Here is a 288,358-nt window from a genome sequence, read left to right on the forward strand (position 1 = left end):
GAATTGTGTCCTCATACTGGAATTGTGGCCTCATGACTTAAAATGCAAATGTGATTTGAAACTGGAATTGTGTTCTCCAGCCTTGAAATGCAATTGTGATTCCAAACCGGAATTGTGACCTCGAGGCTTGAATAGCAGTTGTAATTCCAAACGGGAATTGTGGCCTCAGACTGGAATTGTGATCTCGACCCTTGAATTGTAAATGTGATTCCAAACGGGATTAGTGACCACACACTGAATTTGTGACCTAGAGATTTGAGCTGCAGTTGTGGAACCAAACCGATATCGGGACCTCAGACTGGAATTGTGACCCTGAACCTTAAGCTGCAGCTCTGAAATCAAACCGGAATTGGGGGCTCAGACTGGAATTGTGATCTCGGGCCTTGAACTGCCATTGTGATTCCAAACGGGAATTGTGGCCTCAGACTGGAATTGTGATCTCTAGCCTTGAACTGCCATTGTGATTCCAAACAAGAATTGTGACCTCAGACTGGATTTGTGACCTCGAGCCTTGGACTACAATTGGATTTCAAACAGGAATTGGGGCCTCAGACTGGAATTGTGATCTCGAGACTTGAACTGCAATTGTGATTCCAAACTGGAATTGTAAACTCAAGCCTTGAATAGCAGTTGTGATTCCAAACGGGAATTGTGGCCTCAGACTGGAATTGTGACCCCGAGCATTGAGCAGCAGTTGTGATTCCAAACGGGAATTGAGACCTCAGTCTGGCATTGTGATCTCAAGCCTTGAACTGCAATTGTGATTCCAAACCGGAATTGTGACCGCAGACTGGAATTAAGACCTCGAGCTTTGAACTGCAATTGTGATTCCAAACAGAAATTATGACCTCAGAGAGTAATTGTGACCTCATTCCATGAACTCCTATTGTGATTCCAAACTGTAATAGTGAGCTCGAGCCTTGAACTGCAGTACTGATTCCAAATAGGAACTGGGGCCTCAGACTGGAATTGTGATCTCGAGACAGGAATAGCAGTTGTGATTCCAAACGGGAATCGTGGCCTCAGACTGGAAATGTGACAACTAGGCTTGAGCTGCAGTTGTGATACCATACCGGAATTGAGTCTTCAGACTGGAATCATCACCTCGAGCAATGTAGAGCAGTTACGATTCAGAGCCGGAATTGGGACCTCAGACTGGAACTGTGACTTCAAACCTTGAAATTAAGTTGTGATTCCAAAGCGGAATTGTGGCCTCAGACTTGAATTGTGACCCTGAGCCTTGTGCTGCATCTGTGATACCAAACCGGAATTGGGTCTTCAGACTGGAATTGTGACCTCGAGACATGAACAGCAGTTGTGATTACAAAACGGAATTGGGGGCTCAGACTGAAATTGTGATATTCACCCTAGAACTGCAAATGTGATTCCAAACGGGATTTGTGACCACACACTGAATTTGTGACCTAGAGATTTGAGCTGCAGTTGTGATACCAAACCGATATTGGGACCTCAGACAGGAATTGTGTTCTCCAGGCTTGTACTGCAATTGTGATTCCAAACAGAAACTTTGACCTCAGAGAGTAATTGTGACCTCATTCTATGAACTGCTATTGTGATTCCAAACTGTAATTGTGACCTCGAGCCTTGAACTCCAGTTGTGATTCCAAACAGGACTTGTGACCTCAGACTGGAATTGTGACCTCGAGGCTTGACCGGCAGTTGTGAGTCCAACTGGGAATTGTGACCTCAGACTGGAATTGTGACCTCGAGCCTTGAACTGCAGTTGTGAGTCCAACCGGGAATTGGGGCCTCAGACTGGAATTGTGACTCCTAGCCATGATCTGCAGTACTGATTCCAAACAGGAATTGGGGCCTCAGACTGGAATTGTGATCTCGAGACAGGAATAGCAGTTGTGATTCCAAACGGGAATCGTGGCCTCAGACTGGAAATGTGACAACTAGGCTTGAGCTGCAGTTGTGATACCATACCGGAATTGAGTCTTCAGACTGGAATCGTCACCTCGAGCAATGTAGAGCAGTTGCGATTCAGAATTGGAGGAGGAATTGGGACCTCAAACTGGAACTGTGACTACGAACCTTGAAATTAAGTTGTGATTCCAAAGCGGAATTGGGTCCTCAGACTGGAATTGTGACCCTGAGCCTTGTGCTGCATCTGTGATACCAAACCGGAATTGGGTCCTCAGACTGGAATTGGGGGCTCAGACTGGAATTGTGATCTCGACCCTTGAACTGCAAATGTGATTCCAAACGGGATTTGTGACCACACACTGCATTTGTGACCTAGAGATTTGAGCTGCAGTTCTGATACCAAACCGCAATTGTGATCTCAGACTGGATTTGTGACCCCGAGCCTTGAGCTGCGGTTTTGATACCAAACCGGTATTGGGTCCTCAGACTGCAATTGTGTCTTCGAGCCTTGAACTTTAGTAGTGTTTCCTGACAGGATTTGGGGCCTAAGACTGGAATTGTGATCTCGAGACTTGAAATGTATTTGTGATACCAAACAGGATTCATGAACTCTGACTGCAATTGTGAGCTCAAGCCTTGAAGATCAGTTGTGATTCCAAACGGGAATTGTGTCCTCATACTGGAATTGTGGCCTCATGACTTAAAATGCAAATGTGATTTGAAACTGGAATTGTGTTCTCCAGCCTTGAAATGCAATTGTGATTCCAAACCGGAATTGTGACCTCGAGGCTTGAATAGCAGTTGTAATTCCAAACGGGAATTGTGGCCTCAGACTGGAATTGTGATCTCGACCCTTGAATTGTAAATGTGATTCCAAACGGGATTAGTGACCACACACTGAATTTGTGACCTAGAGATTTGAGCTGCAGTTGTGGAACCAAACCGATATCGGGACCTCAGACTGGAATTGTGACCCTGAACCTTAAGCTGCAGCTCTGAAATCAAACCGGAATTGGGGGCTCAGACTGGAATTGTGATCTCGGGCCTTGAACTGCCATTGTGATTCCAAACGGGAATTGTGGCCTCAGACTGGAATTGTGATCTCTAGCCTTGAACTGCCATTGTGATTCCAAACAAGAATTGTGACCTCAGACTGGATTTGTGACCTCGAGCCTTGGACTACAATTGGATTTCAAACAGGAATTGGGGCCTCAGACTGGAATTGTGATCTCGAGACTTGAACTGCAATTGTGATTCCAAACTGGAATTGTAAACTCAAGCCTTGAATAGCAGTTGTGATTCCAAACGGGAATTGTGGCCTCAGACTGGAATTGTGACCCCGAGCATTGAGCAGCAGTTGTGATTCCAAACGGGAATTGAGACCTCAGTCTGGCATTGTGATCTCAAGCCTTGAACTGCAATTGTGATTCCAAACCGGAATTGTGACCGCAGACTGGAATTAAGACCTCGAGCTTTGAACTGCAATTGTGATTCCAAACAGAAATTATGACCTCAGAGAGTAATTGTGACCTCATTCCATGAACTCCTATTGTGATTCCAAACTGTAATAGTGAGCTCGAGCCTTGAACTGCAGTACTGATTCCAAATAGGAACTGGGGCCTCAGACTGGAATTGTGATCTCGAGACAGGAATAGCAGTTGTGATTCCAAACGGGAATCGTGGCCTCAGACTGGAAATGTGACAACTAGGCTTGAGCTGCAGTTGTGATACCATACCGGAATTGAGTCTTCAGACTGGAATCATCACCTCGAGCAATGTAGAGCAGTTACGATTCAGAGCCGGAATTGGGACCTCAGACTGGAACTGTGACTTCAAACCTTGAAATTAAGTTGTGATTCCAAAGCGGAATTGTGGCCTCAGACTTGAATTGTGACCCTGAGCCTTGTGCTGCATCTGTGATACCAAACCGGAATTGGGTCTTCAGACTGGAATTGTGACCTCGAGACATGAACAGCAGTTGTGATTACAAAACGGAATTGGGGGCTCAGACTGAAATTGTGATATTCACCCTAGAACTGCAAATGTGATTCCAAACGGGATTTGTGACCACACACTGAATTTGTGACCTAGAGATTTGAGCTGCAGTTGTGATACCAAACCGATATTGGGACCTCAGACAGGAATTGTGTTCTCCAGGCTTGTACTGCAATTGTGATTCCAAACTGGAATTGTGACCTAAGACTGGAATCGTGACCTCGAGACATGAGCTGCAGTTGTGATTCCAAACGGGAATTGTGGCCTCAGACTGGAATGGTGACCCTGAGACTTGAACAGCACTTCTGATTCCAAACCGGAATTGTGACGGCAGACTGGAATTGAGACCTCGAACTTTGAACTGCAATTGTGATTCCAAACAGAAACTTTGACCTCAGAGAGTAATTGTGACCTCATTCTATGAACTGCTATTGTGATTCCAAACTGTAATTGTGACCTCGAGCCTTGAACTCCAGTTGTGATTCCAAACAGGACTTGTGACCTCAGACTGGAATTGTGACCTCGAGGCTTGACCGGCAGTTGTGAGTCCAACTGGGAATTGTGACCTCAGACTGGAATTGTGACCTCGAGCCTTGAACTGCAGTTGTGAGTCCAACCGGGAATTGGGGCCTCAGACTGGAATTGTGACTCCTAGCCATGATCTGCAGTACTGATTCCAAACAGGAATTGGGGCCTCAGACTGGAATTGTGATCTCGAGACAGGAATAGCAGTTGTGATTCCAAACGGGAATCGTGGCCTCAGACTGGAAATGTGACAACTAGGCTTGAGCTGCAGTTGTGATACCATACCGGAATTGAGTCTTCAGACTGGAATCGTCACCTCGAGCAATGTAGAGCAGTTGCGATTCAGAATTGGAGGAGGAATTGGGACCTCAAACTGGAACTGTGACTACGAACCTTGAAATTAAGTTGTGATTCCAAAGCGGAATTGGGTCCTCAGACTGGAATTGTGACCCTGAGCCTTGTGCTGCATCTGTGATACCAAACCGGAATTGGGTCCTCAGACTGGAATTGGGGGCTCAGACTGGAATTGTGATCTCGACCCTTGAACTGCAAATGTGATTCCAAACGGGATTTGTGACCACACACTGCATTTGTGACCTAGAGATTTGAGCTGCAGTTCTGATACCAAACCGCAATTGTGATCTCAGACTGGATTTGTGACCCCGAGCCTTGAGCTGCGGTTTTGATACCAAACCGGTATTGGGTCCTCAGACTGCAATTGTGTCTTCGAGCCTTGAACTTTAGTAGTGTTTCCTGACAGGATTTGGGGCCTAAGACTGGAATTGTGATCTCGAGACTTGAAATGTATTTGTGATACCAAACAGGATTCATGAACTCTGACTGCAATTGTGAGCTCAAGCCTTGAAGATCAGTTGTGATTCCAAACAGGAATTCTATCCTCATACTGGAATTGTGGCCTCAAGACTTAAAATGCAAATGTGATTTCAAACTGGAATTGTGACCTCAAGCCTTGAAATGCAATTGTTATTTCAAACGGGAATTGTGAAATCAAGCCTTGAACTGCTAATATGATTCCAAACCGGAATTGTGGCCTCAGACTTGAATTGTGACCTCGAGCCTTGAATAGCAGTTGTGATTCCGAACTGTAATTGTGACCTCGGGCCTTGAATTGCAGTTGTGATTCCAAACGGGAATTGTGGCCTCAGACTGGAACTATGACCCCGGAGCCTTGAGCTGCAGTACTGATTCCAAACAGCTATTGCGTCCTCAGACTGCAGTTGTGACTTCGAGCCTTGAATTTTAGTTGTGATTCCAAAGCCGTATTGTGGCCTCAGACTGGAATTGTGACCTCGAGGCTTGAACATCAATTGTGATTCCAAACAGGAATTGTGTCCTCATACTGGAATTGTGGCCTCATGACTTAAAATGCAAATGTGATTTGAAACTGGAATTGTGAACTCAAGCCTTGAACTGCAATTGTGATTCCAAATTGGAATTGTGAACTCAAGCCTTGAATAGCAGTTGTGATTCCAAACGGGAATTGTGGCCTCAGACTGGAATTGTGATCTCGAGCCTTGAACTGCAATTTTGATTCCAAACAAGAATTGTGACCGCAGACTGGATTTGTGACCTCGAGACTTGAACTACAATTGGATTTCAAACAGGAATTGGGGCCTCAGACTGGAATTGTGACCTCATTCCATGAACTCCTATTGTGATTCCAAACTGTAATAGTGAGCTCGAGCCTTGAACTGCAGTACTGATTCCAAACAGGAATTGGGGCCTCAGACTGGAATTGTGATCTCGAGACAGGAATAGCAGTTGTGATTCCAAACGGGAATCGTGGCCTCAGACTGGAAATGTGACAACTAGGCTTGAGCTGCAGTTGTGATACCATACCGGAATTGAGTCTTCAGACTGGAATCGTCACCTCGAGCAATGTAGAGCAGTTGCGATTCAGAATTGGAGGAGGAATTGGGACCTCAAACTGGAACTGTGACTACGAACCTTGAAATTAAGTTGTGATTCCAAAGCGGAATTGGGTCCTCAGACTGGAATTGTGACCCTGAGCCTTGTGCTGCATCTGTGATACCAAACCGGAATTGGGTCCTCAGACTGGAATTGGGGGCTCAGACTGGAATTGTGATCTCGACCCTTGAACTGCAAATGTGATTCCAAACGGGATTTGTGACCACACACTGCATTTGTGACCTAGAGATTTGAGCTGCAGTTCTGATACCAAACCGCAATTGTGATCTCAGACTGGATTTGTGACCCCGAGCCTTGAGCTGCGGTTTTGATACCAAACCGGTATTGGGTCCTCAGACTGCAATTGTGTCTTCGAGCCTTGAACTTTAGTAGTGTTTCCTGACAGGATTTGGGGCCTAAGACTGGAATTGTGATCTCGAGACTTGAAATGTATTTGTGATACCAAACAGGATTCATGAACTCTGACTGCAATTGTGAGCTCAAGCCTTGAAGATCAGTTGTGATTCCAAACAGGAATTGTGTCCTCATACTGGAATTGTGGCCTCATGACTTAAAATGCAAATGTGATTTGAAACTGGAATTGTGTTCTCCAGCCTTGAAATGCAATTGTGATTCCAAACCGGAATTGTGACCTCGAGGCTTGAATAGCAGTTGTAATTCCAAACGGGAATTGTGGCCTCAGACTGGAATTGTGATCTCGACCCTTGAATTGTAAATGTGATTCCAAACGGGATTAGTGACCACACACTGAATTTGTGACCTAGAGATTTGAGCTGCAGTTGTGGAACCAAACCGATATCGGGACCTCAGACTGGAATTGTGACCCTGAACCTTAAGCTGCAGCTCTGAAATCAAACCGGAATTGGGGGCTCAGACTGGAATTGTGATCTCGGGCCTTGAACTGCCATTGTGATTCCAAACGGGAATTGTGGCCTCAGACTGGAATTGTGATCTCTAGCCTTGAACTGCCATTGTGATTCCAAACAGGAATTGTGGCCTCAGACTGCAATTGTGATCTTGAGCCTTGAACTGCAATTTTGATTCCAAACAAGAATTGTGACCTCAGACTGGATTTGTGACCTCGAGCCTTGGACTACAATTGGATTTCAAACAGGAATTGGGGCCTCAGACTGGAATTGTGATCTCGAGACTTGAACTGCAATTGTGATTCCAAACTGGAATTGTAAACTCAAGCCTTGAATAGCAGTTGTGATTCCAAACGGGAATTGTGGCCTCAGACTGGAATTGTGACCCCGAGCATTGAGCAGCAGTTGTGATTCCAAACGGGAATTGAGACCTCAGTCTGGCATTGTGATCTCAAGCCTTGAACCGCAATTGTGATTCCAAACCGGAATTGTGACCGCAGACTGGAATTAAGACCTCGAGCTTTGAACTGCAATTGTGATTCCAAACAGAAATTATGACCTCAGAGAGTAATTGTGACCTCATTCCATGAACTCCTATTGTGATTCCAAACTGTAATAGTGAGCTCGAGCCTTGAACTGCAGTACTGATTCCAAATAGGAATTGGGGCCTCAGACTGGAATTGTGATCTCGAGACAGGAATAGCAGTTGTGATTCCAAACGGGAATCGTGGCCTCAGACTGGAAATGTGACAACTAGGCTTGAGCTGCAGTTGTGATACCATACCGGAATTGAGTCTTCAGACTGGAATCATCACCTCGAGCAATGTAGAGCAGTTACGATTCAGAGCCGGAATTGGGACCTCAGACTGGAACAGTGACTTCAAACCTTGAAATTAAGTTGTGATTCCAAAGCGGAATTGTGGCCTCAGACTTGAATTGTGACCCTGAGCCTTGTGCTGCATCTGTGATACCAAACCGGAATTGGGTCTTCAGACTGGAATTGTGACCTCGAGACATGAACAGCAGTTGTGATTACAAAACGGAATTGGGGGCTCAGACTGAAATTGTGATATTCACCCTAGAACTGCAAATGTGATTCCAAACGGGATTTGTGACCACACACTGAATTTGTGACCTAGAGATTTGAGCTGCAGTTGTGATACCAAACCGATATTGGGACCTCAGACAGGAATTGTGTTCTCCAGGCTTGTACTGCAATTGTGATTCCAAACTGGAATTGTGACCTAAGACTGGAATCGTGACCTCGAGACATGAGCTGCAGTTGTGATTCCAAACGGGAATTGTGGCCTCAGACTGGAATGGTGACCCCGAGACTTGAACAGCACTTCTGATTCCAAACCGGAATTGTGACGGCAGACTGGAATTGAGACCTCGAACTTTGAACTGCAATTGTGATTCCAAACAGAAACTTTGACCTCAGAGAGTAATTGTGACCTCATTCTATGAACTGCTATTGTGATTCCAAACTGTAATTGTGACCTCGAGCCTTGAACTCCAGTTGTGATTCCAAACAGGACTTGTGACCTCAGACTGGAATTGTGACCTCGAGGCTTGACCGGCAGTTGTGAGTCCAACTGGGAATTGTGACCTCAGACTGGAATTGTGACCTCGAGCCTTGAACTGCAGTTGTGAGTCCAACCGGGAATTGGGGCCTCAGACTGGAATTGTGACTCCTAGCCATGATCTGCAGTACTGATTCCAAACAGGAATTGGGGCCTCAGACTGGAATTGTGATCTCGAGACAGGAATAGCAATTGTGATTCCAAACGGGAATCGTGGCCTCAGACTGGAAATGTGACAACTAGGCTTGAGCTGCAGTTGTGATACCATACCGGAATTGAGTCTTCAGACTGGAATCGTCACCTCGAGCAATGTAGAGCAGTTGCGATTCAGAGCCGGAATTGGGACCTCAAACTGGAACTGTGACTACGAACCTTGAAATTAAGTTGTGATTCCAAAGCGGAATTGGGTCCTCAGACTGGAATTGTGACCCTGAGCCTTGTGCTGCATCTGTGATACCAAACCGGAATTGGGTCCTCAGACTGGAATCGTGATCTCGAGACATGAACATCAGTTGTGATTCCAAACAGGAATATTGACCTAAGACTGGAATTGTGATTTCATTCCATGAACTGCTATTGTGAATCCAAACTGTAATTGTGACCTCAATCCTTGAACTGCAGTTGTGATTCCAAACGGGAATTGTGGCCTCAGACTGGAATTGTGACCCTGAGCCTTGAGCTGCACTTGTGATACCAAACCGGAATTGGGTCCTCAGACTGGAATCGTGATCTCGAGACATGAACATCCGTTGTGATTCCAACACAGAATTGGGGGCTCAGACTGGAATTGAGACCTCGAGCTTTGAACTGCAATTGTGATTCCAAACAGAAACTATGACCTCAGAGAGTAATTGTGACCTCATTCCATGAACTGCTCTTGTGATTCCAAACTGTAATTGTGACCTCGAGCCTTGAACTCCAGTTGTGATTCCAAACTGGAATTGTGACCACAGACTGGAATTGTGACCTCGAGCCTTGAACTGCAGTTGTGAGTCCAACCGGGAATTGGGGCCTCAGACTGGAATTGTGACTCCTAGCCATGATCTGCAGTACTGATTCCAAACAGGAATTGGGGCCTCAGACTGGAATTGTGATCTCGAGACAGGAATAGCAGTTGTGATTCCAAACGGGAATCGTGGCCTCAGACTGGAAATGTGACAACTAGGCTTGGAGCTGCAGTCATGATACCATACCGGAATTGAGTCTTCAGACTGGAATCATCACCTCGAGCAATGTAGAACAGTTACGATTCAGAGCCGGAATTGGGACCTCAGACTGGAACTGTGACTTCCAACCTTGAAATTAAGTTGTGATTCCAAAGCAGAATTGTGGCCTCAGACTTGAATTGTGACCCTGAGCCTTGTGCTGCATTTGTGATACCAAACCGGAATTGGGTCCTCAGACTGGAATTGTGATCTCGAGACAGGAATAGCAGTTGTGATTCCAAACAGGAATATTGACCTAAGACTGGAATTGTGATTTCATTCCATGAACTGCTATTGTGAATCCAAACTGTAATTGTGACCTCGATCCTTGAACTGCATTGTGATTCCAAACGGGAATTGTGGCCTCAGACTGGAATTGTGACCCCGAGCCTTGAGCTGCGGTTTTGATACCAAACCGGTATTGGGTCCGCAGACTGCAATTGTGTCTTCGAGTCTTGAACTTTAGTAGTGTTTCCTGACAGGATTTGGGGCCTAAGACTGGAATTGTGATCTTGAGAGTTGAAATGCAATTGTGATTCCAAACAGGATTCATGAACTCTGACTGGAATTGTGACCTCGAGCATTGAACATCAATCGTGATTCCCAACATGAATTCTATCCTCATACTGGAATTGTGGCCTCAAGACTTAAAATGCAAATGTGATTTCAAACTGGAATTGTGACCTCAAGCCTTGAAATGCAATTGTTATTTCAAACGGGAATTGTGAAATCAAGCCTTGAACTGCTAATATGATTCCAAACCGGAATTGTGGCCTCAGACTTGAATTGTGACCTCGAGCCTTGAATAGCAGTTGTGATTCTGAACTGTAATTGTGACCTCGGGCCTTGAATTGCAGTTGTGATTCCAAACGGGAATTGTGGCCTCAGACTGGAACTATGACCCCGGAGCCTTGAGCTGCAGTACTGATTCCAAACAGCTATTGCGTCCTCAGACTGCAGTTGTGACTTCGAGCCTTGAATTTTAGTTGTGATTCCAAAGCCGTATTGTGGCCTCAGACTGGAATTGTGACCTCGAGGCTTGAACATCAATTGTGATTCCAAACAGGAATTGTGTCCTCATACTGGAATTGTGGCCTCATGACTTAAAATGCAAATGTGATTTGAAACTGGAATTGTGAACTCAAGCCTTGAACTGCAATTGTGATTCCAAACAGGACTTGTGACCTCAGACTGGAATTGTGACCTCGAGGCTTGACCGGCAGTTGTGAGTCCAACTGGGAATTGTGACCTCAGACTGGAATTGTGACCTCGAGCCTTGAACTGCAGTTGTGAGTCCAACCGGGAATTGGGGCCTCAGACTGGAATTGTGACTCCTAGCCATGATCTGCAGTACTGATTCCAAACAGGAATTGGGGCCTCAGACTGGAATTGTGATCTCGAGACAGGAATAGCAGTTGTGATTCCAAACGGGAATCGTGGCCTCAGACTGGAAATGTGACAACTAGGCTTGAGCTGCAGTTGTGATACCATACCGGAATTGAGTCTTCAGACTGGAATCGTCACCTCGAGCAATGTAGAGCAGTTGCGATTCAGAATTGGAGGAGGAATTGGGACCTCAAACTGGAACTGTGACTACGAACCTTGAAATTAAGTTGTGATTCCAAAGCGGAATTGGGTCCTCAGACTGGAATTGTGACCCTGAGCCTTGTGCTGCATCTGTGATACCAAACCGGAATTGGGTCCTCAGACTGGAATTGGGGGCTCAGACTGGAATTGTGATCTCGACCCTTGAACTGCAAATGTGATTCCAAACGGGATTTGTGACCACACACTGCATTTGTGACCTAGAGATTTGAGCTGCAGTTCTGATACCAAACCGCAATTGTGATCTCAGACTGGATTTGTGACCCCGAGCCTTGAGCTGCGGTTTTGATACCAAACCGGTATTGGGTCCTCAGACTGCAATTGTGTCTTCGAGCCTTGAACTTTAGTAGTGTTTCCTGACAGGATTTGGGGCCTAAGACTGGAATTGTGATCTCGAGACTTGAAATGTATTTGTGATACCAAACAGGATTCATGAACTCTGACTGCAATTGTGAGCTCAAGCCTTGAAGATCAGTTGTGATTCCAAACGGGAATTGTGTCCTCATACTGGAATTGTGGCCTCATGACTTAAAATGCAAATGTGATTTGAAACTGGAATTGTGTTCTCCAGCCTTGAAATGCAATTGTGATTCCAAACCGGAATTGTGACCTCGAGGCTTGAATAGCAGTTGTAATTCCAAACGGGAATTGTGGCCTCAGACTGGAATTGTGATCTCGACCCTTGAATTGTAAATGTGATTCCAAACGGGATTAGTGACCACACACTGAATTTGTGACCTAGAGATTTGAGCTGCAGTTGTGGAACCAAACCGATATCGGGACCTCAGACTGGAATTGTGACCCTGAACCTTAAGCTGCAGCTCTGAAATCAAACCGGAATTGGGGGCTCAGACTGGAATTGTGATCTCGGGCCTTGAACTGCCATTGTGATTCCAAACGGGAATTGTGGCCTCAGACTGGAATTGTGATCTCTAGCCTTGAACTGCCATTGTGATTCCAAACAAGAATTGTGACCTCAGACTGCAATTGTGATCTTGAGCCTTGAACTGCAATTTTGATTCCAAACAAGAATTGTGACCTCAGACTGGATTTGTGACCTCGAGCCTTGGACTACAATTGGATTTCAAACAGGAATTGGGGCCTCAGACTGGAATTGTGATCTCGAGACTTGAACTGCAATTGTGATTCCAAACTGGAATTGTAAACTCAAGCCTTGAATAGCAGTTGTGATTCCAAACGGGAATTGTGGCCTCAGACTGGAATTGTGACCCCGAGCATTGAGCAGCAGTTGTGATTCCAAACGGGAATTGAGACCTCAGTCTGGCATTGTGATCTCAAGCCTTGAACTGCAATTGTGATTCCAAACCGGAATTGTGACCGCAGACTGGAATTAAGACCTCGAGCTTTGAACTGCAATTGTGATTCCAAACAGAAATTATGACCTCAGAGAGTAATTGTGACCTCATTCCATGAACTCCTATTGTGATTCCAAACTGTAATAGTGAGCTCGAGCCTTGAACTGCAGTACTGATTCCAAATAGGAACTGGGGCCTCAGACTGGAATTGTGATCTCGAGACAGGAATAGCAGTTGTGATTCCAAACGGGAATCGTGGCCTCAGACTGGAAATGTGACAACTAGGCTTGAGCTGCAGTTGTGATACCATACCGGAATTGAGTCTTCAGACTGGAATCATCACCTCGAGCAATGTAGAGCAGTTACGATTCAGAGCCGGAATTGGGACCTCAGACTGGAACAGTGACTTCAAACCTTGAAATTAAGTTGTGATTCCAAAGCGGAATTGTGGCCTCAGACTTGAATTGTGACCCTGAGCCTTGTGCTGCATCTGTGATACCAAACCGGAATTGGGTCTTCAGACTGGAATTGTGACCTCGAGACATGAACAGCAGTTGTGATTACAAAACGGAATTGGGGGCTCAGACTGAAATTGTGATATTCACCCTAGAACTGCAAATGTGATTCCAAACGGGATTTGTGACCACACACTGAATTTGTGACCTAGAGATTTGAGCTGCAGTTGTGATACCAAACCGATATTGGGACCTCAGACAGGAATTGTGTTCTCCAGGCTTGTACTGCAATTGTGATTCCAAACTGGAATTGTGACCTAAGACTGGAATCGTGACCTCGAGACATGAGCTGCAGTTGTGATTCCAAACGGGAATTGTGGCCTCAGACTGGAATGGTGACCCTGAGACTTGAACAGCACTTCTGATTCCAAACCGGAATTGTGACGGCAGACTGGAATTGAGACCTCGAACTTTGAACTGCAATTGTGATTCCAAACAGAAACTTTGACCTCAGAGAGTAATTGTGACCTCATTCTATGAACTGCTATTGTGATTCCAAACTGTAATTGTGACCTCGAGCCTTGAACTCCAGTTGTGATTCCAAACAGGACTTGTGACCTCAGACTGGAATTGTGACCTCGAGGCTTGACCGGCAGTTGTGAGTCCAACTGGGAATTGTGACCTCAGACTGGAATTGTGACCTCGAGCCTTGAACTGCAGTTGTGAGTCCAACTGGGAATTGGGGCCTCAGACTGGAATTGTGACTCCTAGCCATGATCTGCAGTACTGATTCCAAACAGGAATTGGGGCCTCAGACTGGAATTGTGATCTCGAGACAGGAATAGCAATTGTGATTCCAAACGGGAATCGTGGCCTCAGACTGGAAATGTGACAACTAGGCTTGAGCTGCAGTTGTGATACCATACCGGAATTGAGTCTTCAGACTGGAATCGTCACCTCGAGCAATGTAGAGCAGTTGCGATTCAGAATTGGAGGAGGAATTGGGACCTCAAACTGGAACTGTGACTACGAACCTTGAAATTAAGTTGTGATTCCAAAGCGGAATTGGGTCCTCAGACTGGAATTGTGACCCTGAGCCTTGTGCTGCATCTGTGATACCAAACCGGAATTGGGTCCTCAGACTGGAATTGGGGGCTCAGACTGGAATTGTGATCTCGACCCTTGAACTGCAAATGTGATTCCAAACGGGATTTGTGACCACACACTGCATTTGTGACCTAGAGATTTGAGCTGCAGTTCTGATACCAAACCGCAATTGTGATCTCAGACTGGATTTGTGACCCCGAGCCTTGAGCTGCGGTTTTGATACCAAACCGGTATTGGGTCCTCAGACTGCAATTGTGTCTTCGAGCCTTGAACTTTAGTAGTGTTTCCTGACAGGATTTGGGGCCTAAGACTGGAATTGTGATCTCGAGACTTGAAATGTATTTGTGATACCAAACAGGATTCATGAACTCTGACTGCAATTGTGAGCTCAAGCCTTGAAGATCAGTTGTGATTCCAAACAGGAATTCTATCCTCATACTGGAATTGTGGCCTCAAGACTTAAAATGCAAATGTGATTTCAAACTGGAATTGTGACCTCAAGCCTTGAAATGCAATTGTTATTTCAAACGGGAATTGTGAAATCAAGCCTTGAACTGCTAATATGATTCCAAACCGGAATTGTGGCCTCAGACTTGAATTGTGACCTCGAGCCTTGAATAGCAGTTGTGATTCCGAACTGTAATTGTGACCTCGGGCCTTGAATTGCAGTTGTGATTCCAAACGGGAATTGTGGCCTCAGACTGGAACTATGACCCCGGAGCCTTGAGCTGCAGTACTGATTCCAAACAGCTATTGCGTCCTCAGACTGCAGTTGTGACTTCGAGCCTTGAATTTTAGTTGTGATTCCAAAGCCGTATTGTGGCCTCAGACTGGAATTGTGACCTCGAGGCTTGAACATCAATTGTGATTCCAAACAGGAATTGTGTCCTCATACTGGAATTGTGGCCTCATGACTTAAAATGCAAATGTGATTTGAAACTGGAATTGTGAACTCAAGCCTTGAACTGCAATTGTGATTCCAAATTGGAATTGTGAACTCAAGCCTTGAATAGCAGTTGTGATTCCAAACGGGAATTGTGGCCTCAGACTGGAATTGTGATCTCGAGCCTTGAACTGCAATTTTGATTCCAAACAAGAATTGTGACCGCAGACTGGATTTGTGACCTCGAGACTTGAACTACAATTGGATTTCAAACAGGAATTGGGGCCTCAGACTGGAATTGTGACCTCATTCCATGAACTCCTATTGTGATTCCAAACTGTAATAGTGAGCTCGAGCCTTGAACTGCAGTACTGATTCCAAACAGGAATTGGGGCCTCAGACTGGAATTGTGATCTCGAGACAGGAATAGCAGTTGTGATTCCAAACGGGAATCGTGGCCTCAGACTGGAAATGTGACAACTAGGCTTGAGCTGCAGTTGTGATACCATACCGGAATTGAGTCTTCAGACTGGAATCGTCACCTCGAGCAATGTAGAGCAGTTGCGATTCAGAATTGGAGGAGGAATTGGGACCTCAAACTGGAACTGTGACTACGAACCTTGAAATTAAGTTGTGATTCCAAAGCGGAATTGGGTCCTCAGACTGGAATTGTGACCCTGAGCCTTGTGCTGCATCTGTGATACCAAACCGGAATTGGGTCCTCAGACTGGAATTGGGGGCTCAGACTGGAATTGTGATCTCGACCCTTGAACTGCAAATGTGATTCCAAACGGGATTTGTGACCACACACTGCATTTGTGACCTAGAGATTTGAGCTGCAGTTCTGATACCAAACCGCAATTGTGATCTCAGACTGGATTTGTGACCCCGAGCCTTGAGCTGCGGTTTTGATACCAAACCGGTATTGGGTCCTCAGACTGCAATTGTGTCTTCGAGCCTTGAACTTTAGTAGTGTTTCCTGACAGGATTTGGGGCCTAAGACTGGAATTGTGATCTCGAGACTTGAAATGTATTTGTGATACCAAACAGGATTCATGAACTCTGACTGCAATTGTGAGCTCAAGCCTTGAAGATCAGTTGTGATTCCAAACGGGAATTGTGTCCTCATACTGGAATTGTGGCCTCATGACTTAAAATGCAAATGTGATTTGAAACTGGAATTGTGTTCTCCAGCCTTGAAATGCAATTGTGATTCCAAACCGGAATTGTGACCTCGAGGCTTGAATAGCAGTTGTAATTCCAAACGGGAATTGTGGCCTCAGACTGGAATTGTGATCTCGACCCTTGAATTGTAAATGTGATTCCAAACGGGATTAGTGACCACACACTGAATTTGTGACCTAGAGATTTGAGCTGCAGTTGTGGAACCAAACCGATATCGGGACCTCAGACTGGAATTGTGACCCTGAACCTTAAGCTGCAGCTCTGAAATCAAACCGGAATTGGGGGCTCAGACTGGAATTGTGATCTCGGGCCTTGAACTGCCATTGTGATTCCAAACGGGAATTGTGGCCTCAGACTGGAATTGTGATCTCTAGCCTTGAACTGCCATTGTGATTCCAAACAGGAATTGTGGCCTCAGACTGCAATTGTGATCTTGAGCCTTGAACTGCAATTTTGATTCCAAACAAGAATTGTGACCTCAGACTGGATTTGTGACCTCGAGCCTTGGACTACAATTGGATTTCAAACAGGAATTGGGGCCTCAGACTGGAATTGTGATCTCGAGACTTGAACTGCAATTGTGATTCCAAACTGGAATTGTAAACTCAAGCCTTGAATAGCAGTTGTGATTCCAAACGGGAATTGTGGCCTCAGACTGGAATTGTGACCCCGAGCATTGAGCAGCAGTTGTGATTCCAAACGGGAATTGAGACCTCAGTCTGGCATTGTGATCTCAAGCCTTGAACTGCAATTGTGATTCCAAACCGGAATTGTGACCGCAGACTGGAATTAAGACCTCGAGCTTTGAACTGCAATTGTGATTCCAAACAGAAATTATGACCTCAGAGAGTAATTGTGACCTCATTCCATGAACTCCTATTGTGATTCCAAACTGTAATAGTGAGCTCGAGCCTTGAACTGCAGTACTGATTCCAAATAGGAATTGGGGCCTCAGACTGGAATTGTGATCTCGAGACAGGAATAGCAGTTGTGATTCCAAACGGGAATCGTGGCCTCAGACTGGAAATGTGACAACTAGGCTTGAGCTGCAGTTGTGATACCATACCGGAATTGAGTCTTCAGACTGGAATCATCACCTCGAGCAATGTAGAGCAGTTACGATTCAGAGCCGGAATTGGGACCTCAGACTGGAACAGTGACTTCAAACCTTGAAATTAAGTTGTGATTCCAAAGCGGAATTGTGGCCTCAGACTTGAATTGTGACCCTGAGCCTTGTGCTGCATCTGTGATACCAAACCGGAATTGGGTCTTCAGACTGGAATTGTGACCTCGAGACATGAACAGCAGTTGTGATTACAAAACGGAATTGGGGGCTCAGACTGAAATTGTGATATTCACCCTAGAACTGCAAATGTGATTCCAAACGGGATTTGTGACCACACACTGAATTTGTGACCTAGAGATTTGAGCTGCAGTTGTGATACCAAACCGATATTGGGACCTCAGACAGGAATTGTGTTCTCCAGGCTTGTACTGCAATTGTGATTCCAAACTGGAATTGTGACCTAAGACTGGAATCGTGACCTCGAGACATGAGCTGCAGTTGTGATTCCAAACGGGAATTGTGGCCTCAGACTGGAATGGTGACCCCGAGACTTGAACAGCACTTCTGATTCCAAACCGGAATTGTGACGGCAGACTGGAATTGAGACCTCGAACTTTGAACTGCAATTGTGATTCCAAACAGAAACTTTGACCTCAGAGAGTAATTGTGACCTCATTCTATGAACTGCTATTGTGATTCCAAACTGTAATTGTGACCTCGAGCCTTGAACTCCAGTTGTGATTCCAAACAGGACTTGTGACCTCAGACTGGAATTGTGACCTCGAGGCTTGACCGGCAGTTGTGAGTCCAACTGGGAATTGTGACCTCAGACTGGAATTGTGACCTCGAGCCTTGAACTGCAGTTGTGAGTCCAACCGGGAATTGGGGCCTCAGACTGGAATTGTGACTCCTAGCCATGATCTGCAGTACTGATTCCAAACAGGAATTGGGGCCTCAGACTGGAATTGTGATCTCGAGACAGGAATAGCAATTGTGATTCCAAACGGGAATCGTGGCCTCAGACTGGAAATGTGACAACTAGGCTTGAGCTGCAGTTGTGATACCATACCGGAATTGAGTCTTCAGACTGGAATCGTCACCTCGAGCAATGTAGAGCAGTTGCGATTCAGAGCCGGAATTGGGACCTCAAACTGGAACTGTGACTACGAACCTTGAAATTAAGTTGTGATTCCAAAGCGGAATTGGGTCCTCAGACTGGAATTGTGACCCTGAGCCTTGTGCTGCATCTGTGATACCAAACCGGAATTGGGTCCTCAGACTGGAATCGTGATCTCGAGACATGAACATCAGTTGTGATTCCAAACAGGAATATTGACCTAAGACTGGAATTGTGATTTCATTCCATGAACTGCTATTGTGAATCCAAACTGTAATTGTGACCTCAATCCTTGAACTGCAGTTGTGATTCCAAACGGGAATTGTGGCCTCAGACTGGAATTGTGACCCTGAGCCTTGAGCTGCACTTGTGATACCAAACCGGAATTGGGTCCTCAGACTGGAATCGTGATCTCGAGACATGAACATCCGTTGTGATTCCAACACAGAATTGGGGGCTCAGACTGGAATTGAGACCTCGAGCTTTGAACTGCAATTGTGATTCCAAACAGAAACTATGACCTCAGAGAGTAATTGTGACCTCATTCCATGAACTGCTCTTGTGATTCCAAACTGTAATTGTGACCTCGAGCCTTGAACTCCAGTTGTGATTCCAAACTGGAATTGTGACCACAGACTGGAATTGTGACCTCGAGCCTTGAACTGCAGTTGTGAGTCCAACCGGGAATTGGGGCCTCAGACTGGAATTGTGACTCCTAGCCATGATCTGCAGTACTGATTCCAAACAGGAATTGGGGCCTCAGACTGGAATTGTGATCTCGAGACAGGAATAGCAGTTGTGATTCCAAACGGGAATCGTGGCCTCAGACTGGAAATGTGACAACTAGGCTTGGAGCTGCAGTCATGATACCATACCGGAATTGAGTCTTCAGACTGGAATCATCACCTCGAGCAATGTAGAACAGTTACGATTCAGAGCCGGAATTGGGACCTCAGACTGGAACTGTGACTTCCAACCTTGAAATTAAGTTGTGATTCCAAAGCAGAATTGTGGCCTCAGACTTGAATTGTGACCCTGAGCCTTGTGCTGCATTTGTGATACCAAACCGGAATTGGGTCCTCAGACTGGAATTGTGATCTCGAGACAGGAATAGCAGTTGTGATTCCAAACAGGAATATTGACCTAAGACTGGAATTGTGATTTCATTCCATGTGAATCCAAACTGTAATTGTGACCTCGATCCTTGAACTGCATTGTGATTCCAAACGGGAATTGTGGCCTCAGACTGGAATTGTGACCCCGAGCCTTGAGCTGCGGTTTTGATACCAAACCAGTATAGGGTCATCAGACTAGAATCGTGTCTTCGAGCCTTGAACTTTAGTAGTGTTTCCTGACAGGATTTGGGGCCTAAGACTGGAATTGTGATCTTGAGAGTTGAAATGCAATTGTGATTCCAAACAGGATTCATGAACTCTGACTGGAATTGTGACCTCGAGCATTGAACATCAATCGTGATTCCCAACATGAATTCTATCCTCATACTGGAATTGTGGCCTCAAGACTTAAAATGCAAATGTGATTTCAAACTGGAATTGTGACCTCAAGCCTTGAAATGCAATTGTTATTTCAAACGGGAATTGTGAAATCAAGCCTTGAACTGCTAATATGATTCCAAACCGGAATTGTGGCCTCAGACTTGAATTGTGACCTCGAGCCTTGAATAGCAGTTGTGATTCTGAACTGTAATTGTGACCTCGGGCCTTGAATTGCAGTTGTGATTCCAAACGGGAATTGTGGCCTCAGACTGGAACTATGACCCCGGAGCCTTGAGCTGCAGTACTGATTCCAAACAGCTATTGCGTCCTCAGACTGCAGTTGTGACTTCGAGCCTTGAATTTTAGTTGTGATTCCAAAGCCGTATTGTGGCCTCAGACTGGAATTGTGACCTCGAGGCTTGAACATCAATTGTGATTCCAAACAGGAATTGTGTCCTCATACTGGAATTGTGGCCTCATGACTTAAAATGCAAATGTGATTTGAAACTGGAATTGTGAACTCAAGCCTTGAACTGCAATTGTGATTCCAAACAGGACTTGTGACCTCAGACTGGAATTGTGACCTCGAGGCTTGACCGGCAGTTGTGAGTCCAACTGGGAATTGTGACCTCAGACTGGAATTGTGACCTCGAGCCTTGAACTGCAGTTGTGAGTCCAACCGGGAATTGGGGCCTCAGACTGGAATTGTGACTCCTAGCCATGATCTGCAGTACTGATTCCAAACAGGAATTGGGGCCTCAGACTGGAATTGTGATCTCGAGACAGGAATAGCAGTTGTGATTCCAAACGGGAATCGTGGCCTCAGACTGGAAATGTGACAACTAGGCTTGAGCTGCAGTTGTGATACCATACCGGAATTGAGTCTTCAGACTGGAATCGTCACCTCGAGCAATGTAGAGCAGTTGCGATTCAGAATTGGAGGAGGAATTGGGACCTCAAACTGGAACTGTGACTACGAACCTTGAAATTAAGTTGTGATTCCAAAGCGGAATTGGGTCCTCAGACTGGAATTGTGACCCTGAGCCTTGTGCTGCATCTGTGATACCAAACCGGAATTGGGTCCTCAGACTGGAATTGGGGGCTCAGACTGGAATTGTGATCTCAACCCTTGAACTGCAAATGTGATTCCAAACGGGATTTGTGACCACACACTGCATTTGTGACCTAGAGATTTGAGCTGCAGTTCTGATACCAAACTGCAATTGTGATCTCAGACTGGATTTGTGACCCCGAGCCTTGAGCTGCGGTTTTGATACCAAACCGGTATTGGGTCCTCAGACTGCAATTGTGTCTTCGAGCCTTGAACTTTAGTAGTGTTTCCTGACAGGATTTGGGGCCTAAGACTGGAATTGTGATCTCGAGACTTGAAATGTATTTGTGATACCAAACAGGATTCATGAACTCTGACTGCAATTGTGAGCTCAAGCCTTGAAGATCAGTTGTGATTCCAAACAGGAATTGTGTCCTCATACTGGAATTGTGGCCTCATGACTTAAAATGCAAATGTGATTTGAAACTGGAATTGTGTTCTCCAGCCTTGAAATGCAATTGTGATTCCAAACCGGAATTGTGACCTCGAGGCTTGAATAGCAGTTGTAATTCCAAACGGGAATTGTGGCCTCAGACTGGAATTGTGATCTCGACCCTTGAATTGTAAATGTGATTCCAAACGGGATTAGTGACCACACACTGAATTTGTGACCTAGAGATTTGAGCTGCAGTTGTGGAACCAAACCGATATCGGGACCTCAGACTGGAATTGTGACCCTGAACCTTCAGCTGCAGCTCTGAAATCAAACCGGAATTGGGGGCTCAGACTGGAATTGTGATCTCGGGCCTTGAACTGCCATTGTGATTCCAAACGGGAATTGTGGCCTCAGACTGGAATTGTGATCTCTAGCCTTGAACTGCCATTGTGATTCCAAACAGGAATTGTGGCCTCAGACTGCAATTGTGATCTTGAGCCTTGAACTGCAATTTTGATTCCAAACAAGAATTGTGACCTCAGACTGGATTTGTGACCTCGAGCCTTGGACTACAATTGGATTTCAAACAGGAATTGGGGCCTCAGACTGGAATTGTGATCTCGAGACTTGAACTGCAATTGTGATTCCAAACTGGAATTGTAAACTCAAGCCTTGAATAGCAGTTGTGATTCCAAACGGGAATTGTGGCCTCAGACTGGAATTGTGACCCCGAGCATTGAGCAGCAGTTGTGATTCCAAACGGGAATTGAGACCTCAGTCTGGCATTGTGATCTCAAGCCTTGAACTGCAATTGTGATTCCAAACCGGAATTGTGACCGCAGACTGGAATTAAGACCTCGAGCTTTGAACTGCAATTGTGATTCCAAACAGAAATTATGACCTCAGAGAGTAATTGTGACCTCATTCCATGAACTCCTATTGTGATTCCAAACTGTAATAGTGAGCTCGAGCCTTGAACTGCAGTACTGATTCCAAATAGGAATTGGGGCCTCAGACTGGAATTGTGATCTCGAGACAGGAATAGCAGTTGTGATTCCAAACGGGAATCGTGGCCTCAGACTGGAAATGTGACAACTAGGCTTGAGCTGCAGTTGTGATACCATACCAGAATTGAGTCTTCAGACTGGAATCATCACCTCGAGCAATGTAGAGCAGTTACGATTCAGAGCCGGAATTGGGACCTCAGACTGGAACTGTGACTTCAAACCTTGAAATTAAGTTGTGATTCCAAAGCGGAATTGTGGCCTGAGACTTGAGTTGTGACCCTGAGCCTTGTGCTGCATCTGTGATACCAAACCGGAATTGGGTCTTCAGACTGGAATTGTGACCTCGAGACATGAACAGCAGTTGTGATTACAAAACGGAATTGGGGGCTCAGACTGAAATTGTGATATTCACCCTAGAACTGCAAATGTGATTCCAAACGGGATTTGTGACCACACACTGAATTTGTGACCTAGAGATTTGAGCTGCAGTTGTGATACCAAACCGATATTGGGACCTCAGACAAGAATTGTGTTCTCCAGGCTTGTACTGCAATTGTGATTCCAAACTGGAATTGTGACCTAAGACTGGAATCGTGACCTCGAGACATGAGCTGCAGTTGTGATTCCAAACGGGAATTGTGGCCTCAGACTGGAATGGTGACCCCGAGACTTGAACAGCACTTCTGATTCCAAACCGGAATTGTGACGGCAGACTGGAATTGAGACCTCGAACTTTGAACTGCAATTGTGATTCCAAACAGAAACTTTGACCTCAGAGAGTAATTGTGACCTCATTCTATGAACTGCTATTGTGATTCCAAACTGTAATTGTGACCTCGAGCCTTGAACTCCAGTTGTGATTCCAAACAGGACTTGTGACCTCAGACTGGAATTGTGACCTCGAGGCTTGACCGGCAGTTGTGAGTCCAACTGGGAATTGTGACCTCAGACTGGAATTGTGACCTCGAGCCTTGAACTGCAGTTGTGAGTCCAACCGGGAATTGGGGCCTCAGACTGGAATTGTGACTCCTAGCCATGATCTGCAGTACTGATTCCAAACAGGAATTGGGGCCTCAGACTGGAATTGTGATCTCGAGACAGGAATAGCAATTGTGATTCCAAACGGGAATCGTGGCCTCAGACTGGAAATGTGACAACTAGGCTTGAGCTGCAGTTGTGATACCATACCGGAATTGAGTCTTCAGACTGGAATCGTCACCTCGAGCAATGTAGAGCAGTTGCGATTCAGAGCCGGAATTGGGACCTCAAACTGGAACTGTGACTACGAACCTTGAAATTAAGTTGTGATTCCAAAGCGGAATTGGGTCCTCAGACTGGAATTGTGACCCTGAGCCTTGTGCTGCATCTGTGATACCAAACCGGAATTGGGTCCTCAGACTGGAATCGTGATCTCGAGACATGAACATCAGTTGTGATTCCAAACAGGAATATTGACCTAAGACTGGAATTGTGATTTCATTCCATGAACTGCTATTGTGAATCCAAACTGTAATTGTGACCTCAATCCTTGAACTGCAGTTGTGATTCCAAACGGGAATTGTGGCCTCAGACTGGAATTGTGACCCTGAGCCTTGAGCTGCACTTGTGATACCAAACCGGAATTGGGTCCTCAGACTGGAATCGTGATCTCGAGACATGAACATCCGTTGTGATTCCAACACAGAATTGGGGGCTCAGACTGGAATTGAGACCTCGAGCTTTGAACTGCAAATTGTGATTCCAAACAGAAACTATGACCTCAGAGTGTAATTGTGACCTCATTCCATGAACTGCTCTTGTGATTCCAAACTGTAATTGTGACCTCGAGCCTTGAACTCCAGTTGTGATTCCAAACTGGAATTGTGACCACAGACTGGAATTGTGACCTCGAGCCTTGAACGGCAGTTGTGAGTCCAACTGGGAATTGGGGCCTCAGACTGGAATTGTGACTCCTAGCCATGATCTGCAGTACTGATTCCAAACAGGAATTGGGGCCTCAGACTGGAATTGTGATCTCGAGACAGGAATAGCAGTTGTGATTCCAAACGGGAATCGTGGCCTCAGACTGGAAATGTGACAACTAGGCTTGAGCTGCAGTTGTGATACCATACCGGAATTGAGTCTTCAGACTGGAATCGTCACCTCGAGCAATGTAGAACAGTTACGATTCAGAGCCGGAATTGGGACCTCAGACTGGAACAGTGACTTCCAACCTTGAAATTAAGTTGTGATTCCAAAGCGGAATTGTGGCCTCAGACTTGAATTGTGACCCTGAGCCTTGTGCTGCATTTGTGATACCAAACCGGAATTGGGTCCTCAGACTGGAATTGTGATCTCGAGACAGGAATAGCAGTTGTGATTCCAAACAGGAATATTGACCTAAGACTGGAATTGTGATTTCATTCCATGAACTGCTATTGTGAATCCAAACTGTAATTGTGACCTCGATCCTTGAACTGCATTGTGATTCCAAACGGGAATTGTGGCCTCAGACTGGAATTGTGACCCCGAGCCTTGAGCTGCACTTGTGATTCCAAACCAGTATAGGGTCATCAGACTAGAATCGTGTCTTCGAGCCTTGAACTTTAGTAGTGTTTCCTGACAGGATTTGGGGCCTAAGACTGGAATTGTGATCTTGAGAGTTGAAATGCAATTGTGATTCCAAACAGGATTCATGAACTCTGACTGGAATTGTGACCTCGAGCATTGAACATCAATCGTGATTCCCAACATGAATTCTATCCTCATACTGGAATTGTGGCCTCAAGACTTAAAATGCAAATGTGATTTCAAACTGGAATTGTGACCTCAAGCCTTGAAATGCAATTGTTATTTCAAACGGGAATTGTGAAATCAAGCCTTGAACTGCTAATATGATTCCAAACCGGAATTGTGGCCTCAGACTTGAATTGTGACCTCGAGCCTTGAATAGCAGTTGTGATTCTGAACTGTAATTGTGACCTCGGGCCTTGAATTGCAGTTGTGATTCCAAACGGGAATTGTGGCCTCAGACTGGAACTATGACCCCGGAGCCTTGAGCTGCAGTACTGATTCCAAACAGCTATTGCGTCCTCAGACTGCAGTTGTGACTTCGAGCCTTGAATTTTAGTTGTGATTCCAAAGCCGTATTGTGGCCTCAGACTGGAATTGTGACCTCGAGGCTTGAACATCAATTGTGATTCCAAACAGGAATTGTGTCCTCATACTGGAATTGTGGCCTCATGACTTAAAATGCAAATGTGATTTGAAACTGGAATTGTGAACTCAAGCCTTGAACTGCAATTGTGATTCCAAATTGGAATTGTGAACTCAAGCCTTGAATAGCAGTTGTGATTCCAAACGGGAATTGTGGCCTCAGACTGGAATTGTGATCTCGAGCCTTGAACTGCAATTTTGATTCCAAACAAGAATTGTGACCGCAGACTGGATTTGTGACCTCGAGACTTGAACTACAATTGGATTTCAAACAGGAATTGGGGCCTCAGACTGGAATTGTGACCTCATTCCATGAACTCCTATTGTGATTCCAAACTGTAATAGTGAGCTCGAGCCTTGAACTGCAGTACTGATTCCAAACAGGAATTGGGGCCTCAGACTGGAATTGTGATCTCGAGACAGGAATAGCAGTTGTGATTCCAAACGGGAATCGTGGCCTCAGACTGGAAATGTGACAACTAGGCTTGAGCTGCAGTTGTGATACCATACCGGAATTGAGTCTTCAGACTGGAATCGTCACCTCGAGCAATGTAGAGCAGTTGCGATTCAGAATTGGAGGAGGAATTGGGACCTCAAACTGGAACTGTGACTACGAACCTTGAAATTAAGTTGTGATTCCAAAGCGGAATTGGGTCCTCAGACTGGAATTGTGACCCTGAGCCTTGTGCTGCATCTGTGATACCAAACCGGAATTGGGTCCTCAGACTGGAATTGGGGGCTCAGACTGGAATTGTGATCTCGACCCTTGAACTGCAAATGTGATTCCAAACGGGATTTGTGACCACACACTGCATTTGTGACCTAGAGATTTGAGCTGCAGTTCTGATACCAAACCGCAATTGTGATCTCAGACTGGATTTGTGACCCCGAGCCTTGAGCTGCGGTTTTGATACCAAACCGGTATTGGGTCCTCAGACTGCAATTGTGTCTTCGAGCCTTGAACTTTAGTAGTGTTTCCTGACAGGATTTGGGGCCTAAGACTGGAATTGTGATCTCGAGACTTGAAATGTATTTGTGATACCAAACAGGATTCATGAACTCTGACTGCAATTGTGAGCTCAAGCCTTGAAGATCAGTTGTGATTCCAAACAGGAATTGTGTCCTCATACTGGAATTGTGGCCTCATGACTTAAAATGCAAATGTGATTTGAAACTGGAATTGTGTTCTCCAGCCTTGAAATGCAATTGTGATTCCAAACCGGAATTGTGACCTCGAGGCTTGAATAGCAGTTGTAATTCCAAACGGGAATTGTGGCCTCAGACTGGAATTGTGATCTCGACCCTTGAATTGTAAATGTGATTCCAAACGGGATTAGTGACCACACACTGAATTTGTGACCTAGAGATTTGAGCTGCAGTTGTGGAACCAAACCGATATCGGGACCTCAGACTGGAATTGTGACCCTGAACCTTAAGCTGCAGCTCTGAAATCAAACCGGAATTGGGGGCTCAGACTGGAATTGTGATCTCGGGCCTTGAACTGCCATTGTGATTCCAAACGGGAATTGTGGCCTCAGACTGGAATTGTGATCTCTAGCCTTGAACTGCCATTGTGATTCCAAACAGGAATTGTGGCCTCAGACTGCAATTGTGATCTTGAGCCTTGAACTGCAATTTTGATTCCAAACAAGAATTGTGACCTCAGACTGGATTTGTGACCTCGAGCCTTGGACTACAATTGGATTTCAAACAGGAATTGGGGCCTCAGACTGGAATTGTGATCTCGAGACTTGAACTGCATTGTGATTCCAAACGGGAATTGTGGCCTCAGACTGGAATTGTGACCCCGAGCCTTGAGCTGCACTTGTGATTCCAAACCAGTATAGGGTCATCAGACTAGAATCGTGTCTTCGAGCCTTGAACTTTAGTAGTGTTTCCTGACAGGATTTGGGGCCTAAGACTGGAATTGTGATCTTGAGAGTTGAAATGCAATTGTGATTCCAAACAGGATTCATGAACTCTGACTGGAATTGTGACCTCGAGCATTGAACATCAATCGTGATTCCCAACATGAATTCTATCCTCATACTGGAATTGTGGCCTCAAGACTTAAAATGCAAATGTGATTTCAAACTGGAATTGTGACCTCAAGCCTTGAAATGCAATTGTTATTTCAAACCGGAATTGTGAAATCAAGCCTTGAACTGCTAATATGATTCCAAACGGGAATTGTGGCCTCAGACTGGAATTGTGACCCTGAGCCTTGAGCTGCACTTGTGATACCAAACCGGAATTGGGTCCTCAGACTGGAATCGTGATCTCGAGACATGAACATCCGTTGTGATTCCAACACAGAATTGGGGGCTCAGACTGGAATTGAGACCTCGAGCTTTGAACTGCAAATTGTGATTCCAAACAGAAACTATGACCTCAGAGTGTAATTGTGACCTCATTCCATGAACTGCTCTTGTGATTCCAAACTGTAATTGTGACCTCGAGCCTTGAACTCCAGTTGTGATTCCAAACTGGAATTGTGACCACAGACTGGAATTGTGACCTCGAGCCTTGAACGGCAGTTGTGAGTCCAACTGGGAATTGGGGCCTCAGACTGGAATTGTGACTCCTAGCCATGATCTGCAGTACTGATTCCAAACAGGAATTGGGGCCTCAGACTGGAATTGTGATCTCGAGACAGGAATAGCAGTTGTGATTCCAAACGGGAATCGTGGCCTCAGACTGGAAATGTGACAACTAGGCTTGAGCTGCAGTTGTGATACCATACCGGAATTGAGTCTTCAGACTGGAATCGTCACCTCGAGCAATGTAGAACAGTTACGATTCAGAGCCGGAATTGGGACCTCAGACTGGAACAGTGACTTCCAACCTTGAAATTAAGTTGTGATTCCAAAGCGGAATTGTGGCCTCAGACTTGAATTGTGACCCTGAGCCTTGTGCTGCATTTGTGATACCAAACCGGAATTGGGTCCTCAGACTGGAATTGTGATCTCGAGACAGGAATAGCAGTTGTGATTCCAAACAGGAATATTGACCTAAGACTGGAATTGTGATTTCATTCCATGAACTGCTATTGTGAATCCAAACTGTAATTGTGACCTCGATCCTTGAACTGCATTGTGATTCCAAACGGGAATTGTGGCCTCAGACTGGAATTGTGACCCCGAGCCTTGAGCTGCACTTGTGATTCCAAACCAGTATAGGGTCATCAGACTAGAATCGTGTCTTCGAGCCTTGAACTTTAGTAGTGTTTCCTGACAGGATTTGGGGCCTAAGACTGGAATTGTGATCTTGAGAGTTGAAATGCAATTGTGATTCCAAACAGGATTCATGAACTCTGACTGGAATTGTGACCTCGAGCATTGAACATCAATCGTGATTCCCAACATGAATTCTATCCTCATACTGGAATTGTGGCCTCAAGACTTAAAATGCAAATGTGATTTCAAACTGGAATTGTGACCTCAAGCCTTGAAATGCAATTGTTATTTCAAACGGGAATTGTGAAATCAAGCCTTGAACTGCTAATATGATTCCAAACCGGAATTGTGGCCTCAGACTTGAATTGTGACCTCGAGCCTTGAATAGCAGTTGTGATTCTGAACTGTAATTGTGACCTCGGGCCTTGAATTGCAGTTGTGATTCCAAACGGGAATTGTGGCCTCAGACTGGAACTATGACCCCGGAGCCTTGAGCTGCAGTACTGATTCCAAACAGCTATTGCGTCCTCAGACTGCAGTTGTGACTTCGAGCCTTGAATTTTAGTTGTGATTCCAAAGCCGTATTGTGGCCTCAGACTGGAATTGTGACCTCGAGGCTTGAACATCAATTGTGATTCCAAACAGGAATTGTGTCCTCATACTGGAATTGTGGCCTCATGACTTAAAATGCAAATGTGATTTGAAACTGGAATTGTGAACTCAAGCCTTGAACTGCAATTGTGATTCCAAATTGGAATTGTGAACTCAAGCCTTGAATAGCAGTTGTGATTCCAAACGGGAATTGTGGCCTCAGACTGGAATTGTGATCTCGAGCCTTGAACTGCAATTTTGATTCCAAACAAGAATTGTGACCGCAGACTGGATTTGTGACCTCGAGACTTGAACTACAATTGGATTTCAAACAGGAATTGGGGCCTCAGACTGGAATTGTGACCTCATTCCATGAACTCCTATTGTGATTCCAAACTGTAATAGTGAGCTCGAGCCTTGAACTGCAGTACTGATTCCAAACAGGAATTGGGGCCTCAGACTGGAATTGTGATCTCGAGACAGGAATAGCAGTTGTGATTCCAAACGGGAATCGTGGCCTCAGACTGGAAATGTGACAACTAGGCTTGAGCTGCAGTTGTGATACCATACCGGAATTGAGTCTTCAGACTGGAATCGTCACCTCGAGCAATGTAGAGCAGTTGCGATTCAGAATTGGAGGAGGAATTGGGACCTCAAACTGGAACTGTGACTACGAACCTTGAAATTAAGTTGTGATTCCAAAGCGGAATTGGGTCCTCAGACTGGAATTGTGACCCTGAGCCTTGTGCTGCATCTGTGATACCAAACCGGAATTGGGTCCTCAGACTGGAATTGGGGGCTCAGACTGGAATTGTGATCTCGACCCTTGAACTGCAAATGTGATTCCAAACGGGATTTGTGACCACACACTGCATTTGTGACCTAGAGATTTGAGCTGCAGTTCTGATACCAAACCGCAATTGTGATCTCAGACTGGATTTGTGACCCCGAGCCTTGAGCTGCGGTTTTGATACCAAACCGGTATTGGGTCCTCAGACTGCAATTGTGTCTTCGAGTCTTGAACTTTAGTAGTGTTTCCTGACAGGATTTGGGGCCTAAGACTGGAATTGTGATCTCGAGACTTGAAATGTATTTGTGATACCAAACAGGATTCATGAACTCTGACTGCAATTGTGAGCTCAAGCCTTGAAGATCAGTTGTGATTCCAAACAGGAATTGTGTCCTCATACTGGAATTGTGGCCTCATGACTTAAAATGCAAATGTGATTTGAAACTGGAATTGTGTTCTCCAGCCTTGAAATGCAATTGTGATTCCAAACCGGAATTGTGACCTCGAGGCTTGAATAGCAGTTGTAATTCCAAACGGGAATTGTGGCCTCAGACTGGAATTGTGATCTCGACCCTTGAATTGTAAATGTGATTCCAAACGGGATTAGTGACCACACACTGAATTTGTGACCTAGAGATTTGAGCTGCAGTTGTGGAACCAAACCGATATCGGGACCTCAGACTGGAATTGTGACCCTGAACCTTAAGCTGCAGCTCTGAAATCAAACCGGAATTGGGGGCTCAGACTGGAATTGTGATCTCGGGCCTTGAACTGCCATTGTGATTCCAAACGGGAATTGTGGCCTCAGACTGGAATTGTGATCTCTAGCCTTGAACTGCCATTGTGATTCCAAACAGGAATTGTGGCCTCAGACTGCAATTGTGATCTTGAGCCTTGAACTGCAATTTTGATTCCAAACAAGAATTGTGACCTCAGACTGGATTTGTGACCTCGAGCCTTGGACTACAATTGGATTTCAAACAGGAATTGGGGCCTCAGACTGGAATTGTGATCTCGAGACTTGAACTGCATTGTGATTCCAAACGGGAATTGTGGCCTCAGACTGGAATTGTGACCCCGAGCCTTGAGCTGCACTTGTGATTCCAAACCAGTATAGGGTCATCAGACTAGAATCGTGTCTTCGAGCCTTGAACTTTAGTAGTGTTTCTTGACAGGATTTGGGGCCTAAGACTGGAATTGTGATCTTGAGAGTTGAAATGCAATTGTGATTCCAAACAGGATTCATGAACTCTGACTGGAATTGTGACCTCGAGCATTGAACATCAATCGTGATTCCCAACATGAATTCTATCCTCATACTGGAATTGTGGCCTCAAGACTTAAAATGCAAATGTGATTTCAAACTGGAATTGTGACCTCAAGCCTTGAAATGCAATTGTTATTTCAAACCGGAATTGTGAAATCAAGCCTTGAACTGCTAATATGATTCCAAACCGGAATTGTGGCCTCAGACTTGAATTGTGACCTCGAGCCTTGAATAGCAGTTGTGATTCCGAACTGTAATTGTGACCTCGGGCCTTGAATTGCAGTTGTGATTCCAAACGGGAATTGTGGTCTCAGACTGGAACTATGACCCCGGAGCCTTGAGCTGCAGTACTGATTCCAAACAGCTATTGCGTCCTCAGACTGCAGTTGTGACTTCGAGCCTTGAATTTTAGTTGTGATTCCAAAGCCGTATTGTGGCCTCAGACTGGAATTGTGACCTCGAGGCTTGAACATCAATTGTGATTCCAAACAGGAATTGTGTCCTCATACTGGAATTGTGGCCTCATGACTTAAAATGCAAATGTGATTTGAAACTGGAATTGTGAACTCAAGCCTTGAACTGCAATTGTGATTCCAAACAGGACTTGTGACCTCAGACTGGAATTGTGACCTCGAGGCTTGACCGGCAGTTGTGAGTCCAACTGGGAATTGTGACCTCAGACTGGAATTGTGACCTCGAGCCTTGAACTGCAGTTGTGAGTCCAACCGGGAATTGGGGCCTCAGACTGGAATTGTGACTCCTAGCCATGATCTGCAGTACTGATTCCAAACAGGAATTGGGGCCTCAGACTGGAATTGTGATCTCGAGACAGGAATAGCAGTTGTGATTCCAAACGGGAATCGTGGCCTCAGACTGGAAATGTGACAACTAGGCTTGAGCTGCAGTTGTGATACCATACCGGAATTGAGTCTTCAGACTGGAATCGTCACCTCGAGCAATGTAGAGCAGTTCGATTCAGAGCCGGAATTGGGACCTCAAACTGGAACTGTGACTACGAACCTTGAAATTAAGTTGTGATTCCAAAGCGGAATTGGGTCCTCAGACTGGAATTGTGACCCTGAGCCTTGTGCTGCATCTGTGATACCAAACCGGAATTGGGTCCTCAGACTGGAATTGGGGGCTCAGACTGGAATTGTGATCTCGACCCTTGAACTGCAAATGTGATTCCAAACGGGATTTGTGACCACACACTGCATTTGTGACCTAGAGATTTGAGCTGCAGTTCTGATACCAAACCGCAATTGTGATCTCAGACTGGATTTGTGACCCCGAGCCTTGAGCTGCACTTGTGATTCCAAACCAGTATAGGGTCATCAGACTAGAATCGTGTCTTCGAGCCTTGAACTTTAGTAGTGTTTCCTGACAGGATTTGGGGCCTAAGACTGGAATTGTGATCTCGAGACTTGAAATGTATTTGTGATACCAAACAGGATTCATGAACTCTGACTGCAATTGTGAGCTCAAGCCTTGAAGATCAGTTGTGATTCCAAACAGGAATTGTGTCCTCATACTGGAATTGTGGCCTCATGACTTAAAATGCAAATGTGATTTGAAACTGGAATTGTGTTCTCCAGCCTTGAAATGCAATTGTGATTCCAAACCGGAATTGTGACCTCGAGGCTTGAATAGCAGTTGTAATTCCAAACGGGAATTGTGGCCTCAGACTGGAATTGTGATCTCGACCCTTGAATTGTAAATGTGATTCCAAACGGGATTAGTGACCACACACTGAATTTGTGACCTAGAGATTTGAGCTGCAGTTGTGGAACCAAACCGATATCGGGACCTCAGACTGGAATTGTGACCCTGAACCTTCAGCTGCAGCTCTGAAATCAAACCGGAATTGGGGGCTCAGACTGGAATTGTGATCTCGGGCCTTGAACTGCCATTGTGATTCCAAACGGGAATTGTGGCCTCAGACTGGAATTGTGATCTCTAGCCTTGAACTGCCATTGTGATTCCAAACAGGAATTGTGGCCTCAGACTGCAATTGTGATCTTGAGCCTTGAACTGCAATTTTGATTCCAAACAAGAATTGTGACCTCAGACTGGATTTGTGACCTCGAGCCTTGGACTACAATTGGATTTCAAACAGGAATTGGGGCCTCAGACTGGAATTGTGATCTCGAGACTTGAACTGCAATTGTGATTCCAAACTGGAATTGTAAACTCAAGCCTTGAATAGCAGTTGTGATTCCAAACGGGAATTGTGGCCTCAGACTGGAATTGTGACCCCGAGCATTGAGCAGCAGTTGTGATTCCAAACGGGAATTGAGACCTCAGTCTGGCATTGTGATCTCAAGCCTTGAACTGCAATTGTGATTCCAAACCGGAATTGTGACCGCAGACTGGAATTAAGACCTCGAGCTTTGAACTGCAATTGTGATTCCAAACAGAAATTATGACCTCAGAGAGTAATTGTGACCTCATTCCATGAACTCCTATTGTGATTCCAAACTGTAATAGTGAGCTCGAGCCTTGAACTGCAGTACTGATTCCAAATAGGAATTGGGGCCTCAGACTGGAATTGTGATCTCGAGACAGGAATAGCAGTTGTGATTCCAAACGGGAATCGTGGCCTCAGACTGGAAATGTGACAACTAGGCTTGAGCTGCAGTTGTGATACCATATCAGAATTGAGTCTTCAGACTGGAATCATCACCTCGAGCAATGTAGAGCAGTTACGATTCAGAGCCGGAATTGGGACCTCAGACTGGAACAGTGACTTCAAACCTTGAAATTAAGTTGTGATTCCAAAGCGGAATTGTGGCCTCAGACTTGAATTGTGACCCTGAGCCTTGTGCTGCATCTGTGATACCAAACCGGAATTGGGTCTTCAGACTGGAATTGTGACCTCGAGACATGAACAGCAGTTGTGATTACAAAACGGAATTGGGGGCTCAGACTGAAATTGTGATATTCACCCTAGAACTGCAAATGTGATTCCAAACGGGATTTGTGACCACACACTGAATTTGTGACCTAGAGATTTGAGCTGCAGTTGTGATACCAAACCGATATTGGGACCTCAGACAAGAATTGTGTTCTCCAGGCTTGTACTGCAATTGTGATTCCAAACTGGAATTGTGACCTAAGACTGGAATCGTGACCTCGAGACATGAGCTGCAGTTGTGATTCCAAACGGGAATTGTGGCCTCAGACTGGAATGGTGACCCCGAGACTTGAACAGCACTTCTGATTCCAAACCGGAATTGTGACGGCAGACTGGAATTGAGACCTCGAACTTTGAACTGCAATTGTGATTCCAAACAGAAACTTTGACCTCAGAGAGTAATTGTGACCTCATTCTATGAACTGCTATTGTGATTCCAAACTGTAATTGTGACCTCGAGCCTTGAACTCCAGTTGTGATTCCAAACAGGACTTGTGACCTCAGACTGGAATTGTGACCTCGAGGCTTGACCGGCAGTTGTGAGTCCAACTGGGAATTGTGACCTCAGACTGGAATTGTGACCTCGAGCCTTGAACTGCAGTTGTGAGTCCAACCGGGAATTGGGGCCTCAGACTGGAATTGTGACTCCTAGCCATGATCTGCAGTACTGATTCCAAACAGGAATTGGGGCCTCAGACTGGAATTGTGATCTCGAGACAGGAATAGCAATTGTGATTCCAAACGGGAATCGTGGCCTCAGACTGGAAATGTGACAACTAGGCTTGAGCTGCAGTTGTGATACCATACCGGAATTGAGTCTTCAGACTGGAATCGTCACCTCGAGCAATGTAGAGCAGTTGCGATTCAGAGCCGGAATTGGGACCTCAAACTGGAACTGTGACTACGAACCTTGAAATTAAGTTGTGATTCCAAAGCGGAATTGGGTCCTCAGACTGGAATTGTGACCCTGAGCCTTGTGCTGCATCTGTGATACCAAACCGGAATTGGGTCCTCAGACTGGAATCGTGATCTCGAGACATGAACATCAGTTGTGATTCCAAACAGGAATATTGACCTAAGACTGGAATTGTGATTTCATTCCATGAACTGCTATTGTGAATCCAAACTGTAATTGTGACCTCAATCCTTGAACTGCAGTTGTGATTCCAAACGGGAATTGTGGCCTCAGACTGGAATTGTGACCCTGAGCCTTGAGCTGCACTTGTGATACCAAACCGGAATTGGGTCCTCAGACTGGAATCGTGATCTCGAGACATGAACATCCGTTGTGATTCCAACACAGAATTGGGGGCTCAGACTGGAATTGAGACCTCGAGCTTTGAACTGCAAATTGTGATTCCAAACAGAAACTATGACCTCAGAGTGTAATTGTGACCTCATTCCATGAACTGCTCTTGTGATTCCAAACTGTAATTGTGACCTCGAGCCTTGAACTCCAGTTGTGATTCCAAACTGGAATTGTGACCACAGACTGGAATTGTGACCTCGAGCCTTGAACGGCAGTTGTGAGTCCAACTGGGAATTGGGGCCTCAGACTGGAATTGTGACTCCTAGCCATGATCTGCAGTACTGATTCCAAACAGGAATTGGGGCCTCAGACTGGAATTGTGATCTCGAGACAGGAATAGCAGTTGTGATTCCAAACGGGAATCGTGGCCTCAGACTGGAAATGTGACAACTAGGCTTGAGCTGCAGTTGTGATACCATACCGGAATTGAGTCTTCAGACTGGAATCGTCACCTCGAGCAATGTAGAACAGTTACGATTCAGAGCCGGAATTGGGACCTCAGACTGGAACAGTGACTTCCAACCTTGAAATTAAGTTGTGATTCCAAAGCGGAATTGTGGCCTCAGACTTGAATTGTGACCCTGAGCCTTGTGCTGCATTTGTGATACCAAACCGGAATTGGGTCCTCAGACTGGAATTGTGATCTCGAGACAGGAATAGCAGTTGTGATTCCAAACAGGAATATTGACCTAAGACTGGAATTGTGATTTCATTCCATGAACTGCTATTGTGAATCCAAACTGTAATTGTGACCTCGATCCTTGAACTGCATTGTGATTCCAAACGGGAATTGTGGCCTCAGACTGGAATTGTGACCCCGAGCCTTGAGCTGCACTTGTGATTCCAAACCAGTATAGGGTCATCAGACTAGAATCGTGTCTTCGAGCCTTGAACTTTAGTAGTGTTTCCTGACAGGATTTGGGGCCTAAGACTGGAATTGTGATCTTGAGAGTTGAAATGCAATTGTGATTCCAAACAGGATTCATGAACTCTGACTGGAATTGTGACCTCGAGCATTGAACATCAATCGTGATTCCCAACATGAATTCTATCCTCATACTGGAATTGTGGCCTCAAGACTTAAAATGCAAATGTGATTTCAAACTGGAATTGTGACCTCAAGCCTTGAAATGCAATTGTTATTTCAAACGGGAATTGTGAAATCAAGCCTTGAACTGCTAATATGATTCCAAACCGGAATTGTGGCCTCAGACTTGAATTGTGACCTCGAGCCTTGAATAGCAGTTGTGATTCTGAACTGTAATTGTGACCTCGGGCCTTGAATTGCAGTTGTGATTCCAAACGGGAATTGTGGCCTCAGACTGGAACTATGACCCCGGAGCCTTGAGCTGCAGTACTGATTCCAAACAGCTATTGCGTCCTCAGACTGCAGTTGTGACTTCGAGCCTTGAATTTTAGTTGTGATTCCAAAGCCGTATTGTGGCCTCAGACTGGAATTGTGACCTCGAGGCTTGAACATCAATTGTGATTCCAAACAGGAATTGTGTCCTCATACTGGAATTGTGGCCTCATGACTTAAAATGCAAATGTGATTTGAAACTGGAATTGTGAACTCAAGCCTTGAACTGCAATTGTGATTCCAAATTGGAATTGTGAACTCAAGCCTTGAATAGCAGTTGTGATTCCAAACGGGAATTGTGGCCTCAGACTGGAATTGTGATCTCGAGCCTTGAACTGCAATTTTGATTCCAAACAAGAATTGTGACCGCAGACTGGATTTGTGACCTCGAGACTTGAACTACAATTGGATTTCAAACAGGAATTGGGGCCTCAGACTGGAATTGTGACCTCATTCCATGAACTCCTATTGTGATTCCAAACTGTAATAGTGAGCTCGAGCCTTGAACTGCAGTACTGATTCCAAACAGGAATTGGGGCCTCAGACTGGAATTGTGATCTCGAGACAGGAATAGCAGTTGTGATTCCAAACGGGAATCGTGGCCTCAGACTGGAAATGTGACAACTAGGCTTGAGCTGCAGTTGTGATACCATACCGGAATTGAGTCTTCAGACTGGAATCGTCACCTCGAGCAATGTAGAGCAGTTGCGATTCAGAATTGGAGGAGGAATTGGGACCTCAAACTGGAACTGTGACTACGAACCTTGAAATTAAGTTGTGATTCCAAAGCGGAATTGGGTCCTCAGACTGGAATTGTGACCCTGAGCCTTGTGCTGCATCTGTGATACCAAACCGGAATTGGGTCCTCAGACTGGAATTGGGGGCTCAGACTGGAATTGTGATCTCGACCCTTGAACTGCAAATGTGATTCCAAACGGGATTTGTGACCACACACTGCATTTGTGACCTAGAGATTTGAGCTGCAGTTCTGATACCAAACCGCAATTGTGATCTCAGACTGGATTTGTGACCCCGAGCCTTGAGCTGCGGTTTTGATACCAAACCGGTATTGGGTCCTCAGACTGCAATTGTGTCTTCGAGTCTTGAACTTTAGTAGTGTTTCCTGACAGGATTTGGGGCCTAAGACTGGAATTGTGATCTCGAGACTTGAAATGTATTTGTGATACCAAACAGGATTCATGAACTCTGACTGCAATTGTGAGCTCAAGCCTTGAAGATCAGTTGTGATTCCAAACAGGAATTGTGTCCTCATACTGGAATTGTGGCCTCATGACTTAAAATGCAAATGTGATTTGAAACTGGAATTGTGTTCTCCAGCCTTGAAATGCAATTGTGATTCCAAACCGGAATTGTGACCTCGAGGCTTGAATAGCAGTTGTAATTCCAAACGGGAATTGTGGCCTCAGACTGGAATTGTGATCTCGACCCTTGAATTGTAAATGTGATTCCAAACGGGATTAGTGACCACACACTGAATTTGTGACCTAGAGATTTGAGCTGCAGTTGTGGAACCAAACCGATATCGGGACCTCAGACTGGAATTGTGACCCTGAACCTTAAGCTGCAGCTCTGAAATCAAACCGGAATTGGGGGCTCAGACTGGAATTGTGATCTCGGGCCTTGAACTGCCATTGTGATTCCAAACGGGAATTGTGGCCTCAGACTGGAATTGTGATCTCTAGCCTTGAACTGCCATTGTGATTCCAAACAGGAATTGTGGCCTCAGACTGCAATTGTGATCTTGAGCCTTGAACTGCAATTTTGATTCCAAACAAGAATTGTGACCTCAGACTGGATTTGTGACCTCGAGCCTTGGACTACAATTGGATTTCAAACAGGAATTGGGGCCTCAGACTGGAATTGTGATCTCGAGACTTGAACTGCATTGTGATTCCAAACGGGAATTGTGGCCTCAGACTGGAATTGTGACCCCGAGCCTTGAGCTGCACTTGTGATTCCAAACCAGTATAGGGTCATCAGACTAGAATCGTGTCTTCGAGCCTTGAACTTTAGTAGTGTTTCCTGACAGGATTTGGGGCCTAAGACTGGAATTGTGATCTTGAGAGTTGAAATGCAATTGTGATTCCAAACAGGATTCATGAACTCTGACTGGAATTGTGACCTCGAGCATTGAACATCAATCGTGATTCCCAACATGAATTCTATCCTCATACTGGAATTGTGGCCTCAAGACTTAAAATGCAAATGTGATTTCAAACTGGAATTGTGACCTCAAGCCTTGAAATGCAATTGTTATTTCAAACCGGAATTGTGAAATCAAGCCTTGAACTGCTAATATGATTCCAAACGGGAATTGTGGCCTCAGACTGGAATTGTGACCCTGAGCCTTGAGCTGCACTTGTGATACCAAACCGGAATTGGGTCCTCAGACTGGAATCGTGATCTCGAGACATGAACATCCGTTGTGATTCCAACACAGAATTGGGGGCTCAGACTGGAATTGAGACCTCGAGCTTTGAACTGCAAATTGTGATTCCAAACAGAAACTATGACCTCAGAGTGTAATTGTGACCTCATTCCATGAACTGCTCTTGTGATTCCAAACTGTAATTGTGACCTCGAGCCTTGAACTCCAGTTGTGATTCCAAACTGGAATTGTGACCACAGACTGGAATTGTGACCTCGAGCCTTGAACGGCAGTTGTGAGTCCAACTGGGAATTGGGGCCTCAGACTGGAATTGTGACTCCTAGCCATGATCTGCAGTACTGATTCCAAACAGGAATTGGGGCCTCAGACTGGAATTGTGATCTCGAGACAGGAATAGCAGTTGTGATTCCAAACGGGAATCGTGGCCTCAGACTGGAAATGTGACAACTAGGCTTGAGCTGCAGTTGTGATACCATACCGGAATTGAGTCTTCAGACTGGAATCGTCACCTCGAGCAATGTAGAACAGTTACGATTCAGAGCCGGAATTGGGACCTCAGACTGGAACAGTGACTTCCAACCTTGAAATTAAGTTGTGATTCCAAAGCGGAATTGTGGCCTCAGACTTGAATTGTGACCCTGAGCCTTGTGCTGCATTTGTGATACCAAACCGGAATTGGGTCCTCAGACTGGAATTGTGATCTCGAGACAGGAATAGCAGTTGTGATTCCAAACAGGAATATTGACCTAAGACTGGAATTGTGATTTCATTCCATGAACTGCTATTGTGAATCCAAACTGTAATTGTGACCTCGATCCTTGAACTGCATTGTGATTCCAAACGGGAATTGTGGCCTCAGACTGGAATTGTGACCCCGAGCCTTGAGCTGCACTTGTGATTCCAAACCAGTATAGGGTCATCAGACTAGAATCGTGTCTTCGAGCCTTGAACTTTAGTAGTGTTTCCTGACAGGATTTGGGGCCTAAGACTGGAATTGTGATCTTGAGAGTTGAAATGCAATTGTGATTCCAAACAGGATTCATGAACTCTGACTGGAATTGTGACCTCGAGCATTGAACATCAATCGTGATTCCCAACATGAATTCTATCCTCATACTGGAATTGTGGCCTCAAGACTTAAAATGCAAATGTGATTTCAAACTGGAATTGTGACCTCAAGCCTTGAAATGCAATTGTTATTTCAAACGGGAATTGTGAAATCAAGCCTTGAACTGCTAATATGATTCCAAACCGGAATTGTGGCCTCAGACTTGAATTGTGACCTCGAGCCTTGAATAGCAGTTGTGATTCTGAACTGTAATTGTGACCTCGGGCCTTGAATTGCAGTTGTGATTCCAAACGGGAATTGTGGCCTCAGACTGGAACTATGACCCCGGAGCCTTGAGCTGCAGTACTGATTCCAAACAGCTATTGCGTCCTCAGACTGCAGTTGTGACTTCGAGCCTTGAATTTTAGTTGTGATTCCAAAGCCGTATTGTGGCCTCAGACTGGAATTGTGACCTCGAGGCTTGAACATCAATTGTGATTCCAAACAGGAATTGTGTCCTCATACTGGAATTGTGGCCTCATGACTTAAAATGCAAATGTGATTTGAAACTGGAATTGTGAACTCAAGCCTTGAACTGCAATTGTGATTCCAAATTGGAATTGTGAACTCAAGCCTTGAATAGCAGTTGTGATTCCAAACGGGAATTGTGGCCTCAGACTGGAATTGTGATCTCGAGCCTTGAACTGCAATTTTGATTCCAAACAAGAATTGTGACCGCAGACTGGATTTGTGACCTCGAGACTTGAACTACAATTGGATTTCAAACAGGAATTGGGGCCTCAGACTGGAATTGTGACCTCATTCCATGAACTCCTATTGTGATTCCAAACTGTAATAGTGAGCTCGAGCCTTGAACTGCAGTACTGATTCCAAACAGGAATTGGGGCCTCAGACTGGAATTGTGATCTCGAGACAGGAATAGCAGTTGTGATTCCAAACGGGAATCGTGGCCTCAGACTGGAAATGTGACAACTAGGCTTGAGCTGCAGTTGTGATACCATACCGGAATTGAGTCTTCAGACTGGAATCGTCACCTCGAGCAATGTAGAGCAGTTGCGATTCAGAATTGGAGGAGGAATTGGGACCTCAAACTGGAACTGTGACTACGAACCTTGAAATTAAGTTGTGATTCCAAAGCGGAATTGGGTCCTCAGACTGGAATTGTGACCCTGAGCCTTGTGCTGCATCTGTGATACCAAACCGGAATTGGGTCCTCAGACTGGAATTGGGGGCTCAGACTGGAATTGTGATCTCGACCCTTGAACTGCAAATGTGATTCCAAACGGGATTTGTGACCACACACTGCATTTGTGACCTAGAGATTTGAGCTGCAGTTCTGATACCAAACCGCAATTGTGATCTCAGACTGGATTTGTGACCCCGAGCCTTGAGCTGCGGTTTTGATACCAAACCGGTATTGGGTCCTCAGACTGCAATTGTGTCTTCGAGTCTTGAACTTTAGTAGTGTTTCCTGACAGGATTTGGGGCCTAAGACTGGAATTGTGATCTCGAGACTTGAAATGTATTTGTGATACCAAACAGGATTCATGAACTCTGACTGCAATTGTGAGCTCAAGCCTTGAAGATCAGTTGTGATTCCAAACAGGAATTGTGTCCTCATACTGGAATTGTGGCCTCATGACTTAAAATGCAAATGTGATTTGAAACTGGAATTGTGTTCTCCAGCCTTGAAATGCAATTGTGATTCCAAACCGGAATTGTGACCTCGAGGCTTGAATAGCAGTTGTAATTCCAAACGGGAATTGTGGCCTCAGACTGGAATTGTGATCTCGACCCTTGAATTGTAAATGTGATTCCAAACGGGATTAGTGACCACACACTGAATTTGTGACCTAGAGATTTGAGCTGCAGTTGTGGAACCAAACCGATATCGGGACCTCAGACTGGAATTGTGACCCTGAACCTTAAGCTGCAGCTCTGAAATCAAACCGGAATTGGGGGCTCAGACTGGAATTGTGATCTCGGGCCTTGAACTGCCATTGTGATTCCAAACGGGAATTGTGGCCTCAGACTGGAATTGTGATCTCTAGCCTTGAACTGCCATTGTGATTCCAAACAGGAATTGTGGCCTCAGACTGCAATTGTGATCTTGAGCCTTGAACTGCAATTTTGATTCCAAACAAGAATTGTGACCTCAGACTGGATTTGTGACCTCGAGCCTTGGACTACAATTGGATTTCAAACAGGAATTGGGGCCTCAGACTGGAATTGTGATCTCGAGACTTGAACTGCATTGTGATTCCAAACGGGAATTGTGGCCTCAGACTGGAATTGTGACCCCGAGCCTTGAGCTGCACTTGTGATTCCAAACCAGTATAGGGTCATCAGACTAGAATCGTGTCTTCGAGCCTTGAACTTTAGTAGTGTTTCCTGACAGGATTTGGGGCCTAAGACTGGAATTGTGATCTTGAGAGTTGAAATGCAATTGTGATTCCAAACAGGATTCATGAACTCTGACTGGAATTGTGACCTCGAGCATTGAACATCAATCGTGATTCCCAACATGAATTCTATCCTCATACTGGAATTGTGGCCTCAAGACTTAAAATGCAAATGTGATTTCAAACTGGAATTGTGACCTCAAGCCTTGAAATGCAATTGTTATTTCAAACCGGAATTGTGAAATCAAGCCTTGAACTGCTAATATGATTCCAAACCGGAATTGTGGCCTCAGACTTGAATTGTGACCTCGAGCCTTGAATAGCAGTTGTGATTCCGAACTGTAATTGTGACCTCGGGCCTTGAATTGCAGTTGTGATTCCAAACGGGAATTGTGGCCTCAGACTGGAACTATGACCCCGGAGCCTTGAGCTGCAGTACTGATTCCAAACAGCTATTGCGTCCTCAGACTGCAGTTGTGACTTCGAGCCTTGAATTTTAGTTGTGATTCCAAAGCCGTATTGTGGCCTCAGACTGGAATTGTGACCTGGAGGCTTGAACATCAATTGTGATTCCAAACAGGAATTGTGTCCTCATACTGGAATTGTGGCCTCATGACTTAAAATGCAAATGTGATTTGAAACTGGAATTGTGAACTCAAGCCTTGAACTGCAATTGTGATTCCAAACAAGACTTGTGACCTCAGACTGGAATTGTGACCTCGAGGCTTGACCGGCAGTTGTGAGTCCAACTGGGAATTGTGACCTCAGACTGGAATTGTGACCTCGAGCCTTGAACTGCAGTTGTGAGTCCAACCGGGAATTGGGGCCTCAGACTGGAATTGTGACTCCTAGCCATGATCTGCAGTACTGATTCCAAACAGGAATTGGGGCCTCAGACTGGAATTGTGATCTCGAGACAGGAATAGCAGTTGTGATTCCAAACGGGAATCGTGGCCTCAGACTGGAAATGTGACAACTAGGCTTGAGCTGCAGTTGTGATACCATACCGGAATTGAGTCTTCAGACTGGAATCGTCACCTCGAGCAATGTAGAGCAGTTGCGATTCAGAATTGGAGGAGGAATTGGGACCTCAAACTGGAACTGTGACTACGAACCTTGAAATTAAGTTGTGATTCCAAAGCGGAATTGGGTCCTCAGACTGGAATTGTGACCCTGAGCCTTGTGCTGCATCTGTGATACCAAACCGGAATTGGGTCCTCAGACTGGAATTGGGGGCTCAGACTGGAATTGTGATCTCGACCCTTGAACTGCAAATGTGATTCCAAACGGGATTTGTGACCACACACTGCATTTGTGACCTAGAGATTTGAGCTGCAGTTCTGATACCAAACCGCAATTGTGATCTCAGACTGGATTTGTGACCCCGAGCCTTGAGCTGCGGTTTTGATACCAAACCGGTATTGGGTCCTCAGACTGCAATTGTGTCTTCGAGTCTTGAACTTTAGTAGTGTTTCCTGACAGGATTTGGGGCCTAAGACTGGAATTGTGATCTCGAGACTTGAAATGTATTTGTGATACCAAACAGGATTCATGAACTCTGACTGCAATTGTGAGCTCAAGCCTTGAAGATCAGTTGTGATTCCAAACAGGAATTGTGTCCTCATACTGGAATTGTGGCCTCATGACTTAAAATGCAAATGTGATTTGAAACTGGAATTGTGTTCTCCAGCCTTGAAATGCAATTGTGATTCCAAACCGGAATTGTGACCTCGAGGCTTGAATAGCAGTTGTAATTCCAAACGGGAATTGTGGCCTCAGACTGGAATTGTGATCTCGACCCTTGAATTGTAAATGTGATTCCAAACGGGATTAGTGACCACACACTGAATTTGTGACCTAGAGATTTGAGCTGCAGTTGTGGAACCAAACCGATATCGGGACCTCAGACTGGAATTGTGACCCTGAACCTTAAGCTGCAGCTCTGAAATCAAACCGGAATTGGGGGCTCAGACTGGAATTGTGATCTCGGGCCTTGAACTGCCATTGTGATTCCAAACGGGAATTGTGGCCTCAGACTGGAATTGTGATCTCTAGCCTTGAACTGCCATTGTGATTCCAAACAGGAATTGTGGCCTCAGACTGCAATTGTGATCTTGAGCCTTGAACTGCAATTTTGATTCCAAACAAGAATTGTGACCTCAGACTGGATTTGTGACCTCGAGCCTTGGACTACAATTGGATTTCAAACAGGAATTGGGGCCTCAGACTGGAATTGTGATCTCGAGACTTGAACTGCATTGTGATTCCAAACGGGAATTGTGGCCTCAGACTGGAATTGTGACCCCGAGCCTTGAGCTGCACTTGTGATTCCAAACCAGTATAGGGTCATCAGACTAGAATCGTGTCTTCGAGCCTTGAACTTTAGTAGTGTTTCCTGACAGGATTTGGGGCCTAAGACTGGAATTGTGATCTTGAGAGTTGAAATGCAATTGTGATTCCAAACAGCATTCATGAACTCTGACTGGAATTGTGACCTCGAGCATTGAACATCAATCGTGATTCCCAACATGAATTCTATCCTCATACTGGAATTGTGGCCTCAAGACTTAAAATGCAAATGTGATTTCAAACCGGAATTGTGACCTCAAGCCTTGAAATGCAATTGTTATTTCAAACCGGAATTGTGAAATCAAGCCTTGAACTGCTAATATGATTCCAAACCGGAATTGTGGCCTCAGACTTGAATTGTGACCTCGAGCCTTGAATAGCAGTTGTGATTCCGAACTGTAATTGTGACCTCGGGCCTTGAATTGCAGTTGTGATTCCAAACGGGAATTGTGGCCTCAGACTGGAACTATGACCCCGGAGCCTTGAGCTGCAGTACTGATTCCAAACAGCTATTGCGTCCTCAGACTGCAGTTGTGACTTCGAGCCTTGAATTTTAGTTGTGATTCCAAAGCCGTATTGTGGCCTCAGACTGGAATTGTGACCTGGAGGCTTGAACATCAATTGTGATTCCAAACAGGAATTGTGTCCTCATACTGGAATTGTGGCCTCATGACTTAAAATGCAAATGTGATTTGAAACTGGAATTGTGAACTCAAGCCTTGAACTGCAATTGTGATTCCAAACAGGACTTGTGACCTCAGACTGGAATTGTGACCTCGAGGCTTGACCGGCAGTTGTGAGTCCAACTGGGAATTGTGACCTCAGACTGGAATTGTGACCTCGAGCCTTGAACTGCAGTTGTGAGTCCAACCGGGAATTGGGGCCTCAGACTGGAATTGTGACTCCTAGCCATGATCTGCAGTACTGATTCCAAACAGGAATTGGGGCCTCAGACTGGAATTGTGATCTCGAGACAGGAATAGCAGTTGTGATTCCAAACGGGAATCGTGGCCTCAGACTGGAAATGTGACAACTAGGCTTGAGCTGCAGTTGTGATACCATACCGGAATTGAGTCTTCAGACTGGAATCGTCACCTCGAGCAATGTAGAGCAGTTGCGATTCAGAATTGGAGGAGGAATTGGGACCTCAAACTGGAACTGTGACTACGAACCTTGAAATTAAGTTGTGATTCCAAAGCGGAATTGGGTCCTCAGACTGGAATTGTGACCCTGAGCCTTGTGCTGCATCTGTGATACCAAACCGGAATTGGGTCCTCAGACTGGAATTGGGGGCTCAGACTGGAATTGTGATCTCGACCCTTGAACTGCAAATGTGATTCCAAACGGGATTTGTGACCACACACTGCATTTGTGACCTAGAGATTTGAGCTGCAGTTCTGATACCAAACCGCAATTGTGATCTCAGACTGGATTTGTGACCCCGAGCCTTGAGCTGCGGTTTTGATACCAAACCGGTATTGGGTCCTCAGACTGCAATTGTGTCTTCGAGCCTTGAACTTTAGTAGTGTTTCCTGACAGGATTTGGGGCCTAAGACTGGAATTGTGATCTCGAGACTTGAAATGTATTTGTGATACCAAACAGGATTCATGAACTCTGACTGCAATTGTGAGCTCAAGCCTTGAAGATCAGTTGTGATTCCAAACAGGAATTGTGTCCTCATACTGGAATTGTGGCCTCATGACTTAAAATGCAAATGTGATTTGAAACTGGAATTGTGTTCTCCAGCCTTGAAATGCAATTGTGATTCCAAACCGGAATTGTGACCTCGAGGCTTGAATAGCAGTTGTAATTCCAAACGGGAATTGTGGCCTCAGACTGGAATTGTGATCTCGACCCTTGAATTGTAAATGTGATTCCAAACGGGATTAGTGACCACACACTGAATTTGTGACCTAGAGATTTGAGCTGCAGTTGTGGAACCAAACCGATATCGGGACCTCAGACTGGAATTGTGACCCTGAACCTTAAGCTGCAGCTCTGAAATCAAACCGGAATTGGGGGCTCAGACTGGAATTGTGATCTCGGGCCTTGAACTGCCATTGTGATTCCAAACGGGAATTGTGGCCTCAGACTGGAATTGTGATCTCTAGCCTTGAACTGCCATTGTGATTCCAAACAGGAATTGTGGCCTCAGACTGCAATTGTGATCTTGAGCCTTGAACTGCAATTTTGATTCCAAACAAGAATTGTGACCTCAGACTGGAATTGTGACCTCGAGCCTTGGACTACAATTGGATTTCAAACAGGAATTGGGGCCTCAGACTGGAATTGTGACCTCATTCCATGAACTCCTATTGTGATTCCAAACTGTAATAGTGAGCTCGAGCCTTGAACTGCAGTACTGATTCCAAACAGGAATTGGGGCCTCAGACTGGAATTGTGATCTCGAGACAGGAATAGCAGTTGTGATTCCAAACGGGAATCGTGGCCTCAGACTGGAAATGTGACAACTAGGCTTGAGCTGCAGTTGTGATACCATACCGGAATTGAGTCTTCAGACTGGAATCGTCACCTCGAGCAATGTAGAGCAGTTGCGATTCAGAATTGGAGGAGGAATTGGGACCTCAAACTGGAACTGTGACTACGAACCTTGAAATTAAGTTGTGATTCCAAAGCGGAATTGGGTCCTCAGACTGGAATTGTGACCCTGAGCCTTGTGCTGCATCTGTGATACCAAACCGGAATTGGGTCCTCAGACTGGAATTGGGGGCTCAGACTGGAATTGTGATCTCGACCCTTGAACTGCAAATGTGATTCCAAACGGGATTTGTGACCACACACTGCATTTGTGACCTAGAGATTTGAGCTGCAGTTCTGATACCAAACCGCAATTGTGATCTCAGACTGGATTTGTGACCCCGAGCCTTGAGCTGCGGTTTTGATACCAAACCGGTATTGGGTCCTCAGACTGCAATTGTGTCTTCGAGTCTTGAACTTTAGTAGTGTTTCCTGACAGGATTTGGGGCCTAAGACTGGAATTGTGATCTCGAGACTTGAAATGTATTTGTGATACCAAACAGGATTCATGAACTCTGACTGCAATTGTGAGCTCAAGCCTTGAAGATCAGTTGTGATTCCAAACAGGAATTGTGTCCTCATACTGGAATTGTGGCCTCATGACTTAAAACGCAAATGTGATTTGAAACTGGAATTGTGTTCTCCAGCCTTGAAATGCAATTGTGATTCCAAACCGGAATTGTGACCTCGAGGCTTGAATAGCAGTTGTAATTCCAAACGGGAATTGTGGCCTCAGACTGGAATTGTGATCTTGAGCCTTGAACTGCAATTTTGATTCCAAACAAGAATTGTGACCTCAGACTGGATTTGTGACCTCGAGCCTTGGACTACAATTGGATTTCAAACAGGAATTGGGGCCTCAGACTGGAATTGTGATCTCGAGACTTGAACTGCATTGTGATTCCAAACGGGAATTGTGGCCTCAGACTGGAATTGTGACCCCGAGCCTTGAGCTGCACTTGTGATTCCAAACCAGTATAGGGTCATCAGACTAGAATCGTGTCTTCGAGCCTTGAACTTTAGTAGTGTTTCCTGACAGGATTTGGGGCCTAAGACTGGAATTGTGATCTTGAGAGTTGAAATGCAATTGTGATTCCAAACAGGATTCATGAACTCTGACTGGAATTGTGACCTCGAGCATTGAACATCAATCGTGATTCCCAACATGAATTCTATCCTCATACTGGAATTGTGGCCTCAAGACTTAAAATGCAAATGTGATTTCAAACTGGAATTGTGACCTCAAGCCTTGAAATGCAATTGTTATTTCAAACCGGAATTGTGAAATCAAGCCTTGAACTGCTAATATGATTCCAAACCGGAATTGTGGCCTCAGACTTGAATTGTGACCTCGAGCCTTGAATAGCAGTTGTGATTCCGAACTGTAATTGTGACCTCGGGCCTTGAATTGCAGTTGTGATTCCAAACGGGAATTGTGGCCTCAGACTGGAACTATGACCCCGGAGCCTTGAGCTGCAGTACTGATTCCAAACAGCTATTGCGTCCTCAGACTGCAGTTGTGACTTCGAGCCTTGAATTTTAGTTGTGATTCCAAAGCCGTATTGTGGCCTCAGACTGGAATTGTGACCTGGAGGCTTGAACATCAATTGTGATTCCAAACAGGAATTGTGTCCTCATACTGGAATTGTGGCCTCATGACTTAAAATGCAAATGTGATTTGAAACTGGAATTGTGAACTCAAGCCTTGAACTGCAATTGTGATTCCAAACAGGACTTGTGACCTCAGACTGGAATTGTGACCTCGAGGCTTGACCGGCAGTTGTGAGTCCAACTGGGAATTGTGACCTCAGACTGGAATTGTGACCTCGAGCCTTGAACTGCAGTTGTGAGTCCAACCGGGAATTGGGGCCTCAGACTGGAATTGTGACTCCTAGCCATGATCTGCAGTACTGATTCCAAACAGGAATTGGGGCCTCAGACTGGAATTGTGATCTCGAGACAGGAATAGCAGTTGTGATTCCAAACGGGAATCGTGGCCTCAGACTGGAAATGTGACAACTAGGCTTGAGCTGCAGTTGTGATACCATACCGGAATTGAGTCTTCAGACTGGAATCGTCACCTCGAGCAATGTAGAGCAGTTGCGATTCAGAATTGGAGGAGGAATTGGGACCTCAAACTGGAACTGTGACTACGAACCTTGAAATTAAGTTGTGATTCCAAAGCGGAATTGGGTCCTCAGACTGGAATTGTGACCCTGAGCCTTGTGCTGCATCTGTGATACCAAACCGGAATTGGGTCCTCAGACTGGAATTGGGGGCTCAGACTGGAATTGTGATCTCGACCCTTGAACTGCAAATGTGATTCCAAACGGGATTTGTGACCACACACTGCATTTGTGACCTAGAGATTTGAGCTGCAGTTCTGATACCAAACCGCAATTGTGATCTCAGACTGGATTTGTGACCCCGAGCCTTGAGCTGCGGTTTTGATACCAAACCGGTATTGGGTCCTCAGACTGCAATTGTGTCTTCGAGCCTTGAACTTTAGTAGTGTTTCCTGACAGGATTTGGGGCCTAAGACTGGAATTGTGATCTCGAGACTTGAAATGTATTTGTGATACCAAACAGGATTCATGAACTCTGACTGCAATTGTGAGCTCAAGCCTTGAAGATCAGTTGTGATTCCAAACAGGAATTGTGTCCTCATACTGGAATTGTGGCCTCATGACTTAAAATGCAAATGTGATTTGAAACTGGAATTGTGTTCTCCAGCCTTGAAATGCAATTGTGATTCCAAACCGGAATTGTGACCTCGAGGCTTGAATAGCAGTTGTAATTCCAAACGGGAATTGTGGCCTCAGACTGGAATTGTGATCTCGACCCTTGAATTGTAAATGTGATTCCAAACGGGATTAGTGACCACACACTGAATTTGTGACCTAGAGATTTGAGCTGCAGTTGTGGAACCAAACCGATATCGGGACCTCAGACTGGAATTGTGACCCTGAACCTTAAGCTGCAGCTCTGAAATCAAACCGGAATTGGGGGCTCAGACTGGAATTGTGATCTCGGGCCTTGAACTGCCATTGTGATTCCAAACGGGAATTGTGGCCTCAGACTGGAATTGTGATCTCTAGCCTTGAACTGCCATTGTGATTCCAAACAGGAATTGTGGCCTCAGACTGCAATTGTGATCTTGAGCCTTGAACTGCAATTTTGATTCCAAACAAGAATTGTGACCTCAGACTGGATTTGTGACCTCGAGCCTTGGACTACAATTGGATTTCAAACAGGAATTGGGGCCTCAGACTGGAATTGTGATCTCGAGACTTGAACTGCAATTGTGATTCCAAACTGGAATTGTAAACTCAAGCCTTGAATAGCAGTTGTGATTCCAAACGGGAATTGTGGCCTCAGACTGGAATTGTGACCCCGAGCATTGAGCAGCAGTTGTGATTCCAAACGGGAATTGAGACCTCAGTCTGGCATTGTGATCTCAAGCCTTGAACTGCAATTGTGATTCCAAACCGGAATTGTGACCGCAGACTGGAATTAAGACCTCGAGCTTTGAACTGCAATTGTGATTCCAAACAGAAATTATGACCTCAGAGAGTAATTGTGACCTCATTCCATGAACTCCTATTGTGATTCCAAACTGTAATAGTGAGCTCGAGCCTTGAACTGCAGTACTGATTCCAAATAGGAATTGGGGCCTCAGACTGGAATTGTGACAACTAGGCTTGAGCTGCAGTTGTGATACCATACCGGAATTGAGTCTTCAGACTGGAATCATCACCTCGAGCAATGTAGAGCAGTTACGATTCAGAGCCGGAATTGGGACCTCAGACTGGAACAGTGACTTCAAACCTTGAAATTAAGTTGTGATTCCAAAGCGGAATTGTGGCCTCAGACTTGAATTGTGACCCTGAGCCTTGTGCTGCATTTGTGATACCAAACCGGAATTGGGTCTTCAGACTGGAATTGTGACCTCGAGACATGAACAGCAGTTGTGATTACAAAACGGAATTGGGGGCTCAGACTGAAATTGTGATATTCACCCTAGAACTGCAAATGTGATTCCAAACGGGATTTGTGACCACACACTGAATTTGTGACCTAGAGATTTGAGCTGCAGTTGTGATACCAAACCGATATTGGGACCTCAGACAGGAATTGTGTTCTCCAGGCTTGTACTGCAATTATGATTCCAAACTGGAATTGTGACCTAAGACTGGAATCGTGACCTCGAGACATGAGCTGCAGTTGTGATTCCAAACGGGAATTGTGGCCTCAGACTGGAATGGTGACCCCGAGACTTGAACAGCACTTCTGATTCCAAACCGGAATTGTGACGGCAGACTGGAATTGAGACCTCGAACTTTGAACTGCAATTGTGATTCCAAACAGAAACTTTGACCTCAGAGAGTAATTGTGACCTCATTCTATGAACTGCTATTGTGATTCCAAACTGTAATTGTGACCTCGAGCCTTGAACTCCAGTTGTGATTCCAAACAGGACTTGTGACCTCAGACTGGAATTGTGACCTCGAGGCTTGACCGGCAGTTGTGAGTCCAACTGGGAATTGTGACCTCAGACTGGAATTGTGACCTCGAGCCTTGAACTGCAGTTGTGAGTCCAACCGGGAATTGGGGCCTCAGAGTGGAATTGTGACTCCTAGCCATGATCTGCAGTACTGATTCCAAACAGGAATTGGGGCCTCAGACTGGAATTGTGATCTCGAGACAGGAATAGCAATTGTGATTCCAAACGGGAATCGTGGCCTCAGACTGGAAATGTGACAACTAGGCTTGAGCTGCAGTTGTGATACCATACCGGAATTGAGTCTTCAGACTGGAATCGTCACCTCGAGCAATGTAGAGCAGTTGCGATTCAGAGCCGGAATTGGGACCTCAAACTGGAACTGTGACTACGAACCTTGAAATTAAGTTGTGATTCCAAAGCGGAATTGGGTCCTCAGACTGGAATTGTGACCCTGAGCCTTGTGCTGCATCTGTGATACCAAACCGGAATTGGGTCCTCAGACTGGAATTGGGGGCTCAGACTGGAATTGTGATCTCGACCCTTGAACTGCAAATGTGATTCCAAACGGGATTTGTGACCACACACTGCATTTGTGACCTAGAGATTTGAGCTGCAGTTCTGATACCAAACCGCAATTGTGATCTCAGACTGGATTTGTGACCCCGAGCCTTGAGCTGCGGTTTTGATACCAAACCGGTATTGGGTCCTCAGACTGCAATTGTGTCTTCGAGCCTTGAACTTTAGTAGTGTTTCCTGACAGGATTTGGGGCCTAAGACTGGAATTGTGATCTCGAGACTTGAAATGTATTTGTGATACCAAACAGGATTCATGAACTCTGACTGCAATTGTGAGCTCAAGCCTTGAAGATCAGTTGTGATTCCAAACGGGAATTGTGTCCTCATACTGGAATTGTGGCCTCATGACTTAAAATGCAAATGTGATTTGAAACTGGAATTGTGTTCTCCAGCCTTGAAATGCAATTGTGATTCCAAACCGGAATTGTGACCTCGAGGCTTGAATAGCAGTTGTAATTCCAAACGGGAATTGTGGCCTCAGACTGGAATTGTGATCTCGACCCTTGAATTGTAAATGTGATTCCAAACGGGATTAGTGACCACACACTGAATTTGTGACCTAGAGATTTGAGCTGCAGTTGTGGAACCAAACCGATATCGGGACCTCAGACTGGAATTGTGACCCTGAACCTTCAGCTGCAGCTCTGAAATCAAACCGGAATTGGGGGCTCAGACTGGAATTGTGATCTCGGGCCTTGAACTGCCATTGTGATTCCAAACGGGAATTGTGGCCTCAGACTGGAATTGTGATCTCTAGCCTTGAACTGCCATTGTGATTCCAAACAGGAATTGTGGCCTCAGACTGCAATTGTGATCTTGAGCCTTGAACTGCAATTTTGATTCCAAACAAGAATTGTGACCTCAGACTGGATTTGTGACCTCGAGCCTTGGACTACAATTGGATTTCAAACAGGAATTGGGGCCTCAGACTGGAATTGTGATCTCGAGACTTGAACTGCAATTGTGATTCCAAACTGGAATTGTAAACTCAAGCCTTGAATAGCAGTTGTGATTCCAAACGGGAATTGTGGCCTCAGACTGGAATTGTGACCCCGAGCATTGAGCAGCAGTTGTGATTCCAAACGGGAATTGAGACCTCAGTCTGGCATTGTGATCTCAAGCCTTGAACTGCAATTGTGATTCCAAACCGGAATTGTGACCGCAGACTGGAATTAAGACCTCGAGCTTTGAACTGCAATTGTGATTCCAAACAGAAATTATGACCTCAGAGAGTAATTGTGACCTCATTCCATGAACTCCTATTGTGATTCCAAACTGTAATAGTGAGCTCGAGCCTTGAACTGCAGTACTGATTCCAAATAGGAATTGGGGCCTCAGACTGGAATTGTGATCTCGAGACAGGAATAGCAGTTGTGATTCCAAACGGGAATCGTGGCCTCAGACTGGAAATGTGACAACTAGGCTTGAGCTGCAGTTGTGATACCATACCAGAATTGAGTCTTCAGACTGGAATCATCACCTCGAGCAATGTAGAGCAGTTACGATTCAGAGCCGGAATTGGGACCTCAGACTGGAACAGTGACTTCAAACCTTGAAATTAAGTTGTGATTCCAAAGCGGAATTGTGGCCTCAGACTTGAATTGTGACCCTGAGCCTTGTGCTGCATCTGTGATACCAAACCGGAATTGGGTCTTCAGACTGGAATTGTGACCTCGAGACATGAACAGCAGTTGTGATTACAAAACGGAATTGGGGGCTCAGACTGAAATTGTGATATTCACCCTAGAACTGCAAATGTGATTCCAAACGGGATTTGTGACCACACACTGAATTTGTGACCTAGAGATTTGAGCTGCAGTTGTGATACCAAACCGATATTGGGACCTCAGACAGGAATTGTGTTCTCCAGGCTTGTACTGCAATTGTGATTCCAAACTGGAATTGTGACCTAAGACTGGAATCGTGACCTCGAGACATGAGCTGCAGTTGTGATTCCAAACGGGAATTGTGGCCTCAGACTGGAATGGTGACCCCGAGACTTGAACAGCACTTCTGATTCCAAACCGGAATTGTGACGGCAGACTGGAATTGAGACCTCGAACTTTGAACTGCAATTGTGATTCCAAACAGAAACTTTGACCTCAGAGAGTAATTGTGACCTCATTCTATGAACTGCTATTGTGATTCCAAACTGTAATTGTGACCTCGAGCCTTGAACTCCAGTTGTGATTCCAAACAGGACTTGTGACCTCAGACTGGAATTGTGACCTCGAGGCTTGACCGGCAGTTGTGAGTCCAACTGGGAATTGTGACCTCAGACTGGAATTGTGACCTCGAGCCTTGAACTGCAGTTGTGAGTCCAACCGGGAATTGGGGCCTCAGAGTGGAATTGTGACTCCTAGCCATGATCTGCAGTACTGATTCCAAACAGGAATTGGGGCCTCAGACTGGAATTGTGATCTCGAGACAGGAATAGCAATTGTGATTCCAAACGGGAATCGTGGCCTCAGACTGGAAATGTGACAACTAGGCTTGAGCTGCAGTTGTGATACCATACCGGAATTGAGTCTTCAGACTGGAATCGTCACCTCGAGCAATGTAGAGCAGTTGCGATTCAGAGCCGGAATTGGGACCTCAAACTGGAACTGTGACTACGAACCTTGAAATTAAGTTGTGATTCCAAAGCGGAATTGGGTCCTCAGACTGGAATTGTGACCCTGAGCCTTGTGCTGCATCTGTGATACCAAACCGGAATTGGGTCCTCAGACTGGAATCGTGATCTCGAGACATGAACATCAGTTGTGATTCCAAACAGGAATATTGACCTAAGACTGGAATTGTGATTTCATTCCATGAACTGCTATTGTGAATCCAAACTGTAATTGTGACCTCAATCCTTGAACTGCAGTTGTGATTCCAAACGGGAATTGTGGCCTCAGACTGGAATTGTGACCCTGAGCCTTGAGCTGCACTTGTGATACCAAACCGGAATTGGGTCCTCAGACTGGAATCGTGATCTCGAGACATGAACATCCGTTGTGATTCCAACACAGAATTGGGGGCTCAGACTGGAATTGAGACCTCGAGCTTCGAACTGCAAATTGTGATTCCAAACAGAAACTATGACCTCAGAGTGTAATTGTGACCTCATTCTATGAACTGCTATTGTGATTCCAAACTGTAATTGTGACCTCGAGCCTTGAACTCCAGTTGTGATTCCAAACAGGACTTGTGACCTCAGACTGGAATTGTGACCTCGAGGCTTGACCGGCAGTTGTGAGTCCAACTGGGAATTGTGACCTCAGACTGGAATTGTGACCTCGAGCCTTGAACTGCAGTTGTGAGTCCAACCGGGAATTGGGGCCTCAGAGTGGAATTGTGACTCCTAGCCATGATCTGCAGTACTGATTCCAAACAGGAATTGGGGCCTCAGACTGGAATTGTGATCTCGAGACAGGAATAGCAATTGTGATTCCAAACGGGAATCGTGGCCTCAGACTGGAAATGTGACAACTAGGCTTGAGCTGCAGTTGTGATACCATACCGGAATTGAGTCTTCAGACTGGAATCGTCACCTCGAGCAATGTAGAGCAGTTGCGATTCAGAGCCGGAATTGGGACCTCAAACTGGAACTGTGACTACGAACCTTGAAATTAAGTTGTGATTCCAAAGCGGAATTGGGTCCTCAGACTGGAATTGTGACCCTGAGCCTTGTGCTGCATCTGTGATACCAAACCGGAATTGGGTCCTCAGACTGGAATTGTGATCTCGAGACATGAACATCAGTTGTGATTCCAAACAGGAATATTGACCTAAGACTGGAATTGTGATTTCATTCCATGAACTGCTATTGTGAATCCAAACTGTAATTGTGACCTCAATCCTTGAACTGCAGTTGTGATTCCAAACGGGAATTGTGGCCTCAGACTGGAATTGTGACCCTGAGCCTTGAGCTGCACTTGTGATACCAAACCGGAATTGGGTCCTCAGACTGGAATCGTGATCTCGAGACATGAACATCCGTTGTGATTCCAACACAGAATTGGGGGCTCAGACTGGAATTGAGACCTCGAGCTTTGAACTGCAAATTGTGATTCCAAACAGAAACTATGACCTCAGAGTGTAATTGTGACCTCATTCCATGAACTGCTCTTGTGATTCCAAACTGTAATTGTGACCTCGAGCCTTGAACTCCAGTTGTGATTCCAAACTGGAATTGTGACCACAGACTGGAATTGTGACCTCGAGCCTTGAACGGCAGTTGTGAGTCCAACTGGGAATTGGGGCCTCAGACTGGAATTGTGACTCCTAGCCATGATCTGCAGTACTGATTCCAAACAGGAATTGGGGCCTCAGACTGGAATTGTGATCTCGAGACAGGAATAGCAGTTGTGATTCCAAACGGGAATCGTGGCCTCAGACTGGAAATGTGACAACTAGGCTTGAGCTGCAGTCATGATACCATACCGGAATTGAGTCTTCAGACTGGAATCGTCACCTCGAGCAATGTAGAACAGTTACGATTCAGAGCCGGAATTGGGACCTCAGACTGGAACAGTGACTTCAAACCTTGAAATTAAGTTGTGATTCCAAAGCGGAATTGTGGCCTCAGACTTGAATTGTGACCCTGAGCCTTGTGCTGCATTTGTGATACCAAACCGGAATTGGGTCCTCAGACTGGAATTGTGATCTCGAGACAGGAATAGCAGTTGTGATTCCAAACAGGAATATTGACCTAAGACTGGAATTGTGATTTCATTCCATGAACTGCTATTGTGAATCCAAACTGTAATTGTGACCTCGATCCTTGAACTGCATTGTGATTCCAAACGGGAATTGTGGCCTCAGACTGGAATTGTGACCCCGAGCCTTGAGCTGCACTTGTGATTCCAAACCAGTATAGGGTCATCAGACTAGAATCGTGTCTTCGAGCCTTGAACTTTAGTAGTGTTTCCTGACAGGATTTGGGGCCTAAGACTGGAATTGTGATCTTGAGAGTTGAAATGCAATTGTGATTCCAAACAGGATTCATGAACTCTGACTGGAATTGTGACCTCGAGCATTGAACATCAATCGTGATTCCCAACATGAATTCTATCCTCATACTGGAATTGTGGCCTCAAGACTTAAAATGCAAATGTGATTTCAAACTGGAATTGTGACCTCAAGCCTTGAAATGCAATTGTTATTTCAAACGGGAATTGTGAAATCAAGCCTTGAACTGCTAATATGATTCCAAACCGGAATTGTGGCCTCAGACTTGAATTGTGACCTCGAGCCTTGAATAGCAGTTGTGATTCTGAACTGTAATTGTGACCTCGGGCCTTGAATTGCAGTTGTGATTCCAAACGGGAATTGTGGCCTCAGACTGGAACTATGACCCCGGAGCCTTGAGCTGCAGTACTGATTCCAAACAGCTATTGCGTCCTCAGACTGCAGTTGTGACTTCGAGCCTTGAATTTTAGTTGTGATTCCAAAGCCGTATTGTGGCCTCAGACTGGAATTGTGACCTCGAGGCTTGAACATCAATTGTGATTCCAAACAGGAATTGTGTCCTCATACTGGAATTGTGGCCTCATGACTTAAAATGCAAATGTGATTTGAAACTGGAATTGTGAACTCAAGCCTTGAACTGCAATTGTGATTCCAAATTGGAATTGTGAACTCAAGCCTTGAATAGCAGTTGTGATTCCAAACGGGAATTGTGGCCTCAGACTGGAATTGTGATCTCGAGCCTTGAACTGCAATTTTGATTCCAAACAAGAATTGTGACCGCAGACTGGATTTGTGACCTCGAGACTTGAACTACAATTGGATTTCAAACAGGAATTGGGGCCTCAGACTGGAATTGTGACCTCATTCCATGAACTCCTATTGTGATTCCAAACTGTAATAGTGAGCTCGAGCCTTGAACTGCAGTACTGATTCCAAACAGGAATTGGGGCCTCAGACTGGAATTGTGATCTCGAGACAGGAATAGCAGTTGTGATTCCAAACGGGAATCGTGGCCTCAGACTGGAAATGTGACAACTAGGCTTGAGCTGCAGTTGTGATACCATACCGGAATTGAGTCTTCAGACTGGAATCGTCACCTCGAGCAATGTAGAGCAGTTGCGATTCAGAATTGGAGGAGGAATTGGGACCTCAAACTGGAACTGTGACTACGAACCTTGAAATTAAGTTGTGATTCCAAAGCGGAATTGGGTCCTCAGACTGGAATTGTGACCCTGAGCCTTGTGCTGCATCTGTGATACCAAACCGGAATTGGGTCCTCAGACTGGAATTGGGGGCTCAGACTGGAATTGTGATCTCGACCCTTGAACTGCAAATGTGATTCCAAACGGGATTTGTGACCACACACTGCATTTGTGACCTAGAGATTTGAGCTGCAGTTCTGATACCAAACCGCAATTGTGATCTCAGACTGGATTTGTGACCCCGAGCCTTGAGCTGCGGTTTTGATACCAAACCGGTATTGGGTCCTCAGACTGCAATTGTGTCTTCGAGTCTTGAACTTTAGTAGTGTTTCCTGACAGGATTTGGGGCCTAAGACTGGAATTGTGATCTCGAGACTTGAAATGTATTTGTGATACCAAACAGGATTCATGAACTCTGACTGCAATTGTGAGCTCAAGCCTTGAAGATCAGTTGTGATTCCAAACAGGAATTGTGTCCTCATACTGGAATTGTGGCCTCATGACTTAAAATGCAAATGTGATTTGAAACTGGAATTGTGTTCTCCAGCCTTGAAATGCAATTGTGATTCCAAACCGGAATTGTGACCTCGAGGCTTGAATAGCAGTTGTAATTCCAAACGGGAATTGTGGCCTCAGACTGGAATTGTGATCTCGACCCTTGAATTGTAAATGTGATTCCAAACGGGATTAGTGACCACACACTGAATTTGTGACCTAGAGATTTGAGCTGCAGTTGTGGAACCAAACCGATATCGGGACCTCAGACTGGAATTGTGACCCTGAACCTTAAGCTGCAGCTCTGAAATCAAACCGGAATTGGGGGCTCAGACTGGAATTGTGATCTCGGGCCTTGAACTGCCATTGTGATTCCAAACGGGAATTGTGGCCTCAGACTGGAATTGTGATCTCTAGCCTTGAACTGCCATTGTGATTCCAAACAGGAATTGTGGCCTCAGACTGCAATTGTGATCTTGAGCCTTGAACTGCAATTTTGATTCCAAACAAGAATTGTGACCTCAGACTGGATTTGTGACCTCGAGCCTTGGACTACAATTGGATTTCAAACAGGAATTGGGGCCTCAGACTGGAATTGTGATCTCGAGACTTGAACTGCAATTGTGATTCCAAACTGGAATTGTAAACTCAAGCCTTGAATAGCAGTTGTGATTCCAAACGGGAATTGTGGCCTCAGACTGGAATTGTGACCCCGAGCATTGAGCAGCAGTTGTGATTCCAAACGGGAATTGAGACCTCAGTCTGGCATTGTGATCTCAAGCCTTGAACTGCAATTGTGATTCCAAACCGGAATTGTGACCGCAGACTGGAATTAAGACCTCGAGCTTTGAACTGCAATTGTGATTCCAAACAGAAATTATGACCTCAGAGAGTAATTGTGACCTCATTCCATGAACTCCTATTGTGATTCCAAACTGTAATAGTGAGCTCGAGCCTTGAACTGCAGTACTGATTCCAAATAGGAATTGGGGCCTCAGACTGGAATTGTGATCTCGAGACAGGAATAGCAGTTGTGATTCCAAACGGGAATCGTGGCCTCAGACTGGAAATGTGACAACTAGGCTTGAGCTGCAGTTGTGATACCATACCAGAATTGAGTCTTCAGACTGGAATCATCACCTCGAGCAATGTAGAGCAGTTACGATTCAGAGCCGGAATTGGGACCTCAGACTGGAACAGTGACTTCAAACCTTGAAATTAAGTTGTGATTCCAAAGCGGAATTGTGGCCTCAGACTTGAATTGTGACCCTGAGCCTTGTGCTGCATCTGTGATACCAAACCGGAATTGGGTCTTCAGACTGGAATTGTGACCTCGAGACATGAACAGCAGTTGTGATTACAAAACGGAATTGGGGGCTCAGACTGAAATTGTGATATTCACCCTAGAACTGCAAATGTGATTCCAAACGGGATTTGTGACCACACACTGAATTTGTGACCTAGAGATTTGAGCTGCAGTTGTGATACCAAACCGATATTGGGACCTCAGACAGGAATTGTGTTCTCCAGGCTTGTACTGCAATTATGATTCCAAACTGGAATTGTGACCTAAGACTGGAATCGTGACCTCGAGACATGAGCTGCAGTTGTGATTCCAAACGGGAATTGTGGCCTCAGACTGGAATGGTGACCCCGAGACTTGAACAGCACTTCTGATTCCAAACCGGAATTGTGACGGCAGACTGGAATTGAGACCTCGAACTTTGAACTGCAATTGTGATTCCAAACAGAAACTTTGACCTCAGAGAGTAATTGTGACCTCATTCTATGAACTGCTATTGTGATTCCAAACTGTAATTGTGACCTCGAGCCTTGAACTCCAGTTGTGATTCCAAACAGGACTTGTGACCTCAGACTGGAATTGTGACCTCGAGGCTTGACCGGCAGTTGTGAGTCCAACTGGGAATTGTGACCTCAGACTGGAATTGTGACCTCGAGCCTTGAACTGCAGTTGTGAGTCCAACCGGGAATTGGGGCCTCAGACTGGAATTGTGACTCCTAGCCATGATCTGCAGTACTGATTCCAAACAGGAATTGGGGCCTCAGACTGGAATTGTGATCTCGAGACAGGAATAGCAGTTGTGATTCCAAACAGGAATCGTGGCCTCAGACTGGAAATGTGACAACTAGGCTTGAGCTGCAGTTGTGATACCATACCGGAATTGAGTCTTCAGACTGGAATCATCACCTCGAGCAATGTAGAGCAGTTGCGATTCAGAGCCGGAATTGGGACCTCAGACTGGAACTGTGACTACGAACCTTGAAATTAAGTTGTGATTCCAAAGCGGAATTGGGTCCTCAGACTGGAATTGTGACCCTGAGCCTTGTGCTGCATCTGTGATACCAAACCGGAATTGGGTCCTCAGACTGGAATCGTGATCTCGAGACATGAACATCAGTTGTGATTCCAAACAGGAATATTGACCTAAGACTGGAATTGTGATTTCATTCCATGAACTGCTATTGTGAATCCAAACTGTAATTGTGACCTCAATCCTTGAACTGCAGTTGTGATTCCAAACGGGAATTGTGGCCTCAGACTGGAATTGTGACCCTGAGCCTTGAGCTGCACTTGTGATACCAAACCGGAATTGGGTCCTCAGACTGGAATCGTGATCTCGAGACATGAACATCCGTTGTGATTCCAACACAGAATTGGGGGCTCAGACTGGAATTGAGACCTCGAGCTTTGAACTGCAAATTGTGATTCCAAACAGAAACTATGACCTCAGAGTGTAATTGTGACCTCATTCCATGAACTGCTCTTGTGATTCCAAACTGTAATTGTGACCTCGAGCCTTGAACTCCAGTTGTGATTCCAAACTGGAATTGTGACCACAGACTGGAATTGTGACCTCGAGCCTTGAACGGCAGTTGTGAGTCCAACTGGGAATTGGGGCCTCAGACTGGAATTGTGACTCCTAGCCATGATCTGCAGTACTGATTCCAAACAGGAATTGGGGCCTCAGACTGGAATTGTGATCTCGAGACAGGAATAGCAGTTGTGATTCCAAACGGGAATCGTGGCCTCAGACTGGAAATGTGACAACTAGGCTTGAGCTGCAGTCATGATACCATACCGGAATTGAGTCTTCAGACTGGAATCGTCACCTCGAGCAATGTAGAACAGTTACGATTCAGAGCCGGAATTGGGACCTCAGACTGGAACAGTGACTTCCAACCTTGAAATTAAGTTGTGATTCCAAAGCGGAATTGTGGCCTCAGACTTGAATTGTGACCCTGAGCCTTGTGCTGCATTTGTGATACCAAACCGGAATTGGGTCCTCAGACTGGAATTGTGATCTCGAGACAGGAATAGCAGTTGTGATTCCAAACAGGAATATTGACCTAAGACTGGAATTGTGATTTCATTCCATGAACTGCTATTGTGAATCCAAACTGTAATTGTGACCTCGATCCTTGAACTGCATTGTGATTCCAAACGGGAATTGTGGCCTCAGACTGGAATTGTGACCCCGAGCCTTGAGCTGCACTTGTGATTCCAAACCAGTATAGGGTCATCAGACTAGAATCGTGTCTTCGAGCCTTGAACTTTAGTAGTGTTTCCTGACAGGATTTGGGGCCTAAGACTGGAATTGTGATCTTGAGAGTTGAAATGCAATTGTGATTCCAAACAGGATTCATGAACTCTGACTGGAATTGTGACCTCGAGCATTGAACATCAATCGTGATTCCCAACATGAATTCTATCCTCATACTGGAATTGTGGCCTCAAGACTTAAAATGCAAATGTGATTTCAAACTGGAATTGTGACCTCAAGCCTTGAAATGCAATTGTTATTTCAAACGGGAATTGTGAAATCAAGCCTTGAACTGCTAATATGATTCCAAACCGGAATTGTGGCCTCAGACTTGAATTGTGACCTCGAGCCTTGAATAGCAGTTGTGATTCTGAACTGTAATTGTGACCTCGGGCCTTGAATTGCAGTTGTGATTCCAAACGGGAATTGTGGCCTCAGACTGGAACTATGACCCCGGAGCCTTGAGCTGCAGTACTGATTCCAAACAGCTATTGCGTCCTCAGACTGCAGTTGTGACTTCGAGCCTTGAATTTTAGTTGTGATTCCAAAGCCGTATTGTGGCCTCAGACTGGAATTGTGACCTCGAGGCTTGAACATCAATTGTGATTCCAAACAGGAATTGTGTCCTCATACTGGAATTGTGGCCTCATGACTTAAAATGCAAATGTGATTTGAAACTGGAATTGTGAACTCAAGCCTTGAACTGCAATTGTGATTCCAAATTGGAATTGTGAACTCAAGCCTTGAATAGCAGTTGTGATTCCAAACGGGAATTGTGGCCTCAGACTGGAATTGTGATCTCGAGCCTTGAACTGCAATTTTGATTCCAAACAAGAATTGTGACCGCAGACTGGATTTGTGACCTCGAGACTTGAACTACAATTGGATTTCAAACAGGAATTGGGGCCTCAGACTGGAATTGTGACCTCATTCCATGAACTCCTATTGTGATTCCAAACTGTAATAGTGAGCTCGAGCCTTGAACTGCAGTACTGATTCCAAACAGGAATTGGGGCCTCAGACTGGAATTGTGATCTCGAGACAGGAATAGCAGTTGTGATTCCAAACGGGAATCGTGGCCTCAGACTGGAAATGTGACAACTAGGCTTGAGCTGCAGTTGTGATACCATACCGGAATTGAGTCTTCAGACTGGAATCGTCACCTCGAGCAATGTAGAGCAGTTGCGATTCAGAATTGGAGGAGGAATTGGGACCTCAAACTGGAACTGTGACTACGAACCTTGAAATTAAGTTGTGATTCCAAAGCGGAATTGGGTCCTCAGACTGGAATTGTGACCCTGAGCCTTGTGCTGCATCTGTGATACCAAACCGGAATTGGGTCCTCAGACTGGAATTGGGGGCTCAGACTGGAATTGTGATCTCGACCCTTGAACTGCAAATGTGATTCCAAACGGGATTTGTGACCACACACTGCATTTGTGACCTAGAGATTTGAGCTGCAGTTCTGATACCAAACCGCAATTGTGATCTCAGACTGGATTTGTGACCCCGAGCCTTGAGCTGCGGTTTTGATACCAAACCGGTATTGGGTCCTCAGACTGCAATTGTGTCTTCGAGCCTTGAACTTTAGTAGTGTTTCCTGACAGGATTTGGGGCCTAAGACTGGAATTGTGATCTCGAGACTTGAAATGTATTTGTGATACCAAACAGGATTCATGAACTCTGACTGCAATTGTGAGCTCAAGCCTTGAAGATCAGTTGTGATTCCAAACGGGAATTGTGTCCTCATACTGGAATTGTGGCCTCATGACTTAAAATGCAAATGTGATTTGAAACTGGAATTGTGTTCTCCAGCCTTGAAATGCAATTGTGATTCCAAACCGGAATTGTGACCTCGAGGCTTGAATAGCAGTTGTAATTCCAAACGGGAATTGTGGCCTCAGACTGGAATTGTGATCTCGACCCTTGAATTGTAAATGTGATTCCAAACGGGATTAGTGACCACACACTGAATTTGTGACCTAGAGATTTGAGCTGCAGTTGTGGAACCAAACCGATATCGGGACCTCAGACTGGAATTGTGACCCTGAACCTTCAGCTGCAGCTCTGAAATCAAACCGGAATTGGGGGCTCAGACTGGAATTGTGATCTCGGGCCTTGAACTGCCATTGTGATTCCAAACGGGAATTGTGGCCTCAGACTGGAATTGTGATCTCTAGCCTTGAACTGCCATTGTGATTCCAAACAGGAATTGTGGCCTCAGACTGCAATTGTGATCTTGAGCCTTGAACTGCAATTTTGATTCCAAACAAGAATTGTGACCTCAGACTGGATTTGTGACCTCGAGCCTTGGACTACAATTGGATTTCAAACAGGAATTGGGGCCTCAGACTGGAATTGTGATCTCGAGACTTGAACTGCAATTGTGATTCCAAACTGGAATTGTAAACTCAAGCCTTGAATAGCAGTTGTGATTCCAAACGGGAATTGTGGCCTCAGACTGGAATTGTGACCCCGAGCATTGAGCAGCAGTTGTGATTCCAAACGGGAATTGAGACCTCAGTCTGGCATTGTGATCTCAAGCCTTGAACTGCAATTGTGATTCCAAACCGGAATTGTGACCGCAGACTGGAATTAAGACCTCGAGCTTTGAACTGCAATTGTGATTCCAAACAGAAATTATGACCTCAGAGAGTAATTGTGACCTCATTCCATGAACTCCTATTGTGATTCCAAACTGTAATAGTGAGCTCGAGCCTTGAACTGCAGTACTGATTCCAAATAGGAATTGGGGCCTCAGACTTGAATTGTGACCTCGAGCCTTGAATAGCAGTTGTGATTCTGAACTGTAATTGTGACCTCGGGCCTTGAATTGCAGTTGTGATTCCAAACGGGAATTGTGGCCTCAGACTGGAACTATGACCCCGGAGCCTTGAGCTGCAGTACTGATTCCAAACAGCTATTGCGTCCTCAGACTGCAGTTGTGACTTCGAGCCTTGAATTTTAGTTGTGATTCCAAAGCCGTATTGTGGCCTCAGACTGGAATTGTGACCTCGAGGCTTGAACATCAATTGTGATTCCAAACAGGAATTGTGTCCTCATACTGGAATTGTGGCCTCATGACTTAAAATGCAAATGTGATTTGAAACTGGAATTGTGAACTCAAGCCTTGAACTGCAATTGTGATTCCAAATTGGAATTGTGAACTCAAGCCTTGAATAGCAGTTGTGATTCCAAACGGGAATTGTGGCCTCAGACTGGAATTGTGATCTCGAGCCTTGAACTGCAATTTTGATTCCAAACAAGAATTGTGACCGCAGACTGGATTTGTGACCTCGAGACTTGAACTACAATTGGATTTCAAACAGGAATTGGGGCCTCAGACTGGAATTGTGACCTCATTCCATGAACTCCTATTGTGATTCCAAACTGTAATAGTGAGCTCGAGCCTTGAACTGCAGTACTGATTCCAAACAGGAATTGGGGCCTCAGACTGGAATTGTGATCTCGAGACAGGAATAGCAGTTGTGATTCCAAACGGGAATCGTGGCCTCAGACTGGAAATGTGACAACTAGGCTTGAGCTGCAGTTGTGATACCATACCGGAATTGAGTCTTCAGACTGGAATCGTCACCTCGAGCAATGTAGAGCAGTTGCGATTCAGAATTGGAGGAGGAATTGGGACCTCAAACTGGAACTGTGACTACGAACCTTGAAATTAAGTTGTGATTCCAAAGCGGAATTGGGTCCTCAGACTGGAATTGTGACCCTGAGCCTTGTGCTGCATCTGTGATACCAAACCGGAATTGGGTCCTCAGACTGGAATTGGGGGCTCAGACTGGAATTGTGATCTCGACCCTTGAACTGCAAATGTGATTCCAAACGGGATTTGTGACCACACACTGCATTTGTGACCTAGAGATTTGAGCTGCAGTTCTGATACCAAACCGCAATTGTGATCTCAGACTGGATTTGTGACCCCGAGCCTTGAGCTGCGGTTTTGATACCAAACCGGTATTGGGTCCTCAGACTGCAATTGTGTCTTCGAGCCTTGAACTTTAGTAGTGTTTCCTGACAGGATTTGGGGCCTAAGACTGGAATTGTGATCTCGAGACTTGAAATGTATTTGTGATACCAAACAGGATTCATGAACTCTGACTGCAATTGTGAGCTCAAGCCTTGAAGATCAGTTGTGATTCCAAACGGGAATTGTGTCCTCATACTGGAATTGTGGCCTCATGACTTAAAATGCAAATGTGATTTGAAACTGGAATTGTGTTCTCCAGCCTTGAAATGCAATTGTGATTCCAAACCGGAATTGTGACCTCGAGGCTTGAATAGCAGTTGTAATTCCAAACGGGAATTGTGGCCTCAGACTGGAATTGTGATCTCGACCCTTGAATTGTAAATGTGATTCCAAACGGGATTAGTGACCACACACTGAATTTGTGACCTAGAGATTTGAGCTGCAGTTGTGGAACCAAACCGATATCGGGACCTCAGACTGGAATTGTGACCCTGAACCTTCAGCTGCAGCTCTGAAATCAAACCGGAATTGGGGGCTCAGACTGGAATTGTGATCTCGGGCCTTGAACTGCCATTGTGATTCCAAACGGGAATTGTGGCCTCAGACTGGAATTGTGATCTCTAGCCTTGAACTGCCATTGTGATTCCAAACAGGAATTGTGGCCTCAGACTGCAATTGTGATCTTGAGCCTTGAACTGCAATTTTGATTCCAAACAAGAATTGTGACCTCAGACTGGATTTGTGACCTCGAGCCTTGGACTACAATTGGATTTCAAACAGGAATTGGGGCCTCAGACTGGAATTGTGATCTCGAGACTTGAACTGCAATTGTGATTCCAAACTGGAATTGTAAACTCAAGCCTTGAATAGCAGTTGTGATTCCAAACGGGAATTGTGGCCTCAGACTGGAATTGTGACCCCGAGCATTGAGCAGCAGTTGTGATTCCAAACGGGAATTGAGACCTCAGTCTGGCATTGTGATCTCAAGCCTTGAACTGCAATTGTGATTCCAAACCGGAATTGTGACCGCAGACTGGAATTAAGACCTCGAGCTTTGAACTGCAATTGTGATTCCAAACAGAAATTATGACCTCAGAGAGTAATTGTGACCTCATTCCATGAACTCCTATTGTGATTCCAAACTGTAATAGTGAGCTCGAGCCTTGAACTGCAGTACTGATTCCAAATAGGAATTGGGGCCTCAGACTGGAATTGTGATCTCGAGACAGGAATAGCAGTTGTGATTCCAAACGGGAATCGTGGCCTCAGACTGGAAATGTGACAACTAGGCTTGAGCTGCAGTTGTGATACCATACCAGAATTGAGTCTTCAGACTGGAATCATCACCTCGAGCAATGTAGAGCAGTTACGATTCAGAGCCGGAATTGGGACCTCAGACTGGAACAGTGACTTCAAACCTTGAAATTAAGTTGTGATTCCAAAGCGGAATTGTGGCCTCAGACTTGAATTGTGACCCTGAGCCTTGTGCTGCATCTGTGATACCAAACCGGAATTGGGTCTTCAGACTGGAATTGTGACCTCGAGACATGAACAGCAGTTGTGATTACAAAACGGAATTGGGGGCTCAGACTGAAATTGTGATATTCACCCTAGAACTGCAAATGTGATTCCAAACGGGATTTGTGACCACACACTGAATTTGTGACCTAGAGATTTGAGCTGCAGTTGTGATACCAAACCGATATTGGGACCTCAGACAGGAATTGTGTTCTCCAGGCTTGTACTGCAATTGTGATTCCAAACTGGAATTGTGACCTAAGACTGGAATCGTGACCTCGAGACATGAGCTGCAGTTGTGATTCCAAACGGGAATTGTGGCCTCAGACTGGAATGGTGACCCCGAGACTTGAACAGCACTTCTGATTCCAAACCGGAATTGTGACGGCAGACTGGAATTGAGACCTCGAACTTTGAACTGCAATTGTGATTCCAAACAGAAACTTTGACCTCAGAGAGTAATTGTGACCTCATTCTATGAACTGCTATTGTGATTCCAAACTGTAATTGTGACCTCGAGCCTTGAACTCCAGTTGTGATTCCAAACAGGACTTGTGACCTCAGACTGGAATTGTGACCTCGAGGCTTGACCGGCAGTTGTGAGTCCAACTGGGAATTGTGACCTCAGACTGGAATTGTGACCTCGAGCCTTGAACTGCAGTTGTGAGTCCAACCGGGAATTGGGGCCTCAGAGTGGAATTGTGACTCCTAGCCATGATCTGCAGTACTGATTCCAAACAGGAATTGGGGCCTCAGACTGGAATTGTGATCTCGAGACAGGAATAGCAATTGTGATTCCAAACGGGAATCGTGGCCTCAGACTGGAAATGTGACAACTAGGCTTGAGCTGCAGTTGTGATACCATACCGGAATTGAGTCTTCAGACTGGAATCGTCACCTCGAGCAATGTAGAGCAGTTGCGATTCAGAGCCGGAATTGGGACCTCAAACTGGAACTGTGACTACGAACCTTGAAATTAAGTTGTGATTCCAAAGCGGAATTGGGTCCTCAGACTGGAATTGTGACCCTGAGCCTTGTGCTGCATCTGTGATACCAAACCGGAATTGGGTCCTCAGACTGGAATCGTGATCTCGAGACATGAACATCAGTTGTGATTCCAAACAGGAATATTGACCTAAGACTGGAATTGTGATTTCATTCCATGAACTGCTATTGTGAATCCAAACTGTAATTGTGACCTCAATCCTTGAACTGCAGTTGTGATTCCAAACGGGAATTGTGGCCTCAGACTGGAATTGTGACCCTGAGCCTTGAGCTGCACTTGTGATACCAAACCGGAATTGGGTCCTCAGACTGGAATCGTGATCTCGAGACATGAACATCCGTTGTGATTCCAACACAGAATTGGGGGCTCAGACTGGAATTGAGACCTCGAGCTTCGAACTGCAAATTGTGATTCCAAACAGAAACTATGACCTCAGAGTGTAATTGTGACCTCATTCTATGAACTGCTATTGTGATTCCAAACTGTAATTGTGACCTCGAGCCTTGAACTCCAGTTGTGATTCCAAACAGGACTTGTGACCTCAGACTGGAATTGTGACCTCGAGGCTTGACCGGCAGTTGTGAGTCCAACTGGGAATTGTGACCTCAGACTGGAATTGTGACCTCGAGCCTTGAACTGCAGTTGTGAGTCCAACCGGGAATTGGGGCCTCAGACTGGAATTGTGACTCCTAGCCATGATCTGCAGTACTGATTCCAAACAGGAATTGGGGCCTCAGACTGGAATTGTGATCTCGAGACAGGAATAGCAATTGTGATTCCAAACGGGAATCGTGGCCTCAGACTGGAAATGTGACAACTAGGCTTGAGCTGCAGTTGTGATACCATACCGGAATTGAGTCTTCAGACTGGAATCGTCACCTCGAGCAATGTAGAGCAGTTGCGATTCAGAGCCGGAATTGGGACCTCAAACTGGAACTGTGACTACGAACCTTGAAATTAAGTTGTGATTCCAAAGCGGAATTGGGTCCTCAGACTGGAATTGTGACCCTGAGCCTTGTGCTGCATCTGTGATACCAAACCGGAATTGGGTCCTCAGACTGGAATCGTGATCTCGAGACATGAACATCAGTTGTGATTCCAAACAGGAATATTGACCTAAGACTGGAATTGTGATTTCATTCCATGAACTGCTATTGTGAATCCAAACTGTAATTGTGACCTCAATCCTTGAACTGCAGTTGTGATTCCAAACGGGAATTGTGGCCTCAGACTGGAATTGTGACCCTGAGCCTTGAGCTGCACTTGTGATACCAAACCGGAATTGGGTCCTCAGACTGGAATCGTGATCTCGAGACATGAACATCCGTTGTGATTCCAACACAGAATTGGGGGCTCAGACTGGAATTGAGACCTCGAGCTTTGAACTGCAAATTGTGATTCCAAACAGAAACTATGACCTCAGAGTGTAATTGTGACCTCATTCCATGAACTGCTCTTGTGATTCCAAACTGTAATTGTGACCTCGAGCCTTGAACTCCAGTTGTGATTCCAAACTGGAATTGTGACCACAGACTGGAATTGTGACCTCGAGCCTTGAACGGCAGTTGTGAGTCCAACTGGGAATTGGGGCCTCAGACTGGAATTGTGACTCCTAGCCATGATCTGCAGTACTGATTCCAAACAGGAATTGGGGCCTCAGACTGGAATTGTGATCTCGAGACAGGAATAGCAGTTGTGATTCCAAACGGGAATCGTGGCCTCAGACTGGAAATGTGACAACTAGGCTTGAGCTGCAGTCATGATACCATACCGGAATTGAGTCTTCAGACTGGAATCGTCACCTCGAGCAATGTAGAACAGTTACGATTCAGAGCCGGAATTGGGACCTCAGACTGGAACAGTGACTTCAAACCTTGAAATTAAGTTGTGATTCCAAAGCGGAATTGTGGCCTCAGACTTGAATTGTGACCCTGAGCCTTGTGCTGCATTTGTGATACCAAACCGGAATTGGGTCCTCAGACTGGAATTGTGATCTCGAGACAGGAATAGCAGTTGTGATTCCAAACAGGAATATTGACCTAAGACTGGAATTGTGATTTCATTCCATGAACTGCTATTGTGAATCCAAACTGTAATTGTGACCTCGATCCTTGAACTGCATTGTGATTCCAAACGGGAATTGTGGCCTCAGACTGGAATTGTGACCCCGAGCCTTGAGCTGCACTTGTGATTCCAAACCAGTATAGGGTCATCAGACTAGAATCGTGTCTTCGAGCCTTGAACTTTAGTAGTGTTTCCTGACAGGATTTGGGGCCTAAGACTGGAATTGTGATCTTGAGAGTTGAAATGCAATTGTGATTCCAAACAGGATTCATGAACTCTGACTGGAATTGTGACCTCGAGCATTGAACATCAATCGTGATTCCCAACATGAATTCTATCCTCATACTGGAATTGTGGCCTCAAGACTTAAAATGCAAATGTGATTTCAAACTGGAATTGTGACCTCAAGCCTTGAAATGCAATTGTTATTTCAAACGGGAATTGTGAAATCAAGCCTTGAACTGCTAATATGATTCCAAACCGGAATTGTGGCCTCAGACTTGAATTGTGACCTCGAGCCTTGAATAGCAGTTGTGATTCTGAACTGTAATTGTGACCTCGGGCCTTGAATTGCAGTTGTGATTCCAAACGGGAATTGTGGCCTCAGACTGGAACTATGACCCCGGAGCCTTGAGCTGCAGTACTGATTCCAAACAGCTATTGCGTCCTCAGACTGCAGTTGTGACTTCGAGCCTTGAATTTTAGTTGTGATTCCAAAGCCGTATTGTGGCCTCAGACTGGAATTGTGACCTCGAGGCTTGAACATCAATTGTGATTCCAAACAGGAATTGTGTCCTCATACTGGAATTGTGGCCTCATGACTTAAAATGCAAATGTGATTTGAAACTGGAATTGTGAACTCAAGCCTTGAACTGCAATTGTGATTCCAAATTGGAATTGTGAACTCAAGCCTTGAATAGCAGTTGTGATTCCAAACGGGAATTGTGGCCTCAGACTGGAATTGTGATCTCGAGCCTTGAACTGCAATTTTGATTCCAAACAAGAATTGTGACCGCAGACTGGATTTGTGACCTCGAGACTTGAACTACAATTGGATTTCAAACAGGAATTGGGGCCTCAGACTGGAATTGTGACCTCATTCCATGAACTCCTATTGTGATTCCAAACTGTAATAGTGAGCTCGAGCCTTGAACTGCAGTACTGATTCCAAACAGGAATTGGGGCCTCAGACTGGAATTGTGATCTCGAGACAGGAATAGCAGTTGTGATTCCAAACGGGAATCGTGGCCTCAGACTGGAAATGTGACAACTAGGCTTGAGCTGCAGTTGTGATACCATACCGGAATTGAGTCTTCAGACTGGAATCGTCACCTCGAGCAATGTAGAGCAGTTGCGATTCAGAATTGGAGGAGGAATTGGGACCTCAAACTGGAACTGTGACTACGAACCTTGAAATTAAGTTGTGATTCCAAAGCGGAATTGGGTCCTCAGACTGGAATTGTGACCCTGAGCCTTGTGCTGCATCTGTGATACCAAACCGGAATTGGGTCCTCAGACTGGAATTGGGGGCTCAGACTGGAATTGTGATCTCGACCCTTGAACTGCAAATGTGATTCCAAACGGGATTTGTGACCACACACTGCATTTGTGACCTAGAGATTTGAGCTGCAGTTCTGATACCAAACCGCAATTGTGATCTCAGACTGGATTTGTGACCCCGAGCCTTGAGCTGCGGTTTTGATACCAAACCGGTATTGGGTCCTCAGACTGCAATTGTGTCTTCGAGTCTTGAACTTTAGTAGTGTTTCCTGACAGGATTTGGGGCCTAAGACTGGAATTGTGATCTCGAGACTTGAAATGTATTTGTGATACCAAACAGGATTCATGAACTCTGACTGCAATTGTGAGCTCAAGCCTTGAAGATCAGTTGTGATTCCAAACAGGAATTGTGTCCTCATACTGGAATTGTGGCCTCATGACTTAAAATGCAAATGTGATTTGAAACTGGAATTGTGTTCTCCAGCCTTGAAATGCAATTGTGATTCCAAACCGGAATTGTGACCTCGAGGCTTGAATAGCAGTTGTAATTCCAAACGGGAATTGTGGCCTCAGACTGGAATTGTGATCTCGACCCTTGAATTGTAAATGTGATTCCAAACGGGATTAGTGACCACACACTGAATTTGTGACCTAGAGATTTGAGCTGCAGTTGTGGAACCAAACCGATATCGGGACCTCAGACTGGAATTGTGACCCTGAACCTTCAGCTGCAGCTCTGAAATCAAACCGGAATTGGGGGCTCAGACTGGAATTGTGATCTCGGGCCTTGAACTGCCATTGTGATTCCAAACGGGAATTGTGGCCTCAGACTGGAATTGTGATCTCTAGCCTTGAACTGCCATTGTGATTCCAAACAGGAATTGTGGCCTCAGACTGCAATTGTGATCTTGAGCCTTGAACTGCAATTTTGATTCCAAACAAGAATTGTGACCTCAGACTGGATTTGTGACCTCGAGCCTTGGACTACAATTGGATTTCAAACAGGAATTGGGGCCTCAGACTGGAATTGTGATCTCGAGACTTGAACTGCAATTGTGATTCCAAACTGGAATTGTAAACTCAAGCCTTGAATAGCAGTTGTGATTCCAAACGGGAATTGTGGCCTCAGACTGGAATTGTGACCCCGAGCATTGAGCAGCAGTTGTGATTCCAAACGGGAATTGAGACCTCAGTCTGGCATTGTGATCTCAAGCCTTGAACTGCAATTGTGATTCCAAACCGGAATTGTGACCGCAGACTGGAATTAAGACCTCGAGCTTTGAACTGCAATTGTGATTCCAAACAGAAATTATGACCTCAGAGAGTAATTGTGACCTCATTCCATGAACTCCTATTGTGATTCCAAACTGTAATAGTGAGCTCGAGCCTTGAACTGCAGTACTGATTCCAAATAGGAATTGGGGCCTCAGACTGGAATTGTGATCTCGAGACAGGAATAGCAGTTGTGATTCCAAACGGGAATCGTGGCCTCAGACTGGAAATGTGACAACTAGGCTTGAGCTGCAGTTGTGATACCATACCAGAATTGAGTCTTCAGACTGGAATCATCACCTCGAGCAATGTAGAGCAGTTACGATTCAGAGCCGGAATTGGGACCTCAGACTGGAACAGTGACTTCAAACCTTGAAATTAAGTTGTGATTCCAAAGCGGAATTGTGGCCTCAGACTTGAATTGTGACCCTGAGCCTTGTGCTGCATCTGTGATACCAAACCGGAATTGGGTCTTCAGACTGGAATTGTGACCTCGAGACATGAACAGCAGTTGTGATTACAAAACGGAATTGGGGGCTCAGACTGAAATTGTGATATTCACCCTAGAACTGCAAATGTGATTCCAAACGGGATTTGTGACCACACACTGAATTTGTGACCTAGAGATTTGAGCTGCAGTTGTGATACCAAACCGATATTGGGACCTCAGACAGGAATTGTGTTCTCCAGGCTTGTACTGCAATTATGATTCCAAACTGGAATTGTGACCTAAGACTGGAATCGTGACCTCGAGACATGAGCTGCAGTTGTGATTCCAAACGGGAATTGTGGCCTCAGACTGGAATGGTGACCCCGAGACTTGAACAGCACTTCTGATTCCAAACCGGAATTGTGACGGCAGACTGGAATTGAGACCTCGAACTTTGAACTGCAATTGTGATTCCAAACAGAAACTTTGACCTCAGAGAGTAATTGTGACCTCATTCTATGAACTGCTATTGTGATTCCAAACTGTAATTGTGACCTCGAGCCTTGAACTCCAGTTGTGATTCCAAACAGGACTTGTGACCTCAGACTGGAATTGTGACCTCGAGGCTTGACCGGCAGTTGTGAGTCCAACTGGGAATTGTGACCTCAGACTGGAATTGTGACCTCGAGCCTTGAACTGCAGTTGTGAGTCCAACCGGGAATTGGGGCCTCAGACTGGAATTGTGACTCCTAGCCATGATCTGCAGTACTGATTCCAAACAGGAATTGGGGCCTCAGACTGGAATTGTGATCTCGAGACAGGAATAGCAGTTGTGATTCCAAACAGGAATCGTGGCCTCAGACTGGAAATGTGACAACTAGGCTTGAGCTGCAGTTGTGATACCATACCGGAATTGAGTCTTCAGACTGGAATCATCACCTCGAGCAATGTAGAGCAGTTGCGATTCAGAGCCGGAATTGGGACCTCAGACTGGAACTGTGACTACGAACCTTGAAATTAAGTTGTGATTCCAAAGCGGAATTGGGTCCTCAGACTGGAATTGTGACCCTGAGCCTTGTGCTGCATCTGTGATACCAAACCGGAATTGGGTCCTCAGACTGGAATCGTGATCTCGAGACATGAACATCAGTTGTGATTCCAAACAGGAATATTGACCTAAGACTGGAATTGTGATTTCATTCCATGAACTGCTATTGTGAATCCAAACTGTAATTGTGACCTCAATCCTTGAACTGCAGTTGTGATTCCAAACGGGAATTGTGGCCTCAGACTGGAATTGTGACCCTGAGCCTTGAGCTGCACTTGTGATACCAAACCGGAATTGGGTCCTCAGACTGGAATCGTGATCTCGAGACATGAACATCCGTTGTGATTCCAACACAGAATTGGGGGCTCAGACTGGAATTGAGACCTCGAGCTTTGAACTGCAAATTGTGATTCCAAACAGAAACTATGACCTCAGAGTGTAATTGTGACCTCATTCCATGAACTGCTCTTGTGATTCCAAACTGTAATTGTGACCTTGAGCCTTGAACTCCAGTTGTGATTCCAAACTGGAATTGTGACCACAGACTGGAATTGTGACCTCGAGCCTTGAACGGCAGTTGTGAGTCCAACTGGGAATTGGGGCCTCAGACTGGAATTGTGACTCCTAGCCATGATCTGCAGTACTGATTCCAAACAGGAATTGGGGCCTCAGACTGGAATTGTGATCTCGAGACAGGAATAGCAGTTGTGATTCCAAACGGGAATCGTGGCCTCAGACTGGAAATGTGACAACTAGGCTTGAGCTGCAGTCATGATACCATACCGGAATTGAGTCTTCAGACTGGAATCGTCACCTCGAGCAATGTAGAACAGTTACGATTCAGAGCCGGAATTGGGACCTCAGACTGGAACAGTGACTTCCAACCTTGAAATTAAGTTGTGATTCCAAAGCGGAATTGTGGCCTCAGACTTGAATTGTGACCCTGAGCCTTGTGCTGCATTTGTGATACCAAACCGGAATTGGGTCCTCAGACTGGAATTGTGATCTCGAGACAGGAATAGCAGTTGTGATTCCAAACAGGAATATTGACCTAAGACTGGAATTGTGATTTCATTCCATGAACTGCTATTGTGAATCCAAACTGTAATTGTGACCTCGATCCTTGAACTGCATTGTGATTCCAAACGGGAATTGTGGCCTCAGACTGGAATTGTGACCCCGAGCCTTGAGCTGCACTTGTGATTCCAAACCAGTATAGGGTCATCAGACTAGAATCGTGTCTTCGAGCCTTGAACTTTAGTAGTGTTTCCTGACAGGATTTGGGGCCTAAGACTGGAATTGTGATCTTGAGAGTTGAAATGCAATTGTGATTCCAAACAGGATTCATGAACTCTGACTGGAATTGTGACCTCGAGCATTGAACATCAATCGTGATTCCCAACATGAATTCTATCCTCATACTGGAATTGTGGCCTCAAGACTTAAAATGCAAATGTGATTTCAAACTGGAATTGTGACCTCAAGCCTTGAAATGCAATTGTTATTTCAAACGGGAATTGTGAAATCAAGCCTTGAACTGCTAATATGATTCCAAACCGGAATTGTGGCCTCAGACTTGAATTGTGACCTCGAGCCTTGAATAGCAGTTGTGATTCTGAACTGTAATTGTGACCTCGGGCCTTGAATTGCAGTTGTGATTCCAAACGGGAATTGTGGCCTCAGACTGGAACTATGACCCCGGAGCCTTGAGCTGCAGTACTGATTCCAAACAGCTATTGCGTCCTCAGACTGCAGTTGTGACTTCGAGCCTTGAATTTTAGTTGTGATTCCAAAGCCGTATTGTGGCCTCAGACTGGAATTGTGACCTCGAGGCTTGAACATCAATTGTGATTCCAAACAGGAATTGTGTCCTCATACTGGAATTGTGGCCTCATGACTTAAAATGCAAATGTGATTTGAAACTGGAATTGTGAACTCAAGCCTTGAACTGCAATTGTGATTCCAAATTGGAATTGTGAACTCAAGCCTTGAATAGCAGTTGTGATTCCAAACGGGAATTGTGGCCTCAGACTGGAATTGTGATCTCGAGCCTTGAACTGCAATTTTGATTCCAAACAAGAATTGTGACCGCAGACTGGATTTGTGACCTCGAGACTTGAACTACAATTGGATTTCAAACAGGAATTGGGGCCTCAGACTGGAATTGTGACCTCATTCCATGAACTCCTATTGTGATTCCAAACTGTAATAGTGAGCTCGAGCCTTGAACTGCAGTACTGATTCCAAACAGGAATTGGGGCCTCAGACTGGAATTGTGATCTCGAGACAGGAATAGCAGTTGTGATTCCAAACGGGAATCGTGGCCTCAGACTGGAAATGTGACAACTAGGCTTGAGCTGCAGTTGTGATACCATACCGGAATTGAGTCTTCAGACTGGAATCGTCACCTCGAGCAATGTAGAGCAGTTGCGATTCAGAATTGGAGGAGGAATTGGGACCTCAAACTGGAACTGTGACTACGAACCTTGAAATTAAGTTGTGATTCCAAAGCGGAATTGGGTCCTCAGACTGGAATTGTGACCCTGAGCCTTGTGCTGCATCTGTGATACCAAACCGGAATTGGGTCCTCAGACTGGAATTGGGGGCTCAGACTGGAATTGTGATCTCGACCCTTGAACTGCAAATGTGATTCCAAACGGGATTTGTGACCACACACTGCATTTGTGACCTAGAGATTTGAGCTGCAGTTCTGATACCAAACCGCAATTGTGATCTCAGACTGGATTTGTGACCCCGAGCCTTGAGCTGCGGTTTTGATACCAAACCGGTATTGGGTCCTCAGACTGCAATTGTGTCTTCGAGTCTTGAACTTTAGTAGTGTTTCCTGACAGGATTTGGGGCCTAAGACTGGAATTGTGATCTCGAGACTTGAAATGTATTTGTGATACCAAACAGGATTCATGAACTCTGACTGCAATTGTGAGCTCAAGCCTTGAAGATCAGTTGTGATTCCAAACAGGAATTGTGTCCTCATACTGGAATTGTGGCCTCATGACTTAAAATGCAAATGTGATTTGAAACTGGAATTGTGTTCTCCAGCCTTGAAATGCAATTGTGATTCCAAACCGGAATTGTGACCTCGAGGCTTGAATAGCAGTTGTAATTCCAAACGGGAATTGTGGCCTCAGACTGGAATTGTGATCTCGACCCTTGAATTGTAAATGTGATTCCAAACGGGATTAGTGACCACACACTGAATTTGTGACCTAGAGATTTGAGCTGCAGTTGTGGAACCAAACCGATATCGGGACCTCAGACTGGAATTGTGACCCTGAACCTTCAGCTGCAGCTCTGAAATCAAACCGGAATTGGGGGCTCAGACTGGAATTGTGATCTCGGGCCTTGAACTGCCATTGTGATTCCAAACGGGAATTGTGGCCTCAGACTGGAATTGTGATCTCTAGCCTTGAACTGCCATTGTGATTCCAAACAGGAATTGTGGCCTCAGACTGCAATTGTGATCTTGAGCCTTGAACTGCAATTTTGATTCCAAACAAGAATTGTGACCTCAGACTGGATTTGTGACCTCGAGCCTTGGACTACAATTGGATTTCAAACAGGAATTGGGGCCTCAGACTGGAATTGTGATCTCGAGACTTGAACTGCAATTGTGATTCCAAACTGGAATTGTAAACTCAAGCCTTGAATAGCAGTTGTGATTCCAAACGGGAATTGTGGCCTCAGACTGGAATTGTGACCCCGAGCATTGAGCAGCAGTTGTGATTCCAAACGGGAATTGAGACCTCAGTCTGGCATTGTGATCTCAAGCCTTGAACTGCAATTGTGATTCCAAACCGGAATTGTGACCGCAGACTGGAATTAAGACCTCGAGCTTTGAACTGCAATTGTGATTCCAAACAGAAATTATGACCTCAGAGAGTAATTGTGACCTCATTCCATGAACTCCTATTGTGATTCCAAACTGTAATAGTGAGCTCGAGCCTTGAACTGCAGTACTGATTCCAAATAGGAATTGGGGCCTCAGACTGGAATTGTGATCTCGAGACAGGAATAGCAGTTGTGATTCCAAACGGGAATCGTGGCCTCAGACTGGAAATGTGACAACTAGGCTTGAGCTGCAGTTGTGATACCATACCGGAATTGAGTCTTCAGACTGGAATCATCACCTCGAGCAATGTAGAGCAGTTACGATTCAGAGCCGGAATTGGGACCTCAGACTGGAACAGTGACTTCAAACCTTGAAATTAAGTTGTGATTCCAAAGCGGAATTGTGGCCTCAGACTTGAATTGTGACCCTGAGCCTTGTGCTGCATCTGTGATACCAAACCGGAATTGGGTCTTCAGACTGGAATTGTGACCTCGAGACATGAACAGCAGTTGTGATTACAAAACGGAATTGGGGGCTCAGACTGAAATTGTGATATTCACCCTAGAACTGCAAATGTGATTCCAAACGGGATTTGTGACCACACACTGAATTTGTGACCTAGAGATTTGAGCTGCAGTTGTGATACCAAACCGATATTGGGACCTCAGACAGGAATTGTGTTCTCCAGGCTTGTACTGCAATTGTGATTCCAAACTGGAATTGTGACCTAAGACTGGAATCGTGACCTCGAGACATGAGCTGCAGTTGTGATTCCAAACGGGAATTGTGGCCTCAGACTGGAATGGTGACCCCGAGACTTGAACAGCACTTCTGATTCCAAACCGGAATTGTGACGGCAGACTGGAATTGAGACCTCGAACTTTGAACTGCAATTGTGATTCCAAACAGAAACTTTGACCTCAGAGAGTAATTGTGACCTCATTCTATGAACTGCTATTGTGATTCCAAACTGTAATTGTGACCTCGAGCCTTGAACTCCAGTTGTGATTCCAAACAGGACTTGTGACCTCAGACTGGAATTGTGACCTCGAGGCTTGACCGGCAGTTGTGAGTCCAACTGGGAATTGTGACCTCAGACTGGAATTGTGACCTCGAGCCTTGAACTGCAGTTGTGAGTCCAACCGGGAATTGGGGCCTCAGACTGGAATTGTGACTCCTAGCCATGATCTGCAGTACTGATTCCAAACAGGAATTGGGGCCTCAGACTGGAATTGTGATCTCGAGACAGGAATAGCAATTGTGATTCCAAACGGGAATCGTGGCCTCAGACTGGAAATGTGACAACTAGGCTTGAGCTGCAGTTGTGATACCATACCGGAATTGAGTCTTCAGACTGGAATCGTCACCTCGAGCAATGTAGAGCAGTTGCGATTCAGAGCCGGAATTGGGACCTCAAACTGGAACTGTGACTACGAACCTTGAAATTAAGTTGTGATTCCAAAGCGGAATTGGGTCCTCAGACTGGAATTGTGACCCTGAGCCTTGTGCTGCATCTGTGATACCAAACCGGAATTGGGTCCTCAGACTGGAATCGTGATCTCGAGACATGAACATCAGTTGTGATTCCAAACAGGAATATTGACCTAAGACTGGAATTGTGATTTCATTCCATGAACTGCTATTGTGAATCCAAACTGTAATTGTGACCTCAATCCTTGAACTGCAGTTGTGATTCCAAACGGGAATTGTGGCCTCAGACTGGAATTGTGACCCTGAGCCTTGAGCTGCACTTGTGATACCAAACCGGAATTGGGTCCTCAGACTGGAATCGTGATCTCGAGACATGAACATCCGTTGTGATTCCAACACAGAATTGGGGGCTCAGACTGGAATTGAGACCTCGAGCTTTGAACTGCAAATTGTGATTCCAAACAGAAACTATGACCTCAGAGTGTAATTGTGACCTCATTCCATGAACTGCTCTTGTGATTCCAAACTGTAATTGTGACCTCGAGCCTTGAACTCCAGTTGTGATTCCAAACTGGAATTGTGACCACAGACTGGAATTGTGACCTCGAGCCTTGAACGGCAGTTGTGAGTCCAACTGGGAATTGGGGCCTCAGACTGGAATTGTGACTCCTAGCCATGATCTGCAGTACTGATTCCAAACAGGAATTGGGGCCTCAGACTGGAATTGTGATCTCGAGACAGGAATAGCAGTTGTGATTCCAAACGGGAATCGTGGCCTCAGACTGGAAATGTGACAACTAGGCTTGAGCTGCAGTGGGGATACCATACCGGAATTGAGTCTTCAGACTGGAATCGTCACCTCGAGCAATGTAGAACAGTTACGATTCAGAGCCGGAATTGGGACCTCAGACTGGAACAGTGACTTCCAACCTTGAAATTAAGTTGTGATTCCAAAGCGGAATTGTGGCCTCAGACTTGAATTGTGACCCTGAGCCTTGTGCTGCATTTGTGATACCAAACCGGAATTGGGTCCTCAGACTGGAATTGTGATCTCGAGACAGGAATAGCAGTTGTGATTCCAAACAGGAATATTGACCTAAGACTGGAATTGTGATTTCATTCCATGAACTGCTATTGTGAATCCAAACTGTAATTGTGACCTCGATCCTTGAACTGCATTGTGATTCCAAACAGGAATTGTGGCCTCAGACTGGAATTGTGACCCCGAGCCTTGAGCTGCACTTGTGATTCCAAACCAGTATAGGGTCATCAGACTAGAATCGTGTCTTCGAGCCTTGAACTTTAGTAGTGTTTCCTGACAGGATTTGGGGCCTAAGACTGGAATTGTGATCTTGAGAGTTGAAATGCAATTGTGATTCCAAACAGGATTCATGAACTCTGACTGGAATTGTGACCTCGAGCATTGAACATCAATCGTGATTCCCAACATGAATTCTATCCTCATACTGGAATTGTGGCCTCAAGACTTAAAATGCAAATGTGATTTCAAACTGGAATTGTGACCTCAAGCCTTGAAATGCAATTGTTATTTCAAACGGGAATTGTGAAATCAAGCCTTGAACTGCTAATATGATTCCAAACCGGAATTGTGGCCTCAGACTTGAATTGTGACCTCGAGCCTTGAATAGCAGTTGTGATTCTGAACTGTAATTGTGACCTCGGGCCTTGAATTGCAGTTGTGATTCCAAACGGGAATTGTGGCCTCAGACTGGAACTATGACCCCGGAGCCTTGAGCTGCAGTACTGATTCCAAACAGCTATTGCGTCCTCAGACTGCAGTTGTGACTTCGAGCCTTGAATTTTAGTTGTGATTCCAAAGCCGTATTGTGGCCTCAGACTGGAATTGTGACCTCGAGGCTTGAACATCAATTGTGATTCCAAACAGGAATTGTGTCCTCATACTGGAATTGTGGCCTCATGACTTAAAATGCAAATGTGATTTGAAACTGGAATTGTGAACTCAAGCCTTGAACTGCAATTGTGATTCCAAATTGGAATTGTGAACTCAAGCCTTGAATAGCAGTTGTGATTCCAAACGGGAATTGTGGCCTCAGACTGGAATTGTGATCTCGAGCCTTGAACTGCAATTTTGATTCCAAACAAGAATTGTGACCGCAGACTGGATTTGTGACCTCGAGACTTGAACTACAATTGGATTTCAAACAGGAATTGGGGCCTCAGACTGGAATTGTGACCTCATTCCATGAACTCCTATTGTGATTCCAAACTGTAATAGTGAGCTCGAGCCTTGAACTGCAGTACTGATTCCAAACAGGAATTGGGGCCTCAGACTGGAATTGTGATCTCGAGACAGGAATAGCAGTTGTGATTCCAAACGGGAATCGTGGCCTCAGACTGGAAATGTGACAACTAGGCTTGAGCTGCAGTTGTGATACCATACCGGAATTGAGTCTTCAGACTGGAATCGTCACCTCGAGCAATGTAGAGCAGTTGCGATTCAGAGCCGGAATTGGGACCTCAAACTGGAACTGTGACTACGAACCTTGAAATTAAGTTGTGATTCCAAAGCGGAATTGGGTCCTCAGACTGGAATTGTGACCCTGAGCCTTGTGCTGCATCTGTGATACCAAACCGGAATTGGGTCCTCAGACTGGAATTGGGGGCTCAGACTGGAATTGTGATCTCGACCCTTGAACTGCAAATGTGATTCCAAACGGGATTTGTGACCACACACTGCATTTGTGACCTAGAGATTTGAGCTGCAGTTCTGATACCAAACCGCAATTGTGATCTCAGACTGGATTTGTGACCCCGAGCCTTGAGCTGCGGTTTTGATACCAAACCGGTATTGGGTCCTCAGACTGCAATTGTGTCTTCGAGTCTTGAACTTTAGTAGTGTTTCCTGACAGGATTTGGGGCCTAAGACTGGAATTGTGATCTCGAGACTTGAAATGTATTTGTGATACCAAACAGGATTCATGAACTCTGACTGCAATTGTGAGCTCAAGCCTTGAAGATCAGTTGTGATTCCAAACAGGAATTGTGTCCTCATACTGGAATTGTGGCCTCATGACTTAAAATGCAAATGTGATTTGAAACTGGAATTGTGTTCTCCAGCCTTGAAATGCAATTGTGATTCCAAACCGGAATTGTGACCTCGAGGCTTGAATAGCAGTTGTAATTCCAAACGGGAATTGTGGCCTCAGACTGGAATTGTGATCTCGACCCTTGAATTGTAAATGTGATTCCAAACGGGATTAGTGACCACACACTGAATTTGTGACCTAGAGATTTGAGCTGCAGTTGTGGAACCAAACCGATATCGGGACCTCAGACTGGAATTGTGACCCTGAACCTTAAGCTGCAGCTCTGAAATCAAACCGGAATTGGGGGCTCAGACTGGAATTGTGATCTCGGGCCTTGAACTGCCATTGTGATTCCAAACGGGAATTGTGGCCTCAGACTGGAATTGTGATCTCTAGCCTTGAACTGCCATTGTGATTCCAAACAGGAATTGTGGCCTCAGACTGCAATTGTGATCTTGAGCCTTGAACTGCAATTTTGATTCCAAACAAGAATTGTGACCTCAGACTGGATTTGTGACCTCGAGCCTTGGACTACAATTGGATTTCAAACAGGAATTGGGGCCTCAGACTGGAATTGTGATCTCGAGACTTGAACTGCAATTGTGATTCCAAACTGGAATTGTAAACTCAAGCCTTGAATAGCAGTTGTGATTCCAAACGGGAATTGTGGCCTCAGACTGGAATTGTGACCCCGAGCATTGAGCAGCAGTTGTGATTCCAAACGGGAATTGAGACCTCAGTCTGGCATTGTGATCTCAAGCCTTGAACTGCAATTGTGATTCCAAACCGGAATTGTGACCGCAGACTGGAATTAAGACCTCGAGCTTTGAACTGCAATTGTGATTCCAAACAGAAATTATGACCTCAGAGAGTAATTGTGACCTCATTCCATGAACTCCTATTGTGATTCCAAACTGTAATAGTGAGCTCGAGCCTTGAACTGCAGTACTGATTCCAAATAGGAATTGGGGCCTCAGACTGGAATTGTGATCTCGAGACAGGAATAGCAGTTGTGATTCCAAACGGGAATCGTGGCCTCAGACTGGAAATGTGACAACTAGGCTTGAGCTGCAGTTGTGATACCATACCGGAATTGAGTCTTCAGACTGGAATCATCACCTCGAGCAATGTAGAGCAGTTACGATTCAGAGCCGGAATTGGGACCTCAGACTGGAACTGTGACTTCAAACCTTGAAATTAAGTTGTGATTCCAAAGCGGAATTGTGGCCTCAGACTTGAATTGTGACCCTGAGCCTTGTGCTGCATCTGTGATACCAAACCGGAATTGGGTCTTCAGACTGGAATTGTGACCTCGAGACATGAACAGCAGTTGTGATTACAAAACGGAATTGGGGGCTCAGACTGAAATTGTGATATTCACCCTAGAACTGCAAATGTGATTCCAAACGGGATTTGTGACCACACACTGAATTTGTGACCTAGAGATTTGAGCTGCAGTTGTGATACCAAACCGATATTGGGACCTCAGACAGGAATTGTGTTCTCCAGGCTTGTACTGCAATTGTGATTCCAAACTGGAATTGTGACCTAAGACTGGAATCGTGACCTCGAGACATGAGCTGCAGTTGTGATTCCAAACGGGAATTGTGGCCTCAGACTGGAATGGTGACCCCGAGACTTGAACAGCACTTCTGATTCCAAACCGGAATTGTGACGGCAGACTGGAATTGAGACCTCGAACTTTGAACTGCAATTGTGATTCCAAACAGAAACTTTGACCTCAGAGAGTAATTGTGACCTCATTCTATGAACTGCTATTGTGATTCCAAACTGTAATTGTGACCTCGAGCCTTGAACTCCAGTTGTGATTCCAAACAGGACTTGTGACCTCAGACTGGAATTGTGACCTCGAGGCTTGACCGGCAGTTGTGAGTCCAACTGGGAATTGTGACCTCAGACTGGAATTGTGACCTCGAGCCTTGAACTGCAGTTGTGAGTCCAACCGGGAATTGGGGCCTCAGACTGGAATTGTGACTCCTAGCCATGATCTGCAGTACTGATTCCAAACAGGAATTGGGGCCTCAGACTGGAATTGTGATCTCGAGACAGGAATAGCAATTGTGATTCCAAACGGGAATCGTGGCCTCAGACTGGAAATGTGACAACTAGGCTTGAGCTGCAGTTGTGATACCATACCGGAATTGAGTCTTCAGACTGGAATCGTCACCTCGAGCAATGTAGAGCAGTTGCGATTCAGAGCCGGAATTGGGACCTCAAACTGGAACTGTGACTACGAACCTTGAAATTAAGTTGTGATTCCAAAGCGGAATTGGGTCCTCAGACTGGAATTGTGACCCTGAGCCTTGTGCTGCATCTGTGATACCAAACCGGAATTGGGTCTTCAGACTGGAATTGTGACCTCGAGACATGAACATCAGTTGTGATTCCAAACAGGAATATTGACCTAAGACTGGAATTGTGATTTCATTCCATGAACTGCTATTGTGAATCCAAACTGTAATTGTGACCTCAATCCTTGAACTGCAGTTGTGATTCCAAACGGGAATTGTGGCCTCAGACTGGAATTGTGACCCTGAGCCTTGAGCTGCACTTGTGATACCAAACCGGAATTGGGTCCTCAGACTGGAATCGTGATCTCGAGACATGAACATCCGTTGTGATTCCAACACAGAATTGGGGGCTCAGACTGGAATTGAGACCTCGAGCTTTGAACTGCAAATTGTGATTCCAAACAGAAACTATGACCTCAGAGTGTAATTGTGACCTCATTCCATGAACTGCTCTTGTGATTCCAAACTGTAATTGTGACCTCGAGCCTTGAACTCCAGTTGTGATTCCAAACTGGAATTGTGACCACAGACTGGAATTGTGACCTCGAGCCTTGAACGGCAGTTGTGAGTCCAACTGGGAATTGGGGCCTCAGACTGGAATTGTGACTCCTAGCCATGATCTGCAGTACTGATTCCAAACAGGAATTGGGGCCTCAGACTGGAATTGTGATCTCGAGACAGGAATAGCAGTTGTGATTCCAAACGGGAATCGTGGCCTCAGACTGGAAATGTGACAACTAGGCTTGAGCTGCAGTCATGATACCATACCGGAATTGAGTCTTCAGACTGGAATCGTCACCTCGAGCAATGTAGAACAGTTACGATTCAGAGCCGGAATTGGGACCTCAGACTGGAACAGTGACTTCCAACCTTGAAATTAAGTTGTGATTCCAAAGCGGAATTGTGGCCTCAGACTTGAATTGTGACCCTGAGCCTTGTGCTGCATTTGTGATACCAAACCGGAATTGGGTCCTCAGACTGGAATTGTGATCTCGAGACAGGAATAGCAGTTGTGATTCCAAACAGGAATATTGACCTAAGACTGGAATTGTGATTTCATTCCATGAACTGCTATTGTGAATCCAAACTGTAATTGTGACCTCGATCCTTGAACTGCATTGTGATTCCAAACGGGAATTGTGGCCTCAGACTGGAATTGTGACCCCGAGCCTTGAGCTGCACTTGTGATTCCAAACCAGTATAGGGTCATCAGACTAGAATCGTGTCTTCGAGCCTTGAACTTTAGTAGTGTTTCCTGACAGGATTTGGGGCCTAAGACTGGAATTGTGATCTTGAGAGTTGAAATGCAATTGTGATTCCAAACAGGATTCATGAACTCTGACTGGAATTGTGACCTCGAGCATTGAACATCAATCGTGATTCCCAACATGAATTCTATCCTCATACTGGAATTGTGGCCTCAAGACTTAAAATGCAAATGTGATTTCAAACTGGAATTGTGACCTCAAGCCTTGAAATGCAATTGTTATTTCAAACGGGAATTGTGAAATCAAGCCTTGAACTGCTAATATGATTCCAAACCGGAATTGTGGCCTCAGACTGGAATTGTGATCTCGAGACAGGAATAGCAATTGTGATTCCAAACGGGAATCGTGGCCTCAGACTGGAAATGTGACAACTAGGCTTGAGCTGCAGTTGTGATACCATACCGGAATTGAGTCTTCAGACTGGAATCGTCACCTCGAGCAATGTAGAGCAGTTGCGATTCAGAGCCGGAATTGGGACCTCAAACTGGAACTGTGACTACGAACCTTGAAATTAAGTTGTGATTCCAAAGCGGAATTGGGTCCTCAGACTGGAATTGTGACCCTGAGCCTTGTGCTGCATCTGTGATACCAAACCGGAATTGGGTCCTCAGACTGGAATCGTGATCTCGAGACATGAACATCAGTTGTGATTCCAAACAGGAATATTGACCTAAGACTGGAATTGTGATTTCATTCCATGAACTGCTATTGTGAATCCAAACTGTAATTGTGACCTCAATCCTTGAACTGCAGTTGTGATTCCAAACGGGAATTGTGGCCTCAGACTGGAATTGTGACCCTGAGCCTTGAGCTGCACTTGTGATACCAAACCGGAATTGGGTCCTCAGACTGGAATCGTGATCTCGAGACATGAACATCCGTTGTGATTCCAACACAGAATTGGGGGCTCAGACTGGAATTGAGACCTCGAGCTTTGAACTGCAAATTGTGATTCCAAACAGAAACTATGACCTCAGAGTGTAATTGTGACCTCATTCCATGAACTGCTCTTGTGATTCCAAACTGTAATTGTGACCTCGAGCCTTGAACTCCAGTTGTGATTCCAAACTGGAATTGTGACCACAGACTGGAATTGTGACCTCGAGCCTTGAACGGCAGTTGTGAGTCCAACTGGGAATTGGGGCCTCAGACTGGAATTGTGACTCCTAGCCATGATCTGCAGTACTGATTCCAAACAGGAATTGGGGCCTCAGACTGGAATTGTGATCTCGAGACAGGAATAGCAGTTGTGATTCCAAACGGGAATCGTGGCCTCAGACTGGAAATGTGACAACTAGGCTTGAGCTGCAGTCATGATACCATACCGGAATTGAGTCTTCAGACTGGAATCGTCACCTCGAGCAATGTAGAACAGTTACGATTCAGAGCCGGAATTGGGACCTCAGACTGGAACAGTGACTTCCAACCTTGAAATTAAGTTGTGATTCCAAAGCGGAATTGTGGCCTCAGACTTGAATTGTGACCCTGAGCCTTGTGCTGCATTTGTGATACCAAACCGGAATTGGGTCCTCAGACTGGAATTGTGATCTCGAGACAGGAATAGCAGTTGTGATTCCAAACAGGAATATTGACCTAAGACTGGAATTGTGATTTCATTCCATGAACTGCTATTGTGAATCCAAACTGTAATTGTGACCTCGATCCTTGAACTGCATTGTGATTCCAAACGGGAATTGTGGCCTCAGACTGGAATTGTGACCCCGAGCCTTGAGCTGCACTTGTGATTCCAAACCAGTATAGGGTCATCAGACTAGAATCGTGTCTTCGAGCCTTGAACTTTAGTAGTGTTTCCTGACAGGATTTGGGGCCTAAGACTGGAATTGTGATCTTGAGAGTTGAAATGCAATTGTGATTCCAAACAGGATTCATGAACTCTGACTGGAATTGTGACCTCGAGCATTGAACATCAATCGTGATTCCCAACATGAATTCTATCCTCATACTGGAATTGTGGCCTCAAGACTTAAAATGCAAATGTGATTTCAAACTGGAATTGTGACCTCAAGCCTTGAAATGCAATTGTTATTTCAAACGGGAATTGTGAAATCAAGCCTTGAACTGCTAATATGATTCCAAACCGGAATTGTGGCCTCAGACTTGAATTGTGACCTCGAGCCTTGAATAGCAGTTGTGATTCTGAACTGTAATTGTGACCTCGGGCCTTGAATTGCAGTTGTGATTCCAAACGGGAATTGTGGCCTCAGACTGGAACTATGACCCCGGAGCCTTGAGCTGCAGTACTGATTCCAAACAGCTATTGCGTCCTCAGACTGCAGTTGTGACTTCGAGCCTTGAATTTTAGTTGTGATTCCAAAGCCGTATTGTGGCCTCAGACTGGAATTGTGACCTCGAGGCTTGAACATCAATTGTGATTCCAAACAGGAATTGTGTCCTCATACTGGAATTGTGGCCTCATGACTTAAAATGCAAATGTGATTTGAAACTGGAATTGTGAACTCAAGCCTTGAACTGCAATTGTGATTCCAAATTGGAATTGTGAACTCAAGCCTTGAATAGCAGTTGTGATTCCAAACGGGAATTGTGGCCTCAGACTGGAATTGTGATCTCGAGCCTTGAACTGCAATTTTGATTCCAAACAAGAATTGTGACCGCAGACTGGATTTGTGACCTCGAGACTTGAACTACAATTGGATTTCAAACAGGAATTGGGGCCTCAGACTGGAATTGTGACCTCATTCCATGAACTCCTATTGTGATTCCAAACTGTAATAGTGAGCTCGAGCCTTGAACTGCAGTACTGATTCCAAACAGGAATTGGGGCCTCAGACTGGAATTGTGATCTCGAGACAGGAATAGCAGTTGTGATTCCAAACGGGAATCGTGGCCTCAGACTGGAAATGTGACAACTAGGCTTGAGCTGCAGTTGTGATACCATACCGGAATTGAGTCTTCAGACTGGAATCGTCACCTCGAGCAATGTAGAGCAGTTGCGATTCAGAGCCGGAATTGGGACCTCAAACTGGAACTGTGACTACGAACCTTGAAATTAAGTTGTGATTCCAAAGCGGAATTGGGTCCTCAGACTGGAATTGTGACCCTGAGCCTTGTGCTGCATCTGTGATACCAAACCGGAATTGGGTCCTCAGACTGGAATTGGGGGCTCAGACTGGAATTGTGATCTCGACCCTTGAACTGCAAATGTGATTCCAAACGGGATTTGTGACCACACACTGCATTTGTGACCTAGAGATTTGAGCTGCAGTTCTGATACCAAACCGCAATTGTGATCTCAGACTGGATTTGTGACCCCGAGCCTTGAGCTGCGGTTTTGATACCAAACCGGTATTGGGTCCTCAGACTGCAATTGTGTCTTCGAGTCTTGAACTTTAGTAGTGTTTCCTGACAGGATTTGGGGCCTAAGACTGGAATTGTGATCTCGAGACTTGAAATGTATTTGTGATACCAAACAGGATTCATGAACTCTGACTGCAATTGTGAGCTCAAGCCTTGAAGATCAGTTGTGATTCCAAACAGGAATTGTGTCCTCATACTGGAATTGTGGCCTCATGACTTAAAATGCAAATGTGATTTGAAACTGGAATTGTGTTCTCCAGCCTTGAAATGCAATTGTGATTCCAAACCGGAATTGTGACCTCGAGGCTTGAATAGCAGTTGTAATTCCAAACGGGAATTGTGGCCTCAGACTGGAATTGTGATCTCGACCCTTGAATTGTAAATGTGATTCCAAACGGGATTAGTGACCACACACTGAATTTGTGACCTAGAGATTTGAGCTGCAGTTGTGGAACCAAACCGATATCGGGACCTCAGACTGGAATTGTGACCCTGAACCTTCAGCTGCAGCTCTGAAATCAAACCGGAATTGGGGGCTCAGACTGGAATTGTGATCTCGGGCCTTGAACTGCCATTGTGATTCCAAACGGGAATTGTGGCCTCAGACTGGAATTGTGATCTCTAGCCTTGAACTGCCATTGTGATTCCAAACAGGAATTGTGGCCTCAGACTGCAATTGTGATCTTGAGCCTTGAACTGCAATTTTGATTCCAAACAAGAATTGTGACCTCAGACTGGATTTGTGACCTCGAGCCTTGGACTACAATTGGATTTCAAACAGGAATTGGGGCCTCAGACTGGAATTGTGATCTCGAGACTTGAACTGCAATTGTGATTCCAAACTGGAATTGTAAACTCAAGCCTTGAATAGCAGTTGTGATTCCAAACGGGAATTGTGGCCTCAGACTGGAATTGTGACCCCGAGCATTGAGCAGCAGTTGTGATTCCAAACGGGAATTGAGACCTCAGTCTGGCATTGTGATCTCAAGCCTTGAACTGCAATTGTGATTCCAAACCGGAATTGTGACCGCAGACTGGAATTAAGACCTCGAGCTTTGAACTGCAATTGTGATTCCAAACAGAAATTATGACCTCAGAGAGTAATTGTGACCTCATTCCATGAACTCCTATTGTGATTCCAAACTGTAATAGTGAGCTCGAGCCTTGAACTGCAGTACTGATTCCAAATAGGAATTGGGGCCTCAGACTGGAATTGTGATCTCGAGACAGGAATAGCAATTGTGATTCCAAACGGGAATCGTGGCCTCAGACTGGAAATGTGACAACTAGGCTTGAGCTGCAGTTGTGATACCATACTGGAATTGAGTCTTCAGACTGGAATCATCACCTCGAGCAATGTAGAGCAGTTACGATTCAGAGCCGGAATTGGGACCTCAGACTGGAACTGTGACTTCAAACCTTGAAATTAAGTTGTGATTCCAAAGCGGAATTGTGGCCTCAGACTTGAATTGTGACCCTGAGCCTTGTGCTGCATCTGTGATACCAAACCGGAATTGGGTCTTCAGACTGGAATTGTGACCTCGAGACATGAACAGCAGTTGTGATTACAAAACGGAATTGGGGGCTCAGACTGAAATTGTGATATTCACCCTAGAACTGCAAATGTGATTCCAAACGGGATTTGTGACCACACACTGAATTTGTGACCTAGAGATTTGAGCTGCAGTTGTGATACCAAACCGATATTGGGACCTCAGACAGGAATTGTGTTCTCCAGGCTTGTACTGCAATTGTGATTCCAAACTGGATTTGAGGCCTCAGACTGGAATTGTGATCTCGACCCTTGAATTGTAAATGTGATTCCAAACGGGATTAGTGACCACACACTGAATTTGTGACCTAGAGATTTGAGCTGCAGTTGTGGAACCACACCGATATCGGGACCTCAGACAGGAATTGTGACCCTGAACCTTAAGCTGCAGCTCTGAAATCAAACCGGAATTGGGGGCTCAGACTGGAATTGTGATCTCGGGCCTTGAACGGCCATTGTGATTCCAAACGGGAATTGTGGCCTCAGACTGGAATTGTGACCGCGAGACATGAACAGCAGTTGTGATTACAAAACGGAATTGGGGGCTCAGACTGGAATTGTGATCTCGAGACAGGAATAGCAGTTGTGATTCCAAACAGGAATATTGACCTAAGACTGGAATTGTGATTTCATTCCATGAACTGCTATTGTGAATCCAAACTGTAATTGTGACCTCGATCCTTGAACTGCATTGTGATTCCAAACGGGAATTGTGGCCTCAGACTGGAATTGTGACCCCGAGCCTTGAGCTGCACTTGTGATTCCAAACCAGTATAGGGTCATCAGACTAGAATCGTGTCTTCGAGCCTTGAACTTTAGTAGTGTTTCCTGACAGGATTTGGGGCCTAAGACTGGAATTGTGATCTTGAGAGTTGAAATGCAATTGTGATTCCAAACAGGATTCATGAACTCTGACTGGAATTGTGACCTCGAGCATTGAACATCAATCGTGATTCCCAACATGAATTCTATCCTCATACTGGAATTGTGGCCTCAAGACTTAAAATGCAAATGTGATTTCAAACTGGAATTGTGACCTCAAGCCTTGAAATGCAATTGTTATTTCAAACGGGAATTGTGAAATCAAGCCTTGAACTGCTAATATGATTCCAAACCGGAATTGTGGCCTCAGACTTGAATTGTGACCTCGAGCCTTGAATAGCAGTTGTGATTCTGAACTGTAATTGTGACCTCGGGCCTTGAATTGCAGTTGTGATTCCAAACGGGAATTGTGGCCTCAGACTGGAACTATGACCCCGGAGCCTTGAGCTGCAGTACTGATTCCAAACAGCTATTGCGTCCTCAGACTGCAGTTGTGACTTCGAGCCTTGAATTTTAGTTGTGATTCCAAAGCCGTATTGTGGCCTCAGACTGGAATTGTGACCTCGAGGCTTGAACATCAATTGTGATTCCAAACAGGAATTGTGTCCTCATACTGGAATTGTGGCCTCATGACTTAAAATGCAAATGTGATTTGAAACTGGAATTGTGAACTCAAGCCTTGAACTGCAATTGTGATTCCAAACAGGACTTGTGACCTCAGACTGGAATTGTGACCTCGAGGCTTGACCGGCAGTTGTGAGTCCAACTGGGAATTGTGACCTCAGACTGGAATTGTGACCTCGAGCCTTGAACTGCAGTTGTGAGTCCAACCGGGAATTGGGGCCTCAGACTGGAATTGTGACTCCTAGCCATGATCTGCAGTACTGATTCCAAACAGGAATTGGGGCCTCAGACTGGAATTGTGATCTCGAGACAGGAATAGCAGTTGTGATTCCAAACGGGAATCGTGGCCTCAGACTGGAAATGTGACAACTAGGCTTGAGCTGCAGTTGTGATACCATACCGGAATTGAGTCTTCAGACTGGAATCGTCACCTCGAGCAATGTAGAGCAGTTGCGATTCAGAGCCGGAATTGGGACCTCAAACTGGAACTGTGACTACGAACCTTGAAATTAAGTTGTGATTCCAAAGCGGAATTGGGTCCTCAGACTGGAATTGTGACCCTGAGCCTTGTGCTGCATCTGTGATACCAAACCGGAATTGGGTCCTCAGACTGGAATTGGGGGCTCAGACTGGAATTGTGATCTCGACCCTTGAACTGCAAATGTGATTCCAAACGGGATTTGTGACCACACACTGCATTTGTGACCTAGAGATTTGAGCTGCAGTTCTGATACCAAACCGCAATTGTGATCTCAGACTGGATTTGTGACCCCGAGCCTTGAGCTGCGGTTTTGATACCAAACCGGTATTGGGTCCTCAGACTGCAATTGTGTCTTCGAGTCTTGAACTTTAGTAGTGTTTCCTGACAGGATTTGGGGCCTAAGACTGGAATTGTGATCTCGAGACTTGAAATGTATTTGTGATACCAAACAGGATTCATGAACTCTGACTGCAATTGTGAGCTCAAGCCTTGAAGATCAGTTGTGATTCCAAACAGGAATTGTGTCCTCATACTGGAATTGTGGCCTCATGACTTAAAATGCAAATGTGATTTGAAACTGGAATTGTGTTCTCCAGCCTTGAAATGCAATTGTGATTCCAAACCGGAATTGTGACCTCGAGGCTTGAATAGCAGTTGTAATTCCAAACGGGAATTGTGGCCTCAGACTGGAATTGTGATCTCGACCCTTGAATTGTAAATGTGATTCCAAACGGGATTAGTGACCACACACTGAATTTGTGACCTAGAGATTTGAGCTGCAGTTGTGGAACCAAACCGATATCGGGACCTCAGACTGGAATTGTGACCCTGAACCTTAAGCTGCAGCTCTGAAATCAAACCGGAATTGGGGGCTCAGACTGGAATTGTGATCTCGGGCCTTGAACTGCCATTGTGATTCCAAACGGGAATTGTGGCCTCAGACTGGAATTGTGATCTCTAGCCTTGAACTGCCATTGTGATTCCAAACAGGAATTGTGGCCTCAGACTGCAATTGTGATCTTGAGCCTTGAACTGCAATTTTGATTCCAAACAAGAATTGTGACCTCAGACTGGATTTGTGACCTCGAGCCTTGGACTACAATTGGATTTCAAACAGGAATTGGGGCCTCAGACTGGAATTGTGATCTCGAGACTTGAACTGCAATTGTGATTCCAAACTGGAATTGTAAACTCAAGCCTTGAATAGCAGTTGTGATTCCAAACGGGAATTGTGGCCTCAGACTGGAATTGTGACCCCGAGCATTGAGCAGCAGTTGTGATTCCAAACGGGAATTGAGACCTCAGTCTGGCATTGTGATCTCAAGCCTTGAACTGCAATTGTGATTCCAAACCGGAATTGTGACCGCAGACTGGAATTAAGACCTCGAGCTTTGAACTGCAATTGTGATTCCAAACAGAAATTATGACCTCAGAGAGTAATTGTGACCTCATTCCATGAACTCCTATTGTGATTCCAAACTGTAATAGTGAGCTCGAGCCTTGAACTGCAGTACTGATTCCAAATAGGAATTGGGGCCTCAGACTGGAATTGTGATCTCGAGACAGGAATAGCAGTTGTGATTCCAAACGGGAATCGTGGCCTCAGACTGGAAATGTGACAACTAGGCTTGAGCTGCAGTTGTGATACCATACCAGAATTGAGTCTTCAGACTGGAATCATCACCTCGAGCAATGTAGAGCAGTTACGATTCAGAGCCGGAATTGGGACCTCAGACTGGAACAGTGACTTCAAACCTTGAAATTAAGTTGTGATTCCAAAGCGGAATTGTGGCCTCAGACTTGAATTGTGACCCTGAGCCTTGTGCTGCATCTGTGATACCAAACCGGAATTGGGTCTTCAGACTGGAATTGTGACCTCGAGACATGAACAGCAGTTGTGATTACAAAACGGAATTGGGGGCTCAGACTGAAATTGTGATATTCACCCTAGAACTGCAAATGTGATTCCAAACGGGATTTGTGACCACACACTGAATTTGTGACCTAGAGATTTGAGCTGCAGTTGTGATACCAAACCGATATTGGGACCTCAGACAGGAATTGTGTTCTCCAGGCTTGTACTGCAATTATGATTCCAAACTGGAATTGTGACCTAAGACTGGAATCGTGACCTCGAGACATGAGCTGCAGTTGTGATTCCAAACGGGAATTGTGGCCTCAGACTGGAATGGTGACCCCGAGACTTGAACAGCACTTCTGATTCCAAACCGGAATTGTGACGGCAGACTGGAATTGAGACCTCGAACTTTGAACTGCAATTGTGATTCCAAACAGAAACTTTGACCTCAGAGAGTAATTGTGACCTCATTCTATGAACTGCTATTGTGATTCCAAACTGTAATTGTGACCTCGAGCCTTGAACTCCAGTTGTGATTCCAAACAGGACTTGTGACCTCAGACTGGAATTGTGACCTCGAGGCTTGACCGGCAGTTGTGAGTCCAACTGGGAATTGTGACCTCAGACTGGAATTGTGACCTCGAGCCTTGAACTGCAGTTGTGAGTCCAACCGGGAATTGGGGCCTCAGACTGGAATTGTGACTCCTAGCCATGATCTGCAGTACTGATTCCAAACAGGAATTGGGGCCTCAGACTGGAATTGTGATCTCGAGACAGGAATAGCAGTTGTGATTCCAAACAGGAATCGTGGCCTCAGACTGGAAATGTGACAACTAGGCTTGAGCTGCAGTTGTGATACCATACCGGAATTGAGTCTTCAGACTGGAATCATCACCTCGAGCAATGTAGAGCAGTTGCGATTCAGAGCCGGAATTGGGACCTCAAACTGGAACTGTGACTACGAACCTTGAAATTAAGTTGTGATTCCAAAGCGGAATTGGGTCCTCAGACTGGAATTGTGACCCTGAGCCTTGTGCTGCATCTGTGATACCAAACCGGAATTGGGTCCTCAGACTGGAATCGTGATCTCGAGACATGAACATCAGTTGTGATTCCAAACAGGAATATTGACCTAAGACTGGAATTGTGATTTCATTCCATGAACTGCTATTGTGAATCCAAACTGTAATTGTGACCTCAATCCTTGAACTGCAGTTGTGATTCCAAACGGGAATTGTGGCCTCAGACTGGAATTGTGACCCTGAGCCTTGAGCTGCACTTGTGATACCAAACCGGAATTGGGTCCTCAGACTGGAATCGTGATCTCGAGACATGAACATCCGTTGTGATTCCAACACAGAATTGGGGGCTCAGACTGGAATTGAGACCTCGAGCTTTGAACTGCAAATTGTGATTCCAAACAGAAACTATGACCTCAGAGTGTAATTGTGACCTCATTCCATGAACTGCTCTTGTGATTCCAAACTGTAATTGTGACCTCGAGCCTTGAACTCCAGTTGTGATTCCAAACTGGAATTGTGACCACAGACTGGAATTGTGACCTCGAGCCTTGAACGGCAGTTGTGAGTCCAACTGGGAATTGGGGCCTCAGACTGGAATTGTGACTCCTAGCCATGATCTGCAGTACTGATTCCAAACAGGAATTGGGGCCTCAGACTGGAATTGTGATCTCGAGACAGGAATAGCAGTTGTGATTCCAAACGGGAATCGTGGCCTCAGACTGGAAATGTGACAACTAGGCTTGAGCTGCAGTCATGATACCATACCGGAATTGAGTCTTCAGACTGGAATCGTCACCTCGAGCAATGTAGAACAGTTACGATTCAGAGCCGGAATTGGGACCTCAGACTGGAACAGTGACTTCCAACCTTGAAATTAAGTTGTGATTCCAAAGCGGAATTGTGGCCTCAGACTTGAATTGTGACCCTGAGCCTTGTGCTGCATTTGTGATACCAAACCGGAATTGGGTCCTCAGACTGGAATTGTGATCTCGAGACAGGAATAGCAGTTGTGATTCCAAACAGGAATATTGACCTAAGACTGGAATTGTGATTTCATTCCATGAACTGCTATTGTGAATCCAAACTGTAATTGTGACCTCGATCCTTGAACTGCATTGTGATTCCAAACGGGAATTGTGGCCTCAGACTGGAATTGTGACCCCGAGCCTTGAGCTGCACTTGTGATTCCAAACCAGTATAGGGTCATCAGACTAGAATCGTGTCTTCGAGCCTTGAACTTTAGTAGTGTTTCCTGACAGGATTTGGGGCCTAAGACTGGAATTGTGATCTTGAGAGTTGAAATGCAATTGTGATTCCAAACAGGATTCATGAACTCTGACTGGAATTGTGACCTCGAGCATTGAACATCAATCGTGATTCCCAACATGAATTCTATCCTCATACTGGAATTGTGGCCTCAAGACTTAAAATGCAAATGTGATTTCAAACTGGAATTGTGACCTCAAGCCTTGAAATGCAATTGTTATTTCAAACGGGAATTGTGAAATCAAGCCTTGAACTGCTAATATGATTCCAAACCGGAATTGTGGCCTCAGACTTGAATTGTGACCTCGAGCCTTGAATAGCAGTTGTGATTCTGAACTGTAATTGTGACCTCGGGCCTTGAATTGCAGTTGTGATTCCAAACGGGAATTGTGGCCTCAGACTGGAACTATGACCCCGGAGCCTTGAGCTGCAGTACTGATTCCAAACAGCTATTGCGTCCTCAGACTGCAGTTGTGACTTCGAGCCTTGAATTTTAGTTGTGATTCCAAAGCCGTATTGTGGCCTCAGACTGGAATTGTGACCTCGAGGCTTGAACATCAATTGTGATTCCAAACAGGAATTGTGTCCTCATACTGGAATTGTGGCCTCATGACTTAAAATGCAAATGTGATTTGAAACTGGAATTGTGAACTCAAGCCTTGAACTGCAATTGTGATTCCAAATTGGAATTGTGAACTCAAGCCTTGAATAGCAGTTGTGATTCCAAACGGGAATTGTGGCCTCAGACTGGAATTGTGATCTCGAGCCTTGAACTGCAATTTTGATTCCAAACAAGAATTGTGACCGCAGACTGGATTTGTGACCTCGAGACTTGAACTACAATTGGATTTCAAACAGGAATTGGGGCCTCAGACTGGAATTGTGACCTCATTCCATGAACTCCTATTGTGATTCCAAACTGTAATAGTGAGCTCGAGCCTTGAACTGCAGTACTGATTCCAAACAGGAATTGGGGCCTCAGACTGGAATTGTGATCTCGAGACAGGAATAGCAGTTGTGATTCCAAACGGGAATCGTGGCCTCAGACTGGAAATGTGACAACTAGGCTTGAGCTGCAGTTGTGATACCATACCGGAATTGAGTCTTCAGACTGGAATCGTCACCTCGAGCAATGTAGAGCAGTTGCGATTCAGAATTGGAGGAGGAATTGGGACCTCAAACTGGAACTGTGACTACGAACCTTGAAATTAAGTTGTGATTCCAAAGCGGAATTGGGTCCTCAGACTGGAATTGTGACCCTGAGCCTTGTGCTGCATCTGTGATACCAAACCGGAATTGGGTCCTCAGACTGGAATTGGGGGCTCAGACTGGAATTGTGATCTCGACCCTTGAACTGCAAATGTGATTCCAAACGGGATTTGTGACCACACACTGCATTTGTGACCTAGAGATTTGAGCTGCAGTTCTGATACCAAACCGCAATTGTGATCTCAGACTGGATTTGTGACCCCGAGCCTTGAGCTGCGGTTTTGATACCAAACCGGTATTGGGTCCTCAGACTGCAATTGTGTCTTCGAGTCTTGAACTTTAGTAGTGTTTCCTGACAGGATTTGGGGCCTAAGACTGGAATTGTGATCTCGAGACTTGAAATGTATTTGTGATACCAAACAGGATTCATGAACTCTGACTGCAATTGTGAGCTCAAGCCTTGAAGATCAGTTGTGATTCCAAACAGGAATTGTGTCCTCATACTGGAATTGTGGCCTCATGACTTAAAATGCAAATGTGATTTGAAACTGGAATTGTGTTCTCCAGCCTTGAAATGCAATTGTGATTCCAAACCGGAATTGTGACCTCGAGGCTTGAATAGCAGTTGTAATTCCAAACGGGAATTGTGGCCTCAGACTGGAATTGTGATCTCGACCCTTGAATTGTAAATGTGATTCCAAACGGGATTAGTGACCACACACTGAATTTGTGACCTAGAGATTTGAGCTGCAGTTGTGGAACCAAACCGATATCGGGACCTCAGACTGGAATTGTGACCCTGAACCTTCAGCTGCAGCTCTGAAATCAAACCGGAATTGGGGGCTCAGACTGGAATTGTGATCTCGGGCCTTGAACTGCCATTGTGATTCCAAACGGGAATTGTGGCCTCAGACTGGAATTGTGATCTCTAGCCTTGAACTGCCATTGTGATTCCAAACAGGAATTGTGGCCTCAGACTGCAATTGTGATCTTGAGCCTTGAACTGCAATTTTGATTCCAAACAAGAATTGTGACCTCAGACTGGATTTGTGACCTCGAGCCTTGGACTACAATTGGATTTCAAACAGGAATTGGGGCCTCAGACTGGAATTGTGATCTCGAGACTTGAACTGCAATTGTGATTCCAAACTGGAATTGTAAACTCAAGCCTTGAATAGCAGTTGTGATTCCAAACGGGAATTGTGGCCTCAGACTGGAATTGTGACCCCGAGCATTGAGCAGCAGTTGTGATTCCAAACGGGAATTGAGACCTCAGTCTGGCATTGTGATCTCAAGCCTTGAACTGCAATTGTGATTCCAAACCGGAATTGTGACCGCAGACTGGAATTAAGACCTCGAGCTTTGAACTGCAATTGTGATTCCAAACAGAAATTATGACCTCAGAGAGTAATTGTGACCTCATTCCATGAACTCCTATTGTGATTCCAAACTGTAATAGTGAGCTCGAGCCTTGAACTGCAGTACTGATTCCAAATAGGAATTGGGGCCTCAGACTGGAATTGTGATCTCGAGACAGGAATAGCAATTGTGATTCCAAACGGGAATCGTGGCCTCAGACTGGAAATGTGACAACTAGGCTTGAGCTGCAGTTGTGATACCATACTGGAATTGAGTCTTCAGACTGGAATCATCACCTCGAGCAATGTAGAGCAGTTACGATTCAGAGCCGGAATTGGGACCTCAGACTGGAACTGTGACTTCAAACCTTGAAATTAAGTTGTGATTCCAAAGCGGAATTGTGGCCTCAGACTTGAATTGTGACCCTGAGCCTTGTGCTGCATCTGTGATACCAAACCGGAATTGGGTCTTCAGACTGGAATTGTGACCTCGAGACATGAACAGCAGTTGTGATTACAAAACGGAATTGGGGGCTCAGACTGAAATTGTGATATTCACCCTAGAACTGCAAATGTGATTCCAAACGGGATTTGTGACCACACACTGAATTTGTGACCTAGAGATTTGAGCTGCAGTTGTGATACCAAACCGATATTGGGACCTCAGACAGGAATTGTGTTCTCCAGGCTTGTACTGCAATTGTGATTCCAAACTGGATTTGAGGCCTCAGACTGGAATTGTGATCTCGACCCTTGAATTGTAAATGTGATTCCAAACGGGATTAGTGACCACACACTGAATTTGTGACCTAGAGATTTGAGCTGCAGTTGTGGAACCACACCGATATCGGGACCTCAGACAGGAATTGTGACCCTGAACCTTAAGCTGCAGCTCTGAAATCAAACCGGAATTGGGGGCTCAGACTGGAATTGTGATCTCGGGCCTTGAACGGCCATTGTGATTCCAAACGGGAATTGTGGCCTCAGACTGGAATTGTGACCGCGAGACATGAACAGCAGTTGTGATTACAAAACGGAATTGGGGGCTCAGACTGGAATTGTGATCTCGAGACAGGAATAGCAGTTGTGATTCCAAACAGGAATATTGACCTAAGACTGGAATTGTGATTTCATTCCATGAACTGCTATTGTGAATCCAAACTGTAATTGTGACCTCGATCCTTGAACTGCATTGTGATTCCAAACGGGAATTGTGGCCTCAGACTGGAATTGTGACCCCGAGCCTTGAGCTGCACTTGTGATTCCAAACCAGTATAGGGTCATCAGACTAGAATCGTGTCTTCGAGCCTTGAACTTTAGTAGTGTTTCCTGACAGGATTTGGGGCCTAAGACTGGAATTGTGATCTTGAGAGTTGAAATGCAATTGTGATTCCAAACAGGATTCATGAACTCTGACTGGAATTGTGACCTCGAGCATTGAACATCAATCGTGATTCCCAACATGAATTCTATCCTCATACTGGAATTGTGGCCTCAAGACTTAAAATGCAAATGTGATTTCAAACTGGAATTGTGACCTCAAGCCTTGAAATGCAATTGTTATTTCAAACGGGAATTGTGAAATCAAGCCTTGAACTGCTAATATGATTCCAAACCGGAATTGTGGCCTCAGACTTGAATTGTGACCTCGAGCCTTGAATAGCAGTTGTGATTCCGAACTGTAATTGTGACCTCGGGCCTTGAATTGCAGTTGTGATTCCAAACGGGAATTGTGGCCTCAGACTGGAACTATGACCCCGGAGCCTTGAGCTGCAGTACTGATTCCAAACAGCTATTGCGTCCTCAGACTGCAGTTGTGACTTTGAGCCTTGAATTTTAGTTGTGATTCCAAAGCCGTATTGTGGCCTCAGACTGGAATTGTGACCTGGAGGCTTGAACATCAATTGTGATTCCAAACAGGAATTGTGTCCTCATACTGGAATTGTGGCCTCATGACTTAAAATGCAAATGTGATTTGAAACTGGAATTGTGAACTCAAGCCTTGAACTGCAATTGTGATTCCAAACAGGACTTGTGACCTCAGACTGGAATTGTGACCTCGAGGCTTGACCGGCAGTTGTGAGTCCAACTGGGAATTGTGACCTCAGACTGGAATTGTGACCTCGAGCCTTGAACTGCAGTTGTGAGTCCAACCGGGAATTGGGGCCTCAGACTGGAATTGTGACTCCTAGCCATGATCTGCAGTACTGATTCCAAACAGGAATTGGGGCCTCAGACTGGAATTGTGATCTCGAGACAGGAATAGCAGTTGTGATTCCAAACGGGAATCGTGGCCTCAGACTGGAAATGTGACAACTAGGCTTGAGCTGCAGTTGTGATACCATACCGGAATTGAGTCTTCAGACTGGAATCGTCACCTCGAGCAATGTAGAGCAGTTGCGATTCAGAGCCGGAATTGGGACCTCAAACTGGAACTGTGACTACGAACCTTGAAATTAAGTTGTGATTCCAAAGCGGAATTGGGTCCTCAGACTGGAATTGTGACCCTGAGCCTTGTGCTGCATCTGTGATACCAAACCGGAATTGGGTCCTCAGACTGGAATTGGGGGCTCAGACTGGAATTGTGATCTCGACCCTTGAACTGCAAATGTGATTCCAAACGGGATTTGTGACCACACACTGCATTTGTGACCTAGAGATTTGAGCTGCAGTTCTGATACCAAACCGCAATTGTGATCTCAGACTGGATTTGTGACCCCGAGCCTTGAGCTGCGGTTTTGATACCAAACCGGTATTGGGTCCTCAGACTGCAATTGTGTCTTCGAGTCTTGAACTTTAGTAGTGTTTCCTGACAGGATTTGGGGCCTAAGACTGGAATTGTGATCTCGAGACTTGAAATGTATTTGTGATACCAAACAGGATTCATGAACTCTGACTGCAATTGTGAGCTCAAGCCTTGAAGATCAGTTGTGATTCCAAACAGGAATTGTGTCCTCATACTGGAATTGTGGCCTCATGACTTAAAATGCAAATGTGATTTGAAACTGGAATTGTGTTCTCCAGCCTTGAAATGCAATTGTGATTCCAAACCGGAATTGTGACCTCGAGGCTTGAATAGCAGTTGTAATTCCAAACGGGAATTGTGGCCTCAGACTGGAATTGTGATCTCGACCCTTGAATTGTAAATGTGATTCCAAACGGGATTAGTGACCACACACTGAATTTGTGACCTAGAGATTTGAGCTGCAGTTGTGGAACCAAACCGATATCGGGACCTCAGACTGGAATTGTGACCCTGAACCTTAAGCTGCAGCTCTGAAATCAAACCGGAATTGGGGGCTCAGACTGGAATTGTGATCTCGGGCCTTGAACTGCCATTGTGATTCCAAACGGGAATTGTGGCCTCAGACTGGAATTGTGATCTCTAGCCTTGAACTGCCATTGTGATTCCAAACAGGAATTGTGGCCTCAGACTGCAATTGTGATCTTGAGCCTTGAACTGCAATTTTGATTCCAAACAAGAATTGTGACCTCAGACTGGATTTGTGACCTCGAGCCTTGGACTACAATTGGATTTCAAACAGGAATTGGGGCCTCAGACTGGAATTGTGATCTCGAGACTTGAACTGCAATTGTGATTCCAAACTGGAATTGTAAACTCAAGCCTTGAATAGCAGTTGTGATTCCAAACGGGAATTGTGGCCTCAGACTGGAATTGTGACCCCGAGCATTGAGCAGCAGTTGTGATTCCAAACGGGAATTGAGACCTCAGTCTGGCATTGTGATCTCAAGCCTTGAACTGCAATTGTGATTCCAAACCGGAATTGTGACCGCAGACTGGAATTAAGACCTCGAGCTTTGAACTGCAATTGTGATTCCAAACAGAAATTATGACCTCAGAGAGTAATTGTGACCTCATTCCATGAACTCCTATTGTGATTCCAAACTGTAATAGTGAGCTCGAGCCTTGAACTGCAGTACTGATTCCAAATAGGAATTGGGGCCTCAGACTGGAATTGTGATCTCGAGACAGGAATAGCAGTTGTGATTCCAAACGGGAATCGTGGCCTCAGACTGGAAATGTGACAACTAGGCTTGAGCTGCAGTTGTGATACCATACCAGAATTGAGTCTTCAGACTGGAATCATCACCTCGAGCAATGTAGAGCAGTTACGATTCAGAGCCGGAATTGGGACCTCAGACTGGAACAGTGACTTCAAACCTTGAAATTAAGTTGTGATTCCAAAGCGGAATTGTGGCCTCAGACTTGAATTGTGACCCTGAGCCTTGTGCTGCATCTGTGATACCAAACCGGAATTGGGTCTTCAGACTGGAATTGTGACCTCGAGACATGAACAGCAGTTGTGATTACAAAACGGAATTGGGGGCTCAGACTGAAATTGTGATATTCACCCTAGAACTGCAAATGTGATTCCAAACGGGATTTGTGACCACACACTGAATTTGTGACCTAGAGATTTGAGCTGCAGTTGTGATACCAAACCGATATTGGGACCTCAGACAGGAATTGTGTTCTCCAGGCTTGTACTGCAATTATGATTCCAAACTGGAATTGTGACCTAAGACTGGAATCGTGACCTCGAGACATGAGCTGCAGTTGTGATTCCAAACGGGAATTGTGGCCTCAGACTGGAATGGTGACCCCGAGACTTGAACAGCACTTCTGATTCCAAACCGGAATTGTGACGGCAGACTGGAATTGAGACCTCGAACTTTGAACTGCAATTGTGATTCCAAACAGAAACTTTGACCTCAGAGAGTAATTGTGACCTCATTCTATGAACTGCTATTGTGATTCCAAACTGTAATTGTGACCTCGAGCCTTGAACTCCAGTTGTGATTCCAAACAGGACTTGTGACCTCAGACTGGAATTGTGACCTCGAGGCTTGACCGGCAGTTGTGAGTCCAACTGGGAATTGTGACCTCAGACTGGAATTGTGACCTCGAGCCTTGAACTGCAGTTGTGAGTCCAACCGGGAATTGGGGCCTCAGACTGGAATTGTGACTCCTAGCCATGATCTGCAGTACTGATTCCAAACAGGAATTGGGGCCTCAGACTGGAATTGTGATCTCGAGACAGGAATAGCAGTTGTGATTCCAAACAGGAATCGTGGCCTCAGACTGGAAATGTGACAACTAGGCTTGAGCTGCAGTTGTGATACCATACCGGAATTGAGTCTTCAGACTGGAATCATCACCTCGAGCAATGTAGAGCAGTTGCGATTCAGAGCCGGAATTGGGACCTCAAACTGGAACTGTGACTACGAACCTTGAAATTAAGTTGTGATTCCAAAGCGGAATTGGGTCCTCAGACTGGAATTGTGACCCTGAGCCTTGTGCTGCATCTGTGATACCAAACCGGAATTGGGTCCTCAGACTGGAATCGTGATCTCGAGACATGAACATCAGTTATGATTCCAAACAGGAATATTGACCTAAGACTGGAATTGTGATTTCATTCCATGAACTGCTATTGTGAATCCAAACTGTAATTGTGACCTCAATCCTTGAACTGCAGTTGTGATTCCAAACGGGAATTGTGGCCTCAGACTGGAATTGTGACCCTGAGCCTTGAGCTGCACTTGTGATACCAAACCGGAATTGGGTCCTCAGACTGGAATCGTGATCTCGAGACATGAACATCCGTTGTGATTCCAACACAGAATTGGGGGCTCAGACTGGAATTGAGACCTCGAGCTTTGAACTGCAAATTGTGATTCCAAACAGAAACTATGACCTCAGAGTGTAATTGTGACCTCATTCCATGAACTGCTCTTGTGATTCCAAACTGTAATTGTGACCTCGAGCCTTGAACTCCAGTTGTGATTCCAAACTGGAATTGTGACCACAGACTGGAATTGTGACCTCGAGCCTTGAACGGCAGTTGTGAGTCCAACTGGGAATTGGGGCCTCAGACTGGAATTGTGACTCCTAGCCATGATCTGCAGTACTGATTCCAAACAGGAATTGGGGCCTCAGACTGGAATTGTGATCTCGAGACAGGAATAGCAGTTGTGATTCCAAACGGGAATCGTGGCCTCAGACTGGAAATGTGACAACTAGGCTTGAGCTGCAGTCATGATACCATACCGGAATTGAGTCTTCAGACTGGAATCGTCACCTCGAGCAATGTAGAACAGTTACGATTCAGAGCCGGAATTGGGACCTCAGACTGGAACAGTGACTTCCAACCTTGAAATTAAGTTGTGATTCCAAAGCGGAATTGTGGCCTCAGACTTGAATTGTGACCCTGAGCCTTGTGCTGCATTTGTGATACCAAACCGGAATTGGGTCCTCAGACTGGAATTGTGATCTCGAGACAGGAATAGCAGTTGTGATTCCAAACAGGAATATTGACCTAAGACTGGAATTGTGATTTCATTCCATGAACTGCTATTGTGAATCCAAACTGTAATTGTGACCTCGATCCTTGAACTGCATTGTGATTCCAAACGGGAATTGTGGCCTCAGACTGGAATTGTGACCCCGAGCCTTGAGCTGCACTTGTGATTCCAAACCAGTATAGGGTCATCAGACTAGAATCGTGTCTTCGAGCCTTGAACTTTAGTAGTGTTTCCTGACAGGATTTGGGGCCTAAGACTGGAATTGTGATCTTGAGAGTTGAAATGCAATTGTGATTCCAAACAGGATTCATGAACTCTGACTGGAATTGTGACCTCGAGCATTGAACATCAATCGTGATTCCCAACATGAATTCTATCCTCATACTGGAATTGTGGCCTCAAGACTTAAAATGCAAATGTGATTTCAAACTGGAATTGTGACCTCAAGCCTTGAAATGCAATTGTTATTTCAAACGGGAATTGTGAAATCAAGCCTTGAACTGCTAATATGATTCCAAACCGGAATTGTGGCCTCAGACTTGAATTGTGACCTCGAGCCTTGAATAGCAGTTGTGATTCTGAACTGTAATTGTGACCTCGGGCCTTGAATTGCAGTTGTGATTCCAAACGGGAATTGTGGCCTCAGACTGGAACTATGACCCCGGAGCCTTGAGCTGCAGTACTGATTCCAAACAGCTATTGCGTCCTCAGACTGCAGTTGTGACTTCGAGCCTTGAATTTTAGTTGTGATTCCAAAGCCGTATTGTGGCCTCAGACTGGAATTGTGACCTCGAGGCTTGAACATCAATTGTGATTCCAAACAGGAATTGTGTCCTCATACTGGAATTGTGGCCTCATGACTTAAAATGCAAATGTGATTTGAAACTGGAATTGTGAACTCAAGCCTTGAACTGCAATTGTGATTCCAAATTGGAATTGTGAACTCAAGCCTTGAATAGCAGTTGTGATTCCAAACGGGAATTGTGGCCTCAGACTGGAATTGTGATCTCGAGCCTTGAACTGCAATTTTGATTCCAAACAAGAATTGTGACCGCAGACTGGATTTGTGACCTCGAGACTTGAACTACAATTGGATTTCAAACAGGAATTGGGGCCTCAGACTGGAATTGTGACCTCATTCCATGAACTCCTATTGTGATTCCAAACTGTAATAGTGAGCTCGAGCCTTGAACTGCAGTACTGATTCCAAACAGGAATTGGGGCCTCAGACTGGAATTGTGATCTCGAGACAGGAATAGCAGTTGTGATTCCAAACGGGAATCGTGGCCTCAGACTGGAAATGTGACAACTAGGCTTGAGCTGCAGTTGTGATACCATACCGGAATTGAGTCTTCAGACTGGAATCGTCACCTCGAGCAATGTAGAGCAGTTGCGATTCAGAATTGGAGGAGGAATTGGGACCTCAAACTGGAACTGTGACTACGAACCTTGAAATTAAGTTGTGATTCCAAAGCGGAATTGGGTCCTCAGACTGGAATTGTGACCCTGAGCCTTGTGCTGCATCTGTGATACCAAACCGGAATTGGGTCCTCAGACTGGAATTGGGGGCTCAGACTGGAATTGTGATCTCGACCCTTGAACTGCAAATGTGATTCCAAACGGGATTTGTGACCACACACTGCATTTGTGACCTAGAGATTTGAGCTGCAGTTCTGATACCAAACCGCAATTGTGATCTCAGACTGGATTTGTGACCCCGAGCCTTGAGCTGCGGTTTTGATACCAAACCGGTATTGGGTCCTCAGACTGCAATTGTGTCTTCGAGTCTTGAACTTTAGTAGTGTTTCCTGACAGGATTTGGGGCCTAAGACTGGAATTGTGATCTCGAGACTTGAAATGTATTTGTGATACCAAACAGGATTCATGAACTCTGACTGCAATTGTGAGCTCAAGCCTTGAAGATCAGTTGTGATTCCAAACAGGAATTGTGTCCTCATACTGGAATTGTGGCCTCATGACTTAAAATGCAAATGTGATTTGAAACTGGAATTGTGTTCTCCAGCCTTGAAATGCAATTGTGATTCCAAACCGGAATTGTGACCTCGAGGCTTGAATAGCAGTTGTAATTCCAAACGGGAATTGTGGCCTCAGACTGGAATTGTGATCTCGACCCTTGAATTGTAAATGTGATTCCAAACGGGATTAGTGACCACACACTGAATTTGTGACCTAGAGATTTGAGCTGCAGTTGTGGAACCAAACCGATATCGGGACCTCAGACTGGAATTGTGACCCTGAACCTTAAGCTGCAGCTCTGAAATCAAACCGGAATTGGGGGCTCAGACTGGAATTGTGATCTCGGGCCTTGAACTGCCATTGTGATTCCAAACGGGAATTGTGGCCTCAGACTGGAATTGTGATCTCTAGCCTTGAACTGCCATTGTGATTCCAAACAGGAATTGTGGCCTCAGACTGCAATTGTGATCTTGAGCCTTGAACTGCAATTTTGATTCCAAACAAGAATTGTGACCTCAGACTGGATTTGTGACCTCGAGCCTTGGACTACAATTGGATTTCAAACAGGAATTGGGGCCTCAGACTGGAATTGTGATCTCGAGACTTGAACTGCAATTGTGATTCCAAACTGGAATTGTAAACTCAAGCCTTGAATAGCAGTTGTGATTCCAAACGGGAATTGTGGCCTCAGACTGGAATTGTGACCCCGAGCATTGAGCAGCAGTTGTGATTCCAAACGGGAATTGAGACCTCAGTCTGGCATTGTGATCTCAAGCCTTGAACTGCAATTGTGATTCCAAACCGGAATTGTGACCGCAGACTGGAATTAAGACCTCGAGCTTTGAACTGCAATTGTGATTCCAAACAGAAATTATGACCTCAGAGAGTAATTGTGACCTCATTCCATGAACTCCTATTGTGATTCCAAACTGTAATAGTGAGCTCGAGCCTTGAACTGCAGTACTGATTCCAAATAGGAATTGGGGCCTCAGACTGGAATTGTGATCTCGAGACAGGAATAGCAGTTGTGATTCCAAACGGGAATCGTGGCCTCAGACTGGAAATGTGACAACTAGGCTTGAGCTGCAGTTGTGATACCATACCGGAATTGAGTCTTCAGACTGGAATCATCACCTCGAGCAATGTAGAGCAGTTACGATTCAGAGCCGGAATTGGGACCTCAGACTGGAACTGTGACTTCAAACCTTGAAATTAAGTTGTGATTCCAAAGCGGAATTGTGGCCTCAGACTTGAATTGTGACCCTGAGCCTTGTGCTGCATCTGTGATACCAAACCGGAATTGGGTCTTCAGACTGGAATTGTGACCTCGAGACATGAACAGCAGTTGTGATTACAAAACGGAATTGGGGGCTCAGACTGAAATTGTGATATTCACCCTAGAACTGCAAATGTGATTCCAAACGGGATTTGTGACCACACACTGAATTTGTGACCTAGAGATTTGAGCTGCAGTTGTGATACCAAACCGATATTGGGACCTCAGACAGGAATTGTGTTCTCCAGGCTTGTACTGCAATTGTGATTCCAAACTGGAATTGTGACCTAAGACTGGAATCGTGACCTCGAGACATGAGCTGCAGTTGTGATTCCAAACGGGAATTGTGGCCTCAGACTGGAATGGTGACCCCGAGACTTGAACAGCACTTCTGATTCCAAACCGGAATTGTGACGGCAGACTGGAATTGAGACCTCGAACTTTGAACTGCAATTGTGATTCCAAACAGAAACTTTGACCTCAGAGAGTAATTGTGACCTCATTCTATGAACTGCTATTGTGATTCCAAACTGTAATTGTGACCTCGAGCCTTGAACTCCAGTTGTGATTCCAAACAGGACTTGTGACCTCAGACTGGAATTGTGACCTCGAGGCTTGACCGGCAGTTGTGAGTCCAACTGGGAATTGTGACCTCAGACTGGAATTGTGACCTCGAGCCTTGAACTGCAGTTGTGAGTCCAACTGGGAATTGGGGCCTCAGACTGGAATTGTGACTCCTAGCCATGATCTGCAGTACTGATTCCAAACAGGAATTGGGGCCTCAGACTGGAATTGTGATCTCGAGACAGGAATAGCAATTGTGATTCCAAACGGGAATCGTGGCCTCAGACTGGAAATGTGACAACTAGGCTTGAGCTGCAGTTGTGATACCATACCGGAATTGAGTCTTCAGACTGGAATCGTCACCTCGAGCAATGTAGAGCAGTTGCGATTCAGAGCCGGAATTGGGACCTCAAACTGGAACTGTGACTACGAACCTTGAAATTAAGTTGTGATTCCAAAGCGGAATTGGGTCCTCAGACTGGAATTGTGACCCTGAGCCTTGTGCTGCATCTGTGATACCAAACCGGAATTGGGTCCTCAGACTGGAATCGTGATCTCGAGACATGAACATCAGTTGTGATTCCAAACAGGAATATTGACCTAAGACTGGAATTGTGATTTCATTCCATGAACTGCTATTGTGAATCCAAACTGTAATTGTGACCTCAATCCTTGAACTGCAGTTGTGATTCCAAACGGGAATTGTGGCCTCAGACTGGAATTGTGACCCTGAGCCTTGAGCTGCACTTGTGATACCAAACCGGAATTGGGTCCTCAGACTGGAATCGTGATCTCGAGACATGAACATCCGTTGTGATTCCAACACAGAACTGGGGGCTCAGACTGGAATTGAGACCTCGAGCTTTGAACTGCAATTGTGATTCCAAACAGAAACTATGACCTCAGAGAGTAATTGTGACCTCATTCCATGAACTGCTCTTGTGATTCCAAACTGTAATAGTGAGCTCGAGCCTTGAACTGCAGTACTGATTCCAAACAGGAATTGGGTCCTCAGACTGGAATTGTGATCTCGAGACAGGAATAGCAGTTGTGATTCCAAACAGGAATATTGACCTAAGACTGGAATTGTGATTTCATTCCATGAACTGCTATTGTGAATCCAAACTGTAATTGTGACCTCGATCCTTGAACTGCATTGTGATTCCAAACGGGAATTGTGGCCTCAGACTGGAATTGTGACCCCGAGCCTTGAGCTGCACTTGTGATTCCAAACCAGTATAGGGTCATCAGACTAGAATCGTGTCTTCGAGCCTTGAACTTTAGTAGTGTTTCCTGACAGGATTTGGGGCCTAAGACTGGAATTGTGATCTTGAGAGTTGAAATGCAATTGTGATTCCAAACAGGATTCATGAACTCTGACTGGAATTGTGACCTCGAGCATTGAACATCAATCGTGATTCCCAACATGAATTCTATCCTCATACTGGAATTGTGGCCTCAAGACTTAAAATGCAAATGTGATTTCAAACTGGAATTGTGACCTCAAGCCTTGAAATGCAATTGTTATTTCAAACCGGAATTGTGAAATCAAGCCTTGAACTGCTAATATGATTCCAAACCGGAATTGTGGCCTCAGACTTGAATTGTGACCTCGAGCCTTGAATAGCAGTTGTGATTCCGAACTGTAATTGTGACCTCGGGCCTTGAATTGCAGTTGTGATTCCAAACGGGAATTGTGGCCTCAGACTGGAACTATGACCCCGGAGCCTTGAGCTGCAGTACTGATTCCAAACAGCTATTGCGTCCTCAGACTGCAGTTGTGACTTCGAGCCTTGAATTTTAGTTGTGATTCCAAAGCCGTATTGTGGCCTCAGACTGGAATTGTGACCTCGAGGCTTGAACATCAATTGTGATTCCAAACAGGAATTGTGTCCTCATACTGGAATTGTGGCCTCATGACTTAAAATGCAAATGTGATTTGAAACTGGAATTGTGAACTCAAGCCTTGAACTGCAATTGTGATTTCAAATTGGAATTGTGAACTCAAGCCTTGAATAGCAGTTGTGATTCCAAACGGGAATTGTGGCCTCAGACTGGAATTGTGATCTCGAGCCTTGAACTGCAATTTTGATTCCAAACAAGAATTGTGACCGCAGACTGGATTTGTGACCTCGAGACTTGAACTACAATTGGATTTCAAACAGGAATTGGGGCCTCAGACTGGAATTGTGACCTCATTCCATGAACTCCTATTGTGATTCCAAACTGTAATAGTGAGCTCGAGCCTTGAACTGCAGTACTGATTCCAAACAGGAATTGGGGCCTCAGACTGGAATTGTGATCTCGAGACAGGAATAGCAGTTGTGATTCCAAACGGGAATCGTGGCCTCAGACTGGAAATGTGACAACTAGGCTTGAGCTGCAGTTGTGATACCATACCGGAATTGAGTCTTCAGACTGGAATCGTCACCTCGAGCAATGTAGAGCAGTTGCGATTCAGAATTGGAGGAGGAATTGGGACCTCAAACTGGAACTGTGACTACGAACCTTGAAATTAAGTTGTGATTCCAAAGCGGAATTGGGTCCTCAGACTGGAATTGTGACCCTGAGCCTTGTGCTGCATCTGTGATACCAAACCGGAATTGGGTCCTCAGACTGGAATTGGGGGCTCAGACTGGAATTGTGATCTCGACCCTTGAACTGCAAATGTGATTCCAAACGGGATTTGTGACCACACACTGCATTTGTGACCTAGAGATTTGAGCTGCAGTTCTGATACCAAACCGCAATTGTGATCTCAGACTGGATTTGTGACCCCGAGCCTTGAGCTGCGGTTTTGATACCAAACCGGTATTGGGTCCTCAGACTGCAATTGTGTCTTCGAGCCTTGAACTTTAGTAGTGTTTCCTGACAGGATTTGGGGCCTAAGACTGGAATTGTGATCTCGAGACTTGAAATGTATTTGTGATACCAAACAGGATTCATGAACTCTGACTGCAATTGTGAGCTCAAGCCTTGAAGATCAGTTGTGATTCCAAACAGGAATTGTGTCCTCATACTGGAATTGTGGCCTCATGACTTAAAATGCAAATGTGATTTGAAACTGGAATTGTGTTCTCCAGCCTTGAAATGCAATTGTGATTCCAAACCGGAATTGTGACCTCGAGGCTTGAATAGCAGTTGTAATTCCAAACGGGAATTGTGGCCTCAGACTGGAATTGTGATCTCGACCCTTGAATTGTAAATGTGATTCCAAACGGGATTAGTGACCACACACTGAATTTGTGACCTAGAGATTTGAGCTGCAGTTGTGGAACCAAACCGATATCGGGACCTCAGACTGGAATTGTGACCCTGAACCTTAAGCTGCAGCTCTGAAATCAAACCGGAATTGGGGGCTCAGACTGGAATTGTGATCTCGGGCCTTGAACTGCCATTGTGATTCCAAACGGGAATTGTGGCCTCAGACTGGAATTGTGATCTCGAGACTTGAACTGCAATTGTGATTCCAAACTGGAATTGTAAACTCAAGCCTTGAATAGCAGTTGTGATTCCAAACGGGAATTGTGGCCTCAGACTGGAATTGTGACCCCGAGCATTGAGCAGCAGTTGTGATTCCAAACGGGAATTGAGACCTCAGTCTGGCATTGTGATCTCAAGCCTTGAACCGCAATTGTGATTCCAAACCGGAATTGTGACCGCAGACTGGAATTAAGACCTCGATCTTTGAACTGCAATTGTGATTCCAAACAGAAATTATGACCTCAGAGAGTAATTGTGACCTCATTCCATGAACTCCTATTGTGATTCCAAACTGTAATAGTGAGCTCGAGCCTTGAACTGCAGTACTGATTCCAAACAGGAATTGGGGCCTCAGACTGGAATTGTGATCTCGAGACAGGAATAGCAGTTGTGATTCCAAACGGGAATCGTGGCCTCAGACTGGAAATGTGACAACTAGGCTTGAGCTGCAGTTGTGATACCATACCGGAATTGAGTCTTCAGACTGGAATCATCACCTCGAGCAATGTAGAGCAGTTACGATTCAGAGCCGGAATTGGGACCTCAGACTGGAACAGTGACTTCAAACCTTGAAATTAAGTTGTGATTCCAAAGCGGAATTGTGGCCTCAGACTTGAATTGTGACCCTGAGCCTTGTGCTGCATCTGTGATACCAAACCGGAATTGGGTCTTCAGACTGGAATTGTGACCTCGAGACATGAACATCCGTTGTGATTACAAAACGGAATTGGGGGCTCAGACTGAAATTGTGATATTCACCCTAGAACTGCAAATGTGATTCCAAACGGGATTTGTGACCACACACTGAATTTGTGACCTAGAGATTTGAGCTGCAGTTGTGATACCAAACCGATATTGGGACCTCAGACAGGAATTGTGTTCTCCAGGGTTGTACTGCAATTGTGATTCCAAACTGGAATTGTGACCTAAGACTGGAATCGTGACCTCGAGACATGAGCTGCAGTTGTGATTCCAAACGGGAATTGTGGCCTCAGACTGGAATGGTGACCCCGAGACTTGAACAGCACTTCTGATTCCAAACCGGAATTGTGACGGCAGACTGGAATTGAGACCTCGAACTTTGAACTGCAATTGTGATTCCAAACAGAAACTTTGACCTCAGAGAGTAATTGTGACCTCATTCTATGAACTGCTCTTGTGATTCCAAACTGTAATTGTGACCTCGAGCCTTGAACTCCAGTTGTGATTCCAAACAGGACTTGTGACCTCAGACTGGAATTGTGACCTCGAGGCTTGACCGGCAGTTGTGAGTCCAACTGGGAATTGTGACCTCAGACTGGAATTGTGACCTCGAGCCTTGAACTGCAGTTGTGAGTCCAACCGGGAATTGGGGCCTCAGACTGGAATTGTGACTCCTAGCCATGATCTGCAGTACTGATTCCAAACAGGAATTGGGGCCTCAGACTGGAATTGTGATCTCGAGACAGGAATAGCAATTGTGATTCCAAACGGGAATCGTGGCCTCAGACTGGAAATGTGACAACTAGGCTTGAGCTGCAGTTGTGATACCATACCGGAATTGAGTCTTCAGACTGGAATCGTCACCTCGAGCAATGTAGAGCAGTTGCGATTCAGAGCCGGAATTGGGACCTCAAACTGGAACTGTGACTACGAACCTTGAAATTAAGTTGTGATTCCAAAGCGGAATTGGGTCCTCAGACTGGAATTGTGACCCTGAGCCTTGTGCTGCATCTGTGATACCAAACCGGAATTGGGTCCTCAGACTGGAATTGGGGGCTCAGACTGGAATTGTGATCTCGACCCTTGAACTGCAAATGTGATTCCAAACGGGATTTGTGACCACACACTGCATTTGTGACCTAGAGATTTGAGCTGCAGTTCTGATACCAAACCGCAATTGTGATCTCAGACTGGATTTGTGACCCCGAGCCTTGAGCTGCGGTTTTGATACCAAACCGGTATTGGGTCCTCAGACTGCAATTGTGTCTTCGAGTCTTGAACTTTAGTAGTGTTTCCTGACAGGATTTGGGGCCTAAGACTGGAATTGTGATCTCGAGACTTGAAATGTATTTGTGATACCAAACAGGATTCATGAACTCTGACTGCAATTGTGAGCTCAAGCCTTGAAGATCAGTTGTGATTCCAAACAGGAATTGTGTCCTCATACTGGAATTGTGGCCTCATGACTTAAAATGCAAATGTGATTTGAAACTGGAATTGTGTTCTCCAGCCTTGAAATGCAATTGTGATTCCAAACCGGAATTGTGAAATCAAGCCTTGAACTGCAATTGTGATTCCAAACCGGAATTGTGACCTCGAGGCTTGAATAGCAGTTGTAATTCCAAACGGGAATTGTGGCCTCAGACTAGAACTGTGACTCCGAGCCTTGAGCTTCAGTTGTGATTCCAAACGGGAATTGAGGCCTCAGACTGGAATTGTGATCTCGACCCTTGAATTGTAAATGTGATTCCAAACGGGATTAGTGACCACACACTGAATTTGTGACCTAGAGATTTGAGCTGCAGTTGTGGAACCACACCGATATCGGGACCTCAGACTGGAATTGTGACCCTGAACCTTAAGCTGCAGCTCTGAAATCAAACCGGAATTGGGGGCTCAGACTGGAATTGTGATCTCGGGCCTTGAACTGCCATTGTGATTCCAAACGGGAATTGTGGCCTCAGACTGGAATTGTGACCGCGAGACATGAACAGCAGTTGTGATTACAAAACGGAATTGGGGGCTCAGACTGGAATTGTGATCTCGAGCCTTGAACTGCCATTGTGATTCCAAACAGGAATTGTGGCCTCAGACTGCAATTGTGATCTTGAGCCTTGAACTGCAATTTTGATTCCAAACAAGAATTGTGACCTCAGACTGGATTTGTGACCCCGAGCCTTGAGCTGCGGTTTTGATACCAAACCGGTATTGGGTCCTCAGACTGCAATTGTGTCTTCGAGCCTTGAACTTTAGTAGTGTTTCCTGACAGGATTTGGGGCCTAAGACTGGAATTGTGGTCTCGAGACTTGAAATGTATTTGTGATACCAAACAGGATTCATGAACTCTGACTGCAATTGTGAGCTCAAGCCTTAAAGATCAGTTGTGATTCCAAACAGGAATTGTGTCCTCATACTGGAATTGTGGCCTCATGACTTAAAATGCAAATGTGATTTGAAACTGGAATTGTGTTCTCCAGCCTTGAACTGCAATTGTGATTCCAAACCGGAATTGTGACCTCGAGGCTTGAATAGCAGTTGTAATTCCAAACGGGAATTGTGGCCTCAGACTAGAACTGTGACTCCGAGCCTTGAGCTTCAGTTGTGATTCCAAACGGGAATTGAGGCCTCAGACTGGAATTGTGATCTCGACCCTTGAATTGTAAATGTGATTCCAAACGGGATTAGTGACCACACACTGAATTTGTGACCTAGAGATTTGAGCTGCAGTTGTGGAACCAAACCGATATCGGGACCTCAGACTGGAATTGTGACCCTGAACCTTAAGCTGCAGCTCTGAAATCAAACCGGAATTGGGGGCTCAGACTGGAATTGTGATCTCGGGCCTTGAACTGCCATTGTGATTCCAAACGGGAATTGTGGCCTCAGACTGGAATTGTGATCTCGAGCCTTGAACTGCCATTGTGATTCCAAACAAGAATTGTGGCCTCAGACTGCAATTGTGATCTTGAGCCTTGAACTGCAATTTTGATTCCAAACAAGAATTGTGACCTCAGACTGGATTTGTGACCTCGAGCCTTGGACTACAATTGGATTTCAAACAGGAATTGGGGCCTCAGACTGGAATTGTGATCTCGAGACTTGAACTGCAATTGTGATTCCAAACTGGAATTGTAAACTCAAGCCTTGAATAGCAGTTGTGATTCCAAACGGGAATTGTGGCCTCAGACTGGAATTGTGACCCCGAGCATTGAGCAGCAGTTGTGATTCCAAACGGGAATTGAGACCTCAGTCTGGCATTGTGATCTCAAGCCTTGAACTGCAATTGTGATTCCAAACCGGAATTGTGACCGCAGACTGGAAATAAGACCTCGAGCTTTGAACTGCAGTTGTGATTCCAAACAGAAATTATGACCTCAGAGAGTAATTGTGACCTCATTCCATGAACTCCTATTGTGATTCCAAACTGTAATAGTGAGCTCGAGCCTTGAACTGCAGTACTGATTCCAAACAGGAATTGGGGCCTCAGACTGGAATTGTGATCTTGAGACAGGAATAGCAGTTGTGATTCCAAACGGGAATCGTGGCCTCAGACTGGAAATGTGACAACTAGGCTTGAGCTGCAGTTGTGATACCATACCGGAATTGAGTCTTCAGACTGGAATCATCACCTCGAGCAATGTAGAGCAGTTACGATTCAGAGCCGGAATTGGGACCTCAGACTGGAACTGTGACTTCAAACCTTGAAATTAAGTTGTGATTCCAAAGCGGAATTGTGGCCTCAGACTTGAATTGTGACCCTGAGCCTTGTGCTGCATCTGTGATACCAAACCGGAATTGGGTCTTCAGACTGGAATTGTGACCTCGAGACATGAACATCCGTTGTGATTACAAAACGGAATTGGGGGCTCAGACTGAAATTGTGATATTCACCCTAGAACTGCAAATGTGATTCCAAACGGGATTTGTGACCACACACTGAATTTGTGACCTAGAGATTTGAGCTGCAGTTGTGATACCAAACCGATATTGGGACCTCAGACAGGAATTGTGTTCTCCAGCCTCGTACTGCAATTGTGATTCCAAACTGGAATTGTGACCTAAGACTGGAATCGTGACCTCGAGACATGAGCTGCAGTTGTGATTCCAAACGGGAATTGTGGCCTCAGACTGGAATGGTGACCCCGAGACTTGAACAGCACTTCTGATTCCAAACCGGAATTGTGACGGCAGACTGGAATTGAGACCTCGAACTTTGAACTGCAATTGTGATTCCAAACAGAAACTTTGACCTCAGAGAGTAATTGTGACCTCATTCTATGAACTGCTCTTGTGATTCCAAACTGTAATTGTGACCTCGAGCCTTGAACTCCAGTTGTGATTCCAAACAGGACTTCTGACCTCAGACTGGAATTGTGACCTCGAGCCTTGACCGGCAGTTGTGAGTCCAACTGGGAATTGGGGCCTCAGACTGGAATTGTGACTCCTAGCCATGATCTGCAGTACTGATTCCAAACGGGAATTGTGGCCTCAGACTGGAATTGTGATCTCGAGACAGGAGTAGCAGTTGTGATTCCAAACAGGAATCGTGGCCTCAGACTGGAAATGTGACAACTAGGCTTGAGCTGCAGTTGTGATACCATACCGGAATTGAGTCTTCAGACTGGAATCGTCACCTCGAGCAATGTAGAGCAGTTACGATTCAGAGCCGGAATTGGGACCTCAGACTGGAACAGTGACTTCGAACCTTGAAATTAAGTTGTGATTCCAAAGCGGAATTGTGGCCTCAGACTTGAATTGTGACCCTGAGCCTTGTGCTGCATTTGTGATACCAAACCGGAATTGGGTCCTCAGACTGGAATCGTGATCTCAAGACATGAACATCATTTGTGATTCCAACACGGAATTGGGGGCTCAGACTGGAATTGTGATCTCGAGCCTTGAACTGCCATTGTGATTTCAAATCGGAATTGGGTCCTCAGACTGGAATCGTGACCTCGAAACAGGATCAGCAGTTGTGATTCCAAACGGGAATTGTGGCCTCAGACTGGAATTGTGACCCCGAGCATTGAGCAGCAGTTGTGATTCCAAAGCGGAATTGTGGCCTCACACTTGAATTGTGACCCTGAGCCTTGTGCTGCATTTCTGATACCAAACCGGAATTGGGGCCTCAGACTGGAATCGTGATCTCGAGACATGAACATCAGTTGTGATTCCAAACAGGAATATTGACCTAAGACGGGAATTGTGATTTCATTCCATGAACTGCTATTGTGAATCCAAACTGTAATTGTGACCTCGATCCTTGAACTGCAGTTGTGATTCCAAACGGGAATTGTGGCCTCAGACTGGAATTGTGACCCCGAGCATTGAGCAGCAGTTGTGATTCCAAACGGGAATTGTGACCTCAGTCTGGCATTGTGATCTCAAGCCTTGAACTGCAATTGTGATTCCAAACCGGAATTGTGGCCTCAGACTGGAATTGAGACCTCGAGCTTTGAACTGCAATTGTGATTCCAAACAGAAATTATGACCTCAGAGAGTAATTGTGACCTCATTCCATGAACTGCTATTGTGATTTCAAACAGGAATTGTGACCTCGAGCCTTGAACTGCAGTACTGATTCCAAACAGGAATTGGGGCCTCAGACTGGAATTGTGATCTCGAGACAGGAATAGCAGTTGTGATTCCAAACAGGAATATTGACCTAAGACTGGAATTGTGATTTCATTCCATGAACTGCTATTGTGAATCCAAACTGTAATTGTGACCTCGATCCTTGAACTGCAGTTGTGATTCCAAACGGGAATTGTGGCCTCAGACTGGAATTGTGACCCCGAGCCTTGAGCTGCACTTGTGATTCCAAACCAGTATAGGGTCTTCAGACTAGAATCGTGTCTTCGAGCCTTGAACTTTAGTAGTGTTTCCTGAGAGGATTTGGGGCCTAAGACTGGAATTGTGATCTTGAGAGTTGAAATGCAATTGTGATTCCAAACAGGATTCATGAACTCTGCCTGGAATTGTGACCTCGAGCATTGAACATCAATCGTGATTCCCAACATGAATTCTATCCTCATACTGGAATTGTGGCCTCAAGACTTAAAATGCAAATGTGATTTCAAACTGGAATTGTGACCTCAAGCCTTGAAATGCAATTGTTATTTCAAACGGGAATTGTGAAATCAAGCCTTGAACTGCTAATATGATTCCAAACCGGAATTGTGACCTCAGACTAGAATTGTGACCTCGAGCCTTGAATAGCAGTTGTGATTCCGAACTGTAATTGTGACCTCGAGCCTTGAATTGCAGTTGTGATTCCAAACGGGAATTGTGGCCTCAGACTGGAACTATGACCCCGGAGCCTTGAGCTGCAGTACTGATTCCAAACAGCTATTGCGTCCTCAGACTGCAGTTGTGACTTCGAGCCTTGAATTTTAGTTGTGATTCCAAAGCCGTATTGTGGCCTCAGACTGGAATTGTGACCTCGAGGCTTGAACATCAATTGTGATTCCAAACAGGAATTGTGTCCTCATACTGGAATTGTGGCCTCATGACTTAAAATGCAAATGTGATTTGAAACTGGAATTGTGAACTCAAGCCTTGAACTGCAATTGTGATTCCAAATTGGAATTGTGAACTCAAGCCTTGAATAGCAGTTGTGATTCCAAACGGGAATTGTGGCCTCAGTCTGGCATTGTGATCTCGAGCCTTGAACTGCAATTTTGATTCCAAACAAGAATTGTGACCGCAGACTGGATTTGTGACCTCGAGACTTGAACTACAATTGGATTTCAAACAGGAATTGGGGCCTCAGACTGGAATTGTGACCTCATTCCATGAACTCCTATTGTGATTCTAAACTATAATAGTGAGCACGAGCCTTGAACTGCAGTAACTGATTCCAAACAGGAATTGGGGCCTCAGACTGGAATTGTGATCTCGAGACAGGAATAGCAGTTGTGATTCCAAACAGGAATATTGACCTAAGACTGGAATTGTGATTTCATTCCATGAACTGCTATTGTGAATCCAAACTGTAATTGTGACCTCGATCCTTGAACTGCAGTTGTGATTCCAAACGGGAATTGTGGCCTCAGACTGGAATTGTGACCCCGAGCCTTGAGCTGCACTTGTGATTCCAAACCAGTATAGGGTCATCAGACTAGAATCGTGTCTTCGAGCCTTGAACTTTAGTAGTGTTTCCTGACAGGATTTGGGGCCTAAGACTGGAATTGTGATCTTGAGAGTTGAAATGCAATTGTGATTCCAAACAGGATTCATGAACTCTGACTGGAATTGTGACCTCGAGCATTGAACATCAATCGTGATTCCCAACATGAATTCTATCCTCATACTGGAATTGTGGCCTCAAGACTTAAAATGCAAATGTGATTTCAAACTGGAATTGTGACCTCAAGCCTTGAAATGCAATTGTTATTTCAAACCGGAATTGTGAAATCAAGCCTTGAACTGCTAATATGATTCCAAACCGGAATTGTGGCCTCAGACTTGAATTGTGACCTCGAGCCTTGAATAGCAGTTGTGATTCCGAACTGTAATTGTGACCTCGAGCCTTGAATTGCAGTTGTGATTCCAAACGGGAATTGTGGCCTCAGACTGGAACTATGACCCCGGAGCCTTGAGCTGCAGTACTGATTCCAAACAGCTATTGCGTCCTCAGACTGCAGTTGTGACTTCGAGCCTTGAATTTTAGTTGTGATTCCAAAGCCGTATTGTGGCCTCAGACTGGAATTGTGACCTCGAGGCTTGAACATCAATTGTGATTCCAAACAGGAATTGTGTCCTCATACTGGAATTGTGGCCTCATGACTTAAAATGCAAATGTGATTTGAAACTGGAATTGTGAACTCAAGCCTTGAACTGCAATTGTGATTCCAAACAGGACTTGTGACCTCAGACTGGAATTGTGACCTCGAGGCTTGACCGGCAGTTGTGAGTCCAACTGGGAATTGTGACCTCAGACTGGAATTGTGACCTCGAGCCTTGAACTGCAGTTGTGAGTCCAACCGGGAATTGGGGCCTCAGACTGGAATTGTGACTCCTAGCCATGATCTGCAGTACTGATTCCAAACAGGAATTGGGGCCTCAGACTGGAATTGTGATCTCGAGACAGGAATAGCAGTTGTGATTCCAAACGGGAATCGTGGCCTCAGACTGGAAATGTGACAACTAGGCTTGAGCTGCAGTTGTGATACCATACCGGAATTGAGTCTTCAGACTGGAATCGTCACCTCGAGCAATGTAGAGCAGTTGCGATTCAGAATTGGAGGAGGAATTGGGACCTCAAACTGGAACTGTGACTACGAACCTTGAAATTAAGTTGTGATTCCAAATCGGAATTGGGTCCTCAGACTGGAATTGTGACCCTGAGCCTTGTGCTGCATCTGTGATACCAAACCGGAATTGGGTCCTCAGACTGGAATTGGGGGCTCAGACTGGAATTGTGATCTCGACCCTTGAACTGCAAATGTGATTCCAAACGGGATTTGTGACCACACACTGCATTTGTGACCTAGAGATTTGAGCTGCAGTTCTGATACCAAACCGCAATTGTGATCTCAGACTGGATTTGTGACCCCGAGCCTTGAGCTGCGGTTTTGATACCAAACCGGTATTGGGTCCTCAGACTGCAATTGTGTCTTCGAGCCTTGAACTTTAGTAGTGTTTCCTGACAGGATTTGGGGCCTAAGACTGGAATTGTGATCTCGAGACTTGAAATGTATTTGTGATACCAAACAGGATTCATGAACTCTGACTGCAATTGTGAGCTCAAGCCTTGAAGATCAGTTGTGATTCCAAACAGGAATTGTGTCCTCATACTGGAATTGTGGCCTCATGACTTAAAATGCAAATGTGATTTGAAACTGGAATTGTGTTCTCCAGCCTTGAAATGCAATTGTGATTCCAAACCGGAATTGTGACCTCGAGGCTTGAATAGCAGTTGTAATTCCAAACGGGAATTGTGGCCTCAGACTGGAATTGTGATCTCGACCCTTGAATTGTAAATGTGATTCCAAACGGGATTAGTGACCACACACTGAATTTGTGACCTAGAGATTTGAGCTGCAGTTGTGGAACCAAACCGATATCGGGACCTCAGACTGGAATTGTGACCCTGAACCTTAAGCTGCAGCTCTGAAATCAAACCGGAATTGGGGGCTCAGACTGGAATTGTGATCTCGGGCCTTGAACTGCTATTGTGATTCCAAACGGGAATTGTGGCCTCAGACTGGAATTGTGATCTCGAGCCTTGAACTGCCATTGTGATTCCAAACAAGAATTGTGGCCTCAGACTGCAATTGTGATCTTGAGCCTTGAACTGCAATTTTGATTCCAAACAAGAATTGTGACCTCAGACTGGATTTGTGACCTCGAGCCTTGGACTACAATTGGATTTCAAACAGGAATTGGGGCCTCAGACTGGAATTGTGATCTCGAGACTTGAACTGCAATTGTGATTCCAAACTGGAATTGTAAACTCAAGCCTTGAATAGCAGTTGTGATTCCAAACGGGAATTGTGGCCTCAGACTGGAATTGTGACCCCGAGCATTGAGCAGCAGTTGTGATTCCAAACGGGAATTGAGACCTCAGTCTGGCATTGTGATCTCAAGCCTTGAACTGCAATTGTGATTCCAAACCGGAATTGTGACCGCAGACTGGAAATAAGACCTCGAGCTTTGAACTGCAGTTGTGATTCCAAACAGAAATTATGACCTCAGAGAGTAATTGTGACCTCATTCCATGAACTCCTATTGTGATTCCAAACTGTAATAGTGAGCTCGAGCCTTGAACTGCAGTACTGATTCCAAACAGGAATTGGGGCCTCAGACTGGAATTGTGATCTTGAGACAGGAATAGCAGTTGTGATTCCAAACGGGAATCGTGGCCTCAGACTGGAAATGTGACAACTAGGCTTGAGCTGCAGTTGTGATACCATACCGGAATTGAGTCTTCAGACTGGAATCATCACCTCGAGCAATGTAGAGCAGTTACGATTCAGAGCCGGAATTGGGACCTCAGACTGGAACTGTGACTTCAAACCTTGAAATTAAGTTGTGATTCCAAAGCGGAATTGTGGCCTCAGACTTGAATTGTGACCCTGAGCCTTGTGCTGCATCTGTGATACCAAACCGGAATTGGGTCTTCAGACTGGAATTGTGACCTCGAGACATGAACATCCGTTGTGATTACAAAACGGAATTGGGGGCTCAGACTGAAATTGTGATATTCACCCTAGAACTGCAAATGTGATTCCAAACGGGATTTGTGACCACACACTGAATTTGTGACCTAGAGATTTGAGCTGCAGTTGTGATACCAAACCGATATTGGGACCTCAGACAGGAATTGTGTTCTCCAGGCTTGTACTGCAATTGTGATTCCAAACTGGAATTGTGACCTAAGACTGGAATCGTGACCTCGAGACATGAGCTGCAGTTGTGATTCCAAACGGGAATTGTGGCCTCAGACTGGAATGGTGACCCCGAGACTTGAACAGCACTTCTGATTCCAAACCGGAATTGTGACGGCAGACTGGAATTGAGACCTCGAACTTTGAACTGCAATTGTGATTCCAAACAGAAACTTTGACCTCAGAGAGTAATTGTGACCTCATTCTATGAACTGCTCTTGTGATTCCAAACTGTAATTGTGACCTCGAGCCTTGAACTCCAGTTGTGATTCCAAACAGGACTTGTGACCTCAGACTGGAATTGTGACCTCGAGCCTTGACCGGCAGTTGTGAGTCCAACTGGGAATTGGGGCCTCAGACTGGAATTGTGACTCCTAGCCATGATCTGCAGTACTGATTCCAAACGGGAATTGTGGCCTCAGACTGGAATTGTGATCTCGAGACAGGAGTAGCAGTTGTGATTCCAAACAGGAATCGTGGCCTCAGACTGGAAATGTGTCAACTAGGCTTGAGCTGCAGTTGTGATACCATACCGGAATTGAGTCTTCAGACTGGAATCGTCACCTCGAGCAATGTAGAGCAGTTACGATTCAGAGCCGGAATTGGGACCTCAGACTGGAACAGTGACTTCAAACCTTGAAATTAAGTTGTGATTCCAAAGCGGAATTGTGGCCTCAGACTTGAATTGTGACCCTGAGCCTTGTGCTGCATTTGTGATACCAAACCGGAATTGGGTCCTCAGACTGGAATCGTGATCTCGAGACATGAACATCTTTTGTGATTCCAACACGGAATTGGGGGCTCAGACTGGAATTGTGATCTCGAGCCTTGAACTGCCATTGTGATTTCAAATCGGAATTGGGTCCTCAGACTGGAATCGTGACCTCGAAACAGGATCAGCAGTTGTGATTCCAAACGGGAATTGTGGCCTCAGACTTGAATTGTGACCCCGAGCATTGAGCGGCAGTTGTGATTCCAAAGCGGAATTGTGGCCTCACACTTGAATTGTGACCCTGAGCCTTGTGCTGCATTTCTGATACCAAACCGGAATTGGGGCCTCAGACTGGAATCGTGATCTCGAGACATGAACATCAGTTGTGATTCCAAACAGGAATATTGACCTAAGACTGGAATTGTGATTTCATTCCATGAACTGCTATTGTGAATCCAAACTGTAATTGTGACCTCGATCCTTGAACTGCAGTTGTGATTCCAAACGGGAATTGTGGCCTCAGACTGGAATTGTGATCTCGAGCCTTGAGCTGCACTTGTGATTCCAAACCAGTATAGGGTCATCAGACTAGAATCGTGTCTTCGAGCCTTGAACTTTAGTAGTGTTTCCTGAGAGGATTTGGGGCCTAAGACTGGAATTGTGATCTTGAGAGTTGAAATGCAATTGTGATTCCAAACAGGATTCATGAACTCTGACTGGAATTGTGACCTCGAGCATTGAACATCAATCGTGATTCCCAACATGAATTCTATCCTCATACTGGAATTGTGGCCTCAAGACTTAAAATGCAAATGTGATTTCAAACTGGAATTGTGACCTCAAGCCTTGAAATGCAATTGTTATTTCAAACGGGAATTGTGAAATCAAGCCTTGAACTGCTAATATGATTCCAAACGGGAATTGTGGCCTCAGACTTGAATTGTGACCTCGAGCCTTGAATAGCAGTTGTGATTCTGAACTGTAATTGTGACCTCGAGCCTTGAATTGCAGTTGTGATTCCAAACGGGAATTGTGGCCTCAGTCTGGAACTATGACCCCGGAGCCTTGAGCTGCAGTACTGATTCCAAACAGCTATTGCGTCCTCAGACTGCAGTTGTGACTTCGAGCCTTGAATTTTAGTTGTGATTCCAAAGCCGTATTGTGGCCTCAGACTGGAATTGTGACCTCGAGGCTTGAACATCAATTGTGATTCCAAACAGGAATTGTGTCCTCATACTGGAATTGTGGCCTCATGACTTAAAATGCAAATGTGATTTGAAACTGGAATTGTGAACTCAAGCCTTGAACTGCAATTGTGATTCCAAATTGGAATTGTGAACTCAAGCCTTGAATAGCAGTTGTGATTCCAAACGGGAATTGTGGCCTCAGTCTGGCATTGTGATCTCGAGCCTTGAACTGCAATTTTGATTCCAAACAAGAATTGTGACCGCAGACTGGATTTGTGACCTCGAGACTTGAACTACAATTGGATTTCAAACAGGAATTGGGGCCTCAGACTGGAATTGTGACCGCATTCCATGAACTCCTATTGTGATTCTAAACTGTAATAGTGAGCTCGAGCCTTGAACTGCAATACTGATTCCAAACAGGAATTGGGGCCTCAGACTGGAATTGTGATCTCGAGACAGGAATAGCAGTTGTGATTCCAAACGGGAGTCGTGGCCTCAGACTGGAAATGTGACAACTAGGCTTGAGCTGCAGTTGTGATACCATACCGGAATTGAGTCTTCAGACTGGAATCGTCACCTCGAGCAATGTAGAGCAGTTGCGATTCAGAGCCGGAATTGGGACCTCAAACTGGAACTGTGACTACGAACCTTGAAATTAAGTTGTGATTCCAAAGCGGAATTGGGTCCTCAGACTGGAATTGTGACCCTGAGCCTTGTGCTGCATCTGTGATACCAAACCGGAATTCGGTCCTCAGACTGGAATTGGGGGCTCAGACTGGAATTGTGATCTCGACCCGTGAACTGCAAATGTGATTCCAAACGGGATTTGTGACCACACACTGCATTTGTGACCTAGAGATTTGAGCTGCAGTTCTGATACCAAACCGCAATTGTGACCTCAGTCTGGCATTGTGATCTCAAGCCTTGAACTGCAATTGTGATTCCAAACCGGAATTGTGACCGCAGACTGGAATTGAGACGTCGAGCTTTGAACTGCAATTGTGATTCCAAACAGAAATTATGACCTCAGACTGGAATTGTGACCTCATTCCATGAACTCCTATTGTGATTCCAGACTCTAATAGTGAGCTCGAGCCTTGATCTGCAGTACTGATTCCAAAAAGGAATTGGGGCCTCAGACTGGAATTGTGATCTCGAGACAGGAATAGCAGTTGTGATTCCAAACGGGAATCGTGGCCTCAGACTGGAAATGTGACAACTAGGCTTGAGCTGCAGTTGTGATACCATACCGGAATTGAGTCTTCAGACTGGAATCATCACCTCGAGCAATGTAGAGCAGTTGCGATTCAGAGCCGGAATTGGGACCTCAAACTGGAACTGTGACTACGAACCTTGAAATTAAGTTATGATTCCAAAGCAGAATTGGGTCCTCAGACTGGAATTGTGACCCTGAGCCTTGTGCTGCATTTGTGATACCAAACCGGAATTGGGTCCTCAGACTGGAATTGTGACCTCGAGACAGGAATAGCAGTTGTGATTCCAAACAGGAATATTGACCTAAGACTGGAATTGTGATTTCATTCCATGAACTGCTATTGTGAATCCAAACAGTAATTGTGACCTCGATCCTTGAACTGCACTTGTGATTCCAAACCAGTATAGGGTCATCAGACTAGAATCGTGTCTTCGAGCCTTGAACTTTAGTAGTGTTTCCTGACAGGATTTGGGGCCTAAGACTGGAATTGTGATCTTGAGAGTTGAAATGCAATTGTGATTCCAAACAGGATTCATGAACTCTGACTGGAATTGTGACCTCGAGCACTGAACATCAATCGTGATTCCCAACATGAATTCTATCCTCATACTGGAATTGTGGCCTCAAGACTTAAAATGCAAATGTGATTTCAAACTGGAATTGTGACCTCAAGCCTTGAAATGCAATTGTTATTTCAAACCGGAATTGTGAAATCAAGCCTTGAACTGCTAATATGATTCCAAACCGGAATTGTGACCTCAGACTAGAATTGTGACCTCGAGCCTTGAATAGCAGTTGTGATTCCAAACTGTAATTGTGACCTCGAGCCTTGAATTGCAGTTGTGATTCCAAACGGGAATTGTGGCCTCAGACTGGAACTATGACCAGGGAGCCTTGAGCTGCAGTACTGATTCCAAACAGCTATTGCGTCCTCAGACTGCAGGTGTGACTTCGAGCCTTGAATTTTAGTTGTGATTCCAAAGCCGTATTGTGGCCTCAGACTGGAATTGTGACCTCGAGGCTTGAACATCAATTGTGATTCCAAACAGGAATTGTGTCCTCATACTGGAATTGTGGCCTCATGACTTAAAATGCAAATGTGATTTGAAACTGGAATTGTGAACTCAAGCCTTGAACTGCAATTGTGATTCCAAATTGGAATTGTGAACTCAAGCCTTGAATAGCAGTTGTGATTCCAAACGGGAATTGTGGCCTCAGACTGGAATTGTGATCTCGAGCCTTGAACTGCAATTTTGATTCCAAACAAGAATTGTGACCGCAGACTGGATTTGTGACCTCGAGCTTTGAACTGCAATTGTGATTCCAAACAGAAATTATGACCTCAGAGAGTAATTGTGACCTCATTCCATGAACTCCTATTGTGATTCCAAACTGTAATAGTGAGCTCGAGCCTTGAACTGCAGTACTGATTCCAAACAGGAATTGGGGCCTCAGACTGGAATTGTGATCTCGAGACAGGAATAGCAGTTGTGATTCCAAACAGGAATCGTGGCCTCAGACTGGAAATGTGACAACTAGGCTTGAGCTGCAGTTGTGATACCATACCGGAATTGAGTCTTCAGACTGGAATCGTCACCTCGAGCAATGTAGAGCAGTTACGATTCAGAGCCGGAATTGGGACCTCAGACTGGAACTGTGACTTCAAACCTTGAAATTAAGTTGTGATTCCAAAGCGGAATTGTGGCCTGAGACTTGAATTGTGACCCTGAGCCTTGTGCTGCATTTGTGATACCAAACCGGAATTGGGTCCTCAGACTGGAATCGTGATCTCGAGACATGAGCAGCAGTTGTAATTCCAACACGGAATTAGGGGCTCAGACTGGAATTGTGATCTCGAGCCTTGAACTGCCATTGTGATTTCAAATCGGAATTGGGTCCTCAGACTGGAATCGTGACCTCGAGACAGGATCAGCAGTTGTGATTCCAAACGGGAATTGTGGCCTCAGACTGGAATTGTGACCCCGAGCATTGAGCAGCAGTTGTGATTCCAAAGCGGAATTGTGGCCTCAGTCTGGCATTGTGATCTCAAGCCTTGAACTGCAATTGTGATTCCAAACGGGAATTGTGGCCTCAGACTGGAATTGAGACCTCGAGCTTTGAACTGCAATTGTGATTCCAAACAGAAATTATGACCTCAGAGAGTAATTGTGACCTCATTCCATGAACTGCTATTGTGATTTCAAACAGGAATTGTGACCTCGAGCCTTGAACTGCAGTACTGATTCCAAACAGGAATTGGGGCCTCAGACTGGAATTGTGATCTCGAGACATGCACATCAGTTGTGATTCCAAACAGGAATATTGACCTAAGACTGGAATTGTGATTTCATTCCATGAACTGCTATTGTGAATCCAAACTGTAATTGTGACCTCGATCCTTGAACTGCAGTTGTGATTCCAAACGGGAATTGTGGCCTCAGACTGGAATTGTGACCCCGAGCCTTGAGCTGCACTTGTGATTCCAAACCAGTTTAGGGTCATCAGACTAGAATTGTGTCTTCGAGCCTTGAACTTTAGTAGTGTTTCCTGACAGGATTTGGGGCCTAAGACTGGAATTGTGATCTTGAGAGTTGAAATGCAATTGTGATTCCAAACAGGATTCATGAACTCTGACTGGAATTGTGACCTCGAGCACTGAACATCAATCGTGATTCCCAACATGAATTCTATTCTCATACTGGAATTGTGGCCTCAAGACTTAAAATGCAAATGTGATTTCAAACTGGAATTGTGACCTCAAGCCTTGAAATGCAATTGTTATTTCAAACCGGAATTGTGAAATCAAGCCTTGAACTGCTAATATGATTCCAAACGGGAATTGTGGCCTCAGACTTGAATTGTGACCTCGAGCCTTGAATAGCATTTGTGATTCCGAACTGTAATTGTGACCTCGGTTCTTGAATTTTAGTTGTGATTCCAAAGCCGTATTGTGCCCTCAGACTGGAATTGTGACCTGGAGGCTTGAACATCAATTGTGATTCCAAACAGGAATTGGGGCCTCAGACTGGAATTGTGATCTCGAGACAGGAATAGCAGTTGTGATTCCAAACGGGAATCGTGGCCTCCGACTGGAAATGTGACAACTAGGATTGAGCTGCAGTTGTGATACCATACCGGAATTGAGTCTTCAGACTGGAATCGTCACCTCGAGCAATGTAGAGCAGTTGCGATTCAGAGCCGGAATTGGGACCTCAAACTGGAACTGTGACTACGAACCTTGAAATTAAGTTGTGATTCCAAATCGGAATTGGGTCCTCAGACTGGAATTGTGACCCTGAGCCTTGTGCTGCATCTGTGATACCAAACCGGAATTGGGTCCTCAGACTGGAATTGGGGGCTCAGACTGGAATTGTGATCTCGACCCTTGAACTGCAAATGTGATTCCAAATGGGATTTGTGACCACACACTGCATTTGTGACCTAGAGATTTGAGCTGCAGTTCTGATACCAAACCGCAATTGTGACCTCAGACTGGATTTGTGACCCCGAGCCTTGAGCTGCGGTTTTGATACCAAACCGGTATTGGGTCCTCAGACTGCAATTGTGTCTTCGAGCCTTGAACTTTAGTAGTGTTTCCTGACAGGATTTGGGGCCTAAGACTGGAATTGTGATCTCGAGACTTGAAATGTATTTGTGATACCAAACAGGATTCATGAACTCTGACTGCAATTGTGAGCTCAAGCCTTGAAGATCAGTTGTGATTCCAAACAGGAATTGTGTCCTCATACTGGAATTGTGGCCTCATGACTTAAAATGCAAATGTGATTTGAAACTGGAATTGTGTTCTCCAGCCTTGAAATGCAATTGTGATTCCAAACCGGCATTGTGAAATCAAGCCTTGAACTGCAATTGTGGTTCCAAACCGGAATTGTGACCTCGAGGCTTGAATAGCAGTTGTAATTCCAAACGGGAATTGTGGCCTCAGACTAGAACTGTGACTCCGAGCCTTGAGCTTCAGTTGTGATTCCAAACGGGAATTGAGGCCTCAGACTGGAATTGTGATCTCGACCCTTGAATTGTAAATGTGATTCCAAACGGGATTAGTGACCACACACTGAATTTGTGACCTAGAGATTTGAGCTGCAGTTGTGGAACCAAACCGATATCGGGACCTCAGACTGGAATTGTGACCCTGAACCTTAAGCTGCAGCTCTGAAATCAAACCGGAATTGGGGGCTCAGACTGGAATTGCGATCTCGGGCCTTGAACTGCCATTGTGATTCCAAACGGGAATTGTGGCCTCAGACTGGAATTGTGACCGCGAGACATGAACAGCAGTTGTGATTACAAAACGGAATTGTGGCCTCAGACTGGAATTGTGATCTCGAGCCTTGAACTGCCATTGTGATTCCAAACAGGAATTGTGGCCTCAGACTGCAATTGTGATCTTGAGCCTTGAACTGCAATTTTGATTCCAAACAAGAATTGTGACCTCAGACTGGATTTGTGACCTCGAGCCTTGGACTACAATTGGATTTCAAACAGGAATTGGGGCCTCAGACTGGAATTGTGATCTCGAGACTTGAACTGCAATTGTGATTCCAAACTGGAATTGTAAACTCAAGCCTTGAATAGCAGTTGTGATTCCAAACGGGAATTGTGGCCTCAGACTGGAATTGTGACCCCGAGCATTGAGCAGCAGTTGTGATTCCAAACGGGAATTGAGACCTCAGTCTGGCATTGTGATCTCAAGCCTTGAACTGCAATTGTGATTCCAAACCGGAATTGTGAGCACAGACTGGAATTGAGACCTCGAGCTTTGAACTGCAATTGTGATTCCAAACAGAAATTATGACCTCAGAGAGTAATTGTGACCTCATTCCATGAACTCCTATTGTGATTCCAAACTGTAATAGTGAGCTCGAGCCTTGAACTGCAGTACTGATTCCAAATAGGAACTGGGGCCTCAGACTGGAATTGTGATCTCGAGACAGGAATAGCAGTTGTGATTCCAAACAGGAATCGTGGCCTCAGACTGGAAATGTGACAACTAGGCTTGAGCTGCAGTTGTGATACCATACCAGAATTGAGTCTTCAGACTGGAATCGTCACCTCGAGCAATGTAGAGCAGTTACGATTCAGAGCCGGAATTGGGACCTCAGACTGGAACTGTGACTTCAAACCTTGAAATTAAGTTGTGATTCCAAAGCGGAATTGTGGCCTCAGACTTGAATTGTGACCCTGAGCCTTGTGCTGCATCTGTGATACCAAACCGGAATTGGGTCTTCAGACTGGAATTGTGACCTCGAGACATGAACAGCAGTTGTGATTACAAAACGGAATTGGGGGCTCAGACTGAAATTGTGATATTCACCCTAGAACTGCAAATGTGATTCCAAACGGGATTTGTGACCACACACTGAATTTGTGACCTAGAGATTTGAGCTGCAGTTGTGATACCAAACCGATATTGGGACCTCAGACAGGAATTGTGTTCTCCAGCCTCGTACTGCAATTGTGATTACAAAACCGGAATTGTGACCTAAGACTGGAATCGTGACCTCGAGACAGGATCAGCAGTTGTGATTCCAAACGGGAATTGTGGCCTCAGACTGGAATGGTGACCCCGAGACTTGAACAGCACTTCTGATTCCAAACCGGAATTGTGACGGCAGACTGGAATTGAGACCTCGAACTTTGAACTGCAATTGTGATTCCAAACAGAAACTATGACCTCAGAGAGTAATTGTGACCTCATTCTATGAACTGCTATTGTGATTCCAAACTGTAATTGTGACCTCGAACCTTGAACTCCAGTTGTGATTCCAAACTGGAATTGTGACCTCAGACTGGAATTGTGACCTCGAGCCTTGACCGGCAGTTGTGAGTCCAACTGGGAATTGGGGCCTCAGACTGGAATTGTGACTCCTAGCCATGATCTGCAGTACTGATTCCAAACGGGAATTGTGGCCTCAGACTGGAATTGTGATCTCGAGACAGGAATAGCAGTTGTGATTCCAAACAGGAATCGTGGCCTCAGACTGGAAATGTGACAACTAGGCTTGAGCTGCAGTTGTGATACCATACCGGAATTGAGTCTTCAGACTGGAATCGTCACCTCGAGCAATGTAGAGCAGTTACGATTCAGAGCCGGAATTGGGACCTCAGACTGGAACAGTGACTTCAAACCTTGAAATTAAGTTGTGATTCCAAAGCGGAATTGTGGCCTCAGACTTGAATTGTGACCCTGAGCCTTGTGCTGCATTTGTGATACCAAACCGGAATTGGGTCCTCAGACTGGAATCGTGATCTCGAGACATGAACATCTTTTGTGATTCCAACACGGAATTGGGGGCTCAGACTGGAATTGTGATCTCGAGCCTTGAACTGCCATTGTGATTTCAAATCGAAATTGGGTCCTCAGACTGGAATCGTGACCTCGAGACAGGATCAGCAGTTGTGATTCCAAACGGGAATTGTGGCCTCAGACTGGAATTGTGACCCCGAGCATTGAGCAGCAGTTGTGATTCCAAACGGGAATTGAGACCTCAGTCTGGCATTGTGATCTCAAGCCTTGAACTGCAATTGTGATTCCAAACCGGAATTGTGAGCACAGACTGGAATTGAGACCTCGAGCTTTGAACTGCAATTGTGATTCCAAACAGAAATTATGACCTCAGAGAGTAATTGTGACCTCATTCCATGAACTCCTATTGTGATTCCAAACTGTAATAGTGAGCTCGAGCCTTGAACTGCAGTACTGATTCCAAACAGGAATTGGGGCCTCAGACTGGAATTGTGATCTCGAGACAGGAATAGCAGTTGTGATTCCAAACGGGAGTCGTGGCCTCAGACTGGAAATGTGACAACTAGGCTTGAGCTGCAATTGTGATTCCAAACCGGAATTGTGACCTAAGACTGGAATCGTGACCTCGAGACAGGATCAGCAGTTGTGATTCCAAACGGGAATTGTGGCCTCAGACTGGAATGGTGACCCCGAGACTTGAACAGCACTTCTGATTCCAAACCGGAATTGTGACGGCAGACTGGAATTGAGACCTCGAACTTTGAACTGCAATTGTGATTCCAAACAGAAACTATGACCTCAGAGAGTAATTGTGACCTCATTCTATGAACTGCTATTGTGATTCCAAACTGTAATTGTGACCTCGAACCTTGAACTCCAGTTGTGATTCCAAACTGGAATTGTGACCTCAGACTGGAATTGTGACCTCGAGCCTTGACCGGCAGTTGTGAGTCCAACTGGGAATTGGGGCCTCAGACTCGAATTGTGACTCCTAGCCATGATCTGCAGTACTGATTCCAAACGGGAATTGTGGCCTCAGACTGGAATTGTGATCTCGAGACAGGAATAGCAGTTGTGATTCCAAACAGGAATCGTGGCCTCAGACTGGAAATGTGACAACTAGGCTTGAGCTGCAGTTGTGATACCATACCGGAATTGAGTCTTCAGACTGGAATCGTCACCTCGAGCAATGTAGAGCAGTTACGATTCAGAGCCGGAATTGGGACCTCAAACTGGAACAGTGACTTCAAACCTTGAAATTAAGTTGTGATTCCAAAGCGGAATTGTGGCCTCAGACTTGAATTGTGACCCTGAGCCTTGTGCTGCATTTGTGATACCAAACCGGAATTGGGTCCTCAGACTGGAATCGTGATCTCGAGACATGAACAGCAGTTGTGATTACAAAACGGAATTGGGGGCTCAGACTGGAATTGTGATCTCGAGCCTTGAACTGCCATTGTGATTTCAAATCGAAATTGGGTCCTCAGACTGGAATCGTGACCTCGAGACAGGATCAGCAGTTGTGATTCCAAACGGGAATTGTGGCCTCAGACTGGAATTGTGACCCCGAGCATTGAGCAGCAGTTGTGATTCCAAACGGGAATTGAGACCTCAGTCTGGCATTGTGATCTCAAGCCTTGAACTGCAATTGTGATTCCAAACCGGAATTGTGAGCACAGACTGGAATTGAGACCTCGAGCTTTGAACTGCAATTGTGATTCCAAACAGAAATTATGACCTCAGAGAGTAATTGTGACCTCATTCCATGAACTCCTATTGTGATTCCAAACTGTAATAGTGAGCTCGAGCCTTGAACTGCAGTACTGATTCCAAACAGGAATTGGGGCCTCAGACTGGAATTGTGATCTCGAGACAGGAATAGCAGTTGTGATTCCAAACAGGAATCGTGGCCTCAGACTGGAAATGTGACAACTAGGCTTGAGCTGCAGTTGTGATACCATACCGGAATTGAGTCTTCAGACTGGAATCGTCACCTCGAGCAATGTAGAGCAGTTACGATTCAGAGCCGGAATTGGGACCTCAGACTGGAACAGTGACTTCAAACCTTGAAATTAAGTTGTGATTCCAAAGCGGAATTGTGGCCTCAGACTTGAATTGTGACCCTGAGCCTTGTGCTGCATTTGTGATACCAAACCGGAATTGGGTCCTCAGACTGGAATCGTGATCTCGAGACATGAACAGCAGTTGTGATCACAAAACGGAATTGGGGGCTCAGACTGGAATTGTGACCTCGAGACATGAACAGCAGTTGTGATTACAAAACGGAATTGGGGGCTCAGACTGAAATTGTGATATTCACCCGAGAAATGGAAATGTGATTCCAAACGGGATTTGTGACCACACACTGAATTTGTGACCTAGAGATTTGAGCTTCAGTTGTGATACCAAACCGATATTGGGACCTCAGACAGGAATTGTGTTCTCCAGCCTCGTACTGCAATTGTGATTCCAAACGGGAATTGTGACCTAAGACTGGAATCGTGACCTCGAGACAGGATCAGCAGTTGTGATTCCAAACGGGAATTGTGGCCTCAGACTGGAATGGTGACCCCGAGACTTGAACAGCACTTCTGATTCCAAACCGGAATTGTGACGGCAGACTGGAATTGAGACCTCGAACTTTGAACTGCAATTGTGATTCCAAACAGAAACTATGACCTCAGAGAGTAATTGTGACCTCATTCTATGAACTGCTATTGTGATTCCAAACTGTAATTGTGACCTCGAGCCTTGAACTCCAGTTGTGATTCCAAATTGGAATTGTGACTTCATACTGGAATTGTGACCTCGAGCCTTGACCGGCAGTTGTGAGTCCAACTGGGAATTGGGGCCTCAGACTGGAATTGTGACTCCTAGCCATGATCTGCAGTACTGATTCCAAACGGGAATTGTGGCCTCAGACTGGAATTGTGATCTCGAGACAGGAATAGCAGTTGTGATTCCAAACAGGAATCGTGGCCTCAGACTGGAAATGTGACAACTAGGCTTGAGCTGCAGTTGTGATACCATACCGGAATTGAGTCTTCAGACTGGAATCGTCACCTCGAGCAATGTAGAGCAGTTACGATTCAGAGCCGGAATTGGGACCTCAGACTGGAACAGTGACTTCAAACCTTGAAATTAAGTTGTGATTCCAAAGCGGAATTGTGGCCTCAGACTTGAATTGTGACCCTGAGCCTTGTGCTGCATTTGTGATACCAAACCGGAATTGGGTCTTCAGACTGGAATCGTGATCTCGAGACATGAACAGCAGTTGTGATTACAAAACGGAATTGGGGGCTCAGACTGGAATTGTGATCTCGAGCCTTGAACTGCCATTGTGATTTCAAATCGAAATTGGGTCCTCAGACTGGAATCGTGACCTCGAGACAGGATCAGCAGTTGTGATTCCAAACGGGAATTGTGGCCTCAGACTGGAATTGTGACCCCGAGCCTTGAGCTGCACTTGTGATTCCAAAGCGGAATTGTGGCCTCAGACTTGAATTGTGACCCTGAGCCTTGTGCTGCATTTGTGATACCAAACCGGAATTGGGTCCTCAGACTGGAATCGTTATCTCGAGACATGAACATCAGTTGTGATTCCAAACAGGAATATTGACCTAAGACTGGAATTGTGATTTCATTCCATGAACTGCTATTGTGAATCCAAACTGTAATTGTGACCTCGATCCTTGAACTGCAGTTGTGATTCCAAACGGGAATTGTGGCCTCAGACTGGAATTGTGACCCCGAACCTTGAGCTGCACTTGTGATTCCAAACCAGTATAGGGTCATCAGACTAGAATCGTGTCTTCGAGCCTTGAACTTTAGTAGTGTTTCCTGACAGGATTTGGGGCCTAAGACTGGAATTGTGATCTTGAGAGTTGAAATGCAATTGTGATTCCAAACAGGATTCATGAACTCTGACTGGAATTGTGACCTCGAGCATTGAACATCAATCGTGATTCCCAACATGAATTCTATCCTCATACTGGAATTGTGGCCTCAAGACTTAAAATGCAAATGTGATTTCAAACTGGAATTGTGACCTCAAGCCTTGAAATGCAATTGTTATTTCAAACCGGAATTGTGAAATCAAGCCTTGAACTGCTAATATGATTCCAAACCGGAATTGTGACCTCAGACTAGAATTGTGACCTCGAGCCTTGAATAGCAGTTGTGATTCCGAACTGTAATTGTGACCTCGAGCCTTGAATTGCAGTTGTGATTCCAAACGGGAATTGTGGCCTCAGACTGGAACTATGACCCCGGAGCCTTGAGCTGCAGTACTGATTCCAAACAGCTATTGCGTCCTCAGACTGCAGTTGTGACTTTGAGCCTTGAATTTTAGTTGTGATTCCAAAGCCGTATTGTGGCCTCAGACTGGAATTGTGACCTCGAGGCTTGAACATCAATTGTGATTCCAAACAGGAATTGTGTCCTCATACTGGAATTGTGGCCTCATGACTTAAAATGCAAATGTGATTTGAAACTGGAATTGTGAACTCAAGCCTTGAACTGCAATTGTGATTCCAAATTGGAATTGTGAACTCAAGCCTTGAATAGCAGTTGTGATTCCAAACGGGAATTGTGGCCTCAGACTGGAATTGTGATCTCGAGCCTTGAACTGCAATTTTGATTCCAAACAAGAATTGTGACCGCAGACTGGATTTGTGACCTCGAGACTTGAACTACAATTGGATTTCAAACAGGAATTGGGGCCTCAGACTGGAATTGTGACCTCATTCCATGAACTCCTATTGTGATTCCAAACTGTAATAGTGAGCTCGAGCCTTGAACTGCAGTACTGATTCCAAACAGGAATTGGGGCCTCAGACTGGAATTGTGACAACTAGGCTTGAGCTGCAGTTGTGATACCATACCGGAATTGAGTCTTCAGACTGGAATCGTCACCTCGAGCAATGTAGAGCAGTTCGATTCAGAGCCGGAATTGGGACCTCAAACTGGAACTGTGACTACGAACCTTGAAATTAAGTTGTGATTCCAAAGCGGAATTGGGTCCTCAGACTGGAATTGTGACCCTGAGCCTTGTGCTGCATCTGTGATACCAAACCGGAATTGGGTCCTCAGACTGGAATTGGGGGCTCAGACTGGAATTGTGATCTCGACCCTTGAACTGCAAATGTGATTCCAAATGGGATTTGTGACCACACACTGCATTTGTGACCTAGAGATTTGAGCTGCAGTTCTGATACCAAACCGCAATTGTGACCTCAGACTGGATTTGTGACCCCGAGCCTTGAGCTGCGGTTTTGATACCAAACCGGTATTGGGTCCTCAGACTGCAATTGTGTCTTCGAGCCTTGAACTTTAGTAGTGTTTCCTGACAGAATTTGGGGCCTAAGACTGGAATTGTGATCTCGAGACTTGAAATGTATTTGTGATACCAAACAGGATTCATGAACTCTGACTGCAATTGTGAGCTCAAGCCTTGAAGATCAGTTGTGATTCCAAACAGGAATTGTGTCCTCATACTGGAATTGTGGCCTCATGACTTAAAATGCAAATGTGATTTGAAACTGGAATTGTGTTCTCCAGCCTTGAAATGCAATTGTGATTCCAAACCGGAATTGTGAAATCAAGCCTTGAACTGCAATTGTGATTCCAAACCGGAATTGTGACCTCGAGGCTTGAATAGCAGTTGTAATTCCAAACGGGAATTGAGGCCTCAGACTAGAACTGTGACCCCGAGCATTGAGCAGCAGTTGTGATTCCAAAGCGGAATTGTGGCCTCAGTCTGGCATTGTGATCTCAAGCCTTGAACTGCAATTGTGATTCCAAACCGGAATTGTGGCCTCAGACTGGAATTGAGACCTCGAGACAGGATCAGCAGTTGTGATTCCAAACGGGAATTGTGGCCTCAGACTGGAATGGTGACCCCGAGACTTGAACAGCACTTCTGATTCCAAACCGGAATTGTGACGGCAGACTGGAATTGAGACCTCGAACTTTGAACTGCAATTGTGATTCCAAACAGAAACTATGACCTCAGAGAGTAATTGTGACCTCATTCCATGAACTGCTCTTCTGATTCCAAACTGTAATAGTGACCTCGAGCCTTGAACTCCAGTTGTGATTCCAAACTGGAATTGTGGCCTCATACTGGAATTGTGACCTCGAGCCTTGACCGGCAGTTGTGAGTCCAACTGGGAATTGTGGCCTCAGACTGGAATTGTGACTCCTAGCCATGATCTGCAGTACTGATTCCGAACAGGAACTGGGGCCTCAGACTGGAATTGTGATCTCGAGACAGGAATAGCAGTTGTGATTCCAAACAGGAATCGTGGCCTCAGACTGGAAATGTGACAACTAGGCTTGAGCTGCAGTTGTGATACCATACCGGAATTGAGTCTTCAGACTGGAATCGTCACCTCGAGCAATGTAGAGCAGTTACGATTCAGAGCCGGAATTGGGACCTCAGACTGGAACAGTGACTTCAAACCTTGAAATTAAGTTGTGATTCCAAAGCGGAATTGTGGCCTCAGACTTGAATTGTGACCCTGAGCCTTGTGCTGCATCTGTGATACCAAACCGGAATTGGGTCTTCAGACTGGAATTGTGACCTCGAGACATGAACAGCAGTTGTGATTACAAAACGGAATTGGGGGCTCAGACTGAAATTGTGATATTCACCCGAGAAATGGAAATGTGATTCCAAACGGGATTTGTGACCACACACTGAATTTGTGACCTAGAGATTTGAGCTGCAGTTGTGATACCAAACCGATATTGGGACCTCAGACAGGAATTGTGTTCTCCAGCCTCGTACTGCAATTGTGATTCCAAACGGGAATTGTGACCTAAGACTGGAATCGTGACCTCGAGACAGGATCAGCAGTTGTGATTCCAAACGGGAATTGTGGCCTCAGACTGGAATGGTGACCCCGAGACTTGAACAGCACTTCTGATTCCAAACCGGAATTGTGACGGCAGACTGGAATTGAGACCTCGAACTTTGAACTGCAATTGTGATTCCAAACAGAAACTATGACCTCAGAGAGTAATTGTGACATCATTCTATGAACTGCTATTGTGATTCCAAACTGTAATTGTGACCTCGAGCCTTGAACTCCAGTTGTGATTCCAAACTGGAATTGTGACCTCATACTGGAATTGTGACCTCGAGCCTTGACCGGCAGTTGTGAGTCCAACTGGGAATTGTGGCCTCAGACTGGAATTGTGACTCCTAGCCATGATCTGCAGTACTGATTCCAAACGGGAATTGTGGCCTCAGACTGGAATTGTGATCTCGAGACAGGAATAGCAGTTGTGATTCCAAACAGGAATCGTGGCCTCAGACTGGAAATGTGACAACTAGGCTTGAGCTGCAGTTGTGATACCATACCGGAATTGAGTCTTCAGACTGGAATCGTCACCTCGAGCAATGTAGAGCAGTTACGATTCAGAGCCGGAATTGGGACCTCAGACTGGAACAGTGACTTCAAACCTTGAAATTAAGTTGTGATTCCAAAGCGGAATTGTGGCCTCAGACTTGAATTGTGACCCTGAGCCTTGTGCTGCATTTGTGATACCAAACCGGAATTGGGTCCTCAGACTGGAATCGTGATCTCGAGACATGAACATCCGTTGTGATTCCAACACAGAATTGGGGGCTCAGACTGGAATTGAGACCTCAAGCTTTGAACTGCAATTGTGATTCCAAACAGAAACTATGACCTCAGAGAGTAATTGTGACCTCATTCCATCAACTGCTATTGTGATTCCAAACTGTAATAGTGACCTCGATCCTTGAACTGCAGTTGTGATTCCAAACGTGAATTGTGGCCTCAGACTGGAATTGTGACCCCGAACCTTGAGCTGCACTTGTGATTCCAAACCAGTATAGGGTCATCAGACTAGAATTGTGTCTTCGAGCCTTGAACTTTAGTAGTGTTTCCTGACAGGATTTGGGGCCTAAGACTGGAATTGAGATCTTGAGAATTGAAATGCAATTGTGATTCCAAACAGGATTCATGAACTCTGACTGGAATTGTGACCTCGAGCATTGAACATCAATCGTGATTCCCAACATGAATTCTATCCTCATACTGGAATTGTGGCCTCAAGACTTAAAATGCAAATGTGATTTCAAACTGGAATTGTGACCTCAAGCCTTGAAATGCAATTGTTATTTCAAACCGGAATTGTGAAATCAAGCCTTGAACTGCTAATGTGATTCCAAACCGGAATTGTGACCTCAGACTAGAATTGTGACCTCGAGCCTTGAATAGCAGTTGTGATTCCAAACGGGAATTGTGGCCTCGAGCCTTGAACTGCAGTACTGATTCCAAACAGGACTTGTGGCCTCAGACTGGAATTGTGATCTCGAGACAGGAATAGCAGTTGTGATTCCAAACGGGAATCGTGGCCTCAGACTGAAATGTGACAACTAGGCTTGAGCTGCAGTGGGGATACCATACCGGAATTGAGTCTTCAGACTGGAATCGTCACCTCGAGCAATGTAGAGCAGTTACGATTCAGAGCCGGAATTGGGACCTCAGACTGGAACTGTGACTTCAAACCTTGAAATTAAGTTGTGATTCCAAAGCCGAATTGTGGCCTGAGACTTGAATTGTGACCCTGAGCCTTGTGCTGCATTTGTGATACCAAACCGGAATTGGGTCCTCAGACTGGAATCGTGATCTCGAGACATGAACATCAGTTGTGATTCCAAACAGGAATATTGACCTAAGACTGGAATTGTGATTTCATTCCATGAACTGCTATTGTGAATCCAAACTGTAATTGTGTCCTCGATCCTTGAACTGCAGTTGTGATTCCAAACGGGAATTGTGACCTCAGTCTGGCATTGTGATCTCAAGCCTTGAACTGCAATTGTGATTCCAAACCGGAATTGTGACCGCAGACTGGAATTGAGACCTCGAGCTTTGAACTGCAATTGTGATTCCAAACAGAAATTATGACCTCAGAGAGTAATTGTGACCTCATTCCATGAACTGCTATTGTGATTCCAAACAGGAATTGTGACCTCGAGCCTTGAACTGCAGTACTGATTCCAAACAGGACTTGGGGCCTCAGACTGGAATTGTTATCTCGAGACAGGAATAGCATTTGTGATTCCAAACAGGAATCGTGGCCTCAGACTGGAAATGTGACAACTAGGCTTGGAGCTGCAGTGGTGATACCATACCGGAATTGAGTCTTCAGACTGGAATCGTCACCTCGAGCAATGTAGAGCAGTTACGATTCAGAGCCGGAATTGGGACCTCAGACTGGAACTGTGACTTCAAACCTTGAAATTAAGTTGTGATTCCAAAGCGGAATTGTGGCCTCAGACATGAATTGTGACCCTGAGCCTTGTGCTGCATTTGTGATACCAAACCGGAATTGGGTCCTCAGACTGGAATCGTGACCTCGAGACATGAACATCCGTTGTGATTCCAACACAGAATTGGGGGCTCAGACTGGAATTGAGACCTCGAGCTTTGAACTGCAATTGTGATTCCAAACAGAAACTATGACCTCAGAGAGTAATTGTGACCTCATTCCATCAACTGCTATTGTGATTCCAAACTGTAATAGTGACCTCGATCCTTGAACTGCAGTTGTGATTCCAAACGGGAATTGTGGCCTCAGACTGGAATTGTGACCCCAAGCCTTGAGCTGCACTTGTGATTCCAAACCAGTATAGGGTCATCAGACTAGAATTGTGTCTTCGAGCCTTGAACTTTAGTAGTGTTTCCTGACAGGATTTGGGGCCTAAGACTGGAATTGAGATCTTGAGAATTGAAATGCAATTGTGATTCCAAACAGGATTCATGAACTCTGACTGGAATTGTGACCTCGAGCATTGAACATCAATCGTGATTCCCAACATGAATTCTATCCTCATACTGGAATTGTGGCCTCAAGACTTAAAATGCAAAAGTGATTTCAAACTGGAATTGTAACCTCAAGCCTTGAAATGCAATTGTTATTTCAAACCGGAATTGTGAAATCAAGCCTTGAATTGCAGTTGTGATTCCAAACGGGAATTGTGGCCTCAGACTGGAACTATGACCCCGGAGCCTTGAGCTGCAGTACTGATTCCAAACAGCTATTGCGTCCTCAGACTGCAGTTGTGACTTCGAGCCTTGAATTTTAGTTGTGATTCCAAAGCCGTATTGTGGCCTCAGACTGGAATTGTGACCTCGAGGCTTGAACATCAATTGTGATTCCAAACAGGAATTGTGTCCTCATACTGGAATTGTGGCCTCATGACTTAAAATGCAAATGTGATTTGAAACTGGAATTGTGAACTCAAGCTTTGAACTGCAATTGTGATTCCAAATTGGAATTGTGAACTCAAGCCTTGAATAGCAGTTGTGATTCCAAACGGGAATTGTGGCCTCAGACTGGAATTGTGATCTCGAGCCTTGAACTGCAATTTTGATTCCAAACAAGAATTGTGACCGCAGACTGGATTTGTGACCTCGAGACTTGAACTACAATTGGATTTCAAACAGGAATTGGGGCCTCAGACTGGAATTGTGACCTCATTCCATGAACTCCTATTGTGATTCCAAACTGTAATAGTGAGCTCGAGCCTTGAACTGCAGTACTGATTCCAAACAGGAATTGGGGCCTCAGACTGGAATTGTGACAACTAGGCTTGAGCTGCAGTTGTGATACCATACCGGAATTGAGTCTTCAGACTGGAATCGTCACCTCGAGCAATGTAGAGCAGTTCGATTCAGAGCCGGAATTGGGACCTCAAACTGGAACTGTGACTACGAACCTTGAAATTAAGTTGTGATTCCAAAGCGGAATTGGGTCCTCAGACTGGAATTGTGACCCTGAGCCTTGTGCTGCATCTGTGATACCAAACCGGAATTGGGTCCTCAGACTGGAATTGGGGGCTCAGACTGGAATTGTGATCTCGACCCTTGAACTGCAAATGTGATTCCAAACGGGATTTGTGACCACACACTGCATTTGTGACCTAGAGATTTGAGCTGCAGTTCTGATACCAAACCGCAATTGTGATCTCAGACTGGATTTGTGACCCCGAGCCTTGAGCTGCGGTTTTGATACCAAACCGGTATTGGGTCCTCAGACTGCAATTGTGTCTTCGAGCCTTGAACTTTAGTAGTGTTTCCTGACAGGATTTGGGGCCTAAGACTGGAATTGTGATCTCGAGACTTGAAATGTATTTGTGATACCAAACAGGATTCATGAACTCTGACTGCAATTGTGAGCTCAAGCCTTGAAGATCAGTTGTGATTCCAAACAGGAATTGTGTCCTCATACTGGAATTGTGGCCTCATGACTTAAAATGCAAATGTGATTTGAAACTGGAATTGTGTTCTCCAGCCTTGAAATGCAATTGTGATTCCAAACCGGAATTGTGAAATCAAGCCTTGAACTGCAATTGTGATTCCAAACCGGAATTGTGACCTCGAGGCTTGAATAGCAGTTGTAATTCCAAACGGGAATTGAGGCCTCAGACTAGAACTGTGACCCCGAGCATTGAGCAGCAGTTGTGATTCCAAAGCGGAATTGTGGCCTCAGTCTGGCATTGTGATCTCAAGCCTTGAACTGCAATTGTGATTCCAAACCGGAATTGTGGCCTCAGACTGGAATTGAGACCTCGAGCTTTGAACTGCAATTGTGATTCCAAACAGAAATTATGACCTCAGAGAGTAATTGTGACCTCATTCCATGAACTGCTATTGTGATTTCAAACAGGAATTGTGACCTCGAGCCTTGAACTGCAGTACTGATTCCAAACAGGAATTGGGGCCTCAGACTGGAATTGTGATCTCGAGACAGGAATAGCAGTTGTGATTCCAAACAGGAATATTGACCTAAGACTGGAATTGTGATTTCATTCCATGAACTGCTATTGTGAATCCAAACTGTAATTGTGACCTCGATCCTTGAGCTGCACTTGTGATTCCAAACCAGTATAGGGTCATCAGACTAGAATCGTGTCTTCGAGCCTTGAACTTTAGTAGTGTTTCCTGACAGGATTTGGGGCCTAAGACTGGAATTGTGATCTTGAGAGTTGAAATGCAATTGTGATTCCAAACAGGATTCATGAACTCTGACTGGAATTGTGACCTCGAGCACTGAACATCAATCGTGATTCCCAACATGAATTCTATCCTCATACTGGAATTGTGGCCTCAAGACTTAAAATGCAAATGTGATTTCAAACTGGAATTGTGACCTCAAGCCTTGAAATGCAATTGTTATTTCAAACCGGAATTGTGAAATCAAGCCTTGAACTGCTAATATGATTCCAAACCGGAATTGTGACCTCAGACTAGAATTGTGACCTCGAGCCTTGAATAGCAGTTTTGATTCCAAACGGGAATTGTGGCCTCAGACTGGAATTGTGATCCCGACCCTTGAACTGCAAATGTGATTCCAAACGGGATTTGTGACCACACACTGAATTTGTGACCTAGAGATTTGAGCTGCAGTTGTGATACCAAACCGAGATCGGGACCTCAGACTGGAATTGTGTTCTCCAGCCTTGTACTGCAATTGTGATTACAAAACCGGAATTGGGGACTCAGACAGGAATTGTGATCTCAAGCCTTGAACTGCAATTTTGATTCCGAACTGGAATTGTGACCGCAGACTGGATTTGTTGCCTCGAGCTTTGAAGTGCAATTGAGATTCCAAACAGAAATTATGACCTCAGAGAGTAATTGTGACCTCATTCCATGAACTGCTCTTCTGATTCCAAACTGTAATAGTGACCTCGAGCCTTGAATTGCAGTTGTGATTCGAAATGGAAATTGTGGCCTCAGACTGGAATTGTGACCGCGAGACATGAACAGCAGTTGTGATTACAAAACGGAATTGGGGGCTCAGACTGGAATTGTGATCTCGAGCCTTGAACTGCCATTGTGATTCCAAACAGGAATTGTGACCTCAGACTGGAATTGTGACCTTGAACCCTGAACTGCAATTGTGATTCCAATCGGAAATTTTGACCTCAGACACTAATGGTGATCTCACGCCTTGAAGTGCTATTGTGATTCCGAACTGTAATTGTGACCTCGAGCCTAGACTTGCAGTTGTGATTCCAAACGGGAATTGAGGCCTCTGACTGGAACTATGACCCCGGAGCCTTGAGCTGCAGTACTGATTCCAAACAGCTATTGCGTCCTCAGACTGCAGTTGTGACTTCGAGCCATGAATTTTAGTTGTGATTATAAAACCGTATTGTGGCCTCAGACTGGAATTGTGATCTCGAGCCTTGAACTGCAATTGTGATTCCAAACAAGAATTGTGACCTCAGACTGGATTTGTGACCTCGAGCCCTGAACTACAATTGGATTTCAAACAGGAATTGGGGCCTCAGACTGGAATTGTGATCTCGAGACTTGAAATGCAATTGTGAATCCAAACAGGATTCATGAACTCTGACTGGAAATGTGACCTCGAGCCTTGAACATCAATTATGATTCCAAACAGGAATTGTGTCCTCATACTGGAATTGTGGCCTCATGACTTAAAATGCAAATGTGATTCCAAACTGGAATTGTGAACTCAAGCCTTGAACTGCAATTGTGATTGCAAACCGGAATTGTGACCTCGAGCTTGAATAGCAGTTTTGATTCCAAACGGGAATTGTGGCCTCAGACTGCAATTGTGATCTTGACCCTTGAACTGCAAATGTGATTCCAAACGGGATTAGTGACCACACACGGAATTTGTGACCAAGAGATTTGAGCTGCAGTTGTGATACAAAACCGATATTGGGACCTCAGACAGGAATTGTGTTCTCCAGGCTTGTTCTGCAATTGTGATTCCAAACTGGAATTGTGACCTAAGACTGGAATCGTGACCTCGAGACATGAGCTGCAGCTGTGATTCCAAACGGGAATTGTGGCCTCAGACTGGAATTGTGACCCCGAGACTTGAACAGCACTTCTGATTCCAAACCGGAATTGTGACGGCAGACTGGAATTGAGACCTCGAGCTTTGAACTGCAATTGTGATTCCAAACAGAAACTATGACCTCAGAGAGTAGTTGTGACCTCATTCTATGAACTGCTATTGTGATTCCAAACTGTAATAGTGACCTCGAGCCTTGAACTCCAGTTGTGATTCCAAACTGGAATTGTGACCTCAGACTGGAATTGTGACCTCGAGCCTTGAACGGCAGTTGTGAGTCCAACTGGGAATTGGGGCCTCAGACTGGAATTGTGACTCCTAGCCATGATCTGCAGTACTGATTCCAAACGGGAATTGGGGCCTCAGACTGGAATTTTGATCTCGAGACAGGAATAGCAGTTGTGATTCCAAACAGGAATCGTGGCCTCAGACTGGAAATGTGACAACTAGGCTTGGAGCTGCAGTGGTGATACCATACCGGAATAGAGTCTTCAGACTGGAATCGTCACCTCGAGCAATGTAGAGCAGTTACGATTCAGAGCCGGAATTGGGACCTCAGACTGGAACTGTGACTTCAAACCTTGAAATTAAGTTGTGATTCCAAAGCGGAATTGTGGCCTCAGACATGAATTGTGACCCTGAGCCTTGTGCTGCATCTGTGATACCAAACCGGAATTGGGTCCTCAGACTGGAATCGTGATCTCGAGACATGAACATCCGTTGTGATTCCAACACAGAATTGGGGGCTCAGACTGGAATTGAGACCTCGAGCTTTGAACTGCAATTGTGATTCCAAACAGAAACTATGACCTCAGAGAGTAATTGTGACCTCATTCCATGAACTGCTATTGTGATTCCAAACTCTAATTGTGACCTCGAGCCTTGAACTCCAGTTGTGATTCCAAACCGGAATTGTGACCTCAGACTGGAATTGTGACCTCGAGCCTTGAACGGCAGTTGTGAGTCCAACTGGGAATTGTGGCCTCAGACTGGAATTGTGATTCCTAGCCATGATCTGCAGTACTGATTCCAAACAGGAATTGGGGCCTCAGACTGGCATTGTGATCTCAAGCCTTGAACTGCAATTGTGATTCCAAACAGGATTCATGAACTCTGACTGGAATTGTGACCTCGAGCATTGAACATCAATCGTGATTCCCAACATGAATTCTATCCTCATACTGGAATTGTGGCCTCAAGACTTAAAATGCAAATGTGATTTCAAACTGGAATTGTGACCTCAAGCCTTGAAATGCAATTGTTATTTCAAACCGGAATTGTGAAATCAAGCCTTGAACTGCTAATGTGATTCCAAACCGGAATTGTGACCTCAGACTAGAATTGTGACCTCGAGCCTTGAATAGCAGTTGTGATTCCAAACGGGAATTGTGGCCTCGAGCCTTGAACTGCAGTACTGATTCCAAACAGGACTTGTGGCCTCAGACTGGAATTGTGATCTCGAGACAGGAATAGCAGTTGTGATTCCAAACGGGAATCGTGGCCTCAGACTGAAATGTGACAACTAGGCTTGAGCTGCAGTGGGGATACCATACCGGAATTGAGTCTTCAGACTGGAATCGTCACCTCGAGCAATGTAGAGCAGTTACGATTCAGAGCCGGAATTGGGACCTCAGACTGGAACTGTGACTTCAAACCTTGAAATTAAGTTGTGATTCCAAAGCCGAATTGTGGCCTGAGACTTGAATTGTGACCCTGAGCCTTGTGCTGCATTTGTGATACCAAACCGGAATTGGGTCCTCAGACTGGAATCGTGATCTCGAGACATGAACATCAGTTGTGATTCCAAACAGGAATATTGACCTAAGACTGGAATTGTGATTTCATTCCATGAACTGCTATTGTGAATCCAAACTGTAATTGTGTCCTCGATCCTTGAACTGCAGTTGTGATTCCAAACGGGAATTGTGACCTCAGTCTGGCATTGTGATCTCAAGCCTTGAACTGCAATTGTGATTCCAAACCGGAATTGTGACCGCAGACTGGAATTGAGACCTCGAGCTTTGAACTGCAATTGTGATTCCAAACAGAAATTATGACCTCAGAGAGTAATTGTGACCTCATTCCATGAACTGCTATTGTGATTCCAAACAGGAATTGTGACCTCGAGCCTTGAACTGCAGTACTGATTCCAAACAGGACTTGGGGCCTCAGACTGGAATTGTGATCTCGAGACAGGAATAGCATTTGTGATTCCAAACAGGAATCGTGGCCTCAGACTGGAAATGTGACAAGTAGGCTTGGAGCTGCAGTGGTGATACCATACCGGAATTGAGTCTTCAGACTGGAATCGTCACCTCGAGCAATGTAGAGCAGTTACGATTCAGAGCCGGAATTGGGACCTCAGACTGGAACTGTGACTTCAAACCTTGAAATTAAGTTGTGATTCCAAAGCGGAATTGTGGCCTCAGACATGAATTGTGACCCTGAGCCTTGTGCTGCATTTGTGATACCAAACCGGAATTGGGTCCTCAGACTGGAATCGTGACCTCGAGACATGAACATCCGTTGTGATTCCAACACAGAATTGGGGGCTCAGACTGGAATTGAGACCTCGAGCTTTGAACTGCAATTGTGATTCCAAACAGAAACTATGACCTCAGAGAGTAATTGTGACCTCATTCCATCAACTGCTATTGTGATTCCAAACTGTAATAGTGACCTCGATCCTTGAACTGCAGTTGTGATTCCAAACGGGAATTGTGGCCTCAGACTGGAATTGTGACCCCGAGCCTTGAGCTGCACTTGTGATTCCAAACCAGTATAGGGTCATCAGACTAGAATTGTGTCTTCGAGCCTTGAACTTTAGTAGTGTTTCCTGACAGGATTTGGGGCCTAAGACTGGAATTGTGATCTTGAGAATTGAAATGCAATTGTGATTCCAAACAGGATTCATGAACTCTGACTGGAATTGTGACCTCGAGCATTGAACATCAATCGTGATTCCCAACATGAATTCTATCCTCATACTGGAATTGCGGCCTCAAGACTTAAAATGCAAATGTGATTTCAAACTGGAATTGTGACCTCAAGCCTTGAAATGCAATTGTTATTTCAAACCGGAATTGTGAAATCAAGCCTTGAACTGCTAATATGATTCCAAACCGGAATTGTGACCTCAGACTGGAATTGTGATCTCGACCCTTGAACTGCAAATTTGATTCCAAACGGGATTTGTGACCACACACTGAATTTGTGACCTAGAGATTTGAGCTGCAGTTGTGATACCAAACCGAGATCGGGACCTCAGACTGGAATTGTGTTCTCCAGCCTTGTACTGCAATTGTGATTACAAAACCGGAATTGGGCACTCAGACAGGAATTGTGATCTCAAGCCTTGAACTGCAATTTTGATTCCAAACTGGAATTGTGACCGCAGACTGGATTTGTGGACTCGAGCTTTGAAGTGCAATTGAGATTCCAAACAGAAATTATGACCTCAGAGAGTAATTGTGACCTCATTCCATGAACTGCTATTGTGATTCCAAACTGTAATAGTGACCTCGAGCCTTGAACTCCAGTTGTGATTCCAAACTGGAATTGTGACCTCAGACTGGAATTGTGACCTCGAGCCTTGAACGGCAGTTGTGAGTCCAACTGGGAATTGGGGCCTCAGACTGGAATTGTGACTCCTAGCCATGATCTGCAGTACTGATTCCAAACGGGAATTGTGGCCTCAGACTGGAATTGTGATCTCGAGACAGGAATAGCAGTTGTGATTCCAAACAGGAATCGTGGCCTCAGACTGGAAATGTGACAACTAGGTTTGAGCTGCAGTTGTGATACCATACCGGAATTGAGTCTTCAGACTGGAATCGTCACCTCGAGCAATGTAGAGCAGTTACGATTCAGAGCCGGAATTGGGACCTCAGACCGGAACTGTGACTTCAAACCTTGAAATTAAGTTGTGATTCCAAAGCGGAATTGTGGCCTGAGACTTGAATTGTGACCCTGAGCCTTGTGCTGCAGTTGTGATTCCAAACGGGAATTGTGACCTCAGTCTGGCATTGTGATCTCAAGCCTTGAACTGCAATTGTGATTCCAAACCGGAATTGTGACCGCAGACTGGAATTGAGACCTCGAGCTTTGAACTGCAATTGTGATTCCAAACAGAAATTATGACCTCAGAGAGTAATTGTGACCTCATTCCATGAACTGCTATTGTGATTCCAAACAGGAATTGTGACCTCGAGCCTTGAACTGCAGTACTGATTCCAAACAGGACTTGGGGCCTCAGACTGGAATTGTTATCTCGAGACAGGAATAGCATTTGTGATTCCAAACAGGAATCGTGGCCTCAGACTGGAAATGTGACAACTAGGCTTGGAGCTGCAGTGGTGATACCATACCGGAATTGAGTCTTCAGACTGGAATCGTCACCTCGAGCAATGTAGAGCAGTTACGATTCAGAGCCGGAATTGGGACCTCAGACTGGAACTGTGACTTCAAACCTTGAAATTAAGTTGTGATTCCAAAGCGGAATTGTGGCCTCAGACATGAATTGTGACCCTGAGCCTTGTGCTGCATTTGTGATACCAAACCGGAATTGGGTCCTCAGACTGGAATCGTGACCTCGAGACATGAACATCCGTTGTGATTCCAACACAGAATTGGGGGCTCAGACTGGAATTGAGACCTAGAGCTTTGAACTGCAATTGTGATTCCAAACAGAAACTATGACCTCAGAGAGTAATTGTGACCTCATTCCATCAACTGCTATTGTGATTCCAAACTGTAATAGTGACCTCGATCCTTGAACTGCAGTTGTGATTCCAAACGGGAATTGTGGCCTCAGACTGGAATTGTGACCCCGAGCCTTGAGCTGCACTTGTGATTCCAAACCAGTATAGGGTCATCAGACTAGAATTGTGTCTTCGAGCCTTGAACTTTAGTAGTGTTTCCTGACAGGATTTGGGGCCTAAGACTGGAATTGAGATCTTGAGAGTTGAAATGCAATTGTGATTCCAAACAGGATTCATGAACTCTGACTGGAATTGTGACCTCGAGCATTGAACATCAATCGTGATTCCCAACATGAATTCTATCCTCATACTGGAATTGTGGCCTCAAGACTTAAAATGCAAATGTGATTTCAAACTGGAATTGTGACCTCAAGCCTTGAAATGCAATTGTTATTTCAAACCGGAATTGTGAAATCAAGCCTTGAACTGCTAATATGATTCCAAACCGGAATTGTGACCTCAGACTGGAATTGTGATCTCGACCCTTGAACTGCAAATTTGATTCCAAACGGGATTTGTGACCACACACTGAATTTGTGACCTAGAGATTTGAGCTGCAGTTGTGATACCAAACCGAGATCGGGACCTCAGACTGGAATTGTGTTCTCCAGCCTTGTACTGCAATTGTGCTTACAAAACCGGAATTGGGCACTCAGACAGGAATTGTGATCTCAAGCCTTGAACTGCAATTTTGATTCCAAACTGGAATTGTGACCGCAGACTGGATTTGTGGACTCGAGCTTTGAAGTGCAATTGAGATTCCAAACAGAAATTATGACCTCAGAGAGTAATTGTGACCTCATTCCATGAACTGCTCTTCTGATTCCAAACTGTAATAGTGACCTCGAGCCTTGAACTCCAGTTGTGATTCCAAACTGGAATTGTGACCTCAGACTGGAATTGTGACCTCGAGCCTTGAACGGCAGTTGTGAGTCCAACTGGGAATTGGGGCCTCAGACTGGAATTGTGACTCCTAGCCATGATCTGCAGTACTGATTCCAAACGGGAATTGTGGCCTCAGACTGGAATTGTGATCTCGAGACAGGAATAGCAGTTGTGATTCCAAACAGGAATCGTGGCCTCAGACTGGAAATGTGACAACTAGGCTTGAGCTGCAGTGGTGATACCATACCGGAATTGAGTCTTCAGACTGGAATCGTCACCTCGAGCAATGTAGAGCAGTTACGATTCAGAGCCGGAATTGGGACCTCAGACTGGAACTGTGACTTCAAACCTTGAAATTAAGTTGTGATTCCAAAGCGGAATTGTGGCCTCAGACTTGAATTGTGACCCTGAGCCTTGTGCTGCAGTTGTGATTCCAAACGGGAATTGAGACCTCAGCCTGGCATTGTGATCTCAAGCCTTGAACTGCAATTGTGATTCCAAACCGGAATTGTGACCGCAGACTGGAATTGAGACCTCGAGCTTTGAACTGCAATTGTGATTCCAAACAGAAATTATGACCTCAGAGAGTAATTGTGACCTCATTCCATGAACTGCTATTGTGATTCCAAACAGGAATTGTGACCTCGAGCCTTGAACTGCAGTACTGATTCCAAACAGGACTTGGGGCCTCAGACTGGAATTGTTATCTCGAGACAGGAATAGCATTTGTGATTCCAAACAGGAATCGTGGCCTCAGACTGGAAATGTGACAACTAGGCTTGAGCTGCAGTGGGGATACCATACCGGAATTGAGTCTTCAGACTGGAATCGTCACCTCGAGCAATGTAGAGCAGTTACGATTCAGAGCCGGAATTGGGACCTCAGACTGGAACTGTGACTTCGAACCTTGAAATTAAGTTGTGATTCCAAAGCGGAATTGTGGCCTGAGACTTGAATTGTGACCCTGAGCCTTGTGCTGCATTTGTGATACCAAACCGGAATTGGGTCCTCAGACTGGAATCGTGATCTCGAGACATGAACATCCGTTGTGATTCCAACACAGAATTGGGGGCTCAGACTGGAATTGAGACCTCAAGCTTTGAACTGCAATTGTGATTCCAAACAGAAACTATGACCTCAGAGAGTAATTGTGACCTCATTCCATCAACTGCTATTGTGATTCCAAACTGTAATAGTGACCTCGATCCTTGAACTGCAGTTGTGATTCCAAACGTGAATTGTGGCCTCAGACTGGAATTGTGACCCCGAGCCTTGAGCTGCACTTGTGATTCCAAACGAGTATAGGGTCATCAGACTAGAATTGTGTCTTCGAGCCTTGAACTTTAGTAGTGTTTCCTGACAGGATTTGGGGCCTAAGACTGGAATTGAGATCTTGAGAATTGAAATGCAATTGTGATTCCAAACAGGATTCATGAACTCTGACTGGAATTGTGACCTCGAGCATTGAACATCAATCGTGATTCCCAACATGAATTCTATCCTCATACTGGAATTGTGGCCTCAAGACTTAAAATGCAAATGTGATTTCAAACTGGAATTGTGACCTCAAGCCTTGAAATGCAATTGTTATTTCAAACCGGAATTGTGAAATCAAGCCTTGAACTGCTAATGTGATTCCAAACCGGAATTGTGACCTCAGACTAGAATTGTGACCTCGAGCCTTGAATAGCAGTTGTGATTCCAAACGGGAATTGTGGCCTCGAGCCTTGAACTGCAGTACTGATTCCAAACAGGACTTGTGGCCTCAGACTGGTATTGTGATCTCGAGACAGGAATAGCAGTTGTGATTCCAAACGGGAATCGTGGCCTCAGACTGAAATGTGACAACTAGGCTTGAGCTGCAGTGGGGATACCATACCGGAATTGAGTCTTCAGACTGGAATCGTCACCTCGAGCAATATAGAGCAGTTACGATTCAGAGCCGGAATTGGGACCTCAGACTGGAACAGTGACTTCAAACCTTGAAATTAAGTTGTGATTCCAAAGCCGAATTGTGGCCTGAGACTTGAATTGTGACCCTGAGCCTTGTGCTGCATTTGTGATACCAAACCGGAATTGGGTCCTCAGACTGGAATCGTGATCTCGAGACATGAACATCAGTTGTGATTCCAAACAGGAATATTGACCTAAGACTGGAATTGTGATTTCATTCCATGAACTGCTATTGTGAATCCAAACTGTAATTGTGTCCTCGATCCTTGAACTGCAGTTGTGATTCCAAACGGGAATTGTGACCTCAGTCTGGCATTGTGATCTCAAGCCTTGAACTGCAATTGTGATTCCAAACCGGAATTGTGACCGCAGACTGGAATTGAGACCTCGAGCTTTGAACTGCAATTGTGATTCCAAACAGAAATTATGACCTCAGAGAGTAATTGTGACCTCATTCCATGAACTGCTATTGTGATTCCAAACAGGAATTGTGACCTCGAGCCTTGAACTGCAGTACTGATTCCAAACAGGACTTGGGGCCTCAGACTGGAATTGTGATCTCGAGACAGGAATAGCATTTGTGATTCCAAACAGGAATCGTGGCCTCAGACTGGAAATGTGACAACTAGGCTTGGAGCTGCAGTGGTGATACCATACCGGAATTGAGTCTTCAGACTGGAATCGTCACCTCGAGCAATGTAGAGCAGTTACGATTCAGAGCCGGAATTGGGACCTCAGACTGGAACTGTGACTTCAAACCTTGAAATTAAGTTGTGATTCCAAAGCGGAATTGTGGCCTCAGACATGAATTGTGACCCTGAGCCTTGTGCTGCATTTGTGATACCAAACCGGAATTGGGTCCTCAGACTGGAATCGTGACCTCGAGACATGAACATCCGTTGTGATTCCAACACAGAATTGGGGGCTCAGACTGGAATTGAGACCTCGAGCTTTGAACTGCAATTGTGATTCCAAACAGAAACTATGACCTCAGAGAGTAATTGTGACCTCATTCCATCAACTGCTATTGTGATTCCAAACTGTAATAGTGACCTCGATCCTTGAACTGCAGTTGTGATTCCAAACGGGAATTGTGGCCTCAGACTGGAATTGTGACCCCGAGCCTTGAGCTGCACTTGTGATTCCAAACCAGTATAGGGTCATCAGACTAGAATTGTGTCTTCGAGCCTTGAACTTTAGTAGTGTTTCCTGACAGGATTTGGGGCCTAAGACTGGAATTGTGATCTTGAGAATTGAAATGCAATTGTGATTCCAAACAGGATTCATGAACTCTGACTGGAATTGTGACCTCGAGCATTGAACATCAATCGTGATTCCCAACATGAATTCTATCCTCATACTGGAATTGCGGCCTCAAGACTTAAAATGCAAATGTGATTTCAAACTGGAATTGTGACCTCAAGCCTTGAAATGCAATTGTTATTTCAAACCGGAATTGTGAAATCAAGCCTTGAACTGCTAATATGATTCCAAACCGGAATTGTGACCTCAGACTGGAATTGTGATCTCGACCCTTGAACTGCAAATTTGATTCCAAACGGGATTTGTGACCACACACTGAATTTGTGACCTAGAGATTTGAGCTGCAGTTGTGATACCAAACCGAGATCGGGACCTCAGACTGGAATTGTGTTCTCCAGCCTTGTACTGCAATTGTGCTTACAAAACCGGAATTGGGCACTCAGACAGGAATTGTGATCTCAAGCCTTGAACTGCAATTTTGATTCCAAACTGGAATTGTGACCGCAGACTGGATTTGTGGACTCGAGCTTTGAAGTGCAATTGAGATTCCAAACAGAAATTATGACCTCAGAGAGTAATTGTGACCTCATTCCATGAACTGCTCTTCTGATTCCAAACTGTAATAGTGACCTCGAGCCTTGAACTCCAGTTGTGATTCCAAACTGGAATTGTGACCTCAGACTGGAATTGTGACCTCGAGCCTTGAACGGCAGTTGTGAGTCCAACTGGGAATTGGGGCCTCAGACTGGAATTGTGACTCCTAGCCATGATCTGCAGTACTGATTCCAAACGGGAATTGTGGCCTCAGACTGGAATTGTGATCTCGAGACAGGAATAGCAGTTGTGATTCCAAACAGGAATCGTGGCCTCAGACTGGAAATGTGACAACTAGGTTTGAGCTGCAGTTGTGATACCATACCGGAATTGAGTCTTCAGACTGGAATCGTCACCTCGAGCAATGTAGAGCAGTTACGATTCAGAGCCGGAATTGGGACCTCAGACCGGAACTGTGACTTCAAACCTTGAAATTAAGTTGTGATTCCAAAGCGGAATTGTGGCCTGAGACTTGAATTGTGACCCTGAGCCTTGTGCTGCAGTTGTGATTCCAAACGGGAATTGTGACCTCAGTCTGGCATTGTGATCTCAAGCCTTGAACTGCAATTGTGATTCCAAACCGGAATTGTGACCGCAGACTGGAATTGAGACCTCGAGCTTTGAACTGCAATTGTGATTCCAAACAGAAATTATGACCTCAGAGAGTAATTGTGACCTCATTCCATGAACTGCTATTGTGATTCCAAACAGGAATTGTGACCTCGAGCCTTGAACTGCAGTACTGATTCCAAACAGGACTTGGGGCCTCAGACTGGAATTGTTATCTCGAGACAGGAATAGCATTTGTGATTCCAAACAGGAATCGTGGCCTCAGACTGGAAATGTGACAACTAGGCTTGGAGCTGCAGTGGTGATACCATACCGGAATTGAGTCTTCAGACTGGAATCGTCACCTCGAGCAATGTAGAGCAGTTACGATTCAGAGCCGGAATTGGGACCTCAGACTGGAACTGTGACTTCAAACCTTGAAATTAAGTTGTGATTCCAAAGCGGAATTGTGGCCTCAGACATGAATTGTGACCCTGAGCCTTGTGCTGCATTTGTGATACCAAACCGGAATTGGGTCCTCAGACTGGAATCGTGACCTCGAGACATGAACATCCGTTGTGATTCCAACACAGAATTGGGGGCTCAGACTGGAATTGAGACCTAGAGCTTTGAACTGCAATTGTGATTCCAAACAGAAACTATGACCTCAGAGAGTAATTGTGACCTCATTCCATCAACTGCTATTGTGATTCCAAACTGTAATAGTGACCTCGATCCTTGAACTGCAGTTGTGATTCCAAACGGGAATTGTGGCCTCAGACTGGAATTGTGACCCCGAGCCTTGAGCTGCACTTGTGATTCCAAACCAGTATAGGGTCATCAGACTAGAATTGTGTCTTCGAGCCTTGAACTTTAGTAGTGTTTCCTGACAGGATTTGGGGCCTAAGACTGGAATTGAGATCTTGAGAGTTGAAATGCAATTGTGATTCCAAACAGGATTCATGAACTCTGACTGGAATTGTGACCTCGAGCATTGAACATCAATCGTGATTCCCAACATGAATTCTATCCTCATACTGGAATTGTGGCCTCAAGACTTAAAATGCAAATGTGATTTCAAACTGGAATTGTGACCTCAAGCCTTGAAATGCAATTGTTATTTCAAACCGGAATTGTGAAATCAAGCCTTGAACTGCTAATATGATTCCAAACCGGAATTGTGACCTCAGACTGGAATTGTGATCTCGACCCTTGAACTGCAAATTTGATTCCAAACGGGATTTGTGACCACACACTGAATTTGTGACCTAGAGATTTGAGCTGCAGTTGTGATACCAAACCGAGATCGGGACCTCAGACTGGAATTGTGTTCTCCAGCCTTGTACTGCAATTGTGCTTACAAAACCGGAATTGGGCACTCAGACAGGAATTGTGATCTCAAGCCTTGAACTGCAATTTTGATTCCAAACTGGAATTGTGACCGCAGACTGGATTTGTGGACTCGAGCTTTGAAGTGCAATTGAGATTCCAAACAGAAATTATGACCTCAGAGAGTAATTGTGACCTCATTCCATGAACTGCTCTTCTGATTCCAAACTGTAATAGTGACCTCGAGCCTTGAACTCCAGTTGTGATTCCAAACTGGAATTGTGACCTCAGACTGGAATTGTGACCTCGAGCCTTGAACGGCAGTTGTGAGTCCAACTGGGAATTGGGGCCTCAGACTGGAATTGTGACTCCTAGCCATGATCTGCAGTACTGATTCCAAACGGGAATTGTGGCCTCAGACTGGAATTGTGATCTCGAGACAGGAATAGCAGTTGTGATTCCAAACAGGAATCGTGGCCTCAGACTGGAAATGTGACAACTAGGCTTGAGCTGCAGTTGTGATACCATACCGGAATTGAGTCTTCAGACTGGAATCGTCACCTCGAGCAATGTAGAGCAGTTACGATTCAGAGCCGGAATTGGGACCTCAGACTGGAACTGTGACTTCAAACCTTGAAATTAAGTTGTGATTCCAAAGCGGAATTGTGGCCTCAGACTTGAATTGTGACCCTGAGCCTTGTGCTGCAGTTGTGATTCCAAACGGGAATTGAGACCTCAGCCTGGCATTGTGATCTCAAGCCTTGAACTGCAATTGTGATTCCAAACCGGAATTGTGACCGCAGACTGGAATTGAGACCTCGAGCTTTGAACTGCAATTGTGATTCCAAACAGAAATTATGACCTCAGAGAGTAATTGTGACCTCATTCCATGAACTGCTATTGTGATTCCAAACAGGAATTGTGACCTCGAGCCTTGAACTGCAGTACTGATTCCAAACAGGACTTGGGGCCTCAGACTGGAATTGTTATCTCGAGACAGGAATAGCATTTGTGATTCCAAACAGGAATCGTGGCCTCAGACTGGAAATGTGACAACTAGGCTTGAGCTGCAGTGGGGATACCATACCGGAATTGAGTCTTCAGACTGGAATCGTCACCTCGAGCAATGTAGAGCAGTTACGATTCAGAGCCGGAATTGGGACCTCAGACTGGAACTGTGACTTCGAACCTTGAAATTAAGTTGTGATTCCAAAGCGGAATTGTGGCCTGAGACTTGAATTGTGACCCTGAGCCTTGTGCTGCATTTGTGATACCAAACCGGAATTGGGTCCTCAGACTGGAATCGTGATCTCGAGACATGAACATCCGTTGTGATTCCAACACAGAATTGGGGGCTCAGACTGGAATTGAGACCTCAAGCTTTGAACTGCAATTGTGATTCCAAACAGAAACTATGACCTCAGAGAGTAATTGTGACCTCATTCCATCAACTGCTATTGTGATTCCAAACTGTAATAGTGACCTCGATCCTTGAACTGCAGTTGTGATTCCAAACGTGAATTGTGGCCTCAGACTGGAATTGTGACCCCGAGCCTTGAGCTGCACTTGTGATTCCAAACGAGTATAGGGTCATCAGACTAGAATTGTGTCTTCGAGCCTTGAACTTTAGTAGTGTTTCCTGACAGGATTTGGGGCCTAAGACTGGAATTGAGATCTTGAGAATTGAAATGCAATTGTGATTCCAAACAGGATTCATGAACTCTGACTGGAATTGTGACCTCGAGCATTGAACATCAATCGTGATTCCCAACATGAATTCTATCCTCATACTGGAATTGTGGCCTCAAGACTTAAAATGCAAATGTGATTTCAAACTGGAATTGTGACCTCAAGCCTTGAAATGCAATTGTTATTTCAAACCGGAATTGTGAAATCAAGCCTTGAACTGCTAATGTGATTCCAAACCGGAATTGTGACCTCAGACTAGAATTGTGACCTCGAGCCTTGAATAGCAGTTGTGATTCCAAACGGGAATTGTGGCCTCGAGCCTTGAACTGCAGTACTGATTCCAAACAGGACTTGTGGCCTCAGACTGGAATTGTGATCTCGAGACAGGAATAGCAGTTGTGATTCCAAACGGGAATCGTGGCCTCAGACTGAAATGTGACAACTAGGCTTGAGCTGCAGTGGGGATACCATACCGGAATTGAGTCTTCAGACTGGAATCGTCACCTCGAGCAATGTAGAGCAGTTACGATTCAGAGCCGGAATTGGGACCTCAGACTGGAACTGTGACTTCAAACCTTGAAATTAAGTTGTGATTCCAAAGCCGAATTGTGGCCTGAGACTTGAATTGTGACCCTGAGCCTTGTGCTGCATTTGTGATACCAAACCGGAATTGGGTCCTCAGACTGGAATCGTGATCTCGAGACATGAACATCAGTTGTGATTCCAAACAGGAATATTGACCTAAGACTGGAATTGTGATTTCATTCCATGAACTGCTATTGTGAATCCAAACTGTAATTGTGTCCTCGATCCTTGAACTGCAGTTGTGATTCCAAACGGGAATTGTGACCTCAGTCTGGCATTGTGATCTCAAGCCTTGAACTGCAATTGTGATTCCAAACCGGAATTGTGACCGCAGACTGGAATTGAGACCTCGAGCTTTGAACTGCAATTGTGATTCCAAACAGAAATTATGACCTCAGAGAGTAATTGTGACCTCATTCCATGAACTGCTATTGTGATTCCAAACAGGAATTGTGACCTCGAGCCTTGAACTGCAGTACTGATTCCAAACAGGACTTGGGGCCTCAGACTGGAATTGTGATCTCGAGACAGGAATAGCATTTGTGATTCCAAACAGGAATCGTGGCCTCAGACTGGAAATGTGACAACTAGGCTTGGAGCTGCAGTGGTGATACCATACCGGAATTGAGTCTTCAGACTGGAATCGTCACCTCGAGCAATGTAGAGCAGTTACGATTCAGAGCCGGAATTGGGACCTCAGACTGGAACTGTGACTTCAAACCTTGAAATTAAGTTGTGATTCCAAAGCGGAATTGTGGCCTCAGACATGAATTGTGACCCTGAGCCTTGTGCTGCATTTGTGATACCAAACCGGAATTGGGTCCTCAGACTGGAATCGTGACCTCGAGACATGAACATCCGTTGTGATTCCAACACAGAATTGGGGGCTCAGACTGGAATTGAGACCTCGAGCTTTGAACTGCAATTGTGATTCCAAACAGAAACTATGACCTCAGAGAGTAATTGTGACCTCATTCCATCAACTGCTATTGTGATTCCAAACTGTAATAGTGACCTCGATCCTTGAACTGCAGTTGTGATTCCAAACGGGAATTGTGGCCTCAGACTGGAATTGTGACCCCGAGCCTTGAGCTGCACTTGTGATTCCAAACCAGTATAGGGTCATCAGACTAGAATTGTGTCTTCGAGCCTTGAACTTTAGTAGTGTTTCCTGACAGGATTTGGGGCCTAAGACTGGAATTGTGATCTTGAGAATTGAAATGCAATTGTGATTCCAAACAGGATTCATGAACTCTGACTGGAATTGTGACCTCGAGCATTGAACATCAATCGTGATTCCCAACATGAATTCTATCCTCATACTGGAATTGCGGCCTCAAGACTTAAAATGCAAATGTGATTTCAAACTGGAATTGTGACCTCAAGCCTTGAAATGCAATTGTTATTTCAAACCGGAATTGTGAAATCAAGCCTTGAACTGCTAATATGATTCCAAACCGGAATTGTGACCTCAGACTGGAATTGTGATCTCGACCCTTGAACTGCAAATTTGATTCCAAACGGGATTTGTGACCACACACTGAATTTGTGACCTAGAGATTTGAGCTGCAGTTGTGATACCAAACCGAGATCGGGACCTCAGACTGGAATTGTGTTCTCCAGCCTTGTACTGCAATTGTGATTACAAAACCGGAATTGGGCACTCAGACAGGAATTGTGATCTCAAGCCTTGAACTGCAATTTTGATTCCAAACTGGAATTGTGACCGCAGACTGGATTTGTGGACTCGAGCTTTGAAGTGCAATTGAGATTCCAAACAGAAATTATGACCTCAGAGAGTAATTGTGACCTCATTCCATGAACTGCTCTTCTGATTCCAAACTGTAATAGTGACCTCGAGCCTTGAACTCCAGTTGTGATTCCAAACTGGAATTGTGACCTCAGACTGGAATTGTGACCTCGAGCCTTGAACGGCAGTTGTGAGTCCAACTGGGAATTGGGGCCTCAGACTGGAATTGTGACTCCTAGCCATGATCTGCAGTACTGATTCCAAACGGGAATTGTGGCCTCAGACTGGAATTGTGATCTCGAGACAGGAATAGCAGTTGTGATTCCAAACAGGAATCGTGGCCTCAGACTGGAAATGTGACAACTAGGTTTGAGCTGCAGTTGTGATACCATACCGGAATTGAGTCTTCAGACTGGAATCGTCACCTCGAGCAATGTAGAGCAGTTACGATTCAGAGCCGGAATTGGGACCTCAGACCGGAACTGTGACTTCAAACCTTGAAATTAAGTTGTGATTCCAAAGCGGAATTGTGGCCTGAGACTTGAATTGTGACCCTGAGCCTTGTGCTGCAGTTGTGATTCCAAACGGGAATTGTGACCTCAGTCTGGCATTGTGATCTCAAGCCTTGAACTGCAATTGTGATTCCAAACCGGAATTGTGACCGCAGACTGGAATTGAGACCTCGAGCTTTGAACTGCAATTGTGATTCCAAACAGAAATTATGACCTCAGAGAGTAATTGTGACCTCATTCCATGAACTGCTATTGTGATTCCAAACAGGAATTGTGACCTCGAGCCTTGAACTGCAGTACTGATTCCAAACAGGACTTGGGGCCTCAGACTGGAATTGTTATCTCGAGAGAGGAATAGCATTTGTGATTCCAAACAGGAATCGTGGCCTCAGACTGGAAATGTGACAACTAGGCTTGGAGCTGCAGTGGTGATACCATACCGGAATTGAGTCTTCAGACTGGAATCGTCACCTCGAGCAATGTAGAGCAGTTACGATTCAGAGCCGGAATTGGGACCTCAGACTGGAACTGTGACTTCAAACCTTGAAATTAAGTTGTGATTCCAAAGCGGAATTGTGGCCTGAGACTTGAATTGTGACCCTGAGCCTTGTGCTGCATTTGTGATACCAAACCGGAATTGGGTCCTCAGACTGGAATCGTGATCTCGAGACATGAACATCCGTTGTGATTCCAACACAGAATTGGGGGCTCAGACTGGAATTGAGACCTCGAGCTTTGAACTGCAATTGTGATTCCAAACAGAAACTATGACCTCAGAGAGTAATTGTGACCTCATTCCATCAACTGCTATTGTGATTCCAAACTGTAATAGTGACCTCGATCCTTGAACTGCAGTTGTGATTCCAAACGGGAATTGTGGCCTCAGACTGGAATTGTGACCCCGAGCCTTGAGCTGCACTTGTGATTCCAAACCAGTATAGGGTCATCAGACTAGAATTGTGTCTTCGAGCCTTGAACTTTAGTAGTGTTTCCTGACAGGATTTGGGGCCTAAGACTGGAATTGTGATCTTGAGAATTGAAATGCAATTGTGATTCCAAACAGGATTCATGAACTCTGACTGGAATTGTGACCTCGAGCATTGAACATCAATCGTGATTCCCAACATGAATTCTATCCTCATACTGGAATTGCGGCCTCAAGACTTAAAATGCAAATGTGATTTCAAACTGGAATTGTGACCTCAAGCCTTGAAATGCAATTGTTATTTCAAACCGGAATTGTGAAATCAAGCCTTGAACTGCTAATATGATTCCAAACCGGAATTGTGACCTCAGACTGGAATTGTGATCTCGACCCTTGAACTGCAAATTTGATTCCAAACGGGATTTGTGACCACACACTGAATTTGTGACCTAGAGATTTGAGCTGCAGTTGTGATACCAAACCGAGATCGGGACCTCAGACTGGAATTGTGTTCTCCAGCCTTGTACTGCAATTGTGCTTACAAAACCGGAATTGGGCACTCAGACAGGAATTGTGATCTCAAGCCTTGAACTGCAATTTTGATTCCAAACTGGAATTGTGACCGCAGACTGGATTTGTGGACTCGAGCTTTGAAGTGCAATTGAGATTCCAAACAGAAATTATGACCTCAGAGAGTAATTGTGACCTCATTCCATGAACTGCTCTTCTGATTCCAAACTGTAATAGTGACCTCGAGCCTTGAACTCCAGTTGTGATTCCAAACTGGAATTGTGACCTCAGACTGGAATTGTGACCTCGAGCCTTGAACGGCAGTTGTGAGTCCAACTGGGAATTGGGGCCTCAGACTGGAATTGTGACTCCTAGCCATGATCTGCAGTACTGATTCCAAACGGGACTTGGGGCCTCAGACTGGAATTGTTATCTCGAGACAGGAATAGCAGTTGTGATTCCAAACAGGAATCGTGGCCTCAGACTGGAAATGTGACAACTAGGCTTGGAGCTGCAGTGGTGATACCATACCGGAATTGAGTCTTCAGACTGGAATCGTCACCTCGAGCAATGTAGAGCAGTTACGATTCAGAGCCGGAATTGGGACCTCAGACTGGAACTGTGACTTCAAACCTTGAAATTAAGTTGTGATTCCAAAGCGGAATTGTGGCCTCAGACTGGAATTGTGACCCTGAGCCTTGTGCTACATTTGTGATACCAAACCGGAATTGGGTCCTCAGACTGGAATCGTGATCTCGAGACATGAACATCCGTTGTGATTCCAACACAGAATTGGGGGCTCAGACTGGAATTGAGACCTCGAGCTTTGAACTGCAATTGTGATTCCAAACAGAAACTATGACCTCAGAGAGTAATTGTGACCTCATTCCATCAACTGCTATTGTGATTCCAAACTGTAATAGTGACCTCGATCCTTGAACTGCAGTTGTGATTCCAAACGGGAATTGTGGCCTCAGACTGGAATTGTGACCCCGAGCCTTGAGCTGCACTTGTGATTCCAAACCAGTATAGGGTCATCAGACTAGAATTGTGTCTTCGAGCCTTGAACTTTAGTAGTGTTTCCTGACAGGATTTGGGGCCTAAGACTGGAATTGTGATCTTGAGAATTGAAATGCAATTGTGATTCCAAACAGGATTCATGAACTCTGACTGGAATTGTGACCTCGAGCATTGAACATCAATCGTGATTCCCAACATGAATTCTATCCTCATACTGGAATTGTGGCCTCAAGACTTAAAATGCAAATGTGATTTCAAACTGGAATTGTGACCTCAAGCCTTGAAATGCAATTGTTATTTCAAACCGGAATTGTGAAATCAAGCCTTGAACTGCTAATGTGATTCCAAACCGGAATTGTGACCTCAGACTAGAATTGTGACCTCGAGCCTTGAATAGCAGTTGTGATTCCAAACGGGAATTGTGGCCTCAGACTGGAATTGTGATCTCGACCCTTGAACTGCAAATTTGATTCCAAACGGGATTTGTGACCACACACTGAATTTGTGACCTAGAGGTTTGAGCTGCAGTTGTGATACCAAACCGATATCGGGACCTCAGACTGGAATTGTGTTCTCCAGCCTTGTACTGCAATTGTGATTACAAAACCGGAATTGGGGACTCAGACAGGAATTGTGATCTCAAGCCTTGAACTGCAATTTTGATTCCAAACTGGAATTGTGACCGCAGACTGGATTTGTTGCCTCGAGCTTTGAAGTGCAATTGAGATTCCAAACAGAAATTATGACCTCAGACAGTAATTGTGACCTCATTCCATGAACTGCTCTTGTGATTCCAAACTGTAATAGTGACCTCGAGCCTTGAATTGCAGTTGTGATTCGAAATGGAAATTGTGGCCTCAGACTGGAATTGTGACCGCAAGACATGAAAAGCAGCTGTGATTACAAAACGGAATTGGGGCCTCAGACTGGAACTGTGATCTCGAGCCTTTAACTGCAATTGTGATTCCAAACAAGAATTGTGACCTCAGACTGGATTTGTGACCTCGAGCCTTGAACTACAATTAGATTTCAAACAGAAATTGGGGCCTCAGACTGGAATTGTGATCTTGAGACTTGAAATGCAATTGTGATTCCAAACAGGAATTGTGTCCTCATACTGGAATTGTGGCCTCATGACTTAAAATGCACATGTGATTTGAAACTGCAATTGTGACCTCAATCCTTGAAATGCAAATGTGATTCCAAACTGGAATTGTGAACTCAAGCCTTGAACTGCAATTGTGATTGCAAACCGGAATTTTGACCTCGAGGCTTGAATAGCAGTTTTAATTCCAAACGGGAATTGTGGCCTCAGACTGGAATTAGGACCAGGTATTGTGAGCTCAGTGTGGAATTGTGATATAGAAATGAAATTGTGATTTCAAACTGGAATTTTGTCCTCAGTCTCTAATCGTGACATAGAAGTGTAATTGTGATTCCAATCAGGTATTTTGAGCATAGAGAGGAATTGCGATATAGAAATGAAATTGTGATTCCAAACTGGAATTGTGAGCTCAAGCCTTGATCTGCAATTCTAATTCCAAACTGGAATTGTGACCACAGACTGGAATTAGGACCCTGAGCTTTGAACTGCACTTGTGATTCCATAGTAGAATAGTGAATTCTAGCCTTGCACTGCAATTGTCATTCCGAACTGGAATTGTGAATGCAGACTGAAATTGGGACCTCAAGCCTTGATCTGCAATTGTGATTCCAAACAGGAATTCTGCCCTCTTTCTGTAATTGTGACATAGAAGTGGAATTGTGATTCCAAACTGGAATTTTAAGCTCTAGCCTTGATCTGCAATTGTAATTCCAAACCGGAATTGTGAGCTCAGACTGGAATTGGGACCTCAAGCCTTGATCTGCAATTTTGATTCCAAACTGGAATTGTGAGCTCAGACTGGAATTTTGACATAAATGGTATTTCGATTCCAAACTGGAATTCTGCTCTCATTCTCTACTTGTCACATAGAAGTGAAAATGTGATTCCAAACACGTATTTTGAGCTCAATCTGTAATTGTGATATAGAAATGAAATTGTGATTTCAAACTGGAATTTTGTCCTCAGTCTCTAATCGTGACATAGAAGTGCAATTGTGATTCCAAAGAGGTATTTTGAGCATAGAAAGGAATTGCGATATAGAAATGAAATTGTGATTCCAAACTGGAATTGTGAGCTCCACCCTTGATCTGCAAGTATAAATCCAAACTGCAATTGTGATCTCAGACTGAAATTTTGACCCTGAGATTTGAACTGCAATTGTGATTCCAAACCGGGATTGTGATCTCAGACTGGAATTGGGACCTCAAGTCTTCATCTGAATTTGTGATTCCAAACAGGTATTTTGAGCTCAGCCTGGAATTGTGATATAAAAATCAAATTGTGATTCCAAACTGCAATTGTGATCTCAAGCCTTGATCTGCTATTGTAATTCCAAACTGGAATTGTGACCTCAGACTGGAATTGTGACCCTGTGCTTTGAACTGCAACTGTGATTCCATAGTGGAATAGTGACCTCTAGACTTGCACTGCAATTGTGATTGCAAACCGGAATTGTGTGCTCAGACTGGAATTGTGATATAGAAATGAACTTGTGATTCCAAACTGGAATTGTGAGCTCAGGCCTTGATGTCCAATTGTAATTCCAAACTGGAATTCTGACCTCAGACTGAAATTGTGAACCTGAGCTTTGAATTGTAATTGTGATTCTAAACTGGATTTGAGATTCTAGCCTTGATATGCAACAGCGATTCCAAACTGGAATTGTGACCGCAGACTGGAATTGGGACCTAAAGCCTTCAACTTCAATAGAGATTCCAAACTGGAATTCTGCTCTTAGTCTCTAATCGTGACATAGAAGTGGAATTGTGATCCCAAACAGGTATTTTAAGCTTAGAAAGGAATTGCGTTATAGAAATGAAATTGTGATTCCAAACTGGAATTGTGAGCTCAAGCCTTGATCTTAAATTGTAATTCCAAACTGGAAGTGTGACCGCAGACTGGAATTGTGACCCTGAGCTTTGAACTGCAATTGTGATTCCAAACTGGAATTGTGATCTCAGGCTGGAGTTGTGACATCAAATGGAATTCTGATTCCAAACTGCAATTCTGCTCTCATTCTCTAATTGTAACATAGAGGTGAAATTGTGATTCTAAACTGGAATTGTGAGCTCAAGCCTTGATCTGCAATTTTGATTCCAAACCGGAATTGTGACCTTAAACTGGATTTGCGACCTGAAACCCTGAAATGCAATTGTGATTCTAAACCTCAACTGTGACATCAGGCTCTAATTGGGAAATAGAAGTGGAATTGTGATTCCCAACAGGTATTGTGAGCTGAGAAATGAATTGTGATATAGAAATGAAATTGTGATTCCAGACAGGAATTGTGACCTATAGCCTTGATCTGCAATTGTCAGTCCAAACTTCAACTGTGACCTCAGACTGAAATTGCGACCATAGGCCCTGAAATGGAATTATGATTCCAAACAGGAATTTTGAGCGCAGCCTGGACTTCGGACCTCTAGCCTTGCACTGCAATTGTGATTCCAAACCGGAATTGTGACCAGAGACTGGAATGGGGACGTCAAGCTTTGCACTGCAATTGTGATTCCAAGGCGGAATTTTGTCCACAGTCTGGATATGTGATATCAAATGGAATTGTGGTTGCAAACTGGAATTGTAAGCTCAAGCCCTGATCTGCAATTGTAATTCCAAACTGGACTTGTGACCTCATACTGGAATTGTGACCCTGAGCTTTGAACTGCAATTGTGATTCCATAGTGGAATTGTGACCTCAAGCCTTGCACTGCAATTGAGATTCCAAACTGGAATTGTGAGCTCAGACTGGAATTGTGACATAAACTGTAATTGGGATTCCAAAGTGGAATACTGCCCTCAGTCTCTAATTGTGACATAGAATTGGAATTGTGATTCCAAACAGGTATTTTGAGCTCAGTCTGGAATTGTGATATAGAAATGAAATTGTGACTCCAAAATGGAATTGTGAGCTCAAGCCTTGATCTGCAATTGTAATTCCAATCTGGAATTGTGACCTCAGACTGGAGTTGTAACCCGGAGCTTTGAACTGCAATTGTGATTCCATAGTCGAATTGTGACCTCTAGCCTTGCACTGCAATTGTGATTCCAAATCGGAATTGTGACCAGAGACTGGAATGGGGACGTCAAGCTTTGCACTGCAATTGTGATTCCAAGGCGGAATTTTGTCCACAGTCTGGATATGTGATATCAAATGGAATTGTGGTTGCAAACTGGAATTGTAAGCTCAAGCCCTGATCTGCAATTGTAATTCCAAACTGGACTTGTGACCTCATACTGGAATTGTGACCCTGAGCTTTGAACTGCAATTGTGATTCCATAGTGGAATTGTGACCTCAAGCCTTGCACTGCAATTGAGATTCCAAACCAAAATTGTGTTCTCAACCTGGAACTGGGACCTCAAGCCTTGATCTGCAATTGTAATTCCAAACTGGAATTGTTAGCTCCGACTGGAATTGTGATATTGAAATGAAATTGTGATTCCAAACAGGTATTTTGAGCTTAGAAAGGAATTGTGATATAGAAATGAAGTTGTGATTCCAAACTGGAATTGAGAGCACAGAATGGAATTGTGATATAGAAATCAAATTGTGATTCCAAAATGGAATTCTGAGTTCCAGCCTTGATCTGCAAGTGTAATTCCAAACTGGAATTGTGAACTCAGACTGAAATTTTGACCTTGAGATTTGAACTGCAATTGTGATTCCAAACCGGGATTCTGATCTCAGACTGGAATTGGGACCTCAAGCCTTCATCTGAAATTGTGATTCCAAACAGGTATTTTGAGCTCAGCCTGGAATTGTGATATAGAAATGAAATTGTGATTCCAAACTGGAATAGTGAGCTCAAGCCTTGATCTGCAATTGTAATTCCAAACTTGAATTGTGACCTCAGACTGGAATTGTGACCTGAGGTTTTTAATGCAATTTTGATTTGCTAGTGGAATTGTGACGTCTAGCCTTGCACTCCAGTTGTGATTGCAGTCTGGAATTGTGACCGCAGACTGGAATTGGGACCTCCAGCCTTGATCTGCAATTGTGATTCCAAACTGGAATTCTGCCCTCAGTCTGTAATTGCGATATAAAAGTGGAAATGTGATTCCAAACAGGTATTGTGAGCTCAGTCTGGAATTGATATAGAAATGAAATTGTGATTCCGAACTGGAATTGTTTGCTCAAGCCTTGATCTGCAATTGTGATTCCAAACTGGAATAGTGAGCTCAGACTGGAATTGTGACATCAAATGGAATTGTGATTCCAAATTTGAATTCTGCCCTCAGTCTGTAATTGCGACATAGACGTGGAATTGTGATTCCAAACAGGTATTTTGAGCTTAGAAATGAATTGTGATACAGAAATGAAATTGTGATTCCAAACTGGAATTGTGAGCTCAAGCCTTGATCTGCAATTGTAATTCCAATCTGGAATTGTGACCGCAGACTGGAATTGGAACCTCAAGCCTTGCACTGCAATTGTGATTCTGAACTGGAATTGTGACCGCACACTGGAATTGGGACCTCAAGCCTTGATCTGCGATTTTGATTCCAAACTTGAACTGTGACCAAAGAATTGGACAGTGAAAAAAAATGGAATTGTGATTCCAAACTGGAATTCTGCCATCAGTCTCTAATTGTGACATAGAAGTGGATTTGTGATTCCAAACTAGAATTGTGACCACAGACTGGAATTGAGACCTCAAGACTTCATCTGCAATTGTGATTCCAAACTGGAATTGTGAGCTCAGACTGGAATTGTGACATCAAATGGAATTGTGATTCCAAACTGGAAATCTGCCATCAGTCTGTAATTGTGACATAGAAGTGGATTTGTGATTCTAAACTGGGATTGTGAGCTCAGTCTGGAATTGTGATATAGAAATGAAATTGTGATTCCTAATTGGAAGTGTGAGCTCAAGCCTTCATCTGCAATTGTAACTCCAAACATGAATTGTGACCCCGGAATGGAATTGTGACCCTGAGCTTTGAAATGCAATTGTGATTCCACAGAGGAATTGTGACCTCTAGCCTTGAACAGCAATTGTGATTCCAAACAGGTATTATGAGCTCAGACTGGAATTGTGATATAAAAATCAAATGGAGATTCCAAACTGGAATTGTGACCTCTAATCTTGATCTGCAATTGTAATTCCAAACTAGAATAATGACCTCAGACTGGAATTGTGACCCTGAGCTTTGAACTGCAATTGAGATTCCAAACCGGGATTGTGATCTCAGACTGGAATTGGAACCTCAGGCCTTCGTCTACAATTGTGATTCCAAACAGGTATTTTGAGCTCAGACTGGAATTGTGATATAAAAATCAAATGGTGATTCCAAACTGGAATTGTGAGCTCAAGCCTTGATCTGCAATTGTAATTCCAAACTGGAATTGTGACCTCAGACTGAAATTTTGACCCTGAGATTTGAACTGCAATTGTGATTCCAAACCGGGATTGTGAACTCAGACTGGAATTGGGACCTCAAGCCTTCATCTGAAATTGTGATTCCAAACAGGTATTATGACCTCAGACTGGAATTGTGATATAAAAATCAAATGGTGATTCCAAACTGGAATTGTGACCTCTAGCCTTGATCTGCAATTGTAATTCCAAACTAGAATTATGACCTCAGACTGGAATTGTGACCCTGAGCTTTGAACTGCAATTGGGATTCCATAGGGGTATTGTGACCTCTAGCCTTGAACTGCAATTGTGGTTCCAAACCGGAATTTTGACTGCAGACTGGAATTGGGACCTCAAGCCTTGATCTGCAATTTTGATTCCAAACTGGAATTATGAGCTCAGACTGGAATTGTGGCATCAAATGAAATTGTGATTCCAAATTGGAATTCTGCCCTCAGTCTGTAATTGCGATATAGAAGTGGAATTATGATTCCAAACAGGTACAGTGAGCTCAGTCTGTAATTGTGATAGAGAAATCAAATTGTGATTCCAAACTGGAATTGTGAGCTCAGACGGGAATTGTGATATAGAAATTGAATGTGATTCCAAACTGGAATTGTGAGCTCAAGCCTTGATCTGCAATTGTAATTCCAAACTGGAATTGTGACCCCGGAATGGAATTTTCACCCTGACCTTTGAACTGCAATTGTGATTCCATAGTGGAATTGTGACCTCTAGCCTTGCACTGCAATTGTGATTCCAAACCGGAATTGGCACCGCAGACTGGAATGGGAACCTCAAGCCTTGATCTGCAATTGTGATTCCAAACAGGAATTGTGAGCACAGACTGCAATTGTTACATCAAATGGAATTGTGATTCCAAACTGGAATTCTGCATTCAGTCTTTAATTGCGACATAGAAGTGAAATTATTATTCCAAACAGGTATTTTCAGCTTAGAAACGAATTGTAATATAGAAATGAAATTTTGATTCCAAATTGAACTGCGAGCTCAAGCCTTGATCTGCAATTGTAATTCCAAACTGGAATAGTGACCTCAGACTTGAATTGCGACCCTGAGTTTTGAACTGCAATTGTGATTCCATAGTGGAATTGTGACCTCTAGCCTTGCACTACAATTGTGAATCCAAACCGGAATTGTGATCACAGACTGGAATTGTGACATCAAATGGAATTGTGATTCCAAACAGGTATTGTGAGCTCAGTGTGGAATTGTGATATAGAAATGAAATTGTGATTTCAAACTGGAATTTTGTCCTCAGTCTCTAATCGTGACATAGAAGTGTAATTGTGATTCCAATCAGGTATTTTGAGCATAGAGAGGAATTGCGATATAGAAATGAAATTGTGATTCCAAACTGGAATTGTGAGCTCAAGCCTTGATCTGCAATTCTAATTCCAAACTGGAATTGTGACCACAGACTGGAATTAGGACCCTGAGCTTTGAACTGCACTTGTGATTCCATAGTAGAATAGTGAATTCTAGCCTTGCACTGCAATTGTCATTCCGAACTGGAATTGTGAATGCAGACTGAAATTGGGACCTCAAGCCTTGATCTGCAATTGTGATTCCAAACAGGAATTCTGCCCTCTTTCTGTAATTGTGACATAGAAGTGGAATTGTGATTCCAAACTGGAATTTTAAGCTCTAGCCTTGATCTGCAATTGTAATTCCAAACCGGAATTGTGAGCTCAGACTGGAATTGGGACCTCAAGCCTTGATCTGCAATTTTGATTCCAAACTGGAATTGTGAGCTCAGACTGGAATTTTGACATAAATGGTATTTCGATTCCAAACTGGAATTCTGCTCTCATTCTCTACTTGTCACATAGAAGTGAAAATGTGATTCCAAACACGTATTTTGAGCTCAATCTGTAATTGTGATATAGAAATGAAATTGTGATTTCAAACTGGAATTTTGTCCTCAGTCTCTAATCGTGACATAGAAGTGCAATTGTGATTCCAAAGAGGTATTTTGAGCATAGAAAGGAATTGCGATATAGAAATGAAATTGTGATTCCAAACTGGAATTGTGAGCTCCACCCTTGATCTGCAAGTATAAATCCAAACTGCAATTGTGATCTCAGACTGAAATTTTGACCCTGAGATTTGAACTGCAATTGTGATTCCAAACCGGGATTGTGATCTCAGACTGGAATTGGGACCTCAAGTCTTCATCTGAATTTGTGATTCCAAACAGGTATTTTGAGCTCAGCCTGGAATTGTGATATAAAAATCAAATTGTGATTCCAAACTGCAATTGTGATCTCAAGCCTTGATCTGCTATTGTAATTCCAAACTGGAATTGTGACCTCAGACTGGAATTGTGACCCTGTGCTTTGAACTGCAACTGTGATTCCATAGTGGAATAGTGACCTCTAGACTTGCACTGCAATTGTGATTGCAAACCGGAATTGTGTGCTCAGACTGGAATTGTGATATAGAAATGAACTTGTGATTCCAAACTGGAATTGTGAGCTCAGGCCTTGATGTCCAATTGTAATTCCAAACTGGAATTCTGACCTCAGACTGAAATTGTGAACCTGAGCTTTGAATTGTAATTGTGATTCTAAACTGGATTTGAGATTCTAGCCTTGATATGCAACAGCGATTCCAAACTGGAATTGTGACCGCAGACTGGAATTGGGACCTAAAGCCTTCAACTTCAATAGAGATTCCAAACTGGAATTCTGCTCTTAGTCTCTAATCGTGACATAGAAGTGGAATTGTGATCCCAAACAGGTATTTTAAGCTTAGAAAGGAATTGCGTTATAGAAATGAAATTGTGATTCCAAACTGGAATTGTGAGCTCAAGCCTTGATCTTAAATTGTAATTCCAAACTGGAAGTGTGACCGCAGACTGGAATTGTGACCCTGAGCTTTGAACTGCAATTGTGATTCCAAACTGGAATTGTGATCTCAGGCTGGAGTTGTGACATCAAATGGAATTCTGATTCCAAACTGCAATTCTGCTCTCATTCTCTAATTGTAACATAGAGGTGAAATTGTGATTCTAAACTGGAATTGTGAGCTCAAGCCTTGATCTGCAATTTTGATTCCAAACCGGAATTGTGACCTTAAACTGGATTTGCGACCTGAAACCCTGAAATGCAATTGTGATTCTAAACCTCAACTGTGACATCAGGCTCTAATTGGGAAATAGAAGTGGAATTGTGATTCCCAACAGGTATTGTGAGCTGAGAAATGAATTGTGATATAGAAATGAAATTGTGATTCCAGACAGGAATTGTGACCTATAGCCTTGATCTGCAATTGTCAGTCCAAACTTCAACTGTGACCTCAGACTGAAATTGCGACCATAGGCCCTGAAATGGAATTATGATTCCAAACAGGAATTTTGAGCGCAGCCTGGACTTCGGACCTCTAGCCTTGCACTGCAATTGTGATTCCAAACCGGAATTGTGACCAGAGACTGGAATGGGGACGTCAAGCTTTGCACTGCAATTGTGATTCCAAGGCGGAATTTTGTCCACAGTCTGGATATGTAATATCAAATGGAATTGTGGTTGCAAACTGGAATTGTAAGCTCAAGCCCTGATCTGCAATTGTAATTCCAAACTGGACTTGTGACCTCATACTGGAATTGTGACCCTGAGCTTTGAACTGCAATTGTGATTCCATAGTGGAATTGTGACCTCAAGCCTTGCACTGCAATTGAGATTCCAAACTGGAATTGTGAGCTCAGACTGGAATTGTGACATAAACTGTAATTGGGATTCCAAAGTGGAATACTGCCCTCAGTCTCTAATTGTGACATAGAATTGGAATTGTGATTCCAAACAGGTATTTTGAGCTCAGTCTGGAATTGTGATATAGAAATGAAATTGTGACTCCAAAATGGAATTGTGAGCTCAAGCCTTGATCTGCAATTGTAATTCCAATCTGGAATTGTGACCTCAGACTGGAGTTGTAACCCGGAGCTTTGAACTGCAATTGTGATTCCATAGTGGAATTGTGACCTCTAGCCTTGCACTGCATTTGTGATTCCAAACCGGAATTGTGACCAGAGACTGGAATGGGGACATCAAGCTTTGCACTGCAATTGTGATTCCAAAGCGGAATTGTATACGCAAACTGGAATTGTTATATCAAATAGAATTGTGATTCCAAACTGGAATTGTAAGCTCAAGCCCTGATCTGCAATTGTAATTGCAAACTGGAATTGTGACCTCAGACTGGAATTGTGACCCTGATCTTTGAACTGCAATTGTGATTCCATAGTGGAATTGTGACCTCTTGCCTTGCACTGCAATTTTGATTCCAAACCTCAACTGTGACCTCAGACTGAAATTGCGACCTCAAGCCTTGAAATTTAATTGTGAATCCAAACAGGAATTTTGAGCGCAGACTAGAATTGGGAGCTCAAGCCTTGATCTGCAATTGTGATTCCAAACTGGAATTGTGAGCTCAGACTGGAATTGTAATTTCGAAATGGAATTGTAATACCGAACTGGAATTGTGATTCTGAAAAGGAATTATGATTCCCACTGGATTTGCGATTCCGAACCGGAATTGTCATCCCAAAATGGAATTGCGACCTCAAACTGGAATCGTGATTCCAGACTGGAACTGTGACTTCAGATTGAAATTGCGACATAAAAGGTAATTATGATTCCAAACTGGAATTCTGTCCTCAGTCTGTAATTGTGACATAGAAGTGGAATTGTGATTCCAATCAGGTATTTTGAGCGCAGTCCGAAATTGTGATATAGAAATGAAATTGTGATTCCAAACAGGAATTTTGAGCTCAAGCCTTGATCTGCAATTGTAATTCCAAACTGGAATTGTGACCTCAGACTGGAATTGTGACCCTGAGCTTTGAACTGCAATTGCGATTCCATAGTGGAATTGTGACCTCTAGCCTTGCACTGCAATTGCGATTCCAAACAGGAATTGTGAGCTCAGACTGGAATTGTGACATAAACTGTAATTGGGATTCCAAACTGGAATACTGCTCTCAGTCTCAAATTCTGACAAGAATTAGAATTGTGATTCCAAACACGTATTGTGAGCTCAGTCTGGTATTGTGAAATAGAAATGAAATTGTGATTCCAAACTGGAATTGTGAGCTCAAGCCTTGATCAGCAATTGTAATTCCAACCTGGAATTGTGACCTCAAACTGGAATTGTAACCGGGAGCTTTGAACTGCAATTGTGATTCCATAGTGGAATTGTGTCCTCTAGCCTTGCACTGCAATTGTGATTCCAAACTGGAATTGTGACCAGAGACTGGAATGGGGACGTCAAGCTTTGCACTGCAATTGTGATTCCAAAGAGGAATTGTGACCGCAGATTGGAATTGTGATATCAAATGGAATTGTGATTCCAAACAGGAATTGTGAGCTCAAGCCCTGATCTGCAATTGTAATTCCAAACCGGACCTTTGACCTCAGACTGGAATTGTGACTCGCAGCTTTGAAGTGCAATTGTGATTCCATAGTGGTATTGTGACCTCTAGCCTTGCACTGCAATTGTGATTCCAAATTGGAATTGTGACATCAACTGTAATTGGGATTCCAAACTGGAATACTGCCCTCAGTCTCTAATTGTGACATAGACGTGGAATTGTGATTCCAAACAGGTATTTTGAGCTCAGTCTGGAATTGTAATATAGAAATGAAATTGCCATTCCAAACTGGATTTCTGAGCTCAAGCCTTGATCTGCTATTTTAATTCCAAACTGGAATTGTGACCTCAGACTGGAATTGTGACCCTGAGTTTTGAACTGCAATCGTGATTCCATAGTCGAATTGTGACCTCTAGTCATGCACTGCAATTGTGATTCCAAACTGGAATTGTGAGCTCAGACTGGAATTGTGACATCAAATGGAATTGGGATTGCAAACTGGAATACTGCCCTCAGCCTCTAATTCTGACATAGAATTGGAATTGTGATTCCAAACAGGTATTTTGAGCTCAGTCTGGAATTGTGATATAGAAATGAATTTGTGATTCCAAACTGGAATTGTGAGTTCAAGCCTTGATCTGCAATTGTAATTCCAATCTGGAATTGTGATCTCAGACTGGAATTGTAACCCAGAGCTTTGAACTGCAATTGTGATTCCATATCGAAATTTTTTCTCTAGCCTTGCACTGCAATTGTGATTCCAAACCAGAATTGTGATCTCATATTGGAATGGGGACATAGAAGTGGAATTGTGATTCCAAACATGTATTGTGAGATCAGACTGGAATTGTGATATAGAAATGAAATTGTGATTCCAAACTGGAATTGTGAGCTCAAGATGTGATCAGCAATTGTAAATCCAAACTGGAATTGTGACCTCAGACTGCAATTGTGACCCTGAGCTTTGAACTGCAATTGTGATTCCATAGTGGAATTATGACCTCTAGCCTTCCACTGGAATTGTCATTCCAAACTGGAATTCTGACCTGATACTGGAATTTTGACCCTGGGCTTTGAACTGCAATTGTGATTCCAATGTGGAATTGTGACCTCTAGCCATGAACTGCAATTGTGATTCCAAACTGGAATTGAGACCTCAGACTGCAATTGTGACCCTGATATTTGAAGTGCAATTGTGATTCCATAGTGGAATTGTGACCTCTAGCCTTGCACTGGAATTGCCATTACAAACTGGAATTCTGACCTGATACTGGAATTGTGACCCTGGGCTTTGAACTGCAATATTGATTCCATAGTGGAATTGTGACCTCTAGCCTTGCACTGCAATTGTGATTCCAAACTGGAATTGTGAGCTCAGACTGGAATTGTGGCATCAAATGGAATTGTGGTTCCAAACAGGTATTTTGAGCGCAGTAAGTAATTGTGATATAGAAATGAAATTGTGATTCCAAGCAGGAATTTTGAGATCAGGCCTGGATTTGCAATTGTAATTCCAATCTGGAATTGTGACCTCAGACTGCAATTGTGACCCTGATCTTTGAACTGCAATTGTGATTCCATAGTGGAATAGTGACCTCTAGCCTTGCACTCCAATTGTGATTGCAATCTGGAATTGTGAACGCAGATTTGCATTCGGACTTCAAGCCTTGATGTGGTATTATGATTCCGAACTGGAATTGTGAGCTCAGACTGGAATTGTGGCAAAAAATGGTGTTGTGAATCCAAACTGGAATTGTGAGCTCAAGCCTTGATCTGCAACTGTAATTCCAAACTGGAATTGTGATCTCAGACTAGAATTGCGACCCTGAGCTTTGAATTGCATTTCTGAATGCATAGTGGAAATGTGACATCTAGCCTTGCACTGCAATTTTGATTCCAATCCGGAATTGTGACCGCCGACTGTAATTGTGACCTCTAGCCTTGCACTCCAATTGTGATGCCAAACTGGAATTGTGAGCTCAGATTGAAATTGTGACATAAAATGGAATTGTGATTCCAAACTGGAATTCTGCCCTCAGTCTCTAATTGTGACATAGAAGAGGAATTGTGATTCCAATCAGGAATTGTGAGCTTAGAAAAGAATTGTGATACAGAAATGAACTTGTGATTCCAATCTGGAATTGTGAGCTCAAGCCTTGATCTGCAATTGTAATTCCAAACTGGAATTGTGACCTCAGATTTGAATTGTGACCCTGAGCTTTGAACTGCAATTGTGATTCCATTGTGGAATTGTGACCTCTAGCCTTGCACTGCAATTTTGATTCCAAACCGGGATTGTGATCTCAGACTGGAATTTTGACCTCAAGACTTGAAATATAATTGTGATTCCAAACTGGAATTGTGAGCTCAGATAGGAATTGTCACATCAAATGGAATTGTGATTCCAAACAGGAATTGTGAGCTCAAGCCTTGATCTGCAATTGTAATTCCAAACCGGAATTGTGACCTCAGAAGGTAATTGGGACCTCAAGACATTATCTGGAATTTTGATTCCAAACTGGAATTGTGAGCTCAGACTGGAATTGTGACCTCAAGATTTCATCTGCAATTTTGATTCCAAACTGGAATTGTGAGCTCAGACTGAAATTGAGACATCAAATGGAATTGTGATTCCAAACTGGAATTTTGACCACAGATTGGAATGGGGATATAGTAGAAGAATTATGATTCCAATCAGGAATTGTGAGCTTAGAAAGGAATTGTGATATAGAAATGAAATTGTGATTCCAATCAGGAATTGTGAGCTTAGAAAGGAATTGTGATATAGAAATGAAATTGTGATTCCAAACTGGAATTGTGAGCTCAAGCCTTGATCTGCTATTGTAATTGCAAACTGCAATTGTGACCTCAGACTGGAATTCTGACCCTGAGTTTGATAAAGCAATTGTGATTCCCTAGTGGAATTGTGACCTCTAGCCTTGCACTGCCATTGTGATTCCAAACCGGTATTGTGATCTCACACTATAATTGTGACCTCAAGCCTTGATCTCGAGTTTTGATTCCAAACTGGAATTGTGAGCTCAGATTCAAATTGTGACATAAAATGGAATTGTGATTCCAAACTGGAATTCTGTCCTCAGTCTCTAATTGTGACATAGTAGAGGAATTGTGATTCCAATCAGGAATTGTGACCACAGATTGGATTGGGGACATAGTAGAGGAATTATGATTCCAATCACGAATTCTGAGCTCAGTCTGGAATTGTGATATAGAAATGAATTTGTGATTAGAAACTGGAATTGTGAGCTCAGACTGGAATTGTGACATCTAATGGAATTGTAATTCCAAACTGGAATTCTGCTCTCAGTCTCTTATTGTGACATAGATGCGGAATTCTCATTCCAATCAGGAATTGTGAGCTTAGAAAGGAATTGTGATGTAGAAATGAACATGTCGTTCCAAACTGGAATTGTGAGCTCAAGCCTTGATCTGTAATTGTAATTCCAAACTGGAATTGTGACCTTAGACTGGAATTGTGACCCTAACCTTTGAACTGCAATTGTGATTCCATAGTGGAATGGTGACATCTAGCCTTGCACTGCAATTTTGTTTCCAAACGGGAATTGTGACCGCAGCCTGTAATTGGAATCTCTAGCCTTGATGTGCAATTTTGATTCCAAACTGGAATTGTGAGCTCTGATTGAAATTGTGACATAAAATGGAATTGTGATTCCAAACTGGAATTCTGCCCTCAGCCTCTAATTGTGACATAGTAGAGGAATTGTGATTCTAATCAGGAATTGTGATCTTAGAAAGGAATTGTGATATAGAAATGAACATGTGATTCCAAACTGGAATTGTGAGCTCAAGCCTTGATCTGCAACTGTAATTCCAAACTGGAATTGTGACCTCAGACTGGAATTGGGACCTCAAGCCTTGATCTGCAATTTTGATTCCAAACTGGAATTGTGAGCTGAGACTGGAATTGTGACATCAAATGGAATTGTGATTCCAAACTGGAATTCTGCCCTCAGTCTCTAATTGTGACATAGCAGCAGAATTGTGATTCCAATCAGGAATTGTGTGCTTAGAAAGGAATTGTGATATAGAAATGAAATTGCAATTCCAAACTGGAATTGTGACCTCAGACTGGAATTGTGACCCTGAGCTTTGAACTGCAATTGTGATTCCATACGGAACTTTTGATCTCTAGCCTTGCACTGCAATTGTGATTCCAAACCAGAATTGCGATCTCAGATTGGGATGGGGACATAGAAGTGGAATTGTGATTCCAAACATGTATTGTGAGCTCAGCAAGGAAGTGTGATATAGAAATGAACTTGTGATTCCAAACTGGAATTGTGACATCAGACTGGAATTGTGACCCTGAGCTTTGAACGGCAATTGTGATTCCATAGTGGAATTGTCACCTCTAGGCTTGCACTCCAATTTTGAATCCATTCCGGAATTGTGACCGCAGACTGTAATAGGGACCTCAAGCCTTGATCTGCAATTTTGATTCCAGACTGAAATTGTGAGTTCAGATTGGAATTATGACATGAAATGTAATTGTGATTCCAAACTGGACTTCTGCCCTCAGTCTCTAATTGTGACATAGTAGAGGAATTGTGATTCCAATCAGGAATTGTGAGCTTAGAAAGGAATTGTGATATAAAAATAAAATTGTGATTCCAAACTGGAATTGTGAGCTCAAACTGAAATGGTGACTTAAAATGGAATTGTGATTCCAAACTGGAATTCTGCCCTCAGTCTCTAATTGTGACATAGAAGAGGAATTGTGATTCCAGTCAGGAATTGTGAGCTTAGAAAGGAATTGTGATATAGAAAAGAAATTGTGATTCCAAACTGGAATTGTGAGCTCAAGCCTTGATCTGTAATTGTAATTCCAAACTGCAATTGTGCCCTCAGACTGGAATTGTGACCCTGAGCTTTGAATTGCATTTCTGATTCCATAGTGGAAATGTGACATCTAGCCTTGCACTGCAATTGTGATTCCAATCGGGAATTGTGACCGCAGCCTGTAATTGGAATCTCGAGCCTTGATGTGCAATTTTGATTCCAAACTGGAATTGTGAGCTCTGATTGAAATTGTGACATAAAATGGAATTGTGATTCCAAACTGGAATTCTGCCCTCAGTCTCTAATTGTGACATAGTAGAGGAATTGTGATTCCCATCAGGAAATGTGAGCTTAGAATGGAATTGTGATATAGAAACGAACTTGTGATTCCAAACTGGAATTGTGAGCTCAAGCCTTGATCTGCAACTGTAATTCCAAACTGGAATTGTGACCTCAGACTGGAATTGTGACCCTGAGCGTTGAATTGCATTTCTGATTCCATAGTGGAAATGTGACATCTAGCCTTGCACTGCAATTGTGATTCCTATCGGGTATTGTGACCTCAGACTGTAATTGGAATCTCTAGCCTTCATGTGCAATTTTGATTCCAAACTGGAATTGTGAGCCCTGATTGAAATTGTGACATAAAATGGAATTGTAATTCCAAACTGGAATTCTGCCCTCAGTCTCTAATTGTGACATAGTAGAGGAATTGTGATTCTAATAAGGAATTGTGATCTTAGAAAGGAATTGTGATATAGAAATGAACTTGTGATTCCAAACTGGAATTGTGAGCTCAAGCCTTCATCTGCAATTGTAATTCCAAACTGGAATTGTGACCTCAGACTGGAATTGTGACATCAAATGGAACTGTGATTCCAAACCGGAATTGTGACCACAGATTGGAATGGGGACATAGAAGTGGAATTGTGATTCCAAACTGGAATTGTGAGCTCAAGCCGTGATCTGCAACTGTAATTCCAAACTGGAATTGTGACTTCAGACTGGAATTGTGACCCTGAGCTTTGAATTGCATTTCTGATTCCATAGTGGAAATGTGACATCTAGCCTTTCACTGCAATTGTGATTCCAAACAGGAATTTTGAGCTCAGACTGTAATTGGGACCTAAAGCCTTGATCTGCAATTTTGATTCCAAACTGGAATTGTGAGTTCAGACTGGAATTGTGACATCAAATGGAATTGTGATTCCAAACTGGAATTCTGCCCTCAGTCTCTAATTGTGACATAGCAGCGGAATTGTGATTCCAATCAGGAATTGTGTGCTTAGAAAGGAATTGTGATATAGAAATGAACTTGTGATTCCAAACTGGAATTGTGACCTCAGACTGGAATTGTGACCCTGAGCTTGGAACTGCAATTGTGATTCCATATCGAAATTTTGATCTCTAGCCTTGCACTGCAATTGTGATTCCAAACCAGAATTGTGGTCTCATATTGGGATGGGGACATAGAAGTGGAATTGTGATTCCAAACATGTATTGTGAGCTCAGCAAGGAATTGTGACATAGAAATGAAATTGTGAATCCAAACTGGAATTGTGAGCTCAAGATGTGATCTGCAATTGTAAATCCAAACTGGAATTGTGACCTCAGACTGGAATTGTGGCATAAAATGGTATTCTGATTCCAAACTTGAATTGTAAGCTCAAGCCTTGATCTGCAACTGTAATTCCAAACTGGTATTGTGACCTTAGACTGGAATTGTGACCGTGAGCTTTGAATTTAATTTCTGAATGCATAGTGGAAATGTGATATCTAGCCTTTCACTGCAATTTTGATTCCAAACTGGAATTGTGAGTTGAGACTGGAATTGTGACATCAAATGGAATTGTGATTCCAAACCGGAATTCTGCCCTCAGTCTATAATTGTGACATAGCAGTGGAATTGTGATTCCAATCAGGAATTGTGTCCTTAGAAAGGAATTGTGATATAGAAATGAACTTGTGATTCCAAACTGGAATTGTGAGCTCAAGCCTTGATCTACAATTGCAATTCCAAACTGGAATTGTGACCTCAGACTGGAATTGTGACCCTGAGCTTTGAACTGCAATTGTGATTCCATAATGGAATTGTGACCTCTTGCCTTGCACTGCAATTTTCATTCCAAACCGGAATTGTGAGCTCAGACTCGAATTGGGACCTCAAGCCTTGATCTGCAATTTTGATTCCAAACTGGAATTGTGAGCTCAGACTGAAATTATGACATAACATGGAATTGTGATTCCAAACCGGAATTGTGACCACAGATTGGAATGGGGACATAGAAGTGGAATTGTGATTCCAAATTGGAATTGTGAGCTCAGCAAGGAATTGTGATATAGAAATGAAATTGTGATTCCAAACTGGAATTGTGAGCTCAAGCCTTGATCTGCAATTTTAATTCCAAACTGGAATTGTGACCTCAGACTGGAATTGTGACCCTGAGCTTTGAACGGCAATTGTGATTCCATAGTGGAATTGTGACCTCAAGCCTTGATCTGCAATTTTGATTCCAAACTGGAATTGTGAGCTCAAACTGGAATTGTGACATCGAATGGAATTGTGATTCCAAACTGGAATTCTGCCCTCAGTCTCTAATTGTGACATAGCAGCGGAATTGTGATTCCAATCAGGAATTGTGTCCTTAGAAAGGAATTGTGATAAAGAAATGAACTTGTGATTCCAAACTGGAATTGTGAGCTCAAGCCTTGATCTGCAATTGTAATTCCAAACAGGAATTGTGATCTCAGATTGGAATTGTGACCCTCATCTTTGAACTGCAATTGTGATTCCATATCGAAATTTTGATCTCTAGCCTTGCACTTCAATTGTGATTCCAAACCAGAATTGTGATCTCAGATTGGAATGGGGTCATAGAAGTGGAATTCTGATTCCGAACATGTATTGTGAGCTCTGCAAGGAATTGTGATATAGAAATGAACTTGTGATTCCAAACTGGAATTGTGAGCTCTAGCCTTGATCTGCAACTGTAAATCCAAACTGGAATTGTGACCTCAGACTGGATTTGGGACCTCAAGCCTTGATCTGCCATTTTGATTCCAAACTGGAATTGTGACCTCAGACTGGAATTGTGACATAAAATGGAATTGTGATTCCAAACTGGAATTCTGCCCTCAGTCTATAATTGTGACATAGTAGAGGAATTTTGATTCTAATAAGGAATTGTGAGCTTAGAAAGGAATTGTGATATAGAAATGAAATTGTGATTCCAAACTGGAATTGTGAGCTCAAGCCTTGATCTGCAACTGTAATTCCAAACTGGAATTGTGACCTCAGACTGGAATTGTGACCCTGAGCGTTGAATTGCATTTCTGATTCCATAGTGGAAATGTGACATCTAGACTAGCACTGCAATTGTGATTCCAATCGGGAATTGTGACCCCAGCCAGTAATTGGAATCTCAAGCCTTAATATGCAATTTTGATTCGAAACTGGAATTGTGAGCTCAAACTGGAATTGTGACATAAAATGGAATTGTGATTCCAAACTGGAATTCTGCCCTCAGTCTCTAATTGTGACATAGTAGAGGAATTGTGATTCCAATCAGGAATTGTGAGCTTAGAAAGGAATTGTGATATAGAAATGAACTTGTGATTCCAAACTGGAATTGTGAGCTCAAGCCTTCATCTGCAATTGTAATTCCAAACTGGAATTGTGACCTCGGACTGGAATTGTGACATCAAATGGAACTGTGATTCCAAACCGGAATTGTGACCACACATTGGAATGGGGACATAGAAGTGGAATTATGATTCCAAACATGTATTGTGAGGTCAGTAAGGAATTGTGATATAGAAATGAAATTGTGATTCCAAACTGGAATTTTGAGCTCAAGCCTTGATCTGCTATTGTAATTGCAAACCGGAATTGTGACCTCAGACTGGAATTGTGACCCTGAGCTTTGAACGGCAATTGTGATTCCATAGTGGAATTGTGACCTCAAGACTTGCACTGCAATTGTGATTCCAAACTGGAATTTCGAAAGCAGACTGGAATTGGGACCTCAAGCCTTGATCTCGAATTTTCATTCCAAACTGGAATTCAGAGCTCAGACTGGAATTGTGACATCAAATGGAACTGTGATTCCAAACCGGAATTGTGACCACAGATTGGAATGGGGACATAGAAGTGGAATTGTGATTCCAAACTGGAATTGTGAGCTCAAGCCTTGATCTGCAAATGTAATTCCAAACTGGAATTGTGACCTCAGACTGGAATTGTGACCCTGAGCTTTGAATTACATTTCTGAATGCATAGTGGAAATGTGACATCTAGCCTTTCACTGCAATTGTGATTCCAAACCGGAATTTTGAGCTCAGACTGGAATTGGGACCTAAAGCCTTGATCTGCAATTTTGATTCCAAACTGGAATTGTGAGTTCAGACTGGAATTGTGACATCAAATGGAATTGTGATTCCAAACTGGAATTCTGCCCTCAGTCTCTAATTGTGACATAGCAGCGGAATTGTGATTCCAATCAGGAATTGTGTGCTTAGAAAGGAATTGTGATATAGAAATGAACTTGTGATTCCAAACTGGAATTGTGACCTCAGACTGGAATTGTGACCCTGAGCTTGGAACTGCAATTGTGATTCCATATCGAAATTTTGATCTCTAGCCTTGCACTGCAATTGTGATTCCAAACCAGAATTGTGGTCTCATATTGGGATGGGGACATAGAAGTGGAATTGTGATTCCAAACATGTATTGTGAGCTCAGCAAGGAATTGTGACATAGAAATGAAATTGTGAATCCAAACTGGAATTGTGAGCTCAAGATGTGATCTGCAATTGTAAATCCAAACTGGAATTGTGACCTCAGACTGGAATTGTGGCATAAAATGGTATTCTGATTCCAAACTTGAATTGTAAGCTCAAGCCTTGATCTGCAACTGTAATTCCAAACTGGTATTGTGACCTTAGACTGGAATTGTGACCGTGAGCTTTGAATTTAATTTCTGAATGCATAGTGGAAATGTGATATCTAGCCTTTCACTGCAATTTTGATTCCAAACTGGAATTGTGAGTTGAGACTGGAATTGTGACATCAAATGGAATTGTGATTCCAAACCGGAATTCTGCCCTCAGTCTATAATTGTGACATAGCAGTGGAATTGTGATTCCAATCAGGAATTGTGTCCTTAGAAAGGAATTGTGATATAGAAATGAACTTGTGATTCCAAACTGGAATTGTGAGCTCAAGCCTTGATCTACAATTGCAATTCCAAACTGGAATTGTGACCTCAGACTGGAATTGTGACCCTGAGCTTTGAACTGCAATTGTGATTCCATAATGGAATTGTGACCTCTTGCCTTGCACTGCAATTTTCATTCCAAACCGGAATTGTGAGCTCAGACTCGAATTGGGACCTCAAGCCTTGATCTGCAATTTTGATTCCAAACTGGAATTGTGAGCTCAGACTGAAATTATGACATAACATGGAATTGTGATTCCAAACCGGAATTGTGACCACAGATTGGAATGGGGACATAGAAGTGGAATTGTGATTCCAAATTGGAATTGTGAGCTCAGCAAGGAATTGTGATATAGAAATGAAATTGTGATTCCAAACTGGAATTGTGAGCTCAAGCCTTGATCTGCAATTTTAATTCCAAACTGGAATTGTGACCTCAGACTGGAATTGTGACCCTGAGCTTTGAACGGCAATTGTGATTCCATAGTGGAATTGTGACCTCAAGCCTTGATCTGCAATTTTGATTCCAAACTGGAATTGTGAGCTCAAACTGGAATTGTGACATCGAATGGAATTGTGATTCCAAACTGGAATTCTGCCCTCAGTCTCTAATTGTGACATAGCAGCGGAATTGTGATTCCAATCAGGAATTGTGTCCTTAGAAAGGAATTGTGATAAAGAAATGAACTTGTGATTCCAAACTGGAATTGTGAGCTCAAGCCTTGATCTGCAATTGTAATTCCAAACAGGAATTGTGATCTCAGATTGGAATTGTGACCCTCATCTTTGAACTGCAATTGTGATTCCATATCGAAATTTTGATCTCTAGCCTTGCACTTCAATTGTGATTCCAAACCAGAATTGTGATCTCAGATTGGAATGGGGTCATAGAAGTGGAATTCTGATTCCGAACATGTATTGTGAGCTCTGCAAGGAATTGTGATATAGAAATGAACTTGTGATTCCAAACTGGAATTGTGAGCTCTAGCCTTGATCTGCAACTGTAAATCCAAACTGGAATTGTGACCTCAGACTGGATTTGGGACCTCAAGCCTTGATCTGCCATTTTGATTCCAAACTGGAATTGTGACCTCAGACTGGAATTGTGACATAAAATGGAATTGTGATTCCAAACTGGAATTCTGCCCTCAGTCTATAATTGTGACATAGTAGAGGAATTTTGATTCTAATAAGGAATTGTGAGCTTAGAAAGGAATTGTGATATAGAAATGAAATTGTGATTCCAAACTGGAATTGTGAGCTCAAGCCTTGATCTGCAACTGTAATTCCAAACTGGAATTGTGACCTCAGACTGGAATTGTGACCCTGAGCGTTGAATTGCATTTCTGATTCCATAGTGGAAATGTGACATCTAGACTAGCACTGCAATTGTGATTCCAATCGGGAATTGTGACCCCAGCCAGTAATTGGAATCTCAAGCCTTAATATGCAATTTTGATTCGAAACTGGAATTGTGAGCTCAAACTGGAATTGTGACATAAAATGGAATTGTGATTCCAAACTGGAATTCTGCCCTCAGTCTCTAATTGTGACATAGTAGAGGAATTGTGATTCCAATCAGGAATTGTGAGCTTAGAAAGGAATTGTGATATAGAAATGAACTTGTGATTCCAAACTGGAATTGTGAGCTCAAGCCTTCATCTGCAATTGTAATTCCAAACTGGAATTGTGACCTCGGACTGGAATTGTGACATCAAATGGAACTGTGATTCCAAACCGGAATTGTGACCACACATTGGAATGGGGACATAGAAGTGGAATTATGATTCCAAACATGTATTGTGAGGTCAGTAAGGAATTGTGATATAGAAATGAAATTGTGATTCCAAACTGGAATTTTGAGCTCAAGCCTTGATCTGCTATTGTAATTGCAAACCGGAATTGTGACCTCAGACTGGAATTGTGACCCTGAGCTTTGAACGGCAATTGTGATTCCATAGTGGAATTGTGACCTCAAGACTTGCACTGCAATTGTGATTCCAAACTGGAATTTCGAAAGCAGACTGGAATTGGGACCTCAAGCCTTGATCTCGAATTTTCATTCCAAACTGGAATTCAGAGCTCAGACTGGAATTGTGACATCAAATGGAACTGTGATTCCAAACCGGAATTGTGACCACAGATTGGAATGGGGACATAGAAGTGGAATTGTGATTCCAAACTGGAATTGTGAGCTCAAGCCTTGATCTGCAAATGTAATTCCAAACTGGAATTGTGACCTCAGACTGGAATTGTGACCCTGAGCTTTGAATTACATTTCTGAATGCATAGTGGAAATGTGACATCTAGCCTTTCACTGCAATTGTGATTCCAAACCGGAATTTTGAGCTCAGACTGGAATTGGGACCTAAAGCCTTGATCTGCAATTTTGATTCCAAACTGGAATTGTGAGTTCAGACTGGAATTGTGACATCAAATGGAATTGTGATTCCAAACTGGAATTCTGCCCTCAGTCTCTAATTGTGACATAGCAGCGGAATTGTGATTCCAATCAGGAATTGTGTGCTTAGAAAGGAATTGTGATATAGAAATGAACTTGTGATTCCAAACTGGAATTGTGACCTCAGACTGGAATTGTGACCCTGAGCTTGGAACTGCAATTGTGATTCCAAACCAGAATTGTGGTCTCATATTGGAATGGGGACATAGAAGTGGAATTGTGATTCCAAACATGTATTGTGAGCTCAGCAAGGAATTGTGACATAGAAATGAAATTGTGAATCCAAACTGGAATTGTGAGCTCAAGATGTGATCTGCAATTGTAAATCCAAACTGGAATTGTGACCTCAGACTGGAATTGTGGCATAAAATGGTATTCTGATTCCAAACTTGAATTGTAAGCTCAAGCCTTGATCTGCAACTGTAATTCCAAACTGGTATTGTGACCTTAGACTGGAATTGTGACCGTGAGCTTTGAATTTAATTTCTGAATGCATAGTGGAAATGTGATATCTAGCCTTTCACTGCAATTTTGATTCCAAACTGGAATTGTGAGTTGAGACTGGAATTGTGACATCAAATGGAATTGTGATTCCAAACCGGAATTCTGCCCTCAGTCTATAATTGTGACATAGCAGGGGAATTGTGATTCCAATCAGGAATTGTGTCCTTAGAAAGGAATTGTGATATAGAAATGAACTTGTGATTCCAAACTGGAATTGTGAGCTCAAGCCTTGATCTACAATTGCAATTCCAAACTGGAATTGTGACCTCAGACTGGAATTGTGACCCTGAGCTTTGAACTGCAATTGTGATTCCATAATGGAATTGTGACCTCTTGCCTTGCACTGCAATTTTCATTCCAAACCGGAATTGTGAGCTCAGACTCGAATTGGGACCTCAAGCCTTGATCTGCAATTTTGATTCCAAACTGGAATTGTGAGCTCAGACTGAAATTATGACATAACATGGAATTATGATTCCAAACTGGAATTGTGACCACAGATTGGAATGGGGACATAGAAGTGGAATTGTGATTCCAAACATGTATTGTGAGCTCAGCAAGGAATTGTGATATAGAAATGAAATTGTGATTCCAAACTGGAATTGTGAGCTCAAGCCTTGATCTGCAATTGTAATTCCAAACTGGAATTGTGACCTCAGACTGGAATTGTGACCCTGAGCTTTGAATTGCATTTCTGATTCCATAGTGGAAATGTGACATCTAGCCTTGCACTGCAATTGTGATTCCAATCGGGAATTGTGACCGCAGCCTGTAATTGGAATCTCGAGCCTTGATGTGCAATTTTGATTCCAAACTGGAATTGTGAGCTCTGATTGAAATTGTGACATAAAATGGAATTGTGATTCCAAACTGGAATTCTGCCCTCAGTCTCTAATTGTGACATAGTAGAGGAATTGTGATTCCCATCAGGAAATGTGAGCTTAGAATGGAATTGTGATATAGAAACGAACTTGTGATTCCAAACTGGAATTGTGAGCTCAAGCCTTGATCTGCAACTGTAATTCCAAACTGGAATTGTGACCTCAGACTGGAATTGTGACCCTGAGCGTTGAATTGCATTTCTGATTCCATAGTGGAAATGTGACATCTAGCCTTGCACTGCAATTGTGATTCCTATCGGGTATTGTGACCTCAGACTGTAATTGGAATCTCTAGCCTTCATGTGCAATTTTGATTCCAAACTGGAATTGTGAGCCCTGATTGAAATTGTGACATAAAATGGAATTGTAATTCCAAACTGGAATTCTGCCCTCAGTCTCTAATTGTGACATAGTAGAGGAATTGTGATTCTAATAAGGAATTGTGATCTTAGAAAGGAATTGTGATATAGAAATGAACTTGTGATTCCAAACTGGAATTGTGAGCTCAAGCCTTCATCTGCAATTGTAATTCCAAACTGGAATTGTGACCTCAGACTGGAATTGTGACATCAAATGGAACTGTGATTCCAAACCGGAATTGTGACCACAGATTGGAATGGGGACATAGAAGTGGAATTGTGATTCCAAACTGGAATTGTGAGCTCAAGCCGTGATCTGCAACTGTAATTCCAAACTGGAATTGTGACTTCAGACTGGAATTGTGACCCTGAGCTTTGAATTGCATTTCTGATTCCATAGTGGAAATGTGACATCTAGCCTTTCACTGCAATTGTGATTCCAAACAGGAATTTTGAGCTCAGACTGTAATTGGGACCTAAAGCCTTGATCTGCAATTTTGATTCCAAACTGGAATTGTGAGTTCAGACTGGAATTGTGACATCAAATGGAATTGTGATTCCAAACTGGAATTCTGCCCTCAGTCTCTAATTGTGACATAGCAGCGGAATTGTGATTCCAATCAGGAATTGTGTGCTTAGAAAGGAATTGTGATATAGAAATGAACTTGTGATTCCAAACTGGAATTGTGACCTCAGACTGGAATTGTGACCCTGAGCTTGGAACTGCAATTGTGATTCCATATCGAAATTTTGATCTCTAGCCTTGCACTGCAATTGTGATTCCAAACCAGAATTGTGGTCTCATATTGGGATGGGGACATAGAAGTGGAATTGTGATTCCAAACATGTATTGTGAGCTCAGCAAGGAATTGTGACATAGAAATGAAATTGTGAATCCAAACTGGAATTGTGAGCTCAAGATGTGATCTGCAATTGTAAATCCAAACTGGAATTGTGACCTCAGACTGGAATTGTGGCATAAAATGGTATTCTGATTCCAAACTTGAATTGTAAGCTCAAGCCTTGATCTGCAACTGTAATTCCAAACTGGTATTGTGACCTTAGACTGGAATTGTGACCGTGAGCTTTGAATTTAATTTCTGAATGCATAGTGGAAATGTGATATCTAGCCTTTCACTGCAATTTTGATTCCAAACTGGAATTGTGAGTTGAGACTGGAATTGTGACATCAAATGGAATTGTGATTCCAAACCGGAATTCTGCCCTCAGTCTATAATTGTGACATAGCAGTGGAATTGTGATTCCAATCAGGAATTGTGTCCTTAGAAAGGAATTGTGATATAGAAATGAACTTGTGATTCCAAACTGGAATTGTGAGCTCAAGCCTTGATCTACAATTGCAATTCCAAACTGGAATTGTGACCTCAGACTGGAATTGTGACCCTGAGCTTTGAACTGCAATTGTGATTCCATAATGGAATTGTGACCTCTTGCCTTGCACTGCAATTTTCATTCCAAACCGGAATTGTGAGCTCAGACTCGAATTGGGACCTCAAGCCTTGATCTGCAATTTTGATTCCAAACTGGAATTGTGAGCTCAGACTGAAATTATGACATAACATGGAATTGTGATTCCAAACCGGAATTGTGACCACAGATTGGAATGGGGACATAGAAGTGGAATTGTGATTCCAAATTGGAATTGTGAGCTCAGCAAGGAATTGTGATATAGAAATGAAATTGTGATTCCAAACTGGAATTGTGAGCTCAAGCCTTGATCTGCAATTTTAATTCCAAACTGGAATTGTGACCTCAGACTGGAATTGTGACCCTGAGCTTTGAACGGCAATTGTGATTCCATAGTGGAATTGTGACCTCAAGCCTTGATCTGCAATTTTGATTCCAAACTGGAATTGTGAGCTCAAACTGGAATTGTGACATCGAATGGAATTGTGATTCCAAACTGGAATTCTGCCCTCAGTCTCTAATTGTGACATAGCAGCGGAATTGTGATTCCAATCAGGAATTGTGTCCTTAGAAAGGAATTGTGATAAAGAAATGAACTTGTGATTCCAAACTGGAATTGTGAGCTCAAGCCTTGATCTGCAATTGTAATTCCAAACAGGAATTGTGATCTCAGATTGGAATTGTGACCCTCATCTTTGAACTGCAATTGTGATTCCATATCGAAATTTTGATCTCTAGCCTTGCACTTCAATTGTGATTCCAAACCAGAATTGTGATCTCAGATTGGAATGGGGTCATAGAAGTGGAATTCTGATTCCGAACATGTATTGTGAGCTCTGCAAGGAATTGTGATATAGAAATGAACTTGTGATTCCAAACTGGAATTGTGAGCTCTAGCCTTGATCTGCAACTGTAAATCCAAACTGGAATTGTGACCTCAGACTGGATTTGGGACCTCAAGCCTTGATCTGCCATTTTGATTCCAAACTGGAATTGTGACCTCAGACTGGAATTGTGACATAAAATGGAATTGTGATTCCAAACTGGAATTCTGCCCTCAGTCTATAATTGTGACATAGTAGAGGAATTTTGATTCTAATAAGGAATTGTGAGCTTAGAAAGGAATTGTGATATAGAAATGAAATTGTGATTCCAAACTGGAATTGTGAGCTCAAGCCTTGATCTGCAACTGTAATTCCAAACTGGAATTGTGACCTCAGACTGGAATTGTGACCCTGAGCGTTGAATTGCATTTCTGATTCCATAGTGGAAATGTGACATCTAGACTAGCACTGCAATTGTGATTCCAATCGGGAATTGTGACCCCAGCCAGTAATTGGAATCTCAAGCCTTAATATGCAATTTTGATTCGAAACTGGAATTGTGAGCTCAAACTGGAATTGTGACATAAAATGGAATTGTGATTCCAAACTGGAATTCTGCCCTCAGTCTCTAATTGTGACATAGTAGAGGAATTGTGATTCCAATCAGGAATTGTGAGCTTAGAAAGGAATTGTGATATAGAAATGAACTTGTGATTCCAAACTGGAATTGTGAGCTCAAGCCTTCATCTGCAATTGTAATTCCAAACTGGAATTGTGACCTCGGACTGGAATTGTGACATCAAATGGAACTGTGATTCCAAACCGGAATTGTGACCACACATTGGAATGGGGACATAGAAGTGGAATTATGATTCCAAACATGTATTGTGAGGTCAGTAAGGAATTGTGATATAGAAATGAAATTGTGATTCCAAACTGGAATTTTGAGCTCAAGCCTTGATCTGCTATTGTAATTGCAAACCGGAATTGTGACCTCAGACTGGAATTGTGACCCTGAGCTTTGAACGGCAATTGTGATTCCATAGTGGAATTGTGACCTCAAGACTTGCACTGCAATTGTGATTCCAAACTGGAATTTCGAAAGCAGACTGGAATTGGGACCTCAAGCCTTGATCTCGAATTTTCATTCCAAACTGGAATTCAGAGCTCAGACTGGAATTGTGACATCAAATGGAACTGTGATTCCAAACCGGAATTGTGACCACAGATTGGAATGGGGACATAGAAGTGGAATTGTGATTCCAAACTGGAATTGTGAGCTCAAGCCTTGATCTGCAAATGTAATTCCAAACTGGAATTGTGACCTCAGACTGGAATTGTGACCCTGAGCTTTGAATTACATTTCTGAATGCATAGTGGAAATGTGACATCTAGCCTTTCACTGCAATTGTGATTCCAAACCGGAATTTTGAGCTCAGACTGGAATTGGGACCTAAAGCCTTGATCTGCAATTTTGATTCCAAACTGGAATTGTGAGTTCAGACTGGAATTGTGACATCAAATGGAATTGTGATTCCAAACTGGAATTCTGCCCTCAGTCTCTAATTGTGACATAGCAGCGGAATTGTGATTCCAATCAGGAATTGTGTGCTTAGAAAGGAATTGTGATATAGAAATGAACTTGTGATTCCAAACTGGAATTGTGACCTCAGACTGGAATTGTGACCCTGAGCTTGGAACTGCAATTGTGATTCCATATCGAAATTTTGATCTCTAGCCTTGCACTGCAATTGTGATTCCAAACCAGAATTGTGGTCTCATATTGGGATGGGGACATAGAAGTGGAATTGTGATTCCAAACATGTATTGTGAGCTCAGCAAGGAATTGTGACATAGAAATGAAATTGTGAATCCAAACTGGAATTGTGAGCTCAAGATGTGATCTGCAATTGTAAATCCAAACTGGAATTGTGACCTCAGACTGGAATTGTGGCATAAAATGGTATTCTGATTCCAAACTTGAATTGTAAGCTCAAGCCTTGATCTGCAACTGTAATTCCAAACTGGTATTGTGACCTTAGACTGGAATTGTGACCGTGAGCTTTGAATTTAATTTCTGAATGCATAGTGGAAATGTGATATCTAGCCTTTCACTGCAATTTTGATTCCAAACTGGAATTGTGAGTTGAGACTGGAATTGTGACATCAAATGGAATTGTGATTCCAAACCGGAATTCTGCCCTCAGTCTATAATTGTGACATAGCAGTGGAATTGTGATTCCAATCAGGAATTGTGTCCTTAGAAAGGAATTGTGATATAGAAATGAACTTGTGATTCCAAACTGGAATTGTGAGCTCAAGCCTTGATCTACAATTGCAATTCCAAACTGGAATTGTGACCTCAGACTGGAATTGTGACCCTGAGCTTTGAACTGCAATTGTGATTCCATAATGGAATTGTGACCTCTTGCCTTGCACTGCAATTTTCATTCCAAACCGGAATTGTGAGCTCAGACTCGAATTGGGACCTCAAGCCTTGATCTGCAATTTTGATTCCAAACTGGAATTGTGAGCTCAGACTGAAATTATGACATAACATGGAATTGTGATTCCAAACCGGAATTGTGACCACAGATTGGAATGGGGACATAGAAGTGGAATTGTGATTCCAAATTGGAATTGTGAGCTCAGCAAGGAATTGTGATATAGAAATGAAATTGTGATTCCAAACTGGAATTGTGAGCTCAAGCCTTGATCTGCAATTTTAATTCCAAACTGGAATTGTGACCTCAGACTGGAATTGTGACCCTGAGCTTTGAACGGCAATTGTGATTCCATAGTGGAATTGTGACCTCAAGCCTTGATCTGCAATTTTGATTCCAAACTGGAATTGTGAGCTCAAACTGGAATTGTGACATCGAATGGAATTGTGATTCCAAACTGGAATTCTGCCCTCAGTCTCTAATTGTGACATAGCAGCGGAATTGTGATTCCAATCAGGAATTGTGTCCTTAGAAAGGAATTGTGATAAAGAAATGAACTTGTGATTCCAAACTGGAATTGTGAGCTCAAGCCTTGATCTGCAATTGTAATTCCAAACAGGAATTGTGATCTCAGATTGGAATTGTGACCCTCATCTTTGAACTGCAATTGTGATTCCATATCGAAATTTTGATCTCTAGCCTTGCACTTCAATTGTGATTCCAAACCAGAATTGTGATCTCAGATTGGAATGGGGTCATAGAAGTGGAATTCTGATTCCGAACATGTATTGTGAGCTCTGCAAGGAATTGTGATATAGAAATGAACTTGTGATTCCAAACTGGAATTGTGAGCTCTAGCCTTGATCTGCAACTGTAAATCCAAACTGGAATTGTGACCTCAGACTGGATTTGGGACCTCAAGCCTTGATCTGCCATTTTGATTCCAAACTGGAATTGTGACCTCAGACTGGAATTGTGACATAAAATGGAATTGTGATTCCAAACTGGAATTCTGCCCTCAGTCTATAATTGTGACATAGTAGAGGAATTTTGATTCTAATAAGGAATTGTGAGCTTAGAAAGGAATTGTGATATAGAAATGAAATTGTGATTCCAAACTGGAATTGTGAGCTCAAGCCTTGATCTGCAACTGTAATTCCAAACTGGAATTGTGACCTCAGACTGGAATTGTGACCCTGAGCGTTGAATTGCATTTCTGATTCCATAGTGGAAATGTGACATCTAGACTAGCACTGCAATTGTGATTCCAATCGGGAATTGTGACCCCAGCCAGTAATTGGAATCTCAAGCCTTAATATGCAATTTTGATTCGAAACTGGAATTGTGAGCTCAAACTGGAATTGTGACATAAAATGGAATTGTGATTCCAAACTGGAATTCTGCCCTCAGTCTCTAATTGTGACATAGTAGAGGAATTGTGATTCCAATCAGGAATTGTGAGCTTAGAAAGGAATTGTGATATAGAAATGAACTTGTGATTCCAAACTGGAATTGTGAGCTCAAGCCTTCATCTGCAATTGTAATTCCAAACTGGAATTGTGACCTCGGACTGGAATTGTGACATCAAATGGAACTGTGATTCCAAACCGGAATTGTGACCACACATTGGAATGGGGACATAGAAGTGGAATTATGATTCCAAACATGTATTGTGAGGTCAGTAAGGAATTGTGATATAGAAATGAAATTGTGATTCCAAACTGGAATTTTGAGCTCAAGCCTTGATCTGCTATTGTAATTGCAAACCGGAATTGTGACCTCAGACTGGAATTGTGACCCTGAGCTTTGAACGGCAATTGTGATTCCATAGTGGAATTGTGACCTCAAGACTTGCACTGCAATTGTGATTCCAAACTGGAATTTCGAAAGCAGACTGGAATTGGGACCTCAAGCCTTGATCTCGAATTTTCATTCCAAACTGGAATTCAGAGCTCAGACTGGAATTGTGACATCAAATGGAACTGTGATTCCAAACCGGAATTGTGACCACAGATTGGAATGGGGACATAGAAGTGGAATTGTGATTCCAAACTGGAATTGTGAGCTCAAGCCTTGATCTGCAAATGTAATTCCAAACTGGAATTGTGACCTCAGACTGGAATTGTGACCCTGAGCTTTGAATTACATTTCTGAATGCATAGTGGAAATGTGACATCTAGCCTTTCACTGCAATTGTGATTCCAAACCGGAATTTTGAGCTCAGACTGGAATTGGGACCTAAAGCCTTGATCTGCAATTTTGATTCCAAACTGGAATTGTGAGTTCAGACTGGAATTGTGACATCAAATGGAATTGTGATTCCAAACTGGAATTCTGCCCTCAGTCTCTAATTGTGACATAGCAGCGGAATTGTGATTCCAATCAGGAATTGTGTGCTTAGAAAGGAATTGTGATATAGAAATGAACTTGTGATTCCAAACTGGAATTGTGACCTCAGACTGGAATTGTGACCCTGAGCTTGGAACTGCAATTGTGATTCCAAACCAGAATTGTGGTCTCATATTGGAATGGGGACATAGAAGTGGAATTGTGATTCCAAACATGTATTGTGAGCTCAGCAAGGAATTGTGACATAGAAATGAAATTGTGAATCCAAACTGGAATTGTGAGCTCAAGATGTGATCTGCAATTGTAAATCCAAACTGGAATTGTGACCTCAGACTGGAATTGTGGCATAAAATGGTATTCTGATTCCAAACTTGAATTGTAAGCTCAAGCCTTGATCTGCAACTGTAATTCCAAACTGGTATTGTGACCTTAGACTGGAATTGTGACCGTGAGCTTTGAATTTAATTTCTGAATGCATAGTGGAAATGTGATATCTAGCCTTTCACTGCAATTTTGATTCCAAACTGGAATTGTGAGTTGAGACTGGAATTGTGACATCAAATGGAATTGTGATTCCAAACCGGAATTCTGCCCTCAGTCTATAATTGTGACATAGCAGGGGAATTGTGATTCCAATCAGGAATTGTGTCCTTAGAAAGGAATTGTGATATAGAAATGAACTTGTGATTCCAAACTGGAATTGTGAGCTCAAGCCTTGATCTACAATTGCAATTCCAAACTGGAATTGTGACCTCAGACTGGAATTGTGACCCTGAGCTTTGAACTGCAATTGTGATTCCATAATGGAATTGTGACCTCTTGCCTTGCACTGCAATTTTCATTCCAAACCGGAATTGTGAGCTCAGACTCGAATTGGGACCTCAAGCCTTGATCTGCAATTTTGATTCCAAACTGGAATTGTGAGCTCAGACTGAAATTATGACATAACATGGAATTATGATTCCAAACTGGAATTGTGACCACAGATTGGAATGGGGACATAGAAGTGGAATTGTGATTCCAAACATGTATTGTGAGCTCAGCAAGGAATTGTGATATAGAAATGAAATTGTGATTCCAAACTGGAATTGTGAGCTCAAGCCTTGATCTGCAATTGTAATTCCAAACTGGAATTGTGACCTCAGACTGGAATTGTGACCCTGAGCTTTGAACGGCAATTGTGATTCCATAGTGGAATTGTGACCTCAAGTCTTGATCTGCAATTTTGATTCCAAACTGGAATTGTGAGCTCAAACTGGAATTGTGACATAAAATGGAATTGTGATTCCAAACTGGAATTCTGCCCTCAGTCTCTCATTGTGACATAGCAGCGGAATTGTGATTCCAATCAGGAATTGTGTCCTTAGAAAGGAATTGTGATAAAGAAATGAACTTGTGATTCCAAACTGGAATTGTGAGCTCAAGCCTTGATCTGCAATTGTAATTCCAAACAGGAATTGTGATCTCAGATTGGAATTGTGACCCTCATCTTTGAACTGCAATTGTGATTCCATATCGAAATTTTGATCTCTAGCCTTGCACTGCAATTGTGATTCCAAACCAGAATTGTGATCTCAGATTGGAATGGGGTCATAGAAGTGGAATTCTGATTCCGAACATGTATTGTGAGCTCTGCAAGGAATTGTGATATAGAAATGAACTTGTGATTCCAAACTGGAATTGTGAGCTCTAGCCTTGATCTGCAACTGTAAATCCAAACTGGAATTGTGACCTCAGACTGGATTTGGGACCTCAAGCCTTGATCTGCCATTTTGATTCCAAACTGGAATTGTGAGCTCAGACTGGAATTGTGACATAAAATGGAATTGTGATTCCAAACTGGAATTCTGCCCTCAGTCTATAATTGTGACATAGTAGAGGAATTTTGATTCTAATAAGGAATTGTTAGCTTAGAAAGGAATTGTGATATAGAAATGAAATTGTGATTCCAAACTGGAATTGTGAGCTCAAGCCTTGATCTGCAACTGTAATTCCAAACTGGAATTGTGACCTCAGACTGGAATTGTGACCCTGAGCGTTGAATTGCATTTCTGATTCCATAGTGGAAATGTGACATCTAGACTAGCACTGCAATTGTGATTCCAATCGGGAATTGTGACCCCAGCCAGTAATTGGAATCTCAAGCCTTAATATGCAATTTTGATTCGAAACTGGAATTGTGAGCTCAAACTGGAATTGTGACATAAAATGGAATTGTGATTCCAAACTGGAATTCTGCCCTCAGTCTCTAATTGTGACATAGTAGAGGAATTGTGATTCCAATCAGGAATTGTGAGCTTAGAAAGGAATTGTGATATAGAAATGAACTTGTGATTCCAAACTGGAATTGTGAGCTCAAGCCTTCATCTGCAATTGTAATTCCAAACTGGAATTGTGACCTCGGACTGGAATTGTGACATCAAATGGAACTGTGATTCCAAACCGGAATTGTGACCACACATTGGAATGGGGACATAGAAGTGGAATTATGATTCCAAACATGTATTGTGAGGTCAGTAAGGAATTGTGATATAGAAATGAAATTGTGATTCCAAACTGGAATTTTGAGCTCAAGCCTTGATCTGCTATTGTAATTGCAAACCGGAATTGTGACCTCAGACTGGAATTGTGACCCTGAGCTTTGAACGGCAATTGTGATTCCATAGTGGAATTGTGACCTCAAGACTTGCACTGCAATTGTGATTCCAAACTGGAATTTTGAAAGCAGACTGGAATTGGGACCTCAAGCCTTGATCTCGAATTTTCATTCCAAACTGGAATTCAGAGCTCAGACTGGAATTGTGACATAAAATGGAATTGTGATTCCAAACTGGAATTCTGCCCTCAGTCTCTAATTGTGACCTAGTAGAGGAATTGTGATTCCAATCAGGAATTATGAGCTTAGAAAGGAATTGCGATATAGAAATGAAATTGTGATTCCAAACTGGAATTGTGAGCTCAAGCCTTGATCTGCAATTGTAATTCCAAACTGGAATTGTGACCTCGGTCTGGAATTGTGACATCAAATGGAACTGTGATTCCAAACCGGAATTGTGACCACAGATTGGAATGGGGACATAGAAGTGGAATTGTGATTCCAAACTGGAATTGTGAGCTCAAGCCTTGATCTGCAAATGTAATTCCAAACTGGAATTGTGACCTCAGACTGGAATTGTGACCCTGAGCTTTGAATTACATTTCTGAATGCATAGTGTAAATGTGGCATTTAGCCTTTCACTGCAATTGTGATTCCAAACCGGAATTTTGAGCTCAGACTGTAATTGGGACCTAAAGCCTTGATCTGCAATTTTGATTCCAAACTGGAATTGTGAGCTCAAACTGGAATTGTGACATCAAATGGAATTGTGATTCCAAACTGGAATTCTGCCCTCAGTCTCTAATTGTGACATAGCAGCGGAATTGTGATTCCAATCAGGAATTGTGAGCTTAGAAAGGAATTGTGATATAGAAATGAACTTGTGATTCCAAACTGGAATTGTGACCTCAGACTGGAATTGTGACCCTGAGCTTGGAACTGCAATTGTGATTCCATATCGAAATTTTGATCTCTAGCCTTGCACTGCAATTGTGATTCCAAACCAGAATTGTGGTCTCATATTGGAATGGGGACATAGAAGTGGAATTGTGATTCCAAACATGTATTGTGAGCTCAGCAAGGAATTGTGACATAGAAATGAAATTGTGATTCCAAACTGGAATTGTGAGCTCAAGATGTGATCTGCAATTGTAAATCCAAACTGGAATTGTGACCTCAGACTGGAATTGTGACCCTGAGCTTGGAACTGCAATTGTGATTGCATAGTGGAATTGTGAGCTCTAGCCGTGCACTGCATTTGTCATTCCAAACTGGAATTGTGACCTCAGACTGGAATTGGGACCTCAAGCCTTGATCTGCCATTTTGATTCCAAACTGGAATTGTGAGGTCAGACTGGAATGGTGACATCAAATGGAATTGTGATTCCAAACTGGAATTCTGCCCTCAGTCTCTAATTGTGACATAGTAGAGGAATTGTGATTCCAATCAGGAATTGTGAGCTTAGAATGGAATTGTGATATAGAAATGAACTTATGATTCCAAACTGGAATTGTGAGCTCAAGCGTTGATCTGCAATTGTAATTCCAAACTGGAATTGTGACTGCAGACTGGAATTGTGACATAAAATGGTATTGTGATTCCAAACTTGAATTGTGAGCTCAAGCCTTCATCTGGAACTGTAATTCCAAACTGGAATTGTGACCTTAGACTGGAATTGTTACCCTGAGCTTTGAATTGCATTTCTGAATGCATAGTGGAAATGTGACATCTAGCCTTTCACTGCAATTGTGATTCCAAAACGGAATTTTGAGCTCAGACTGCAATTGGGACCTAAAGCCTTGATCTGCAATTTTGATTCCAAACTGGAATTGTAAGCTCTGATTGAAATTGTGACATCAAATTGAATTGTGATTCCAAACTGGAATTCTGCCCTCAGTCTCTAATTCTGACATAGTAGAGGAATTGTGATTCCAATCAGGAATTGTGAGCTTAGAAAGGAATTGTGATATAGAAAAGAACTTGTGATTCCAAACTGGAATTGTGACCTCAAGCCCTGCACTGCAATTCTGATTCCAAACCGGAATTTTGAACGCAGACTGGAATTGGGACCTCAAGCCTTGATCTACAATTGTGATTCCAAACTGGAATTGTGAGCTCAGACTGGAATTGTGGCATAAAATGTTATTGTGATTCCAAACTGGAATTCTGCCCTCAGTCTCTAATTGTGGCATAGTAGAGGAATTGTGATTCCAATCAGGAATTGTGAGCTTAGAATGGAATTGTGATATAGAAATGAACTTGTGATTCCAAACTGGAATTGTGAGCTCAAGCCTTGATCTGCAACTGTAATTCCAAACTGGAATTGTGACCTCAGACTGGAATTGTGACCCTGAGCGTTGAATTGCATTTCTGATTCCATAGTGGAAATGTGACATCTAGCCTTGCACTGCAATTGTGATTCCAATCGGGAATTGTGACCTCAGACTGTAATTGGAATCTCAAGCCTTGATGTGCAATTTTGATTCCAAACTGGAATTGTGAGCCCTGATTGAAATTGTGACATCAAATGGAATTGTAATTCCAAACTGGAATTCTGCCCTCAGTCTCTAATTGTGACATAGTAGAGGAATTGTGATTCTAATAAGGAATTGTGATCTTAGAAAGGAATTGTGATATAGAAATGAACTTGTGATTCCAAACTGGAATTGTGAGCTCAAGCCTTCACCTGCAATTGTAATTCCAAACTGGAATTGTGACCTCGGACTGTAATTGTGACATCAAATGGAACTGTGATTCCAAACCGGAATTGTGACCACAGATTGGAATGGGGACATAGAAGTGGAATTGTGATTCCAAACTGGAATTGTGAGCTCAAGCCTTGATCTGCAACTGTAATTCCAAACTGGAATTGTGACATCAGACTGGAATTGTGACCCTGAGCTTTGAATTGCATTTCTGATTCCATAGTGGAAATGTGACATCTAGCCTTGCACTGCAATTCTCATTCCAATCCGGAATTTTGAGCTCAGACTGGAATTGGGACCTAAAGCCTTGATCTGCAATTTTGATTCCAAACTGGAATTTTGAGCTCAGACTGGAATTGTGACATCAAATGGAATTGTGATTCCAAACTGGAATTCTGCCCTCAGTCTCTAATTGTGACATAGCAGCGGAATTGTGATTCCAATCAGGAATTGTGTGCTTAGAAAGGAATTGTGATATAGAAATGAACTTGTGATTCCAAACTGGAATTGTGACCTCAGACTGGAATTGTGACCCTGAGCTTGGAACTGCAATTGTGATTCCATATCGAAATTTTGATCTCTAGCCTTGCACTGCAATTGTGATTCCAAACCAGAATTGTGGTCTCATATTGGGATGGGGACATAGAAGTGGAATTGTGATTCCAAACATGTATTGTGAGCTCTGCAAGGAATTGTGATATAGAAATGAAATTGTGATTCCAAACTGGAATTGTGAGCTCAAGATGTGATCTGCAATTGTAAATCCAAACTGGAATTGTGACCTCAGACTGGAATTGGGACCTCAAGCCTTGATCTGCCATTTTGATTCCAAACTGGAATTGTGAGCTCAGACTGGAATTGTGACATCAAATGGAATTGTGATTCCAAACTGGAATTCTGCCCTCAGTCTCTAATTGTGACATAGTAGATGAATTGTGATTCCAATCAGGAATTGTGAGCTCAGAAAGGAATTGTGATATAGAAATGAACTTATGATTCCAAACTGGAATTGTGAGCTCAAGCCTTGATCTACAATTGTAATTCCAAACTGGAATTGTGAGCTCAGACTGGAATTGTGACATAAAATGAAATTGTGATTCCAAACTTGAATTGTGAGCTCAAGCCTTCATCTGGAACTGTAATTCCAAACTGGAATTGTGACCTCAGACTGGAATTGTTACCCTGAGCTTTGAATTTAATTTCTGAATGCATAGTGGAAATGTGACATCTAGCCTTTCACTGCAATTTTGATTCCAAAACGGAATTTTGAGCTCAGACTGCAATTGGGACCTAAAGCCTTGATCTGCAATTTTGATTCCAAACTGGAATTGTAAGCTCTGATTGAAATTGTGACATCAAATTGAATTGTGATTCCAAACTGGAATTCTGCCCTCAGTCTCTAATTGTGACATAGTAGAGGAATTGTGATTCCAATCAGGAATTGTGAGCTTAGAAAGGAATTGTGATATAGAAATGAACTTGTGATTCCAAACTGGAATTGTGACCTCAAGCCCTGCACTGCAATTCTGATTCCAAACCGGAATTTTGAACGCAGACTGGAATTGGGACCTCAAGCCTTGATCTACAATTGTGATTCCAAACTGGAATTGTGAGCTCAGACTGGAATTGTGGCATAAAATGTTATTGTGATTCCAAACTCGAATTGTGACCTCAAGCCTTGATCTGCAACTGTAATTCCAAACTGCAATTGTGACCTCAGACTGGAATTGTGACACTGAGCTTGGAACTGCAATTGTGATTCCATAGTGGAATTGTGACCTCTAGGCTTGCACTGCATTAGTCATTCCAAACTGGAATTGTGACCGCAGACTGGAATTGTGACCTCAAGCCTTGATCTGCAATTTTGATTCCAAACTGGAATTGTGAGCTCATACTGAAATTGTGACATCAAATGGAATTGTGATTCCAATCAGGAATTGTGAGCTTAGAATGGAATTGTCATGTAGAAATGAACTAGTGATTCCAAACAGGATTTGTCAGCTCAAGCCGTTATATGCAATGTTAGTTCTAAACTGGAATTCTCACCTTGGAGTGGAATTGTGACCTTGAGGTTTGAAATGTAATTGTGACTCCATAGTGGAATTGTGACATCTAGCCGTGCACTGCAATTGTGATTCCAAACTGGAATTCTGCCCTAAGTCTCTAATTGTGGCATAGTAGAGGAATTGTGATTCCAATCAGGAATTGTGAGCTTAGAATGGAATTGTGATATTGAAATGAACTTGTGATTCCAAACTTGAATTGTGAGCTCAAGCCTTGATCTGCAACGGTAATTCCAAACTGGAATTGTGACCCTGAGTTTTGAAATGCAATTGTGATTCCATAGTGGAATTGTGACCCCTAGCCTTGCACTGCAATTGTGATTCCAAAGCAGAATTGTGAATGCAGACTTGAATTGGGACCTCAAGCCATGATCTGCAATTTTGATTCCAAACTGAAATTCTGCCCTCAGTCTCTAATTGTGACATCGAAGAGGAATTGTGAATCCAATCAGGAATTGTGAGCTTAGAAAGGAATTGCGATATAGAAATGAAATTGTGATTCCAAACTGGAATTGTGAACTAATGCCTTCCAATGAAATTGTGATTCCAAACCGGAATTATGACCTCAGACTGGAATTGTGACCTTGAGCTTTGAAATGCAATTGTGATTCCATAGTGGAATTGTGACCTCTAAACTTGCACTGCATTTGTGATTCCAAACTGGAATTGCGACCACAGACTGGAATTGGGACCTCAAACCTTGATCTGCAATTTTGATTCCAAACTGGAATTCTGCCCTCAGTCTCTAATTGTGACATAGTAGAGGAATTGTGATTCCAATCACGAATTGTGAGCTTATAAAGGAATTGTGATATAGAAATGAACTTGTAATTCCAAACTGGAATTGTGACCTCGGACTGGAATTGTGACATCAAATGGAACTGTGATTCCAAACTGGAATTGTGACCACAGATTGGAATTGAGACATAGAATTGGAATTGTGATTCCAAACTGGAATTGTGAGCTCAAGCCTTGATCTGCAAATGTAATTCCAAACTGGAATTGTGACATCAGACTGGAATTGTGACCCTGAGCTTTGAATTACATTTCTGAATGCATAGTGGAAATGTGACAACTAGACTTTCCCTGCAATTGTGATTCCAAACCGGAATTTTGAACGCAGACTGGAATTGGGACCACAAGCCTTGATCTGCAATTGTGATTCCAAACTCGAATTGTGACCTCAAGCCTTGATCTGCAACTGTAATTCCAAACGGGAATTGTGGCCTCAGACTGGAATTGTGACCCTGAGCTTTGAAATGAAATTGTGATTCCATATTGGAATTGTGACATCTAGCCTTGCACTGCATTCGTCATTCCAAACTGGAATTGTGACCGCAGACTGGAATTGTGAGCTCAAGCCTTGATCTGCAATTTTGATTCCAAACTGGAATTGTGAGCTCCGACTGAAATTGTGACATCAAATGGAATTGTGATTCCAAACTGGAATTCTGCCCTCAGTGTCTAATTCTGGCATAGTAGAGGAATTGTGATTCCAATCAGGAATTGTGAGCTTATAAAGGAATTGTGATATAGAAATAAACATGTGATTCCAAACTGGAATTGTGACCTCAGATTGGAATTGTGACCCTGAGCTTTGAACTGCAATTGTGATTCCATAGTGGAATTGTGACCTCTAGCCTTGCACTGCAATTCTCATTCCAATCCGGAATTGTGACCGCAGACTGGAATTGGGACCTCCAAGCCTTGATCTGCAATTTTGATTCCAAACTGGAATTCTGCCCTCAGTCTCTAATTGTGACATAGTAGTGGAATTGTGATTCCAATCAGGAATTGAAAGCTTAGAATGGAATTGTCATGTAGAAATGAACTAGTGATTCCAAACAGGAATTGACAGCTCAAGCCGTTATATGCAATGATAATTCTAAAGTGGAATTCTGACCTTGGACTGGAATTGTGACCCTGATGTTTGAAACGTTATTGTGATTCCATAGTGGAATTGTGACATCTAGCCGTGCACTGCAATTGTGATTCCAAACTGGAATTGTGACCGCAGACTGGAATTCGGACCTCAAGCCTTGATCTGCAATTTTGATTCCAAACTGGAATTGTGAGCTCAGACTGAAATTGTGACATCAAATGGAATTGTGATTCCAAACTGGAATTGTGAGCTCAAGATGTGATCTGCAATTGTAAATCCAAACTGGAATTGTGACCTCAGACTGGAATTGTGACCCTGAGCTTTGAACTGCAATTGTGATTCCAATGTGGAATTGTGACCTCTAGCCATGAACTGCAATTGTGATTCCAAAATGGAATTGTGATCTCAGACTGGAATATTGACCTCAAGCCTTGATCTGCAATTTTGATTCCAAACTGGAATTGTGAGCTCAGACTGGAATTTTGACATCAAGCCTTGATCTGCAATTGGATTCTAAATTGGAATTCTGCCCTCAGTCTCTAATTGTGACATAGTAGAGGAATTGTGATTCCAATCAGGAATTGTGAGCTTAGAAAGGAATTGTGATATAGAAATGAAACTATGATTCCAAACTGGAATTGTGAGCTCAAGCGTTGATCTGCAATTGTAATTCCAAACTGGAATTGTGACCTCAGACTGGAATTGTGACCCTTAGCTTTGAATTGCATTTCTGAATGCATAGTGGAAATGTGACATCTAGCCTTTCACTGCAGTTGTGATTCCAAACCGGAATTTTGAGCTCAGACTGGAATTGGGACCACAAGCCTTGATCTGCAATTTTGATTCCAAACTTGAATTTTGAGCTCAGACGGGAATTGTGACATAAAATGGATTTCTGATCCCAAACTGGAATTGTGAGCTCAAGCCTTGATCTGCAATTGTAATTCCAAACTGGAATTGTGACCTCAGATTGGAATTGTGACCCTGAGCTTTGAACTGCAATTGTGATTCCATAGTGGAATTTTGTCCTCTAGCCTTGCACTGCAATTCTCATTCCAATCCGGAATTGTGACCGCAGACTGGAATTGGGACCACAAGCCTTGATCTGCAATTTTAATTCCAAACTGGAATTTTGAGCTCAGACGGGAATTGTGACATCAAACGGAATTGTGATTCCAAACTGGAATTCTGCCCTCAGTCTCTAATTGTGACATCGAAGAGGAATTGTGAATCCCATCAGGAACTGTGAGCTTGGAAAGGAATTGTGATACAGAAATGAAATTGTGATTCCAAACTGGAATTGTGAGCTCAAGCCTTCCAATGAAACTGTGATTCCAAATCGCAATTATGACCTCAGACTGGAATTGTGACCCTGATGTTTGAAAAGTTATTGTGATTCCATAGTGGAATTGTGACATCTAGCCGTGCACTGCAATTGTGATTCCAAACTGGAATTGTGACCGCAGACTGGAATTGGGACCTCAAGCCTTGATCTGCAATTTTGATTCCAAACTGGAATTGTGAGCTCAGACTGAAATTGTGACATCAAATGGAATTGTGATTCCAAACTGGAATTGTGAGCTCAAGCGTTGATCTGATATTCTAATTGCAGACAGGAATTGTGACCTCCGACTGGAATTGTGACCCTGAGCTTTGAACTGCAATTGTGATTCCATAGTGGAATTGTGAACTCTAGCCTTGCACTGCAATTGTGATTCCAAACCGGAATTGTGACCGCAGACTGGAATTGGGACCTCAAGCCTTCATGTACAATTTTGATTCCAAGCTGGAATTGTGAGCTCAGACTGGAATTGTGACATCAAATGGAATTGGGGTTCCAAACTGGAATTCTGCCCTCAGTCTCTAATTGTGGCATAGTAGAGGAATTGTGATTCCAATCAGGAATTGTGAGCTTAGAATGGAATTGTGATAAAGAAATGGACTTGTGATTCCAAACTGGAATTGTGAGCTCAAGCGTTGATCTGCAATTGTAATTCCAAACTGGAATTGTGACAGCAGACTGGAATTGGGACCTCAAGCCTTGATCTGCAATTTTGATTCCAAACTGGAATTGTGACCGCAGACTGGAATTTTGACATCAAGCCTTGATCTGTAATTGGATTCCAAACTGGAATTCTGCCCACAGTCTCTAATTGTGACATCGAAGAGGAATTGTGAATCCAATCAGGAATTGTGAGCTTAGAAAGGAATTGTGATATAGAAATGAAATTGTGATTCCAAACTGGAATTGTGAGCTCAAGCCTTGATCTGCTATTGTAATTGCAAACCGGAATTGTGACCTCAGACTGGAATTGTGACCTTGAGCTTTGAAATGCAATTGTGATTCCATAGTGGAATTGTGACCTCTAAACTTGCACTGCATTTGTGATTCCAAACCAGAATTGTGACCACAGGCTGTAATTGGGACCTCAAACCTTGATCTGCAATTTTGATTCCAAACTGGAATTCTGCCCTCAGTCTCTAATTGTGACATAGTAGAGGAATTGTCATTCCAATCAGGAATTGTGAGCTTAGAAAGGAATTGTGATATAGAAATGAAATTGTGATTCCAAACTGGAATTGTGAGCTCATGCGTTGATCTGCAATTGTAATTCCAAACTGGAATTGTGACTGCAGACTGGAATTGCGACCCTGACTTTGAAATGCAATTGTGATTCCAATGTGGAATTGTGACCTCTAGCCTTGCACTGCATTTGTCATACCAAACTGGAATTGTGTCCTCAGACTGGAATTGTGAGCTCAAGCCTTGATCTGCAATTTTGATTCCAATCGGGAATTGTGAGCTTAGAAAGGAATTGTGATTTAGAAATGAAACTGTGATTCCAAACTGGAATTGTGACCTCAGACTGGAATTGTGACCCTTAGCTTTGAATTGCATTTCTGAATGCATAGTGGAAATGTGACATCTAGCCTTTCACTGCAGTTGTGATTCCAAACCGGAATTTTGAGCTCAGACTGGAATTGGGACCACAAGCCTTGATCTGCAATTTTGATTCCAAACTGGAATTTTGAGCTCAGACTGGAATTGTGACATCAAATGGAATTGTGGTTCCAAACTGGAATTCTGCCCTCAGTCTCTAATTGTGGCATAGTAGAGGAATTGTGATTCCAATCAGGAATTGTGAGCTTAGAATGGAATTGTGATACAGAAATGAAGTTGTGATTCCAAACTGGAATTGTGAGCTCAAGCGTTGATCTGCAATTGTAATTCCAAACTGGAATTGTGACAGCAGACTGGAATTGGGACCTCAAGCCTTGATCTGCAATTTTGATTCCAAACTGGAATTGTGACCGCAGACTGGAATTTTGACATCAAGCCTTGATCTGTAATTGGATTCCAAACTGGAATTCTGCCCACAGTCTCTAATTGTGACATCGAAGAGGAATTGTGAATCCAATCAGGAATTGTGAGCTTAGAAAGGAATTGTGATATAGAAATGAAATTGTGATTCCAAACTGGAATTGTGAGCTCAAGCCTTGATCTGCTATTGTAATTGTAAACCGGAATTGTGACCTCAGACTGGAATTGTGACCTTGAGCTTTGAAATGCAATTGTGATTCCATAGTGGAATTGTGACCTCTAAACTTGCACTGCATTTGTGATTCCAAACCAGAATTGTGACCACAGGCTGTAATTGGGACCTCAAACCTTGATCTGCAATTTTGATTCCAAACTGGAATTCTGCCCTCAGTCTCTAATTGTGACATAGTAGAGGAATTGTCATTCCAATCAGGAATTGTGAGCTTAGAAAGGAATTGTGATATACAAATGAAATTGTGATTCCAAACTGGAATTGTGAGCTCATGCGTTGATCTGCAATTGTAATTCCAAACTGCAATTGTGACCTCAGACTGGAATTGTGACCCTGATGTTTGAAAAGTTATTGTGATTCCAATGTGGAATTGTGACATCTAGCCGTGCACTGCAATTGTGATTCCAAACTGGAATTGTGACCGCAGACTGGAATTGTGAGCTCAAGCCTTGATCTGCAATTTTGATTCCAAACTGGAATTGTGAGCTCCGACTGAAATTGTGACATCAAATGGAATTGTGATTCCAAACTGGAATTCTGCCCTCAGTGTCTAATTCTGGCATAGTAGAGGAATTGTGATTCCAATCAGGAATTGTGAGCTTAGAAAGGAATTGTGATATAGAAATAAACATGTGATTCCAAACTGGAATTGTGAGCTCAAGCGTTGATCTGCAATTGAAATTCCAAACTGGAATTGTGACCTCAGACTGGAATTGTGATCCTGAGCTTTGAACTGCAATTGTGATTCCAATGTGGAATTGTGACCTCTAGCCATGAACTGCAATTGTGATTCCAAAATGGAATTGTGAGAGCAGACTGGAATTGGGACCTCAAGCCTTGATCTGCAATTTTGATTCCAAACTGGAATTGTGAGCTCAGACTGGAATTTTGACATCAAGCCTTGATCTGCAATTGGATTCTAAATTGGAATTCTGCCCTCAGTCTCTAATTGTGACATAGTAGAGGAATTGTGATTCCAATCAGGAATTGTGAGCTTAGAAAGGAATTGTGATATAGAAATGAAATTGTGATTCCAAACTGGAATTGTGAGCTCAAGCGTTGATCTGCAATTGTACTTCCAAATTGGAATTGTGATCTCAGACTGGAAATGTGACCCTGAGCTTTGAACTGCAATTGTGATTCCATAATGGAATTGTGACCTCAAGCCTTGCACGGCAATTGTGATTCCAAACCGGGATTGTGATCTCAGACTGGAATTTTGACCTCAAGCCTTGAGATGTAATTGTGATTCCAAACCAGAATTGTGACCACAGATTGGAATGGGGCCATAGAAGTGGAATTGTGATTCCAAACATGTATTGTGAGCTCAGTAAGGAATTGTGATATAGAAATGAAATTGTGATTCCAAACTGGAATTGTGAGCTCAAGCCTTGATCTGCTATTGTAATTGCAAACCGGAATTGTGACCTCAGACTGGAATTGTGACCCTGAGCTTTGAACGGCAATTCTGATTCCATAGTGGAATTGTGACCTCAACCCTTGATCTGGAATTTTGATTCCAAACTGGAATTGTGAGCTCAGATTGGAATTGTGACCCTGAGCTTTGAATTACATTTCTCATTCCATAGTTGAAATGTGATATCAATACTGGCGCGGCAATTTTGATTCCAAACTGGAATTATGAGAGCAGACTGGTATTGTGACCTCAACCCTTGATGTGCAATTTTGATTCCAAACTGGAATTCTGAGCTCAAGCCTTGATCTGATATTCTATTTGCAGACAGGAATTGTGACCTCAGACTGGAATTGTGACCCTGAGATTTGAAATGCAATTGTGATTCCATAGTGGAATTGTGACATCTAGCCGTGCACTGCTTTTTGTGATTCCAAACCGGAATTGTCACCGCAGACTGGAATTGGGACCTCAAGCCTTGATGTACAATTTTGATTCCAAGCCGGAATTGTGAGCTCAGACTGGAATTGTGACATCAAATGGAATTGGGGTTCCAAACTGGAATTCTGCCCTCAGTCTCTAATTGTGGCATAGTAGAGGAATTCTGATTCCAATCAGGAATTGTGAGCTTAGAATGGAATTGTGATATAGAAATGAACTTGTGATTCCAAACTGGAATTGTGAGCTCAAGCGTTGATCTGCAATTGTAATTGCAAACTGGAATTGTGACCTCAGACTGGAATTGTGACCCTTAGCTTTGAATTGCATTTCTGAATGCATAGTGGAAATGTGACATCTAGCCTTTCACTGCAGTTGTGATTCCAAACCGGAATTTTGAGCTCAGACTGGAATTGGGACCACAAGCCTTGATCTGCAATTTTGATTCCAAACTTGAATTTTGAGCTCAGACGGGAATTGTGACATAAAATGGATTTGTGATCCCAAACTGGAATTGTGAGCTCAAGCCTTGATCTGCAATTGTAATTCCAAACTGGAATTGTGACCTCAGATTGGAATTGTGACCCTGAGCTTTGAACTGCAATTGTGATTCCATAGTGGAATTTTGTCCTCTAGCCTTGCACTGCAATTCTCATTCCAATCCGGAATTGTGACCGCAGACTTGAATTGGGACCTCCAAGCCTTGATCTGCAATTTTGATTCCAAACTGGAATTCTGCCCTCAGTCTCTAATTGTGACATAGTAGTGGAATTGTGATTCCAATCAGGAATTGTAAGCTTAGAATGGAATTGTCATGTAGAAATGAACTAGTGATTCCAAACAGGAATTGTCAGCTCAAGCCGTTATATGCAATGTTAATTCTAAAGTGGAATTCTGACCTTGGACTGGAATTATGACCCTGATGTTTGAAAAGTTATTGTGATTCCAAACCGGAATTGTGACCGCAGACTGGAATTGGGACCTCAAGCCTTGATCTGCAATTTTGATTCCAAACTGGAATTGTGAGCTCAGACTGAAATTGTGACATCAAATGGAATTGTGATTCCAAACTGGAATTGTGAGCTCAAGCGTTGATCTGATATTCTAATTGCAGACAGGAATTGTGACCTCAGACTGGAATTGTGACCCTGAGCTTTGAACTGCAATTGTGATTCCATAGTGGAATTGTGACCTCTACCCATGCACTGCAATTGTGATTCCAAACCGGAATTGTCACCGCAGACTGGAATTGGGACCTCAAGCCTTGATGTACAATTTTGATTCCAAGCTGGAATTGTGAGCTCAGACTGGAATTGTGACATCAAATGGAATTGTGGTTCCAAACTGGAATTCTGCCCTCAGTCTCTAATTGTGGCATAGTAGAGGAATTCTGATTCCAATCAGGAATTGTGAGCTTAGAATGGAATTGTGATATAGAAATGAAATTGTGATTCAAAACTGGAATTGTGAGCTCAAGCGTTGATCTGCAATTGTAATTCCAAACTGGAATAGTGACAGCAGACTGGAATTGGGACCTCAAGCCTTGATCTGCAATTTTGATTCCAAACTGGAATTGTGACCGCAGACTGGAATTTTGACATCAAGCCTTGATCTGTAATTGGATTCCAAACTGGAATTCTGCCCACAGTCTCTAATTGTGACATCGAAGAGGAATTGTGAATCCAATCAGGAATTGTGAGCTTAGAAAGGAATTGTGATATAGAAATGAAATTGTGATTCCAAACTGGAATTGTGAGCTCAAGCCTTGATCTGCTATTGTAATTGCAAACCGGAATTGTGACCGCAGACTGGAATTGGGACCTCAAGCCTTGATCTGCAATTTTGATTCCAAACTGGAATTGTGAGCTCAGACTGAAATTGTGACATCAAATGGAATTGTGATTCCAAACTGGAATTGTGAGCTCAAGCCTTGATCTGATATTCTAATTGCAGACAGGAATTGTGACCTCCGACTGGAATTGTGACCCTGAGCTTTGAACTGCAATTGTGATTCCATAGTGGAATTGTGACCTCTAGCCTTGCACTGCAATTGTGATTCCAAACCGGAATTGTCACCGCAGACTGGAATTGGGACCTCAAGCCTTGATGTACAATTTTGATTCCAAACTGGAATTGTGACCGCAGACTGGAATTTTGACATCAAGCCTTGATCTGTAATTGGATTCCAAACTGGAATTCTGCCCACAGTCTCTAATTGTGACATCGAAGAGGAATTGTGAATCCAATCAGGAATTGTGAGCTTAGAAAGGAATTGTGATATAGAAATGAAATTGTGATTCCAAACTGGAATTGTGAGCTCAAGCGTTGATCTGCTATTGTAATTGCAAACCGGAATTGTGACCTCAGACTGGAATTGTGACCTTGAGCTTTGAAATGCAATTGTGATTCCATAGTGGAATTGTGACCTCTAAACTTGCACTGCATTTGTGATTCCAAACCAGAATTGTGACCACAGGCTGTAATTGGGACCTCAAACCTTGATCTGCAATTTTGATTCCAAACTGGAATTCTGCCCTCAGTCTCTAATTGTGACATAGTAGAGGAATTGTGAATCCAATCAGGAATTGTGAGCTTAGAAAGGAATTGTGATATAGAAATGAAATTGTGATTCCAAACTGGAATTGTGAGCTCAAGCGTTGATCTGCAATTGTAATTCCAAACTGCAATTGTGACCTCAGACTGGAATTGTGACCCTGACTTTTGAAATGCTTTTTTGATTCCATAGTGGAATTGTGACCTCTAAACTTGCACTGCATTTGTCATACCAAACTAGAATTGTGTCCTCAGACTGGAATTGTGAGCTCAAGCCTTGATCTGCAATTTTGATTCCAAACTGGAATTGTGACCTCAGACTGGAATTGTGACCCTGAGCTTTGAATTGCATTTCTGAATGCATAGTGGAAATGTGACATCTAGCCTTTCACTGCAGTTGTGATTCCAAACCGGAATTTTGAGCTCAGACTGGAATTGGGACCACAAGCCTTGATCTGCAATTTTGATTCCAAACTGGAATTTTGAGCTCAGACGGGAATTGTGACATAAAATGGATTTGTGATCCCAAACTGGAATTGTGAGCTCAAGCCTTGATCTGCAATTGTAATTGCAAACCGGAATTGTGACCTCAGATTGGAATTGTGACCCTGAGCTTTGAACTGCAATTGTGATTCCATAGTGGAATTTTGTCCTCTCGCCTTGCACTGCAATTCTCATTCCAATCCGGAATTGTGACCGCAGACTGGAATTGGGACCTCCAAGCCTTGATCTGCAATTTTGATTCCAAACTGGAATTCTGCCCTCAGTCTCTAATTGTGACATAGTAGTGGAATTGTGATTCCAATCAGGAATTGTAAGCTTAGAATGGAATTGTCATGTAGAAATGAACTAGTGATTCCAAACAGGAATTGTCAGTTCAAGCCATTATATGCAATGTTAATTCTAAAGTGGAATTCTGACCTTGGACTGGAATTATGACCCTGATGTTTGAAAAGTTATTGTGATTCCAAACCGGAATTGTGACCGCAGACTGGAATTGGGACCTCAAGCCTTGATCTGCAATTTTGATTCCAAACTGGAATTGTGAGCTCAGACTGAAATTGTGACATCAAATGGAATTGTGATTCCAAACTGGAATTGTGAGCTCAAGCCTTGATCTGATATTCTAATTGCAGACAGGAATTGTGACCTCCGACTGGAATTGTGACCCTGAGCTTTGAACTGCAATTGTGATTCCATAGTGGAATTGTGACCTCTAGCCTTGCACTGCAATTGTGATTCCAAACCGGAATTGTCACCGCAGACTGGAATTGGGACCTCAAGCCTTGATGTACAATTTTGATTCCAAGCTGGAATTGTGAGCTCAGACTGGAATTGTGACATCAAATGGAATTGTGGTTCCAAACTGGAATTCTGCCCTCAGTCTCTAATTGTGGCATAGTAGAGGAATTCTGATTCCAATCAGGAATTGTGAGCTTAGAATGGAAATGTGATATAGAAATGAACTTGTGATTCCAAACTGGAATTGTGAGCTCAAGCGTTGATCTGCAATTGTAATTCCAAACTGGAATTGTGATTCCAAACTGGAATTGGGACCTCAAGCCTTGATCTGCAATTTTGATTCCAAACTGGAATTGTGACCGCAGACTGGAATTTTGACATCAAGCCTTGATCTGTAATTGGATTCCAAACTGGAATTCTGCCCACAGTCTCTAATTGTGACATCGAAGAGGAATTGTGAATCCAATCAGGAATTGTGAGCTTAGAAAGGAATTGTGATATAGAAATGAAATTGTGATTCCAAACTGGAATTGTGAGCTCAAGCCTTGATCTGCTATTGTAATTGCAAACCGGAATTGTGACCTCAGACTGGAATTGTGACCTTGAGCTTTGAAATGCAATTGTGATTCCATAGTGGAATTGTGACCTCTAAACTTGCACTGCATTTGTGATTCCAAACCAGAATTGTGACCACAGGCTGTAATTGGGACCTCAAACCTTGATCTGCAATTTTGATTCCAAACTGGAATTCTGCCCTCAGTCTCTAATTGTGACATAGTAGAGGAATTGTGAATCCAATCAGGAATTGTGAGCTTAGAAAGGAATTGTGATATAGAAATGAAATTGTGATTCCAAACTGGAATTGTGAGCTCAAGCGTTGATCTGCAATTGTAATTCCAAACTGCAATTGTGACCTCAGACTGGAATTGTGACCCTGACTTTTGAAATGCTTTTTTGATTCCATAGTGGAATTGTGACCTCTAAACTTGCACTGCATTTGTCATACCAAACTAGAATTGTGTCCTCAGACTGGAATTGTGAGCTCAAGCCTTGATCTGCAATTTTGATTCCAAACTGGAATTGTGACCTCAGACTGGAATTGTGACCCTGAGCTTTGAATTGCATTTCTGAATGCATAGTGGAAATGTGACATCTAGCCTTTCACTGCAGTTGTGATTCCAAACCGGAATTTTGAGCTCAGACTGGAATTGGGACCACAAGCCTTGATCTGCAATTTTGATTCCAAACTGGAATTTTGAGCTCAGACGGGAATTGTGACATAAAATGGATTTGTGATCCCAAACTGGAATTGTGAGCTCAAGCCTTGATCTGCAATTGTAATTGCAAACCGGAATTGTGACCTCAGATTGGAATTGTGACCCTGAGCTTTGAACTGCAATTGTGATTCCATAGTGGAATTTTGTCCTCTCGCCTTGCACTGCAATTCTCATTCCAATCCGGAATTGTGACCGCAGACTGGAATTGGGACCTCCAAGCCTTGATCTGCAATTTTGATTCCAAACTGGAATTCTGCCCTCAGTCTCTAATTGTGACATAGTAGTGGAATTGTGATTCCAATCAGGAATTGTAAGCTTAGAATGGAATTGTCATGTAGAAATGAACTAGTGATTCCAAACAGGAATTGTCAGTTCAAGCCATTATATGCAATGTTAATTCTAAAGTGGAATTCTGACCTTGGACTGGAATTATGACCCTGATGTTTGAAAAGTTATTGTGATTCCAAACCGGAATTGTGACCGCAGACTGGAATTGGGACCTCAAGCCTTGATCTGCAATTTTGATTCCAAACTGGAATTGTGAGCTCAGACTGAAATTGTGACATCAAATGGAATTGTGATTCCAAACTGGAATTGTGAGCTCAAGCCTTGATCTGATATTCTAATTGCAGACAGGAATTGTGACCTCCGACTGGAATTGTGACCCTGAGCTTTGAACTGCAATTGTGATTCCATAGTGGAATTGTGACCTCTAGCCTTGCACTGCAATTGTGATTCCAAACCGGAATTGTCACCGCAGACTGGAATTGGGACCTCAAGCCTTGATGTACAATTTTGATTCCAAGCTGGAATTGTGAGCTCAGACTGGAATTGTGACATCAAATGGAATTGTGGTTCCAAACTGGAATTCTGCCCTCAGTCTCTAATTGTGGCATAGTAGAGGAATTCTGATTCCAATCAGGAATTGTGAGCTTAGAATGGAAATGTGATATAGAAATGAACTTGTGATTCCAAACTGGAATTGTGAGCTCAAGCGTTGATCTGCAATTGTAATTCCAAACTGGAATTGTGATTCCAAACTGGAATTGGGACCTCAAGCCTTGATCTGCAATTTTGATTCCAAACTGGAATTGTGACCGCAGACTGGAATTTTGACATCAAGCCTTGATCTGTAATTGGATTCCAAACTGGAATTCTGCCCACAGTCTCTAATTGTGACATCGAAGAGGAATTGTGAATCCAATCAGGAATTGTGAGCTTAGAAAGGAATTGTGATATAGAAATGAAATTGTGATTCCAAACTGGAATTGTGAGCTCAAGCCTTGATCTGCTATTGTAATTGCAAACCGGAATTGCGACCTCAGACTGGAATTGTGACCTTGAGCTCTGAAATGCAATTGTGATTCCATAGTGGAATTGTGACCTCTAAACTTGCACTGCATTTGTGATTCCAAACCAGAATTGTGACCACAGGCTGTAATTGGGACCTCAAACCTTGATCTGCAATTTTGATTCCAAACTGGAATTCTTCCCTCAGTCTCTAATTGTGACATAGTAGAGGAATTGTCATTCCAATCAGGAATTGTGAGCTTAGAAAGGAATTGTGATTTAGAAATGAAACTGTGATTCCAAACTGGAATTGTGAGCTCAAGCGTTGATCTGCAATTGTAATTCCAAACTGGAATTGTGACCTCAGACTGGAATTGTGACCCTTAGCTTTGAATTGCATTTCTGAATGCATAGTGGAAATGTGACATCTAGCCTTTCACTGCAGTTGTGATTCCAAACCGGAATTTTGAGCTCAGACTGGAATTGGGACCACAAGCCTTGATCTGCAATTTTGATTCCAAACTGGAATTTTGAGCTCAGACTGGAATTGTGACATCAAATGGAATTGTGGTTCCAAACTGGAATTCTGCCCTCAGTCTCTAATTGTGGCATAGTAGAGGAATTCTGATTCCAATCAGGAATTGTGAGCTTAGAATGGAATTGTGATATAGAAATGAACTTGTGATTCCAAACTGGAATTGTGAGCTCAAGCGTTGATCTGCAATTGTAATTCCAAACTGGAATTGTGACCTCAGACTTGAATTGTGATCCTGAGCTTTGAACTGCAATTGTGATTCCAATGTGGAATTGTGACCTCTAGCCATGAACAGCAATTGTGATTCCAAAATGGAATTGTGAGAGCAGACTGGAATTGGGACCTCAAGCCTTGATCTGCAATTTTGATTCCAAACTGGAATTTTGAGCTCAGACTGGAATTTTGACATCAAGCCTTGATCTACAATTGGATTCTAAATTGGAATTCTGCCCTCAGTCTCTAATTGTGACATAGTAGAGGAATTGTGATTCCAATCAGGAATTGTGAGCTTAGAAAGGAATTGTGATTTAGAAATGAAACTGTGATTCCAAACTGGAATTGTGAGCTCAAGCGTTGATCTGCAATTGTAATTCCAAACTGGAATTGTGACCTCAGACTGGAATTGTGACCCTTAGCTTTGAATTGCATTTCTGAATGCATAGTGGAAATGTGACATCTAGCCTTTCACTGCAGTTGTGATTCCAAACCGGAATTTTGAGCTCAGACTGGAATTGGGACCACAAGCCTTGATCTGCAATTTTGATTCCAAACTGGAATTTTGAGCTCAGACGGGAATTGTGACATAAAATGGATTTGTGATCCCAAACTGGAATTGTGAGCTCAAGCCTTGATCTGCAATTGTAATTCCAAACTGGAATTGTGACCTCAGATTGGAATTGTGACCCTGAGCTTTGAACTGCAATTGTGATTCCATAGTGGAATTGTGACCTCTAGCCTTGCACTGCAATTCTCATTCCAATCCGGAATTTTGACCGCAGACTGGAATTGGGACCTCCAAGCCTTGATCTGCAATTTTGATTCCAAACTGGAATTCTGCCCTCAGTCTCTAATTGTGACATAGTAGTGGAATTGTGATTCCAATCAGGAATTGTAAGCTTAGAATGGAATTGTCATGTAGAAATGAACTAGTGATTCCAAACAGGAATTGTCAGCTCAAGCCGTTATATGCAATGTTAATTCTAAAGTGGAATTCTGACCTTGGACTGGAATTGTGACCCTGATGTTTGAAAAGTTATTGTGATTCCATAGTGGAATTGTGACATCTAGCCGTGCACTGCAATTGTGATTCCAAACCGGAATTGTGACCGCAGACTGGAATTGGGACCTCCAAGCCTTGATCTGCAATTTTGATTCCAAACTGGAATTCTGCCCTCAGTCTCTAATTGTGACATAGTAGTGGAATTGTGATTCCAATCAGGAATTGTAAGCTTAGAATGGAATTGTCATGTAGAAATGAACTAGTGATTCCAAACAGGAATTGTCAGTTCAAGCCATTATATGCAATGTTAATTCTAAAGTGGAATTCTGACCTTGGACTGGAATTATGACCCTGATGTTTGAAAAGTTATTGTGATTCCAAACCGGAATTGTGACCGCAGACTGGAATTGGGACCTCAAGCCTTGATCTGCAATTTTGATTCCAAACTGGAATTGTGAGCTCAGACTGAAATTGTGACATCAAATGGAATTGTGATTCCAAACTGGAATTGTGAGCTCAAGCCTTGATCTGATATTCTAATTGCAGACAGGAATTGTGACCTCCGACTGGAATTGTGACCCTGAGCTTTGAACTGCAATTGTGATTCCATAGTGGAATTGTGACCTCTAGCCTTGCACTGCAATTGTGATTCCAAACCGGAATTGTCACCGCAGACTGGAATTGGGACCTCAAGCCTTGATGTACAATTTTGATTCCAAGCTGGAATTGTGAGCTCAGACTGGAATTGTGACATCAAATGGAATTGTGGTTCCAAACTGGAATTCTGCCCTCAGTCTCTAATTGTGGCATAGTAGAGGAATTCTGATTCCAATCAGGAATTGTGAGCTTAGAATGGAAATGTGATATAGAAATGAACTTGTGATTCCAAACTGGAATTGTGAGCTCAAGCGTTGATCTGCAATTGTAATTCCAAACTGGAATTGTGATTCCAAACTGGAATTGGGACCTCAAGCCTTGATCTGCAATTTTGATTCCAAACTGGAATTGTGACCGCAGACTGGAATTTTGACATCAAGCCTTGATCTGTAATTGGATTCCAAACTGGAATTCTGCCCACAGTCTCTAATTGTGACATCGAAGAGGAATTGTGAATCCAATCAGGAATTGTGAGCTTAGAAAGGAATTGTGATATAGAAATGAAATTGTGATTCCAAACTGGAATTGTGAGCTCAAGCCTTGATCTGCTATTGTAATTGCAAACCGGAATTGCGACCTCAGACTGGAATTGTGACCTTGAGCTCTGAAATGCAATTGTGATTCCATAGTGGAATTGTGACCTCTAAACTTGCACTGCATTTGTGATTCCAAACCAGAATTGTGACCACAGGCTGTAATTGGGACCTCAAACCTTGATCTGCAATTTTGATTCCAAACTGGAATTCTTCCCTCAGTCTCTAATTGTGACATAGTAGAGGAATTGTCATTCCAATCAGGAATTGTGAGCTTAGAAAGGAATTGTGATTTAGAAATGAAACTGTGATTCCAAACTGGAATTGTGAGCTCAAGCGTTGATCTGCAATTGTAATTCCAAACTGGAATTGTGACCTCAGACTGGAATTGTGACCCTTAGCTTTGAATTGCATTTCTGAATGCATAGTGGAAATGTGACATCTAGCCTTTCACTGCAGTTGTGATTCCAAACCGGAATTTTGAGCTCAGACTGGAATTGGGACCACAAGCCTTGATCTGCAATTTTGATTCCAAACTGGAATTTTGAGCTCAGACTGGAATTGTGACATCAAATGGAATTGTGGTTCCAAACTGGAATTCTGCCCTCAGTCTCTAATTGTGGCATAGTAGAGGAATTCTGATTCCAATCAGGAATTGTGAGCTTAGAATGGAATTGTGATATAGAAATGAACTTGTGATTCCAAACTGGAATTGTGAGCTCAAGCGTTGATCTGCAATTGTAATTCCAAACTGGAATTGTGACCTCAGACTTGAATTGTGATCCTGAGCTTTGAACTGCAATTGTGATTCCAATGTGGAATTGTGACCTCTAGCCATGAACAGCAATTGTGATTCCAAAATGGAATTGTGAGAGCAGACTGGAATTGGGACCTCAAGCCTTGATCTGCAATTTTGATTCCAAACTGGAATTTTGAGCTCAGACTGGAATTTTGACATCAAGCCTTGATCTGCAATTGGATTCTAAATTGGAATTCTGCCCTCAGTCTCTAATTGTGACATAGTAGAGGAATTGTGATTCCAATCAGGAATTGTGAGCTTAGAAAGGAATTGTGATTTAGAAATGAAACTGTGATTCCAAACTGGAATTGTGAGCTCAAGCGTTGATCTGCAATTGTAATTCCAAACTGGAATTGTGACCTCAGACTGGAATTGTGACCCTTAGCTTTGAATTGCATTTCTGAATGCATAGTGGAAATGTGACATCTAGCCTTTCACTGCAGTTGTGATTCCAAACCGGAATTTTGAGCTCAGACTGGAATTGGGACCACAAGCCTTGATCTGCAATTTTGATTCCAAACTGGAATTTTGAGCTCAGACGGGAATTGTGACATAAAATGGATTTGTGATCCCAAACTGGAATTGTGAGCTCAAGCCTTGATCTGCAATTGTAATTCCAAACTGGAATTGTGACCTCAGATTGGAATTGTGACCCTGAGCTTTGAACTGCAATTGTGATTCCATAGTGGAATTGTGACCTCTAGCCTTGCACTGCAATTCTCATTCCAATCCGGAATTTTGACCGCAGACTGGAATTGGGACCTCCAAGCCTTGATCTGCAATTTTGATTCCAAACTGGAATTCTGCCCTCAGTCTCTAATTGTGACATAGTAGTGGAATTGTGATTCCAATCAGGAATTGTAAGCTTAGAATGGAATTGTCATGTAGAAATGAACTAGTGATTCCAAACAGGAATTGTCAGCTCAAGCCGTTATATGCAATGTTAATTCTAAAGTGGAATTCTGACCTTGGACTGGAATTGTGACCCTGATGTTTGAAAAGTTATTGTGATTCCATAGTGGAATTGTGACATCTAGCCGTGCACTGCAATTGTGATTCCAAACCGGAATTGTGACCGCAGACTGGAATTGGGACCTCCAAGCCTTGATCTGCAATTTTGATTCCAAACTGGAATTCTGCCCTCAGTCTCTAATTGTGACATAGTAGTGGAATTGTGATTCCAATCAGGAATTGTAAGCTTAGAATGGAATTGTCATGTAGAAATGAACTAGTGATTCCAAACAGGAATTGTCAGTTCAAGCCATTATATGCAATGTTAATTCTAAAGTGGAATTCTGACCTTGGACTGGAATTATGACCCTGATGTTTGAAAAGTTATTGTGATTCCAAACCGGAATTGTGACCGCAGACTGGAATTGGGACCTCAAGCCTTGATCTGCAATTTTGATTCCAAACTGGAATTGTGAGCTCAGACTGAAATTGTGACATCAAATGGAATTGTGATTCCAAACTGGAATTGTGAGCTCAAGCCTTGATCTGATATTCTAATTGCAGACAGGAATTGTGACCTCCGACTGGAATTGTGACCCTGAGCTTTGAACTGCAATTGTGATTCCATAGTGGAATTGTGACCTCTAGCCTTGCACTGCAATTGTGATTCCAAACCGGAATTGTCACCGCAGACTGGAATTGGGACCTCAAGCCTTGATGTACAATTTTGATTCCAAGCTGGAATTGTGAGCTCAGACTGGAATTGTGACATCAAATGGAATTGTGGTTCCAAACTGGAATTCTGCCCTCAGTCTCTAATTGTGGCATAGTAGAGGAATTCTGATTCCAATCAGGAATTGTGAGCTTAGAATGGAAATGTGATATAGAAATGAACTTGTGATTCCAAACTGGAATTGTGAGCTCAAGCGTTGATCTGCAATTGTAATTCCAAACTGGAATTGTGATTCCAAACTGGAATTGGGACCTCAAGCCTTGATCTGCAATTTTGATTCCAAACTGGAATTGTGACCGCAGACTGGAATTTTGACATCAAGCCTTGATCTGTAATTGGATTCCAAACTGGAATTCTGCCCACAGTCTCTAATTGTGACATCGAAGAGGAATTGTGAATCCAATCAGGAATTGTGAGCTTAGAAAGGAATTGTGATATAGAAATGAAATTGTGATTCCAAACTGGAATTGTGAGCTCAAGCCTTGATCTGCTATGGTAATTGCAAACCGGAATTGCGACCTCAGACTGGAATTGTGACCTTGAGCTCTGAAATGCAATTGTGATTCCATAGTGGAATTGTGACCTCTAAACTTGCACTGCATTTGTGATTCCAAACCAGAATTGTGACCACAGGCTGTAATTGGGACCTCAAACCTTGATCTGCAATTTTGATTCCAAACTGGAATTCTTCCCTCAGTCTCTAATTGTGACATAGTAGAGGAATTGTCATTCCAATCAGGAATTGTGAGCTTAGAAAGGAATTGTGATTTAGAAATGAAACTGTGATTCCAAACTGGAATTGTGAGCTCAAGCGTTGATCTGCAATTGTAATTCCAAACTGGAATTGTGACCTCAGACTGGAATTGTGACCCTTAGCTTTGAATTGCATTTCTGAATGCATAGTGGAAATGTGACATCTAGCCTTTCACTGCAGTTGTGATTCCAAACCGGAATTTTGAGCTCAGACTGGAATTGGGACCACAAGCCTTGATCTGCAATTTTGATTCCAAACTGGAATTTTGAGCTCAGACTGGAATTGTGACATCAAATGGAATTGTGGTTCCAAACTGGAATTCTGCCCTCAGTCTCTAATTGTGGCATAGTAGAGGAATTCTGATTCCAATCAGGAATTGTGAGCTTAGAATGGAATTGTGATATAGAAATGAACTTGTGATTCCAAACTGGAATTGTGAGCTCAAGCGTTGATCTGCAATTGTAATTCCAAACTGGAATTGTGACCTCAGACTTGAATTGTGATCCTGAGCTTTGAACTGCAATTGTGATTCCAATGTGGAATTGTGACCTCTAGCCATGAACAGCAATTGTGATTCCAAAATGGAATTGTGAGAGCAGACTGGAATTGGGACCTCAAGCCTTGATCTGCAATTTTGATTCCAAACTGGAATTTTGAGCTCAGACTGGAATTTTGACATCAAGCCTTGATCTACAATTGGATTCTAAATTGGAATTCTGCCCTCAGTCTCTAATTGTGACATAGTAGAGGAATTGTGATTCCAATCAGGAATTGTGAGCTTAGAAAGGAATTGTGATTTAGAAATGAAACTGTGATTCCAAACTGGAATTGTGAGCTCAAGCGTTGATCTGCAATTGTAATTCCAAACTGGAATTGTGACCTCAGACTGGAATTGTGACCCTTAGCTTTGAATTGCATTTCTGAATGCATAGTGGAAATGTGACATCTAGCCTTTCACTGCAGTTGTGATTCCAAACCGGAATTTTGAGCTCAGACTGGAATTGGGACCACAAGCCTTGATCTGCAATTTTGATTCCAAACTGGAATTTTGAGCTCAGACGGGAATTGTGACATAAAATGAACTTGTGATTCCAAACTGGAATTGTGAGCTCAAGCGTTGATCTGCAATTGTAATTCCAAACTGGAATTGTGACCTCAGACTTGAATTGTGATCCTGAGCTTTGAACTGCAATTGTGATTCCATAGTGGAATTGTGACCTCTAGCCTTGCACTGCAATTCTCATTCCAATCCGGAATTTTGACCGCAGACTGGAATTGGGACCTCCAAGCCTTGATCTGCAATTTTGATTCCAAACTGGAATTCTGCCCTCAGTCTCTAATTGTGACATAGTAGTGGAATTGTGATTCCAATCAGGAATTGTAAGCTTAGAATGGAATTGTCATGTAGAAATGAACTAGTGATTCCAAACAGGAATTGTCAGCTCAAGCCGTTATATGCAATGTTAATTCTAAAGTGGAATTCTGACCTTGGACTGGAATTGTGACCCTGATGTTTGAAAAGTTATTGTGATTCCATAGTGGAATTGTGACATCTAGCCGTGCACTGCAATTGTGATTCCAAACCGGAATTGTGACCGCAGACTGGAATTGGGACCTCAAGCCTTGATCTGCAATTTTGATTCCAAACTGGAATTGTGAGCTCAGACTGAAATTGTGACATCAAATGGAATTGTGATTCCAAACTGGAATTGTGAGCTCAAGCGTTGATCTGATATTCTAATTGCAGACAGGAATTGTGACCTCCGACTGGAATTGTGACCCTGAGCTTTGAACTGCAATTGTGATTCCATAGTGGAATTGTGACCTCTAGCCTTGCACTGCAATTGTGATTCCAAACCGGAATTGTCACCGCAGACTGGAATTGGGACCTCAAGCCTTGATGTACAATTTTGATTCCAAGCTGGAATTGTGACCTCAGACTGGAATTGTGACATCAAATGGAATTGTGGTTCCAAACTGGAATTCTGCCCTCAGTCTCTAATTGTGGCATAGTAGAGGAATTCTGATTCCAATCAGGAATTGTGAGCTTAGAATGGAATTGTGATATAGAAATGAACTTGTGATTCCAAACTGGAATTGTGAGCTCAAGCGTTGATCTGCAATTGTAATTCCAAACTGGAATTGTGACAGCAGACTGGAATTGGGACCTCAAGCCTTGATCTGCAATTTTGATTCCAAACTGGAATTGTGACCGCAGACTGGAATTTTGACATCAAGCCTTGATCTGTAATTGGATTCCAAACTGGAATTCTGCCCACAGTCTCTAATTGTGACATCGAAGAGGAATTGTGAATCCAATCAGGAATTGTGAGCTTAGAAAGGAATTGTGATATAGAAATGAAATTGTGATTCCAAACTGGAATTGTGAGCTCAAGCGTTGATCTGCTATTGTAATTGCAAACCGGAATTGTGACCTCAGACTGGAATTGTGACCTTGAGCTCTGAAATGCAATTGTGATTCCATAGTGGAATTGTGACCTCTAAACTTGCACTGCATTTGTGATTCCAAACCAGAATTGTGACCACAGGCTGTAATTGGGACCTCAAACCTTGATCTGCAATTTTGATTCCAAACTGGAATTCTGCCCTCAGTCTCTAATTGTGACATAGTAGAGGAATTGTCATTCCAATCAGGAATTGTGAGCTTAGAATGGAATTGTGATATAGAAATGAAATTGTGATTCCAAACTGGAATTGTGAGCTCAAGCGTTGATCTGCAATTGTAATTCCAAACTGGAATTGTGACCTCAGACTTGAATTGTGATCCTGAGCTTTGAACTGCAATTGTGATTCCAATGTGGAATTGTGACCTCTAGCCTTGCACTGCAATTGTGATTCCAAACCGGAATTGTCACCGCAGACTGGAATTGGGACCTCAAGCCTTGATCTGCAATTTTGATTCCAAACTGGAATTGTGAGCTCAGACTGAAATTGTGACATCAAATGGAATTGTGATTCCAAACTGGAATTCTGCCCTCAGTCTCTAATTCTGGCATAGTAGAGGAATTGTGATTCCAATCAGGAATTGTGAGCTTAGAAAGGAATTGTGATATAGAAATAAACATGTGATTCCAAACTGGAATTGTGAGCTCAAGCCTTGATCTGCAATTGTAATTCCAAACTGGAATTGTGACCTCAGACTGGAATTGTGACCCTGAGCTTTAAACTACAATTGTGATTCCATAATGGAATTGTGACCTCTAGCCTTGCACTGCAATGGTGATTCCAAACCTGGATTGTGAGCTCAGATTGGAATGGGGACATAAAAGTGGAATTGTGATTCCAAACATGTATTGTGAGCTCAGAAGGAATTGTGATATAGAAATGAAATTGTGATTCCAAACTGCAGTTGTGAGCTCAAGCCTTGATCTGCAATTGTGATTCCAAACTGGAAATGTGACCTCTGACTGGAATTGTGAGCTCAAGCCTTGATCTGCAATTTTGATTCCAAACTGGAATTTTAGCTCAGACAGGATGTGTGACATAAAATGGATCTGTGATTCCAAACTGGAATTCTGCCCTCAGGCTCTAATTGTGACATAGTAGAGGAATTATGATTCCATCAGGAATTGTGAGCTTAGAAGGGAATTGTGATAAAGAAATGAATTTGTGATTCCAAACTGGAATTGGGACGTCTAGCCTTGCACTGCAATTGTGATTCCAAACCTGAATTGTGACCGCAGATTGGAACGGGGACATAAAAGTGGAATTGTGATTCCAAACATGTATTGTGAGCTCAGAAGGAATTCTGATATAGAAATGAAATTGTGATTCCAAACTGCAGTTGTGAGCTCAAGCCTTGATCTGCAATTTTGATTCCAAACTGGAAATTTTACCTCAGACTGGAATTGGGACCTGAAGTCTTGATGTGCAATTTTGATTCAAAACTGGAATTTTGAGCCCAGACAGGGATTGTGATATAAAATGGATTTGTGATTCCAAACTGTAATTCTGCCCTCAGTCTCTAATTGTGACATACTAGAGGAATTATGATTCCAAACAGGAATTGTGAGCTTAGAAAATGATTGTGATATAGAAATGAATTTGTGATTCCAAACTGGAATTGTGAGCTCAAGCCTGGATCTGCAATTGAAATTGCAAACTGGAATTGTGACCTCAGACTGGAATTGTGACCCTGAGCTTTGAACTGCAATTGTGATTCCATAATGGAATTGTGACCTCTAGCCTTGCACTGCAATTGTGATTCCAAACCGGAAATGTGACCGCAGACTGGAATTGTGAGCTCAAGCCTTGATCTGCAATTGTAATTCCAAACTGGAATTTTCAGCTCAGACTGGATTTGTAACATAAAATGGAATTTTGATTCCAAACTGGAATTCTGCCCTCAGTCTCTCTTTGTGACATAGTAGAAGAATTATGATTCCAATCAGGAATTGTGAGCTTAGAAATAATTGTGATAAAGAAATGAACTTGTAATTCCAAACTGGAAATGTGATCTCAGAGTGGAATTTTGACCCTGACCTTGAAATTCAGTTGTGATTCCTTAATGATATTGTGACCTCTTGCCTTACACTGCAAATGTGATTCAAAACCTGAATTGTGACCGCAGATTGGAATGGGGACATAAAACTGGAATTGTGATTCCAAACATGTATTGTGAGCTCAGAAGGAATTGTGATATAGAAATGAAATTGTGATTCCAAACTGCAATTGTGATTCCAAACTGGAAATGTGACCTCGGACTGCAAATGGGACCTGAAGTCTTGATCTGCAATTTTGATTCCAAACTGGAATTTTGAGCCCAGACTGGAATTGTGATATAAAATGGATTTGTGATTCCAAACTGTAATTCTGCCCTCAGTCCCTAGTTGTAGCATAGTAGAGGAATTATGATTCCAATCAGGAATTTTGAGATTAGAAAATGATTGTGATATAGAAATGAATTTGTGATTCCAAACTGGAATTCTGAGCTCAAGCCTTGATCTGCAATTGTAATTGCAAACTGGAATTGTGACCTCAGACAGGAATTCTGACCCTGAGCTTTGAACTGCAATTGTGAATCCATAGCAGAATTGTGACCGCAGACTGGAATTGTGAGCTCAAGCCTTGATCTGCAATTTTGATTCCGAACTGGAATTTTCAGCTCAGACTGGATTTGTAACATAAAATGGAATTGTGATTCCAAACTGGAATTCTGCCCTCAGTCTCTAATTGTGACATAGTGGAGGAATTATGATTCCAATCAGGAATTGTGAGCTTAGAAAGGAATTGTGATAAAGAAATGATCTTGTGATTCCAAACTGGAATTGTGAGCTCAAGCCTTGATCTGCAATTGTAATTCCAAACTGGAATTGTGACCTCAGACTGGAATGGTGACCCTGAGCTTTGAACTGTAATTGTGATTCCATAGCGGAATTGTGAACGCAGACTGGAATTGTGAGCACAAGCCTTGATCTGCAATTTTGATTTCGAACTGGAATTTTGAACACAGACGGGAATTGTGACAAAAAATGGAATCGTGATTCCAAACTGCAATTCTGCCCTCAGTTTCTAATTGTGACATAGTAGAGGAATTATGATTCCAATCAGGAATTGTGAGCTTATAAAGGAATTGTGACATAGAAATGATCTTGTTATTCCAAACTGGAATTGTGAGCTCAAGCCTTGATCTGCAATTGTAATTCCAAACTGGAATTGTGACCTCTGACTGGAATTGTGACCCTGAGCTTTGAACTGCAATTGTGATTCCAATGTGGAATTGTGACCTCTAGCCTTGCACTGCAATTGTGATTCCAAACCGGAATTGTGACCGCAGACTTGAATTGTGAGCTCAAGCCTTTATCTGCAATTTTGATTCCAAACTGGAATTTTGAGCTCAGACTGGAATTGCGACAAAAAATGGAGTTGTGATTCCAAACTGGAATTCTGCCCTCAGTCTCTAATTGTTACATAGTAGAAGATTTATGATTCTAATCAGGAATTGTGAGCTTAGAAAGGAATTGTGATAAAGAAATGATCTTGTGATTCCAAACTGGAATTGTGAGCTCAAGCCTTGATCTGCAATTGTAATTGCAAACTGGACTTGTGAGCTCAGACTGGAATTGTGACCCTGAGCTTTGAACTGCAATTGTGATTCCATATTGGAATTGTGACATCTAGCCGTGCACTGCAATTGCGATTCCAAACTGGAATTCTGCCCTCAGTCTCTAATTGTTACATAGTAGAAGATTTATGATTCTAATCAGGAATTGTGAGCTTAGAAAGGAATTGTGATAAAGAAATAATCTTGTGATTCCAAACTGGAATTGTGAGCTCAAGCCTGGATCTGCAATTGTAATTGCAAACTGGAATTGTGACCTCAGACTGGAATTGTGACCCTGAGCTTTGAACTGCAATTGTGATTCCATAGTGGAATTGTGACATCTAGCCGTGCAATGCAATTGTGATTACAAACTGGAATTCTGCCCTCAGTCTCTAATTGTGACATACTAGAGGAATTATGATTCCAATCAGGAATTGTGAGCATAGAAAATGATTGTGATATAGAAATGAATTTGTGATTCCAAACTGGAATTGTGAGCTCAAGCCTTGATCTGAAATTGTAATTACAAACTGGAATTGTGACCTCAGACTGGAATTGTGACCCTGAGCTTTGAACTGCAATTGTGATTCCATAGTGGAATTGTGACCTCTTGCCTTGCACTGCAATTGTGATTCCAAACCGGAATTGTGACCGCAGACTGGAATTGTGAGCTCAAGCCTTGATCTGCAATTTTGATTCCAAACTGGAATTTTGAGCTCAGACTGGAATTGCGACAAAAAATGGAGTTGTGATTCCAAACTGGAATTCTGCCCTCAGTCTCTAATTGTGACATAGTAGAAGAATTATGATTCCAATCAGGAATTGTGAGCTTAGAAAGGAATCGTGATATAGAAATAAACTTGTGATTCCAAACTGGAATTGTGATCTCAAGCCTTGATCTGCAATTTTGATTACGAACTGGAATTTTGAGCACGGACTGGATTTGTGACATAAAATGGAATTGTGATTCCAAACTGGAATTCTGCCCTAAGTCTCTATTTGTGACATAGTAGAAGAATTATATGATTGAAATCAGGAATTGTGAGCTTAGAAGGGAACTGTGATATAGAAATGAACTTGTGATTCCAAACTGGAATTGAGAGCTCAAGCCTTGATCTGCAATTATAACTCCAAACTGGAATTGTGACCTCAGACTGGAATTGTGACCCTGAGCTTTGAACTGCAATTGTGATTCCATAGTGGAATTGTGACCTCTAGCCTTGCACTGCAATTGTGATTCCAAACCGGAATTGTGACCGCAGACTGGAATTGTGAGCTCAAGCCTTGATCTTCCATTTTGATTCCAAACTGGAATTGTGAGCTGAGATTGGAATTGTGACATAAAATGGAATTGTGATTCCAAACTGGAATTCTGCCCTCAGTCTCTATTTGTGACATAGTAGAAGAATTGTTATTCCAATCAGGAATTGTGAGCTTAGAAAGGAATTGTGATAAAGAAACGATCATGTGAATCCAAACTGGAATTGTGACCTCTAACCTTGAACTGCAATTGTGATTCCAAACTGGAATTGTGACCACAGACTGGAATTGTGACCCTGAGCTTTAAACTACAATTGTGATTCCATAATGGAATTGTGACCTCTAGCCTTGCACTGCAATTGTGATTCCAAACCTGGATTGTGACCACAGATTGGAATGGGGACATAAAAGTGGAATTGTGATTCCAAACATGTATTGTGAGCTCAGAAGGAATTGTGATATAGAAATGAAATTGTGATTCCAAACTGCAATTGTGAGCTCAAGCCTTGATCTGCAATTGTGATTCCAAACTGGAAATGTGACCTCTGACTGGAATTGGGACCTGAAGCCTTGATGTGCAATTTTGATACCAAACTGGAATTTTGAGCCCAGACTGGAATTGTGATATATAATGGATTTCTGATTCCAAAGTGTAATTCTGCCCTCAGTCTCTAACTGTGACATAGTAGAGAAATTGTTATTCCAATAAGGAATTTTGAGCTTAGAAAGGAATTGTGATATAGAAATGAACTAGTGATTCCAAACAGGAATTATGACCACTGATTGGAACGGGGCCATAAAAGTGGAATTGTGATTCCAAACATGTATTTTAAGCTCAGCAAGGAATTGTGATATAGAAATGAAATTGTAATTCCAAATTGGAATTGTGACCTCAGAGTGCAATTGTGACCCTGAGCTTTCAAATACAATAGTGATTGCATACTGGAGTCGTGACCTCTAGTCTTGCACTGCAATTGTGATTCCTAACTGGAATTGTGACCTCAGACTGGAATTGTGAGCTCAAGCCTTGATCTGCAATTTTGATTCCAAACTCCAAAAGTGACCTCAGACTGGAATTAGGACCTGAAGCCTTGATCTGCAATTTTGATTCCAAACTGGAATTTTGAGCCCAGGCTGGAATTGTGATATAAAATGGATTTGTGATTCCAAACTGGAATTCTGCCCTCAGTCTCTAATTGTGACATACTAGAGGAATTATGATTCCAATCAGGAATTGTGAGCTTAGAAAGGAATTGTGATATAGAAATGAATTTGTGATTCCAAACTGGAATTGTGAGCTCAAGCCTTGATCTGCAATTGTAATTCCAAACTGGAATTGTGACCTCAGACTGGAATTGTGACCCTGAGCTTGGAACTGCAATTGTGATTCCATAGCGGAATTGCGACCTCTAGCCTTGCACTGCAATTGTGATTCCATAGCGGAATTGTGACCGCAGACTGGAATTGTGAGCTCAAGCCTTGATCTGCAATTTTGATTCCGAACTGGAATTTTCAGCTCAGACTGGATTTGTAACATAAAATGGAATTGTGATTCCAAACTGTAATTCTGCCCTCAGTCTCTAATTGTGACATAGTAGAGGAATTATTATTCCAACCAGGAATTGTGAGCTTAGAAGGGAATTGTGATAAAGAAATGATCTTGTGATTCCAAACTGGAATTGTGAGCTCAAGCCTTGATCTGCAATTGTAATTCCAAACTGGAATTGTGACCTCTGACTGGAATTGTGACCCTGAGCTTTGAACTGCAATTGTGATTCCATAGCGGAATTGCGACCTCTAGCCTTGCACTGCAATTGTGATTCCAAACCGTAATTGTGAACGCAGACTGGAATTGTGAGCTCAAGCCTTGATCTGCAATTTGGATTCTGAACTGGAATTTTGAGATCAGACTGGATTTGTGACATCAAATGGATCTGTGATTCCAAACTGGAATTCTGCCCTCAGTCTCTAATTGTGACATAGTAGAAGAATTGTTATTCCAATCAGGAATTGTGAGCTTAGAAAGGAATTGTGATAAAGAAATGATCTTGTGATTCCAAACTGGAATTGTGACCTCTAGCCTTGATCTGCAATTGTAATTCCAAACTGGAATTGTGACCTCAGACTGGAATGGTGACCCTGAGCTTTGAACTGCAATTGTGATTCCATAGCGGAATTGTGACCGCAGACTGGAATTGTGAGCTCAAGCCTTGATCTGCAATTTTGATTCCAAACTGGAATTTTGAGCTCAGACTGGAATTGCGACAAAAAATGGAGTTGTGATTCCAAACTGGAATTCTGCCCTCAGTCTCTAATTGTGACATAGTAGAAGAATTATGATTCCAATCAGGAATTGTGAGCTTAGAAAGGAATCGTGATATAGAAATAAACTTGTGATTCCAAACTGGAATTGTGAGCTCAAGCCTTGATCTGCAATTTTGATTACGAACTGGAATTTTGAGCACGGACTGGATTTGTGACATAAAATGGAATTGTGATTCCAAACTGGAATTCTGCCCTAAGTCTCTATTTGTGACATAGTAGAAGAATTATATGATTGAAATCAGGAATTGTGAGCTTAGAAGGGAACTGTGATATAGAAATGAACTTGTGATTCCAAACTGGAATTGAGAGCTCAAGCCTTGATCTGCAATTGTAACTCCAAACTGGAATTGTGACCTCAGACTGGAATTGTGACCCTGAGCTTTGAACTGCAATTGTGATTCCATAGTGGAATTGTGACCTCTAGCCTTGCACTGCAATTGTGATTCCAAACCGGAATTGTGACCGCAGACTGGAATTGTGAGCTCAAGCCTTGATCTGCAATTGTAATTCCAAACTGGAATTTTGAGCTCAGACTGGATTTGTGACATCAAATGGATCTGTGATTCCAAACTGGAATTCTGCCCTCAGTCTCTAATTGTGACATAGTAGAGGAATTATAATTCCATCAGGAATTGTGAGCTTAGAAAGGAATTGTGACATACAAATAAACTTGTGATTCCAAACTGGACTTGTGAGCTCAAGCCTTGATCTGCAATTGTAATTCCAAACTGGAATTGTGAGCTCAGACTGGAATTGTGACCCTGAGCTTTGAACTGCAATTGTGATTCCATAGTGGAATTGTGACCTCTAGCCTTGCACTACAATTGTGATTCCAAACCGGAATTGTGACCGCAAACTGGAATTGTGAGCTCAAGCCTTGATCTTCCATTTTGATTCCAAACTGGAATTGTGAGCTGAGATTGGAATTGTGACATAAAATGGAATTGTGATTCCAAACTGGAATTCTGCCCTCAGTCTCTATTTGTGACATAGTAGAAGAATTGTTATTCCAATCAGGAATTGTGAGCTTAGAAAGGAATTGTGATAAAGAAACGATCATGTGAATCCAAACTGGAATTGTGACCTCTAACCTTGAACTGCAATTGTGATTCCAAACCTGAATTGTGACCGCAGATTGGAATGGGGACATAAAAGTGGAATTGTGATTCCAAACATGTATTGTGAGCTCAGAAGTAATTGTGAAATAGAAATGAAATTGTGATTTCAAACTGCAATTGTGAGCTCAAGCCTTGATCTGCAATTGTGATTCCAAACTGGGAATGTGACCTCTAACTGGAATAGGGACCTGAAGCCTTGATGTGCAATTTTGATTCCAAACTGGAATTTTGAGCCCAGGCTGGAATTGTGATATAAAATGGATTTGTGATTCCAAACTGGAATTCTGCCCTCAGTCTCTAATTGTGACATAGTACAAGATTTATGATTCCAATCAGGAATTGTGAGCTTAGAAAGGAATTGTGATAAAGAAATGATCTTGTGATTCCAAACTGGTATTGTGAGCTCAAACCTTGATCTGCAATTGTAATTCCAAACTGGAATTGTGACCACAGACTGGAATTGTGACCCTGAGCTTTAAACTACAATTGTGATTCCATAATGGAATTGTGACCTCTAGCCTTGCACTGCAATTGTGATTCCAAACCTGGATTGTGACCACAGATTGGAATGGGGACATAAAAGTGGAATTGTGATTCCAAACATGTATTGTGAGCTCAGAAGGAATTGTGATATAGAAATGAAATTGTGATTCCAAACTGCAATTGTGAGCTCAAGCCTTGATCTGCAATTGTGATTCCAAACTGGAAATGTGACCTCTGACTGGAATTGGGACCTGAAGCCTTGATGTGCAATTTTGATACCAAACTGGAATTTTGAGCCCAGACTGGAATTGTGATATATAATGGATTTCTGATTCCAAAGTGTAATTCTGCCCTCAGTCTCTAACTGTGACATAGTAGAGAAATTGTTATTCCAATAAGGAATTTTGAGCTTAGAAAGGAATTGTGATATAGAAATGAACTAGTGATTCCAAACAGGAATTATGACCACTGATTGGAACGGGGACATAAAAGTGGAATTGTGATTCCAAACATGTATTTTAAGCTCAGCAAGGAATTGTGATATAGAAATGAAATTGTAATTCCAAATTGGAATTGTGACCTCAGAGTGCAATTGTGACCCTGAGCTTTCAAATACAATAGTGATTGCATACTGGAGTCGTGACCTCTAGTCTTGCACTGCAATTGTGATTCCTAACTGGAATTGTGACCTCAGACTGGAATTGTGAGCTCAAGCCTTGATCTGCAATTTTGATTCCAAACTCCAAAAGTGACCTCGGACTGGAATTAGGACCTGAAGCCTTGATCTGCAATTTTGATTCCAAACTGGAATTTTGAGCCCAGGCTGGAATTGTGATATAAAATGGATTTGTGATTCCAAACTGGAATTCTGCCCTCAGTCTCTAATTGTGACATACTAGAGGAATTATGATTCCAATCAGGAATTGTGAGCTTAGAAAGGAATTGTGATATAGAAATGAATTTGTGATTCCAAACAGCAATTGTGAGCTCAAGCCTTGATCTGCAATTGTAATTGCAAACTGGAATTGTGACCTCAGACTGGAATTGTGACCCTGAGCTTGGAACTGCAATTGTGATTCCATAGCGGAATTGTGACCGCAGACTGGAATTGTGAGCTCAAGCCTTGATCTGCAATTTTGATTCCGAACTGGAATTTTCAGCTCAGACTGGATTTGTAACATAAAATGGAATTGTGATTCCAAACTGTAATTCTGCCCTCAGTCTCTAATTGTGACATAGTAGAGGAATTATTATTCCAACCAGGAATTGTGAGCTTAGAAGGGAATTGTGATAAAGAAATGATCTTGTGATTCCAAACTGGAATTGTGAGCTCAAGCCTTGATCTGCAATTGTAATTCCAAACTGGAATTGTGACCTCTGACTGGAATTGTGACCCTGAGCTTTGAACTGCAATTGTGATTCCATAGCGGAATTGCGACCTCTAGCCTTGCACTGCAATTGTGATTCCAAACCGTAATTGTGAACGCAGACTGGAATTGTGAGCTCAAGCCTTGATCTGCAATTTTGATTCTGAACTGGAATTTTGAGATCAGACTGGATTTGTGACATCAAATGGATCTGTGATTCCAAACTGGAATTCTGCCCTCAGTCTCTAATTGTGACATAGTAGAAGAATTGTTATTCCAATCAGGAATTGTGAGCTTAGAAAGGAATTGTGATAAAGAAATGATCTTGTGATTCCAAACTGGAATTGTGACCTCTAGCCTTGATCTGCAATTGTAATTCCAAACTGGAATTGTGACCTCAGACTGGAATGGTGACCCTGAGCTTTGAACTGCAATTGTGATTCCATAGCGGAATTGTGACCGCAGACTGGAATTGGGAGCTCAAGCCTTGATCTGCAATTTTGATTCCAAACTGGAATTTTGAGCTCAGACTGGATTTGTGACATCAAACAGATCTGTGATTCCAAACTGGAATTCTGCCCTCAGTCTCTAATTGTGACATACTAGAGGAATTATGATTCCAATCAGGAATTGTGAGCTTAGAAAGGAATTGTGATATAGAAATGAATTTGTGATTCCAAACCGGAATTGTGAACGCAGACTGGAATTGTGAGCTCAAGCCTTGATCTGCAATTTTGATTCCAAACTGGAATTTTGAGCTCAGACTGGATGTGTGACATAAAATGGATCTGTGATTCCAAACTGGAATTCTGCCCTCAGGCTCTAATTGTGACATAGTAGAGGAATTATGATTCCATCAGGAATTGTGTGCTTAGAAGTGAATTGTGATAAAGAAATGAATTTGTGATTCCAAACTGGAATTGGGACGTCTAGCCTTGCACTGCAATTGTGATTCCAAACCTGAATTGTGACCGCAGATTGGAACGGGGACATAAAAGTGGAATTGTGATTCCAAACATGTATTGTGAGCTCAGAAGAAATTCTGATATAGAAATGAAATTGTGATTCCAAACTGCAGTTGTGAGCTCAAGCCTTGATCTGCAATTTTGATTCCAAACTGGAAATTTTACCTCAGACTGGAATTGGGACCTGAAGTCTTGATGTGCAATTTTGATTCCAAACTGGAATTTTGAGCCCAGACAGGGATTGTGATATAAAATGGATTTGTGATTCCAAACTGTAATTCTGCCCTCAGTCTCTAATTGTGACATACTAGAGGAATTATGATTCCAATCAGGAATTGTGAGCTTAGAAAGGAATTGTGATATAGAAATGAATTTGTGATTCCAAACTGGAATTGTGAGCTCAAGCCTGGATCTGCAATTGTAATTGCAAACTGGAATTGTGACCTCAGACTGGAATTGTGAGCTCAAGCCTTGATCTGCAATTTTGATTCCGAACTGGAATTTTCAGCTCAAACTGGATTTGTAACATAAAATGGAATTGTGATTCCAAACTGTAATTCTGCCCTCAGTCTCTAATTGTGACATAGTAGAGGAATTATTATTCCAACAAGGAATTGTGAGCTTAGAAGGGAATTGTGATAAAGAAATGATCTTGTGATTCCAAACTGGAATTGTGAGCTCAAGCCTTGATCTGCAATTGTAATTCAAAACTGGAATTGTGACCTCTGACTGGAATTGTGACCCTGAGCTTTGAACTGCAATTGTGATTCCATAGCGGAATTGCGACCTCTAGCCTTGCACTGCAATTGTGATTCCAAACCGTAATTGTGAACGCAGACTGGAATTGTGAGCTCAAGCCTTGATCTGCAATTTTGATTCTGAACTGGAATTTTGAGCTCAGACTGGATTTGTGACATCAAACGGATCTGTGATTCCAAACTGGAATTCTGCCCTCAGTCTCTAATTGTGACATAGTAGAAGATTTATGATTCCAATCAGGAATTGTGAGCTTAGAAAGGAATTGTGATAAAGAAATGATCTTGTGATTCCAAACTGGAATTGTGAGCTCAAGCCTTGATCTGCAATTGTAATTCCAAGCTGGAATTTTGACCACAGACTCGAATTGTGACCCTGAGCTTTAAACTACAATTGTGATTCCATAATGGAATTGTGACCTCTAGCCTTGCACTGCAATGGTGATTCCAAACCTGGATTGTGAGCTCAGATTGGAATGGGGACATAAAAGTGGAATTGTGATTCCAAACATGTATTGTGAGCTCAGAAGGAATTGTGATATAGAAATGAAATTGTGATTCCAAACTGCAATTGTGAGCTCAAGCCTTGATCTGCAATTGTGATTCCAAACTGGAAATGTGAGCTCTGACTGGAATTGGGACCTGAAGCCTTGATGTGCAATTTTGATACCAAACTGGAATTTTGAGCCCAGACTGGAATTGTGATATATAATGGATTTCTGATTCCAAAGTGTAATTCTGCCCTCAGTCTCTAATTGTGACATAGTAGAGGAATTGTTATTCCAATAAGGAATTTTGAGCTTAGAAAGGAATTGTGATATAGAAATGAACTAGTGATTCCAAACAGGAATTATGACCACTGATTGGAATGGGGACATAAAAGTGGAATTGTGATTCCAAACATGTATTTTAAGCTCAGCAAGGAATTGTGATATAGAAATGAAATTGTAATTCCAAATTGGAATTGTGACCTCAGAGTGCAATTGTGACCCTGAGCTTTCAAATGCAATTGTGATTCCATATTGGAATCGTGACCTCTAGCCTTGCACTGCAATTGTGATTCCTATCTGGAATTGTGACCTCAGACTGGAATTGTGAGCTCAAGCCTTGATCTGCAATTTTGATTCCAAACTCCAAAAGTGACCTCGGACTGGAATTAGGACCTGAAGCCTTGATCTGCAATTTTGATTCCAAACTGGAATTTTGAGCCCAGGCTGGAATTGTGATATAAAATGGATTTGTGATTCCAAACTGTAATTCTGCCCTCAGTCTCTAATTGTGACATAGTAGAGGAATTATGATTCCAATCAGGAATTGTGAGCTTAGAAAGGAATTGTGATATAGAAATGAATTTGTGATTCCAAACCGGAATTGTGAACGCAGACTGGAATTGTGAGCTCAAGCCTTGATCTGCAATTTTGATTCCAAACTGGAATTTTGAGCTCAGACTGGATGTGTGACATAAAATGGATCTGTGATTCCAAACTGGAATTCTGCCCTCAGGCTCTAATTGTGACATAGTAGAGGAATTATGATTCCATCAGGAATTGTGAGCTTAGAAGGGAATTGTGATAAAGAAATGAATTTGTGATTCCAAACTGGAATTGGGACGTCTAGCCTTGCACTGCAATTGTGATTCCAAACCTGAATTGTGACCGCAGATTGGAACGGGGACATAAAAGTGGAATTGTGATTCCAAACATGTATTGTGAGCTCAGAAGGAATTCTGATATAGAAATGAAATTGTGATTCCAAACTGCAGTTGTGAGCTCAAGCCTTGATCTGCAATTTGGATTCCAAACTGGAAATTTTACCTCAGACTGGAATTGGGACCTGAAGTCTTGATGTGCAATTTTGATTCCAAACTGGAATTTTGAGCCCAGACAGGGATTGTGATATAAAATGGATTTGTGATTCCAAACTGTAATTCTGCCCTCAGTCTCTAATTGTGACATACTAGAGGAATTATGATTCCAATCAGGAATTTTGAGCTTAGAAAATGATTGTGATATAGAAATGAATTTGTGATTCCAAACTGGAATTGTGAGCTCAAGCCTGGATCTGCAATTGTAATTCCAAACTGGAATTGTGACCTCAGACTGGAATTGTGACCCTGAGCTTTGAACTGCAATTGTGATTCCATAATGGAATTGTGACCTCTAGCCTTGCACTGCAATTGTGATTCCAAACTGGAAATGTGACCGCAGACTGGAATTGTGAGCTCAAGCCTTGATCTGCAATTTTGATTCCAAACTGGAATTTTGAGCTCAGACTGGATTTGTAACATAAAATGGAATTGTGATTCCAAACTGGAATTCTGCCCTCAGTCTCTAATTTTGACATAGTAGAGGAATTATGATTCCAATCAGGAATTGTGAGCTTAGAAAGGAATTGTGATAAAGAAATGATCTTGTGATTCCAAACTGGAATTGTGAGCTCAAGCCTTGATCTGCAATTGTAATTCCAAACTGGAATTTTCAGCTCAGACTGGATTTGTAGCATAAAATGGAATTTTGATTCCAAACTCGAATTCTGCCCTCAGTCTCTCTTTGTGACATAGTAGAAGAATTCTGATTCCAATCAGGAATTGTGAGCTTAGAAAGAATTGTGATAAAGAAATGAACTTGTAATTCCAAACTGGAAATGTGACCTCAGAGTGGAATTTTGACCCGGACCTTGAAATTCAGCTGTGATTCCTTAATGATATTGTGACCTCTTGCCTTACACTGCAAATGTGATTCAAAACCTGAATTGTGACCGCAGATTGGAATGGGGACATAAAAGTGGAATTGTGATTCCAAACATGTATTTTGAGCTCAGAAGGAATTGTGATATAGAAATGAAATTGTGATTCCAAACTGCAATTGTGATTCCAAACTGGAAATGTGACCTCGGACTGCAATTGGGACCTGAAGTCTTGATCTGCAATTTTGATTCCAAACTGGAATTTTGAGCCCAGACTGGAATTGTGATATAAAATGGATTTGTGATTCCAAACTGTAATTCTGCCCTCAGTCCCTAGTTGTAGCATAGTAGAGGAATTATGATTCCAATCAGGAATTTTGAGATTAGAAAATGATTGTGATATAGAATGAATTTGTGATTCCAAACTGGAATTCTGAGCTCAAGCCTTGATCTGCAATTGTAATTGCAAACTGGAATTGTGACCTCAGACAGGAATTCTGACCCTGAGCTTTGAACTGCAATTGTGATTCCATAGCAGAATTGTGACCGCAGACTGGAATTGTGAGCTCAAGCCTTCATCTGCAATTTTGATTCCGAACTGGAATTTTCAGCTCAGACTGGATTTGTAACATAAAATGGAATTGTGATTCCAAACTGGAATTCTGCCCTCAGTCTCTAATTGTGACATAGTGGAGGAATTATGATTCCAATCAGGAATTGTGAGCTCAGAAAGGAATTGTGATAAAGAAATGATCTTGTGATTCCAAACTGGAATTGTGAGCTCAAGCCTGGATCTGCAATTGTAATTGCAAACGGGAATTGTGACCTCAGACTGGAATTGTGACCCGGAGCTTTGAACTGCAATTGTGATTCCATAATGGAATTGTGACCTCTAGCCTTGCACTGCAATTTTGATTCCAAACCGGAATTGTGAGCTGAGATTGGAATTGTGACATAAAATGGAATTGTGATTCCAAACTGGAATTCTGCCCTCAGTCTCTATTTGTGACATAGTAGAAGAATTGTTATTCCAATCAGGAATTGTGAGCTTAGAAAGGAATTGTGATAAAGAAATGATCATGTGAATCCAAACTGGAATTGTGACCTCTAACATTGAACTGCAATTGTGATTCCAAACCTGAATTGTGACCGCAGATTGGAATGGGGACATAAAAGTGGAATTGTGATTCCAAACATGTATTCTGAGCTCAGAAGGAATTGTGAAATAGAAATGAAATTGTGATTTCAAACTGCAATTGTGAGCTCAAGCCTTGATCTGCAATTGTGATTCCAAACTGGGAATGTGACCTCTAACTGGAATTGGGACCTGAAGCCTTGATCTGCAATTGTGACCGCAAACTGGAATTTTGAGCCCAGGCTGGAATTGTGATATAAAATGGATTTGTGATTCCAAACTGGAATTCTGCCCTCAGTCTCTAATTGTGACATAGTACAAGATTTATGATTCCAATCAGGAATTGTGAGCTTAGAAAGGAAAATGATCTTAGAAAATGGCCTTAGAAAAAGAAATGATCTTGTGATTCCAAACTGGAATTGTGAGCTCAAGCCTTGATCTGCAATTGTAATTCCAATCTGGAATTGTGACCACAGACTGGAATTGTGACCCTGAGCTTTAAACTACAATTGTGATTCCATAATGGAATTGTGACCTCTAGCCTTGCACTGCAATTGTGATTCCAAACCTGGATTGTGACCGCAGATTGGAATGGGGACATAAAAGTGGAATTGTGATTCCAAACATATATTGTGAGCTCAGAAGGAATTGTGATATAGAAATGAAATTGTGATTCCAAACTGGAATTGTGAGCTCAAGCCTTGATCTGCAATTGTGATTCCAAACTGGGAATGTGACCTCTGACTGGAATTGGGACCTGAAGCCTTGATGTGCAATTTTGATACCAAACTGGAATTTTGAGCCCAGACTGGAATTGTGATATATAATGGATTTGTGATTCCAAAGTGTAATTCTGCCCTCAGTCTCTAATTGTGACATAGTAGAGAAATTGTTATTCCAATCAGGAATTGTGAGCTTAGAAAGGAATTGTGATATAGAAATGAACTAGTGATTCCAAACAGGAATTATGACCACTGATTGGAATGGGGACATAAAAGTGGAATTGTGATTCCAAACATGTATTTTAAGCTCAGCAAGGAATTGTGATATAGAAATGAAATTGTAATTCCAAATTGGAATTGTGACCTCAGAGTGCAATTGTGACCCTGAGCTTTCAAATACAATAGTGATTCCATACTGGAGTCGTGACCTCTAGCCTTGCACTGCAATTGTGATTCCTAACTGGAATTGTGACCTCAGACTGGAATTGTGAGCTCAAGCCTTGATCTGCAATTTGGATTCCAAACTCCAAAAGTGACCTCGGACTGGAATTAGGACCTGAAGCCTTGATGTGCAATTTTGATTCCAAACTGGAATTTTGAGCCCAGGCTGGAATTGTGATATAAAATGGATTTGTGATTCCAAACTGTAATTCTGCCCTCAGTCTCTAATTGTGACATACTAGAGGAATTATGATTCCAATCAGGAATTGTGAGCTTAGAAAATGATTGTGATATAGAAATGAATTTGTGATTCCAAACCGGAATTGTGAGCTCAAGCCTTGATCTGCAATTGTAATTGCAAACTGGAATTGTGACCTCAGACTGGAATTGTGACCCTGAGCTTGGAACTGCAATTGTGATTCCATAGCGGAATTGTGACCGCAGACTGGAATTGTGAGCTCAAGCCTTGATCTGCAATTTTGATTCCGAACTGGAATTTTCAGCTCAGACTGGATTTGTAACATAAAATGGAATTGCGATTCCAAACTGTAATTCTGCCCTCAGTCTCTAATTGTGACATCGAAGAGGAATTATTATTCCAACCAGGAATTGTGAGCTTAGAAGGGAATTGTGATAAAGAAATGATCTTGTGATTCCAAACTGGAATTGTGAGCTCAAGCCTTGATCTGCAATTGTAATTCCAAACTGGAATTGTGACCTCTGACTGGAATTGTGACCCTGAGCTTTGAACTGCAATTGTGATTCCATAGCGGAATTGCGACCTCTAGCCTTGCACTGCAATTGTGATTCCAAACCGTAATTGTGAACGCAGACTGGAATTGTGAGCTCAAGCCTTGATCTGCAATTTGGATTCTGAACTGGAATTTTGAGATCAGACTGGATTTGTGACATCAAATGGATCTGTGATTCCAAACTGGAATTCTGCCCTCAGTCTCTAATTGTGACATAGTAGAAGAATTGTTATTCCAATCAGGAATTGTGAGCTTAGAAAGGAATTGTGATAAAGAAATGATCTTGTGATTCCAAACTGGAATTGTGACCTCCAGCCTTGATCTGCAATTGTAATTCCAAACTGGAATTGTGACCGCAGATTGGAATGGGGACATAAAAGTGGAATTGTGATTCCAAACATGTATTGTGAGCTCAGAAGGAATTGTGAAATAGAAATGAAATTGTGATTTCAAACTGCAATTGTGAGCTCAAGCCTTGATCTGAAATTGTGATTCCAAACTTGGAATGTGACCTCTGACTGGAATTGCGACCTGAAGCCTTGATCTGCAATTTTGATTCCAAACTGGAATATTGAGCTCAGACTGGAATTGTGATATAAAATGGATTTGTGATTACAAACTGGAATTCTGCCCTCAGTCTCTAATTGTGACATAGTAGAAGATTTATGATTCCAATCAGGAATTGTGAGCTTAGAAACGTATTGTAATAAAGATATGATCTTGTGATTCCAAACTGAAATTGTGACCTCAGACTGGAATTGTGACCCTGAGCTTTGAACTGCAATTGTGTTTCCATAGCGGAATTGTGACCGCAGACTGGAGTTGGGACCTCAAGCCTTGATCTGCAATTTTGATACCAAACTGGAATTGTGAGCTGAGATTAGAATTGTGACATAAAAAGGATTTGTGATTCCAAACTGGAATTCTGCCCTCAGTCTCTAATTGTGACATAGTAGAAGAATTGTTATTCCAATCAGGAATTGTGAGCTTAGAAAGGAATCGTGATAAAGAAATGATCTTGTGATTCCAAACTGGAATTGTGAGCTCAAGCCTTGATCTGCAATTGTAATTCCAAACTGGAATTGTGACCTCAGACTGGAATTGTGACCCTGAGCTTTGAACTGCAATTGTGATTCCATAATGGAATTGTGACCTCTAGCCTTGCACTGCAATTGTGATTCCAAACCGGGATTGTGACCGCAGATTGGAATGGGGACATAAAAGTGGAATTGTGATTCCAAACATGTATTGTGAGCTCAGAAGGAATAGTGATATAGAAATGAAATTGTGATTCCAAACTGCAATTGTGAGCTCAAGCCTTGATCTGCAATTGTGATTCCAAACTGGAAATGTGACCTCTGACTGGAATTGGGACCTGAAGCCTTGATGTGCAATTTTGATTCCAAACTGGAATTTTGAGCCCAGACTGGAATTGTGATATATAATGGATTTGTGATTCCAAAGTGTAATTCTGCCCTCAGTCTCTAATCGTGACATAGTAGAGGAATTGTTATTCCAATAAGGAATTTTGAGCTTAGAAAGGAATTGTGATATAGAAATGAACTAGTGATTCCAAACAGGAATTATGAACACTGATTGGAATGGGGACATAAAAGTGGAATTGTGATTCCAAACATGTATTTTAAGCTCAGCAAGGAATTGTGATATAGAAATGAAATTGTAATTCCAAATTGGAATTGTGACCTCAGAGTGCAATTGTGACCCTGAGCTTTCAAATGCAATTGTGATTCCATACTGGAATCGTGACCTCTAGCCTTGATCTGCAATTGTGATTCCAAACTTCAAAACAGACCTCGGACTGGAATTGGGACCTGAAGCCTTGATCTGCAATTTTGATTCCAAACTGGAATTTTGAGCCCAGGCTGGAATTGTAACATAAAATGGATTTGTGATTCCAAACTGTAATTCTGCCCTCAGTCTCTAATTGTGACATAGTAGAGGAATTATGATTCCAATCAGGAATTTTGAGCTTAGAAAGGAATTGTGATATAGAAATGAATTTCTGATTCCAAACTGGAATTGTGACCTCAGAATGGAATTGTGACCCTGAGCTTTGAACTGCAATTGTGATTCCATAGCGGAATTGTGACCGCAAATTGGAATTGGGAGCTCAAGCCTTGATCTGCAATTTTGATTCCAAACTGGAATTTTAAGCTCAGACTGGATTTGTGACATCAAATGGATCTGTGATTCCAAACTGGAATTCTGCCCTCAGTCTCTAATTGTGACATAGTAGAGGAATTATTATTCAAATCAGGAATTGTGAGCTTAGAAGGGAATTGTGATAAAGAAATTATCTTGTGATTCCAAACTGGAATTGTGACCTCAGACCGGAATTGTGACCGTGAGCTTTGAACTGCAATTCTGATTCCGTAATGGAATTGTGACCTCTAGACTTTCACTGCAATTGTGATTCCAAACCGTAATTGTGACCGCAAACTGGAATTGGGATCTCAAGCCTTGATCTGCAACTGTGATTCCAATCTGGAATTTTGAGCTCAGACTGGATTTGTGACATCAAATTGATTTGTGATTCCAAACTGTAATTCCGCCCTCAGTCTCTAATTGTGACATAGTAGAGGAATTATGATTCCATCAGGAATTGTGAGCTTAGAAAGGAATTGTGATAAAGAAATGAATTTGTGATTCCAAACTGGAATTGGGACCTCTAGCCATGCACTGCAATTGTGATTCCAAACCTGGATTGTGACCGCAGATTGGAATGGGGACATAAAAGTGGAATTGTGATTCCAAACATGTATTGTGAGCTCAGAAGGAATTGTGATATAGAAATGAAATTGTGATTCCAAACTGCAATTGTGAGCTCAAGCCTTGATCTGCAATAGTGATTCCAAACTGGAATTTTGAGCCCAGACTGGAATTCTGATATAAAATGGATTTGTGATTCCAAACTGTAATTCTACCCTCAGTCTATAATTGTGACATAGTAGAAGAATTATGATTCCAATCAGGAATTGTGAGATAAGAAAGGAATTGTGATATAGAAACGAACTTGTGATTCCATAATGAAATTGTGAGCTCAAGCCTTGATCTGCAATTGTAATTGCAAACTGGAATTGTGACCTCAGACTGGAATTGTGACCCTGAGCTTTGAACTGCAATTGTGATTCCATAGCGGAATTGTGACCTCTAGCCTTGCACTGCAATTGTGATTCCAAACCAGAATTGTGACCTCGGTCTGGAATTCGGACCTGAAGCCTTGATCTGCAATTGTAATTCCAAACTGGAATTGTGACCTCAGACTGGAATTGTGACCCTGAGCTTTGAACTGCAATTGTGATTCCATAGCGGAATTGTGACCGCAAACTGGAATTGGGAGCTCAAGCCTTGATCTGCAATTTTGATTCCAAACTGGAATTTTCAGCTCAGACTGGATTTGTGACATCAAATGGATCTGTGATTCCAAACTGGAATTCTGCCCTCAGTCTCTAATTGTGACATAGTAGAGGAATTTTTATTCCAATCAGGAATTGTGAGCTTGGAAGGGAATTGTGATAAAGAAATGATCTTGTGATTCCAAACTGGAATTGGGACCTCTAGCCTTGATCTGCAATTGTAATTCCAAACCTGAATTGTGACCGCAGATTGGAATGGGGACATAAAAGTGGAATTGTGATTCCAAACATGTATTGTGAGCTCAGAAGGAATTGTGATATAGAAATGAAATTGTGATTCCAAACTGCAATTGTGAGCTCTAGTCTTGATCTACAATTGTGACTCCAAACTGAAAATGTGACCTCTGACTGGAATTGGGACCTGAAGCCTTGATGTGCAATTTTGATTCCAAACTGGAATTTTGATCCCAGACTGGAATTGTGATATAAATTGGATTTGTGATTCCAAACTGGAATTCTGCCCTCAGTCTCTAATTGTGACATAGTAGAGGAATTATGATTCCAATCAGGAATTGTGAGCTTAGAAAGGAATTGTGATATAGAAATGAATTTGTGATTCCAAACTGGAATTGTGAGCTCAAGCCTTGATCTGCAATTGTAATTGCAAACTGAAATTGTGACCTCAGAGTGGAATTCTGACCCTGAGCTTTGAACTGCAATTGGGATTCCATAGCGGAATTGTGACCGCAGACTGGAGTTGGGACCTCAAGCCTTGATCTGCAATGGTAATTCCAAACTGGAATTGTGACCTCAGACTGGAATTGTGACCCTGAGCTTTGAACTGCAATTGTGATTCCATAGCGGAATTGCGACCTCTAGCCTTGCACTGCAATTGTGATTCCAAACTGGAAATATGATTCTGAACTGGAATTGTGAGTCCAAACTGAAATTGCCTTTCCAAACCGGAATAGTGTCCTCAGACTTGAATTGTGACCTCAAGCGTTGAACAGCAATTTTGATTCCAAACAGCAATTGTGACCTCAGACTGGAATTGGCACCTCGAGCCTGGAACTGCAATTGTGATTCCAAACAGGAATTGTGACCTCAGACTGGAATTGTGACCTCAAGACTTGAAGTGCAAATGTGATTCCAAACTGGAATTGTGATCTCGAGCCTTGAACTACAATTGTGATGCCAAACCGGAATTGTGACCTCAGACTGGAATTGTGACCTCGAGCCTTGAACTGAAGTTGTGATTCCAAACAGGAATTGCAGTCTCAGACTCGAACTGTGACCTCGAGCCTGGAACTGCAGTTGTGATTCCAAACCGCAACTGGGGCCTCAGACTGGAATTGTGACCTCAAGCCTTGAGCTGCAGTTGTGTTTCCAAACGGAAATTTTGACCTCAGACAGTAATGGTGACCTCAAGCCTTGAAATGCTACTGTGATTCCAAACTGGAATTGGGACGTCACACTGGAATTGTCACCTGGAGAATTGAAGTACAATTGTGAGTCCAAACGGAAATTTTGACCTCAGATTGTAAAGGTGACCTCAAGCCTTGATCAGCTATTGTGATTCCAAACTGGAATTGTGACCTCAAGCCTTGAACTGCCATTAGGATTCCAAACTGGAATTGCGTCCTCAAGGCTTGAACTGCAATTGTGATTCCAAAATTCACTTGAGGCCTCAGACTTCAACTGTGATCTCAAGCTTCGAACTGCAATTGTGATTCCAAACCAGAATTGTGACCTCAGACTGGAAGTCTGACCTCAAGACGAGAATTGCAATTGTGATTACAAACCGGAATTGCCGCCTCAGACTCGAACTGTGACCTCAAGTCTTCAGCTGCAGTTGTGCTTCCAAACTGGAATTTTGACCTCAGACTGGATTTGTGACCTCGAGCCTTGAACTGCAGTTGTGATGCAAACTGGACTTGTGACCACAAGCCTTGGACTGCAATTGTGATTCCAAACGAGAATTGTGACCTCAAGCCTTGAACTGGAATTATGATTCCAAACCGGAATTATGACCTGAAAAATTGAACTGCAATTGTGATTCCAAAATGGAGTTGTTACCTCAGATTGGAATTGTGACCTCAAGCCTTGAACTGCAATTGTAATTCCAAACCGGAATTGTGACCACAAGCCTTGAACTACAATTGTGATTCCAAACTGGAATTGTGGCCTCGGACTGGAATTGTGACCTGGAGTCTTGAGCTGCAGTTGTGGTTCCAAACCAGAATTTGGTCCTCAGACTGGACTCGTGACCTCGAGCCATGAACGGAAATTGTGACTCCAAACCGGATTTGGGACGTCAAACTGGAATTGTGACCTCGAACCTTGAACTGTAGTTGTGATTCCAAACCAGAATTAGGGCCTCAGACTGGAATTGTGACCTCAAGACTTGAGCTGCAGTTGGGATTCCAAGCCAGAATTTTGTCCTCAGACTGGAATTTTGACCTCGAGCCTTGAACTGCGGTTGGGATTCCAAACCAAATATTGTCCTCAGACTGGAATTGTGACACCGGGCTGTTGGCGGCCTAATAGGAGCCTTAGCTCTGCAGCCTGTCTTCAGAAAACTACCCTAAATATACTAAAGGTCTGTTCAAGGTCACCATGTGCTTGGCATGACTATAGGAGAAAAACAAGATCATAAATTTTAATGCTGAGATAAGCAAGATCAAAGGGAAAGACATCTGGGAATGCAAGATCCTGTTTAGTCGACATACCATGTCCACATCAAAGAGAATCTTATGCAATAACTAAACTTTAGAGAGATAGATCTTAGATAAACCAATAGAATTACTACTAGCATATATAAGTCTTTTGTGTAACCAATCATACTGCTTTTAAGAAACTATAAACAATAGCTGGAAACGTTTTTGTTAGAATAAAGATTCTGCTCTTTGCATTCACATTGAGTGTTTGGAAATCCAGATGGCAGCAAGAATCTTGTAGACTACTCCCGCTGTTCATTTAAATTCTGGAGAAGTCACGTGAGGTATCACATTCTCTTGAAAGAAGTGTCTATCATCTCGGACATTCTAGAATGGGCTATTAATATTGTCATGAGTTTCTGGCTAGACTTTTTAGTATGCAAATTCAAATTCAAATGATCTGAAATGATAGAACTTCAAGAAATTTTTTTTCCCAGAATCGAAGTATGATGGAGTTCCATAGGGAGAATCTTAATCTTAGTTATTCTATTCCATCTCACATCATGGCTGGGGGCAGGGAGAAGGGCGTATCTTTGGGGGACAATGGGTTCCGGTGTAGTCAGTAAGCTGGGCAGAGGAGCCATCAGGTATTGTCTGTTGTTGGGGGGGGGGGGAATTCGTGTGAACTCTTCCTTTCTTGTACCCTGCCACTAGTATTGTTGCTAAAATTGTTTGTTTTCTCATCCAAGTGACAAAATCAGCACACTTAATGAGGGATGAAGAGGGAGCAGCGACCTCAGAACAGGAGGAAGAAGAAGCAGAGCCTGCTGTCCTCCAGAAGAAAAAAAAACTACCAGCCAACTTTGCATCATCTGTGAACTTCCTGGGCGTGTACTCTATGCCCTTGTCCAGAACAATGAGCAAGATATTAAACAGGACTGGGCCCAAGACTGAGCCTTGGGGACCAGCTGGATGAACTCTATTTCCCACCACTCTGTGGGCCTGGCCATCACCCAGTTTGTCACCCAGCAAACAGCCCACCCATGCAAACCATAAGCAGACAGTTTCTTCAGGAGAATGATGTGAGACTCATTGCAAAAAGGATCAGGGAGATGCCTAGGAAGAATCTCAGGTGAATCCAGGAGACTATAGTGGAGGACTATTCAGTTTTCCAATCAATTTGCTTAAAATACTCTACAAAACCGTAATTAAAAAACAAACAAACAAACAAACAAACAAAAAAAGCAGACCAAACAAACACACAAAACCCCCCAACCAATAATCCCCAAAGAGACAAAAAAAGCCCCCAAAAAAGCCCACCAAAAAACCCACCCAAAACTAAAAAAAAACCCCAAACCCAACACAAAAAATCAGGGTGAAGGTTTTTAGTAACTTTAAAAATAACAAAACAAAACAAAACAAAACAAAAAAACAGAAAGTCACATTTCTAAAGGTGCTGTCCCAGCCTCTTCTCTCAGCAGGGAGGACATCCTGAAGTGGAGCCAGTTGGAAGAAAGCGGGACAGGGCAGCACCTGGGCCATTGCCAAAACCTGGACACATAAATCAAACACAGGTATGCACATGTGCTTAGACACAGCAAAAATATATTTGTCTGAAAAGAATACTGCTCCATTTCTATCACTGGAAAGAGCATAATGCCTCGTCTCAGCTTTCTTTTCAGTCATTACAAATGTTTCGAAAATAAAGGAGTGCAGAAAATGGAAATATCCAAGATCAACATGAGGACCAGTAACAAAGATTCCATTTTTGAAACTGCATTGGGAATCCTCTGCAGAAATTGACTGTCTCGGTTTGAAAGACAGGTATGGTCTAAGGAAAGGCAGAAGCCCCTTTTCTGCGATGCAGAGTGCAATCCCCCTCCCTTTTAATTATTTTAGGTCCAATTCAGACACCTTCAGGCAGGAGATATGGGGATGAGAATAACAGTTCTTTACTGGTATTTAACAAAGCAGAAAAAAAACAACAGCAGCTATAAAAATTGGCAACAGAAACAGTCTAGCTCCACTCCAGTCCCTTCTGGCCGCAGGCCGTCTCCCTGTGCTGTTACCGGTGCTGTGGGGGCAGGGCAGGTCCCGCGCAGTTGAAGAGGGCTGGGTGATGGCGGCCGCGGCCCAGGGGAGAGAGAGGATGGGGAAAGTTACTCCCCCCTCACGGTGTCGGTCGTGGTGCTCAGCAGAGTGTCCGGAGGTAGTAGGGTGAGCTGGGAGAGCCGCGGAGCGATGTCCAAAGGCAGGGAGCGTGGATCTCAGCGCTGGGATGACAGGGGAAGATGCCAGAGCAGAGCCCAGGTTGTCTTCCCACTCCAGGAGCCAAGCGAGAGAGCGTCCCCCGCTCCAGACCCCCCTATCCCACCTTTCCTTTTCCGGTTCCCCCCCCCTCCCCCTCCAGCCACCCCCCTACGAGAGAACATTATCTGTCGTTTTAAGGTGTAGCCACAATTACTTAGCATAACAATGGGAGAAATTCCACAGAAAGAAAAGCGAAGCATTCAACCCCCAACATTATCCACCCCTGAATTTCTCCCATACTAATATGCTATATCAAATTAAACTGTTACATTATATATACATACATGCAGTTAGAGACATAGGCACAGTACTATAGGTATTTCACCCTAAAACAAGGTCTCCTTGGGGTATGCATCTGGTCTCTCCATTCTTTTGCATCACCCACCAGGTGCAACCTGGTCCTTGAGCGAATACAACTCCATGGATGGGATTGTCTTTGCTGGAGGCAGGATTCACCCAAACAGTTTTTCCTAGCATACCTCTCATGTGTACCACTGGAACCTTATCTCCATTCGATATTCCCAAGGGCTCAGATTGGGCAGGGCCTGCTCGGTTAGTGGAACCTCGGGTGTTCACTAACCAGGTGGCCTTTGGTAGATTAATCTCCCAGTTCTTGAAAGTTCCCCCACCCAGTGCCTTCAAGGTGGTTTTAAGCAGGCCATTGCACCGTTCAACTTTCCCTGCAGCTGGTGCATGGTAGGGGATATGGTACACCCACTCAATGCCGTGTTCTCTAGCCCAGGTGTTTATAAGGCTGTTCTTGAAATGAGTCCCATTGTCTGACTCAATTCTCTCAGGGGTACCATGCCTCCAAAGAACTTGTTTTTCCAGGCCCAGGATGGTGTTCCGAGCAGTGGCATGAGGCACAGGGTAGGTCTCCAACCATCCAGTGGTGGCTTCCACCATGGTCAGTACATAGCGCTTGCCCTGGCGGGTTTGAGGCAGTGTGATGTAGTCAATCTGCCAGGCCTCTCCATACTTATATTTGGACCATCGCCCCCCATACCAGAGGGGCTTCACCCGCTTGGCCTGCTTGATGGCAGCGCATGTCTCACAGTCATGGATAACTTGAGAAATACTGTCCATGGTTAGATCCACCCCTCGGTCTCGTGCCCACTTATATGTGGCATCTCTGCCCTGATGACCTGAGGCATCATGGGCCCATCGAGCCAGGAACAACTCTCCCTTGTGCTGCCAGTCTAAATCTATCTGCGACACCTCTATCTGTGCAGCCTGATCTACCTGCTCATTGTGTCGGTGTTCCTCATTAGCCCGACTCTTGGGGACATGGGCATCTACGTGACGGACTTTCACAGGCAACTTCTCTACCCGGGTGGCAATGTCTTTCCATTCATTGGCAGCCCAGATTGGTTTTCCCCTACGTTGCCAGTTAGCCTTTTTCCACCTTTCCAGCCATCCCCACAGAGCATTGGCTACCATCCATGAATCAGTGTAAAGGTAGAGTTTTGGCCACTTCTCTCTTTCAGCAATGTCCAGGGCCAGCTGAACAGCTTTGAGTTCAGCAAGTTGACTCGATCCACCTTCTCCTTCGGTAGCTTGTGCAACCTGTCGTGTGGGGCTCCATACGGCTGCTTTCCACTTCCGGTTCATCCCCACGATGCGGCAGGAACCATCAGTGAAAAGAGCATAGCATGTTTCATCTGCTGGCAGTTGGTTATACGGTGGGGCTTCTTCGGCCCGGGTCACCTGTTCCTGTTCCTCTTCGTCGGCAAGGCCAAAGTCTTCCCCTTCCGGCCAGTTGGTAATAATCTCCAAAATCCCAGGGCGATTCGGGTTTCCAATACGGGCACGTTGTGTGATGAGGGCAATCCATTTACTCCATGTGGCGTCAGTGGCATGGTGGGTTGAGGGAACCTTTCCTTTAAACATCCAGCTCAGCACTGGCAGTCGGGGTGCCAGGAGGAGTTGTGTTTCTGTGCCAACCACCTCTGAGGCTGCTTGGACCCCTTCATAGGCGGCCAAGATCTCCCTCTCTGTCGGAGTGTAGTTGGCCTCGGACCCTCTGTAGCTTCGGCTCCAGAACCCCAGTGGTCGGCCTCGCGTCTCACCAGGCACCTTCTGCCAAAGGCTCCAGGACAGACCATGGTTCCCGGCTGCAGAGTAGAGCACGTTCTTCACATCTGGTCCCGTCCTGACTGGGCCAAGGGCTACAGCATGAGCAATCTCCTGCTTGATCTGGGCAAAGGCTTGCTGCTGCTCAGGGCCCCAGTGGAAATCATTCTTCTTGCGGGTGACCAGGTAAAGAGGGCTCACAATCTGGCTGTACTCAGGAATGTGCATTCTCCAAAAGCCTATGGCACCTAGGAAGGCTTGTGTTTCCTTCTTGCTGGTTGGTGGAGACATTGCAGTGATCTTATTGATGACCTCACTGGGGATCTGGCGCCATCCATCTTGCCACTTTACTCCCAGGAACTGGATCTCTTGGGCAGGCCCTTTGACTTTGCTCTTTTTAATGGCGAAGCCGGCTCGCAGCAGAATCTCAATGATCTTTTCTCCTTTCTGAAATACTTCCATTGCCGTATCCCCCCACACAATGATGTCATCAATGTACTGCAGATGTTCTGGAGCTCCACCCTTCTCCAGTGTAGCCTGGATCAGCCCATGACAGATGGTGGGGCTGTGTTTCCACCCCTGGGGCAGTCGGTTCCACATGTATTGCACACCCCTCCAGGTGAAAGCGAACTGAGGCCTGCACTCTGCTGCCAGAGGAATGGAGAAGAATGCATTGGCGATGTCAATGGTGGCGTACCACTTTGCTGCCTTGGACTCCAGCTCGTACTGCAGTTCCAGCATGTCCGGCACAGCAGCGCTCAGCGGTGGAGTCACCTCATTCAGTGCACGATAGTCCACTGTCAATCTCCATTCTCCTTCCGATTTACGCACAGGCCAGATGGGGCTGTTGAAGGGTGAGTGGGTTTTGCTGACCACCCCTTGGCTCTCCAGCTCACGGATCATCTTGTGGATGGGGATCACGGCATCTCGATTCGTCCGGTACTGCCGGCGGTGCACTGTTGAGGTAGCAATTGGCACCTGTTGCTCTTTCACCCTGAGGAGTCCCACTGCAGATGGGTTTTCTGATAGCCCAGGCAGGGTGTTCAACTGCTTAATGCCCTCTGCTGCCACAGCAGCTATTCCAAAAGCCCACCTGAGTCCCTTTGGGTCTTTGTAATAGCCATTCCTGAGGAAGTCTATGCCTAGGATACATGGTGCCTCTGGGCCAGTCACAATTGGATGTTTCTGCCACTCTTTCCCAGTCAGGCTCACCTCAGCCTCCAGCAGAGTCAATTCCTGAGATCCCCCTGTAACCCCAGCAATTGAAACAGGTTCCTTTCCGACATGTCCTGATGGTATTAATGTACATTGTGAACCAGTGTCAACCAATGCTCTGTGTTCCTGTGGCTCTGATGTGCCAGGCCATCGGATCCACACCGTCCAAAAGATCCGGTTTTCCCGTGCCTCTCCCTGGCTAGAGGCAGGGCCCCTCTAGCCCTGGTTATTATTTCTCTCCTGGGCATACATACTGGAGGTTCCTTCAAGGGGATCTGACAGATCATCCTCCCTTCTGTAATACCCTGCACCTCCATGGGAGGCTGAGGCTACCCTCACTTTAGTGGAGTTCCCTCTGTTGGTGTTCCCCTCCCTGATTTGGCGCACCCGTGCTGCCAGGACGGAAGTGGGTTTCCCATCCCACCTTCTCATGTCTTCCCCGTGGTCACGTAGAAAAAACCACAGGTCAGCACGTGGGGTATACCCTCTCTCCCTAGCTGGGGGGCGTTGGGCTCTACTTTTGGGGTCCATGACTCTCACTGGTGCTGCACTGATCTTCCTCACCTCTTCCCTTATCTCCTTCATCTCCTCCTTAAACTCCTCTCTGAGGTCCTTAGCCACAGCAGAGACATGAGCCTGCACTGGGCCAGCCATCATACTCTGATAATTCCTGAGCCTGTTGGCAACAGAACCCACTGTCACTTGGTTGGTATCAGCATCAATCATTGCAATAAAGGGGGTATATTGAGATGGGCCCAGGTTTGCCAGATTCCACAACATCTGCCCTGTGCACCTGACCTTGTCAGGGTCATTGTCATGCTGTCCATCCCTCCCAAAGAGCACCTCCAGTACTGCCACTTCTCTCAGCTTTTGGATCCCTTCCTCAAGGGTATTCCAACGTGTTCTCTGGTGGTACTCCTGCATTCTTTCCCTGTGGACAAATCTCTCTCTCACACTCATTAAAAGTCGCTCCCAGAGGGAAAGGAGACCTGTCTCCCTTACAAATACCTGGTCCACACCTGAGTCCTGGGTCAAGGCTCCCAAATTCCTTGCCTCAGTACCATCCAGTTGCACACCTGTACCCATAAGGTCCCAGACCCGCAGTAACCAGGTTGTAAAAGCCTCACGGCCCCGTCGTACAATGTCTTTTCGCAGGTTACGGAGACTCTCGTATGACAGGGACTCGGTGATGATCTCAACTTCTGGCTCCCCTGCTGGTTGTGAGGGGCCCCCTTCCTGACCCTTATTATCTAGGTGCCTTGTTTTCATCTTAGACTTCCTAGTTTCCACAGGGGCAACTGCTGCTGGCTGTGAGTGCCCTTGCAGTTCAGCTGGAACCTGGACAGATGTAACATCTGTGGGTCCCACTGCTGCACCACCAGAGTCTCCCTCTTTAAGGCAGGGGGAGGGTTTCTCACCAGCTGGGGAGAGGTACTCCTTCAGCATCTGGCCCATCTCACGTATCTCCTTTGCTAGCACCCCCACCCATTCTGGGTGGTTCCTTTCCAAGGTGGGCTGTGGAGCAGGGTCAAACTCTGGGGTAATATCCCTAGTCTCTGGGATAGGATCAGGCTCTGGGGTAACCTCCCTAGTCTCTGGGACAAGATCAGGCTCTGGGGTAACCTCCCTAGTCTCTGGGACAGGATCAGGCTCTGGGGTAACATCACTATTTCCTCGGGTAGGTATCAGGGTTGTTATCCAAGTCAATCTCCCCTTATCTCTGAATGTTAGATAGAACAGGTTTAACAGGGATATAAGCAACACTAGCCACAATATAATGTCATTAGCATTTAAAGTGGATTGGAACCCCTTGAAGACTGGTGGGGTGAACTTCAAAAACCCTGTGATGGGTTGAGAAAAAATTTCACCTGCTGCCACTTCCTCACAGTAAGTACCATTATTGAAGTAGCCCCAGAAACACACACTTAGAGTGTGATAGCTCTGAATCCATGTGGCCATCTTCCAGAGAAAATTAAAAATCCATGAATTCCTCAACTGATCAACCCACATAATAAACTGGATAATAGCCACAGTAACTTTGGTTATGAAACTCATGTTTAAAAAAGGGCTTGCAAATGGGAGAGATATAGCAGTGACCACATGGAGGCCAATCCAGGGTAAGCTGGACAGCATGGTGAAACCTACCACAAGCTTGGGTAATTTAAGAACTGTTATCCCCTTTTCTACCCCTCTCTCAATGCCCTCAGGCAATGCCCCACGTTGGGCGCCAAAATCTGTCTCGGTTTGAAAGACAGGTATGGTCTAAGGAAAGGCAGAAGCCCCTTTTCTGCGATGCAGAGTGCAATCCCCCTCCCTTTTAATTATTTTAGGTCCAATTCAGACACCTTCAGGCAGGAGATATGGGGATGAGAATAACAGTTCTTTACTGGTATTTAACAAAGCAGAAAAAAAACAACAGCAGCTATAAAAATTGGCAACAGAAACAGTCTAGCTCCACTCCAGTCCCTTCTGGCCGCAGGCCGTCTCCCTGTGCTGTTACCGGTGCTGTGGGGGCAGGGCAGGTCCCGCGCAGTTGAAGAGGGCTGGGTGATGGCGGCCGCGGCCCAGGGGAGAGAGAGGATGGGGAAAGTTACTCCCCCCTCACGGTGTCGGTCGTGGTGCTCAGCAGAGTGTCCGGAGGTAGTAGGGTGAGCTGGGAGAGCCGCGGAGCGATGTCCAAAGGCAGGGAGCGTGGATCTCAGCGCTGGGATGACAGGGGAAGATGCCAGAGCAGAGCCCAGGTTGTCTTCCCACTCCAGGAGCCAAGCGAGAGAGCGTCCCCCGCTCCAGACCCCCCTATCCCACCTTTCCTTTTCCGGTTCCCCCCCCCTCCCCCTCCAGCCACCCCCCTACGAGAGAACATTATCTGTCGTTTTAAGGTGTAGCCACAATTAATTAGCATAACAATGGGAGAAATTCCACAGAAAGAAAAGCGAAGCATTCAACCCCCAACATTGACTCAGAGCTCTAAGATTTACAAAAAAGACCAAGAGGACTGGAGTCAATACAACACAGTGTCTGGAGACTGTTCTCTCAGGGCCCTGACATGCCTCTGGGTGGGTGCCATGGTCTTGCATGCTCAGGTTCCTCAAGTGGTCTGAAAGCTGACCTGCTACTATGGGTTAGAATCAAGTCCACCAATCCAATAACCTGAGAGATGTGGAAATAGTGACTGGCAGTAAAAATTGAGACCAACACTTGTTGAGTACCTCAGCCTTCTCCTTGTCTGTTGTCACTAGTCCTGTCTGGCTTATGGGGGTGGGGGGGGGGGGGGGGGGAATAGGGGAGGTGTGATAGGTTTCTTTTCATCTTCCTTTTCCCACTGAAATACCCGTAGGTGCCTTTATTATTCTTAGTTTTGGCATGCTTTTCCAAATTCAGCTTCAACTGAGCCTTAGCTATACTGATCCCATCCTCACACACTCATGTGTTACCACTGTATTTTTCCCATGATTTGTCTCGCTGTGTATTGTCTGCATATTACCTACTTGCATCACATCTATTAATTTTCAATAACCTTCTGGCTTTAACTTGTTTTCAAAAAAAACCCTTTTTGAACCTTTCCACCTCAGAAATTCACCTGGGAAACCCCAAATCCCCAAAATTCACCCCGAAGTCCCCCCTGGGACGCTCAGCACTCACCTGGCAACTCCCAAAAGCCCACAAATTCACCCCAAAATTCACGGGGGACCCCCAAATCCCAGGGCTTCACCCCAAAATCCCACCTGCAACCCCCAAAACCCCTCAAATCACCCCCAAGACCCAGTCCCCCCAACACCTCCCAAATTCACTCCAAAATGTCTCCAATCCCCCTCAAAACCCTCCCAGATACCCCCAAATCCACCAAATTCACTCCCAGACCCATCTGGGACTCCCAAAAATCACCAAAATTCCCCGGAAAATCCACCTGCATCCCCCCAAATTCATCCCAAAATTCTCCCACGACTTCCAAATGCTCACCTGGATACCCCAAAATCGACAGAATTCACCCCAAAATACGCCTGGCATTCCCAAAACTCACCTGAGAACCCTAAAATTCACACGTATACCCTAAAATTCACCAAATTCACCCCAAAATTCCCCTGAGATCCCTAGAATTCCACAAATTCCCCCTAAAATTCAACTGGGACTCCCCACATTCCACAAATTCACCCCAAACCTCGCTACCCGGGATCCCCCAAAATTCCACAAATTCTCCCCCAAAATCAACCTGGGACCCCTCAAAACTCACCTGGATCTCCCCAAATCCCCGCCCCGCCCCGCCCCCCCCCAATTCACCTGGGCACTCCCAAATCCCCAGAATTCAACCCAAAATTCACCTGGGACCCCAAAAACCTCCAAATTCGCTCCAAAATGATTGGCAACTTTACACACTCCATTTTCCCACAAAAGGATCTAGAGCCCTGTGCGCTTCGTATACAAACTAAATGCAAAAAACCTTTCTATTCATTCTCAGCAAAAAGACTTCCTATTCCTCCTTCTTTTGGACAAAACTGCCTTCACTTTCAAACTTATTCTCTTGCTCACTTACCTGCATAATGCTTAGTCCCTGTTCTGCATGCTCATTTTCTTCACTTTTACAAGGAATCCTCTCCTCATCTTCTTCTTCCTCTGCTTCTTCCATTTCCTGTGCCAAGATCACCCGTTTCTCTGTTAGATTTCTTTCTCCAGCTGATTTTTTGACAACTGTCCCTATCTTCTGGCACCGCTCGCTCGAGAGAGGCGATTGTCCCGCTCTGCTCTGGGCTGGGACTGCGCTCTCTTCAAGCCCTGGGGGCAATTTTGGATGCCACAGCGTCAGAAAGACCTCAGGCTATTGGAGAAATGTCCAAAGGAGGGACACAGGGATAGCGAAGAGGCTGGAGGGAAAGCCATACAAAGAGTGGCTCAGGGCATTTGGTTCAGCTGCAGAGAGGACACTGAGCTCACACCTCACTTGGGACCTCTCAGCTCCTCCCAAGGGCAGCACAGGGACAGCTTTGCTCTCTGCTCTCTGCGACCAGGGACAGGAGCCAAGGGAATGCCAGGAGCTGTGTCAGGGGACGATTAGGCTGGCTATCAGGGAAAGGTTTTTTTTCCTCAGAGGCTGGTCGGGCACTGAATAGGTTCTCCAGGCAATGGGCACAGCCCCAAGGCTGCCAGAGATCCAGGAGCGTTTGGCCAATGCTCTCAGGGATGCAGAGGGTGGGACTGTTGGAGTGTCTGTGCAGGGCCAGGAGTTGGACTTTGACGATCCCTAGGGGTCCCTTCCGACTCAGGAAACTCTTACCATTTTCCCCTCTTTCCTCTCCTTGCACAATGCTCTCAGCTTACTGTTCCACCGCATGCTCCACTTCTGAAACCTCCGCTACTTCTTTCCAGTTCAAGCACAGTTCTACTGGTTACAATCCAAAGATAGACAGATTGAAAAACAACCAAAAAGAAACACCTGTTTGGAATGTCGTGGTCTTATCTGCATCTCCAACTATGAAGTCGATTGTGCCTTGCAAGTTCTAAAAGCAAAACAACAACAACAAAAAACACCCACCACACCGTTTTAACATAGGGATTTGCCTTCTTCTAAGAAATCCATATCCCTTCTCAAAATGGATCTATTTCAGGAAGAGATCATCTTGAATAGATCACTTACTACCTAAAGAACCTGGAACACTCAAATCCGTAATGATAAGCCTGTTACCTTGTCGTTTTCTGTTCCAAAGGCAAATGCATTTGCTCAAGTGCCGTTTGTAACAAGGACAGAGCTCAAAGTGTGGCTCTGAGAAATGTTTTGGTTTCCCTCTCCTATCTCCATCAAAAGCACTTTCTTCAATGGCTGAAACAATACTTGATACAGTCTGAATTTTAAAGGTCATGAAAATTTTCTCCAAAGTGAAAAATTAATATAGCAGTCAGGTTTGAAACCAACGGGAATTTTTGTTTTACCTGTTTGAAGATTCCCTTCACACTAAAATGCTGGCTGATGGATACCTAGAAGAAATCAATTCCCACAAAATGCTTCTGGGTAAGCCATTACGTCATCCATTACAATTTGCTTCAGTGTCCCGTTCCTGTCCAATTGAAGGTCCCTGTTTAAGAGACTCAAGTGCGGAGAGAAATAAAATTAAATATGACTACAGTGCCTTTAAATCGAAATCGAACTTCCTGATCAATCTCATAAAACCTTTAGGCTAAATGTTGCCATTGATCTGTTTCTACTGAACACAATCACGTCCTGGCTTGTTAGAGATTAGTTCATTACAAAGAAAGAAACGCAGAGAAGTTAAAATATTTCCAAAGAAGCATTTGACATCCTTCCTTTTGGATGGGGAACCACACCAACACCGCTTACATAAGAGGTCAAATGACTGTCTTCCATGTTAGTTCTGCACTGTGCTCAGCGGAGCCTTTCTGGTTTATTTGCCTTTGACTTGGACATAAAGCTGAGTCTTGATTCAAGAAAAATCAATATTCACTCTTGTTTTCATTTACACGGACATTGGCTTGGTCTCCTAAACAAAGAGAATGATGGGGAATTTTTGTACGAGTTCAGATAGGTAACATTCTCTTTCCGCAACCTGGCATTGTATTTTCACTTGGTCTGTTACCTCTGGCTTTGTTTTAACGGCTCAAATTATTAGGAAGAGTATCAAACCTCCAGCTCTAACCACAGTCCCACTGCGAGGTGTGTGAAGGCATGTGCAACTGCCCCTCAGGTCCATACTGCTCTTCTAATGTGCCTCTGATCGAGCAGGTAGGAAAGACCTCCTGGGTGTGTGAACAGTGCTGCTTCCTCTACGGCTTCAGAGCTGCTGCTAAGATCTTCAGGAAGGAGAGCGGTATTGTACCCATTTTTAGATGGTTTTTAAAGTTGCCGGTGCTTGGCTGTCTTAAACGTCTGAGTTCCTAGAACTTTGAATGAGATCAAATCTATGAGTGAAGAGATGATGGTGCAGACCAACTTCTGATTCCGGTGATCCAAGAATCTGCACTACTACTTTTACCTTCTGAATAAGGCATGGATGTGATGGTATGCACAGTAATACTGATGTGCTATGGTTTTTGAATGATAGCAGTCTTCCTTTGTCCCATTCCTAAACCGTGGGCATTATTTGCCTTAACCTTGTTCAGTAGGGACATTATATTCTTACATGAAGTGAAAAGCACTCTTTTTCCATACCTTCACACAACAGCATTAAAACAAGGCCTAAGTAGTACAACCAATGTTCAAAGATGCTCTACCTTTTAAGTTTACAAAACATACCAAATTCATACCTTGTTCTAAGTTGATCTCAAGAAGAAAGGGTGTTCTCCAAATACTCCTTCAGCTCTTCCTCACAGCTCACCGTTTGCCTTTTTTCTAAGATTGTATCCAGATCACTTTCATCATCTAAGGCCACATAAAAAAGCTAGTAAAAATGGTTTCGTAGATACTAAAATCTCCCCAGCTCTTTAGGATTCAAGGAAGTTAATTATGCACATATCTTCTACACCCAGAAGAGAAAGCTACCTCAGCAAAACTCATCGCCTATGAAAATCTTCCTAGATAATGAACACCTCTGACACTGCCACCCCAAGTTGGTGTTCTGAAACAATGAGAACCTCACATCCAATCAGACTCTAGACCTGCACAAGATCTCGTCATAGCAACTTGCAGCCACTTTCTACAGAAAGCAGCAGTGATCTCTATCGCTGTTGCCATACCAACAATAAGACAGGACTGTCCATTCAGCGTGAATCAAGTAGTTAGCAAAAATGCACCTGACAGAATGAAACTGAAGAGGAGAAATTCCCATCTAAAAGTCAAAGATTACATTTTTAATTTTATAGCAGGTATTTTGAATTTCAGAGGGCTCTTTGCATTAAGAAGTCCTGTCTTTATAGCACACCCTTGTTTTTATGTTTCTACCTGGATTATGGCCATTTAGCCGTCTCCTTCAAATCACTCCAAAGAAAAACATTCAAGTGAACAAGTTCTTTCTAAACTGCTGGAAGGTGAAATGAATGAGTAAGAGGATATGTAACATGATAAAAGGCTGCCTGGAATTTTACGACTGGTATCCAACATGGCGTCTTCTATCTGGAGAGTAAAAAAAAATCAGTCTCCAAGTAAACTGGTAAGAATGCGGATTCTCAAAACTTCTGTTTATTCTGGCACCATAAAGCACCAAATCACATTCTATAATTTATCCCTTTAGAAACAACTGCCCGACTTTTTTTATGTATAGAAAAGATTGGAAGACATTTGGGAGATCATTTCCAGCTCTTCCTGAAGTCTGATCTTAAGCAGACTGGGCCATACGTCATTCATTGCTATCCTATGTATTTCAGATAGAAATGATCATAAAAATACAATCTATTTCTATTACAAATAATAAACACAAGAATTATGAACACTTCCACATGAAACTCTTCCACACCAAACTGTTTCTCTGGAGTGTTTTGTCACACTATGGACCTCTTTCTAAGGTGACATCAATAGCCTACCACGCAGAAGGCATTGCAGGTGGGAGCACAGGAAGAACAGACTCATCCCAAGGAGTGATGAAGATATATGTCATCAAATAAAAGAAACGTACATCCACGTGCTCCACTTCTTCTTCAAACCTACATTTTCGTTTCTCAGTCATCTGAAGCATGTTGGAGTGCACAACTTCAGCATCTTCTGCTGTGCAAATGTTCACATCCAACAGGGTCATCTGAAGGAAAAGAAGAACAAATTATTGACATGCACAGAAGAAATACTGTGTGGCTTTCAGAGAGCCTGGCTAAACGTAGTGTTTCTTTTCTTGTGATGGACAGAGATAGATTCAGCCTCCTACATGCCATATTAGATTACTAAACAATACCATCTGGTTGGACACAAAGGGAGAAATTGAGGCAGAGGTGGAATTTCTTTCCCAAGATAAGACAGATTTAGCACAAGGGCTGAGGCTCCTTGCATCTTCCACATTCATGTAGGACAGCACTCCCTTCATTACTGGCATTTGTTACGGCTTTTCCACATTTCAAGCACAAATACCAACTACTACTGTGAAACCAAACGGATGGCTTACTTTTTGAACAGAGTAAGGCGGAGGTTAAAAAGGAATTCCACTTGTTATCTCACTGTCTGGTGCATCTTTACTCTCTCTAATGACACATTGGACCACGGCTATCACAGCCAAAAGCTGTGGCACTCAACTTGCACATCTGCCCTTTCTCCTGACATTTGCCCTCGACCAGCTCATACTGGATGCTCATTTTCTCCACGCACTCCACATTAGGGCTGTCTGAATGATACGGAACAGACCACAGTCAAAATTCCCATCTTTCACAGTGCAGTGTGACATGGAAACATGACAGAGGCCATGTGCTGAATCTCAGCACACGGAACAGATGCCAGCAGTGCCTACAGACACCAGACATTACCAGCCAAAGAAATCAAGACATTTTCATACACAGCTGTTTCTCATTATGCTTCAAAGTAGCAAGGTACTTAACAATCGCTACCAACTTCTTTGCTACCATACAGGCTACAAACATCCCAACTGGATGTGCTCTGGAGCAAGAGAAGGCAGACACAGAGCGGGAAGGCATGCTGCAAGGACACAGAGAAAGGAAGTATCTCCAATACTTCCCCTTTTCTTCTCATACTTCCCCTCTTCTTCTCCAGGAGTTAAAAAGGAGTATTTTTGTATGACTGAGAAGGGATCCACGTCAAAATTAACATTTGATTTCCCCCAGATTCATTCTAACCGAGCCAGTTCCTGCTAGATCTCCCCATGCACAGGTGTTTGTACTGGCCAAAGGAAAGCCATGCCACAGGCAGCTTCTTTGGCTCTTACTGCCACCTCCAAGCAACTGAGAAGGTATGTGGCAACACACGGAACAAAGAATAGAGCAAACATGCACTCTCAAAGCAACCGTCTGCCTCATCGTTGCCCAGGAGAAAAGAAAATATTGCTTGAATTCCAGACTGTTCTTAGGATTTCCCGACCTACCTAGACTTTTGTTTCAATTCTCCAGAGTTCTGCACCATTCGTTTCCATCAGATTTGGCACGTGTTGGAGGCAACAGGGTGCTATCAAAGCAGGAAACAAGAGTCAGGTATCCTAAAATACAAACCAGTCAGTACTTCAAATATAAAATTATGAATCCGAATATCCATACTACTGGGCGTTCTTTTATTTACAGCCATCTTGGCAATGAAAATAAACCTGAGATTGTTGTTGTTCAAGGCCAACTGTTTACTGCCCGATAAGGAACTAACTGTCATCTACCTGGTTCCTACATCCACCGTAAAAAACCTCCCTGTAAAGATCATAATGCATTGCACCCACACCAATGTGTCTTGTGTTCAGGATGGATATTCAAACGTAGCAACGTTAGATTTCTATCCAGACTCCTCTCTTCATTTATTCCGCAAATAAAATCCCACGCCATGGAGAAAAAAATGCCTTGACAAAAACACCAAGTTCTAGCTCTCCACCCCTCTTTGCCCATTTCTGCTATGTTTCGAGATTTACTTCTACATTCCTCCATTTTTAGAGCCTGATCGCCACCTATTAAGTGTAGCTGGGGCACTGAAAATCAAGAATGCATTTTTTCCATTCAAAAGAGCTGTACAGAAATAGATGTAGACCCTGCCTTACTGCTGCATTTAGCAATCACACATTGACAGGAAGCAAAGTGCATTTTGTAGCCAAGTCCTTCATTAACTCCAGCAACAATTTTGTTTTCCTTTATGCTATACCCTCTTTTGCCATACCCGATATATTGCAAAACCTTCAGTCTCTCTTCACTGAGTACCATCTGCTCCTTTATCAACTTTTCCATTTCCATATTCACAGTTGGGGGATTCTGTATTTCTTCACTTGCCATAAATTCTCTGCAGGATGGAAAGTAGATATGTAGAATGGAATCACATGATATATGTGATATCATACGTGGTATCACGTAGAAAGAAAAAATGATCAAGTATTACTTTAACAGAAACCAAAAGTGAACACTAGCCTCTTGGTGTTGCTCATTGTCCAAAAGAAGACTGCCAAATTTCTGACCTGAAACTCTGAACTCCACACTTCTTTTGCATGAGCTTCCAGTCCCTTGCCATTTCAGTTGATGCCATTTTTCTTTCTCAAGCTCTGATTTCATTCGATTCAAGAGTAGCTTGGCAGTTGCCCTCTCATTATCCAGCAGTGCTCCGTTTATATTCTGTGTATTAAAAAACAAAACCAGAAGTAGAAGCAGCATACAACATGCAAAAACAAACCAAAAATTGTCTCTTCTACAGAAAATGAGGGGAGAAAAGAACACAAATGATAACCAATACCCTGACAAGTAGAAATTTCTTCTATATTTCAGTGATTGATAGGCAGAAAAAATGAATTTCATCTGGGGAAAGAAAGACATTCTAGGAATATTCAGACTGCTATCTTGCCCCAGGTAAAACATTTACCATGGCCTTAGCGTTAATGAGCTTGTGAACATCAGCTGCCAAGAGGAAGGACATTTCCTCCAGTTTCACACAATACTTGGTCAGTACATCTGCTATCTGTGCAATCAAAGAATACAGAAAAGCAACAACAATGAAAAGTAGAACTCAAATATCAATTTCCCAAGTTAAAATCTACATGAACAAGACAATTTTTCCATTCAAGTGAATTCGATTTAATTAATTCATTAACTACATAAGTAGCATTCTCACGTTCAAGAGTAGAATTCAAAGAATCAACGTTGCTTCTTCTGAGACATTGAAGCCTGAGTAGATCCCAACTTCAAATCTAGTAGGACGCCATGAAAGCAATACCTGCTACATTTAGTACATGTAAACTACAAAGAACATCTAGAACAGCTCTAAAAGATGAACAAACCCATGAACTTTGAAGGAGACGCTAGCAAGAAATGTGGAAATAGGCTTTATCTGCCCAGTGCTTTTCCCAAAAGCACGGGCACTCCTTGGCGTCAGTGAGAGCCTCTGTCTCATTACTCAGCAGCTGGCTTAGGGTAAAAAAGGATGCATGCAATCACTTCATTCCTGTTCATGACATAAACTTACTGCATCATCATGGAAGCCATTTACTTGGAAATATAGCCTAAAAAATAGGTGTCAGACTGGGTACATATCTAGATTGCTATGAGCAAAACCAATTTCTTTTTAACAGGAAAGCCATACAATATGCCTGCCATGGCAAATATTAGTCTACTAGCCCTGCACTTCAACGGGCAGTGAGCAGTTCATGACACCAAGTTTACGTTTGGCAAGGAGACAGTCTATTTATTACAAGCCCCTAGTTCTAGAACCAAGAATACAGGAGTTGCTCATTCCCAATGAAAATCTGTCCATTTCATACCTTTGGGGTTTTATGCTTCTGTTCTTTACCTGTCTTGAGTGTGGCTTTCTTGTGAAGTCACTGATGGGTGTTTTTCCAACACATTTCTGCTGATTACACGGTAATTGCGTGGCATCAGCAGACATCTCTGAATGTCTCTTGAAAGTATGCTTTTTACTCTTCCTAGAGGACCTTGTCTTCTTCTTTCCTTCACCCAAAAGGTGGGCTAAGTGAGCCTTCAAAGAACCATCATCTCAACAATTAGAATTCTTTCAAACCTACTGAATGGAGAACAGCGACAAAAAAAATTTAAAAAGACTAGTACGCGAAAGACAGCAGAAGAGAAAGGTAAAATAATGAATCCTACATGCCACGTGCATAACTCTCTTCATTCAAGGCTATTTTCAAAATGAGAAAAAAAAAAAAAATCATCTTTTCCTCAGAGAGGAAAAGTGGAGTAACTGGATTGTGTTGCCTTGCCTACAGTTACCAGAAAAGTCAACAGCTGAGTTGAAAACTCCTGAAGCTGGCTAACTACACCTCTGAATGTTTTACTACTGTGTTATGATTCTGTCTTCAGTTAATAGAACCCGATATACAACAAAGAGATGGGAGCACATGGAGATGCATTGGAGAGCCTACGCTGGAGGTAACACATTCATTTTTTACTCAAACAAATCCAAATTAGAAATGTTGAAAATTACCTGGGGCCATTTCAACAGCCAGCAAACTGACTAACACAACCAATCTTTGGCTTCTATTCAATCCTTTGCTTGTTTTACCTGGACCTTGAAGATCTGTCTGCAGCCTTCCTCTCTGCAAATATATCACACTCGTCCTATTGAGAACCCATGGCTCATCACAGCTGCTTCGCCACGCCTGCTTCCAGAAGAACTGGCAACTACAAGCTGGGAGCCAAGAGATACAACACTTCACTTGGAAAAGGGCCTTCCATGAATCCTAGAATCTCAGAATGGTTTGGACTGGAAGCGACCTTAGAGACAAATTATCTTCTTCCCACATCCTGACACGGGCAGGGACACTTTTCCACTAGTCCAGGTTGCTCCATGTCCGCTCCAGCCTGGCCCTGGACGCTTCCTGCCATGGGGCTCCTACAAAGCCTCTTTGAGCAACATGTGCCTCAGCACCCACCCAAGGAAGAATTCCTTTCCAATATCCCATCTATCCCAGCCCTCTGGCAGTTTGAAGCTATTCCCCCTTGTCCTGCGAGTCCAGACCCTTTTCCAAAGTCCCTCCCCAGCTATCTTGGAGCCCCAGCAGGCACTGCAAGGGGCTCGAAGATCTCCCTGGAGCCTTCTGTTCTCCAGATTGGACACCCTCAGCTCTCCCAGACTGTCCTAGAGCAAAGAAGCTCCAACTTTCAAGGCACCTTAGACGCCTCCTACCGGCCAAACTCGATGGCAACGCTGGCCTTCCGGGCCCTACGGATATCGCTTCCGGTGTCGCTCGGAGTCACTCCCGGCTCTCTCCCCGCCCCCCATGGGGCCCTCAGGCGATGCCGCTCCGACGCCACTCCTGCCGCTGTCAGACCAACGCGGGGGCGGGGGGCCAGCCCAGCCTCATCCACAATCCACACTGTCCTCGGCGGCTGCTGCGGGCTCATGGCAGCCCACACACCCGGAAGCAGAGCTCCGAACACAAAGGATCATAGCCCCACATTTGTGTTCGTCTCTGCACAAGGCAGGCCAGTCTTGCCATGCCCGGACTTTTCAGTTCAGCACGAGAATGAGAATACACCTGCGCCATGGGGGAGGAAACCTCTAAAGACTCCCTCATACGTGGTCGCTCAACTTAATGCCTAGGCACTTGCCATTCCTAAGGCTACACTAAAGCCTTTTTTACCTTGCGGGTAAGAAATGCCGTTGTTCTCGTGTGCAGCTAAAGGCGCAGCACAGGCAGGCCGGGGCAAAAGCTGGGGCAGAGCCCTTCCTCACTCCTTCGCTGTGCTGTACTCCATGCAGCTAGAGCGAAGCGAGAAGGACGCGAGGAAGAAAAAGGCGTTCTTAAAGTAGCAACCTGGCAGCAGCCCTGAAAAGGGGCATAACACACGGCGTCTCGCTGCCCTCCGTTCTACATACTCGCAGCTCCCTCTGCCGACTTGCAAAAGTTGCTACCAGAGCAGAGGCGGCCAGATTGAAGAGGCAGTGCCTAGGTTCACCTTCTCCTTACTGCACGTAAGCCACGTCCAGCTCCTCGCTGCACTCTGGATTTCCCTTCTCCGAGGCACTTACCGTGGTGCTGTGTGCAACTCGGCACCTAGAAGCGACCGCCAAAGCTTTCCCAGCGGGCTGCAAGGGAACCACGGAGCAGCACAAGCAGCAGTGCTTCAGCTTGCTCCTTCCGACTGCTAAGGGCACTTGGGAAGGCAAGCGAGAGTCAACCACCTTCCTCTCCTAGTAGCCTGTAACGTGGTGCACACAAGCACGGGACTAGTGCCGCTTCGTTCACCGCCCTCGCCTAAGCGTGGAGTCGCTTTCACTTGCCGGCGGCCAGAAGCCGCTGCAAGGGCGCCACACAACCACAAGTGCGCCGGCAGCCAAGAGCTAGAGAACGCTGCTTCTGCCCAAGCCCGCCTAGGGCGTGCACCTTTGTTCTCAGAGCTCCGTGCAACAGTCTGCCTCTCTCGCAGTTCGAATGGAAAACGAAAGCTTTTCGCCTACGCCCGTCACAGAGATCCGTTGCCAGGACGAGAATGCTTTGTGGCCGGAGATCGCGCCCGCCGCGAGGAAGCTGCTATTAGCACCGCATTGCAGGGACACGTCTCGCTTCTTGACTTCGTGCTTAGCGCTCTCCGAATTCGCCTCTAGATCCACGGTCCTTCTCAGCTGCAAGTAGCAGCGCTCGCAGTACATAGAGCTTCGCAAGGACCGAAGACCCGGAGGGAAGTATCGCACACGATAATGTGCCAGGACAGAGACGTGTTCTACATTGTCCCTTCTCGTCATCCAGTTTGTGCCTCTGCTGCTTCTGCTGTTAGGAATCGCTCCTTGAAAGACGAGCGAGAGCGTCTTTCTGGGTGCATTGCACTGAGTCGAGTGCTCGCTCGGGACTTTGCACTCGGAGCCAAGGCAAGAGGGCGTGCTTGCCCGCAGAACTGAGAACACGCTGTTGGGCAGAGCTGAAACTGACCGCCGGAGTTCAGCTCTCTCCGGACGGCAGAAGGCGAAGAACGAAGCCGCTTGCGAGCGGCGCAGTGCAGCGAAGAGCTCTCCGAATTCGCCGCTAGCTCCACGGTCCTTCTCAGCTGCAAGTAGCAGCGCTCGCAGTACACAGAGCTTCGCAAGGACCGAAGACCCGGAGGGAAGTATCGCACACGAAAATGTGCCAGGACAGAGACGTGTTCTACATTGTCCCTTCTCGTCATGCAGTTTGTGCCTCTGCTGCTTCTGCTGTTAGGAATCGCTCCTTGAAAGACGAGCGAGAGCGTCTTTCTGGGTGCATTGCACTGAGTCGAGTGCTCGCTCGGGACTTTGCACTCGGAGCCAAGGCAAGAGGGCGTGCTTGCCCGCAGAACTGAGAACACGCTGTTGGGCAGAGCTGAAACTGACCGCCGGAGTTCAGCTCTCTCCGGACGGCAGAAGGCGAAGAACGAAGCCGCTTGCGAGCGGCGCAGTGCAGCGAAGAGCTCTCCGAATTCGCCGCTAGCTCCACGGTCCTTCTCAGCTGCAAGTAGCAGCGCTCGCAGTACACAGAGCTTCGCAAGGACCGAAGACCCGGAGGGAAGTATCGCACACGAAAATGTGCCAGGACAGAGACGTGTTCTACATTGTCCCTTCTCGTCATCCAGTTTGTGCCTCTGCTGCTTCTGCTGTTAGGAATCGCTCCTTGAAAGACGAGCGAGAGCGTCTTTCTGGGTGCATTGCACTGAGTCGAGTGCTCGCTCGGGACTTTGCACTCGGAGCCAAGGCAAGAGGGCGTGCTTGCCCGCAGAACTGAGAACACGCTGTTGGGCAGAGCTGCAACTGACCGCCGGAGTTCAGCTCTCTCCGGACGGCAGAAGGCGAAGAACGAAGCCGCTTGCGAGCGGCGCAGTGCAGCGAAGAGCACACGAGCAGCCAAAGAGCTCCTTCACAATCGCTTTCACTTCTCAGTGCTCTTGCTGCTTGGAAAAGCAGCACACAGCCGTTGCACGCCAGGGCAAAAACTGGGACAGTGCCCGTCCTCACTCCTTCGCTGTGCTGTACTCCATGCAGCTAGAGCGAAGCGAGAAGGACGCGAGGAAGAAAAAAGCGTTCTTAAAGTAGCCCCCTGGCAGCAGCCCTGAAAGGGCGCATAACACACGGCGTCTCGCTGCCCTCCGTTCTACATACTCGCGGCTCCCTTTGCCGACTTGCAAAAGTTGCTACCGGAGCAGAGGCGGCCAGATTGAAGAGGCAGTGCCTAGGTTCACCTTCTCCTTACTGCACGTAAGCCACGTCCAGCTCCTCGCTGCACTCTGGATTTCCCTTCTCCGAGGCACTTACCGTGGTGCTGTGTGCAACTCGGCGCCTAGAAGCGACCGCCAAAGCTTTCCCAGCGGGCTGCAAGGGAAGCACGGAGCAGCACAAGCAGCAGTGCTTCAGCTTGCTCCTTCCGACTGCTAAGGGCACTTGGGAAGGCAAGCGAGAGTCAACCACCTTCCTCTCCTAGTAGCCTCTAGCGCGGTGCACACAAGCACGGGACTAGTGCCGCTTCGTTCACCGCCCTCGCCTAAGCGTGGAGCCGCTTTCACTTGCCGGCGGCCAGAAGCCGCTGCAAGGGCGCCACACAACCACAAGTGCGCCGGCAGCCAAGAGCTCGAGAACGCTGCTTCTGCCCAAGCCCGCCTAGGGCGTGCACCTTTGTTCTCAGAGCTCCGTGCAACAGTCTGCCTCTCTCGCAGTTCGAATGGAAAACGAAAGCTTTTCGCCTACGCCCGTCACAGAGATCCGTAGCCAGGACGAGAATGCTTTGTGGCCGGAGCTCGCGCCCGCCGCGAGGAAGCTGCTATTAGCACCGCATTGCAGGAACACGTCTCGCTCCTTGACTTCGTGCTTAGCGCTCTCCGAATTCGCCGCTAGCTCCACGGTCCTTCTCAGATGCAAGTAGCAGCGCTCGCAGTACATAGAGCTTCGCAAGGACCGAAGACCCGGAGGGAAGTATCGCACACGATAATGTGCCAGGACAGAGACGTGTTCTACATTGTCCCTTCTCGTCATGCAGTTTGTGCCTCTGCTGCTTCTGCTGTTAGGAATCGCTCCTCGAAAGACGAGCGAGAGCGTCTTTCTGGGTGCATTGCACTGAGTCGAGTGCTCGCTCGGGACTTTGCACTCGGAGCCAAGGCAAGAGGGCGTGCTTGCCCGCAGAACTGAGAACACGCTGTTGGGCAGAGCTGAAACTGACCGCCGGAGTTCAGCTCTCTCCGGACGGCAGAAGGCGAAGAACGAAGCCGCTTGCGAGCGGCGCAGTGCAGCGAAGAGCTCTCCGAATTCGCCTCTAGCTCCACGGTTCTTCTCAGCTGCAAGTAGCAGCGCTCGCAGTACATAGAGCTTCGCAAGGACCGAAGACCCGGAGGGAAGTATCGCACACGATAATGTGCCAGGACAGAGACGTGTTCTACATTGTCCCTTCTCGTCATCCAGTTTGTGCCTCTGCTGCTTCTGCTGTTAGGAATCGCTCCTTGAAAGACGAGCGAGAGCGTCTTTCTGGGTGCATTGCACTGAGTCGAGTGCTCGCTCGGGACTTTGCACTCGGAGCCAAGGCAAGAGGGCGTGCTTGCCCGCAGAACTGAGAACACGCTGTTGGGCAGAGCTGAAACTGACCGCCGGAGTTCAGCTCTCTCCGGACGGCAGAAGGCGAAGAACGAAGCCGCTTGCGAGCGGCGCAGTGCAGCGAAGAGCTCTCCGAATTCGCCGCTAGCTCCACGGTCCTTCTCAGCTGCAAGTAGCAGCGCTCGCAGTACATAGAGCTTCGCAAGGACCGAAGACCCGGAGGGAAGTATCGCACACGATAATGTGAGAGGACAGAGACGTGTTCTACATTGTCCCTTCTCGTCATCCAGTTTGTGCCTCTGCTGCTTCTGCTGTTAGGAATCGCTCCTTGAAAGACGAGCGAGAGCGTCTTTCTGGGTGCATTGCACTGAGTCGAGTGCTCGCTCGGGACTTTGCACTCGGAGCCAAGGCAAGAGGGCGTGCTTGCCCGCAGAACTGAGAACACGCTGTTGGGCAGAGCTGCAACTGACCGCCGGAGTTCAGCTCTCTCCGGACGGCAGAAGGCGAAGAACGAAGCCGCTTGCGAGCGGCGCAGTGCAGCGAAGAGCTCTCCGAATTCGCCGCTAGCTCCACGGTCCTTCTCAGATGCAAGTAGCAGCGCTCGCAGTACATAGAGCTTCGCAAGGACCGAAGACCCGGAGGGAAGTATCGCACACGAAAATGTGCCAGGACAGAGACGTGTTCTACATTGTCCCTTCTCGTCATCCAGTTTGTGCCTCTGCTGCTTCTGCTGTTAGGAATCGCTCCTTGAAAGACGAGCGAGAGCGTCTTTCTGGGTGCATTGCACTGAGTCGAGTGCTCGCTCGGGACTTTGCACTCGGAGCCAAGGCAAGAGGGCGTGCTTGCCCGCAGAACTGAGAACACGCTGTTGGGCAGAGCTGAAACTGACCGCCGGAGTTCAGCTCTCTCCGGACGGCAGAAGGCGAAGAACGAAGCCGCTTGCGAGCGGCGCAGTGCAGCGAAGAGCTCTCCGAATTCGCCGCTAGCTCCACGGTCCTTCTCAGATGCAAGTAGCAGCGCTCGCAGTACATAGAGCTTCGCAAGGACCGAAGACCCGGAGGGAAGTATCGCACACGATAATGTGCCAGGACAGAGACGTGTTCTACATTGTCCCTTCTCGTCATCCAGTTTGTGCCTCTGCTGCTTCTGCTGGTAGGAATCGCTCCTTGAAAGACGATCGAGAGCGTCTTTCTGGGTGCATTGCACTGAGTCGAGTGCTCGCTCGGGACTTTGCACTCGGAGCCAAGGCAAGAGGGCGTGCTTGCCCGCAGAACCGAGAACACGCTGTTGGGCAGAGCTGAAACTGACCGCCGGAGTTCAGCTCTCTCCGGACGGCAGAAGGCGAAGAACGAAGCCGCTTGCGAGCGGCGCAGTGCAGCGAAGAGCTCTCCGAATTCGCCGCTAGCTCCACGGTCCTTCTCAGATGCAAGTAGCAGCGCTCGCAGTACATAGAGCTTCGCAAGGACCGAAGACCCGGAGGGAAGTATCGCACACGATAATGTGCCAGGACAGAGACGTGTTCTACATTGTCCCTTCTCGTCATCCAGTTTGTGCCTCTGCTGCTTCTGCTGGTAGGAATCGCTCCTTGAAAGACGAGCGAGAGCGTCTTTCTGGGTGCATTGCACTGAGTCGAGTGCTCGCTCGGGACTTTGCACTCGGAGCCAAGGCAAGAGGGCGTGCTTGCCCGCAGAACTGAGAACACGCTGTTGGGCAGAGCTGAAACTGACCGCCGGAGTTCAGCTCTCTCCGGACGGCAGAAGGCGAAGAACGAAGCCGCTTGCGAGCGGCGCAGTGCAGCGAAGAGCTCTCCGAATTCGCCTCTAGCTCCACGGTCCTTCTCAGCTGCAAGTAGCAGCGCTCGCAGTACATAGAGCTTCGCAAGGACCGAAGACCCGTAGGGAAGTATCGCACACGATAATGTGCCAGGACAGAGACGTGTTCTACATTGTCCCTTCTCGTCATGCAGTTTGTGCCTCTGCTGCTTCTGCTGTTAGGAATCGCTCCTTGAAAGACGAGCGAGAGCGTCTTTCTGGGTGCATTGCACTGAGTCGAGTGCTCGCTCGGGACTTTGCACTCGGAGCCAAGGCAAGAGGGCGTGCTTGCCCGCAGAACTGAGAACACGCTGTTGGGCAGAGCTGCAACTGACCGCCGGAGTTCAGCTCTCTCCGGACGGCAGAAGGCGAAGAACGAAGCCGCTTGCGAGCGGCGCAGTGCAGCGAAGAGCACACGAGCAGCCAAAGAGCTCCTTCACAATCGCTTTCACTTCTCAGTGCTCTTGCTGCTTGGAAAAGCAGCACACAGCCGTTGCACGCCAGGGCAAAAGCTGGGACAGTGCCCGTCCTCACTCCTTCGCTGTGCTGTACTCCATGCAGCTAGAGCGAAGCGAGAAGGACGCGAGGAAGAAAAAAGCGTTCTTAAAGTAGCCCCCTGGCAGCAGCCCTGAAAGGGCGCATAACACACGGCGTCTCGCTGCCCTCCGTTCTACATACTCGCGGCTCCCTTTGCCGACTTGCAAAAGTTGCTACCGGAGCAGAGGCGGCCAGATTGAAGAGGCAGTGCCTAGGTTCACCTTCTCCTTACTGCACGTAAGCCACGTCCAGCTCCTCGCTGCACTCTGGATTTCCCTTCTCCGAGGCACTTACCGTGGTGCTGTGTGCAACTCGGCACCTAGAAGCGACCGCCAAAGCTTTCCCAGCGGGCTGCAAGGGAACCACGGAGCAGCACAAGCAGCAGTGCTTCAGCTTGCTCCTTCCGACTGCTAAGGGCACTTGGGAAGGCAAGCGAGAGTCAACCACCTTCCTCTCCTAGTAGCCTGTAACGTGGTGCACACAAGCACGGGACTAGTGCCGCTTCGTTCACCGCCCTCGCCTAAGCGTGGAGTCGCTTTCACTTGCCGGCGGCCAGAAGCCGCTGCAAGGGCGCCACACAACCACAAGTGCGCCGGCAGCCAAGAGCTAGAGAACGCTGCTTCTGCCCAAGCCCGCCTAGGGCGTGCACCCCTGTTCTCAGAGCTCCGTGCAACAGTCTGCCTCTCTCGCAGTTCGAATGGAAAACGAAAGCTTTTCGCCTACGCCCGTCACAGAGATCCGTTGCCAGGACGAGAATGCTTTGTGGCCGGAGCTCGCGCCCGCCGCGAGGAAGCTGCTCTTAGCACCGCATTGCAGGAACACGTCTCGCTCCTTGACTTCGTGCTTAGCGCTCTCCGAATTCGCCTCTAGATCCACGGTCCTTCTCAGCTGCAAGTAGCAGCGCTCGCAGTACATAGAGCTTCGCAAGGACCGAAGACCCGGAGGGAAGTATCGCACACGATAATGTGCCAGGACAGAGACGTGTTCTACATTGTCCCTTCTCGTCATCCAGTTTGTGCCTCTGCTGCTTCTGCTGTTAGGAATCGCTCCTTGAAAGACGAGCGAGAGCGTCTTTCTGGGTGCATTGCACTGAGTCGAGTGCTCGCTCGGGACTTTGCACTCGGATCCAAGGCAAGAGGGCGTGCTTGCCCGCAGAACTGAGAACACGCTGTTGGGCAGAGCTGCAACTGACCGCCGGAGTTCAGCTCTCTCCGGACGGCAGAAGGCGAAGAACAAAGCCGCTTGCGAGCGGCGCAGTGCAGCGAAGAGCTCTCCGAATTCGCCGCTAGCTCCACGGTCCTTCTCAGCTGCAAGTAGCAGCGCTCGCAGTACATAGAGCTTCGCAAGGACCGAAGACCCGGAGGGAAGTATCGCACACGATAATGTGCCAGGACAGAGACGTGTTCTACATTGTCCCTTCTCGTCATCCAGTTTGTGCCTCTGCTGCTTCCGCTGTTAGGAATCGCTCCTTGAAAGACGAGCGAGAGCGTCCTTCTGGGTGCATTGCACTGAGTCGAGTGCTCGCTCGGGACTTTGCTCTCGGAGCCAAGGCAAGAGGGCGTGCTTGCCCGCAGAACTGAGAACACGCTGTTGGGCAGAGCTGAAACTGACCGCCGGACTTCAGCTCGCTCCGGACGGCAGAAGGCGAAGAACGAAGCCGCTTGCGAGCGGCGCAGTGCAGCGAAGAGCACACGAGCAGCCAAAGAGCTCCTTCACAATCGCTTTCACTTCTCAGTGCTCTTGCTGCTTGGAAAAGCAGCACACAGCCGTTGCACGCCAGGGCAAAAGCTGGGACAGTGCCCGTCCTCACTCCTTCGCTGTGCTGTACTCCATGCAGCTAGAGCGAAGCGAGAAGGACGCGAGGAAGAAAAAAGCGTTCTTAAAGTAGCCCCCTGGCAGCAGCCCTGAAAGGGCGCATAACACACGGCGTCTCGCTGCCCTCCGTTCTACATACTCGCGGCTCCCTTTGCCGACTTGCAAAAGTTGCTACCAGAGCAGAGGCGGCCCGATTGAAGAGGCAGTGCCTAGGTTCACCTTCTCCTTACTGCACGTAAGCCACGTCCAGCTCCTCGCTGCACTCTGGATTTCCCTTCTCCGAGGCACTTACCGTGGTGCTGTGTGCAACTCGGCACCTAGAAGCGACCGCCAAAGCTTTCCCAGCGGGCTGCAAGGGAACCACGGAGCAGCACAAGCAGCAGTGCTTCAGCTTGCTCCTTCCGACTGCTAAGGGCACTTGGGAAGGCAAGCGAGAGTCAACCACCTTCCTCTCCTAGTAGCCTGTAACGTGGTGCACACAAGCACGGGACTAGTGCCGCTTCGTTCACCGCCCTCGCCTAAGCGTGGAGCCGCTTTCACTTGCCGGCGGCCAGAAGCCGCTGCAAGGGCGCCACACAACCACAAGTGCGCCGGCAGCCAAGAGCTCGAGAACGCTGCTTCTGCCCAAGCCCGCCTAGGGCGTGCACCTTTGTTCTCAGAGCTCCGTGCAACAGTCTGCCTCTCTCGCAGTTCGAATGGAAAACGAAAGCTTTTCGCCTACGCCCGTCACAGAGATCCGTTGCCAGGACGAGAATGCTTTGTGGCCGGAGCTCGCGCCCGCCGCGAGGAAGCTGCTATTAGCACCGCATTGCAGGAACACGTCTCGCTCCTTGACTTCGTGCTTAGCGCTCTCCGAATTCGCCTCTAGATCCACGGTCCTTCTCAGCTGCAAGTAGCAGCGCTCGCAGTACATAGAGCTTCGCAAGGACCGAAGACCCGTAGGGAAGTATCGCACACGATAATGTGCCAGGACAGAGACGTGTTCTACATTGTCCCTTCTCGTCATCCAGTTTGTGCCTCTGCTGCTTCTGCTGTTAGGAATCGCTCCTTGAAAGACGATCGAGAGCGTCTTTCTGGGTGCATTGCACTGAGTCGAGTGCTCGCTCGGGACTTTGCACTCGGAGCCAAAGCAAGAGGGCGTGCTTGCCCGCAGAACTGAGAACACGCTGTTGGGCAGAGCTGCAACTGACCGCTGGAGTTCAGCTCTCTCCGGACGGCAGAAGGCGAAGAACAAAGCCGCTTGCGAGCGGCGCAGTGCAGCGAAGAGCTCTCCGAATTCGCCGCTAGCTCCACGGTCCTTCTCAGCTGCAAGTAGCAGCGCTCGCAGTACATAGAGCTTCGCAAGGCCCGAAGACCCGGAGGGAAGTTTCGCACACGAAAATGTGCCAGGACAGAGACGTGTTCTACGTTGTCCCTTCTCGTCATGCAGTTTGTGCCTCTGCTGCTTCTGCTGTTAGGAATCGCTCCTTGAAAGACGAGCGAGAGCGTCCTTCTGGGTGCATTGCACTGAGTCGAGTGCTCGCTCGGGACTTTGCACTCGGGGCCAAGGCAAGAGGGCGTGCTTGCCCGCAGAACTGAGAACACGCTGTTGGGCAGAGCTGCAACTGACCGCTGGAGTTCAGCTCTCGCCGGACGGCAGAAGGCGAAGAACGAAGCCGCTTGCGAGCGGCGCAGTGCAGCGAAGAGCTCTCCGAATTCGCCGCCTGCTCCACGGTCCTTCTCAGCTGCGAGTAGCAGCGCTCGCAGTACACAGAGCTTCGCAAGGCCCGAAGACCCGGAGGGAAGTTTCGCACACGAAAATGTGCCAGGACAGAGACGTGTTCTACGTTGTCCCTTCTCGTCATGCAGTTTGTGCCTCTGCTGCTTCTGCTGTTAGGAATCGCTCCTTGAAAGACGAGCGAGAGCGTCCTTCTGGGTGCATTGCACTGAGTCGAGTGCTCGCTCGGGACTTTGCACTCGGGGCCAAGGCAAGAGGGCGTGCTTGCCCGCAGAACTGAGAACACGCTGTTGGGCAGAGCTGCAACTGACCGCTGGAGTTCAGCTCTCGCCGGACGGCAGAAGGCGAAGAACGAAGCCGCTTGCGAGCGGCGCAGTGCAGCGAAGAGCTCTCCGAATTCGCCGCCTGCTCCACGGTCCTTCTCAGCTGCGAGTAGCAGCGCTCGCAGTACACAGAGCTTCGCAAGGCCCGAAGACCCGGAGGGAAGTTTCGCACACGAAAATGTGCCAGGACAGAGACGTGTTCTACGTTGTCCCTTCTCGTCATGCAGTTTGTGCCTCTGCTGCTTCTGCTGTTAGGAATCGCTCCTTGAAAGACGAGCGAGAGCGTCCTTCTGGGTGCATTGCACTGAGTCGAGTGCTCGCTCGGGACTTTGCACTCGGGGCCAAGGCAAGAGGGCGTGCTTGCCCGCAGAACTGAGAACACGCTGTTGGGCAGAGCTGCAACTGACCGCTGGAGTTCAGCTCTCGCCGGACGGCAGAAGGCGAAGAACGAAGCCGCTTGCGAGCGGCGCAGTGCAGCGAAGAGCTCTCCGAATTCGCCGCCTGCTCCACGGTCCTTCTCAGCTGCGAGTAGCAGCGCTCGCAGTACACAGAGCTTCGCAAGGCCCGAAGACCCGGAGGGAAGTTTCGCACACGAAAATGTGCCAGGACAGAGACGTGTTCTACGTTGTCCCTTCTCGTCATGCAGTTTGTGCCTCTGCTGCTTCTGCTGTTAGGAATCGCTCCTTGAAAGACGAGCGAGAGCGTCCTTCTGGGTGCATTGCACTGAGTCGAGTGCTCGCTCGGGACTTTGCACTCGGGGCCAAGGCAAGAGGGCGTGCTTGCCCGCAGAACTGAGAACACGCTGTTGGGCAGAGCTGCAACTGACCGCTGGAGTTCAGCTCTCGCCGGACGGCAGAAGGCGAAGAACGAAGCCGCTTGCGAGCGGCGCAGTGCAGCGAAGAGCTCTCCGAATTCGCCGCCTGCTCCACGGTCCTTCTCAGCTGCGAGTAGCAGCGCTCGCAGTACACAGAGCTTCGCAAGGCCCGAAGACCCGGAGGGAAGTTTCGCACACGAAAATGTGCCAGGACAGAGACGTGTTCTACGTTGTCCCTTCTCGTCATGCAGTTTGTGCCTCTGCTGCTTCTGCTGTTAGGAATCGCTCCTTGAAAGACGAGCGAGAGCGTCCTTCTGGGTGCATTGCACTGAGTCGAGTGCTCGTTCGGGACTTTGCACTCGGGGCCAAGGCAAGAGGGCGTGCTTGCCCGCAGAACTGAGAACACGCTGTTGGGCAGAGCTGCAACTGACCGCTGGAGTTCAGCTCTCGCCGGACGGCAGAAGGCGAAGAACGAAGCCGCTTGCGAGCGGCGCAGTGCAGCGAAGAGCTCTCCGAATTCGCCGCCTGCTCCACGGTCCTTCTCAGCTGCGAGTAGCAGCGCTCGCAGTACACAGAGCTTCGCAAGGCCCGAAGACCCGGAGGGAAGTTTCGCACACGAAAATGTGCCAGGACAGAGACGTGTTCTACGTTGTCCCTTCTCGTCATGCAGTTTGTGCCTCTGCTGCTTCTGCTGTTAGGAATCGCTCCTTGAAAGACGAGCGAGAGCGTCCTTCTGGGTGCATTGCACTGAGTCGAGTGCTCGCTCGGGACTTTGCACTCGGGGCCAAGGCAAGAGGGCGTGCTTGCCCGCAGAACTGAGAACACGCTGTTGGGCAGAGCTGCAACTGACCGCTGGAGTTCAGCTCTCGCCGGACGGCAGAAGGCGAAGAACGAAGCCGCTTGCGAGCGGCGCAGTGCAGCGAAGAGCTCTCCGAATTCGCCGCCTGCTCCACGGTCCTTCTCAGCTGCGAGTAGCAGCGCTCGCAGTACACAGAGCTTCGCAAGGCCCGAAGACCCGGAGGGAAGTATCGCACACGAAAATGTGCCAGGACAGAGACGTGTTCTACGTTGTCCCTTCTCGTCATGCAGTTTGTGCCTCTGCTGCTTCTGCTGTTAGGAATCGCTCCTTGAAAGACGAGCGAGAGCGTCCTTCTGGGTGCATTGCACTGAGTCGAGTGCTCGCTCGGGACTTTGCACTCGGGGCCAAGGCAAGAGGGCGTGCTTGCCCGCAGAACTGAGAACACGCTGTTGGGCAGAGCTGCAACTGACCGCTGGAGTTCAGCTCTCGCCGGACGGCAGAAGGCGAAGAACGAAGCCGCTTGCGAGCGGCGCAGTGCAGCGAAGAGCTCTCCGAATTCGCCGCTAGCTCCACGGTCCTTCTCAGCTGCGAGTAGCAGCGCTCGCAGTACACAGAGCTTCGCAAGGCCCGAAGACCCGGAGGGAAGTATCGCACACGAAAATGTGCCAGGACAGAGACGTGTTCTACGTTGTCCCTTCTCGTCATGCAGTTTGTGCCTCTGCTGCTTCTGCTGTTAGGAATCGCTCCTTGAAAGACGAGCGAGAGCGTCCTTCTGGGTGCATTGCACTGAGTCGAGTGCTCGCTCGGGACTTTGCTCTCGGGGTCAAGGCAAGAGGGCGTGCTTGCCCGCAGAACTGAGAACACGCTGTTGGGCAGAGCTGCAACTGACCGCTGGAGTTCAGCTCTCGCCGGACGGCAGAAGGCGAAGAACGAAGCCGCTTGCGAGCGGCGCAGTGCAGCGAAGAGCTCTCCGAATTCGCCGCTAGCTCCACGGTCCTCCTCAGCTGCGAGTAGCAGCGCTCGCAGTACACAGAGCTTCGCAAGGCCCGAAGACCCGGAGGGAAGTTTCGCACACGAAAATGTGCCAGGACAGAGACGTGTTCTACGTTGTCCCTTCTCGTCATGCAGTTTGTGCCTCTGCTGCTTCTGCTGTTAGGAATCGCTCCTTGAAAGACGAGCGAGAGCGTCCTTCTGGGTGCATTGCACTGAGTCGAGTGCTCGCTCGGGACTTTGCACTCGGGGCCAAGGCAAGAGGGCGTGCTTGCCCGCAGAACTGAGAACACGCTGTTGGGCAGAGCTGCAACTGACCGCTGGAGTTCAGCTCTCGCCGGACGGCAGAAGGCGAAGAACGAAGCCGCTTGCGAGCGGCGCAGTGCAGCGAAGAGCTCTCCGAATTCGCCGCCTGCTCCACGGTCCTTCTCAGCTGCGAGTAGCAGCGCTCGCAGTACACAGAGCTTCGCAAGGCCCGAAGACCCGGAGGGAAGTTTCGCACACGAAAATGTGCCAGGACAGAGACGTGTTCTACGTTGTCCCTTCTCGTCATGCAGTTTGTGCCTCTGCTGCTTCTGCTGTTAGGAATCGCTCCTTGAAAGACGAGCGAGAGCGTCCTTCTGGGTGCATTGCACTGAGTCGAGTGCTCGCTCGGGACTTTGCACTCGGGGCCAAGGCAAGAGGGCGTGCTTGCCCGCAGAACTGAGAACACGCTGTTGGGCAGAGCTGCAACTGACCGCTGGAGTTCAGCTCTCGCCGGACGGCAGAAGGCGAAGAACGAAGCCGCTTGCGAGCGGCGCAGTGCAGCGAAGAGCTCTCCGAATTCGCCGCTAGCTCCACGGTCCTTCTCAGCTGCGAGTAGCAGCGCTCGCAGTACACAGAGCTTCGCAAGGCCCGAAGACCCGGAGGGAAGTATCGCACACGAAAATGTGCCAGGACAGAGACGTGTTCTACGTTGTCCCTTCTCGTCATGCAGTTTGTGCCTCTGCTGCTTCTGCTGTTAGGAATCGCTCCTTGAAAGACGAGCGAGAGCGTCCTTCTGGGTGCATTGCACTGAGTCGAGTGCTCGCTCGGGACTTTGCACTCGGGGCCAAGGCAAGAGGGCGTGCTTGCCCGCAGAACTGAGAACACGCTGTTGGGCAGAGCTGCAACTGACCGCTGGAGTTCAGCTCTCGCCGGACGGCAGAAGGCGAAGAACGAAGCCGCTTGCGAGCGGCGCAGTGCAGCGAAGAGCTCTCCGAATTCGCCGCCTGCTCCACGGTCCTCCTCAGCTGCGAGTAGCAGCGCTCGCAGTACACAGAGCTTCGCAAGGCCCGAAGACCCGGAGGGAAGTTTCGCACACGAAAATGTGCCAGGACAGAGACGTGTTCTACGTTGTCCCTTCTCGTCATGCAGTTTGTGCCTCTGCTGCTTCTGCTGTTAGGAATCGCTCCTTGAAAGACGAGCGAGAGCGTCCTTCTGGGTGCATTGCACTGAGTCG

Source organism: Sturnus vulgaris, unplaced genomic scaffold, assembly GCF_052056855.1.
Source record: "Sturnus vulgaris isolate bStuVul1 unplaced genomic scaffold, bStuVul1.hap1 Scaffold_380, whole genome shotgun sequence".
NCBI classification, from domain to species: Eukaryota; Metazoa; Chordata; class Aves; order Passeriformes; family Sturnidae; genus Sturnus; species Sturnus vulgaris.